Genomic DNA, 246,142 nt, shown 5'->3' on the forward strand with positions numbered 1-246,142 from the left:
TACCTCTACCAAGTCTGCTATTAAAACCATGACCTCCTCTGGCACCGAGGCCAGACTGACAGGTCTGTAGATCCGTCTATGCTCCTTCGGGCCCTTCTGGTAGATGGGCCAGTTCCCAGTCAGCTGAGACCTTCCCCGGTTAGCCAGGACGACAGGGAAATGGTGGAAGGGGGCTTGGTCAACGCAGTAGCGCTTGCCCGCCGCCTGGCATTTGAAGCAGGGGCGGCCGCGAACCAGGCCGCGTCGCCGAGGCGGATCCTGCCCCGCCCTACCCTGCTCCGCTCCGCCCCGGCGCGGCGGCGCCTGCTGGCGGCGGGCAGAGGAGGGCGCGGGCGGGCGCGGCGCCTGCGCGGAGCGGGCGGGCTGGCGGCGCGCGTGGTGCTGTGCGGCGGCGGCAAGATGGCGGCGCACGGGGGCTCTGCGGCCTCCGCGGCGCTGAAGGGGTTAATCCAGCAGTTCACCGCCATCACGGGTGAGGCACACGGAAGCCGGGGCCCACCGAGCTCGTCCGAGACTGCCGCTGCCGCGTGCTTAACGGGCGGGTGCCGCCCGGCCCTTGCCGCCGCCTCGGGAGGCGGCCGACCCCGGCGGGCCGGGGGCGGGCGGAGCGGGCTGAGGCGGGAGGCCCTGCGCGGGCGGAGGCGCTGCGGCGCCGGCGGGCGGCCCGGGCTGCGCTGTCCCCGGCCCCCGGGAGGCCCCTCAGCTGCCTCCACCGCCTCCTTTGAGGCGAGAGGTGCTGGCTGTTCCCGGGCCTGTCAGCGGGCGCGCTCCGGGGCCCAGCCCGCTGCAGCGGGTGCTGCTGGAGGCCCGGCCCGGGCCCCCGCGATGCCTCTGCCGTGTAGGTCGTGGGGTTCCCCCGCCTTTAGCGGCGGCCTGGAGACGCCTCTCGGTTGGCTCCGGTCAGCCGATGCGCTCGGCGGTGCGGGTGTGTGTGTCCTCTCTCTCGGTGGTCTGCCCCGGGAACCTGCAAATAGAGCTGACGGCCAGCGAGGAGACCCGAGCCGAACCCTCAGAACGCATTAAAAAACAGTACATTAAAAAAATGTTAAACTACTGTCTAGTTACCGAGAGTTCAGTTGCTAACAAAAAGAGCGAGTCGATTTGAGATGGAAGTTCGGGGCAGGTGATAATTCCTGTTTAGCTTCGGTACTTGGAGCACTTGACCCACTTTGTGTTCAATCTGCTCCGTTGTGGTTCCGCCTTGCTTATGGTATCACATAGCAAATGCCGAAGGAGTGTTTAATAAAGCAGCTTTGGTTTTTTTTTAGTTGGTGTAAGTGAAATTGCTTTTAGATCAGCTACTCAAAGCAGCTCAGTTCCAGGTTGTATTCCAGTACTCGGGCTCGGGTGCACTCAGTCCTGAGCAGGCACGGTGGGGGTGACCCCTGAAGATGCCCAGGTACACAGGGAAAGGACTGATCACAGCTATCCTTAAAAAGGCCTTTTAGAATAAACCTTGCATATAAGAAGAACCTACAACAAGTAGGGTTTCATTGTAGTATGTGCCTGTGTGTGTGTTCTGTTTTCAGTAGTGCCTGAAAAATGAATCAGAACAGGCTCTTCCTGACAGCTCTTTTTGTGCTCGTGCTTAGGTTTATGCTATACACAACAGCAGCCCTCTTACGCTCTCAAAAAGGAAAGGGAAAGAAAAAGGCAAATATAAACTGCTGGACTTTGCCCATCTACTGTTAAAGTAATGGATGATGAAAGAGGTTTGAGGTTTTGTGCTTCCATTTTAATTAAGGTTGTATCTAGAAGTGTGTTGTGATAGAGCTTATCCTGCCTGTGCTGCCGTGATGTGACAGGTGGTCAGAAGCACACACCCTCGGTGGTTAGTGTTAGCAGCTCATAAGTGTACCAAACCACTCCTGTCTCTGAGGAAAATAATGATTAAATGATGTATAGCAATTTGGTTCTGCTAGAGGTGACAGTGAAGAATGAGGAGAAATAGTCCTTGATGTATTTCTTTTGTCCACATACGCAGAACTGTCTTTGGTGCTCTCATTCAGAAAAGTATTGTTAAGAGAATGTAGCTCCTGTGCATCTTTACCAATTAAACGATGGGATCCCTTTGGAATTTGATTTGAGACTTAACGAGTATTTAGTATTTTCTGGTTGCCATTGCAAGCATCCAAAACATTGATATGATGGCCTTCCAGTGTCTGAAGGGGGCCTACAAGAAGGCTGGGGAGGGACGTCTCAGGATATCAGGTAGTGATAGGACTAGGGGGAATGGAATGAAGCTGGAGGGGGGGAGATTCATACTGAATGTGAGGAGGAAGCTCTTCACCATGAGAGTGGTGAAGCCCTGGAATGGGTTGTCCAGGGAGGTGGTTGAGGCCCCATCCCTGGAGGTGTTTAAGCCCAGGCTGGATGAGGCTCTGGCAGTGTGGGGTGTCCCTGCCCATGGCAGGGGGGTTGGAACTAGATGATCCTTGTGGTCCCTTCCAACCCTGACTGATTCTATGATACTGATACTACTGTGGCAGTTTCCTTAGGAGTGATGAAGAATCAGTACACGAGCTTTCCATGTTGGTGTCTCTTTAGACAGTGGAGGATTGAGCGTCATTTTTCTCTGAGTTGTTCTAAGTGAGTGACTGTCTGGTGAGGTTGTAGGGTGGTGTGTGTATTCCATACTGCACAAGTGTTGAGCTGAAAATGCCAAAGAGCAGTTATTGGAAGAACATGAACGTGGTGCTCTCACATTGTTCTTTTGAGGCATCACTAGTTACTGTTTTGCACTTTTCTTCATCTCAATTACGGTCTTAAAATTCAGCTGACTGCCATCTGTGATGGCAGGCTGGGGCTTTTGGAAAACCAGTTCTCTCAGTCAGTTCAGTTTGTCTGTCATTTAATGTAATGATGCAGGTTGTTTAAAACTGATTCATCTCAACAGTTTCCAAGTATATTTTCTGTTCAAACTAGAGCTCCTTGAGTCTTTTCTGGGAAATCTGAGAAACTTCCAAATGTCTTATGCCCAAACTGATGTTATCTGTGATGCTGTTGCTGGGGAAAGTGTTTTCATCCTTTTGGTGACTTGCAGTGAACCTGGTAAGAATTATTACACGCCCAAAAGCTATTCCCACACTGGTTCAGCTGCATTTTACCACTCTTCCTCTCTACCAGTCTTCCCATATGAAAATAAACTCTTTGCTAACCCACCACTTACAGAGAGGTGTTGTACAAAGCAGACATTAAAAAGGTTGGGTTCCATTGATTGGGGTGCTTCTGATGGTGGTAGAAGCTGTCTGTTGGGTTAAGAACTGTTTCATCCTGAGCAGCAAGAGTAAGACTGGATTTAGCTGTGCTTGGATGTTAGGAAGAAATTCTTCATGGACAGAGTGATTGGCCCTTGGAATGGGCTGCCCAGGGAGGTGGTGGAGTCACCATCACTGGAGGTGTTTAGGAAGAGACTGGATGGGGTGCTTGGTGCCATGGTTGAGTTGATTAGGTAGTGTTGGATGATGGGCTGGACTTGATCTCGAAGGTCTCTTCCAACCTGGTCTGGTCTAGTCTAGTCTAGTCTATTCTAATAAATGTCTAATAAATGTCACCATACAGATAACTGTGTAGACAAGTACTGCTTTCTTCCTCTTGCAATTTTTGTCTCTCTTCATATGTGGATTCAGCTTCAGCTGGTTTATTTTTGCCTTGTAGCACAGGGTTTATTTTCTTCCATCTCTCTAAATATCTATTATAAGTGGGTAACAAACTTTAGCAGCTGACTTAGCATTCTCTCTGTTAAGATCCTAAGTCAGGATTTCAAATTTTTGTGTGTGTATGCCTACTAGTGTTTGGAAATTGTACCAGGAAAAGGTCTGACCTCTTGGAAAGAAAGAAAATAATATGCTAGCCTTCCTCAGATGGCTTCCACTAAATTTTCTCTTGATGGGAGGAACAAGTCTGACTGTCCTATATGCAGGCATTCCCTCCCCAAACATACATGTATGTTCATCTTGTTTCACTCTTGTGCTTCAGAGATGAACGACAACTGATGAACAGTTATTTCTATTAATGGTTTGAGAGAGGAAACTTGCTGGTCAGCTGTTCCTAGCACTTCCAGAGGATACTTTAATTTTCCTTTGGCCTTACAGGTGCCAGTGAAAGCGTGGGAAAGCACATGCTTGAAGCATGCAACAATAATCTGGAGATGGCTGTCACCATGTTTCTGGATGGTGGAGGCATAGCAGAGGAGCCTAGCACCAGTTCTGCAGGGGTGTCTGCTGTTCGACCACATGCTGAGTATGTACCTGTGAACATGTCTGTCTACATGAATAGTCTATCTTTAGAACTGAGTAGTGTAAGGCAGGAGAAATCAGGTGGTTGTTATGTCTACCCTGCTATCAACTCACTGTAATATGTGCTGCTTTAATGGCCTTGATAAATATTGATTGTATTATTCTGGGTAGATAAGATCTTACTACGCAATTGGTATGTAGACAAACCAAAGTTAGGCTCTCTTACATGTGCTTCAGAAGCTTTCTGTAGCTTATACAGACAATTTTTTGTGAAGAGAGCTCAAGGCATTGAAGTGGGGATCTGGCAGTAAGAGATTCTTGCTTTTAAATTGCTCCAGCAATCTTGCTTTACTTTTGTTTGAGAGAGAGTGCTGTTATTTCAGTTCTTAGAAATAACAAATAAATAACCTTAGGCCTACTCATAAGGTTTTTATTGTGTTGTTTTGACCAGATTTGGCACTGATGGTGTATGCTAGTATGCAGAGTATTAAGCAACTACAAGATCTGCATCAGTGTCTCACACATCAGATACCAGTGAAGAGAAGAGCTGTTCCACTTGAGCATGGCAGAGGGTTCCTGTGCTGCTGTTGATGTGCCTGCCTAGGATAAATGGATTGTTTTGAGTGGAAGCTAATTGGCATAAGTCACATTCATTAAATGTGCTCAATTAAACCAAGCCGTGCTTTTGTCTTGACGAAAATCTTCCACTTCAAGAAGAGTGGAAGGAAAAAAAACCAAACCCAAGTAACTTGTAAAGAAAATGTGTGCCATTCATGCTTCTGAAGCACATGTATGCATTGAAGCAATGCTTTTAGTACTAACCTTTATAGTTGATGTCGAGTGCCTTCCTGCTTGAACCTTTGACAGGTAAATGAAGATAAAACTGTATCTGTAGGCGTTATAGTTCTTATTTCTAGACAACTTCTGGCACATCAGTGACTTAAGATTGAAGTTTTTATTGGAATACTTTCTGTTTTTATACTTGACACCCTCCAGGTGCTGGTCAGCTTAGTGTTACTTCTAGGAAGAGAGAACAATAAATATGCAAATGCACAATGGAGAATAACTAGCTTCACAACAGCAATCAAAGATGTGGAGGTTAATAGCAAGGTTAGTGCATCTTGCTGACATTATGAGTTACTTTTTGAACCCTCGATGGCCAAGAGCCATAAACTGCACAGTTTACGACTTTGAGGAGTCTAAGGGAAGAGGTCACTTCAGCAGTCATTCACAAGCAGGATATAGCCTTGGATTTCCTTAGGTGAGCCCATGCCCTCCTCCCTGTAGATCCATGGGCCAGGTGACCACACTGAGTAAGTGATGCTGTTTCAGAGCCCTTGTGATTTCCTCTCCTCTCCTAGTCATAGTTTCAGATTATCTCGTGGTCTCTGCAAGCCTAAGTAGTTGATACATGAGATAATGCAGCTGAGTAAGCAAACAGTTGCCTCACAAATGGGAGGAAATGGCCCTTTTGTCCATCTTCTTTACCTTCCTCTAGAAAATAGAGGGCTATTGAGTTTCAAGTGGAAGCAAAAAGTCTTCCAACAGATGATAGCTAGTAATAAGGAAGATAATTTTTTTATATATATATAGGTAATCAGGGGAGGAGGGTGGCAAGTAGATTAATCAGGAGCCTTTTGCTACATTTTAAGACACTTTTCCAAGTTCTGAGGAAGGTACTAGAAAGGAAAAAAAGTGTTTAAATAGTAGATTGGCAAAGCCTGGGATCAAGTCACTCAGGGATTTGTGTAATCTTATATCAAGACTTATAAAGGTGATCCATGCCAGATCTTAATGCAGAATGTATCCAGTGCTGCATCAGTGCCATGAGTGGGAACAGATGGTCTCCTGAGGTCCCATTTGACCCAAATCTCTTGATCTCTGTGCAATAGTACAGCAGCATCCTTAGCTGGTTCAAATTGCAGGAGTGTTTGGAGCACAGTGGGGTTTGGTTTATGTAGTAGTTGGAATGTTGTCATCTCTCTGATTTAATCTTTTTTTCTTCTTCCCCTTTGATAGGGATGAAGTACGAGCTCCAATTCCTCAAAAACAGGAAATTTTAGTAGAGCCTGAGCCCTTGTTTGGAGGTAGGCTTGTGTTCTTATCTTGTGCTTTTGTGTCGTGTGGTGGGGGGGGTTTTTTCCATTTCATTTTGTTTTGGTTTGTTTTCTTTACCTTGGGATGAACTAAGTAAGAAAAGAACTTACTGAATGTGAGAAACAAATGGTATGTATTTTCATTCTTGAAGTTTTTATTCCCTGCTGCAACTCTGCAGCTCTGTAATGTGATTACATACTTGGAATAACACCTTTGTTACTGAAAACCTCACACATCAGAAAAGCTACACTCCCAGTGGTACTAATTTGCTATCTCCTGTTTTTTGATACTTTGTGAGGCAACAACCAATTAGCTCTCAGTACACCTCTGTGTTCTGGGTGTTCAGAAGCAGGGGCTGCTGTGAGGCTGTTCAAGGTGGTGGAATTAAAGATTGAGCCTTGTCTGAGGAGTGAAAATGAAGGAGGATAATAGATCAGAAAGAAGGGCTACACTGCATGAATGCTCATTATTTTCTCCATTTCTCATTTAGGAATTTAGTTTACTCTTCAGTCTGCACCATGCAGCTAGTTTTCATGTTTGTTTTCGGCAGCTGTTTTATGACCTTTGCTTTTGGAGCTTTTCTTTGGGATACTTAACCTAAAACACTGTTCAGTACTTGGGGAAGACACTGATGTTCTGAATCTCAAAACCTCGGTCTCAAACCTCTGCTGTAGTGGTTCTTTTACATCAGCACTGGGGTGGAACTAGTGTAGCAGGACTGACTTACCTGGTGCTTTACCTCTCCTTTTGTGTAGTGTCCATGTCCCTGTGGAGATCCAAGGCTCCCTCTTTTTATGTGTGCTTCCTCTAGCCTTGTGAGGCTCTGTCCTCCTCATGCTGACCAAGCCATGTCTGTCTCTCTCTCTGGCTTTTGCCATACCCAGTGGATTGAGAGTCTTACTTTTTTTTTTTCAAGGAGGGACATGCAAGTGCTCATCTTCAAAGTGGTCTTGTACATACAGGAAATGCTGTTTTCTTTTGTTTAGTTCCTGTGCTAGAAAGGAGATGGAGGCCAAGCTTCAGGTTTGCCTTGAACCTGGTTTTCTCTTGATCCCCCCTCCCCAACATCAGAGAAGTCTTTAGCCAGGATGCACAAACTGAGAGGTGGTTCCAGAGGGAGGTGCCCTGCTGAGGGCTCTCTGAAGACAGTGCAGTTTTTCCTGTAGCCCAGCAGAGTTTGTGACAAAGATCTGTAGACTCCTACGGGTTCAAGAGTCTAAGAAGTGCAGGATTAAGATCTGATGAGCCTGATGCTTGGTCCTGTTCAGCCCACCTGTCAAACACTGATTTCAGGTGCACTGTCACTGACCACTCCACTGAGGTGATCTCTGGATCTGTGCCCCCTGACACCAGGAGGTCCACCAGTGCTAGTATGCTTACTAATGCCACTTCTGTTTGTGATATGGAACAGCCTGACAAGATAGCTGAAACTGGAGAGATGCTTCACTTGGTCTTTTCAGCTCTAACCTCAAAGCAGGGTATGTGCCTTGAGCATGTACTGGAGCAGGGTAGATTTAGGTTGGACATTAGGAGGAAGTTCTTTACCAGGGAAATGAAATACCTGCAACAGGTTGCCCAGAGAGGTGGTGGAGACCCTATCCCTGGAGACATTCAAAGTCAAATGATGTGGCCCTGAGCAACCTCATCTAGTTGAAGATGCCCCTGCTCAGTGCAGGGGGCTTGGACAAGACGACCTTTAAGAGTGCCTTACAACCCAATGCATTCTGTGATTCTTTGTGCCAGTGTCTGGTTTTAGTGGTGTCACACTGGAGTCATGTGACCTGGGTTTACTTCCAGTTGAAGAGGTGTGCCTGTTTGTGTTCTGCTAGATAGATGGATCCCATCTTGCAGTACAAAGGATATCAGAAAAACATTTCCCAGGACTGCTGTGAACATTTCAGCAGAGCTGCCAGGCTGTAGCTAAGCTTGGCAAGGGAAATGCTGTGTCTGCTGAAGTGGTCCTTCAGTTCCTCTTCTTAGCTGCAGTTGAAGTTGCTCTGAAGTTGGCTTTATTGGGTTGTGCTTGTGCCTGAGCACTTTGAGGTGGAAGAGGTGTTGCTTAATGGAGTTGGATATTACTCACCAACATGTTCCACTTCCAGGTTTACTTTCCTTTTCCCTGCCAGTCTGTCTGGGATACACTGGTTCTGATCTTTGTATGAGACAAGTGCCAGGAACAAGAACTGTGTGCCATTCATTATGCCCTTGGTGTGGCACAGGGGGAAAGATGAATGATGTTGCACACGCTGTGGACGATCTTGCACGCACTGGGAACGCCTCCAAACCCAACTTTTGGATGTACTTAGCAGCTTTGTGATCTGTGCCTAGGTTGTGCTTTCTTAGATTAAATTACATTTTTTTCCCTCCAGGATTCTGGGGTGTTTATGTTGCATTTATCTTTCTTTAATTTGTTTATTATTTATTATCTCTTGTGACAGTTGGGCTTTGAAAGTTCCAGCTGCAAATCATTCTGCTTCCAGTTAATAGTCATGCAGCTGAGTGGTTGGAATAAGCCTTGGCAGGCAATTCTGGTTTGCATTCCAATGCAGTGGTTGTGCTGTAGCGTAGGGCTTTGGTAGTACTTTCAGGTACTATTCCAGCTACCTACTTGGGTTGCTATCTGTGTCCAACTGCACATAGTCTGTTCTGAGGGTTTCCCTGCAGATCCAGTGGCAGAATGTGGCTCTTCCCAGTCTAGCCAAGAAGATGGGACAGTATCTGAATAAGAGATTAGAGAAGTGGAAAAAACATTGTGGAAAAAACAAATGTGTTTCCTACTGAAGAAAATACTCTCCACAAGGTTTCATCTCCTGAAGTTTTACAACTACTTGAAGGTCTTTGCTAAAAATCTTGATTGTAGTTGTGATGTGTTGATGCTGTGATAGCAGTGCCACTACATACTGATGGGACTTTGTGAGCCCATCATAAAGGCCTATGCTTAAACTTTTAGGTGTTGTTGACACTGTGCAGGTGACACTAAATTGGGTGGGAGTGTCAATCTGCTCAAGGACAGGAAGGCTCAGCAAAGAATTGGATCCAGAGAAGGGCAACAATGCTGGTGAAGGGTCTGGAGGACAGGTCCTGTGAGAAGCAGCTGAGTGAGCTTAGGTGATATAGTCTGGAGAAGAGCAGGATGAGCAACTCCCTACAACTCCCTGAGTAAGGTGGAGATTGGTCTCTTGTGCCTAGTATCAGGTGATAGAACAAGAGGAAATGGCCTGAAATTGTGCCAGGGGAGGTTTAGATTGGACCTGAGGAACAATTTCTTTCCTGCAGGAGTACTCAGGCATTGGAACAGGCTGCCCAGGGAGGTAGAGTCACCACCTCTGGAGATGCTCAAGAAATGTGAGCACCTGGCACTTTAGGACCTGGTTTAATGGCCATGGTGATGTTGGGTTGATGTCTGGACTCAATGACCTTAGAGGTGTTTTCCAGTCCAAACAACTCTATGATTCTGTGATACATCTTTTATTTCTGGGGTAAGCTTTCCTGGATGAAGGATGTGTTAAGAAATAGGTCTTAACCCACTACCTTTTCCCATCCTTCTGTCTTCTTTAACACTTCCGAATGACCTCACTCCTACATCATTCATGCTTTGGGTTCCTATTTTGTTTCCTCACATGTGGTGAAAAGTACTAATACATCATTTTGAAACTATACTTCTGAAATAATTCTTGCATTGATTTGGTTTTTTTTCTCCTTTCTAAGCCCCTAAAAGACGCAGACCTGCGCGCTCAATATTTGATGGCTTTCGAGATTTCCAGACAGAAACCAGTAAGTGTCTGCAGATCAGTAAGCTGGAGGTTTCATTTACTCCTCTTTTCATTTCCTTTAATGCAAGTAAGATTGAAAAATAGTTTCTCTTGTAGGCCAAGCCCTATGAGGAGAGGCTGAGGGAGCTGGGGTTGTTTACCCTGGAGGCGAGGAGGCTCAGGGGAGACCTTATTGCTCTCTACAACTACCTGAAGGGAGGTTGTAGCCAGGTGGGGGCTGGTCTCTTCTCCCAGGCAACCAGCACCAGAACAAGAGGACACAGTCTCAAACTGTGCCAGGGGAAGTTTAGGCTTGAGGTGAGGAGAAAGTTCTTCACAGAGAGAGTTGTTAGCCATTGGAATGTGCTGCCCAGGGAGGTGGTGGAGTCACCGTCCCTGGAGGTGTTCAACAAGGGACTGGAGGTGGCACTTGATGCCATAGTTTAGTAGTCATGAGGTGTTGGATGACAGGTTGGACTTGATGATCTTTGAGATCTTTTCCAACCTTGTTGATTCTATGATTCTGTGATTCTAAGTCTTCTTTAATTTGTTGGCTGTTTTTCAAATAGCTTACTGTAGAGCACATGGGCTTTTTTTCTAGTAACATTAGTAGGCTGTTCATCCATACAGTATCAGTACCATTTGCTGATGTGTCTCTTCCACATCTCTGCTACAGTTAAGGTTGTTAGTTCACACTGTTCTGGGGTGGCTGAAGGGAGAGTATGAGTAATGGACATTTGGAGCAGGTAGTGAGGATGATGAGCCAAACATTCTTGCTTCTGTTACATAAGTAAAACCTGCAGACAGTATATTCTTTCTGCTTTGGTAGGGCAGGTGTTTTCTTGATAACTCTCAAAAACCCCACTTTTTCTGCTCTAGAGGGAATTGGGAAGGGAGAAGAATTCAATAGACAGGTATAAATAAAGTTAATCCACTGAATTTTTGTTGGCTAGCCAGTGGTCATTCTGGCACTTGAGTAGCCCTAAGGCTTCTTCCTTGACTTCACATAAGGTTCTTGTGAATACCAGTTGCTTCACAGCTGAGTCAGAGCTGTTGTGCAGTTGTTACAGAAGAGTGAGTTGATTCTGCCCCTCTACACTGCTCTTCTGAGACCCCACCTGGAGTACTGTGCCCAGTTCTGGTGCCCCCCCAGCACAAGAAGTATACGGAACTGCTGGAGTGGGTCCAGAGGAGACCATGAAGATGATCAGAGGGCTAGAGCACCTCTCTTATGGGAACAGGCTGCAAGATTTAGGGCTGGATAAGAGAAGGCTCCCTGGGGACCTTCCAGTACCTGAAGGGAATTACAGGAGAGCTAGGGAGGGACTTCTTACAAGAACTTGTAGTGACAGCACAAGGGGCGATGACTTCGAGCTGGAAGAAGGGAGATTTAGACTGGAGATTAGGAAGAAATTCTTTATAGTAAGTGTGATGAGACACTGGAACAGGTTGCCTAGGGAAGTCTTGGATGCTCTCTCCCTGGCAGTGTTCAAGGCCAGGTTGGATGAGGCCTTGAGCAAGCTTGTCTCATGGCAAGTGTCCCTCTGCATGGCAGGAGGGTTGGAACTAGATGATCTTTAAGGTCCTTTCCAACGCAAACCATTCTGTGGTTTTCTGTGATGGTGTTCCAGAGGTCTAACCATGCACCACGTTCCCATGTAGATAGGTGCAGTTGGATGGATACCAAGCTGCAAAGTGACTTCTTTCCCTGGCAGCTTTGGTCAGGGTTTTGCAGTAATAAGGAACTTGTTGAGTACTGAAGTCCCTGGTAGCTCTGTAAATGAAAATACACCATGCAGAGAGTCACCATTCCCTTAATTTTTTTCTCATTATCTCCACTTGCAAGAGATGCACAGAATGTGAAATCATTGTGAGGCCTCACAATGAAACTTGATATGCAGAACTTCCTAGATCAATGTCACTGTCTGGCTGTCTCTGAAAATGCGGCCCTGACTGTGAAAGTCCAGGTTATGTCCTGGCTCTTAGGCCTGCTCCACTGGGATGCCTTTTTCTCTGTGGGATCCAGTGTCTGCTCAAAAATGGTTTGTATGCTACAGCCTCTTGACAGTTCTTGTCACTATTGGAAAGTTTTTGGTCTTGAGACAGTTACTGCCCATGTCAGCTGAGTTGGTTCCATTAGGTATGTTGTGTCACTGCATTTTTAGAGAAGCAGGTGCTGTGGTTTACCTTTATTGATGAGGTTATGTCTGTGTAAGAATTAAGTTGTGTGTTATTTGATGCTGCTCAAACATGTTTGGAGAACCTCTCCTACCAGGACAGGCTGGGAGAGTTGGGGCTATTCAGCCTGGAGAAGAGAAGGCTCCAGGGAAGTTTTATAGCAGCCTTTTGTTACCTGAAGGGTGCTACAGGAAAGCTGGGAAGGGACTTTTCACAAGGGCTTGTAGTCATAGGATGAGGGACAGTGATTTGAAACTGGAGCAGGGTAGGTTTAGGTTGGACATTAGGAGGAAGTTCTTTCTTATTCAGGCTGGATGTGAGGAGGAAGTTCTTCCCCATGAGGGTGGTGAAGCCCTGGAATGGGTTGTCCAGGGAGGTGGTTGAGGCCCCATCCCTGGAGGTGTTTAAGACCAGGCTGGATGAGGCTCTGGCCAGCCTGATCTGGTGTGGGGTGTCCCTGCCCATGGCAGGGGGGTTGGAACTAGATGATCCTTATGGTCCCTTCCAACCCTGACTGATACTATGATACAATGGGGATGACAAAATATCAGAACAGGTTGCCTGGAGATGTGGTAGAGACTCCATCCCTGGAGACATTCAAGGTCTTCATTGGGCTCTGAGCAACCTGCTCTAGTTAGAGGTGCCCCTGTTGACTACAGGGGAGTTGGACAAGACGACCTTTGAGGGTCCCTTCCAACTTGATGCATTCTATGGTTCTGTGAAAGTGTGGTACCTGGGGCTAAACAAGGCTGAAAACCTGTTCACCTGAAGGACACCGTGGTGTCTGGAGCTGATTGTGGCAAGAGCAGATACTTAGTATAACCATCCAAAGTTATTTCTCCATGTAAACTAAATCTGCTTGCTTTGTTTTTTCCCCTTTTCTGTGGGATTGCCTTACAGTCAAGAAACAAACTCCAGAACAGAAATATTCCAAGTAAAAGCATACTACAATCTAGCTCAGTTTCCCTTTTTGAAAAGTCACAGGGAACAAGTCATGGCTTTTTGTTTGGGTCATTTGTTTCCAACTACTGGCATATGACCCCCTCTGCTGATACAAATGTTTGTTAAGCTGTTTTCCAAAGCTAAACTAACTGCCCAGTGCTTGAGAAAGAGAGGACAAATGGGGTTCTTACCTTCCATAGCAGCTGATCATGTTCAGTGTGATCTAACCTTGTGATGCTAGCTGCAAAGTTTATGTGTGCGCCTACAGCCACTAATAAATCCATCTCGTGAGTATTTTGTCTAATTCAGCTTCCTTTCCTCTTGGGGCTGTGCAGTTCGGCAGGAACAGGAGCTACGAAACGGAGGAGCAGTAGATAAGAAACTCACTACCCTAGCAGACCTCTTCAGGCCTCCCATTGACCTGATGCACAAAGGCAGCTTTGAAACGGTAAGTTTAGAAGTGTTGGCGCAGTTCCTTGCATGATGGGTGTGTCCAGTGCCTCAGGCTGCTGGCCTGTATGGATCCCTTGTCAGATGATCAGAAAGTTACAAACATACATAGTGATAAGTACCTGATGCACTGCACCTGGAAGTGTTGATGGCTTACTGAAGGGCTTACCTGGCAGTGGTGGACCGTGTTGTTTATCTTTACAAGTCCTTGCGGCAAATCAAGCTTGGTGAGAGACTAGCACTCAAGGGTGGCTGGTCACAGGGGAGAAATTGCATCCCTGGAAGTGTTTTTGCAGAGCATAATGCAGAAAAAGCTGAAGGAGGATTGCCCATGAGAGGTGAGCAAGGACTTTGCAAGGGGCAATGCAGTTTGCAGCGCAGCTCTGCTAAGAAGCTCAGGTGGAATTATGGTAACACAGCCAAGTGGTTTCTGACCCCTGAGCTAGTGAAAGTAGCTGAGTGTGGCTTTGTCATGGAGGCACATCTTTATCTTCAGCAGAGGTCTTGCTCTTGCGTAAAATCGCAGTGGTTGTCTTTAGCATCTTGTAGCCATGAAAGCATTATCCAGGAGGTTGCCTGCCAAAGAAGGGGACTGTTGTTAGCTTTAAATAACTGCAGGAGTCATCTTTCCTGTCTGTGTGTGGATTTAGTCATAAGTCGTTGTTGTATGGATCAGTGACTTGAAGAATGATTAGAGAATATGACTTTTTTTTTAGTCTAGTTCTGGCTGTTTTTTAGCAGCTGCAGTTACTACTGAACTGATTATTGTTATTGTTATATAATGATTTAATGAGAATGCAAACTTCTGATCAAACGGTGCAGTACTGCTGCTAACAGTACTGGAGAGCCAACTCCATGAGATCAACAAAAATCTTACTTACACCCTTTCCACATTTGTCTCTGCTGCTGTGCACAAGTACCATAGCCCTGCTGGAGAAGTCTTGGAGAAATGGTGTGTGCCTTTATTGAGTCTCTAGCTCTCATCCTGTTGGCCTCCTCTCTCTTTCTACGCTTCCCAAATCACCTGGGACCAGTTGGCTTGTCACCAATCCCTGTATTCTGACAGTGCTCTCCATGTGTTTGACCTTGTAACAGAATTCCAGGTTTGAAAGGATGCTCACAGAGAGTAACTGTGTCTGCCTGAGTGGTTGGGTGCAGTGAAACAGTGAAGGCTTAAGTAATCAGTGCTGAAGCATCCTTGCCTTGTGATGCCTAGTTCAGGGTTTACTTCAAACAGAGTCGTGCCAGGTCCCCCAACTGATGATACCTGCTGGGCATATGGTTCAGAGCTGTTTGTGATCCCAGCAAACACATAGTTAAAGGCAGCAGTGAAGGGAATTCACATGAAAACAACCAGTGCTTCTCCAGATTGCACCCTCTGCCCCCTGCTGTGGAATTTGAGATGTGTGCTACTCTTTCCTCCTGGCTTGCTGAAAATACCTCAAGGCATCAGCAGTGCTGATTGTGGCCACAGTCAAACAGATTGTTTGCCACAGTCAGAAGTAGCTTCAGGGGATTAAATAACTGATTGATGGATTTGGTTGTCCTAAAGTCTCTGCATTTTTATTCGATCTTATTATAATAATAATAACAACAACAATAAAAACAAACACCAAGAGGCATCCAAGAAGGGTGATGGTGGGGAGGCTCTGTATGCACAGTTTGTCCTGTTCTTTACAGTGACTTGAATTTAAAGGCCTGCACTTGCTGGTACTGGTATTCACTTGTTTGTGTTCTTGTACAGTTCTTTGTCCCACGGGATATCCTGCGTTTCAAACTGATGCTTCTCAACTTCGTTGCAATAAAAATCTTCAGCTTCTTGACTTGTTGACCTTTGCCCCTTCCATTTTACCCTTTTATGACTGCAAACTCCTGGATGGCTTTAGCCCTGGACAGTGTTGGGCTTCCTGTGAATCTAGTGAGCAGAGTTTCAAAATCTGTCTCTGGCAGGCAGCTGTTAACCTTCTTCCTTCTCTGTGTATAAAAGCTATACAATAAATCAGAGATGCTTTTCACAGTCCAGAGTCTGAATCCTGTCTTTTTGATGCTTTTGTAGTTTAGTATTCATCACAGTGGAGTTCTCTTAATGGTGTGTGGTGTGTTCTAACCTCTGGAGGGGTGTGCAAGACATGCTGCTATTGGTGTGCCATCTACATTTATCACAGAATCACTAATCTTAGAGTCATTTAGGATTTATGACTTTGTTTAAACTTAGCAAGAAGGGTGGCACCTGGTCTTGCTAATATTTTTGTGTATCTTTGCTGCTTGTCTTTTGTTGCTTCTGTTTGAGTACTCCAAGGTTGATTTTTGACAGTGAGTAGATTATGTGTTCTTGGATTTTCCCCAAGGAACTTCATTTTTCTTCAATGACAGAGAAACTCTGTTAATGGTAAGGTGCAAGAAGTTGCCATTCCATTTTAACTCAGTAAGAAGGCCACCAGCATCCTGGCCTGGATCAGCAATAGTGTGACCAGCAGGAGCAGGGGAGGGATTGTTCCCTTCTGCTCAGCATTGGTGAGGCCCATTGAATAGTGGGTTCAGTTTTGAGCCCTTCGCTCCAAGGACATTGAGGTACTGGAGCACCTCCAGAGAAGGGCAACAGTGCTGGTGAAGGGTCTGGAGAACAGGTCTGGTGAGGACCAGCTGAGGGAACAGGAATTGTTTAGTCTAGAGAAGAGGAGCCTGAGGGGACACCTGCCTCTCTACAGCTCCCTGAAGGGAGGTTGGAGTAAGGTAGCTGCTGATCCCTTCTGCCTAGTAACAAGTGATAGGACAAGAGGAAATGGCATCATGCTGCATCAGGGGAGGTTTAGATTAGGCCTTAGAAGAGATGTCTTCCCTGAAAGGTTACTCAAACATTGAAACAGGCTACCCTGGGAGGTGATTTCACAGAGGCAGAGATGTGGTGCTGAGGGGCATGGTTTAACCTCAGGCTTGGTAGAGAACAGTTGGATTTGATGATCTTAAAGGTCTTTTCCAATCAAAACCATTCTGTGATTCTAATGCCAGCTTTTAAGAGTAGGTGAGAATTAACTTTCAACAAAGTGAATTTTTTAAGTGTAGAATGCCACTGATGTTTAACCTGCTGTCTGTGAAGAAGCAGTGTGCTTCACATAAGTTTATGATCACTATACTTGTAAAGTTAAGTGATTAACTAAATTACACCATAGAAACGTGGTGAAAAAGATGTGTTGGAGAAAATCTGCAAAGGCTTTCTTTTAATCATAGAATCATATAATCAATAAGGTTGGAAAAGACCTTTGAGATCATTGAGTCCAACCTATCACCCAACAGTATCTAATCAACTAAGCCATGGCACCAAGTGCCCCATCTGGTCTCTTCCTGAGCACCGCCAGGGATGGTGGCTCCATCACCTCCTGGGGCAGCCCATTCCAATGGCCAATCACTCTTTCTGTGAAGAACTTTCTCCTCACCTCAAGCCTAAACTTCCCCTGGTGCAGCTTGAGACTGTGTCCTCTTGTTCTGGTGCTGGGTGCCTGGGAGAAGAGACCAACCCCCACCTTTCAGGTAGTTGTAGAGAGCAATAAGGTCTTCTCTGAGCCTCCTCTTCTCCAGGCTAAACAACCCCAGCTTCCTCAGCCTCTCCTCATAGGGCTGTGCTCAAGGCCTCTCCCCAGCCTTGTTGCCCTTCTCTGGACACGTTCAAGAGTCTCAATATCCTCCTTAAACTGAGGCGCCCAGAACTGGACACAGTACTCAAGGTGTGGCCTAACCAGTGCTAAGTACAGGGCAGAATGACTTCCCTGCTCCTGCTGGCCACACTATTTCTGATGCAGGCCAGGATGCCATTGGCCCTCTTGGCCACCTGGGCACACTGCTGCCTCATGTTCAGCCAGCTGTCAACCAGTACCCCCCAGGTCCCTCTCTGCATGGCCGCTTTCCAGCCACTCTCTCCCCAGCCTGTAGCGCTGCATGAGGTTGTTGTGACCAAAGTGCAGCACCTGGCACTTGGGCTTGTTAAATTACATCATGTTGGACTCTGCCCATCTGCCCAGCCTGTCAAGGTCCCTATGCAGAGCCCTCCTACCGTCTAACAGATCAACACCTGCCCCAGACTTGGTGTCATCTGCAAACTTACTAATGGTGGAGTCAATCCCCTCCTGTAGATCATGAGTAAAGATACTGAATAGGATTGTTAAACATGAATGACCAGATGTAGTTTACCCAATGACGTGCAAATATTTAACTGATGGGCCAGCAAGATGCCTTTTTTTTCTCTTGTCTTTTTTTTTCCTACTAGAAAAACCTGCAGAGCCTAAAAGTCCCTAAAAGGTCTATAACTGAGTAGTGTTGTGCAGTCCTACAGCTAGGCTGTTGCCAGTTAAGGCTACACAAGGGATTTGTAGCTGTCATTTCCTGACTGCAATATTGAGTTTTCATGTGTATTAAGCTTCAGAGTTATCCCCATAGTGCAGAATCTGCTAGGAATAAGTCAGAGTATAAGAAGTATATTGCACACCAAGCATGCTGTGTGAAGAACAGCTTGGCTCTGTTCTGATCTCAAGAATTGCAGCCATTCATCGTGCATATGATGTGAGATGTGATTTAATTCGAGGGAAGGCGTGCACACCAAATTGACTTCGTTTTCCTTTCTTGTTTAGGGAGGAGATGGTGCTGCTGTGTGCAGTTCTGTGCTTAACACTCCTTAGGATTTCAGTACTCCTGTGAAGTGACTGCCAGTAATGTTGCAGTTTCAAGTCTGTCTATAGGATGAAGTTTTCACATGTTGCAGGTTAAACCTTTCCTAGCTGCTCCGTGCTTTAGGGCTGATTCTGGATTCTTGTCTCTGTAGGTGGTAAGCACAAATGGTTTGGAAGCTAATCTAGTCATTGTACTCAAATGGGGCAGCTGTCTTTTCATAAGCTGCCTCTTGACTGGCCATTTGCAGAAGTCTGGCCTGGAGATGCACCTTTGGTAGGGGAAGGGGTACTTGATGAAAGGTTGTCTGCCATGGCCTAGGCAAGAAGCTGAATGTAGCACAGATAGGGATATTTCTTGTTAGATGGTTTCATGCTCTGATCTTGTCACCTGTTCTCTTCCAAACTGAGTCATGCTTGATGAGCAGATGTGCAGAAAGAAGGTCACAAGATGCTGGTTCCACTTCCTCACTTCTCCCTGCTGATACAGAGGAGTAGTCCATTTCAAGGAAGCTGAGGAAGGAGGAGCCCCCACAACATTTTCAGGAAAGCCAAATGAGAGGAGAATATGTTTTTTCAATAGTGCAAGTGACAGAAGTTGTCCAGTGAAAGTGTAAACCATGACTATTCCCAAGGGAAGCAGTGGATTCACTTACATTGGACAGTTTTAAGACTTGGCTTGGCAGAGTGCTGGGCCATCTCATTTCAACTACACCATCACCTAGAAAGATTGGATGAGATGATCCTTGGGGTCCCTTCCAACCTGGCATTCTGTGATTCTTCCACATGTTGTCTAAGCAGGTAGCCTGTTTGTTGCACTGAGTTGTAGTAATGAAAAATGTGAAAGGGTAAAGCTCAGAAGAGACTGAATGTGTTTGGGTTTTGCATCTAGCCCCTTCTATCTGAGGTCTTCTGTCGCTGAAAGTTCCTGCTCTGCTGATTGCTGAAAGCTTGAATTAAGATGCTTGCAGTTGTTGCTCCTACTTCCATGTGTGCTGTTTGAGTGCCTGGTGCTGGCCTTTACACCTCTGAGGATGAGGAGAAATGGGGGACAGCTGGAAACTCAATCTAAAGCCATCAGACATAGGTTGCAGGATATGCAAGCCAGCACTTGAGCCTTCCTTTGTTCTTTTATCACCAAAATGACCCACCGGTATACTCTCCAAAATAACAGTGTTTGTTCCCACCATACTCTTCTCCTTTCACCCACCACCACCCCCTCCCTCAGAAAAGCCCCAGGGGCTGTGTAAGAGCACAGTTGTGTGTGTAGCAATTTAACTGTGTCCTTTTGAACGTTAAATGTGAAGCCTGTTGTTGGAGGAAGGTAAAAGTAGCTTCAGAAGCCATGCCTGCTTTAGAGGCTCCTTTTCACAGACGTTTGTGTGCAGAATTCCCTGCTTGCATCCTTTTGAGAGCCTTACCTAGATGGAGGAGAGGTCGAGCTAGGCTTTCACTAATGATGAAAATACAAATGCTCAGAATAAGTGAGGTGCACTTTCCAGCTTTCTAGTTACATAGTTTGGAGTTTGCTCTTTTAATCCACTAGAATACACAGGAGCAGGGCAGTGGAATTGACTCAAATAACATAAGGATTTTTGTTCCCTTTAAACTCTAGACCTTGCCTTAAACTGATTTCCTAGAATTAGTTCTCAAAATCCCCAGTTAGCTCAAAACAAGTCTTTCAAGTGAAAGCATGGTGACTGTCTTCAAGACCATTGTCAGTTGCTGAGGTGTCACCTGCCCCACTTGTCTCTCTTGGTGACCACACACTGGATCCTGACACTAATATTAGTGGTAAGTAGTTAGCGTGAGGTCTCTTGTGAGAACAGGAGGACTGCCCCATGCTTCTGCATCAATTTTGTTGCCTTGGAGTAAAATAAAAATTGGCTCTGCAGGTCACCTGACCATGCAGATTAATTTTGTAGAGCGAGATTCTCTGCTAAGTGTGTGGGGTTCATGTGTCTAGCACGTTGGATAGCCTGACTGTTCGAAAGTGCACTGGCTAAAATCTGTTTTAATAGTAAAACCTATGGTTTTGGGGAACAAAATACTGCCCAGAACAGCAAAATCTTGCATAACACCCTCATTCCTTGAATTTGCTGTTGAGTGCATTACCAGCAGGATGGTGAACACAGCTATAAATAAATGAAGTCTTCCTTTTTCAAAAGGAAAGGGAGTTCATATGCTAGTTCCAGTCTTTCCAGGTGGTAAGAGCATTCCTGCTGTTGATATAGCCCTCTTTTTTTCAACAGGTATGACAGTTCAGCGATCAGAATTACATTCTTGATCCAAACTCCTACCATTAACTTGCAACCAAGCAATCAGACAATGCCAGCTTTGTGACTCAAACCAGTAAGATTTCTTCCTGCGCCTTCTTGTCTTCCTCCCCACTTGCAGTCTGGATAAGGAGCATCAAACAAACCAAACAAACAAACAAACAAGGATGCCTGGTGCAACAGTTGCACAGTAATAGAGTAACTCAAAACCTGGAGAGAAAAAAAGAAAACATGCAGAGAGGGGGTCCTGTTGAGTTGATGCAAGTCCTCTGTCAATTATGCAACCTACTTAAATAGAAGATGGTCCACAGGTTTCTCTTTAGAATGGGCAGCTCTTTCCTCTGTTGTCAGATCGGTGTGGTTGACTGCACTCTTGTCTGAACAAAAACTTTATTCAACGTTCCCATGTCCCACTCCCCCCCCACCAAGTTGCTTTTCCCACTCTGTGCTTGGCTTGTTGAAATCCAGCAGCTCTGTTCATCGATGTGACTCTGTAATTCAACCAGTCTCATGTAAAGCAGGGTCTTTCAGCCCTGCCTTCTGTTCTGTAGATGCATTTTCACTAGCGCTCTTCATCTTTCTCACTGTGAAGGGGTTTTTTGGTGAAAAACCTGACAGTGTTAGAAACCATCACTGATCATATGCTGGCATTGGTCATGGCTGGCTCTTCTGTTTTACCTAAAGGAGCTTTTCTGTCTGCTTACAGGCCAAGGAGTGTGGTCAGATGCAGAACAAGTGGCTCATGATAAACATTCAGAACGTGCAAGATTTCGCCTGTCAGTGTCTGAACCGGGATGTCTGGAGCAATGAGGCTGTGAAGAACATAATAAGGGAACATTTCATTTTCTGGCAGGTGAGAGATTGAATGGAGCTGGGTGGGTTACTTGGTGTCCTAGTAGGTGGGGCAGTGGGAAAAACAGATTTCTTTGAGTGACATGGCACCGCTGCAGTTCTCCTGGTGAACCTGCAGAAAAGGTGCAGTAGTTACAGAGGTGTAGATAAGTTTTTGGATGTAAGTGTAGTTCATTGGTAGGTATTTGAATACATAAACTGCCTTTCTTTTCTGTATTTGAGACAAGAAGGCAAATTGTATCCTGGGCTGCATCAATAGGAGTGTGGCCAGCAGGTCAAGAGAGGTGATTCTGCCCCTTTACTCTGCTCTTCTGAGACCCCACCTCAAATGCTGCAGCCAGTTCTGGTGACCTCATCATAAGAAGGACTCTGAGCTGTTGGAGCAAATCTACAGGAGGGCCACAAAGATAATTCAAAGACTGGAATGCCTCTGCTATGAGGATTGGCTGAGGGAGCTGGGGTTGTTCATCCTAGAGAGAAGACGACTCTGCAGGGACATTATAGCTGCCTTCCAATACCTGAAGGGAGCCTACAGGAAGGCTGGAGAGAGACTGTTCATAAGGCTTTCTAGAAGTAGGACAAGGAGGAATGATTTTAAGCTGAGGGAGAGAGTAGCTTTAGACTGGATCTTAGGAAGAAGCTCTTCAGTATGAGAGTGGTGAGACTCTGGAACAGGCTGCCTGAGGAGGTTGTGGATTCCTCTTCCCTGGGAGTGTTCAAGCTCAGGTTGGATGAGGCCTTGAGCAGATGAGCCTGAGTCTAGTTGAGAGGCATCCCTGCCTATGCCCATGGAGGTTGAAGTCAATGATCTCTAAGGTCCCTTCCAACTGAAGCCATTCTATGATCCTATGATTACCACATAGCTTCTAGTATGTGGCGAGTGAGCGTATTGTCAGCTTGTCAGAGTCTCTGAGAACTCTACATACTGTTGGTGTGTGTAACATAAAGCTGAGAAACACCTTGTACCTTTTCAAAGTACTCTTGTGTTCCCTTTCCACCCAGTAACTGGCTTCCAACATGGTGCTTTGCAGGTATACCATGACAGTGAGGAAGGTCAGAGGTATATACAGTTCTATAAATTAGCAGACTTCCCTTATGTCTCCATCCTGGATCCCAGGACAGGTAAGTTAAGTGATGCTTGCTTGTAGTTTGCATATCCTGTGAGAAGGACTGGCCCAGTGGTAGGTTGTGCCATCTCACCACATGGTGTGGCTCAGTTGGTAGCACAGAAGACCTTCAATGGGGAAGGTCGTGAGTTCAAGCCTGCAGTGGGCACTAGTGTCCTCCCTACTCTAGTCATGAGGTCTGTGGTGACAGGTTGGACTCGATGATCTTTGAGGTCTCTTCCAACCTTAGCGATACTGAATACTGAATACTGAATCTGTCTCAGCATGTCTGTGTTCAGCTGAAGAATCTCAGTCACGTTGTTTTGTTTTCTGAGAGGCTGTGTTGTTCCTGAAGAAGCAAAGCAGGATGTTTTAGAGGAGCTAAGGGAGTAAAACTCCCAAGGCTTGCTGAAATGTTGTGTATTTGGTTATTGTGCTTGGCCCAGGTGAGCAAGTACTTTGCTTAATTAGAATAGTACCACCAGGTGGTAAAACTGAATTGTGTGTCCTTTCAAAAGCTGCTTGAAGTCATGTGATGAATAAACTACAATGTTTGTAAGCACTGCATAAGTCTAATTCCTGCTCCTTGCATATTAGATTTCATCCTGACTTTTAAATGCCATTTTGGCACATCAGGTGGGGCTTTCTTTTTGTTTGTACAGAGGCCTTGCCATGGAGGCTGCTTCCTAGCACTGGGAAGTGAGTTGCAAGGCCAGCAAGGAGAGTGGGGGGGTGGTTGTTTGGCTTGTGAAGCAGCAGTAGCACCTCTGGAGTGAAGGATCCTTTGTGTTTCAAGGACGTCCCAATTTGTAACTTGGACATACGAGAGAGCAGGGCAGAAGGAAACCCTTTAATGCTTCCCTAAATAGCCTCAGCTGTCTGGGGGAAACAGCTCACTCTGACAGTTACCTGGTGTTCTGTGCACACATTGCCATAGACAAAAGAAAGGAAGGGGGGAAACAAACATGGTCTGTATAGTCTGTCCATGATCAAAACCTTTTCAAGGGAGTGGAAGGATGAAGCTTTATCATGATCAAGTGGCAGTCTGTAGGAAGCTCTTGCAGAGCTGCAGTGCGCTGCTGTGTCTGAGCTGCATGTTTTTGCTGAAATTGCTTCATGACACCTTTTCCTTCCCTAGGCCAGAAACTAGTGGAGTGGCACCAGCTGGATGTGACTTCCTTCTTAGACCAAGTGACTGGGTTCCTGAGTGAGCATGGACAGCTGGATGGTCATTCTACCAGCCCTCCCCAGAAATGCTCTCGTTCAGTAAGTATGAGGTGCTCTAGGAGGACTGGAGAAACCTGCAGGAACGTGTTGGCTTGGCTTTGTGGATACTGATTTTCCCATCCAGTGGTATAAACAGACATAATGAGTTACTGCAAGAGCATGCGAAAATGGGATGTGCCAGGGAGTGCCTTCTCCCATAGTAACTATTTCTGCTGTGCAGCTTGTGCTTCAAGCATTTCTTTTGGTTTTAGCAGTCTCAGAATTCTGCTTGAAAGGAAAATATATTTGCCACCAGTATGCCCTTGTGGCCAAGAAGGCAAATGGTCTCCTGGGGTGCATTAAGAAGAGTGTGGCCAGCAGCTTGAGGGAGGTTCTCCTCTCCCTCTCCTCTGCATTGGTGAGGCCCCACCTGAAGTACTGTTTCCAGTTCTGGGCTCTCCAGTTCAAGAGACACAGGGAACTATTGGACAGAGTCCAGTGGAGACTGGAGCATCTCTGTGAGGAGGAAAGGCTGAGAGAGCTGGCACTGTTTAGCCTGGAGAAGAGCAGTCTGAGAAGGGATCTTCTCAGTGCTGATAACTAGCTGAAGGGTGAGGGGCAAGAGGATGGGGCTGGACTCTTTTCAGTGACGCTCAGTGACGGGACAAGGGGCAGCAGGCACAAACTGGAACCCAGGAAGTTTCACTTGAATGTAAAGAAAAGTTATTTGCTGTGAGGGTGCTGCAGAGTCTGCTTCTCTGGGGGTTTTCAAAACCTGCCTGGACATTGTAATCCTGAGCAACCTGCTTTGTGTGACCCTGCTTTAGCAAGGGGGGTTGGACTGGAGGTCCTTTCTACCCCCCCACCATCCTGTACTGCTCCACATGAACCTCAAAGGAGCAGTAGCCAGTGTGACTTGCTTTCTGTGCTGTTCGTCTTGACAGTTTCCAGTAGCTTCTCTTTGGAAGACCGATGTCCTCTTCCTGTTCAGCAGGTAGTTAAAAGCAGATCTTACCTATTTGTGTTACCTCTGTGTTCCACAGGAGAGCCTGATTGATGCCAGCGAGGACAGCCAGCTGGAAGCTGCTATCAGAGCCTCCTTACAGGAGACGCACTTTGATTCCTCGCAGGCCAAGCAGGAGAGCCGGTCGGACGAGGAGTCCGAGTCGGAGCTGTTCTCCGGGAGCGAGGAGTTCATCTCGGTTTGTGGGTCAGAGGAGGAGGAAGAATCAGAGAATCCTGCCAAGCTGAGGAAGTCTCCACACAAAGACTTGGGGCATAAGAAAGAGGAGAGCCGGAGGCCTCAGCCTGAGCCCCCTGCAAGGACTGACCCCGGGACAACATCAAATCACAGAGCACTGCCCTGCATTGACGCAGGGGCACTGGAGGAGTCAGCTGAGAAGCCTGAAAGTACGTTTCAAGGCCTGGATGTGAATGGTAAGTTGACCTGTGCTTTGTTTTGTTCAGTTTTAAACCTTTACACCCTGACAAACACGGCTTTGTCCCTTGTTTTGAGGAGCTAAATCTGTTTCTCTGTCTTACTCTCCCTTGACACGAGATGTTTGAGTGGTTCACCTTCCAGCAGCACGGCTTTGGCAACGTGCTGCCACAAGATGCAGAGTCCTGTTAGTCACTGAGCTTAAGTTTCCTAGTTTGGGACCTTGTCCACAAATACAATACAGATTGGTGTCATGACAGGACTTCTACTCATGGTAGAGAGAAATGAAATAACTTCAGCCCCACCTCACACTGATTTAAATTGGCTGCCCTGACTGGCTAGGCTGAGCTCTAGCAGTGCAGCTTTGGCTAACTCAAATCCTGGAGCCTCTGTTCCTTCCATGGTGCCTGAACTGGGATGCAGCAGAGCGAGATGGTCTCCCAGGCAGAGGTCCTTTTCTCTGAGAGTGCTGACAGCTTACAGTCACTACTACTAACTCTTGAAAGAGTCCTGAGTTTGATGTATGTGTTTTAAACATGTGGTAGAAGTATATCTTCATAGATTGGAACTTTGCCTCCAGTCTGTAACTCTGCTGTGCTGTGCCAGGTGAAAGCTACAGAAGAGCTCTGTTCAGCCTGCCTTCTTGTTAACCTGTAGTAACTTCCTTTATGCTAGGACCAAAGGCACAGCTGATGCTAAGGTATCCGGATGGAAAGAGGGAACAAATTTCACTGCCTGAACAAGCTAAACTTCTGGTGAGTGGAGTTAACAGAGAGCCTTGCTCGAGTACAGGATAGCTGAAGCTAGAGAATTTATTTTGCTGGGGTGATGCTATTGGAATTGGATCTACTCTGGGGAGTACTTGCACTGTCATTCTGTTGTTTCTTCTGTCTCATTCCTCTCTTCCCATCAACAGGCTCCACTGGCTATGTTTCTATTGCTGCTTAGGTTGTGTGTGCACTCCACTGACTCCCTTAGTCTAAAAACTATTGGTTTCCTTTCTAAAATACCTCAAAATGGAGATGATCAGAGGGCTGGAGCACCTCCCTTATGGGGACAGGCTGAGAGGGTTGGGACTGTTCAGCCTGGAGAAGGCTCCAGGGAGACCTTAGAGCAGTCTTCCAGTACCTGAAGGGGGTTAGAGGAGAGATGCAGAGGGACTTTTTACAAGGGCTTGTAGTGACAGGACAAGGGGGAATGGCTTTGAGCTGGAAGAGGAGAGATTTAGGCTGGAGATTAAGAAATTCTTTACAGTGAGGGTGGTGAGACACTGGAACAGGTTGTCCAGTTGTGGATGCTGCTCCCTAGGTGTTTTCAAGGCCGGGCTGGATAGGACCTTGAGCAGCCTGGTCTAGTGGGAGGTGTCAGGATGATCTTTAAGCCATCTTCTTGAAGGTAGGGGAAAAGAATAAAGCATTATAAGTATTGCATTCATTTTTTGTCAGTGCTGCCTCACAAAAATCCTTCTTTTTGGTGCCTTTTGGGTGTAGTGTCAGGGTGAGGGGGCTTCTATTTTGGGGCACTTAAAGGATGTTTTTCAGTATTTTTTCCACATCTTACTTTACTGTGGCTTGAAGGTGTGATGTGGAATTCAGCTTGCTGCAGTTATTGTGCTGCTATTAGGTATGTCTTCCTTCCGTTCAAAGAATCAGGCAAGGCATCACTTGGTAGTTAGCTGTTAGGGTTATTCATAAACCATGACTACTATGATTATTTGTCTGGGGCCACATTAGAGGAATTTAGGATTCCTTTTTACATTCTTTTGTGTTGTTCTGAATCCTGTGCCACTTCTTTTTCTTCCTTTCTCTCCAGGCTCTTGTGAAACATGTCCAGTCAAAAGGATACCCCAACGAACGCTTTGAACTTCTCACCAACTTCCCTCGAAGGAAACTCTCCCACCTGGACTATGAGATCACGTTACAGGAAGCAGGCCTGTGTCCTCAAGAGACTGTCTTTGTGCAGGAAAGGAATTAGCACTGTGGGCTGAGTTCTCCCAGCCTTCCTCCCCTTTCTTCTTTGCCTGGGACACCAACTCATTAAAAATGCAGTTGAGGGTCATAGGATTGCAGTACTGAAATCAGGCAGGCAGCTAGCCCTTCTCTCTCTCTTCTTCCCTTCTGCTCTAGTGACCAAATGAGAGTGTTCAGAGTTCTATTTTCTTCCTCAGCTTGGGCTCTGGAATTCCCTGGAGCACTGCTGTTGCATGGTGCTCCTACAGAGCACTGGGAAGAACATCTTTCCTTTGTTTTCTTGGCATAAAGTCACACAGTGATCTGTGCACCCAGTATGCTGGGGCTTGGAGTGGCCATAATACACATACCCTTCTCACTGCTCTTCTGAAATCTGGTTTCTTTAATTTATTTTTAAATACTGTGTGATAAGGCACTGAGTCATCTCTCTGTAAGGGGAGAACAGAATCTTCAGTACAGTCTTTCTGGTGTTTTGATTCTCTACATGAAAGGTCTCCATTAACTTTAACAACCTCCTTCTACTTTAAAATCTTCTGGATGGCATGCATGCTTTTGTCCTGGTGAAATGCTGCCAGTGGGCATAGTGAAAAACCCAACCAACCAACCAAGAAAACCACCAAAACTCAACTGTACTCTCTATGAGATTGACTGCTTGGCCCAGAGGGAAAGCTGCTGCTGGAGCAGAACTGACTCCCTGGTAGAAGGAGATGGGAGTTTCCATTTGTTGTCTTTCCAGCATCCCCCAGGTGTCCACCTCTTAACTGATCTCAGGATTTTGCAGATGATGGTGGAAGGTGAGAGGATACTGTAAGGATCTTGGACTCTCTGGAAAACACCTGTCATAAAACCCTGACAGTTAGTTGGCTCTTTTCCTTGGCATGGTGTTGTGTTTTGGTTCTCCCAGGAGTGAACAGACTTGCAGGGAGTTCAGAGCAGCTGAGCAGGACAGCAAGGTCTAGGCAGGTTTTCTTTCATGAATTCAAAACCTAGACAGCCTTGTCAAACTGGGGAACAAGTTAATGCTTTATAAAAGGCTTCACAGCCTGGTGGCTTGAACACTCTGGGCTGCTTTTTAACTCATATTTTCATGTTCATCTGCTGTTGCTTAGCTCTCAGTCTGGAAGGCTGCATGGAAAGCTACTCCTTGTTTTAGGCTTTCTTTTCAGCTCTGTAAGCTGGCACCTGAAGACCCACAGTCATACCCTGTGCATATGCTGGGCTGTGCAGTAGGCCCTGTTTTCCTGCTGTCTTCTCTAGACATTGAGCTGTTGGTTAGTTGGTGCAGAAGGTTTTATGGTGTCATAACAGTTAACACAGCCAGATTTGGTTAGTTACAAATAAGAATTCAGTTTAGCATGCTCTTCATCAGTGAAGGGAAAGGCAAGTGAAACCTACCAGAACTGCTAATCTTTTCTACAACTGTCAGATGATTACACTTGTTAAACAGACTTTAGTGGTCAGAAATCTATCACAGACGAAAACTTTTCAAGGTACTTTGTGCCTTTAATTTCATACTAGCCTGCATACATCTGAGTCTGTAAATGGAGGACATCATGGAAAGTGTCTTGCATTCCCCATGAGAATATTTGCTCTTAACTGTGCTTTGCTCATAATGGAAGTGTTTCATGCACTCATACAACTGTATAAATTGATTTTATGTTCTGCAGCAGCATGTGATATCACGAAAGCAAAACCTGATGGCAGCTTCCTGATCAGTGGTTGACACTGCATCAGGTGGCTGTTTCCCAGCATTGGGAAGTGAATTGCAAGGTCAGAGTGGGATGTTGTTTGGCTTGTGAAGCAGCAGTAGAACCTCTGGAGTGGAGGATCCTTTGTGTTTCAAGGATGTCCCAGTTCATAACCTGGACATAGGAGAGTGTGGGGCAGAAGGAAACCCTTTAAGTAGCCTCAACTGTCTGGTGGAAATAACTCACTCTGACAATTGCTGCCTTGAAACTCATTACTTCTTCTGTGGTTAGCTACAGGAAAATTAAGGCAGGCTGCCAGCAGGGTATGCAGTACCTAGCACATGTATAGATGGTCCTTTCACGTCCTTCAGGCAGACTGGGATGGGGGCACACTGACCTTTCCTACTCTCCTACTTGTTCCTGCCAGTGTTAAGGCCTTTGTGCTTGTACTGATCCCTCTTTTGAGTTGTTGCTGGTTGGCTGTGGTTGCTGGTGGAGAGCCAGCTCATTTCCATAGTTTGGGTTTGTATCTGCTCTGGGATCATTGCTTCACATCATCTTTTCTAGCAATGAAGATAAACATACAAAGTGGAGTTTGCCTTTTCAGTCTCAGGCCTCTGTTATTGGGAGGCAAGAGCATGAACCTCCATCAGTTCTGCTGCTGGAGAGATTGTGCACTGTGTGGTCCTAGACTGGGAACCTTCCTTTCTTACCTCTTCTTCCAGAGCTAAGCCTGTGAGCTGCAGGGCAGCAGGAGGCTGACAAGTCCTGTTTTTTTTTCTCCTCTGCTCCCCTGTAAGGAGAGGAGAAATTTTAGACTCTCATCCTGCCATCAAAACCAAAACTGAGAGCTGGAGGTTTGCTAGCTTGTCATCGCCTTTGTGGTGCCAGGAGCAGTTCAGTGCCTCTCTCTTGAGGAACCAAATGTTGCACTTGGCTGCAAGTTTATTTTCAAGCCATCAAGAAGCTGTGCCTCTCCAGCATGAACAGCCTGTGCCTGCTGGTGTAGTGGGACCAGGGGTGCTTCTGCTCTCCATTTCCTTTTTCTTTCTTGAGGTTTGATTTGGGAAAAATATCTTTCTGTCCTAAGAGGACAGAATGTGACAATAGAAAGAGTAAGAATGTGACAGGGAAGCTTTATGTTGATAATGGGATTTCTCTTCTGTCTCAGTTTCTAGTAGTTTGTTCTGTTTCAAGAAATTAGGAGCCTGTTATTTTGATTTGTTCTCTCCAGGACTACTTCCCCCCCCACCTTCTGAGTTTTCTTTTGCTTTGGTTTCTGAATAGGGAGCAGAGAAAAAAATATTAAGAAATAAGCCTCTCTATATGAGGCTCTTCCTTCATTCCTCTTTCTCTCCATGTTCTTTTCAATCCACATAAAACCAGTACTGCAGCGCAGGTGCTGTGGTGACTAAAAGGTCTTAAGAACAGCTCCATTCAGGATACAACCTCTTAGATACTCATTCATGCTGAAGCCCATTGGAGGTTTGCTGGCTGGGGAAGATGGCTGAGAAGAGTAACCAAGTTAACCTGCAGCAGCTTGCAGAAAGTGCAAGATGGTTGGGCTGATTTTAAAGAGCCTTTGTCACAGTTGTGTCCGGGTGTTAAATCTGAAGTTCAGATTGCTTTTGACAAGTTTGGCAAAATGCCTTAAATCTGATTGCAAAAGAAGATGTTGAAACATGAGGGACAAAGGGGAAAAGAACCCTTCAAAGACTGTGGTTTGCAGCTTCCTAAGGCTGTTGCCTGGCCATAGTTTTCATGTTGTGTTGCAAGGACTGCTACGAGTTTGGAGGTGCAGAGGTGCATGTAGGCGGTGGAAGGCTTTCTGAGCAGAGATCTAAACAGAACTAACATGTTTCAAGCTGCAGATTCTTGCTGCTTGTGGAGAGGTTTCCTTTGTATATACTTTTCACCTGACAGTGCTTTTTTTTTTGACATTTTATGTCTGATTGCTGCTAATAGTCACAGTCACAACCAGAGTTCAGAAGCAGAAGGCAGAATGAGTGCTGCCTTGCCCTGCCAAGTGCTGTTGACACTACCGTTGGCTTCTCACTTGGGGTCCTTCAGAAGTCCAGAGAAGGATTTCACATCTTTTGATGCTCGAGTCAGGCTTCACTGACCAGCTTCAACCACAAAGCATTCCTTGCTGCCATAAACAAAGGCAGATAAAAAGACTGTGCCAAACATTCCTGGGCACGCTTGCCTTACTTTCATGAGGCTTTGAATTTTGCCATTTCTGTGATCTTTGTGTTTCTGATGTTCCCAGTCTGATGAATCAGGTAAGTTGACAACATCAATATTCAAAGAAGGTGCATGGATGTGCATGAAGGCAACCAAAGGCCCCATTGTTCCTGAGCAGGTGTGAGCAGCAGGTATGCATCGGCGTACTAGGAGGGCTCACTAGATCTGCTGCCTTGCCCCCACAGAACACCTCACCTGTAAAGCACCTCTGCTTGCTGCTGCAGATGGCTTTTGTTTTCATGGGGTGCACTGCTTTCAGAGGTGCCTTTTTTCTTAAAGACTACCAGGTTCATATACTCATCTGCACCAGCTTGTACCAGCTTCCACTTTTACTGGTGCTGTTGTTTGTACCCTTGCAGAAACTGGCAGCTGATTCTGGTATGTGTTCTAATAAGTACTGCCCACTGCTGAAGGGCTTTGATTCCCACACCCACTATTGGGAAAGCCTCCCTGTAGTTGTGTGCTTTGCTGTTTGGTGCACCTTTGGAGCACTGCAGGCTTTTCCATTAAGTGTACTAGAGTTTTTGATGGTTAAGTGGAAAAGTTTCTTCAAAGGACTGGAAAGAAGAAACAGCATCCTCAGAAGTTCAAAGTGTTGTCATCGCAGTGCAGGAGGTCTTTGAGCGCAGCTGCTTTGTAGCAGAGGGCACCACAGCTTGTACTTCACAGCTTGTGTAGGCACCTATCCACAGCCAGAGCTGAACATGCCTCTGGGAGGAGCTGGGAGGCTGAATCTTGGGTTTTTTGAGGCTGCCTTTGCTGCAGGACTGAGCTTCTTGGAAGGGATTAAAGAGCAACAAGGGCTAAACTAAATGCAGTCCTTTCTTTGGAGGCCAGCATCACTTGAGCTGCATTTTGTCAGGTGCCAAACACTGCAAAGATGAGGAAAATGTGCTGTTTGTGGTTTATTTCCTAAACCACATGAGGGAAGAGGTAACATCATGACCTGTGTGGGAATGGGAGTGAGTGGGAGGACGCCTGCCTTTGCAAGACATTCATTTTTATCCCTTCTTATGTTTTAGGAAGTGCAACTACTTGTATATCTTTTAATCCCCCTTCAGTCAAGGTAGTGAAAAATAGGTAGTCCTGTGTTCCAAGAGGAAAAGGGGTGGCAGGGATGTGCTTTAGATGGGTGAAGTGCAAAAGTCTCAGTCCCACAAAGGCTTGATGTGCCTTGTCTAGGTGCTGCAGCAGATTTGAATACAGCCTCTGGTCTCCTCCACCCTTTCTATTTATTTATTTCTTAACAGAAATTGTGTTCTGGAAAGTGCACAGCTGCTGTTCTAAAGGCAAAACAAAACTCACATTCTGAGCCCTGTATTGGCCAGCTGCATTGTTGGAAATGCCTGCAGCCCGGTGTTTGGAGTTGATCTGAAGACGTTTGGTGACAGGCTGTTGCCATCTGTTGGCTGCCATTTGGCAAAGACAGTCTTGCTGAGGTCCTTTCTGTGTGAGCCCAAGATCCTCCTGCAGTTTGGTTATACTCCAGCAAGGTTAATGGATGCCCTTTCTGTGCTGTCTCCTCTTGTCTTTGAGATGCTCAGTGTCTGTTCACTCCCACCCACTGTAGCCATATGTATATACATCTATTCACACATGGCACTCCATAGCAATGCCTCAGCTAGGCCCCAGTTACGGCCTCTGTTGTTTTACCTTACCAGTGATTGGGATTTGGTCACTGTCTTTGATTGCTGTGAGTGTCTGCAGGACAGAGAAGAGTCATTTTGTACCTGCTTGTTAAATGGTGCTGAGACTTTAAGGTGTAGAAGGATAGGTAGGAAAAGTACATGGAGCAGGGGGCGTGAGGTGCTGCTTGATAGAACAGGTTTATATGAAGAATACCTGGGTAAAACTCAGCTTGGAGATGTGGTGCCTGATCAGAGACACCAGACTATGGGATAGATGGCTTTCAAAAATAAGGCTGGTTCCTCTAATTGGTGAACTTACAGTTTCAAAATCATGTCAGGTTGCCTGTCAGCTTTTGTGGTAGTCACTTGGTCGGCAGTGGCAACGCATCTGGGGGAGAGGAAGAGGAGTAATTGGGAAGATTTCAGCTCACCATGCTGGGAGGGACCAAACTCAAGGGAATCTCTGATCTATGTACACAACTGCTGCATTTTTTTATAAATATATGTAAATGTCCTATTGTAATATTTGATCCTTGAAATAAACCAAACTGTTTTCAGTAGCTGCCTTCATCTCTGGGGATTTCCGTTTGGTCAGTTTGGTTTAGTTACAATGAATCATAGGATGGCTTAGGTTGGAAGGGACCTTAGAGATCATCTACTCCCATCTAGTTGAGACACCTCTCAGCTAGACTTGGTTTCCCAGGTCTAGCCACCTATTCCAGGGCTGTCTTGGAAGTGATGTTCTGCACCTCTCCTTGCTGTGTTAACTGAACAGTTCCATTTCCCATGGTGAAGGCTTGCTTGTGCTCCTCTGAAGGCTGGAGAACAGCCTAATCTGTGTTAACTGAACAGTTCCATTTCCCATGGTGAAGGCTTGCTTGTGCTCCTCTGAAGGCTGGAGAACAGCCTAATCTGTGTTAACTGAACAGTTCCATTTCCCATGGTGAAGGCTTGCTTGTGCTCCTCTGAAGGCTGGAGAACAGCCTAATCTGTGTTAACTGAACAGTTCCATTTCCCATGGTGAAGGCTTGCTTGTGCTCCTCTGAAGGCTGGAGAACAGCCTAATCTGTGTTAACTGAACAGTTCCATTTCCCATGGTGAAGGCTTGCTTGTGCTCCTCTGAAGGCTGGAGAACAGCCTCATCTCTTCATGCAGCTGCGGAAATTCCCATTCATCTGAGTTGGAAATGTGTGTTCATCACAGTCTGCAGGTCAAGGAACTCCAGGACAGGCTGAAGATACCTCTTCATTTTAATTCATTTTTCCTTTCTGCACACTCCTCCTAACTTTTAACTGGGCTGGTTTATCTCATCTGGAGTCGTTTTTTTTCTCATCTGAAAAAGGAAAATAAGAGTGGACATGCTGGTTGTGAAAGTTCACAGGTTCAGAAAGAGCTGTTGCCAAACACAACCTGCAAACCATGGACCAGAGAGCTGGAGCCCTTGGAGTGTGATGGGATAAAGCAGCACTGGAACTTGTGGAGAGAGTCCAGTGAAGACACTGAGATGCTGAGGGGACCAGAATGTCCACTACCTTGCAAGGAGAGGCTGAGAGAGATGGGGCTGTGTAGCCTGGAGAAGAGCAGCCTGAGGGGTGATCTCATTCACGCTAATCAAGATCTAAGGGGACAAGTCAGGAAGATGAAGCCAGACTCTTCTCAGTGGTGCCCAGTGACAGGACAAGGGACAGTGGGCACAAACTGGAACACAGGAGGTTCCACATAAGCATAAATCAAAACTTCTTCCCTTTGAGGGTGACAGAGCCCTGGGCCAGACTGCCCATAGAGGTTGTGGAGTATCTTTCTCTGGAGGCATTTCAAACCCACCTGCATGTGGTCCTGTGTGACTGACTCTGGGTGATCCTGCTGTAGCAGGGAGAGCTGGGACCTGACAATCTGCAGAGGTCCCTTCCAACCCCTACCGTTCTGTGACTCTGCGTAACACGCAAGAACTGGCATGAAAGCATCTGGCATTGTTTCACCTGTGATCCAGTCTTGGAGAAGGGGACAGCAGGAGGACCTTGCTGAGCCAGAAGTGCTTCCCCTTGGGAGTACTTGCCTGTAACAGCGGTGCTGACACTTTGATAATGGAGCTCTCCCTGTGAGGAAAGGTGGCCTGCAGCCTCTCACAGAGCTTGGAAAGCTGTGCAGGGCTAAAATCAGCCTGTCACTGTCACAGGCTCAAGCTGGGGTGGGTGTGAGGGGAAGGTCAGTGATGCTGGGCAAGACTGACCCTGCTGCTTCCGGCCCAAGGGCAGGGTTTTTTCTGGCGGAGATGATTGACCAGATCATGTGCTTGGCAACATGGGAAGCTGGGACTGCTGTGACATCGAAGCGGGCACAAGACGAGGTTGCAACACGTTTTCTTCTAAACACTTCCTTTCTAAGTAATAACAAAGAAAAGAGGGTGGGGGGGAGGAAAAGAGAGGAAGGAAAAGTTGGATTATTCTCAGCAGCTCACTGCCCCACGTGTTCTGCCTTGGCTGCTGCCTGCTGTGCAGACACCGGTTTGAAGGATGAGAGGGGGATTTACGTGCTGCTGCAAACGCTGCTTTTCCGCCCAGAGGGACTGTCCTTACTCGGACAATCTGCTCCTCTCAGCTTGTTTTCCGTAGAAAAGCAGAACTGGCTGATGTAACTCAGCCTCCCCTATTCATCTTTTCCTATGTGCCATGCAAGAGCCCCAGCTCCTTTTTCTGCTGCTCCCAGCCTCGAGCAGGTTTTATTTTCTCAGCAGTTCCCATGCTGAGTGATAGGCCTTGTGCAGCCTGGTCTAGTGGGAGGTGTTCCTGCCTATGGTAGAGGGGGTTGGAACTGCATGATTTTTAAGGTCCCTTCCAACCCAAACCATTCTAGGATTTGAAAGCAAGAGAAGTCTCTTTGAAACGTGTTGGCAAGTGCTACTTGTGTGTCACCCTAGGTAGAGCAAGGTGGGTTCTAAACCAACAGACTGCTTTTCTTACTCCCTCTATCAGAGCAAGGGTGTATCAAGGCTGCACCTATGCTTGGTCTCCTGTGGCTTTGGCAGACAGGGAAGCCCACATCCCAAGCAGCTGATGTACTCATGATGAATGCATGAGGAATATGAGCCTTCTCCAAACTCTTCTGTGACAAGATTCTTCCTTTTGCCTGCACAGCCCATGAGTAATTTGCCTTTTTATTTGTGCTGTCTGACAACCCTGTGAGAAAGAAAACCAACAGCCTGCCCCAGTTTTGCCATCTTTTTTACTGGAGCTTCCACATCTCCTGTTCTCAAACATAGAGGTCATGTTCTCCTTCTCCTGGTCCTGTTTCTGTCTTGGAGCTGCTACCGTCAGACTTCGTGGGGACAGAAGAGGAGCTTCCCCATTGTGTGCTGCCAGCCACGGGCACCTAAGGTGCCCACAGTTAGCACACAATGGGGAATGTTGTGTGAAATGCTGGTGGATGATGACTTGCAATAAGGAAGCTACTCAGGAATAGCCTTCCTCTTTCAGTGTCATCACCAAGATGGGATGGGGGTATGCTTAATACCTGCAGGAAGAGCTGGGCCATCTGCAGGGAAGCCAAGGGAAGGAGATAGGGACCAGCTGAGACAGGAGAATATTCCTTTCCCAAGCCATTTATCAAAATATTACTTGTATTTATTTATTAAAATAACTCCTTTTACTCCTGTGGGTAAAGATGAGAAGCAGCAAAGCTCAGCTGTTCAGCATCCATGCAAAAAGCTCTTGCACAACGAGGGGGGATAGTGAAACGTGTGGAAGAAGCCTTTGGTGGAGGATGTGGATTCGTGGCGGCAGAAGGATTAGCAAGGAGAGAGAAAAGTATTCTCCCTACATAGCTGTTGCAGGTTCTTCCAGGAGAAGCAGTATTTGCTACTCAGTCAAGTGTTTGAGGCCATGAGCGTGGCAGAAGCCTTAGAATCTGAAGCTGTGCATCCTTTGGTGGGCTTGTGCCGGCGCAAGGGGCAGAGCTGGTGGATCAGCCGCAACGCTGACGGGCTGGCTCATGCAGAGAGGAGTCATCCTTCCTTCTGAGCCCCTGCCTGTGTGGGAAAGGGTCATGACTGATGTGGGTGGAGGAGGAAGATGTAGAGCACATTATAAATAGTCACCCATGGGTGATTCCTCCAGGACAGGGCTCATTCGACGGTGGACGCTGCTGGTTCCATGTGGCATCGCTCCCAGGTAAGCTGGGAAAGCAAGAGGACACCTTCCCTTGAATCCCCTTGTGCTCAGCCACGGAGACATGCTGGCAGGAAGGGGCTTTCTTTCCAGTGTCCCAACAGCCTGCTTCAGCCATGCTTCTGCTTTATCTCCCCTGACAGAGGGGTTTGTCTGCTTTGCCTGAGGTAGCAGAAAGCTGCCAATGCAGACTTGCTCCTTGCTCAAGGGGAGCACTGTGGGGACAGCAAGCTGTGGAGAGCTTCTTGTGGGGAGGACACCTTCCTCAAGGAGAGAGCAGCAGTGCAGGGGAAGAACAGTCCTTGGAGAGGTTAAGGGGAGACTTGCAGAAGACTGCCAAAGCTTCTGGGTGCTGAGAGAAGCCCACAGTGTGAGATCCAAAAGGAGATAGATCATTCTGGGCAGCCCTCCAAAAGTGGGGAATTGGGAGGCAGAACTGGATGCTTGTGGCTCTGGGGTGACGAGCGTTTACAATCCCTGCACGGCAAGTGGGACCACAGTGAGGGCAAGATGCCCTACATTCCTTCTGAATAAGGCAGGGAAGATAGAAAGCAGGGGGGACCTGAAGATACAGGATGGGTGGAGCTGGTGGTCTCCCTTGGGCTTCTTGCCTTGCATCCTCTCCATGCGGCAGGGTTTTGCAGCTGCTCCTCCAGGTTCAGCCCTCCCTGGCCCTCAGCAGTCCCTGAGAGCTGGCATGGCTGCTCTCTAGCAGGTCACAGCCGGTGCACAGCCTCCTTTGCCTGGTGTCTCCTGGTGGCAGGGGCCTGAGCCACTGCCCCTAGGCATGGAGGACCTGAGGCAGCTCTTCTCACAGAAACAATCAGAAGGCATCTGCCGGCTTCCACTTCTGCACAGCTGGAGCCAGCCTGAAGGAAGTGGCTAGTGCAAGAGGCAGCTCCCTGCAGGGAGCTTGTGCAAGATGGGTGACAAGCCACTGGGAAAGGGGAAGGTGCATAAAAGCGACTGAAACACAGAGCAGAAGAAACCTGGGAGCTGGGACAAGAGCAAGCCAGGTTGTTTTCAGTGGTACCAGGGCAACTGATGGACTTCCCCTCTGTCAGGAACAGAGGAGGGAGAGCGAATTTGTGACAAGACATCACTTGGAGATGGGTGGGCGCTTCCCAGGGGAACTTAACAAAAGCCAGCAGAGGTGGGTGGCTTGCCTGGGGACAGGGGATGACCTCTTAATTGATTTTCTTAATGAATTTGTTCCAGCATATTCAGACCTATGGGAGGACTTGTGACTAATGGGAATTAAGTTGCTGTTGGATTTGATTTGAGCCCAGTGTGGTGTCACAAGTCCTTGTCCAAGGATTTTACCCCTTTCAGCCCAGTAGTTGGTCTCCTTCCTGCAGTAACATTTTGGAGGAGCCAGCCCTATGGGTTGCACAGGTTTCAAGGCTTGGTGCTGGACCTGCCATTGTCATCTTCTGGAGAAAAAGAGGCTGAGGGCAGACCTCATTGCTCACTTCAACTCCCTGAAAGGAGGTTGCAGCCAGGTGGGAGTCAGTCTCTGCTCCCTAGTATCAGGTGATAGGAGGAGAAGGAATGGCCTTAAGTTGCACCAGGGGAGGTTTAAGTTGGATATCAGGAAAAGTTTCTTTCCTGACAGAGTGGTCAGGCATTGGGACAGGCTGCCTAGGGAGGTGCTGGAATCATCATCCCTCAAGGTGCTCAAAAACTGTGTGGCCATGGCACTTTGGGACACGGTTTAGTGGCCACGGTGGTGTTGGGTTGATGGTTGGACTCGATGATCTGAGAGGTCTTTTCCAAGCAAAACAACTCTGTGAGGCTATGATTCAATTACCTTGCCCATTTGCCAAAGAAATAGTGTCAGGTCTGGGCGTCTTCTGTGCCAGAGTAACTCAGTCTCAAGGGATGTTTTCTGTGGTTGTCAGCAGCAGATGACTTGGGCAAACTCAGTTTCCATTGGAAACTGGGGTAGGCTGGGACCCAAAAGCATGAACCAGCAACTCTCGTCCAAGCCTGGCTGCGGGACAGGCTTGATATGGGGGACTGTGGGGCACCGTGGGCCCGAAGGCAGCCTTCTCACCTCCTCCTCTTCCTCCCCATCCCCACGAAGGGTGGCCATGTGCGTGAGGAAGTGCAGCCGGATCGTGGGGCCCTGCCTGCTGGTGCTGGGAGCGCTCTCCGTGGCAGCCAACGTCCTCCTGCTCTTCCCCGGCGGGGCCCCGCAGTACCTGCTGGAAGGGCACATCAGCAAGCACGCCAAGGCCGTGCCGGGCGTCTGGGGCGGCGGCATCACCGTGAGTGCACCGCAGCTCGCTTCCTGCCTCCCGTGTCTGTGAACGAGCACAAAGGGGTGCGGCAGGAGGCTCCCCTTCGCCCACCGGCTGCTCTCTCCCTCCCACAGGTGCTGCTGGCAGCGACCCACATCACGGCGGTGGGCTGGCAGTGCGCCAGCTGCTCCGACTGCGGCACTCGGCGCAACGTAAGGCGGGGCTGGCACCCCTGTGCCCAAGCAGTTCCCAGCAGTGCCTGGTGGGACATGGCAGAGTGCCACCTGTCCCATGGCTCTGCGGTGGGACGTGCTGGGTGGCCTCTCTCCCGTGCTGGGTTATGGCAGAGCGCTGCCTCTCCCGTGGCGCACAGCTTGGATCCCCCTCTCCCATGGTGGGATGATGCATGGTGCCACCCCTGCAGGGCACAGGGCTTCCTGTGCATGCCCACACAGGCTCTGGCCCAGCATGCTCAATATGGCATCTCCTTGCCTGTCTCCCGTCTCTCCCCACTTCTGCCCAACTCAAAACAACCCAGCGATGGCTCCATCCTCATCCCCAGCTCCCCAGGGCTGGAGACACTTGGGGTGAAGGGGAGGAGGGATCCTGCCCTCTTGCCAACCTCTGTCCTCTTACCTAACTCTTAACCAACACTGCCACATTTTAGAGCCCACCTAACTTTTGGTCTCCCTCTACTCCTCTCCCTGGCTATTGCCCACAGGCTTTCATCTCAGCTGTGCTCTCCAAGCTGGCACTCCTGGGTGCTGCTGCCTGCTTCGTCCTTTCCGGGGTGGGTTTGACCAATGGACCTCTCTGCTTCTACAATGCCTCCACACATGGCGGTGGGAATGATACCCTCTGGGGTTACCCCTTCCTGGATGCTGTTGGCCAGGTGCCTGACCTCAGGTGAGGCAGCAGGGGTGAGTCACCTCATCAGTTTATTGCTAATGATGTATGTGTTCCTTATGGTGGTGATAGCTAAAGAGGTCCTCACTCTGCATGGCTTTCTCTGTGCTGTTTCCCATCCCTGTGAGCCTGCTGGCCTCATTTGTCCTTGCATCTCCATGGCAGAAAGTGAGGACATTCCTGACAGGGCAGCATCTTGCATCACCTCCTCTCCCCATCATGCAGGACAGAGAACTACCTGCACAATCGTCACACCTGGAACATCTGCCTAGAGCCAGAGGGCATTGTGATCTGGAACACTGTTCTCTTCTCCCTCCTGCTGCTCATCAGTGCTGCTGAGATGGTGCTGGCCTCTCTTCAGATCCTCAATGGCTGCCTTGGGTGCCTCTGTGGCTTTTGTGAGAAGAAGTAGGGAGCTGTGATGGTGCCAGGAGCCTGGCACCTGCAGGAGGTATCCCTCAGTGTCCCTTCCTGGGTGGCAAATGCTGCGGTGGAGGTACAGTGATGCCAGCCCAGTGTAAGAGCCTCAGGCAAGAGGGACAGAGTGCCCTGATGGGGACAGTCATCCCAGCCCCCAGGAGACGTTGGAGCAACCTGTGTGGGGTTGGTGTGCCAAGAGCTGTCCCCAGGCAGAGCCCTCTGCTTGGGCAATACCTCTTCCGACTTCATGGAGTGGAGGTTGTTGGTCCTGCCTGGGGTTGGGAACCAGATCAGCGAGCAATGGATGTGAAGACCTGGCTCATGGCATCCCAGAATGAGCCCAGTGGCTTCCTTAGCCACTTCCTGATCAGCCTCCACCCACGTGAGTGCCAAATGTGACAGGATGGTGTCTGCAGAGACAAGAGCTGGAGCAGGAACGTGCTCGTTTCACAGTCTGTATCCAGGGCAGCTGGCACTGGCCTTTGTCTCCTGCATGGGGCAGGAGAAGCAAAGGAGCCCAGAGGATCTGAGCTGGGCTCCAGCTGCTGCTGGGGGAGTTGGATGGAGTCATGTTGGGGTAGGCAGTGCTGGAACAGAGGTGTAGCCCTTGCAGAGTTCACCCTGCGCACCCCACCCCCCCACCCCCACCTAGGCTTGCAGCAAATGCTAGGAGCAGCCCCACCAGCCCAGAGCCCTACTGCACCACTGCTGCTGCAGGTGCAGAGGGTGTCACTGGCTTCAGAACACCCATGCCTTGTGCTCTCATCTCCCAAACCCTTAGTGTGTACAGACCCCACCTGCCTGTGCTGGGAGGACGTTTGCCCCAAAGCTGAGAAGGTTCAGGGGAAAGCAGCAATGTCCACAGTAGCCTTCAAAGCCAAAGCAATTAGCCAGGTGACTACTGGGGGACAGTTTGGTTGAACCTCAGCCTGCAACCGAGCACCACACAGCTGCTCACTCACCCCTCTGCCCAGCAGGATGGGGGAAGAGGAGGGGAGGGGAAAAGTGAGAGCACTCATGGGATGAGATGAGAACAGTTTAATAACTGAAATAAAGTCTTAATGGACTAATAAAAAAAGTAAGGAAAGGGAAAATAACAAAGAGATGGAAGTGGAACTCCAGAAAGACAAGGGACACAAATGCTAACACCTGCTCACCCCTCAACCCATCGACCCCCAGCCAGGCCCCAAGCAGCAACACCTCCTCCTTCCCCAGTCTCCCCCACAGGTCCTTGCTGAGGCTGATGTCTTCTGGTCTGGGATACCTCTTGGGTCAGCTGGGGTCAGCTGTCCCAGCTGTGTCTGCTCCCAAACCTTTGTGCATGCCCAGGCAGCTCACTGACAGGGGGTGTGAGGAGCAGAGAAGGCCTTGATGCTGTGCAGCCAATAACACAGCACAGCAATAACAAAAGCATCCTGGCACTACCAGCATCATTCCCGGCACAAATGCAAACCACAGCCCCAGGCTGGATGCGGTGAAGAAGACAAACACCACCCCAGCCAAAACCAGCACAATGGTTTTGGAGAGTCTGCTGGGAGGAGGAGGAACTGGCCTGAGCAGGATCATTAAAAAGGAGCAATTAAAAAAAAAGGAGCATAAGTACTGATGACCAAGGGAGCATGGTGGCAGTACCAGGTCTGGTACAGCCAGAGCATCATGTGCCCCCAGCTCAGTCCCTGCCACACATGGGTGGCTCAGAGTGCCCCCAGCTGCCTTCTCCTCAGCGTGGCTGCTGTTGCCCTCACGCTGTATTTGATGGCACAGCTCCTGTGCACAGAAAGTGGCCTGGGGCTGGCACGAGCCTCCATACTCAACCAACTCTATACCAAGAAACCAGCACTAAAAATGATCTCAAGCCCTGTTTGAGGCCAGCAGGGTATGCCACCTTCATGGCGTGGCTGTTCCAGCCACAGTCACGACCCCAGGCTGTGAGCATCCTGGCGCAGCAGAGGGGTTGGTGCCCGGGGCTCTGGTGCTGGGGAACAGGGGAGAGGTGACTTGGGGTTCGCTAGGAGATGAGGCAGCATCTTCGCCCCCACTTCCTGCGGCGCGGGGGGCCGGTGTCCTTGCGGGGAGCAGCGGCAGTCAGGGGGATGTTCTGGAGCACGTCGTGCAGCGTGAACATGCTGAAGGAGATCTGCTCATAGGGCGACCGCGTCCCATTCTCGTAGAGGCAGGCGAAAGCGATGGCTGGGGCACCTGCGATGGAGGCCTGGCTGCAGGGCAGCTCCATGTAGGCCAGGTCTGAGTAGGCACTTGGGCCCTCATAGATGACCCATGGCTCGGTCCAGCTCTCCGCATCCCTGGGGAAGGTGCTCAGGTGAATCCCCATATTGACCCGTGACATAGAGCTTGTGGGGTGGGAGTAGAGGACCCATGTTGGTGCTTGGAAGAAGGGGCCCATGGGGCTGGGGGGCACCACAGGGTCCCCTTGGACTGAGGTGAGGCCGTGGACATAGCTGTGATGCCTCGGGGTAGGACAGCCCTCCTTGGGCTCAGCTGGCTCCTGGTGGCTGCCAGTGGCCACAGTGGGCAGCTCCTTGCCTTCTGCCTGTGGGGCAGGTGGGGACCGAAACCCTGGGAGCCTCCCAGGGAGCAGCAGGTGAGCTGAGCCTTGGAGGGGCATTGTGGGGACCTGGGGCGTGCTGGGGACATAGACAATGGGTGCAGGAAATCCAATGACGCTGCCATGGCAGCCATGGGGGGGCTCGACCAGCCGCTGGACCAGCTGCCCCCCATGGAAGACAGCTCCATCGTCTGTGCTGAGCGCCTGGACCCTGAAGCCCAAGGGGCTGCGGGCGTTGCAGTAGAGGATGTTGGAGCCATCCTCCTCATCCACTGAGACCAGCTGGCACTCCCCTGTCTGCAGGTTGGGGATGAACTCCCCAAAGCGCCAGCCCCGGCCGTGGTCGTCGCTGTAGAAGGCAAAGGAGTGAGGGGTGGTCTTGCAGAGCTGTCCAAAGCACTCCTTGCAGTCGATGTGATAGCTGTAGGCGGGCACGAGCAGCCGGCCTGACCGCAGCTGTATCCCGTGGCCGGGGCCCAGCGCAAATGTCGCCCAGTCTGGGGAGTGGAGATGAGATGGGGGTGAAGAGTAGCCTCCCTGGAGCCCCTGACATGCCCCATGTGGAAAAGTACCCAAGGCTTCCCCCCCAGCCTAATCCAGTCAGGTGCCCGGTGCTGCCTGGTTGTCCTCATGCATGGTCCTACCCATAGCTATGGCTTCTCCATCTTCTCTCCCCCCACACAAGCCAAAGAAATACTCCCTCCGTCCCCTCTCCCTTCTGCTTGAGGGCCTCAGCCACCCCCTCTTTCTGCTGCCTGTGGGCTTCCAGCCCTGAGGCTGGCTCCAGCCACACCACAAGTGGCAGCAGGAGGCCGAAATGCGCAGTCACCCTCTTTCTGGCTGTCATCCCCCCTCCTTGCCCCTCTCTGGTGGGCTACCTTTGATGGCCCTGCCAATGACCTGCTGCGTCAGGTCCGTAGCTGCGCTCCAGCTCAGGCCCTGGTCGACGCTGGTGACACAGCAGAGGCGGGTGACGTTTTGGCCAGTGACAATCTGGTAGGCTTCTGGAGTCCTGCCCAGCACCGTGATGAAGAAGAGGAAGAGGGTGCCCGTGAACTCATCATAGAGCGGGCAGGGGTTCATCGACCGGTGGTGCTGCAGCGTCGCCGTCTCCAGCACGCGCATGTCTTCCCACTGCCCGGGGAGAGGGGGGAGAGGACAGAGAGGAGTGAGGACCACCCCACATCACCCAACCCAATCTCCCCATCCCACCCAGGTGCCTCCAGGAGCTTGGTTGTGCCATGCAACAGCAGTGGGGGATAATCACCCTGCTCCCCAGCCCAGCATGCCCCCCCCAAACCTAGGTGCACCCCCTGTCCCACCTCTGGGATAATGACCCAGATGTTCCCCCCAAGCCCAGGTGCATCCCCTGTCTCATCTCCACATACTGCCGGGGGATAATCACCCAGTTGTCCCCGTGCCCCCAGCCCAGCATGTGTCTCCAAGCCCAGGTGCATCTCCTGTCCCACCTCCACGTAGCTCCCGTAGATGGTGCCGCGGCGCAGCACCAGCAGGTTGGCGTGGGCGTCATCGGGGCTCAGGCGCTCCTCGGCGAAAGCCAGCAGCTTGCCCACGCAGGGCAGGTAGAGCAGGGCCGGCACACGGTAGGTGACGCCGTTGGATTCCTTCTCAAAGAGCACGGTGCGGGCAGGGAAGTGCCGGGAACTCATGACACTGGGAGCAGAAAGATGCAGCCCCGGCTGAGCGGGTTGATGAAGTGAGGGGAACCAGCCGCTGGGCACGGCTTGGGGAGCAGTCTGGGAGCTGGGTCGTCCTCGGAGGGGTTTGGGGCTTAACTTGGTGGGTTTGGGTCTGGGGAACACCCACAGGAGCGCCACAGGCTGGATGGCAGGGTCGGGGCTGAGAAACACTGAACGTGTGCAAGTCACCGGCGCTCGGAGGCGGGACAGGACTGGGTAACACGAAGAGGCTGACTTGGGCTATCCTGGAATAAAACGAAATAAAATTAACTTGATCTTCAAGATGTTCTTCAAAAGGAGTTTTGGGAAATCGAGAGCAGTCAGCAAAGAGCAGCGTGAGATCCGAGGTTCCCCAATCCCATCTTCAAGAGGGAACTCATCTCCACATGGCCAAAACTCCGGGGCCAGCCCAGGCTCCTCACCAAGGGGTCAGGGGTGGCTTGTCCGGCATTTCTGGTGCCTCCAGCACAGCAACTCGGCCAGCACCCTGCTTCGCACTGCCCTGCCCGGGAAACCTGGGGAGTACAGCACAAACCACAGGGGTCCCTGAGCAGCTTCCCTTAGGGACGGCAGGAGTGCTGCTGTTCCCAGGTTACGTGACCCAGAGTACTGCCCAAAGGAGGATACATGCATCCCAGTCCCAGGGCACAGCTGGAGCAGCTGAGGGCAACTTTCCCCCGCCTTGTATTGAGGAGCTTTTGCTTCTCAAACACCCCGCGGAGAAAGCAAAGGCACTCACCGGGTTCTGCTCAGCCGGGGGTGTCCCCTCCGTCCCCCACCATACAGGGTAGTGCCGGCTCCTGCAGCTGCCAGCTTTCTGCAGCGCCCGTCACTCGCCGCTCCACTGCCACCCTCCCCTTGTAGGGTCCCCACGAAGATGGGTCACAGGGCCCCCGCAGGGGCCGCGGCCGGGAAAAAACCCTGAGTCAGCAGTAGCAGACGATCCTACAGTGCCAGGGTGGCACAAAGGCACTGCTGGCAGCCCAGGCAGAGGATGCAAAGGGACCTGGGGGGAGGGATTTGCATCTCCTGCCTCAGTTTCCCTCCTCCAGCAGGCTGGGAGAGGCCAGTCCTCCCTATATAGGTGCTGCAATCCATGGTCCACCCCAGACATGAGTTCATGAGCCCATGGGCTGTGGTCTAGAGGTTCCCAGAATGCTCAGGACCCACTTGCACACAGCTCAGCTTCTAAGGAGGTCTTGTTATGCTTCTATTCATCCCATCGGCACCAGCCTTGATAAAAGGGCTTGAGTACAGGGCTGGTCACAGAGCAGACACTCGAAGGTGAAAGCTCAAGCTCAGGCAGCAGAACTGACCAGTAAGGCCCTCAGGGATTGTCCAGAATGCAGTTGCTGTCTCCACAACCCTGCTGGTTACAAATGATCCCTAAGCCTGGTTAATTTTAGCTGGGGCTGGTGGAGCAGAGAACCCTGAAGGTGCTGTTAATCTCCTGCTGCACATCACATGGGTTGCACTGCAGCAGGTTAACCCTTGCCTCAGCTGGTGTCCTTGGCTGAGGGTTTCAAAGCAGCCAAGCACAATTCCAGCTCTGCTTCTCTCTCTGCTTCCCTCTGACAGCCTCTGTTCTGCTTCCCAGGCTGAGCTTCTGACCAGAGAGCTACATCCACGAGGGCAAGCTGCAAGCCAAGAGGCCCTGGATCCATCATGCCAGTCATGCCATCTTCATCCCTGCTGCCACCTTGACCAGCACAAGCAGGAGATGTTTGCTATAGTGGAATACCATCACCAGTGGTGCACTAGGTGCACCCAAAACTGGCAGTGGACAATTATTAACAGCAGTGATACCAAAGCCATTGCAGCTTGGTGCTGCTCTCCTTCTGATGAACTTTCCTAGCACCAGGAGGGAGCTGGTTAACTAGCAAAGACCTCCGAGGCAGGTTTAATCACCTTCAATAACAAGGTCATGCTCCAAGCTGGCTGCAGCCACGCTTCCTTCCACTCTCTCCTAACCTGTGTTGGAAGTTTTGGTCAACAGAGCAAGGAGGGGGCTGCCCAAGGAAGCCTCTGCTCATCAAGGGCTTCAGGGATGCTGAGTTCAAGGGACTAGGGACCTTTGCCCTAAAAGATAGGTGTGAAACCACAGAACAGCCTCTCCCAGGAGAGCACAAGCTATCCCAAGTGGTGCAGAGGCCACCTGCAGCTCATGACACACATGAGAGGGACATGTCCCTCCCCATGGCAGGGGGCTTAGAACTTTAAGGTCCCTTCCAACCCAAACCATTCTATGAATCTCATGTGGGGAGAGGCTGCCACCAGTGAGCCCAGCTTTGGACACGATGCTCAGGACACCCATCTGAGAAGCAGCCACCATTGTACGGTGGTTAGGCTTTGCTGAGCGGGGATGCTGCTGGAGAGAGATCCAGCATCTCTCCTAGGCCTCCCAGTGTTGTGTCCCTCATTGCACTCTCCTTGTGCCTTCCCTCTCCCCTGTTTTCCCCTAACTGCTGCAGATCAGGACTTGCTCTGTGCGCTGTGACCAGCCTGGGCGCAGCAAGGGCTGTGAAATTAAGCTGAACGCAAGCAGAATGATTAAGCCTGTGATTAATGATTAAGAGGCAGGAAGGTCTAAGCCAGCTGAAAGTCTGCCCAGTGCTTAGCAGCAGCGAGATGTCCCTCTGCCAGGGAGCAGGGAGGTGGGATCATGTAGTATCCAGCCAATGCAGAGCCTTTGGCCCAAGGTCCCCAAAAAGGGACCCACCACCAGCTCAGTGGCCCCAAACAAAGGCTCCCCCACCTTCCCCTCATGTGCAAGAGCCCTGTGGGTTGGTGCCATGCCAGATATGGGGTGATGAAAAGGGGTGGGAAACCACAGTGGGTTGTCATGTGTCCTAGTTGGGAGGTGGGAGCTGCATCTTCTCCTGGAAACTGCTCCACTGCCAGGGAAAGCCCTGTTTCCTCTCCTTGTGTGGGTGTTGAACGGAATAAAGATAGGATGTGTACTGGAGCTCTGGCATAATCATTTTCTGGCAGGTTCTCAGAGTCCTGTTCTCTAAGTCTTGCCTGAGGTTGTACCCAAGGATATTTGCAGTCCCTGACTGGAAAGGCAGGAGAGCTTTGTTCTTGATGTGATCTTTCCCTACTGCCTCCTGGTCTGAGAGACATGTCCTCATCAGCTCCTTCTGTCTCGTTCGCAGGTGATTCACCTCCTCCTCCAGATCCTTGAGTCCTATGGTCTTCTCAATTGTCCTCCAGAAGGTGTGGTTGAAGTGCAGGTAGAGCTCCCAGTCCAGTGAGCACCACGTTTTTATCTGCTCCTCACTTTCTGGAGTCAAGGTCTGGACGGTGTCCTGGCTTCTGGAGTTGAGCTTGAAGTAAAGCACATCATCGAGATCCCAGCACAAAGCACGCTTCAGGAGGATCATGGACTCGTCAAAGTACTCTGCTATCAGGATCAGGTGGAAATTCTGTTCAATCTCGTTCAGGATTGCCTGGATGTACCTTTTACTGTCCCCAGCATTGTTGTCATAGCCAAAGTCAAACCACATGATGTTTCTGGCATAGATATTTCTCTTGGTATCCCCCCAGTGGTAATACTTCATAGGCGACGCCAGGTACTCGTTCACGTCCTTGGAGAACCTGAAGGCAGGGACACTGTCCTTGTAGTAGGCATAGGAAGACTCCAGCAAGGCAATGGGGTTCCTCAGGATGGAGAAGTAGAAGGTGTTTGCTGGCATCACCTTTTGTACCTGTTTGTGGGGAGGAAGAAGAAAGGCTTTCAGTCTGGAGGCACTGCTTGCTCAAGCCAGGTTTCTCTGCAGGTATCGTGGCTCTTCCTTACCTCAGAGGGGTTAAACCTCAAGTGGTTGCACATGATATTGTAGTTTTGTCCTATGGCTTGAAATTCCTCCACAAACTGGGTCAGGAAGCTCTTTGGGTAGCCCAGGTGGAGGAGCTGCCCAGCTGGGAGGGCAACAGTGAGGTTGTACTTCTCTGCAAACCTGAACATGACGTTCAGGATGGTGCTGCTGGCTGTCTTGTGGGTCTTGAGGAACATGACATTTGTCTTGGCATGGCAAGGCATGGAAGGTAGCAGCAGCTCCTCGTGTCTCTTGGAAATTCTGCAGGAAATCAATAGATGGGGAAAACAGCCTCACCAGTGCCATATCCCATCCTGAGACCTGGCAAAGCCAAACCCCAGCAGGTTCTCCTGATGCCACACCTGCAGCTAGTGCAAGGCACCAATCCAAACAAGCCCCATCCCTCAGGCATAGATGTTGGACAGTTTTATGCTTCTCCAGGTCCTCACCTGCCCAAAGGTGAGGCTCATTCCCCATGTTCCACGTGGCTGGTTTTGCCCTGAAGAGCTGCGCTTCGGCTAGTTTGAGCCCTTGCCTGCCCAAATGTGGCTCTAGAACCTAACTCTGGGCTACTGCCCCTCCAGCAGCAGCCCAAACCTCATGTCCCAGTCAAAGCCTTGCTGCCCTGGGCAGGTGAGGTCAGGCAACCTTGCTCCTGCCACACTTACATGTAATTTTTGTTCTTCATGCGGAAGAATCCCGAGAGGAAGACGAGTCCTAGGGAAAGGCTGAAAATGAGGAGACATTTAACGTGCCTGGAAAGAAAGAAGAGTTTCAGTAGAGTTTTATCTGGTTAGTCCTTCCCTGAATGCTAACCACCAAACCTCATATACAGCCCTTGGGAATTTTTATCTGCCAGCCACCTTGGACTCCTTCAGCTGTGTCAGCAGCTCAGCAATTAGAGGCAGGACAGTGAGAAACTGAGCTTCCACAATCACTGACCTAATTCTGGCCTTTGGCAAGACACAGCCTACTTCAGGCAGAGCCCAAGCTGTTCTCCCAGCCTCCTGCCTTTTCTTTTGGCTTTCTGAGGCTTCAGAGATTATTGACTATTCAAAGCTCCCATTTGATTCACTAGAGAAGCAGCCCTTTGTGTGGAGGGGGATAAGGGCTTCTGTGGCAAGAAATCTGAGCAGCTCCTGCAATCCCAACACTCCAGAAGATTGGGATCTCCAGGAAACACCAAACTGATTTCTCTTTCTGAACAGAGCTGAAATTTTTGCAATACAGAAAACCAGTTAACAGTCCAACAGCAGCTGGCACACACTCTGCATAGCCTGCTTTCAGCAGAGGGCTGTGTCCCCCTGCCACAGATCCTCCTCCAGCCTGCCTTCTGCACAGCCTCACCCAGGGCTCCCTTGCAGTGGACCTTCTCACCTGGGACAGACTTTAAACTGTCTGCCCTTTGGCCCAGTACCTCACCTACTCATGCACCCACAAGAATGACTGATTTCTCTGGACGTGGGCTACAGAGGTGCCAGTCCCTGTGCAGAAACGATGGGCTTCTTGTCCCAGGGGGGCCAAACACCACTACCTGTGGCATGGTGCTTCTTGCCCTGCCTAGGGATGGATGGATGGGAAGGTATTTACCTGCCAGCTCCCAGAACAAGCAGGGAGTGGGAACAGGAGGGTACTGCAGCCACATTCACCCCACTGCACCCAGCCAAGGCAAGGGATGGAGGTGCTCAGGGCCAGGTGCCATGGGCAGGGATTGAGGTGACCCCCAGGGAGCAGTGCAGAAGGAAAGAGACCAGGGAAGATGACAGAAGGGGGTGCAGGTCCACAGGGAACTGGTTGGTAGGCTCATGCAACAAAGTCCTGTGCTTGATCACTGCAGGGGATCCTGTCCCCATTGTCCCCAGGGGCTCAGCCACTCACAGAGGCTGTCACTGGCTTCAGCATGTCCTGCAAACCTGCACATGGGGTTTCACCACCTGTTCTGCACCCACTGCCCTGGCACATCCCTGTGAGAGCCAGCACTGCTCTTAAAGCCTGTTCCCTTAGTGTCACACACATGCATCTTTGTCACAAGACTGGAAGCCTTTGACCAAGCCACTTCTAAAACTGTACACTTTGTGCCAACAGACACCATGTCCAACACTGGTTAAAACACCCCCCAGCCTTCAATCCCTTCATGGATTCATAGAATGGTTTGGGTTGGAAAGGACCTTAAAGATAATCTAGTTCCAACCCCCTTGCCATGGGCAGGGACACCATCCACTAGACCAGGTTGCTCAAGGTTATGCCCAACCTGGCCCTGAACACCTCCAGGGAGGGGGCATCCACAACCTCCCTGGGCAGCAACCTGTTCCAGTCTTTCACCACCCTCACTGGAAAGAGTTTCTTCTTAATCTGCAGTCTAAATCTGCTCTCCTCAAGCTTCAATACATTCCCTTTCCTCCTGTCACTACAGGCACCTGTTAAAAGTCCCCCTCCATCTTTCCTGGAGCCTCCTTCAGGTTCTGCTCTAAGGTCTCCAGGGAACATTCTCTTCTCCAGGCTGAGCAGCCTCAACTCTCTCAGCCTGTCCCCATAGGGGAGGTTCTGCAGCCTTCTAATCATCTTTGTGGTATCCTCTGGACTCATTCCAGCAGTTCCATGTCCTTCTTATGCTGGGGACACCATAACTGGATGCAGGATTCCAGGTGGGGTTCTCACAAGAGCAGAGCAGGGGGCAGAATCACCTCAAAAAAGGCAAGAAGCCCCACTTGTCTGAGTTTATATGCACAGGCTGCAGGTGAACCAGGTGAGCACACGGCACTCCAGGAGACAGACCTGGCCTTTTACACCCAGAGCTCCAGCCACAAGCAAAAGGAGCAGGCACACCGAGGCGAGCGTGGAGGGCATGACACACGGGACCACGGCTGCAGCAATTCCTTCCTTCCACACAAGAAGTGTTTCACAGTATCACAGTATAACTAAGGTTGGAAGAGACCCCAAGGATCATCAAGTCCAACCTGTCCCAACAGACCTCACAACCAGACCATGGCACCAAGTGCCACGTCCAATCTCCCCTTGAACACCTCCAGGGACAGTGACTCTACCACCTCCCTGGGCAGCACATTCCAATGACGAACGGCTCGGTCAGTGAAGAACTTTCTCCTCACCTCGAGTCTAAACCTCCCCTGGCACAGCTTGAGACTGTGTCCTCTTGTTCTGGTGCTGGTTGCCTGGGAGAAGAGACCAACCCCTTCCTGTCTACAACCACCTTTCAGGTAGTTGTAGAGGGCAATGAGGTCACCCCTGAGCCTCCTCTTCTCAAGGCTAAACAACCCCAGCTCCCTCAGCCTCTCCTTGTGCTCAAGGCCTCTCCCCAGCCTTGTTGCCCTTCTCTGGACACATTCAAGTGTCTCAATGTCTTTCTTATTTCAGTTGGACTGTGTGAATTCAGCCCCACACAGGCAAGACTGACAGGGTATGACCATAGAGCCACCAGCTACTTCTTCCCCACCCCACTCCAATGACAGCTTGTTTGCAAAGTTCAAGAGAGAAAGCCACAATTCAAACATCACCTTACCGTCACCCAAGCACAAGGAAATAGAGTGGGAGCCCTTTGAGGAAGTCCCTGGGAGCAGATTGCTAAGACACGAAGTTCTTCTAAGACAAAAGCCCCAGCAGGGCAGCCGGTGGGCTTCAACCACATCTTTCCAACCTGCCCTGTGCCACATCCCATCTGGGAAGGAAAGAGGGGAAACTGCCTCTCAGTTGCCCTTGGGAGGTGCTGTTGCAGATGTTTTAAGGCTCGGGACAGCCCTCTTGTTCCTTGGCTTCATCTGGAAAGCGCAGCACTCTGCTGCCCTGACCAGGGTCTTTCAAATCGAAGGACTTGGAGCACAGGAAGGAAACATTCGCAGCGAAACGGATCTGCCCCGGAGCAAACTGTAATGACCTCTGGAGGCTATTAACACTTCACCTGAACCAGACCTTCCTGCAAACTGTGTTTTGGTTCTGCTCCCACACACAGCCTTCACCTCCCTCTCCCCTTACCTCGAAGTGCACGCAGGGCTTTTCATGCTGCCTCTCTGCCGCCAGCTGGGAAGTGTCACCTTTGCAAGTCGACTCCGACACTCCTCTCATCTGCATGGCTCTATTTCTAGCATCCCGTTGCTGCTATAAATGGCTGGGACAGGTGAGGACAATGGGAGTGGCTAGGTGTTCCCCGGGGGGGGATGGGGGGTAGGTGGAAGTTAATTAATAAGCCATGGAAAGTGCTGCTATGGCATAGCACCAGCAAATGCACCGAGCTGCCTCTGGCGGTGGGGCTTCCAGCAGCTTCACAGGCAAGGGTTTAGCAGGGACCCCAAAGTGGGTATCCTCTTTTCTTCTGTCTGCAGGTGGGAGGTGTGGGGACCTCACAGTAAGGTGGCAGAGGGCATTATTGGCTCCTTCCCTGCCCACTACCATGTGCCTCAGTCCTGTAAGTGCCTGCTGTGCCCTTCCCTCCACGTCTTGCTCGGTGGTTTAGCAGCAGAATTCTCTGCCAGGCACATTTGACAACAGGCAACAGGGAGAGCAGCAGAAGAGGAATGGTGTTCACCTATTGCAAATCCCCCTTAAAGCACTACAGCAGCAGAAGAGGAATGGTGTTCACCTATTGCAAATCCCCCTTAAAGCACTGAAGACTTCAAACTCTTCCTCAGTCAAAAACACAGTTCCTGTGGCTGGAGGCGAAGAGCTTAGAGGCTTTGCTCTACCTAGGCCTTGGGAGAGAGAACTCCTGCCCCTACATGGCTGTGATTTTATGTTTTGTCAAACAAGTGATTGTCTGATGTCACTGACAACCTGCATTACACAGGAATCCAAGGTTCCACCAAGGTTCCACCAAGGTTCCACCAAAGTTCCACCAAGGTTCCACCAAAGTTCCTGTATGTCAGCACTTCACAAGCTCAGGTTGAGTTTCCTCCTCACTGTGAGGGTCGCAGAGCACTGGAGCAGGCTGCCCAGAGAGGCTGTGGAGTCTCCTTCTCTGGACACTTTCAAGACCCATCTGGATGCATTCCTGTGCAACCTGTGCTAGTTTCTGTGGTACTGCTCTGGCAGGGGATTTGGACTCATCGATCTCTGGAGGTCCCTTCCAACCTCTAACATCCTGTGATGGTTGTAAATCACCCCAGGAGAGCAGGATTTGTCCTGCAGGTCTGGAGGTGGGGTAATGTCCTTGCTCCCCACACTGGGGATCAAGTCAATGCTCTCCTCATTTGGGCAACAAAATGTTTTCCCTCATCTCCCAGGCTGGAGCAGGGGATCAATCTGTTGCTGTTGAACTTCTATGGCCGTGTCACTTCCCATGCCCCTCTTGACATGGTCCTTTTCCCTCTTCATCCACAGTGCCACCCTTCTAAACCTGGTATGCTGCTGGCCTGATCTGCCACCCCCGAGAGCTGAGCCCTCAGCATTCTGGTACCCTTCACTTACCTTGCCAGGTCTTGAGAGTGCTCAAACACAGGGCATGGCTTCTGAAATCAGAGTCTCCCCAGCCCCATCCCAGCTCCAGTGCTTATCAAGACTCAGAGATTAGCAAGGTATGAAGTTTCTTTCCTTGAAGGTCTGGGTAGAACATGAGACAACATGCTGTTGTAGAGAGAACGTCTAAGGTTACTGTTGGCACAGTGCCAGCTGCTGCTGGCAGAGGGCTCACACTCAGGAGACTTTTCTTCTGCTCCACTGCACATGTCAGCTGGGCAAGTTCTTGCTCAGAAACTGGCAGAGCCCACGAATCACAACAGCCTTTTCCTACTCTTACACTTGATTCCTGGCTCTCTCCTGGGGTGCTGCACACACAGTGTCAGGTGTGCTGCAGAACAATATGGTGCCCCGCAGAAGCACCTGGCTTCAGGTGGGGCTGGGCTGCTCTGAGAGCAGAGCCAGTGAAGGGAGGGAGTTAGCTGGGGCAGGATCACAGAATCAGCCAGGTTGGAAGAGACCTCCAGGATCAAGTCCAACCAATTACCTACCCTAACTACTCAACTAGACCATGGCACTAAGTGCCTCATCCAGACTTTTCTTAAACACCTCCAGGGATGGTGACTCCCCACACCCCTCCCTGGGCAGCACATTCCAATGGCAAATCACTCTCTCTGGGAAGAACTTCCTCCTAACATCCAGTCTAAACCTCCCCTGGCACAGCTTGAAACTGTGTCCTCTTGTTCTGGTGCTGGTTGCCTGGGAGAAGAGACCAACCCCCACCTGGCTACAACCTCCTTCAGGTAGTTGTAGAGAGCAAGAAGGTCTCCCCTGAGCCTCCTCTTCTCCAGGCTAAGCAACTCCAGCTCCCTCAGCCTCTCCTCACAGAGCTTCTGCTTGAGACTTCTCCCCAGCCTCGTTGTCTGGACATGTTCAAGCAACTCATTCTTGAACTGAGTGACCCAGAACTGGACACCGCACTCAAGGTGCAGCCTAACCAGTGCTGAGCACAGGGCAGAATGACTTCCCTACTCCTGCTGGCCACACTATTCCTGATACAGGCCAGGATGCTATTGGCCTTCTTGGCCACCTGGGCACACTGCTGGCTCATTATGCTGCATTAACAGCTCCACCCAGCCTCTGCTTCAGGCTCCTGCTTGCTGGGGGCAGCGTTGTGGTTCAGCCCCTGTGAGCTCCTCAGACTCATGGAGCCACTCCCTCATTCCCCTGCAGCAGGCTGGGGAGGAGAACATGGAAGGGTGAAAGTGCAAGGGTCTCAACTGGTAGGTGGAGATCAAGGCAGTTTAACGGTAAAGCAAAAGTTGCTAGGCAAAGGAAGTCAAATTAATTAATTTACTGCTTCCCACTGCATGCAGGTGTTCATCTGTCCCCACAAAAGCAGGGCTCCACCACGCCTCAAAGTGATGTGGGAAGACAAACAGCATAGCTCTTTACAACTCCCTTCTCCAGGTTTTATTGCTGGGCACAGTGTCATATGGTATGGGACTCACTCTTAGGTGAGTTGGGGTCAGTTGTCCCAGCTGTGTCCTCTCCCAGCTTACTCGCTGGTGGGGTAGCATGAGAAGCAGAAGAGATCTTGCTGATGTGCTCAGCAACTGCTCAGCAACAGCTACAGCATCCCTGTGCCATCAGCACTGCTCACAGATCCTAAACACAGCACCATACCAGCTACTAGGATGAAAACTATTCTAGCCAAAACCACTAGGGAGTCAAGAGCTTCCTCACTGTGCCAGAAGACCAGTGCTGAGCAAGCCCTTCCACATCATTCCAGTATTTGTCCTAGGAAGAAACCCCAGAATTTTGCACAAGAGATTCCTACCACAATAACTGTTTATAAAAACAGCCCTCTCCCCCCACACACATGCACCCACCCTGCCCCTCCCTCCTAAATGCAATGATGATGGGTGAGGAGTGGCTTGAGAGCAGTCTCAAGAAGCACTTGGGGGTGTCAGTTGATGACAAACTCACCATGAGCCAGCAGTGGTCACTGGCAGCCCAGAAGGCAGCCATGTGCTGGGCTGCATTAAAAGCAGTGTGTGCACAGGACAGGGAGGAGATTCTGTCCCTCTGCTCGGCTCTTGTGAGACCCCACCTGCAGCACTGCATCCAGTTCTGGAGCCCCCAGCACAAGAAGGACATGGAACTGTTGGAGCAGGTCCAGAGGAGGCCATGAACATGATCAGAGGGCTGGAGAACCTCTCCCATGGGGACAGGCTGGGAGAGTTGGGGCTGTTTAGCCTGGAGAAGAGAAGGCTCCAGCACCTGAAGAGGGCTATGAGAAAGCTGGGCAGGGACATTTTACAAGGGCTTTTAGTGTGTATCTAACAACAGTATGAGAGGGCATATATTGAAGCTTGAGGAGGGCAGATTTAGACTGGAGATTAGGATGACATTCTTTCCAGTGAGGGTGATGAGACACTGCAACAAGTTGCCCAGGGAGGTCATGGAAGCTCCTTCCCTGCAGGTCTTCAAGGCCAGGCTGGAGGAGGCCTTGAGCAACCTGGACTAGTGGCAGGCATCCCTGCCTATGGGAGGGGGTTGGAACCAGATCATATTCAAGGGCTCTTCCAACCCAAACCATTCTATGAATCTATGAACCAGTGCCTGTAAGCATCACTGAGGCTGTGGAAGTGAAGGACAATACTGGCATTTAATGTCTATGAAACATACTACAGAATAACAACTCTATGGTAACTCCTGCATTCTGTTCCCTCTGGGTAATCCTGCATTGTTTAGCTGAAATGGTTAACTAACACTGAGCTCAAGGACCTCCACGTGTAAAGAAGATGGTTAAATGTGGCTGTGCCAGTTTCCCTGGACACAGCACTAGGCTGGCTGTCAGCCCTGACTCCCTCCCTAGTGCTCTCTCCATATGCAGCTGAGAAAAAAGCAGCATGGAAAATTCTGCTTCCCCCAAAGCAGCACTCGGGCATGAAGCCAGTTATGGTCAGTGATTTGGAAGGGAAAAATAAAGGACCAAAAATAGAGCAGGAAAAGGGCAGAGAACACAACCAGTCTGATCCAGAAAGAACAAGCTGCATCAGCTTGCCTTGACAGAAAGCAAATCCTGTCAACTTCTTATCTAATGTCAGGAACTTTCCAGACTTCTGCATCATTACCACAGGCTGGCTGCATTTCACCCCCTGCCTCCTCTCTGCTAAGGACACCAGCTCTGCTTAACCCCACAAGATCATCAGCTCCTCTCCAACTGGTACTCATCACTGATGGCAGAGAGAAAGAGGGAGTGGCATGGAAGATACCCGAGGGCACAGGAGGTCCTGTAACATACAGAGGGATTGCTGTTAGAAGCATCTGTGCAGCTGAGTTGAAGGAGCTGTGACTTTGAACTGTATTGTGAAGGGTCTTGCAACACAGTGCTGAGTGTAAGCCATCACCCCTCATGCAGTTCCACAGCTCACAAGCTTGTGGAGGCAGTGTTCTCTTCAAAACAAGAAGACAAACAGCTCAGGATGATTTTCTCCCAAGAAAAAGGCCCTGGATGGACTTACCTCTGTCACTGCACCGTGGAGGAGCAGAAATCACTTGAGACCAGCAAGGGAGAAGACAGCTACTGGGTAAGACAAGCACCTCTCCTAGCCTCCGCGGAATGCAGTGAGGCCTCCCAAACCAGCACTCCTGAGTAAAAACTCTGAGCACAACCTCTGAACCAGCTCCCCACACATCTCACAGAACACCCATCTGGTCCATGCCTTGGCCAGAAGGCTGTGGGAAATGATGCTGAGTGCTTTGCTGACATCCAGGCAAACACCTGCTGCTCTCCCTGTGCAAGCAGGAAATGATCTTCAGCTGTGGGAGGTGGTCAGGTTAGTGACACGACTTACCTTGGCAAATCCCTGGGCTTCTCCCAGTCACCTGCTTCCTTTGGATACAAATGGATTGAAGCTTGAGTGGGGCAGATTTACACTGGAGATTAGGAAGAAAGAATTCACTGTGGGAATGGTGAGACATTGGAACAGGAGGCTTCATGCCTGGAAGTGTTTAAAGGCAGGCTGGATAGGGCCTTGAGCAACCTGACCTAGAAAGAGTTGTCCCTACCCATGGGGGTTGGAACTGGAGGACCTTTAAGGTCCTTTCCAGCCCAAACCATTCTGTGTTTCTATGATTCAGTGAATAGCATACCTGAAGCCTGACCCCCTGCCAGGCAGGGGTCCTGAGACTCCTTCCCTCAGCCTGATGGCATTTCTCTTCCAATGGACACTACCCAGCACCCTCTCTTCTCCAGCCAGTCACTCCAGAACTGCAAACCTGTACCTGTGTGCTGTATGTTGGACAAGACTGATGCCCACTGTGGACAGCCTGCTGGTGGCATCACTAAAGAGGCCATAACTTGATGCTGCTGTAGGCTTTTGGAAAAGCATTAGATCAAAAGAAGGGAGGAAGAGCTTGAAGGTGGTGGTATATTACGCACAGGTTCTTCTCCAGTGCCTCTGACACTTTATTTGCATTCCCCAAGTCACAGAATCACAGAAACATTCAGGTAGGAAAAGACCCTCAGGATCACCAAGTCCAACCAGTAAGCCTACTCTACAAGGGTCACCCCCAAACCATAGCCCCAAGCACCACAGCTAAACGACCTTTAAACACATCCAGCGTTGGTGACTCAACCACCTCCCTGGGCAGCTCATTCCAATGCCTCAACACTCTTTCTGTGAATTTTTTTTCCCTACTGTCTAGTCTAAACCTACCCAGTCATAGCTTGAGGCCATTCCCTCTTGTTCTATCACTAATTACCTGGGAGAAGAGACCAGCACCAACCTCTCCACGATGTCCTTTCAGGTAGCTGTAGAGAGCAATGAGGTCTCCCCTCAGCCTCCTCTTTTTCAAACCAAGCAGCCCCAGCTCCTTCAGCTGCTCCTCATAAGATTTATTCTCCAGGCCCTTCACCATCTTTGTTGCCCTCCTCTGCACTCACTCCAGCACCTCCACATCTCTCTTGTACTGAGGTGCCCAAAAATGAACACGAGGTGTGGCCTCACCAGAGCTGAGTACAAGGGGACAATCACCTCCCTGCTCCTGCTGGACACAGGACTTCTACTACAAGCCAGGATGCCACTGGCTTTCCTGGCCACCTGGGCACACTGTTTGCTCTTATTCAGCTGCTTATGTGAGCAAATGCCTTCTCTGGCTGATGCCACTTCACTAATGAACCAGAGCAAGTCAAGGGGAAAAGAGAGCTGGAATAGCTCCAGATGCATGCTTGGTGTCAACGTTCAGACCAAACAGGGCACCCACATGGTCCAAACCAGCAATGTGCTGTTCTGCAGAACGAGCAGGCACCCCTAACAGAGGAACCACATTCCTTGTTTTATTGCACTAAAGAAAATAAACCAGAGAGCATCCCAGGTGCTTGCTTGATCAGTCTGTCTCTGGCTATTATGAAGCTAATGGACCTGGAGCTGTCATCCTCACGTGCTGGTACCTGCTGCTGGTACTTGCTCGCTGCTCGGCAGCGGCTGCTGCTCTCAGGGCCTGGAGGGCAGCATCTTGTAGGGGTTGAGGATGCCTTTGGGGTCTAGCATGGCTTTGAAACGCTGCATTAGGAGGATTGCCTGGCTGGGTTTGCTGTAGTGAATGAAGTGCTTCTTCTTGAAGCCCAGCCCGTGCTCTGCACTGATGCTGCCGCTGTGCCTCGCCGTCCACTCGTACACAAAGGGCTCGATGGCGTCCAGCAGGGAATGGCTATAGGACTCTGCTGTGATGTTCAGGTGCAAGTTTCCATCTCCTGGAAGAAAAGATTGCAGAGGTGAGCCTGTAAGCAAAACACAGTGCCCCTGCAATGCAAACTCATTCCTGCCTCCTCCCTGGACTCTTACAGCAGTGCCTTTCTTTGTCTCCCAACTGCAAAAAAGGACAAGCTCACTGTCCTACAAACATCAGCCCCTCCAGGCACAGATCATGCCAGCAGAATCCTTGGGGCTTTCTGTGCTTTCAGTACAATGCTTGAGGAAGTGTTCAGCGTTGAGCTACCTTCACATTCCAACTCTTGCAGTTTTAACATGCAAACCACCTCTCTGCCTTAATTATTGACCCATTACCAAGGTGCCATAGCAGAGACTTCCCCAGTGGCACTTGAGAATGATCATCAGGTTTTAGTATGGTCCTTCACCCCTTTCTCTCCATATTGTATTTGTGCAATGTTTTAAATGTACTTTGTGACACTGTGTCAACAGAAACAAAACAGGCAGAACATCTTCTCCTCCTGCCAGCTGTCTGTGATGGTATTTGCTTAAGCAGATGGTATTTGCTTAAGCATGCAACTTACTCCTAACTCTGGACCCTCTTCCTGGGGTTGACTCCTCTGGCTGTGATTAACACAGCTTAATCCTGCAGACTAAAGGCAGCCCTTGTTGTACAGACTTGCCCTTCCATGTCTTTCAAATGGTCTCAAATCAAGTGTGCTGAGGACTGTCCTGTTCCTTTTGCTTTGATTTTTCAAACAGAGCAGCTCTGCTAAGGCAAGAGTTCACCTGCCTGGAACATCAAATCAGTTTCAAAGCATTCTGACAAATGCACTGGCCTTGCTGTGCTACCTTTATCACTCTCTTTTGGAGGGTTAATGGCTCAGACAAAACTGATTTCTCAGAATAAAATCACAGAATAGTTTGGGTTGGAAGGGACCTCCAACCCCCCTGCAGTCAGCAGGGACATCCTCCACTACATCAGGTTGCCCAGACCCTTGTTGAGCCTCACCTTGAATGTCTCCAGGGATGGGGCCTCAACTGCCTCCCTGGGCAACCTCCTCCAGTGTTCCATCACCCTCATGGTGAAGAACTTGTTCCTAACATCCAATCTAAATCTGCTCTTCTGTAGTTTGAAACCATTGCCCCTCATCCTATCACTCCAGGCCTTTGGAAACAGTCCCTCTCCAGTCTTCCTGGAGGCCCCCTTCAGGTACTGGAAGGCCACTATTAGGTGTCCCCAGAGTGTTCTCTTCAGGCTGGTGAAGGCTCTGCCCCTTCAGCCTTCCAGGCTGAACAACTCCAGCTCCCTCAGCTTGTCTTCACAGCAGAGATGCTCCAAACCCCTGGACACAGCACTCCAGGTGAGGTCTCAGCAGAGCAGAGAGAACGGAGCGGCAGCATCACCTCTCTCCATCTGCTGGCCATGCTTCTTTTGATGCATCCCAGGATGCCATTGGCCTTCTGGGCTGCCAGTGCTCATTGCTGGCTCATGTTCAACTTTTATCCACCAGCACCCCCAAGTCCTTTTCTGCAGGGCTCCTCTCAATCTTATCATCCCCCAGCCTGTGTTGGTATCAAGGATTGCCCCACCTAGGTGCAGCACAGCTCATTTCCAACACAACTAACCACTCTGGGCAAAAAAAAATGGTTATCTACCCAGCTGCCAAGTACATCAATCAAACTGAAGCTCCAGTTAAACAACCTACATACTTAACTAGGAAGTACAGAGCAAAAAGGTACAAATGACCAGCTCAGTGGCTGGCTGGCTAGCAACCTGCCATTAATACATGGAATACACTCTGAAAGCAGTGAAATTCAAACCCCAAGATCTTTACCCCACCTCCTATCAGCACTCTACTCTTTAGTCTATGCCTCTCCCCAATCTAAAAACCAACACTTAAAACTCCTAGGAAGCTGGACAGCAAAACCTGAAACACTAAGGAGCAATCACCTCCTTTCCCAGCATCCACACTTACCCAAATGGCCATAGCCCACCACGTTCTTGGCACCCTGTCCCAGCCGAGCCCTCATGTCAGTCACAAGCTCATACAGCTGTGCCACAGGGAGGGAGAGGTCGTACTTGTAGACGTAGCCATCATGAGTGAGGGCCTCTGTGATCCTCTCCCGCAGGCTCCACAGCGTCTGATCAATCAAAGAAGACCAAATAAAGCAAGTGCTTAGTGGCATGGAGGGAAGGAGAGCCTTGATTCCTTGCATGTAACATCACCACCTCCCTGGCTGCGCTCCGCCCCCTGAAGCTAGCACCGCTGCCTTCTCGGCAGCACGGTGCAGCGCAGTGACACACCAACTCCCCAAGCCAGGCAGAACACAGCCATGCCAACTCTCTCCAAAGCTGGTTTGGGTCTCCCAAGAAGCAGGGATGTGGCTCCTCCACTGAACTGCAGGGGCTGGTTTGGGAGCTGGGGCTGGCCAGAACATGGGCTGGTATAAACACTCATGTTCACGGGGCAGGCACGAAAATCGCTGTCCCTTGCACTAAGACTCTCTGTGGCCACCTTGTCCCCTGGGACCACGCTTTCTGGCACTAACACCCTGTGACACTGACCTACAGGATTGCTTGCTCCTGGCCTTGCTGACAACTCAGCTTCTGGATTCAAGTGGTTGTAGGCATTTTGGGTTCCTACCCTAGCAACCACTGACAGATGCAATTGATTATCCTGATGGTTTTAGAGGGGAAAACAGCCACTGAAAATCCAAACACTCAGCCCTTCTGGGAAGAGTCAGCAGTGTTAAGCATTCTCCCTGAGCATTCCTACTCAGTATGCCCAATAAGCTACCAGATCTCTCAGGGACATTGCTACTAACAGCAGTCTTAACACTGCCCTGTTAAAAATGCAAATCCAAGCAGAGGCTCATGGCAAAGAGATGTGCACACAATTACATGCCTTTATTTTCTTGTCATCTGTTGCCACAGTTCCATCAGTGACCAAACCAGAAGTCATGGTCTTTTCTAGGAAGTTGTTCAATTTTTCTTCATCATGGGTGGAATTGGAGCCTGAGGTTTCAATTAAAACATAAAAAGGACTGCCTGAAAGTGAGGGAGAACAGAATCAGAGAATCATTAAGGTTGCAAACCTTAATGCAAACCTCAATGGCAACCTAACTACCACGACCACTAAACTGTATCCTGAAGCTCCACATCCACACACTTGTTGAACACCTCCAGGGATGGTGACTCCACCACCTCCCTGGGCAGCCTGTTCCAATGCCTGAGCACTCTTGCAGGAAAGAAATTTTCCCTAATAGCCAATCTAAACCTCCCCTGGCACAAGAATAAACAGATGCTCTGGGGTGATGAAAACACAGGAATTTACCACAGGTCCTGGAGCTTTTCCCCAAGCTTGGCACATTTTGAGAGGAGCTGGGGTAAGCTCAACCCTTTACCTAGCCACTGCCTTCCAGAAAACATCCAGTTCTGTGGGAACAAAGACCAGTAAAAAGTCTTATCTTTAAAGTCTTCCACCAAACATGTTTGGAATTCAGTGCTGGGTACAAAACTGTGAGGGGTGAACACACACAGACATTGACATTATCTATATAGGTATATATAACACAATGTCTCTGTCTGCAGCCTGAATGACACTGGTACCTGTCACTGGGTTGGACAGCTTGAGATACCTCTCAACCAATTCCATGCACTTCTCATCCATGAACTCATAGGCAGACAAAATCTCTCCCAGCATGGCTCTGCAGGTTGTAAATGTTTCCAGGACATTAGCAAAACTCTGGCACCCTTTGGAGAGAACAGAGAGAGGAATCAGGAACAAAATACAGCCAGCCACCCCCCACCCCCCCAACCCTTCTAAGATGAGAAGTCTGTCAGTATTCATCATTCTCATTTCCAGGATATGTAAACTGCTACCCTCCATGGCTTTAGAGCAGGAGCTCCTGTAATGGTTTGAGCTGCTAAAGGTTTCAGAGAAGAACAACAGGAGGATACAGCAATTCACTTTTGCTGTGGCAAGGACCTCTTGAACACTCAAAGACAGCTCACACCAAAATGTCTGCCCCATCTTCGGTTCTCAGCAAAGGCAAAAGGCAATCTAAGAGACATTTAAAGGCCACTGTGAGAGTTCAGACAAATTCTAGAGTCCACTGCACAGATTAGATGTGTCTGTCAGCACTTGGAGTCCACTCATCTCACAGAATGGTAGGGGTTGAAAGGGAGCTCCAGAGATAATTGAGTCCCACCCTGCTGCCAGAGCAGGATAAGCTAGGGCAGGTCATACAGGAGACTCCACAACCTCTCTGGGCAGCCTGCTCCAGGGCTCTGTCACCCTCACAGCAAAGAAGTTTCTCCTCATGTTGAGGTGGAACTTCCTGTGTTCCAGCTTGTACCCACTGCTCCTTGTCCTATCACTGGGCACCACTGAAAAGCGCCTGGAACCTTCATCTTGACACCCACTCCCCAGATATTTATGGATATTAATAAGATCCCCTCTCAGCCATCTTTTCCCTAGACTAAACAGCCCCAGGTCTCTGAGTCTTTCCTCACAGGAGAGATGTTCCAGACCCTTCATCATCCTCACAGCTCTCTCACAGCTGGACTCTCTCCAGCAGATCCCTGTCTCTCTTGAATTGGGGAGCCCCAAACTGGACACACTATTCCAGGTACTCCCTCCTCAGCCTTTGGATTCAGGTGTGACATTGTTAGTATCAGCTCCTACCTAGGAATGCCAGATTCACAGCTTTAGGCTTCTGAGGACACAGTATGGAGACAGCAGTGATAACTCCCAAGGTCCCCTCGGAGCCGATGAAAAGCTGCTTCAGATCATAGCCTGTGTTGTCTTTGCGCAGCGAGGCCAAGCAGTCCAGAGCTGAGCCATCAGGCAGCACCTGTGCCAGCACAGACACCCAGTCAAAGCACACAGAGGAACCTGCTGCCATAAGCCTGTCCACTACCAAGCTGAGGGAAAGCTGCCACCAGCCTTGGGCAGTGGGCACCAGCAGCAATCTCTTCCCACAGCCTTGCCACTCTTCCTCCACTCCCAGCTCTTCCAACCCTCTACATCCTACCTGAGTCTTCCCTGAGCCTCCTCTTTTTACAATGCTGTTTGCATATGTTCCAGCAGAACAAGCATAAAACAGAAGATCAAGTTTGCTCTGCTTTTTCATACCACTGGTGGTGAGGAGCAGCCATTCTTTGCAGCCCTAGCTCCCATTACTCAACAGAGACAAGGCACACTGTCTGAAACAGTCGACATTGCTAGCCAGGATGAAGTAAGCCCTCTAACACTTGAGCCTTCAAGCAAGGCTGAATGTCTCTAAATGTTATTATAGGCTGTTCTGACAGGGACTAACCTGACAGACAAAAGCTCTGCCTGGGCTGACACAATAAAATCAAACCAGGCTTCTGTTACCTACCCAATTTATTTCCTATGAGCTCCAAGCCCCAGAATCTTTCAGAACCCCTAATTCCCAGTCTTTAGACACAGAGGCACAGTCCTGTAGGGACAGAAGCAAGCTGAGAAACAGAAAAGACTCTAGAGGAAAACTAGCAGCCAAACAAACCCAAACTGATAGCTCCATGAAAAGTTGAGCAGCCACTAGGAAGAGAGGGCTGCAGGATGGATGGAGCAGAATGGTTCCAGAGATGCACTGCTCCAGAGAGGGATCAACCCTATGCAGCTAACCTGGGATCAATAATCTCTCTTCACTTCTCTGCATTAGCAAACCATGTCATGTAATTTCTGTCACTGAGGATGGAAGTGGAAGCTGGAAACTATGGTGGCAATAACATAACACTTGCTGAACCTTCTCAAAGGTCACACAAGGAAAAGCTAAGAGGGGAAGCCTGGAGAGGAACTTTTCTGCATAAGGGATAGCTAAGGGCTAGAACAGCAGGACGCTGTAAGCAGCAGAGGTTTAAACACAGAAGGGAAGTGTCAGGTACTGTCCTTACCACTTCCAGTCCCAGCACTGTCCCCCGGAGGGAGCCATATCTCAAGAGCCGTAAGCCTCCAGCGTTCGTGGCCACATTGCCACCGATATGGCAGCTGCCTTTTGCCCCTAGGTCAAGAGGCACGATAAACCCCTGCTGCTCCAGGTACTCGTTGAGCTTCTCTAGGATGCAGCCAGCTTGGCAGACGAGGATGCCTGCAACACAAACATCCTAACTCAGTTCTGCATGGCTGGGGCCAGTTTTATTTAACACCTTCCTCAATGACCTCGACAAGGGGAGGGAGGCACCCTCAGCAAGTTTGCAGATGACACTAAGCTAGGAGGGAGTGTTGGTCTGCTGGAGGGCAGAAAGGCAGAGAGATCTGGACAGGCTGGATTGATGGGCAAGGTATGAGATTCAATGAAACCAAGTGCTAGGGGTCCTGCACTTGGGTCACAACACCCCCATGGATGCTCCAGACTTGGGGCAGAGTGGCTGGAAACTGCCCAGCAGAGAAAGACCCAGGGGTGTGGAACAACAGCAGCTGAAGATGAGCCAGTATGTGCCCAGGTGGTGAAGAAGGCCAGCAGCAACCTGGCCTGGATCAGCAATAGTGTGGCCAGCAGGACTAGGGCAGTGATTGCTCCCCTGTACTCAGCACGGGTGAGGCCACACCTTGAGTACTGGGTTCAGTTTTGGGGCCCTGACTCCAAGAAGGACACTGAGGTGCTGGCGTGTGTCCAGAAGACAATGAAACTGGTGAAGGGTGTGGGGGTGTAGTGAGGAGTGACTGAGGGAACTGGGGTTGTTTAGTCTGGAGAAAAGGAGGCTGAAGGGAGACCTTCTGGCTCTCTACTACTCACTGAAAGGAGTCTTTTCTCCCAAGTAACAAGTGTGTCCAGAGAAGGACAATGAAACTGGTGAGGCATCTGGAGAACAGGTCCTGTGAGGAATGGCCAAGGGAGCAGGGGTTGTTCAGCCTGGAGGAGATTGAGGGGAGTCTTTCTCACCCTCTGCAACTCCCTGAAAGGAGGCTGTAGCCAGGTGGGGGCCAATCTTTTCTCCTGAGTAACAAGTGATAGAGCCAGAGGAAATGGCCTCAAGCTGCACCTGAGGAGGTTTAGGGTGGATATCAGGAAAAATCTCTTCATCAAAAGGGTCACTGGGCACTGGAACAGGCTGCCCAGGGAGGTGGTGGAGTCATCATTCCTGGAGGTGTTTAGAAGACATTTTGTTTGAATGGGATGCTTAGGGCTATGGTCTAACAGTTCTGTACAGGGAGATGTTAGGTTATGGTTGGACTCAATGATCTTAAAGTCTTTTCCAACCAGAAGACTGAGTTACTGTCTCCCAGGAAGAGAGCTGGTTTAGGGCTGGGGGTCACCCCTGTGCCTCACATCTCCATGATATTTACCAGACACCTTGTCAAAGCTGATGATCCGGTTCATGAGGGCAGTGGAGAGAATGATTTCATCAAAGACAGGGACACTGCCCCCAACAAGGCCTGTGTTACCACCCTGTGGGTTCACTGCCAGGTTCCTCTCATAGCAGTACCTGGAAGGAGAAAGGTTTCTCAAGCCTTATGCATTTGAAGGCCATAGCCCAGGTCATCAGAAGAGTTTCACCTCCATGTGGATGTCTACTGTTACAAGAGTGCTCAGTGCCCCTTAAAATGAAGCAGCCTTTAACCTAATGATTAAATTGTCAGCAAGGGGCAGTTCTGCTGCAAAAGGGAGAAAGCAAAACTTAGGCATAAGCTGTTTATGTAGCAGTCTCTGTTAACAACCTGGCTTCCTCAGTGGGCCCTGACAGATGAGCTCTGGCAGTGGTTTGAGACAGCCCCCCTCCACCCCTCAGGAGACATAGGCAATGGAGGCAATGTGGGCAATGTGCATTTCAGTTTCTGCTGCTTCACCTTCCAGTCTTTGATAGCCCTGCCAAGCACCACCCATCACATCCACTCCAAACTTACTCAAGCTCCTGCACAGCTAAACATCTGGGAGTTCCCTTCTCCACCTGCTGGATCCTCCTTGACCCAACCCAAGTCTCCTCCCCACAAAGCCCAGCAGAAAAGGTGCACCTTACCTGAGAACCTGAGACACCTCTGCTGTTGTCTGTGGCTTCAACATAAGCTTGCTACAGCCTGCAATGAAAGCAAAGGACTCTCAAGACAAGCTGTGGGGTATACAGAGATCAGAAAGGAAAAAGTGGTAAAGCAAGATGTCCAAAAGAGCCCAGTAGTGGGTTCTCCCTTAAAGCACTGTACAGACTTTGCCTGTACCTTGCCTTAGCAGCAGGGTTGGACTAGGTGATCTCAAGGTCCCTTGCAACCCCCAGCATACTGTGATTCTGCAGACATGGTTACCAGAAGGGGTGACGGGAAAGGCTTTTATATTCCCATGAAATCTTTGACAAAGAGCAACAGAAAGCCCACACCACTAAGTTTTCTGAGGCTCAGCAAAAACTGTTAACTGAATCAGCCTGTTTCAGGAAAAAATACTAATTAGCAAGTTAGCAGGGCTTAGATTAAACAAACAAACAGACCCCACAAAGATTACCAGATCCAGACACACTGGAACATGTCCAGAGAACAGCAACGAAACCGCAAAGGATCTGGAGAACAGGTGTGGTGACAAGTGGCTGAGGGAACTAGGAGTTGTTTAGGCTCCAGAAAAGGCTGAGGGGAGACCTCATTGCTCTCTACAATACCCTAAGAGGAGGTTGGAGAGAGGTGGGAGTGGTCTCCTCTCACTAGTATCAGGTGATAGAATGAGAGCAAATGGCCTGAAATTGTACCAGGGGAGGTTCAGGTTGGAGATCAGGAACAATTTCTTTGCCGACAGAGCGGTCAGACACCGGAACAGGCTGCCCAGGGAGATGGTGGTCATCGCCACTGGCTGGAGGTGTTAAGGGAAATTGTGGAGGTGGCACTTTAGGGCATGGTTTAATGGCCACGGTGGTGCTGGGTTGATGGTTGGACTCGACTGATCTTAGAAGTCTTTTCCAACCGAAACAATTCTATGATTCTGTTATTATTAGGTAACTCTCAAGGGAAGAATTTCTATGTGGAAAACTTGTCTTGGTCTGCAAAGATGTGGTCTCTGGAAGTAAAGACGGGATTTTCTTTGGCTGTCTTTTCATTCTTGTACATGAGGAGAGGCAGAGGCTTTACCAAAACCCCAAACAAGCAAGCTGTCATACCACGTACCTCGGACTGATTTCAGCCAGTCCACATTAAACTGCTTCAGCTCCTCGGGGTCTGTGATGACTCTGCCTGGCAGGAGGCGCTCAAAAAAGGCCATGTCGCTGCGGGTGAGGTGGGCGAAGGGCAGGCGCTGCAGGCCGTAGCGCTCGCTGGTCAGCGCGACCTGCTGGCAGCCGGGGCGGGCGGCGTGCAGAGCCCGGCGGCTCCCCGGGCCGCAGCCCGCACCCGGGCCCGCAGCCGTGCTCCGCTGCCCCACGGCTCTAACCGGGAAGCTCGTCAGCCACCCCAGCCGAGGCCGGCGGCTCCACAGCAGGCGGCGGCAGCCCGCACAGGACGCCCCCATCGGCACCCTGAAAGGCAAAAGCTTCGCTCGCTCCCTCCCTCCCCGCCGCTCCCCGGGCGCTGGGGAGTCCTGCCCCGGAGGAAGCACCGAGCTTGGCTCCCAGTGTGGGAGGAGCTGGAAATGGGCTGCTCTACGTGTGAAAACGGGGTGGGTAGGTGGGGAAAACTCAACGTGCGATAAGCAGGCGATACCCGGGGAGGGGAACTTTCCGTGTGACCGCCAGGCCGTACCCGGGGGGAATGCCCGTGGCGTACCCTCCGGCAGCAGCTCTCCCTCCCGCCCGCTGGGACCCAGCCACTGGTCAAGCCCCCGCGGGCACACGGCAGCCTCACGCACCCCTCCCAGCTCCCGAGCTTTGCACCTTCAGGCCTGGCGCAGCCCTGGCAGCGCTTCAGCCGGGGCCGCTTCCGGCCGGCACCGCCCCACAGGCGGCCGCGTCCCGCAGCCCTGCGCGCAGGCGTCAGCGGGCGGCGGCGCCGGCAGCGCCCCCAGCAGCGCAGCCCCGGGCTGCCACGGCGGCGGCTCTTCCTGCTGATAGCCGAGTGCGACCGGGGAAATGTGGCTCGTAGCGACGCTGTGGACGGTGGTGCTGATCGATAGCAAATGATCGATGGCCAAGTGCTAGATCCTGCACTTGGGTCACAACAACCCCATGGACTCTCCAGGCTTGGAGCAGAGTGGCTGGGAATTGCCCAGCCAGAAAGGGACCTGGTTGATATCCAGCTGAACATGAGCCAGTGTGTGCCCGGGTGGCCAAGGTGGCCAACGGCATCCTAGCTTGGATCAGCAATAGTGTGGCCAGCAGGACCAGGGCAGTGATTGTCCCCCTGCACTCACCTCTGGTGAGGACACACTTTGAATACTGGGTTCAGTTTTGGGGCCCTGACTCCAAGGACATTGAAGTGCTGGAGCATGTCCAGAAAGAGCAATGAAACTGGTGAAGGCTGTGGGAGTCTAGTGAGGAGTGACTGAAGGAACTGGGGTTGTTTAGTCTGGAGAAAAGGAGGCTGAAGGGAGACCTTTTGGATCTCTACTATTCTCTGAGAGGAGTCTTTTCTCCCATGTAACAAGTGATAGGATGAGAGAAATGACCTCAAGTTGCACCAGGGAAGGTTTAGGTTGGAGATCAGGAAAATTTTGCTGCGAGAGTGGTCAGGCATTGAAACAAGCTGCTCAGGGAGGAGGTGGAGTCACCAGCCCTGGAGGTGTTTGAAAACACATGTGGACATGACACTTCAGGACATCGTAGAGTGGACAGGGTGGTCTTAGGTTGAACTCGGTGATCTTGAAGGTCTTTTCCAAGGGAAAACAGTTCTCTGAAATACACTGCGTTGGTCTTCTAAGAGAAGACCACTGATGGGCATCTTTATGGTGCATAGCCGGCCACTTTGCATAAACAATGCCTGCCTTGCTAGAAAGCACGTCCTTGAAAAGGAGCTGAAAGACTGACAACGCCTAGCCCCTGCTGGAAGCTGCCATCAAAGCCTGTAAGAAAACATCCAAGGCCATCAAGAGGAACTCTTAACTGGAGAAGAATTCTGAGGTTTGTGTATTTGGGGGAACGTGCTGTGCAAAATTAGAGGGGCCCTTTCTTGAGCTAGGCTCATGAGAATGCTGAAACGCCCCCCCCCCCCAGGAAAGACTCCTGTGCCGCCACAACACTGCTCTCGTAGGTCATCGTCCCAAAAAATACTTTATTTATAATAATATATCCATTATCTATCACATGATCCAAAAATACAGACATACATTTTTACTTTATATTCCTATTTTGTTTTTTTTTTAATAAAAAGATTTATATCCTCTTTCATTTACAAAGGGAACACAGATCCAATTCCTTTAAAAATCAGAACAACAAAGTCCATTTCGCCTCCAGTTTGCACGAGCTGCAATAAAGCTGAACCCCACGGGGTTATGTAGGAGTTCTGACCATCTCAGTGGAACATTCCTTTCCATGTGTCACAGTCCCTTCTCAGAGAAGTTTCATTTAACATTGTACATTCAAAATTCCAGGAGAAAAAGATTTAAACCCTTTCCTAAGCAATAATGAAGGGCTACTGGCAGTCCTGTCTATAAGGAGTTAAAAAAAAGATCTCCAAAGCCAGGTGTACTTGGCCAAGAGGTGTTTCTGAGCCCCTGAGAGCTCCCATGCTGATATGTTCTGAGCAGGAGAGTTTATTGCTGGTGTCAGGTGTCAGATGTTCTGACACATTAGATGGGTCACACAGTGAGTGAGTGTGTTGCACCTCGCACTGTTTGTGACTCCTGCAAAGGATCTTTCCTTTGGAGGGCTGGTGCTACCTTACAGAACTTGTCATTTTGCTTGGCTGGTTTAAAAGTGGAAAATGTCTGCTCTTCTCTACCCCCAAACCCACTTGCTAACAAAAAAAACCCCACAATGCATTTTTCTCTCCTACCTGACCATCCTTCCCAAGGTGAGGGTGGTCATCTTCACACCTACTTGTCTGTAGCTATGCATTTCCATAAGGGCAAGACCCTTCCAGAGAGGTGCAGTGGAACTTGGAGATTCTTTCAGGTGAAATACTTAATCTACATTAACACCACTACTAATAAAAATAAAGCCTTAGGAAAAGAAGAAACAAACCCACTCCACCCCAGAAGAGATACACAATACCACTGGATGGAAAGGGGGAAAATAAAACCTGAAGTGACACCAACACTAGTGTTGAGGGTGCAGCAGTGCTCCTACATTCACCCAGTGCAGCAGATCAGTGAGGTGCAGAGGACTTGCTCACTGGTTACTGATTACAGGCTGGCTCATGAGGTATCACAATTCGATTTGCTCTCACAAAAGAGAGACAGAAGGAAAAAAAGAGGGCTGACTGGCTCAGCTTTGTGTAGCTGTACTTTTCCTCCTCCTTCCCCTCAGCAAGCTCCTTTGAATTTGTCTGCCAGCTTTCCAGTTGCTCCTACAATGGCAGCCACGACAAACGCACATCAGCTTGCAAAGGTAGCTGCGGAAACTTCATCTACGGCCCGGGAAGTGATGCAGCCTAGCCAAGGCATGCAGGGCATCACACTACACGTGACAGGACCCTGGAGACAGAGGTGAGTCGCTTTGGTTTGTTTCCATAGCAGGTGCAGTAAATCACAAATGTTCACTGAAAAGCTGTCTCAGTCTCAAGAGGTTTCTTCTATGCCAATGTCGACATACTTGCAGTATCTACAGCACCTCACACAGCAAAGGAGGGAAGGAAAAGGGGCAAGAGCTGTGTTCTGCTTGCTTTCATTGCAAAGTGGAAGTAAGAGTGCAATATAACGTGGAAAACAAGAATTCCTTTTGGAAACAGGTGACAACATCTGACTAGAAGCTTGGTGTGGTTGGTTTGGGGGGGTTTTGGGTGTGTGCATGGGTGGTTTTCCTTCTTTTGTGTGTGTTTGTGTGGGTTTCTTTTTTGTTTAAATTATTCTTTCTTCACTCTTTTTTGCAGTGCAATTTTAGAGCAGAACAGAAGCTTACCTGGAAGCTTCTTAATGCCCTGGCAGCAGTCTATACCAAGAGCTCCTGCACAACGGTATGCACAGCAGTATACAGCCCCACACAGAGCTGCCAGCCACAACCACCAGGGATGAGAGCCAGCAAAGCTCCTGAGCTCTGCTGCCTTCTGCTGCAGGGCGATTTGGTTTGGGGTTGGTTGGTTGGTTTCCCTCTTCTCCACCTTTCCCCATCATCTTCAATGGTAGGCTGGAAAGTCCCAAGATACAGGGGATCTTATGTGAAGACAAAAGTCTCTCTCTGCTCTTCCCTCAACTTCTGCGTGCATGAAGAAAAAAAAAGAAAAAGCCAGATTTTTGTTTTCCTCCTCCTAATTTCCTTCTAATTCCTTCTGCTGCAGCAGCTGACACTGTGATGGCTGCAAGGATTCACATTCACAATCTGAAAGGCAGCTTTAAAGAAGTCAAGAATATGCAAATGTGCTAAAAAAGGGGAAAAAAAAGAAGAGAAAGAAGCAATTTAGAAACATTCCTGCTAAACGGCCTTCTTCAATATCAGTGCTTCACAGCAAATGCCATTCAAGACCCCTCCCCAAGCTACCACAGGGCTGCCTTTCAGTTTTACCTTATCATAGGAACCTAAAGATTGTCCTTCTGGAGCCTTTCCCTAAAGCTCGTTTGCCCTGATTTACCCAGGTGCAACACAGGTAAACACAAGGGACAAAAATCAGGTCTTCCATCTTAAGAATAAATCCACCCTGTATTGCTAGCAGAATACTGTAGGCTTCATCTTCTCAATAAGGTACTTAAAGGATCTTCAGAGAACGGCCAGGTAAGGTAACCTCCTCTCTCAATATCACTAAGAAACACTGCAGAACAATTCCTTTGCTATATAAAGGGTTTCTCCCAAGATGAGAAACCTTTTCTAGAGGGATGGAAGAAGTGAAATGGTTTGGTTAAGGTTCACATCAATGGGGGTAAGATCAAGTAACATAAAGGCAGTGCAAAGGTAGACAGAGTACATCTCCCCAAAAGAGGTGGTTTGATCTTACCGCTCTCCCATCCTGCCCTATCAAAACTAACCACAGTACTTGGCTTCCAGGAAATGGACACTGGAAGCAGTTCATTGGCTTTCCTGTTCCTTCTGTACTACAAAACTGCCTAACAAAAGGACTTCACACCTAAACAATGAAGCCCACTTCTTTCAGGCAGGCTACACTGGGGAACTTCTCCTCAACCAAGCCAAGCTCTAGCCTTAAACTACTTGGGTGACTGCAGTGCACCACGCTGAAGATGTTTCAATCTCCTGCAGTGCCTTTCACAGAGCAAAGCTCCTGGCTGCCCTGCAGCTTCATGCTAACGCCAATTTCAGTGCTGTGCAAGTGTAACATAAATAAAACCCCTGTGGCAAAGGGGTTTAGGGTTCCCTTCCAAAGTAATTTTTCTTTGCAAAGAACAGGAATTGCAACTGGCCAGGGGACAATTAAATATCAGAAAAGGAGGAAAGTAACTTAAAAAAACCAAAACAACCCTGACAATATTGTAGCATGAAATGAATATATTAAATTCTTCTTGCCTCAGAGGATATTCTCCTCAACTCCTTACTTCTTCTTCTTTCTTTCTTGAACACAACGAGGACAAAACCTACAGGGGAAAAGCAGCAGTACATTAGCTCCTGAACTTCATGAGACATGTCTTAAGAACTCTCTTTTGTTATTTGGTAACAACTGGGAGACTGGTTTAAAAGCAGCCAATGTAACTAACTGCAACCTTCACGAGGTGTAGGAAGCCTAAGTAAACAGGAAAGAAACTGTACTGACTTGGGTGGTCAGAAGTGACAGACAGAACTAGAAGGCTTCCAAGGCTCATCAGCAGTGATTCACCCAAGTTTGTTCACCTAGAAGTTAGTCCAAGGAACTTCTCCAAGTTTGTCACACAAGCTTTCTCTACAGACAAGAGAGGGAAAGGTTCCTTTCCCCATGAATATTCCTTTCTCTCCCTCCAATGACTGCAGCTTACTTTGACTTAAGCCTGTTTCTGACAGGCACCTTGTTAGTTAGATGACAGCAGTCCATTAAGCAGAAACTAAGTACAGGACAAGCCTATGATTTTTTTCCCCCCAAGGTGAGCACTGTATAAATAAAACCTAGAGCAGACTTCAAACTTTGCTTCCAGAAGTGAAAAAACATAAATACATCTTCTCAGTTTTAACCACAGCTCCATGACAGTGCAGCAAACCCAAGATGTCACACATACACATCTACCCAGGTGTCAGACCAAAACCTCCTCCATTTAGCATGCAGGTCCTTGTTTTGCTGCCACCAGCATCCAAGACTGCCAAGGAAGCAGGCTTTAAGAAGTAGGCTCCCCGCTATACCTTTACACAAACACAATCCCAAACCATAGAGGATGGAAACCCTCTGATGACAAGAGCAAAGCTCCTCTGTCAGGAAGGGTCACAACAAGGTTTTAATTTTTACTATGATTCTTGTTGAGGCAAACTGTAGCCTGATAAAGATCTAAAAGCTCATACTTACCATTTCCCTTTTGGTTTGGTGGTGAGGTCCACACAAGCAAAGTGGAACCATTCAATTGGGCACTGCAAAACAGAAAGGAAAACCCCAGAGAGGGGAGGCTTAGTGTTTCACAGGTGGTCCTCTCATGTTCTATGATCTGAGAAAGCCCTTCAGGTTTCACAGAGTTACAATGTTGTAATCTGAAAATACAACGAGGCTGGGGAGAGGCCTCGAGCACAAGCCCTATGAGGAGAGGCTGAGGGAGCTGGGGTTGTTTAGCCTGGAGAATAGAAGGCTCCAGGGAGACCTTCTTGCTCTCTACAACTACCTGAAGGGTGGTTGTAGCCAGGAAGGGGTTGGTCTTTTCTCCCAGGCAACCAGCACCAGAACAAGAGGACACAGTCTCAAGCTGCACCAGGGGAAGTTTAGGCTGGAGGTGAGGAGAAAGGTCTTCATAGAGAGAATTGTTAGCCATTGGAATGGGCTGCCCAGGGAGGTGGTGGCGTCACCATCCCTGGAGGTGTTCAAGAGGGGACTGGATGTGGCACTCGGTGCCATGGTTTAGTAGTCATGAGGTCCTGGGTGACAGGTTGGACTTGATGATCTTTGAGGTCTTTTCCAACCTTATTGATTTTATGATTCTATGATCATTTGAAGTGCTTACATCTGGGTTGTCACAGCCAATCATTTCTCCATAGGACACTTGGTGACACAGGCAGTAGGTAGGTTCGTTGGGATCCACTGGCATGTCCAGGACATCCGAGGGGTGCACCGAGAGGATGGTGTCGGCAAACTCGGAGCTGTGGGCAAGGGCAGATCTTTCAGTTCAGATCCTTTTCAGCTGCAGGCAACGAGATCTAAATCCCACTCAGGGAAAATTAGCTTTTAACAAGATCTTCCCCAAAACACACTGACCCTATTTTAGAGTTTAGATTACACTACCACATATTATCCAACAATTAAAATCTTAAGGTGGCTTTGATCAGACACAAAACATGAGCCTGGCTACAAAGTATTAAGAGAGTGATTTGGAGATGCCATGACCACAGTAACAAAATTAACAGACAGATCACTTCTGATCACAAACAGAATCTGATTTGTTTCCCTCAATCTGTTTTAATACACATTTTTCTCCTCACTGATCTGTCAGGACTGTGTTGACACATCAGTTAACTGTCAAATGAAGCTGGTTTGATTTTTCTGCCTCTGCAATTAACAGAACCCTCTTGACATACAAACCATATCAGGGAGAGGGGACATGCTTCACAGAACCAAATTAGATCATGAAGTCTATCCAGGACATGATTTGTTTGAAAACTATCCCTCAAATTCTACTGCTGTTGTAGAAATCTTGGAAACTGACACGGTTCAGTTTCTGTCCTGATGGGCAAGTGTTCAGTTTTACAATCAAGACCACCAGCAACTGTTAAAAGCAGCCACATGACAGTAATCAAAGCTGTTTCTCCCAACTTGCCAACAACAACAGGGATGCTGATCTTCTCCTTCCAGTCAGAAGGCATTCCAAGTATGCTGAGTTTCCACATGCCAACCAAGGAGCTAATTAACAAAGTTGACTTGTCCTAGGCAGGCCACTAATGAAATGGAGTAAGACCAGAACGCTCTAACACAGCTCATCATCCAGGTATGAGTCATAAATAGGGTAATATGAGCTTGTGGAAAACTCACTAAGTGTCAAGCCAAAGTCACCAAGCTGTGGCTGGGTGTACCTTACCCTCCTTTAAGCTTCTTTTTCTTTGGTGTATCTTCTTCAGATGTTCGTCTGCCTCGACCGCGAGAGCCTTTTTTGTCTTTCTGACTTCGTCCCTCTGCAAAGGAAAAACCCCACAGTTTCAGCCTGTGGCACACCAGAAACATCCCATGGGATACCAGAAACATTCCTAGATGCTCTTCACAGAATGGCTTAGCTTGGAAGGGACCTCAGGTGTCATCTACTCCAACTACCCCTTCTAAGAAGTCCCTGTCCAACCTTCATGCAGGTTCCCTTCAGGTACTGGAAGGCAGCTTTGAGTTCTCTTGGCAACCTATTAGAGTCACACCAACCTCATACTGAAGAACTTCATCCTAAGGTGCAGTCTAAACCTACTCTCCCTCAGCTTAAAACCATTTCCCCATGTCCTGTCACTAGACACACTTAAGAAAAGTCCCTCTCCAGCCTTCCTGTAGGCTCCCTTCAGGTACTGGAAGGCAGCTCTAAGGTCCCCCTGCAGGAGTCTTCTCTTCTCCAGGCTGAACATCCCCAGGTCCCTCTGCCTAGCCTCACAGCAGAAGTGCCCCACACTTGGATCATCTTTGTGGCCCTACTCTGGACTCACTCCAACAGTTTCACGTCCTTCCTATGATGGGGACACCACAACTGGATGCAGTATTCAAGGTGGAGTCTCACCAGAGCAGAGAAAGGGGCAGAATCACCTCTTGACCTGTTGGCCACACTCCTATTGATGCAGTCCAGCACACAATTTGCCTTCCGGGCTATGTGAGTGCACTGCCAGCTCATGGTGAGCTTCAGGGCTGCTCTCCACCCACTCTGCACCCAGCCTGGATCTGTGCCTGGGACTGGCCTGACCCAGATGCAGCACCTTGCACTTTGCCTTGTTGAACCTCAAGCAATTGTCCCTGGCCCCACTTCTCAAGCCCCTTGAGGTCCTTCTGGATGCTATCCCTGCCCTCAAGTGAGTCCAGCACACCACACAATTTGGTGCCATCAGCAAACTTGCTGAGGGTGCATTTAATGCCACTGCCCCTGTGGCTGACAAAGCTGTTAAAGCAGCATTGGACCCAGAACCCTTTTATTTGGATGTATTTTGAGATCCTTATTATGCAAATGCTGATCCTGTAATCCATTTTTATGCCACAAATATGCCAAACTGGCCAGCAGCACAACCAAGCACCAAACCCCTGACCTCACTGCTTTGGCAGTTGCATCCCTGCAGCAGAGAGTGTCAGCACATGATAGAAATGGCATCACAATTGATTAGATGTGCTGTCATATAGCTTTTAAAAATTGCAGTGTATTTCTAAACAACTCAGCCAGTTAATTGGTTACCCAATAACTAATGTAACCTGGCTCCACCACATCCTTGACCTTATCTCATAGGTCAATGGCACAAAGCTATGCTGCTGTTAACCACGCACAGATGCCCCTGCAATCACAGGGGATTTCCAGTATACATCACAGAAACTGGTACCTTCCCTAAACTCCTAAGATTTCCTGCTGTTGCCAGCTTCATCAGTATTCAGACTTTGGTTAAAGGAGGAAATCAGACAAATCTCATCTCTCCTCCTCAGAAGAGAGCTTAGATCAGGCCTGAAACTAAGAACTCAAGAACTGTTAAGAACTTCAGTTTTGTCACAGTTAGCTCCCCCCTGGCTAGCAGCCTCCTTAACAGCTAGGAACTGTGTGTCACCTCAGGAAGATCCCAGCACTAGATCTTATTTCATCTGCTTGCTGCCCACCAGAACACTGTCAATATTTAAGAGCATCAAAAGCAAGTTAAAAAGTACACTATGGTGTACTTTCCTCCAGAAGTAACACCCTACTTTGTATTACAGAATGGTGGTGGTGGGGGGGGACTGGAAGGTACCTCTAGATAACATCAAGACCAACCCCCCTGCTAGAGCAGGATCATCCAGAGTCAATCACACAGAACATGTCCAGGTGGGTTTGGAATGCCTCCAGAGGAGGCTCCACAACCTCTCTGGACAGCCTGCTCCAGAGCTCTGCCACCCTTAAAGGGAAGAGCTTTACCTTGTGTTTACGTGGTACCTCCTGGGTTCCAGTTTGTCCACTGCCCCTTGTGCTGTCACTGGACACCATTGAGAAGAGTTTGGCTCCATCTACCTGACACCTCCCCTTATCAGTATGATAAGCATTAATAAGATCCCTCCTCAGCCTTTTCTTCTCCAGGCTAAACAACTCCAACTCTCTCATGCTTTTCTCATAAGAGAGATGTCCCAGTCCCCTAATCATCTCAGTGGCTCTCCCCAGCAGCTCCTTGTCTTTCAACTGGGGAGCCCAGAACTGGACACAGTACTCCAGATGTGGCCTCACCAGGGCTGAGTAGAGGGAAAGGAGAACCTCCCTCGACCTGCTGGCCACACTCTTCATGTTTGGCCTTTGTGGTTAGATACAGAGTGTGGCAAAGGCTGTCAGCTGGGTAATATCTACGCACTTTTCACACTTCTGGATCCTGGGCTTTCAAAGTCACTGCCTTCCAGTTTGTCCTTCAAATCTGCTTCGAACCGCGCCAAGTCTGCATCCAGCCGGCGGATGTGCTTATCCACCTGCACAGAAGAGGACAGCACAAACTGAATTAAAAACAACCCCAAAGGAATTAAAAAAATCCCCAAAGGCAGAAAGGAAGGTCTCTTACTGGCATCAGCAGAGGTGTGCTACTTTGAGGAAAGGAATTAAAGGGGTAGCAAACCGGAAAAGGGGAAACGGTACACACAAAGGGAGAGAAAGGTGGAGAGAAAACAAGCAAAAGCAAGAGGACCACATTTCTCTCCAGGGAAAGGAAGGGAAAGCAAGGTGGCACAAGGAAGAGCCAAAGCAACTCAAACTAATGATTTCTGGAACAAAACAAGATGATGAGAGACACCAGAAAGAATCTCAGAATTACAGAACAGTGGGGGCTGGAAGAGACTCCTGGAGATCGTTGAGTCCAACCCCCCTGCCAAGGCAGGTTCACCTAGAGAGGGTCACACAGTAACAGGTCTAGCTGGGTTTTCAATGTCTCCAGAGATGGAGACTCCACCACCTCTCTGGACAGCCTGTTCCATCCTTAAATTAAAGAAGCTCCTTCTCACATTTAGCTGGAACTTCTTATGATCAAGTTTGTGCCTATTACCTCTTGTCCTGTCACTGGGCACCACTTTGGAAGGGTCTTCCAGATTTACCACCAGCCCCATTCCAGAGTATGACCACTTTTACAACAGTCTCACTGAGGCAGTGATCCTCACCATCTCATATGTCTGCATGGCCAGCTGGACTTTGTCATCACTGTACTCTTTACATTTGCTGTAGGCATTCTGGATTTTCTTCAGGTGTTCCACTCTGTCCTGAGGCACCATGTTCTTCACCGATTCAATGTATTCTGCTGCAAGACTGTCAATTTCTGCTTTCTTATCTGAGAAACAAAGCATACACACATATGAAAGCTATCTGCCAAAGCATTTTGGTTTTCTGCCTCTTTATGCAGAGAAAAAAAGAAATCTCCTGGCAGCTTTTGGACTTCCCCTGATTCCTTAATGTATTTAGCTTTTGTCTAAAAGAGATTTTGTAGGTATTTACTCTTTAACATATGCAGTGTGATTCTGATTTCACAGTTAATTAACAGTGTTTGCACAGTTAATTAACAGTGTTTTCACAGTTAATTAACAGTGTTTTCACAGTTAAGATCAGAAACAGACACCAGGGTCTCCCAAACAGAGAACATTTTATCTACAGTCATTTACTGGTCTAACAGTTCAAATTGAAAGTCATTACTGTGCAGCCAGATACCAACACAAACCTCAAAACAGCAAAAAAATAGATGACCTTGCAAGACACATGACAATCTGCAGCTCAGCAGATGGGAAAACATGTGCAAGTAAGGCCACAGAGCTACCAGTCATCATGCAACTGCTGAAAAACACCTCCAGCCCTGTTAGGTGTAGCCCTCACAGAAAAGAAACAAATACTGCGCTGCATTCAAGCTGAGAGAAGAAAGAACAAAAAAGAAATAGGGGAAAATGAGTTGCAGGGCAGACAAACCCTCTATAACCAATCTCCACGGGGCTCTTCCTCAAGGTCTAAGCTGTCTGTCAGACTTTGCTTACCAAAATACCTGAACACACCTTCTGTTCTCTGATCCAACTCCCGCATCAGCTGGAAGTTCCTTTGCAGCTCACAAGGCAGGTTTTCGATACCTACAACATAAGGTAAAAAAATAGCACAGCCTGTTCTCCTCAGGGCAGCCATCCCTCCTTTGATATGTAACACCAAACCAGCTCAGCAGAGCTACAAGGTCCACCACCTCAAGTGGAGTGATGCAAGAAACACCACCGGCCCCTGCTCTTGACTAGGATCAGAGTCACAGAATGGTGGGGGCTGGAAGGGACCTCTGAAGATCACCTAGTCCAACCCTGCTGCTAGTGCAGGTTTGCCTAGATCAGATTGCAGAGGAACACATCCAGGCAGATTCAATATGTCTCTAGAGAAGGAGACTCCACAACCCCTCTGAGCAGCCTGCTCCAGGGCTCCAGCACCCTCACAATAAAGGTTTTTCCTTAAGTTCAAGTGAAACCTCATCTAGCCTAGTTTGTACCCGTTGCTCCTTGTCCTGCCAATGGACACCACTGAAAAGAGCCCATCCCCTTCCTCATGTTCCCCACCCCTTGTTGATCAGCATTGAGATCTCTCAGTCTCATATTCTCCAGACTAAAAAGCCTCAGGTCTCTCAGCCTCTCCTCTTAATACAGATGTTCCAGTCCTTTAATCATCTTCCATAGCTTTCCTTGGACACTCTCTAGTATACACCTGTGCTCTTTAAACCAGAGAGCCCAGAACTAAACACAACACTCCTTGTGGCCTCACCAGAAGAGCAGAGGGGGAGAACATCCCTCGACCTGCTGATCAAAGAGCTCCTAGAACGCAGCCTAAGGCAGAGGAGGCGCGCACGGACAGGCGGCTGGCACTAACTCCGCAGCCGCGTTACTCCCGCCGTTTATCAGCGAGCCGATCGCGCACAGCGAAAGGCACTGAGCGCGGCCTCGCGAGGCCTCTGGCGCTCCCAAGGCCATGCGCGGTAGGAGCCCCGCACGAGAGAGCGGGGCAGCAGACCGGGCGGGCGCCGCGCAGCCCGCCATCGCCCCACGGTCCCGCGCCCCGGCGCGCTGCGATGATTCACAGGCGCCGGCTGATGACGTAGCCCAACCTCGCCCCAATGCCCAGCCCGTGGCGCAGTTCTAATTGCCGTGCCGCTTCCGCCCCCGTCCCGGCCGCCGCCGCACTCCCCTCGCCATCTCCTGCTTTCCCTCCCCCTCCGCCGCTCTCCGCGGCAGCCGCGCCCCGCTCTTACTGTCCAGGTAGTGCTCCAGGTACATGGCGGTCGCCATCTTGGGGCTCGCGCCCTGCCGCCGCCGCCTGCCGCCGCCTGCCCGGCGCGCTTGATGAGGGCCGCGGCCCCGGCCTCGGCCTCATCCCATAATCATAGTGCAGAGAGCCCCCATTGGCCACCAGTAGTGCTCCTGCTGCATATTCATGAGAGGGGGGGCGGGCGGAGGGCGGTGCCTCACCGCCTCCCTGAAGGACGGCGGCGCCTCCGTGCCCTCCCGCCGCCTAGAGCTGCCCAGGAAGACTCGCCAAGATTGGCCGGGCGCCGGCGGAAGGGGCGGGGCCTGCGAAGCGCGCGCTGGCGATGGCGGGCCGGCGCGGGGCGCTGATCGTGTTGGAGGGCGTGGACCGCGCCGGCAAGAGCACACAGTGCCGGCGGCTGGTGGAGGCGCTGAGGGCCGGCGGCCACCGCGCCGACCTCCTCCGCTTCCCGGGTACGGGGCCTGGCGGCGCTCGGAGGGAAAGGGATGGCGGAGGGGTTGGGTTACAGAGTGAGTCCCGAAGGCTGGGCCTCGGCGCCCGGTGTGCCTCTCCCGGGGAGGACGGAGGGGCAGCGTCCGAGGGCTTCATGGGGCACATTGGGCTCTTGACTTCCTCCCACCGTGACAGAACGAGCCCCATAGCCGGGCAGACTGACCTCACAGCCTTGGCAGGCGGATAGACCCCCCACCCTCAGACAGACTGACCTCCCACCAGTGTCAGGTGAATAGACCACCATCCCCGGACAGACTGACCTCCTCCCAGTATGTCGGGAAGATAAACCCAGTCCCTGGGTAAACCGACCGCCCCCTGCTATCAGATGTACCCCCCCAGACTAACGTTCCCCATCCTGCACAGATGGAGCCCATCTGGCACAAGCAGCTTGGGGCAGAACTTGCTCTTCCTCTTTCCTACAGAGAGAACAACGGAGATTGGACAGCTGATCAGTTCCTACCTGACGAAGGAGAAGGACCTGGAGGACCACACCATTCACCTGCTCTTCTCAGCTAACCGCTGGGAACATGTGTAAAGATGATATGTTTTCTAAGCTGTAAACACAAAAATGCATGCTGTTGAGTCCTCCTGGGGTTCTGGTTTGCAGAGAGTGCAGTAGGTATGAGCAGGGTCCTGTTCAGCTAGTGAAGCATGGCTGGAAGCAGTGTCCCAGGGACTCTTAGAGCTTTGGGTTTAATTTTAGATCAAACCCTGCAGTTCATGGTTTTTTCAAATCGTTAACATATGCCCAGCAGATCTAGGGAGGTTCTGCCCTGGTGAGACCACACCTGGAATACTGTGTCCAGTTTTGGGCTCCCCAGTTCAAGGGAGACACAGAACTACAGGAGAGAGCTCAATGGAGAAGTACAAGGGTGAAGATCACAAGGTGTAAGAAGAAATGTCATTGTGGTGAACTTTGAGGCAGTGTATCACAAAGCTGCACCACTTAAGGGAAGAGTACTGAGTTGCTCATGTCTGAGTATAGTTCATCTGTGATCTTGCCTGTAAGCCTAGACCACCAGGTGCCTAGCACTGAGGCACCCTGAGCTTGAGGAGTGTCTAGTAAGGACATGTGCTTCATGTCTGCTAGAGTACAGAACACAAGCAGCTATTTATCCATGATCAGCATCACAGGTAACCCTTATGTGGGCCTCATGAGCCATCTTTTAGATGAACTCTTGCCAGTTGTATCACTCTCCTGGAGTGTAACCTTTTATTTTCTTCCTACCTGGTTTTCAGGCCCCTGATGAAAGAAAAGCTACATCAAGGGATCACACTTGTGGTTGACAGATATGCCTTTTCTGGAGTGGCCTTCACAAGTGCTAAAGAGGTGAGACCTACAGCAGCCCCTGCCCTTCTCTATATTTGGGGAAGGAAGCCTGATACAGATGTTGGTGTGCATGGCCCAGGCTCCCCCTCTGAGGAAAGGGAGGGATGAAAAGTGTCAGCTCAGATACAGAATCAGAATTGTTTGGGCTCCTTGGGGTCTTGAGCAACCTGGTTTAGTGGAAGGTGTCCCTGCCCATGGCAGGGTTGTTAGAACTTTAAGGGGCTGGAGTCTTTTAGGTCTCTTCCAAGTCAAGCCATTCTATGACTCGTGTTCCTCTCTTTCACCCCAAACTTTCTTGTCTTGGGGACAGAACTTCTGCCTGGACTGGTGCAAGCAGCCTGATGTTGGACTCCCAAAGCCAGATCTGATTCTGTTTCTTCAGTTAAGACCAGAGGAGGCAGCAGGACGAGGCAGCTTCGGAACCGAACGTTACGAGAACAGCTCCTTCCAAGAGAAAGTTCTGCAATCCTTCTACCACCTGATGAAGGATGAAACATTGAACTGGAAGGTAAGGAAATAACCCTAATGGGCCTGTCACAAACCAGAGTGGGAGTCTCTCATGAGAGCTCCCAGACTGTGCCCGTTACATCCTGCTTCTTGTTAGGGGGTCATGTTGAGGACCATCCAGGGGCACTGGTCTGTGGCAGAGAGGGCACTGAGCTTCCAGAACACCTTATGGGGCCATATTGGTGTGGGGGGAAGACACATGTCCACACATTTCTTGAACATCTCCAGGGATGGCAACTCCACCACCTCCCTGGGCAGTTTGTTTGAGCACAAGCCCTGTGAGGAGAGGCTGAGGGAGCTGGGGTTGCTTAGCCTGGATGAGGCTCAGGGGAGACCTTATTGCTACCTGAAGGGAAGTTGTAACCAGGTGGGGGTTGGTCTCTTCTTCCAGGCAACCAGCACCAGAACAAGAGGACACAGTCTCAAGCTGCAACAGGGGAGGTTTAGGCTGGCTGTTAGGAAGAAGTTCTTCACAGAAAGAGAGATTGGCCATTGGCATGGGCTGCCCAGGGAGGTGGTGGAGCCACCATCACTGGAGGTGTTTAGGAGGAGACTGGATGGGGTGCTTGGTGCCATGGTTTAGTTGATTAGATGGTGTTGGGTGATAGGTTGGACTTGATGATCTCAAAGGTCTCTTCCAACCTGGTCTGGTCTATTCTATTCTATTCCCTGACAACTCTTGCAGCAAAGAAATTTCCCCCAATGTCCAACCTAAACCTCCCCTGGGACAATTTCAGGCCATTTCTTGTTCTACCACCTGATACTAGGGAGAAAAGACAGACCCTCCCCACCTCACTGCATTCTCCTGTCAGGAGGGACACATAAGGGACTTTTAGAGGTTCCTGCTATCATGGGTGGAATTTATTTTGAAGAACCACTGAAAGATCAATACACTGACACTTCTGGGGGGCTACAGCAGAGGACGAAGAACACTTACCTGCATTTATATCACACGCTCCCAAAATGTCAGTAAGCAACATGCAGCAGCAGCAGTTTCTTCTGTTTCCCTTCATCCAGCCCCACATTCACTCCTTCAGTGTCTGTTCCAAAATAAAATGGGTTTCAACCATTCCCCTGCAGCAGCAGTGCACAGGTGGTGTAATTAGCTCAGTTCACTGCTTGTGAGCAGTAACCAAATTGAGTGATGGGGGGAGCAGATGCAACAGCAAGGAGAGGTTTCCTCCTTTGATGGTATTAATGGAGGAACATGTTTCTCTTTGTTTGTGTGTGTCTTGAAAACAGACAATGGATGCTTCAAAGACCATAGAAGACCTGCACAAAGAAATCAAGTCCATTGCAGAGGAAACCATACAGGAGGTTCAGAATAAGCCTTTGGCAGAACTCTGGAAATGAAGCTTTTGACAGACTATTCTCTAGAGCCCAGGGCTGCCCCTGGTCAAAGACAGCAGCAGGCAGGCAATATCCTTCCCAGTTGATGGGCCTCAACTTAACTGCCATGTTCCTGATTCTTGTGTCTCTAGTAAAAGCATTCCCTGTGTTCATAGAGGACTTGCTGATCCATTATTCCTGTCTGTGTTTTGTGCAGGCATTTTTTTTGTTTTCAGTATAATCAGTGAAGGAGACTGAGGGGAGACCTTCTCAGTGGAGAAGGGTCTGAAGGACAGGGCTGGTGAGGAGCAGTTGAGGGACCTGGGGTTGTTCAGTCTGGAGGAGGCTGAGGGGAGACCTCTCTACAACTCTAGAAGGAGATTGGGGTGAGGTGGAGGTTGGTCTCTTTTTGATAGGACAAGAGGAAATGGCCTCAAGTTGCACCAGGGGAGGTTTAGGTTGGATATTAGAAGAAATTTGCAACCTCTTTGCTCTAACACTGAATGGGCTGCCCAGGGAGGTGGTTGAACCCTGGCCCTGGAGGGGTTCCAAGGAGGCAGAGAGAGACATGGTTAAGTTAGAGACGTGGCAGAGTTAGAGAATGGTTGGACTTGGTGATCTTAAAAGGTCTTTTCCAACCCAAAACAACTCTACGATTCAGAAAGCTGTATGGGAGCTGAACATGCTGCAGCTCAGGCACCAAATCCAGAGAAGGAATGCTATGGAATCTCAGTTCTCAGCAATGACCAGCACACAAACCAGTGTCAAATCAAGGAACTGCCACTGAGATAAGGGGATGACCAGGAAAGTTAAATGTCTCTCTGCTGGACAGTTAACTCACCTTCAGACAGGGTAGACTGGACTGATCTCCAAAGTGGTCAATACAGAGACTAAATCCTGCTCCAGCTTTTAGAGAGAGGCAGACTGAACTGATCCACTAGCAGGGAGGGGAAAGTAAGTGTTTAAATCAAAATTACCAGTGCACCAGCCAAAACAAAAAGCTGTTGCCTTCACTCTACATCTGCACAGCACTGGGTAGCAGAAACACTCCTTGTGAAGGAGGTGAGCATCTGTAACACTGGCTCAGCCCCTTCCAGCAACAATGGAAGAAGACAATTTGTATTAGCTTTAGGCTTCTGACTAAAAAGCCAGAAATAGCTGTGAACAACCCAATACAGCTGAGTCTAGCTCTGTTAGTGGGGTTAACTCTTGGGTGAAATCTTGTCTGGCTGAGCTGTCCTTAGTCATAAAAGCATGAACATAAAGTAAATAGTAACTCTTGTGTACCTATCACGAGGGAGAAGCCTGAGTTACTAGGTCTCAACAAGGACCTGCCAATGGCAACAGAGGATACTGCCTTCTGATTGAAGCAGTGTCCTGCTTTTACAATGCAAAGCAGGAAAAATGGTGATTGAACAGACTGCACCTACTCCTGTTGCTGCAGAGCTGGGGTTTAAGAGGCTACCTGGAAACTGATGCCATGACAAGCCATAAAACAGCTACACAGTAGGCATGCAATCCGCAGAAAACAACTTTCTTTCCACTTAATACTACAAAAAGAACTTCTCAGCCTCTGCTTGGAGGCTACCTCAATAGCACACGTGGCAGAAACTCACCAAAAACTCCATTCTATTGGCAACACCAAAAAGCAAGACTGCATACAGTTCAACTCCTGCTCTCATCTGCCACCTTCACTCCCTACCAGGCTAAAATCTGCAACCACTTGGGCTCCAGCACCAGGTGTGCTGCAGGGTGGGTGACTGAAAACCACCCAGCACCACCTGCGGTTCACAAGCCAAGCAGGAACAGTGAGACAGGCCAAGATTTTAGATCTGTTTATTCAGATACAAATTGAAAGCAGATGAATGGAGCACAGCCCCACTTCCTCTGCTGCCTCTTCCCCTAACTACAAGAGAGAAGAGGAGAAGCAGGCAGAAAGCAGCAAATAATAATTTAGTGATAGAAGCATTGTGGTTCCCGGTTCAAACCTCTGCTTTTGGATAGCATAGGAATAGTTAGAGCATCAGTAGGTCAGTCAGGGAGGAAACTGGTCATTTCTAGGCAGCTATCACCACCCTGGGGCACAAAAAGCATCAACTGACAGGTTCCAATCCTAAATGTAACAAACCCAAAGCCTTGTAAACAGGTTTGCAATCTGCAGCCTGCATTAAGGAAGCTACTTCAGCAACTTGCACTGCAGTTGGCATTAAGACAGCTCTCCTCCTTGGGGTTCTCCTTTCTCTGAACTCTGCAGAGAAGGGCTCCAGGCAGAGCTACCTTCTGAAAGTAACATGTCCAGTAGACGTGGACATGCTCAAGGCATTGTGTCTTTACTGCCCTCTTTGGGACCCTAACTCCAGATAGTTTTCTCTAGGTTAGCTCCTACAGTACCTCTTTGTGCATACTCTGCAGGGAGGGGAAGCTGGCAGAAGACAAGAGGAAAGGTACAGACACAGCTATGAAGCCTACTTGGCCTTCAGGCACCTCTTCTGATTTGGAAAGGGAACATCTTAACAGTAGTAGTTGGAGGAACTGCTGAACAGCCCCCTGAGGACACCTTGAGGAACCTCCTAGCTCCCATTTTTGGTACCAACAGGATTAATTCCCTAGACACCATGCCAGCACGCTGGGGTGTGGGCACAGGCAAGCACACAACTGGCAGATCTGCCTGCCCTGCCTCTGCCAGCTGTGGCTTTTCCCCCAGTGCTATGGAATCAAGTTCTTTGCCAAAGCAGCTTTCCTGAAGCTCCTTGCTGCAGAGGTTAATCCCTTGTAGAAGCACAATGCTGTATCGACTCACCCAGCAAGATGATGTACACTTTCTGTTCTGCCATTCTTTCTGCTGTTATTTAACCTGAGACTGAGATGTTCCTCCTCAGCAGTGGGGGCTGCTCCAGACTTTCCTGGACAGCCTTTGACTTACTGAACTGCCAGTCACTTTCAAGGTCCCTCAACTTCCTTTCTATAGGGTGTGAGCAGGAGAGGGGGACTACACCTGGAAGGAAGCTCTGTGTACTGCAAAGCACGAACAGGAGCTGTACTGCAGAAAGCCCGGCCACCTGCACTCCAGGGGCTTCACAGCTGTCTGGCTGGGACATGTCTGCTCTTCATTTGCATTGGGAGCTGCAGTCCAAGTTGGCCAGTGAGAAGAGGTGCTGCTAAAGGAATTAACTGGACATTTCACCTGCTAAATGAGAGGTGTCTCTATTTAAGCTTCAGACGGGAGTCCCCCATGTAAGGATTTAGCACTCTAATGATTTCTATGCCTCCCCTAGAAGGCCAGCTGACCTGCTGTTGTAACAGATAGGCTTTGAACTCCTAAGCACCACTTCACCCACTTCCAGCAACTGTTTTCTGCTGAGAAATTCCAGCTCCAGCCACCACTTGGTCCTTCATCCCACCAGAGACGAGGCACGCTCCGCTCCGAGGCCGCACAGAATGCCGGGACGGGCGAGAGGCAGGGATGGCAGCAAGCGCCTATGAAAACCGGTAGCCACAGGCTCTCCAAGGAACTTCCCTCCCCCCACTTCTCCCCACACATAACACAAATTTGCAGAGTCAGTGTCCTGTTTGTTTTCAAAGGGATAGGATTTCGAAGTCTTCATCTTCCGAGTCGAAGAACCTTTCCAATCTGTCGGCGTCGGAGGAGTCTGCAAGAGAAGGAGAAAGCAAAGCTTCTGTGGGGCGCCCCGGCCGCTCGGCAGCGGCGAGACCTGCAGCTGGCAGGAGCAGAAGCGCAGTGTCCAGGGCCCACACGCTCCCAGAGACCCAGGGACATACCTGAAGGAAGGCTCTGAGGAAGGATGGGGCCACGTCAGCAGCACGGAAGACGCGCTGGACTGAACGCCGAGGCGCGCAGAAGGCACACCACGCGTCCCAGATGCCAAACGCAGCCCTGGCACAGCGCCGCCCTGCTGGGACTCTGTGCAACCTTCCTCTGCCACAGCCCTGGGTCAGCCTCGAGGCTCAAAGCAGAGCTTTGCCCAGGTCTAGGCTAACATCCATGAGGATGTCTGGCCCAGTTAAGTGAGATGGGAAGGTTTCCCCCACCGTGTTCTGCTATAGGTGCCTTTGCTCCAACGCCGTGCCCCAAAGTGACCGCCACAGTCCGTTTGGTGAGGGCAGCTCCCTCCTGTCTACCCTTTTGTGGTATTCAATCTCTCCTCTCTATCCTTCCAACTCTGTGGTGAGGAGGGAGCACAAAGCTAAAGGGGAAGCAACTTCACCATAAGGGAAATTCAGGTGAAAATGTATGGGCAAACTGAGGAGGTGAAGGAGACAACTACGTTAGGCCAGGCCTCAAGAAAGCACTCACTGGATTTGGCAGAGCAGACAGCTAAAAGCTAAACTACACAAGTTCATGGCTGGGGACAGAGAAGTGCAAAGCTACAGAACCCCCCTCAAACATTTTGTGACAAGCTTTAATCCCACAGTGGAGTGTGCAAATGCCTAGAGTCACTGGTTTTCATCAAACCTCAGTGCTCACGAGTGCTGGCACCACAAATTCCAGAGGGTGCTTCTCAAAGGGGGAGCCTCCTTCACTAAAGTAACCCAGCAGAGAACCCAGTCAGCTGGGGAAAATAAGGACAAGGGGCTGGGCAGCCATGGAACCACCATTAATCCTTCAAGTGAGGGGCAGAATGGCCAGAGGGGCTCTACAAGATAGTACAAAAACATTAAGAACAGCAGCAAACATGGACAGTTTAACACAGGCAAGGACCAACAGACAGCTTAAGGGACTCAAGCTTCTCACAGAAAAGGACAGTGAGGCAAGGAACACTTCAACAGTTCATGCTCAGGGGAGAGATAGCAAGGAAGCACAGGGTACAGCAAAGTGACAGGACACAGCCCAATGCCTGCTGACAGGGTAAGTTTGTCCTCTCAGCAGAAGCTGCTAAAGGCTCTATCTCCTGCAGCATTTGTGCACATTATTAACAGAGCCTGAGAGCCAAGACACTGCCCAGCACTCGTTTCTCTTTGCAGTGGTAGTGGTGCATGCCCAGGGAAGCAGTGCTTGGCACGAAGTTTGACCAGCCCTGTCTTAGACCATTTTCATTACCCAGTTTTCAGCCTTTTCAATGGTCTCTTTTGATCCTCCAAGCACCCCTTTCCAAACCATAGGTTATCACAGCAGTGTTAATCTATGAACTTGGTTTTTTCACCCCCTCATCATCCAGAGGCTCATTCTAAAATCATCTTGGGATGGTGTGGGATCCACTAACTGAAAACCAAAGACCTAGATCGACTGACCCAAGAGCTCCAGATCAAACCTCACTTGGAACAGGAGCATACTAGAAGTCACTGTGCAACTTCCAGAAAACCAAAGGGACCATCTCACCCTTAGTTCTGCCTCACCTGGTGTGAGATTCAGGATGTCAGGGTTGGAGAAGTGCGACGGCTGACGTTCCACCAGCTCGAACATCGGCAGCGCTCCTCTTACCAGGGACAGCTGTGGGACAGGAGTAGAGCCATGGGAATCAATAACTCCATGGTCACAGTGCTCTGGGCCTTTTAAGGGGTAATAGTGATCTGTTGGGACTGCACTGCAGCTGCAAAAGCATTTCCAAGACCTCTGACTCAAGGTCATCTGCAGAATTTCCGAGCTATGCTCTTTCTGGTTGTGTAGCAAACCGATTTGCTCTGCTTTAAAACGGGATCATAGAACCAATAAGGTTGGAAAAGGCCTCAAAGATCATCAAGTCCAACCTGTCACCCAAGACCTCATGACTAAACCATGGCACCAAGTGCCACGTCCAATCCCCTCTTGAACACCTCCAGGGACAGTGACTCCACCACCTCCCTGGGCAGCACATTCCAATGGCTAATAACTCTCTCTGTGAAGAGCTTTCTCCTCACCTCCAGCCTAAACTTCCCCTGGTGCAGCTTGAGACTGTGTCCTCTTGTTCTGGTGCTAGTTGCCTGGGAGAAGAGACCAGCCCCCTCCTGGTGCAGGGAACATCCCCAGGTCTCTTATCCAGAGACCATAAGGGAAGAACAACTGATATCATCTGCCTGGACTTGTGTAAAGCATGTAACACTGTCCCACGTGCCATCCTGGTCACCACGTTGGACAAGTATGGACTTAAGGGGTGGAGCACTGGCAGGAGAAGGAATTGGCTGGGTGGCCACACCCAGAGAGCTGTGGTCAATGGTTCAGTGTCCAAATGGAGACCAGTGACAAATGGTGTCCCTCAGGGGTGGGTACTGGGACCAGTGCTGCTTAACATCTTTGTCAGCAACATGGACAGTGGCACTCAGGCACCCTCGGCAAGTTTGCAGATGGCACCAAGTTGTGTGGCCCAGTTGAGACACTGGAGGGGAGGGATCCATCCAGAGGGACTTGGGCAGGCTGGAGAGGTGGGCCCAAGACAACCTCATGAGGTTCAACAAGGCCAAGTGCAAGGTCCTGCACCTAGGTCAGGGCAATCCCAAGCACATATCCAGGCTGGGCAAGGAGTAGCTTGACGGCGGTCTGGAAGAGGAGGACTTGAGGGTGTCAGGCTGCAATGGGCAGCCCAGAAGGCAGCTCTGTGCTGGGCTGCATCAAAAGCAGTGTGAGCAGCAGGACAGGGAGAAAATTCTGCCTCTCTGCTCTCCTGAGAGCCCACCTGGAGTACTGTGTTCAGTTCTGGGGCCCCGAACACACAAAGGACATGGAACTGTTGGAGAGGGTCCATAGGATACTACAAAGATGACCAGCGGGCTGGAGCACCTCCCCTATGGGGACAGGCTGAGCTGGGGCTATTCAAGTCTGGAGAAGAGAAGGAAGGCTTCAGGGAGACCTTAGAGCAGTACCTGAAGGGGCCTACAGCTGAGCTGGGGAAGGACTTTTCACATGGGCTCAGACAGAGAGAGGAGCAATGTCTCTGATCTGGGAGAGGGGAGATGAGGAAGAAATTCTTTACAGTGAGGGTGGGGAGACCCTGGGAACAGGTTGCCCAGGGTGGCTGTGGATGCCCTCTTCCTGGAGGCTTTCAAGGCCAGGCTGGAGCAGGCCTTGAGCAGCCTGGTCTAGTGGAAGGTGTCCCTATTCATGGCAGGGGTGGGTGGAACTAGATCCTCTTTAAGATCCCTTCCAACCCAAACCATTCTGTGATTCTATGAATCTTCACTGTAGTGTGGAAACAAGACAACACCCTCTCTTTCTTTCCCAGTGATATAAACACAAACCTTTTTGATTTGCTGGCACCAATCATTGAAGTCCTCCTCTGTGTTGCAGAAAAAGCCCTGAAAAAAAGAGAAGTGGTCTTGCTATATTGTAGGCTAATCATTGCACTCCTAAGGCCTCACATCAACACCAAGCAGGACCAAGACTGCAGGCAGTGACAACACCCAACTGCCTTGCTTTTAAACTGTGGCTTAGGCTGCCCCATTAAACTGAACACTGTCCACATGCTTGATGTGACCAGTCTATTCAGGGGCTGGAATCATCAATGTCATGGTCAGGCTCTACTGTAGAAAGAAAACTGGGCAGAAATGACCCCCGTGGAAACCAAGGGCAGACATCTCAGGTTCAACAGAAACCAAGCCACAATGGATCACAGCAGGGATTCAGAGGTGCCCAAACAGCAGGAACCAAAGCTCAAACTAAACCTGTGTGAAGGATATTAACCCATGAGGAATGGCATTTCTTTGCCACCCAAGGGAGACCTCCCTGTACCAAACCACTTCCTGCATGAGAAGCTTCCCTACCAATGTTACTGAAACCCACAGCAGCACTTGCCCAGAGCACAGCATGCCCACAGAGTACCCAAACCAACACCCACTGCCTTTTCCTGGGGAAGGGGGCAGCTGTGAGCCAGGGGAGAACCTTCAGGTGGTGGGAAAGAAGGAGGAGGGACGCACCACTGCGATGGAGGGGTCGAGCTCAGCAATGCTCATCCTGCAGGGAGGGTGCTGGCAGTGGAAGCTTTCATCAGGGAGACAGCCACTGTCATTGGGTTCCACTGCAGGCTGTGTGGTGTGAGGGTCCAGGTAGATGAGTTCCTCACCTGCACAGACAGGCAAGGAGACATCAGCAGGGAGAACCAGGCCAGAGGTAAACGGTGAGACAGAAAGAGGAGGAAGTGACAGCAGAGCCACTTCTTGTAACCCCCCAGAGGAACCCACATTCCAGGCACAATTTGCCTTCAGCCACTTTCTCAAATGATTCTCATGCAGGCAAAGAGCCAGCTGTCAGCAGAACCACAGTGGCCACTCCACAATGACACCCTGCCATCAAGGCACAGGCACTACTTGCATAGTGTTCCTACAGGTGCCTTCCAGGGTCCCATGTAAGCTCAAGCAGGCCCCAGCGATCCAAAGCACAGCCAACTTCAGGTCTCAGGCAGAGACAGAAAATCAGAAGGAAGGATGAGAGTGAAGGACAACAATTTGTAGGGTTTCAGGAAAGGGACAACTAAAGAATAGTTAAATCCAGCCAAGGCCCTAAAGGGACATCAGTTCTGACTGCAGGAAGAGATCTAAGCACACCTCTTTACAGACTGGAAGTTCAGGGCCCATACTACAGTCACTGCTGAAAGTTACATCACTCAGGCCCTTGCAGACACCTTCAGGCCACACTTCCAGGAGGAAAGAAGAATCCAGCAGCATGCATCACAGACCAAGGAGGAGAGCTGTACTGCTCCAGGAGCATCTTTCAGCTCAGGGGAGATGCTTGGCAAGTCTCTGCAGTATCCTGGACACTCACCTACGTAGCCAATGAAGTAGTGAGCACTGTTTGGTTTCCCTCCGATCACTCCCAGGGACTGAGGCATCATGAAGCAGTGCTGGAAAAGCAACACAGGAAACACACAGCTGACAGACAGTGAGACAGCAGGAGGCAACACAGACAAACATCCAAAAATGCAGTGGGAAAGAAAAGTGGCAACACTGAAAATTGGCAACTCTAGCAGCCATTTCCTGAGAGGAGCTCCACCAAGAGGGCTGGAGGCTGCCACCCAGGGCCTTCGAGGAATGGGAAAGCAGCTCCAAACCACTTTTAACTGCTGTCAGGAACACACAGGTGGGCAGCACTACTCCAAGACTTGGTCAGGGCAAGTCCCAGCTCTGCTGCAATGAGTGATAAGATCCTCTGGAGCCATCATCAGGTTGCAACAGCGCTCTGGGAGGGAGCAATCACTCAGGAAACAGGTTTAAGTTCCTTATCCAGCTGTACTACCCAGGCAACACCTACTAGGATAAGGGCAAGTAACCTCACATGAGTTTGGAGCTCTCTCACATGTGCAGCTCAGAGCTTGGACAACATTAGTGCAGCAAGACAATGTGTGCACTGTCTTGTGCATATACTCTGCACACCCAAAGTTCTGCAGCCTCCTGACACTCCAGCCTGCAGCTGTCTGCCAGCTTCTGTAGCCTAGCTCTGCAGTACAAGCTCCAGGGCCACAGGGAGTTTGCAATGCCAATGCACAGGTTGCCACCAAGCACAGCACAGCTGTGCTGAACAAACAGCTCAGCAGGTGAGTTCCATCTCAACACATGAGGCACTCAGATTAAGCTGTGAATTAAGATCCTCAAGAAACCCCAAACCCAACCAACCCAAAAAGCACCAACCTGCCCAAACTCCCCCACGTTCTCCTGACTACAGCCTGCAAGATCCCACATCCCAGCCTCAAGACAAGGACTGTCTCCAAACACATTTGTCTTCTGCAAACAGGACAATTACTTCCAAGTCTTTTTGCCCCCAAGCCAAATTCTGGAAATGACTTAATTCATAACACAGTCCTTAAACAGTGGAACACCAGGAAGTCAGCTCCAGGTTCCCTACCTTTAGTGTTTCAATATAGGCTTCATTGATCTCTGTGAGCCCGAGGCGCAGAGGTATCAGCAGCACCAGTGGTTTCCACAGTGAGAGCCTCTCTCTAACCCCTGCTTCCTCTGGGTACCCATTGTAGAGCAGGTCTGCCTCCACAGAAGGGCATGCTGCAGCTCCAGCACATGGGAAGCTGGACTGGCACAACCGCCCTAGGGAAAGAGAACATGAGCAGAAAGCATCAGAAACAGCCTGTTCCTAGACCTTACAGAATCATAGAGTGCTTTGCATTGGAAGGGACCTCCAAAGGACATCCAGTGCAACCCCCCTGCAGTCAGCAGGGACATCCTCTACTACATCAGGTTGCCCAGACCCTTGTTGAGCCTCACCTTGAATGTCTCCAGGGATGGGGCTTCAACTACCTCCCTGGGCAACCCCCTCCAGTGTTCCATCATCCTCATGGTGAAGAACTTGTTCCTAACATCCAATCTAAATCTGCTCTTCTGTAGTTTGAAACCATTGTCCCTCATCCTATCACTCCAGGCCTCTGGAAACAGTCCCTCTCCAGTCTTCCTGGAAGGCCACTATTAGGTGTCCCCAGAGTGTTCTCTTCAGGCTGGTGAAGGCTCTGCCCCTTCAGCCTTCCAGGCTGAACAACCCTAGTTCCCTCAGTCTGTCTTTGTAACAGAGATGCCCCAACCCCCTGATCATTTTCCTGGCCCTCCTCTGGACCCACTGCATCAGGTCTATGTCCTTTCTGTGCTGAGGGCTCCAGAGCTGTACACAGTATTCCAGGTGAGGTCTCACCAGAGCAGAGAGGCAGAATCACTTCTCTCAATCTGCTGGCCACAGTTCTGTTGAAGCAGCCCAGAATGCCTTTGGCCTTCAGGGCTTCAAGCAACCATTGATGGCTCATGTCCAGCTTCCTGTCCATCAGCCCCCCTAATTCCTTTCCCTCAGGGCTGCTTTCTATCACCTCGTCCCCCAGTCTGTATTGATAGTGAGCACTGTTCCAGCTGAGGTGCAGAACCCTGCACTTGCTCTTGTTGAACCTCATGAGGTTCAGCTGGGCCCAGGTCTCCAGCTTGACTAATTCTGTTCAAGCTCTGATCAGTAACTGCTTTTAGCAAAAGTCTGCAGCATTGAAGGAAAGCTTAAAGAGGTCCAGTGCTGGGATCACAGAACCACAGGATCGTTTTGGTTGGAAAAGACCTCTAAGACACCAAGTCCAACCACTGACCTACCACCACCATGGCCATTAAACCATGTCCCAAAGGGCCATGCCCATGCATTTCCCAAACACCTCCAGGGATGGTGACTCTTCCACCTCCCTGGGCCTGAGCACTCTGGCAGCAAGGAAATTTTTCCTAACATCAAACCTAATCCTCCACTGGCACAATTTCCTCTTGTTCTATCACCTGATACCAGGCAGAAGACACCAACACTGGCCTCACTCCTACTTCCTTTGAGGGAGTTGTAGAAAGCAATGAGGTCTCCCCTCAGCCTCCTCTTCTCCAGACTAAACCACCCCAGATCCCTCAGTCACTCCTCACCAGACTCGTTCTGCAAACCCTTCACCAGCTTTGTTGTCCTCCTCTGTGGACACTCTCTAGCACCTCGGTGTCCTCCTTGGTAGTGAAGGGACCCAACACTAATCCCAGTACTCAAGATGCAGCATCATCTGTGCCAAGTACAGGGGGGCAATCACTGCCCTGGTCCTGCTGTTCACACTGTTTCTGACTGAGGACAGGATGCTGGTGGCCTTCCTGGCCACCTGGGCACACACTGGCTCATGTTCAGCTGGCTATCAATCAGCACCCCCCAGGCCTTGCTCTGCTGGGCAGTTTTCAGCTACTCTATCCCAGGCCTGAGCATTTATGAGGTTGTTGTGACTCAAGTGCAGGACCTGGCACTTGGCTTTGTTAAACCTCATACAACTAGCCTCAGCCCATCAATGTAGCCTGGCCAGATCTCTCTGCAGGGCCCTCCTGCCCTCAAGCAGATCAACATTCCCACCCAGTTCAGTGTCATTACAAAAACTCATGTGATGTACTCCCCTGCAGGGCTTCTGGTAGGGCTCAGCACTTCCTCCAAGTTTACATCAAGCTTATGCCAAGGCATGCTGCACTCAGAGCCACCAGCTGGCAGGCCAGTAACATGCAAATCCTTCCATCAAGCCAGCAGCTATGCAACAACCTGAGCCAACAAGGTTGAACCAGTTGATCAGGAAGTCAAACAAGACCCCCAAATTCAGAAAGCATGTAGGCAGAAAGAGAAAAGCCTGGAGTGCTCAGCTCCAGAGGAGTTCCTGGAGGATATGAAGTCAGTTCAACTGAACAAGGAAAGGATTATAGCTCAATACAGGAAATGTTAAGCTGTAATTAGTGCTGTAACAAGATACAAACACAGCATCTGTCCAAAGCAGTTGTCTTTTTACTAATGTTCATTAAAACCATCACAGTTTTTATCAGGGGTCATTCAGAAGCTACTTCAGAGACCTAAAGCAGGACAATCTGTAAACTCTGAGATATGGAGCAGTAGAGCTCCTCAGGGCATATGCATGACATAAGTACTACACATCCTCATTCTACAGGCTTGACAAACACAGCCAGGCTGTAATGCAACCAGACCATAGCAATTATGGTCCAGAAACCTCTCCAAGCTTACCCATCTCACTGGCCAATTTCATTACATGCTGGGTGTGTGAAGGAAAAACATGAACCCCACAGAAACCCACAGCACCTTAATCACAAAGCCAAGGCAATTAAACAAAATGCTGGAGGCTCCTTTCATCTATTTGTGGCCTAAGCTGAATGCCAGGATGCTTCAGCAGGCAGGACACAGTGTAAACATCTTCATCACCAGCCATTTCAGCAGGGTGTTTGCTCCCTGCTGAGAGATTCTAACCCAGCTGATCAAGGAGCATGTTGCACCCAAGGTGAGAAGAAATAGGACTTCTGATCTAAAGCCCCAGAATGAGAGACAACCTGCACTGAGGAGTTTCCAGTTGCTCCCTGTACTGTCCCTCAAGGAGGGAGGAGTCATCTGCATGCATCTCTCATGCACAGATGTAGTCTAGTTACCAGAGGCCTTGAGAAAATGGGAAATCTTTATCTGCAGTGACCTATCCTATTCAACCACTAAAGACCATGGGGGGTTTGTTGCAGTAGCCTGCCTGTTCTGTTGACCTGCAAAAGAGCTGTTGCTGAACTAGGAGTGACAAGTTTCCTCATCAGGCAAAGCAGCTGGCAGTCTTACCCTGTGACATGAACATATTTAACCCAGGTTTAAAGCAGCAGGGAGCTCAGCACAGATGACATTCACCCTGCTGCTTTGGCAGGCTTTGCAGCAGGGTGGTGCCCCAGCACAGCAGAACCTGCCTGAAGCTCCCCAGCTGGAGCCAAACCGTTTACTACAAAGATATTCCAACAGATTTGACACAACATCTCTCCTGCTGCTGCAGCTGCTGCTGTCAGGTACTGGCTTCACTGTCTTGGTTTCTCACCACCCTTCTGATGCACAGGATCCCCTGAAGCCTGATTTAGAGCCCCTTCCTGACATAACAGACTGACTCAGAAGAGATAAAGATGGATGTTTCTTCACTGCTGTAGCAAAAGGCATTTCCTGTGAACCTCAGGCTGGATAGCATCAGGAATGGAACAGAGGTAGGGAACAGCATTATCTTCTGATTGTTTCACTACCAACAGATTCATAGAATCACAGAATGGTTTGGGTTGGAAGGGACCTTGAAGATCATCTAGTTCCAAACCCCCTGCCATAGGCAGGGACACCTTCCCCTAGACCAGGATGCTCAAGGCCTCATCCAACCTGGCCTTGAACACCTCCAGGGAAGTTCCTCCTCATGCTTAAATGGAGCTTCCTATGTTCAAGTTTGTGACTGTTACCCCTTGCCCTGTGACTGGGCACCACTGACAAAAGCCTGGTCCCATCCTCCTGACATCCAGCCTTGATCAGCATCAATGAGACACCCCTCTCACCCCCCGGCTCAGTCTGCTCTTTTCCAGAGCACACACCTTCACAGGACTCATGCACCTAAGGTTACACAGGCACTGCTCAAGCCAGTTTCAATTATGCCTGCCATGCTCTTTACCTGTAACCCTGCACCAGCTCCAGTGCTCACTGGACTGTTGTAGGTGCTGTTCCAGAACACCAGCCTGGCAGCACACCCTGCAGGGCTCTGTGCTGTGTCAGCACACTGCCTCACCCTGCCTCAGCAGCTAGCCTAAAGGAAGCAAGGAGAAGGCTTGTGGGGTCAAGATCAGGCAGGACTGCAGCAATCAGCACTGCAGGTGCTTAGCTGTAGTTCCTGTGCACTGCATCCTAGTGATGAACAAGCTGCACAACTGCTCAGCCTCTACAGCCATCCTGCTGTCAGGGTGCACCAAACAAAACCCCACAAAACCAACCAAAACAAACCACACATACACACACAAACCCAATAAAACCCCAAACAAACAAAACCAAACAAGTGAGCACTCCTTAAAATAAGTTCTGGGAGCCCCAACCAGAGATGGATTTCCTCCTTCTCACTGCCCTTGTTCAGCTTCCTCTTCAGTGATCTGCTCTAGTTTTCCTGCTCTGCCTCACAGCAGCAACATCCCTACTCCACTGTATGAGAGAGAAGCAGCCACTTTTTTAAGCTGAGGGAGAGTAGGTTTAGGTTGAAGAAAGTTCTTCACAGAGTTGTTAGCCATTGGAATGGGCTGCTCAAGGAGGTGGTGGAGTCCCCATCCCTGGAGGTGTTCCAAGAGGCGATTGGATGTGGCACTTGGTGCCACGGTTTAGTAGTCATGAGGTCTTGGGTGACAGGTTGGACTTGATGATCTTTGAAGTCTCTTCCAACCTTATTGATTCTATGATTAGGAAGAAGTTGTTCAGTACCAGAGGGGGGATACTCTGGAATAGGTTGCCCAGGGAGGTTGTGGATGCCTCCTCCCTGGGGGTGTTGAAGGCCAGACTGGATGAGGCCTTGGGCGGCCAAGTCTAGTCAAGAGGTGTCCCTGCCCGTGGTGGGGAGGTTGGAGTAGATGATCTCTAAGGTCCCTTCCCACCTAAGTCATTCTATGATTTACTGCTTGCTACCTGTGGGCACACACAAGTTTGACACTGCCTTCCATGCATCTCCCACTTACTGTCTGAAGGCCAGCAGACCTTCTCTTCAAGATCCAGAGTGCCAAGTCGGCGCCCTTATCCAAAATGAAGTAAAAGACCAACACGGGGCTTCTTTGCCCAAGACCAGCAATTCTCATCTGGTTACAGTATCTTTTGCCCCACAGTTTTAAGAGGGAACATTCACTTTGATGCTTGTTACAGTGCTGTACTACTACATGCCCTCCATCTCTTTTGCTGGCTTCTTGCTGCTGGAGGACGTACCACGCTTTACCTCCGCGGGATACTTACGGATTTCTTCCATCACTACTGTGTTGTCCATGGCTATGTGCACAGCCAGTGAACTCCATGTATCAAAAGTAGCAAGTTTTCTACAGGGGACAAAAAGAGAAAAACCACCATAAATGCAAAGATTATGGACAAGACTGGATGAGGAGAGATTGGCTTCCATCAGCTATGCTGTGAAGTATGCTTTCATGCGGGTAGCAGCTGTAGGTTTCATTGCCACTGTGCCCAGGAGAATACACAAGATTGCAGAAGGGACCACACCAGGGAATACAGCACTCAGCAGCTCCTAAGTAGGAAGCTCTGGTACAATCTATGGCCAAGAAGGCCAATGGCATCCTGGCCTGCATCAAGAATAGTGTGGCCAGCAGGAGCAGGGAAGGGCACCATTGTGCCCCTGGACTCTGCACTGGTTAGGCCACACCTTGAGTCCTGTGTCCAGTTCTGGGCCCCTCAGTTTAGGAAGGACATTGAGACACTTGAGAAGAGCAACAAGGCTGGGGAGAGGCCTTGAGCACAAGTCCTAAGAGGAGAGGCTGAGGGAGCTGGGGTTGTTTAGCCTGGAGGAAGAGGAGGCTCAGGGGAGACCTCATTGCTGTCTACAACTACCTGAAAGGTGGTTGTAGCCAGGAAGGGTTCTGTCTCTTCTCTCTAGCAACCAGCACCAGAACAAGAGGACACAGTCTCAAGCTGCACCAGGGGAAGTTTAGGCTCAAGGTGAGGAGAAAGTTCTTCATGGAGAGAGTAATTCATCATTGGAATGGGCTGCCCAGGGAGGTGGTGGAGTCACCATCCCTGGAGGTGTTCAAGAGGGGATTGGATGTGGCACTTGGTGCCATGGTCTAGTCATGAGGTCCGTTGGGACAGGTTGGACTCGATGATCTTTGAGGTCTCTTCCAACCTTGGTGATACTGTGATAATCTCTAACTCAAATCCCATAGCTGCTGGGTGCCAGTAAGTGAGACAGCATAAAAAACCCCTTTCACTTTCTACACCAACCTCCCAACCACCTATGCCAGACCCTGGGCTAATTCAGCATATGGTCTGACCTGGGAAAGTTGCTTTTAGGCAATCCCAGTCTATTCCAGGGAGCTAACTGCTCATCTTGTCAAAGAGAGGGAAAAATGGTGACAGGAAGGAAAATATTCCTCAGAATACAGACTGTCCCAGCTATGAAAGGCAGCCCATGCTCCAGCACCACTCCAGCCTGCTGCCTGTCACCATGGAAGTCAGGCAGCAAATATTAATGCTTTCCTACTCCCTTGGTGACTTGATGGCTGGCTGGCAGCTTTTTGATAAGGATGACACTGCTGTCAGCTCAGAGGCTGGCAGAGATCCAAATGATGGCAAACAATCACCTCCTTTGCCCCTTGCTTCTGGTCTACCTGCAGAGTACTGCACTCAGTTCTAGTGAGGAGCACATTATTTGTGGGATGTGGAGAGAGATTTTTGGGGGCTGTCCTCAGCTTGAAATCTCTTTTCTCTCACACCCTGTGTCAGCATCTGAATGACAGAAGGGGTCCTTTCAATTTTCTGCCCAAGCAGGTTGAAGTCAAGGCAGGTGGCTTGCTAGCAGCATCAAAGTATACAGCTGCACTTCAATCAGTGGGCAGAAACCTGCAAGCTGCAAGGGTCTGTAGAAGCAAATGACCTTACTGCATGGATCAAAAGATGTAAAGGAAAAAAAATGAAGCACTTACTTGAGCACTTGTGCCACTGTGTTTGGTCCATACCACTGACCTATGGATTTTCCCTCTCCAACTCCCATCTGGGCTGCATCACAAGAGAAAAAAACCAGCAAAATTGTCACCTACACCACCTGCCTTCCTTATCAGACTTTGTGTTTCCCAGGGAAGAAATCTCACCCAGAAGCATTTTTGAGTCAGCAAAATCTACCCCTTCATGGGGTAGCAGTGTAGATGGGAGACAGAGGTAGATCCTGAAGGGCTGTACAGCAAATCCCTTCCCCAAAAAGCAGCAACACAGAAGTGCCAAAGGCAGTGTTACCTCAGAAGAAATTCTGCTTACAAGTGTTTGATTACCAGACCACTCCTGTAATGCAACATTTTGTTCACTGAAGCTAGAGGTGCCTTAACACCCTAGAGGGAAATCTGCTGCTGCCCTCTCTTGGGTTGGTTTTTTTGGTTTGTTCTGATTTTTAAGCAGGGAAATTTATATGCTGTGAGCTCCTTCCTTAGCCCATTTGCCACTTCTGAGGATTTTTTCATCACTCAGCAATCTTCTCATATTAGAAAGCCCAGGTAAGGACAGCAACCACATGCACTACTCTCACCTTAGCTGGCTAGAAGGTGGAAAATGGTACAGGATATAACCTAAAGCAAACCTGATGGCCTCTGTGGAGTCAAGAGGGAAAACCCCCCATAATTCATAACAGAGTGGTAGTTGGACATCATAGCAGAAAACACACAGCATGACCTGCCCCTCACATTGGTTTTGCCTGCTGGTGGTTTTCTTTTTGGGGGGAGCTAAGCTAACAAAACAAGCACAGAGTGATGTTTCCACACTCATGGGAAACCCAGGCTGAACACATCCCCATTTTTCAGCACCCAGACTCTTACCTATCTGGTGAATGGAGTAGTAGCTGTCTTTTTTGTCAATGAAGGCATTAAGAACATTGAAGTAATTATCCATCTGCCTCTTCCCCTTCGTCCACCTCCAGTCTAAGACATGAAACAAACCATGGCAGTTCTTAGCAACCAGAAGCTGCAAGCTACAAATCTCTTCCCTGTGCATCAATCAGCTGACCCACTTTTCATGTTGCTATGCTGTTAGTAGGCATCTCAGGCATTCTTAACACTGAAGGATTACTTCCCAAAGAAAAGTAAAGCATTCTGACAGCTGGGATAAACCCACCAAAAAAAACAACCAACCAAACAATTGGAGAACACAAACTGTACCTCTAAACTTAGGGGTGGGAAATAGGATTATGATTTCTCATTGACATGTGAGAGCCACCTATATTCTGGGAAGAAAACAGGTGGCCTCACCACAAAAACCATCTCCCACAGATTCAAAGGTCATTGACAATTGCTGCAAACCCACTCTGGTACAGCTCCTTACAGATCAAGCATGACTGTAAGCACATGAACAGAAAAGTTCTCAGGGAGAGGATACTACACTGAGGGTTTTGTGATGAAACTGAACAATAAACAAGAATCAATCATCATGTTGTTTAGAACTTCAGCTTCCAGGACAATCTAGCACGTGCTTGGCTTCAGTGGATGTAGCCAGCATGTTACAGGGCTTGTAATCTGCTGTCCTTACAAGCACTGCCCTTGTGGGAGCACACCATGGAAGTCAGGATGAGCTGTGTGCTGGTTTACCTCTTCCCAAATGCCTGCAGACCAAGGCCTGAGCAAAGATCATCTGACCACACCGCAGCATGCAGCCCCAGCCGGTATCCGAGGTGGGACCGGTTCCTCCTGTGAAAGAGGGCAGGAAATAAATAGGTAATGAAGAGTCAGTGCCAAGAGGGAGATGAAAGCACTGCAAGTCTGCATGGGGAGCAGGTTCACCCAAGAAAACAGGCAGGGACTAAGGACTACTTTGGCTGAGAAACAAAACTGTAAGTTAGCAGGGAGTAACTCAATGGCAGCTCTTAAACCAAACCAAACCCAGCCCAACCCAAGCAAACCAAAACACTAACTGCAAGGGAAACCCAAAGCAAACCAACAAGAAAACTTCAAAGAGAAATCCAAACAAGGTAACTGAAAACCAAGCTGGATTTCTCAGGAGCACAACAGCACTGAGCCTGGTTGCAGCCTCCCAGCCCAGTTCAGAGGCATGTTTCTGAACAGACACCTCACACAGAGGTGCTTCTTACAGGTGACTTCTTGTAACCCTCATCCTGGGGAGGCAGCTCATGTAGAGCAAAACCCCAACCCACAACAACAAACAAAGCAACACTCTCCCCCCCAACAACAAAAAACCCCAACCCACAACATAAACCCCACAAACCTCAGTCCCAAGGACTTCATAGAATGTCTTGAGTCAGAAGGGACCTTAAAGCCCATCTAATTCTAACCCCCCTGCCACGGGCAGGGACAGCTTCCACTAGACCAGGTTGCTCAAGGTCCTCACCCAGCCTGGTCTGAAAGACTTCCAGGGATGAGGTGTCCATAACCTTCCTGGCCAACCTGTTCCAGTGCCTCCCCACCCTCATAATGAAGAATTTCTTCCCAGTGTCCAACCTAAATCTACCCTGCTTCAGTTTAAAACCACTGCCCCTTGTCCTGTCACCAAAGACCCTTATTAAAAGTCCACTTCCAGCATGTTCATTTTGCCATGTTGGTTTTAGATCAAAATGATGAAGTTCTTTAATGGTTGAGTAGAGTCACTGAATGGTTTGTGTTTGAAGGTATTTTAAAGAGCACCTAGTTCCACACCCCCTGCAGTGACACCTTCCACTACACCAGGCTGCTCAAAGCCCACATCACAAGCAGCTATTACTGGGTAAGATTCTGAAGTGAACAACATAGGCCAAAGAAAATCCCCACCAGACAAAAAAAAAATCCCACTCCAGCAGCCCATAATAGAATAGAATTAACCAGGTTGGAAAAGACCTTTGAGATCACAGAGTCCAACCTATCACCCAACACCATCTAATCAACTAAACCATGGCACCAAGCATCCCATCCAGTCCTTTCCTAAACACCTCCAGTGATGTGACTCCACCACCTCCCTGGGCAGCCCATTCCAATGGCCAATCTCTCTTTCTGGGAAGAACTTCCTCCTAACATCCAGCCTAAACCTCCCCTGGCACAGCTTGAGACTGTGTCCTCTTGTTCTGGTGCTGGTTGCCTGGGAGAAGAGACCAACTCCCACCTGGCTACAACCTCCCTTCAGGTAGTTGTAGACAGCAATCAGGTCTCCCCTGAGCCTCCTCTTCTCCAGGCTAAGCAACCCCAGCTCCCTCAGCCTCTCCTCATAGGGCTGTGCTCCAAACCCCTCCCCAGCTTTGTTGCCCTTCTCTGGACACATTGCAGCAACTCAACATCTTTCCTAAACTAAGGAGCCCAGAACTGGACACAGGACTCAAGCTGTGGCCTAACCAGTGTAGAGTCCAGGGGCAGAATGACCTCCCTGCTCCTGCTGGCCACACTATTCTTAATGCAGGCCAGGATGCCATTGGCCTTCTTGGCCACCTGGGCACCCTGCTGGCTCATGTTCAGCCTACTATCAACCAGCACCCCCAGGTCCCTTTCCATTTGGCTGCTCTCCAGCCACTCTGCCCCCAGCCTGTAGCACTGCATGAGGTTGCTGTGGCCAGTGTGTAGAACCTGGCACTTAGATGTGTTAATCCCACATCCTACAGAATACTGGAGAATAAGCTGGGCATTTGCTCACACTGGGAAGTCTGAGACCAAGGCCTCAAGGCTGCAAGCACTTCCCTGACAGAACTTCGAAAGGACACTGCTGCTGCACTGAAGCTCTGCCTATTGTTACAGGCTTCACAGCTGAAAGGTTTAGTGTGATCACAGCAGGTAAGCTGTCTGATAACCACCCAGTCAGCTGTGTCTTAGCACAGCTGGTAGGACAAGGTTCTTTGTAACGCTGCTTTCTTCTTTCAGTCATAGAACAGTTTGGGTTTGAAGGGACCTCCAAAGGTCTAGTCCAACCCTGCTGCAGTCAGCAGGGACATTTTCCACTAGGTCAGATTGTTTAAAGCCTTGCCAAGCCTGATCTTGACTATCCTCAGGGATGGGGCCCCGACTACCTCCCCCTGGGCAGCCTCCTCCAGTGTTCCACCTCCCTCATGGTAAAGAACTCATTCCCAACATCCTCTAATTTCACACCATTGCCCCTTGTCCTGTCACTCCAGGCTTCTGTCAACAGTCCCTCTGCAGCCTTCTGAGAGGCCCCCTTCAGGTACTGGAAGGCTGATATTAGGTGTCCCTGGAGCCTTCTATTCTCTCCAGGCTGAACACCACCAGCTCCCTCAGCCTGTCCTCACAGGAGCAGTGCTCCAGCCCCCTAGTCTGCATCAGAAACACAGGGGAGAACAATCAGCCAAGATAATTATTAAATCAACCTCTGGATGTTGAATGGCTATCTTCTATCATAAAAGAGGTAACTGGGGTGATCCTGAAAAAGGCTCAAGTCTACTGTCTGGCATGCAAATCCTGTCTGGACTGTAAATGGGACAACTCAGAACATGGGATTTCTTTGCATCCCCACCCTTTAATAACTCCCACAGAAACCCCAATGGTATTTGTGAGCCATAGCTAAACTCATGCTAACCCTTCAGTTTCAAATGCACCTCTAACTATGGCTCACCAACATGAATTTAAAGGGATTAAACTTCATCAAGGATGGTTCATGGTTTGTTAGGCAAAGGATTTCCCAGCAGTGGAAGAACAGAACAAACCAGAAGGACCAGCTACCAAGAAGGCTATTTGCCACATCTGAGCTATTTTCTCTGTTGATTCATAGAATGGTTTGGGTTGGAAGAGACCTCAAAGATCTCATTCCAACACCCTGCCATGGGCAGGGACACCTCCACTAGATCATGTTTCTCAAGGCATTGTCCAGCCTGGCCTTGAACACTTCCAGGGAGGAGGCATCCAAAACCTCCCTGGGCAGCCTGTTACAGTGAGGGTGGTAAGACACTGCAAAGAATTTCTTCCTAAATCCAGTCTAAATCTACCCTCCTCATGCTTCAATTCAGGATCCTGTTGACAGTGAGGACAGCACAGGGGCTTGGAATCTCACTGACCTGCTCTCAGATCTCTTCTGATACACCAGCAGAAAAAAAAACCAACAAACCACAGAAGAGACCATGAAGAATATCTTAAGGAACCAAAATGTCCTACTTCAAGTTCACTGGGATGTGTTCCCCATATTACTACAGTTTCTGTGTGTCAGAGAGACTTCAGACATTCAAACTCCCCTCCACCCCCCCCAGTCAACAAAAAACCTCCCCACAGTATAGAACAGATGGCACAAATGGCTCTATCATATCTCCAGCTTTCATCACTCTAATCCACTTCAAGCCAAAAAGCATTATTACATGGTATTTCACATTAGACCTGTGTAGGACCCAAGTACAAGAATCAGCTCATGTTGCCTAAAGAAAGAACATTTCTAGGTGGGCTTTAAATACTGTGTCCAGTTTTGGGCTCCCCAATTCAAGAGAGAGCTGGATCTACTGAGAGAGTCTGATGGAGAGCTATGAGGATGATGAAGGGACTTGAACGTGTCTCCTGTGAAGAAAGATTGAGAGACCTGGGGCTGTTTAGTTTGGAGAAGGCTGAGGGGATCTTATGAATGTCTGTAAATATCTGAGGGGTGGGTGTCAAGATGAAGGTGCCAGGCTCTTTTTGGTGGTGCCCAGTGATAGGACAAGGAACAACAGGTATAAGCTAGAACACAGGAGGTTCCACCTCAACATGAGGAGAAACTACTGTAAGGGTGCTGGAGCCCTGGAGCAGGCTGCCCAGAGAGGCTGTGGAGTCTCCTCCTCCGTGAGACTTTCAAAACCCACCTGGATGCATTCCTGTGTGACCTGCCCTAGGTGACCCTGCTTTGGCATGGGGGTTGGACCAGGTGATCTCTGGAGGTCCCTTCCAACCCCTAACATTCTCTGATAGGCTTCCCAAATTCCCTCTTGTCTCCCTTTTAAAATCACTCTTACCCCTCAGGCGCAGGGGCACAAGGGATTCTCGTCATCAGGTAAAAAGCCTATCCTATTAACCACATGAGATGCATTTCTGAGTCTTGTGAACAGGAGCACACTAATACTGTGTTAGTGGGTCTGTTTCATCAGGCAGAGACAACCAGCCTACTCTAGTTTTCAGGGTGCACAGAGACCTGTGCACAGTACGTACCGATAGCAGGGAAGTTCTTCCTGTAGGTGAACCAAAGCCGAGAGGTCACATCCAACAGGATCTCTTCTTTCTCTGAAAAGTGTTCAGCAATGAAAGGCAGGCACAGGAGGGCAGCACTCAACACAGCTAAACCCACCTCCCACTCACCTTCCCTAACAACAGCCCTCTGCTCCTCACCAAGAGGACGCATGCCCAAAGGGGCAACATCTGGATGGGGAATAAGACAATGAGATGGTGCAGAAGAAACCTCCTTCTTCCCCCCCAGCTAGCTGCAAAGACACTATGCCATAGGCAAATTATGAAGCCTTCTTACTTTTCCCCTGAGCCATCCCCTTGCCACAACCATCCTGGTCTTACAGAATCATTTCAGTTGGACAAGACCTCTAGATCAAGTCCAACTACTAACCTAACACCCCCATGGCCATAAACCCACGTCCCCCGTGAGCCAAGTCCACATGTCTTGAGTATCTCCAGGGACAGTGACTCCACCACCTCTCTGGGCAGCCTGTTCCAATCCTGACCACTCTTGCAGCAAAGAAATGTTTCCTAATATCAAACCTAAACCTCCCCTGGCATTACTTCAGGCCATTTGCCCTCATTCTACCACCTGATACTAGGGAGAAGAGACCAACACCAGCCTCACTCCTACCTGCTTTCAGATAGTTGTAGATAGCAATGAGGTCTCCCCTCAGCCTCCTTTTCTCCAAACTAAACAGCCCCAGGTCCCTCAGTCACTCCTCACCAGACCTGTTCTCCAAACCCTTCATCAGCTTTGTTGCCCTTCTCTGGACACGCTCCACAGGATCATAGAATTGTTTTCTTTGGAAAAGACCTTTAAGATCATCAAGCCCAACTATTCTCTATCAGGTCTGGTGCAAAACCACATCCCTCAGCACCACATCTCTGCCTCTCTGAAACACCTCCACGAGCCAAGTCCCAATAACTACTGTATCGCAGCTTCCAGCACAACGTCCCAGAGGCCGAAGGGATGGCCAGACACACAGAAGCATGGCAGTTATCAGACCATTTTGCCAGCAGACAGACAGACACTGCTGCAGTGTGCTTACAGGGCTTGCAGTCACCTTGCTGCTTAGCAAAGTGCACCACTAACCAAGTCCCCTGAGTGGCAAAGGAGGTGGCAGAGTGCAGACAAAATACCTGTGAGAACGCTGTATTTCCGGCCGAGGATCCAGACAGGCTCTTTGGTCTCAGGGAAGTCTTCATATTCAAACCTGAGAGTGTCATAGGTAAGGGTAGCTAGGAGGAGAAAGGAGAAATTATGCACCTTTTCTTTCTCCAAATCACACAGAACTGCAGAATGTGAGCTGCTGTGGCCCAGCAGCTGAGCAGAACACAGCCAGAGCAGCTGGCTCTAGTTGGCACAAATCACTCTGCCTGCCCCTGCGGCCACCAGCTCCAGACGGCACGGAGCTGATGCAGCCCTGGCTCACTCCTGGCTGCTCCACAAACAGAAAAGCAGAGGGATTCCAGGTTAGAAAACAGCCAGATCTGATTCCAGATCAGAAAACAGCCAAGAAAATGCCTGGGACTTCCGCTAGGAGATGCACTCTGAGGTAATCAAGTCCAAACACTGACCTAACACCACCATGGCCACTAAAACCACGTCCCAAAATGCCACATCCACAAGCTTCTTGAACACCTCCAGGGATGCACCCCTCACAAGAAAGATGAAAATAGGCTCCTAAACCAAATGTTGAATTAGACTCTGACCCTAACCCTGGGCCAGAAGACTTAAAGCAGGTTCCTTGGCAGGCACATGTAGGACAGCATGAGTCGCTGTCCTGTGATGAGACTTCGCAACTGCAAGCTAAACAAAGCAGCTCTGCTTGCACAGAAAAGTTCCAGCAACCCAGAACAGTCTTTACCTCCAGCAAGCTTCAGCAGGAAAACTAAGAGCTCCTTTCCTTGCCTCCGCTCTTGTGAGAGCCCCACCTCAGATACTGCATCAAGTTCTGGTGTCCCCATCATAAAGAGGACACAGAGCTGTTGGAGGAAGTCCAGAGAAGGGCCTTATGGTGATCCAAAGGCTGGAACTCCTCTGCTATGAGGATAGGCTGAGGGGGATGTGGTTTTTCAGCCTGGAGAAGAGAAGACTCCAGGGAGGGACCTTGTAGCTGCCTCCAGTACCTGAAGAGATCCTACAGAAAGGATGGAGAAGGACTTTTCATAAGGGTGCATAGTGACAGGACAAGGGGGAATGATCTCAAGTTGAGGTAGTAGGTTTAGACTGGATCTGAGGAAGTTGTTCTTCACTACAAGGGTGAGGAGATTCTGGAACAGATTGCCCAGGGCAGTTGTGATGTCCCCTCCCTGGGAGTGTTCAAGAGCAGGCTGGATGAGGGTTTGAGCAGCTGCGCCTAGTTGAGAAGCATCCCTGCCCATGGTGGGGAGGTTGGACTAGATGACCTCTAATATCCCTTTCAAAGCCAAACTTTCTTTGCCAAACTTTCAGAACCCCCAGCTGTCTGTACTTACTGTGTCCATCTTCCTGACTGCTGCAGGTGTTTTCAAGTGTGCATCACTTTCTACTTTCTCCCTTAATTTTCAGGAGTTTCCTTTTGCAATGGTTCAGGAGAAGCTCATTCTGACAAGTCAAAGCCAGGCCAGCACTTGGGATTACTTCAAAGTCAGTGCAGCCACCAGATCTGATCTTAACATAAATCCTAAAGCTCTCAGGTTTTAAAGCTCTAAGGACTATTTGGCTTATTGGTTTTCATGAATTCAGCTCTCCAGCATTCTCCTGAAGGTCAGTTCTCAAGTTTGCCATGGGCCCAGAGCTCTGGCAAACAAGTCTCAAAGAGCTAAAATAAACCGACTGAAACAAGGATGCTATGTAGAACCTATCAACCTATTTGCCTCTTTGTCCTTCCTAGCAATGCTCTCTCACCTTCTCAAATGTCACACCCTCTGTGGCTCCACATTTCAGAGGGCACCAGGTCCTTAGGAAGCACAGGATTTGCAACTGGCAGCTTCACAGCAAAGATCACAGAATCGGTTTGGTCAGAAGTGATTTAAAAGGTCACAGAGTCCAACCACTCTCAGACTTTAACAGGCCTGGTGCTAAACCACATCCCTCAGCACCACATCTCTGCCTCTTGGAAACACCTCCAGGGATGGGGATTCAGCTACCTCCCTGGGCAGCCTGTTCCAGTGTTTGAAAACCCTTTCAGTCAAGAAGTTTCTTCTAATGTCAAACCTAAACCTCCCCTGGTGCAACGTGAGGCTACTTCCTCTCATCCCATTTCTTGTTAGTAGGGACAAGAGACCAACACCCAACTTACTCCAACCTCCTTTCAGGGAGTTCCAGAAAGTGGGATGGTCTCCCCTCTTTTTCTCCAGACTAAACAACCCCAGTTCCCTCAGCTGCTCCTCACCAGACCTGTTCTTCAGACCCTTCACTACTTTCATTGCCCTTCTCTGGACACACTCCAGCACCTCCATGCCCTGCTTGGAGCGAGTGGCCCAAAACTGAACCCAGCACTCAAGGTGTGTCCTCACCAGTGCCAAGTACAGGGCCATGATCAATGCCCTGGTCCTGCTGGCCATACCATTCCTGATCTAGGCCAGGATGCTGGTGGCCTCCTTGTGCACCTGGGCACACTGCTGGCTCACATTCATCCAGCTGTCAATCAACACCTCCAGGTCTTTCTCTGTTGGGCAGTTTCCAGTCACTCTGCCCCAAGCCTGAAGCGTTCATGGGGTTGTCGTGACCCAAGTGCAGGTCCTGTCACTTGACCAGGATCTGCTGTCTTTAGCCTTCAGTCAAAGCTAGGAGAGGAAGGGGTCAGCAGGCAGGAGGGTTCCCAGGCTGCCTGCTGGGGCAGCTGGACATGCAGACTGCTAGTGCCATGACACTGCACCTTCCACAGGAGAGTCCCAGACTTGAAACCCTGCAGCTGACTGCCCAGCATCTGGGCTCTGTGCAACGGTCCCACAGGCCCAGCTGCACATCCCAAAGATGCAGTCAGACATTCATCTGCACGCTGGGTTTTTGCCCCTAAAGAAAATACTTGCCACTATCTGCAAAGGCACAAGCAACAAATACAGGAGTTCAAAGTTTCACCTTCACAGGGAGGAAAATTCAAGAGATTGCTCCCAGTCAGCATCAACAATTTTATAATGGGAGCAATGAACTTCAGAGAAGGCTTGAAGTCACTGTTTCCTTTACAAACATCTACCTTCGTACACTCAGGCACTTTTCCACAACTACATTGCCCAGATGAGCTAAATATGAGCCAGGGGAACCCAAACAGTCCAAGCAGGCGTACAAGGAGCATCACAACTCGCACAGGAGCCTCTCTCTCCCTCTCAGAGGTAAAGGGTATGAAAATAAAGGCAGAAATTCACCAAGCAGAAATTCTGTTTGAAGATGCTCCTTTCAGATCTGCAAGAGTCAGGTGAGATGAGCAAATTCCTCAGGCACCACTCCGAAAGATCACCTTCAAGAAGCCTTCAATCTGTTTTAAATACCAACCTCTGAGCACCCAAGACAGCAGAGCAGCAGCCTCTGCAGAAAAATCTAAGCACACTTCAGATACAACAGCTCAAACTCTTCCCATGTACAGTGAACTTAATAAAGTCAAGAGCTTCAGCCCTGCAGGAAGGCAGCCTGGCTTTCCAGGGGCCTCAGGCATGCTGTGAATGATGTGAGCTTGGCTGGATCTCTGCCCCATGGACACACCTTCTACAGTGTCTGCTGAAGCGTCCAAGAGCACTTTCTCATGCCATCCCCTCTCCAGAAAGTGCTGACTGAAAAGGCAAAGCTTTGTACGTGCCACTATGGAAAACATCTGCACTAAACAATCTGGGCATGAAAACTAAACCCCCACTGAATGACAGCACTAAGCCTGAGCATTAGAGTTCTCCTCCACCTCTGTGCAAACAGTTAGACTTACTCAGATAGAAGATGAAAGGCCACCTAACAAAAGCCTGCCTTGTATGAAGTACAGGGAGCCAACTCAACACACTGAGCCTGTGCCTGCAGTATCAGCACCTCCCAGGATCAGTTTACCAAATGATGTGCAAGGCCCTTGAAAAGCTAGAGAGCATCATCTTGACTGAGAGCAAGAATGACTGGCTCCACATGGAATTAGAGGAGACACTGAAGTCATGCCTCCCTTCCTATATTCTTAAGCTGTACCATGAAAAAGCTGAGCTAAAAAATGTTATCCCAACCTGTAATAAGCTCCCACATAAACAAATACAGAAGTGCAGCCAGGCACTGGGGAGCAGATCCTGACTGGTGAGGTCAGCTTGCAAATGTGCTGAAGGAGAGAAAGCAGAACCTTTCAGCTGGAAAAGACCTTTTAAGATCAAGTCCAACCATTATCTGTCTGTTCCAAGGCTGGTGCGAAACCATGTCCCTCAGCATCAGATCTCTGCCTCCTTTAAACACCTCCACGGATGGGGATCCAACCACCCCACTGGGAAGCCTGTTCCAGGGGTTGAGAACCCTCTCAGTGAAGAAGTGTTCTCTAATGGCCAGCCTAAATCTCCACGGGGGCCACTTGGGGTCATTTCCTCTCAGACTATCACTTGTTCCTAGGGAGAAGAGACCCACCCTACCTTACTCCAACCTTCTTTCAGGGAGATCTCCCCTCTGCTTTCTTTTCTCCAGACTAAACAATCCCAGTTCCCTCAGCTACTCCTCAGCAGACCTGTTCTCCAGACCCTTCTCTGGACACACTCCAGCACCTCAACGTGCTTCCTGGAGCGAGTGGCCCAAAACCGAACCCAGTACTCAAGGTGTGGCCTCACCAGAGCTGAGTGCAGGGGGACTATCCCTGCCCTGGTCCTGCTGGCCACACTACTGCTGATCCAGGCCAGGATGCTACTGGCCTTCTTGGCCACCTGGGCACACTGCTCATGATTCGAGTCCTTCACAACCACTAACTCATCTCCTTTACCAAAATGAAAGCTGTTTGATTCTCTCTCAGCTTTGGAAAACAAATCACAAGGCACACAGAAACGTGACAAGTGATTTTCACAACAGAACAACTGACACTCAGCTCCAGCAGCAGTCACCTTGGTTACAGTTTGCCTGCACAGCTTAGATACTTTGTCACAAAACTTTTTGTACAAAGCACTGAAGCACAGATTTGGAGCATCAGACTGAAGGAAAACCGGGCTTTGCAACACCTCCCTTTCCAAAGGGCTTCTCGCAGCCTCTAGAGCAGTCCCTCTCCCCCACACAGTAACCCTCCACAGGCAGCACCTGCAACAGCTTAGGATATTTTCACCGAGTCCTTCAGCCTCGAATTTACACTGCCACAAAAGGGTCAAACAGATAGGGTGGGTGATCATCTCCCTCAGCTGACAAAGGTACATCGCTCAAGGCACAACAAAGAGGAGGAGCTCTACTGAACGCAGAGTGTTTCAAGGAGAGAAAACGAAATTGTTGGTAAAGCTCATTGTGGAAAAACACCCAGACAACAGGAAAACCAGGAACAGCCCAAGGCCTTACTTCTGGCCTTTACAGAAGAACGATTAGGTCCTTTCTTTCCCTTAAGCTCTTCCAAACAAGGCAAACCCCAATTATTTAAGGAACAATACAGAGTTAAGAGACAGATGGGGAGGAAAGTCAGTCAGCTAGTGAGTTGCCTTTCTATGGAGGCTCAGTTCACAAAGTCTGCCTGTCAGGTCCCCGATTATCTCAGGAGCAGGGCCGCCTGTGACGGGGCTTGAGGTCTCATTGCTCCAAAGCCCAGAGACAGAGCTCCTCTTTGCACTGATCTGGCCCTACCATCTGTGCCAGGGAGGTTTCCCTGTGACGCTCAGACAAAGGGAGCGCATGCAGATGTCCCGGCTAAGGTTGGACCAGTTGACTTGCTGGAACTTGTTTTGCTCCCAGGCGCAAGGATGCACCAGGGACGAAGTCAGGACACTATCAACCGGCCCACACTAGCGCCAGCAACGCACCAAGGACAAAAGCAAGTCAAGAAGCAGCCGGAAGGGACGAGAGCTACAGATTCACTCCACATCCAGAGGCTGGCCGAGCGCGGAGGAGGAGCCCGGGCGCAGGGTCGTTGTCGCAGAACAAGGCACCTCCGCGGGGGGCGGGAGCTGCTACTAGCGAGGCGACCCAAGTGCCAGCGCACTTCTTGCTTCTCCCCCTGTCCAACCCAAACGTCTCTGGCACCGAGCAGGCACAGAGAGCCGCCGGGGCAGCAGAGGGCCTCGGAAGGGGAACGGCACACGGACACTGCCCCGCCACGGCTCTCGCATTCCGGTTCGCGCCCCAGGCAGCCCCGTCCAGGCCAACCCACGGGGAAGAGCCCAGCGGTTTTTAGGCACGACGGAAAAACCCGGGCTGGGCAGGAGGGACCCAGCCCCTTGCTGAGGGCTCCCTCGCGGCTCTGGCCGGCATCGGCGGTGACAGGGCCGGCACTGGGCCGCCGCCTTTCACCGCGCCCCGCAGGCGAGGCGGACGGGGCACTTAGGGCCCCGCAGGGCTGGGAAAGCCGGTTTCAGGTCCGTGCCCTGGAGCGACGACCGGGCCGTAGAGCGATGATTTCTCCCACCGCCAACCAGGCCGGGGTAGCACCTCGGAGCGCCAGGGGAGGCCGCACCGCTCCGAGCCCGGGCCTGGGCTACCCCAGAAAGCCACAAGCTTCAAACGGCCGCCGGGACAAGCCCCAAGCTCCTGCGGGAGAAAAGCCACTACCCTCCCTCCGCCGTGACTCGGGAAGAGACCGCAGCTGCCACCCACCTGCGTCCATGGCGGCTGCCCCACAGAGGGCTGCAGCCGCCGCCGTCCGCACCGACACATACACCCCGGCGCAGCCCTGCGCGGCTGATGCCACGGGCGCGACGCCCACCCAATAGCAGCGGGGCTCTCGGTCGGCCTCTGCAGCGGTTGGCTGCCACGGCTTTCGTCATGGCTCGGTGCGACGCACGGTTTCCTGAGAGCACTGGGGGCAGACATTTTACTGTACGGAGAGGCGGCGCGGAGAGGGGAGAGGCACCGAACCGGCAGCGGAGCCGGAGCGGAGGAAGGGAGGGAGGCGGGCGGGCGTGGCGGCGGCGCGTAAGGTCTGGCCTCGTTCCGCACGACGCCGACGGGAGCAGTCCATGACACGTACACCTGGGGAAGTTCCGACATACGGGCGTGACTATCGTGTTGTACGGAGCCGATCTAGCTCCGCCCCTCTGTCCCTGGGAGGGTAACGCCGCCACGCTCGCTCCTCTTGGAGGCGCCTTTGACGGCTCGGCCGCCGCGGACCGAGGGGCTCGTCGGGAGGTGGATGTTCTGCAGCGCCGAGGAGGCAAGCGAGCGGCGCCGGGAGCGAACCTCCCTCATCCCTTCTTCCCGCGGCTAGAGCACCGGCCTTTGCACGGCAGCCTCTCGGCCAAAATGGCGGCGGCCAGTGGCGGCCGCCATCTTGGTTGACGGCAGTGCCGTACAGAAACCCCTTCCCCAACGGCGGAGGGGCGGCGGGGTGACCTGGCTCCGCCATCTTGCTGTACGGCTGGCGGCGGCCCGGGCCGGCGGGCGGGGGCCGGGGCGGGCCCGGCCGGCGGCGGCCGGAGATGGTGATCTGCTGCGCCGCCGCCAACTGCTCCAATCGGCAGGGGAAGGCGCACCGGGGCGCCGTCTCCTTCCACAGGTAAGGGCAGCCGCCCGGCCCGCTTCAACCCGCCTCCCCCGGCCTTCTGCAGGTGCCGCGGCCGGCTCTCCCTCACCCCTCGGCTCCCACTCCGGTCTGGCCGCTGGGCAGGGGGCGGCTGCGTGTCCCCGCGGCGCTTCCCTCGCCTTGCCTGCCCCGGCACCTCCGGGCCTCGAACGACAGCGGCCGCCCTTTGTTTTCCCTTAGCACCGGGAACCGGCTTTGGGCTTCCCAACGCCTCCAAAAATCGGCTCGAAGCGGGGAGTTGTGCCCGCCGCCGCCAGGCCTGGGGCCCGGGCTCACGCCTTGGCCCGTGTCCCACCTTGCCCCGCGCCTCGGCCTGTCCCCTCGCCTCTGCCCGCGCCGCGGGCCTTGCGGGGGATGCTGCCACAGGGGAGCCCCTGAGGCCGGCCTGTCTCTCCAGTGACTGGCGTGAGCCCGGGTGGAAAAGGCACTTCATTCAGCTAATCGGGGACTTGTTTTCAGTCCGGTCGTTTTTAGACCTTATTAAACATCCTCTGCATAGACATCAGCAGGGTTCTGGAGGCAGTGGGTGGACAACTTGTTAGCTGAGCTGAGGTGTTTCTGTGTTTGTCCCATCCTTGTTCCTTGCGGGTGGGCTGCTGTGTTTGTTCCTGAGTAGCTGAGCAGATGAATAATGGGTTGCTTGCTGATGAAAACGAGAGTTTGCTAAACCTGAGAGTATCAATTCCTCTGATTCCATTGTTTTTTCTCATGAATTTTGTCTTTTCTTTCTTTCTTTTTCTTTTTAGATTCCCTTTGAAGGATTCGAAACGTCTGATACAGTGGCTGAAAGCTGTTCAGAGAGACAACTGGACTCCCACCAAGTATTCCTTTCTTTGCAGCGAGCATTTCACCAAAGACAGTTTTTCTAAGCGGCTGGAAGACCAGCACAGGTTGCTGAAGCCCACTGCTGTCCCTACTATCTTCCAGCTTGCAGACAGAAAACACGACAACCTGGATTATGTCAGAAGCAGAAGGAAAATAGCAAGCCAGGTGCCACTGCAGGATGGAGAAGACCCAAGGGAAGGAGGCTGTGAGGTAGTTCAGAGGACCTCATCTTCCAGCCAGGACTTCATGGTGATGCAAGGGACGAAAGAGATGGAGGAGGCAACTTTGCAGGCGGAAATCCGGTCGATGTCCGAGGAGGAAGAGAACCTCCACAGCCAGCTGGATGGCCCTCGGAGAAGGACGTTAGGTGATAGTTTGGTTGCAAAGCCTGGACCTCAGAAAAAGCCTGAGAGATCGTCTCTGGAGGACTGTCCTGAGGCCACCTGGACGGGAAGCTGGGTAGCTGACAGAAGCGGTGTGTCAGTCGACGACTTCACACCTCCCGCCTCTGGTGCTTGCAAGTTCATCGGCTCCCTTCATTCTTACAGCTTCTCCTCTAAGCATGCCAGAGAGAGGCCATCTCTCCCAAAAGAGCAGCTGGAAAGGAAAAGGCCAAAGAGAGATATGGAACCCAGCTGCAGCAGCCATCTTATGGGACACGATAAGGCCGTAGCAGAAGGCTCCCCTACTTCATCCCTCACTGCGACCCCTCAGAAGCCTTCCCAGGGTCTGTCGGCATCCCCGGCAGACCTGACCCCTCAGCCCGCCGCGGAGGCGGTGGTGGGGCGGAAGGGTGACACGGACGCCAACCCCATGTCGATCAACGAGGTCATCATGTCGGCCTCGGGGGCTTGCAAGCTCATCGACTCCCTCCACTCCTACTGCTTCTCCTCCAGGCAGAGCAAAAGCCAGGTGTGCTGCTTGCGCGAGCAGGTGGAAAAGAAGAACGGGGAGCTGAAACTCTTGAGGCAGAGGATCAGTCGCTCTGACAGCCAAGTCAGGAAGCTGAAGGAGAAGCTAGATGAGCTGAAGAGGATCAGTTTCCCTTACTTGAACAGCCTGCTATCCCAGGACTGTGGTCAGTATTGCCAGTGGCTTTGTGTCGAGGCAGAGTTCACTGTTCTCTTAGCAATAAGGTGCCCTTTAAGTTGGAGGCCTTAAAGTAAAAGCTGTGAAACAGGTATGGTTTTGAAAGAAGAAGCAGTTAGACCAACAGAGAGAGGCAAAAGAAGGAGGCTTTTAGGCACACAAGCTATTTCTTTTATCCTGAAACTTTCTGAGGCTATTCCTGCTGTGGCATGGGAGGTTAAGTCTTGGGTGTTGCAGACAGCTCTCTTGGTTAATTCATTTTTTTTTTCCCTTCCTGAGTTGTTTTGACTTGTTTGTGACTCAACAGCACCTGTTAGGATTTGCCTTCCTTTGGAGTGTGCCTGTGAGTTCTTTTGGTGTGTTAATGAGCTGTCATGGGCAGCAGCAGGGATGTGGGAAAGCTGCTACAGTCTTCTCCAGTGATCTAAGAAGTACTTCTGGTCCTCGATGTCTCAAGCTGCACTCAGTACTCAGGATCCCTGAAAGCCAAGTGAGGTGCTAGATACGAGTAGTATGACAATGTCCTGGTACGTGATGAGGTCACTTTATGTGATCAAATGTCTGTGTTTGGTTTGATCTTTTCCTCCCTTGGAAGACAGAAGTAGTCAGGTAATGGGTGATAAAGTGGGAAGAGACATTGGGACACTTGAAAACGTAGGAGAATTCGGCAAGGGAGGAGGTTGTGCAAAAGGGCTGTTGGAGTGAAGTCAAATTTGGCTTCTCCCCTAACTTACTCCTGCAAGAAAAAGAGTGCTTCAGTGATATCCACCTGGTAAAACCTTCACACAGTCACTCTGGCTGCAAGACACAATTCAGGGGAAGTGTTTAGGAGTCTCCAATGGCATCCTGGGCTGTACTAGAATGGGTGTAGTTAGTAGGTGAGAGAGGTTCTCCTCCCCCTCTGCTCTGCCCCAGTGAGGCTGCAACTGGAATGTTGTGTCCAGTTCTGGGCCCCTCAGTTCAAGAAGGACCTCTTGAACTGCTTGAAAGAGTCCAGCACAGAGACACAAAGATGCTGAAGGGAGTGGAACATCTCTCTGCTGAGAAAAGGCTGAGGGAGCTGGGGCTCTTCAGCTTGGAGGAGACTGAGTGGTGACCTCACTCATGTGAGTAATGATGTGCAGGGCAGTGTCTGGAGGATGGAGCCAGGCTCTGCTCAGTGATGTCCAGTGACAGGACAAGGGGCAGTGGGTGCAAGCTGGAGCAGAGGAGGTTCCACATGAACACAAGGAAAAACTTTTTCACTGTGAGGGTGACAGAGCCCTGGTGCAGGCTGCCCAGAGAGGTTGTGGACTCTCCTTCTCAAACCCACCTGGATGTGTTCCTGTGTGACCTAGGTGATCCTGCTCTGGCAGGGGGGTTGGGCTGGCTGATTCTTTGTGGTCCCTTCCAGCCCCTAACGTTCTGTGATTCTGTGTGGCTGCTGGGGCGATGTTGGAGCGCCTGGTGAAGGATGCACGGCTTGGGGCTTTCTTGAAGGAGTCCTTACCCATGGAGCATTAGGTATCCCCTGATGGTAGTTCTCCCATCCCTCCTTTAGGAGAAGAACCCTCATGGCTTTTTCTAAAGCCATGGTCAGAACTGTGACACTGACATAGGCAAACACATTCTGCAGGCTGTTACAGCACGGCCTGCTTTCTCATTCAAGTGCAAGGCAATAAACCTTGATACAAGTCTGGCAGGGCGGTACCCAGTGCTGCTTTTTCCATGTGTTTTTAATTTTCCAAAGTATGGACAGACTCATTTGGGCAGAGGAGGGGGAGAGGAAAGGGTTTTGGTTTGGTTTGTTTTGGTTTCCCCCCCTGCCTCCTGGGTTTTATTTTTGTGGGGCTTCTGTTCGCCTGGGGTTTTGGGTTGGTTTTTATTGCTTTGTTGTCAGACTAAAGAAACACAGTTTTAGGGCTCAGTGATTGTCACTTCTGTGTGAGAGGCTGCCCAGCTTTGTTGGGGTACCTTCAGTGAGATACTAATTGCAAAAAGAATGCCTTGAAGGGTGTTGTTCTTCATTCCAGTTCTGGAGCCCCTATTACAAGAGGGATCTGGAGGTGCTGTAGTGTGTCCAGAGAAGGGCCACGAGGATGAGCAGAGGGCTGGAGCACCTCTCCTGTGAGGACAGACTGAGGGAGTTGGGGCTGTTCAGTCTGGAGAAGAGAAGGCTCAGAGGTGACCTTATTGTGGCCTTCCAGTGTCTGAAGGGGGCCTACAAGAAGGCTGGGGAGGGACTTCTCAGGATCTCAGGTAGTGATAGGACTAGGGGGAATGGAATGAAGCTGGAGGGGGGGAGATTCAGGCTGGATGTGAGGACGAAGTTCTTCCCCATGAGAGTGGTGAAGCCCTGGAATGGGTTGTCCAGGGAGGTGGTTGAGGCCCCATCCCTGGAGGTGTTTAAGACCAGGCTGGATGAGGCTCTGGCCAGCCTGATCTAGTGTGGGGTGTCCCTGCCCATGGCAGGGGGGTTGGAACTAGATGATCCTTGTGGTCCCTTCCAACCCTGACTGATTCTATGATTCTAGTAAGGACTGTGATTTTTGTTTTCTTTCCTGAGGTGGATGTTCTTGAGACATCTTTGAGGATGTGGTAATTATATGTTAAGAGTATCTTCTCTAAGACCATAAGAATTACATGTTCTATTTCTTAAGGGGAAAATGTCATTGTCTAAATGAGTTCATAGAATCATTAATGTTGGGGAAAAAACCTTTCAGATCCAGCCCAACCATAACCCAGCTACCATGACCACTAAACTACATCCTGAAGCTCCACATCTACAGCTTCTTAAACACCTCCAGGAATGGTGATGACTCCTCTGTGGGCAGCCCTCTTCCAATGCCTGACCACTCTTTCAGGAAAGAAATTTTTCCTACTATCCAACCTAAACTTCTCCTGACCCACTTATTCCCAGCCCTGCTGCCTCCTGTCAACAAAACTGGAGATTAATAGGTGAGAGTGAACCTTTCTGCCCATTGCAGCTTGGAGCACATCTTATGGAACCTTTTAGCTGGTGCCTTTTTTTAAAGGGTAAGGGGTCAGGTTAATAATAGTCACAGCCTTTATTAGCGGTTATATTTCAGTTGTCCCACACCATCTCTGCTCTGCTCTGCTCTGGTGAGACCTCACCTGGGGTGCTGTGTCCAGCTCTGCGGTCCCAACACAACAGAGCAGGTCCAGAGGAGGCCACAGAGGTGATCAGCACCTCTCCTCAAAGATAGGCTAAAGGAATTGGGGCTGTTCAGCCTGGAGAAGAGAAGGCTCTGGGGAGACCCTAGAGCTGCATTTCAGTACCTGAAGGGGACCTACACGAAGGCTGGGGAAGGACTGCTCAGAAGGGCTGAATGTGGTTTGAAACTGGAGCAGGGTAGATTGAGGTTGGACATCAGCAGGAAGTTCTTCACAGTGAGTGGTGAAATACTGGAACAGGTTGGCCAGGGATGTGGTTGAGGCCCCATTCCTGGAGACATGCACTGTCAGACTTGATGTGGCCCTGGGCAGCCTGATCTAGCTGGAGGTGTCCCTGCTGATTGCAGGGGAGTTGGGCAAGATGACCTTTGAGGGTTGCTTCCAGCCCAGTGCAGTCTGTGAGATAAGGAGCAGGAATGAGTGTGCATTGGTTAAGAGCTAGTTGACTCTGAGGCAGAAGACATCATGAGGGAGGCTAGTCCTAGTCAAGACCACAACACCTATGTCCCAAGCACTTCCTGCCCTTTAGCAGATGAGCTGCTTGATGTTCCTCATGGGAGCAACCAGCATGCAGGTACCCACCTGGCACACAGCAGGTTTGGGACTTGGTTTGAGTGGTGGCTCTTCCACCACCCCCTTGGAGAGAGAGAGGTGGTTGGAATGGGGGACAGCTCTGGTGTTGTGCTTTGTTGATTACTTCTTCTTTTCCTTCAGTGGAATGGTGTTGGGTTTTCTACCTTTTTCCCTAAGAGCCTTTACAGCTTGTGCATTAAGCATCCAGTTCTGCAGTGAGCTGGCAGTGACTCACAGAAAAAAAACCCAACAAACCAAAACAACCCAACTGGCAAGCAACTAGGAAGCAATGGAAATGCTAACTAAGGAAAACTTGAGAGAAAGTGAAATACCCTGAGGTAAACTCAGGTAGGATGTTCAGATTTCTCATTATGGTGGATGATCTTCAGAATGTTTTCATAGATTCACAGAATGGTTTGGGTTGGAAGAGACCTTAAAGATCATCTAGTTCCAACCCCCATGCCCTGGGCAGGGACACCTCCTACTAGACCAAGTTGCTTAAAGACCTCATCCAGCCTGGCCTTCAACCCTTCCGTGGAGGGGGCATCCATGACCTCCCTGGGCAACCTGTTGCAGTGTCTCCCCACCCTCACTGGAAAGAATTTCTTCCTAATCTCCAGTCTAAATCTCCCCTCCTCAAGCTTTCAGTGTATTTTGTGGTGCAGAACTCTTGATAGTAACTAGAGGCACTGACTGGAGCATTTTATCACAGAGGTTAGAAGCAGAGGCAAGAACACATTGGTGCTTCATCATGAAGTTCATGACTTGGGCTGTAAGGTGAAAATGTGTGAACATAGCCACATTCCCTGCTTTTAGAGCAGAGCTGGAGCTGGAGCATGCTAGTGCTAGAAATGCTTTACTGGTTTGTTCAGGGAAGCATCAGTAAAGTGCCTAAAAGGCTGCAGCAGTTGGGGAAGGGCAGCAGAGTACAAAGTCATCTTCTGTACTTAAACATGGGGAAAGCATGAGCAAGGCTGCTCCTTATTTACCAGAACCTTGATGGTGCTGATGTAAATCCAGTGAGGGATTCAGTAGAGGAAAGGACTGCAGGAGGCTGCCCAGGTGATGCTGCAGACCCCTCAGTTTGAAGACTGCTGAAGTGCTGTGGGAGTTATTTTGAGGGGGGTGCAGGTCTGGTGGGGGCTTTGGGGTTTTTTCTTGGTTTGTTTTTCTCTCCTTCAGTTTCCCACAGCAAGTGTTCCCCAGCTCAGGGGAAATAGGTTAGCTGCCTTGTTAGCAGCCAGATGGTTGCTCATGCTGCAGTTTTGCTGGTAAAGCTGCCTAGGGATTCGTGCCAGCACAGTTTTCTGTGCCAGGGATCCCACTTGAGAGCCACACTGGCTGAAGTTAGTGTGGACACAGCCAAGGGGGTTCTCCTGCCACTTGGTCTGGTTTGTGTTATGGCAGGGAGAGCATACTGTCTGCTCCTGCAAAGCCTGGACAGTCTGACTTTGCTACAGTGCAGATAGGTTTGAGAAGACTGAAGGACAGGATGTCATCTAGAGGGCCCTGGACAGGCTGGAGAAGTGGGCTGAGGAGAATCTCATGGCAGTTTTGGCATGAGTGGCTTCCTGAAGGAAAGATATCTCAGTGATTGGGTTGCTTAGGTGCCTGCATTTTCTGTCTCCCAGGCTGTTGTGAACATCATGGCTAATCTGAGTCAGATTTTTAGGGGATCAGAGGTCTTGAAGGGGCTGGGTCCCTGACAGCTTCAGGACAGTATATCATCTGCTGGGGGAAAGTGACTGCAGTGATGTCCTGATTAAGAAAGAGACTGTAGCGTGAGCATCTTGTTATTAGGTAAGAGAGAAGCTCTGTATGTGGGTGCTAGAGAACCAGCATTAAGAGTGCTTCACCTGAGTCTGAAGGTTTAAGCATGTAGAAGGGTGGCCAGTGTCTCATGCACTGCAAGTGCTCAGGTGTGGTTTGTATTCTTGAGAGCTGACACATTTTCTTAAGGTGATTGTTTGCAAATGTGATGGGCCAAGAGTGTAGGCCTTCAGAAAGGGAAGTGGATGCTCCTTCATCAGGGAAATTCCTCTTGGTGATGACATCTATAAAGTTCTTGTCTGAAACAAAGTCATTTTCCTTCCTTTTCCTTCCTCCTCCTTGTTGCCACAGTAGTTTTGTATTTACCCACCCTGACCTTCACAGAAGAAGCAGATTTCTTTTCAAATCACCACTTAATTTCTCATGGACTCAATCGGTCTCTGTCCTGCCTGCCTGCCTCCCCACTCTTGCTTTTTTTGCTGTTTCACCTCAGCCCTCTGGCACAGAAAGCTGCCAGGGAGAAAAAAGAGCTTTAGTCCACTAGACAGAGCCCAATACTGAGTGTAGTAAGAGCAATGCATAGGGTGTGACCAGGTTGTGTTTACTCTTCTGCACTTCACTGAGTCTCTGGTCCTTATTCCCTCCAGCCCCTCTGTTGCTCTCAGCTTTTCCAAGCACTGTAAGAACTAACACTCATGTTGGCTTTGATGTCTCTGAGTACTTGTGCACTGCACTGGTTAGGCCACACCTTGAGTCCTGTGTCCAGTGCTGGGCCCCTCCGTTTAGCAAAGATGTTGACTTGCTGGAAGGTGTCCAGAGAAGGGCAGCGAAGCTTGGGAGGGGTTTGGAGCACAAGCCCTATGAGGAGAGGCTGAGGGAGCTGGGGTTGCTTAGCCTGGAGAAGAGGAGGCTGAGGGGAGACCTGATTGCTCTCTACAACTACCTGAAGGGAGGCTGTAGCCAGGTGGGGGTTGGTCTCTTCTCCTAGGCAACCAGCACCAGAACAAGAGGACACAGTCTCAGGCTGTGCCAGGGGAGGTTTAGGCTGGATGTTAGGAGGAAGTTCTTCACCGAGAGAGTGATTGGCCATTGGAATGGGCTGCCCAGGGAGGTGGTGGAGTCACTTATCACTGGAGGTGTTTAGGCCTTGATGGGGTGCTTGGTTGCATGGTTTAGTTGATTAGGTGGTGTTGGATGATAGGTTGGATGCAATGATCTTGAAGGTCTCTTCCAACCTGGTTTCTTCTGTTCTGTTCTTTGGGAAAGCAATAAGGATTGTTGGCCCTGTGGTTTAGCCAGATGCTGTAGACTTTGGGGTATGCAGGTACATCTTCACTTCTCAGGTGGCTGGAAGACCAGCTCTTCAGAAGTGAGACAAGCTTGCCCCACTGAGCGCTGCCAGCCAGGCTGGATTCTGCACAACAGGTTAATGGAGTAGGTTCCCAAGGGAGGTGGTGGAGTCAGCATCCCTGGAAGTGTTCAAGATGGCACCTGGGGATGTGGTTTCATAGTCCTGGTGGTGTTGGGTTGATGGTTGGACTTGATGATCTTGGAGGTCTTCTCCAACCAAAACAGTTCTATGATTCTAAGTCACCAGGCTTGAGCTGTTGGTGCTGAGGAGAGTTGCTTGATTTCTCCTGGTTTGTGACAGAGTCTGAGGAGTGCACATGGCTAAAGCCATTTCTTCAGTCTGTCATTTTGATTATTTCTTTTTTTCTGAAGTGCTGCAAGGGTGGTAAGCAGAAGAAAGCAAGATGTCCTATTAGAAGCATTCTGATGAGGGAAAACGTCCCACTCCCAGGCTTAGTTGCCACCTCCTGACCCAGGAGAGGGCAGCAGCAGCACAGGCTGCAGTCGTTTCTAACCTTTCCATGCAGCTTTGCTCTTCCTTTCCGTGGTGGGAGTTCTAAGGAGCAAAAAGCCTGGAAATAAACTGTCTGCAGCAGCAAGTGAAAGGCAAATGCCAGGTGGACAGGGCAGTGATATTCTCCTTACTCCCAAAGCTGCATGCTCTCAAGGTGACAGTAGGAAGGGAAGCTGGTTCCTAAGAAGCAGCATAGAAGCATGGAGCTTCTCCTAGCAATGATGTTTGGACTTTAACAGGGTGATGACTGGCAATTAAGGTCTTTACTGCACCAGAAAATAATGTTCTGTTGCTTGGTTGCTCACAGTATATATGGGAGATATGAAACTGGGGGGGAGAGGAGGGGTGGCTGACACCCCCTCAGGCTGTGCTGCCATCCAATGAGATCTGGACAGGCTGGAGACCTGGGCAAAGAACCACCTCATGAAGTTCAACAAGGACAAGTGTAGAGTCCTGCATCTGGGGAGGAATAACACCAGGCACCAGTACAGACTAGGCATTGTCCTGCTGGAAAGCAGCTCCACAAGAGAAAGACCTTGGAGTCCTAGTGGACAGCAAGTTATCCATGGGACAGCAATGTGCCCCTGTGGCAAAGAGGGCCAATGGTGTCTGGGGCTGCATCCAGCAAAGTGTGTCCAGCAGGTCTAGGGAGGATCTCTTCCCCCTCTGCTCTGCCCTGGTGAGACCACACCTGGAATATGGTGTCCAGTTTTGGGTTCCCCAATTTAAGAGAGACAGGGATCTGCTGGAGAGAGTCCAACAGAGAGCTACAGGGACATCTCTCCTATGAAGCACGACTGAGAGAGCTGGTGCTGTTTAGTCTGGAGAAGAGAAGGCTGAGAGGGGATCTTGTGGATGTCTATAAATATCTGGCTTGTGGGTGTCAGGATGGAGGTGCCAGGCTCTTTTTGGTGGTGCCCAGTACCACCCAGGACATGGATCAGCGGGTACAAGCTAGAACACAGGAGGTTCCACCTCAGCATGAGGAGAAACTTCTTCACTGTGAGAGTGCTGGAGCCCTGCAGCAGGCTGCCCAGAGAGGTTGTGGAGTCTCCTTGCCTAGAGAATTTCAATCTGGATGCGTTCCTGTGTGACCTGCTCTAGGTGATCCTAGGGGGGTTGGACCCCATGATCTCTGGAGGTCCCTTCCAACCCCTAACATTCTGTGATTCTGTGACATGGGTGCCACATTGCTTTGCCTGACCACACCTTGGGGGTGGCTCTGCTTTGCTGTTTACCTGCTTTTAAGTTGACTGTCTCCATATGCTTTTTTTTTTTCCCCCCAGGTTAACACCCTTTGAAATGATAACAAAATGCAAAATGATTATCAAAGCTCTGTTAAAGTTATTCTTTGAAGAAGCTGTAACTTTGTGAAACAGGCCCTGTTTGCTTCCTAGTAAGTGCAGGGTCAAAGGGATGTAGCTGTCTCTTCCCTTTAACTTGCAGCATTCTGGTCTTTTGAGAACGTTTCGCTTGGCTTTAGTCCAGAGCCCAAGCAGAACAACCTCTGACCCACCCCTGTCTTTCTGTACAAGTGCAGGGTGCTGTTAGCCTCTTGGAAAAAACCTGCAGCCAACCTTTGATCTTGGGTATGTATCTTGTTTCCTTGTCTCTGAAACAAACAGCAATGGGTTGTACTTGGTGCCTGAGAAAAGTCAGGCCAGAGCATTAGAGAGAGGATTATCTCTTAGCGGCAATTCTTTACACCAAGACTGCTTCTTTTTAGGTCGTCATCATCTTTGTGTAGGGGGGAACTTTCTCTTCAGATCAAGCTACAGAGAGGAGTCAGAAATGGACTGCCTGAGAGAGTGCTCTTTGTAAGGCTAAGAGCAGCTTTAAAACCAGCCCTACCTTCCGTGGCTCTTTGTTCTCCATCTCCTCTCACACCTTGGAGCTGACGTTGCTCTAAAGTGTGGCTGCAGCGCTGAACTGTTTTGTGTCCACCTAGCTGTAAGCAGCTCACAGCAAGCTGCAGGGCAGAGATTACTGAATTTCCTTTCCTCCACAGAGACTCCCCAGCTGAATCCTGTGATGGAGCCCCTGTCCTGGATGCTGGGCACCTGGCTGTCGGACCCGCCGGGGGATGGCACCTTCCCTACGATGAAGCCCTTCCAGTACCTGGAGGAAGTGCACATCTCGCACGTGGGGCAGCCCATGCTCAACTTCTCGTAAGTCCAAGCCTGGGGATTTATCTCTCTTGGCAGCAGCTTTTGGATTGAAACAGGCACAGTGGCAGTGAGATTTGTGGCTGTGTCTGAAATGTGAGATGTGTTGGTTGTGTGTGTGAATACTGTGTCCAGCTGTGGGCTCCCTAACTGAAGAGAGGCAGGGATCTGCTGGAGAGAGTCCAGCGGAGGCTACGAGGATGACTGGGGGACTTGAATATCTCTCCTGTGAAGAAAGACTGAGAGAGCTGGGGCTGCTTAGTCTTGAGAAGGTTGAGGGGGGACTCTTATGAATGTCAATAAATATCTGAGGGGTAGGTGTCAAGATGAAGGTGCCAGGCTCTTTTCAGCAGTACCTAGTAATAGGACAAGGAACACAGGAGGTTCCACCTCAGCATAAGGAGAAACTTGTTTGCTGTGAGCATGATGGAGCCCTGGATCAGGCTGCCCAGACAAGTTGTGGAGTCTCCTACTCTAGAGAATTTCAAGACCTGTCTGGATGCATTCCTGTGTGACCTGCCCTAGGTGATCCTGCTTTGGCAGTGGGGTTGGGCTTGCTCTCCAGAGGTCCCTTCCAACCCCTGCCATGATAGTCAGCTGTGTCTCAGCTGCTGCTTAATGCAGTTACCTGTGCAGACTCAGGAATTCTGTAGCACTAATGTAATGTGTGAACATGAGTGGCATTCACCCACATTATGGGTGAGCAAATATGCAACTCTGAGGCCTTGTGAAGAATAAATAAGAATCTGAGCTGAACTTTTCTTTAATAATGGTGGCAAGAGCGTTGTCTGCTCTATTGTTACCTGCTAAGAGTAATGTACAAGAAAAACCCTAACAACTGGCCAGGTCTGAAGGCTAAATAAAGGCAGTGTCATTCTAGATATTTATTTGAGGAAAGGAAGTATTTGAGACCTAGGACATCATAGAATCATTAAGGCTGGAAAAGCTCTTCAAGATCATTGTGTCAAACCATAGCCCAGCTACCATGGCCACTGAACTGTATCCTGAAGTGCCACATCTACAGCTTCTTGAGCATCTCCAGGGACAGTGACTCCACCACCTCCTTGGGCAGCCTGTCCCAATGCCTGACCACTCTTGCAGGAAAGAAATGTTTCCCAGTATCCAACCTAAACCTCCCCTGGCACAACTTAAGCCCGTTTCCTCTCATTCTATTGCTACTTGCTTGGGAGAGGAGACCAACGCTGGCCTCACTCCAACCTCTTTTCAGGTAGTTGCAGAGAGCAGTGAGATCTCCCTTTAGCCTTCACTTCTCCAAACTAAACAACCCCAGGTTCCTCAGCCACTCCTCAGCAGACCTGTTCTCCAGAGCCTTCACCAGCCTCACTGCCCTTCTCTGGACTTCCTCCAGGACCTCAATGTCTTTCCTATACTGTGGTGCCCAGAACTGAACCAGTACTCGAGCTCTGGCCTCCCCAGGGGAATGATCACTTCCCTATTCCTGCTGTGTTTGATTAACGTCTGACTTCCTGAGGGAGTTTCTGAGTTACCTCTTAGACCCTGGAACTGTGGAAAGTCTGAAGCTTGCTCTTCAATAACTAGCTCCAGCTGTAAGAGATGGCTGTGTCTGTGAATTAACCAGTTGTCCACATCCGCACCTCACAGCTGTGCAGCATTGTCAGCCTTTTCCCTTTCAAATGGCACTCTGCAGGCAGTCATGTGGTTAAATGAAGTCCCATCTCTTCTGACATGAAACCTGGTCATCAGCTGGCTGTGAAGTGCAACAAGCAGCAGCTTTGGTGTTCTGATTTCCCCCCCAGGTTCAACGCCTTCCACCTGGACACCAGGAAGCCCATGCACCGAGAATGTGGATTCATCCGCCTCAAGCCGGACACTAACAAGGTGGCCTTCATCAGTGCCCAGAACACAGGTACACACCTGACAGCCACACTGTGGGGCAGAAGAGCTCCTTACCCTGCTGTGCCATTTCATCACTTTCCCAGAAAATTCCTGCACCTCTCACGGTGCCATGGAATTTATTTTGGCTCTGGCTTCAGTGCCGAAGAGCTGCGATGCTGCTGGGAAAACAGGCTGGCAAATGAGCTTGTGGGAAAAGGGCTGACTTTATGGGACTGGCTCTGTGGCTTTGCCCAGACAGTGTGGCTTTCTAGCTTCCTGTGACAGGAAAGGGCTGCAGATCAAAATACCCCCTCACACAGGAGATTTGAGGGGTGTTCAAGTGCCTTGTTGGTGTTTGCATGCATAGCTTTGCCAGCAATCGAACCCCTGTACTCTTAAGCCTTAGCAATGGCAGGACATAAGTGGCCAGGGGCATTCATGATGCCTTCATAGCATCCTAGTCTTGTGGGGAGGCAGGAGGAATGTATAGAGAGAAGATGCTTTCTTCCCACTGCTCCCATGAGTTGGCCACAGTTGACCCTCTTGTAGAACTAGAGGTGCGTGTCTTGGTTCATGAGCTGCTCTGTCTGGAGTCTTGGAATCTTTCTCTTCTTGCTAGGGTCATACTTAGTTAGATGTTCCTTCTAGACATCTCACTTAAACTGTTCTTACCAGCACCCACACTTGCCATATATGATTCTGCAATGCAGGGTAGAGCTTGTGGCCCTGGCAAAGTGGGGCTCTGGTGGGTTTAAACACCCATTTGCAGCATCTCCACCCAGGAGCATTTGGTGTGGCCCAGGTTCCCTATCAGAGACCCTGCCTGGGCTGTGGCACTACCAAGAGCCTCTGTAGCACTGTAGGAAGGGAGCTTCTCTCCTGCTGTTCCCTAATACTGGAGAGTGCAGACTTGGCTCCTAAACTAAGAGAATCCCCCACTGTCTGGCTGTAGTGCCTTGGTACTTGCACACCTTCCAGGGACTGACTGAGAGAGAGAACCAATATTGAATTATGGTAAGGGAAAGAGTGTTAAATCCCAGTTGATGCTTAGATTTGCATCTGAAACTCCAGAGCAGATGCTGAAGGTAAAGCTGGCAGTTGCAGTGCAATACTCATCCCACACAGCATGATTTCAGTCTGTCTGGCTAGACTTTTCTACACAGTGTTTCATGGCTTAGGATGCATGGATTTGCAGCTGCCACTGTGTGCTGGGTCCAATGAGAGAGCTCTTCAGGGAAAGTGGTGGTCTATTACACAGTCTAATAATTGTAACAGTATTAAATGACCTTTGTAGCCTAATAATGTCTGCATGACCTTGTTTCTCACTAGGTCTGGTGGAGGTGGAGGAAGGGGAGGTGAATGGACAAGAGCTGTCTATAGCTTCTCACTCCATAGCCAGGATTTCCTTTGCCAAGAAGCCCCACGTAGAGCAGGTGAGTGCCCAGGCAGTGAGCAATTTGTGCAGCACTGCTAGCCCCAGAACACATCTAGCTGAGAGGATAGGTTGATTAGCATGCTTTAATTACACAGTGCCATCAGGAGTTCTTGGAAATACTGCCTGGCATGCTGGCCTCTCCTTTCTGTAACAGCCTTCAGAAGATGCTCTGTACACTACAAGACCCAGAGGGGTTGTTAAGATAACTGATGCTCTGACTCAGACCAGCCAACCCAGAATCCTGTCTGCAGCAGTGGCCAGTAGCAGGCCCTTAGGGAAGAGAATGGGGAAGTTTTCTCTAAGCACCTTTGTACAGCAGCAGTGTTGCTTCTTAATGCTGATCTTCTGGGTTAATTGCACTGTGAGGGTGCACACATATAGTACAGCCAGTACTGGGCCTCAGGGCCTTACCAGGATCTTTGAAGAGCATCTGCCTTCCACTGGACCTCCATCATGTCTCTGCAAGTCTTGCTTGTGTTTCAGAGCGTTCACAACCTGCTGTGGGCTCCCTGCCCACCTCTGGCTGCTTGGCAGGGCTGGTGCTTGCTGGCAGCTCCAGTCTTGGTTGACTGCTTCTTGGGTTTTGACTTTTTTTGTCTTCTGGTGTAGCTGTGTTGCTGACAGTTGGGTGGGGAACAGTCAGCTGTGGGTAAGATGGCAGTGCTGGAGTTAGTGTGGCATACTGAGGTCACTGCTGGAATCCTTGCTGTCACGTGTGGAGTTGTCTTGGCTGAGAAGCGGCTGAGAGAGACAGACAGCGAGGCTGAACACAAAGAGTAGGTACTGCCATGTCCTTGAATCTGCTTGGTTTCCTCTGGTAACATGTGAACCAGAGGACTGCATTGTCTGAAGTGAGGTGTGGCTCTCAGGAGAGCAGACACTGCTTGATTGCAGCAAGTGTAGTGTTGTCTTCTGGACTTGAAGGCTTAATTTTGGGAGTTAGAAAACCAGCCCAGAGGATGAGTTGGTGCAGCTGCAGGCAGTGTCACAAGCATGCTCCTGAAATGTGTTGACATACCAAAAATCACACAGAATCACCAAGGTTGGAAGAGACCTCAAAGATCGAGTCCAACCTGTCACCACAGACCTCATGACTAGACCATGGCACCAAGTGCCACATCCAGTCCCCTCTTGAACACCTCCAGGGATGGTGACTCCGCCACCTCCCTGGGCAGCACATTCCAATGCCTAACAGCTCTCTCAGTGAAGAACTTTCTCCTCACCTCCAGCCTAAACTTCCCCTGGTGCAGCTTGAGACTGTGTCCTCTTGTTCTGGTGCTGGTTCCTTGAGAGAAGAGACCAACTCCCTCCTGGCCACAACCACCCTTCAGGTAGTTGTGGAGGGCAATGAGGTCTCCCCTGAGCCTTCTCTTCTCCAGGCTAAACAACCCCAGCTCCCTCAGCCTCTCCTTACAGGGCTGTGCTCAAGGCCTCTCCCCAGCCTTGTTGCCCTTCTCTGGACACCTTCAAGTGTCTCAATGTCCTTCTTAAACTGAGGGGCCCAGAACTGGACACAGGACTCAAGGTGTGGCCTAACCAGTGCAGAGTCCAGGGGCACAATGACCTCCCTGCTCCTGCTGGCCACACTATTCCTAATACAGGCCAGGATGCCATTGGCCCTCTTGGCCACCTGGGCACACTGCTGGCTCATGTTTAGGCAGCTGTCAATCAGCACCCCCAGGTCCCTCTCTGTTTGGCAGCTCTCCAGCCACTCTGACCCCAGCCTGTAGCTCTGCATGGGGTTGCTGTGGCCAAAGTGCAGCACCTGGCACTTGGACTTGTTGAATGCCATCCTGTTGGACTCTGCCCATCTGTCCAGTCAGTCGAGGTCCCTCTGCAGAGCCCTTCTGCCCTCTAACTGATCAACATCTGCTCACAGCTTGGTGTCATCTGCAAACTTGCTGATGACTGCCTCAATCCCCTCATCCAGATCATAAATGAAGATGTTAAAGAGGATGGAGCCCAGCACTGATCCCTGGGGGACACCACTGGTGCCTGGCTGCCAGCTGGATGTGGCACCATTCACCACCACTCTCTGGGCTCAGCCCTCCAGCCAGTTCCTAACCCAGCACAGAGTGCTGCTGTCCAAGCCACAGGCTGACAGCTTGGCCAGCAGTTTGCTGTGGGGCATGGTGTCAAAGGCCTTGCTGAAGTCCAGCATGAAGTCACAGCATGGTTTGGGTTGGAAGGGACCTCCAAAGCTCATCCTGTCCACCCTGCCCAGAGTAAGCAGGGACATCCTCCACAAAATGGTATTTCCTTACACAAACAATGTCCTAACTCTGGAAAGGCAGCCCTAAAACACACATCTGAGTGTAGAGGAATCAGGTTGTTGAGTCTCTCCTCTCCCAGGGGCAGCTGTATTGCATTCCTTCTCTAGGAGGAGAAAGCAAGCCATTAAATACTAGGGGTGTCACTGAGGCAGCAGTGCTCTTAAATCCAAACATTGAAATCAACTTCCCAGAGCCACTGCCTGAAATGTGAGCAGATAGCTGGACAGGAGGAAAGGGGCAAAGCAACAGCAAGCCAGCCCATGGCTGCCTGCATGAGGGCTCCAAGGCTGACTTTGCCTGGAGGCTGGAAGAGGGAACCTCCCATGCTCACCTGGCACCTGAGGGCAGGTGAGACCCAGGTACTGGTCACAGTTAGTATCTGGGAGGCCCTTGCAGTGGAGGAGGCTGTGGAATGAAAGGGCTGTAGCAGGTAAGCAGGTCCCAATGCAGTTTGTTCTTCATGAGGAGCAGTAAATTGCCCATGGAAATGAGGAGACCACAAGTGCTGCTTGAAGGGCATGTGGTTGCTGTTTTAGTTGCTCATTTTGAGAGAGCTTTGCCAGGCTGTTGTGTTCCCACTGGAAAGGGATTCACGATGGCCATGGCTCAGCCAAGCCATAACTCAGGCAGGAGGACCTGCCTTATCTTTGAGAGGTGATGGAGATCAGTGGAGTTTCCCAGTGACTGGAGACCCATGACATGTGGGTCACTCATCTGCAGAAAGCACCTGAAGGTCAACCTGCTGGCCAGTCCCACTGGAGATTTCAGCAGAGAGGAAGGAGGAGGTGATTTGGCACAGTCAGTGTGGTATTGACCATGGGTAAATGGTGCCTGGCTGACCTGGCTGTTTTCTGTGACAAAATTACTGGGTTGTGGCTGAGGAGAGAGCAGTGGATGTCACTTACCCTGAGTTCACCAACTCCCTGTGGCCCTTTCCCAGTGCTTCATGTTTCCTCTCCTGGGGGGGGAAGTAGCAGTTTTCCCATGTGTCTTGGGTGTACATGGAGCTTTCCCTCCCATGGTTCCTTCAACCAGTCTCTGACTGAAGCTCACTTTCAAGAGAAAATCCCTACTTATTTGTGTGTGTGTGTCCAGTTTATTTCATTTCCTCCTTTTGGCATTCAGACTTTTCTTGCCTGACCTGCAGGGGGGTTAAAAAAAGGGCTGTTCAGGAACCCTGAGCTAAGGTCAAGTGAGATAATTTCTTGCTAAAGGCAAATATCTTTTGTATTGCTTTTAATTGCCTTTTCCTGCCCAGGGTGTTTGAGGAACACTTTGATGCCTTACAAAGCAAACCCCACCTCCTCAGCAAATGTTAATCAAACATTGTTTGTGTATTATCCTCTTCCTACTCTTGTCCCCATGAGTATCAGAGCACTGGGTGTCCTGTGCAGAGCTTCCCACTCAGCTGGCAACCACCTCCTGGCAGGAGGATGTGTGGGATATTGGCATTAAGGGCATACTATGGGCATAGGGACAAATGTGTTAATGGAGGGGACACTGACTCAGGGCACACAGGCTGCCCAGAGCTCATGGACATGCCCCGGAGTCACCTTCCCTGGAAACTAAGGCAAAAGCCTCTGCATTTTAGGAATTCCTACATGGGGCTGGTTTGGGTGCTTGCAGGTTGTCCTGCTGGCCCTAGGCCTTCCTTTCTGGTCACCCCTGGGAAGCAGCAAGTGACCAGCAGGCAGTGTAAGCAGCTCTTCTAGATGATGTGGAGCAAGTCTGTGCTGTAATCACTTGAAGGGCCAAAGTGCTGGGGGGGTGTGCTCTGTGCCAAGCTGCCTCCTCAAAGTCACACTCACTTGGGGAGCTGCTCTGTCCTGCTGTCAGTCATGCATTTATGTGGCCCTTCTCCTGCCAGGCTTGGCAGCTGGAGAGATGTTAGTGTGGGACAGGAGCTGAGGTTCAAAAAGGATGGTCCCACCCCTCCTTTATTTCAGCGACGCCTAGGAGCAAGCCTACAACTTGTGCTGAACACTGGATCCTTAGCTGCTTTCCTCCAGTTTGAAAGCTGCTGAAGCCTGGATTCAAGGATCTGTTTGTGTGGGTCCTGAGTGGTTCAGCTTTACAGGCCAGCTCCACATTGCCTCTCCTGAGGTTTGGTGCAGCACAAACAGGCTCACAGCCTGTTCTGGTAGAGGGATGGGGGTGATATTGCCTGCTGAGCCCTCCTGATGGATGACAGCCACCTTCTCTCCTGCTCTGGGGCTGAACCCCTGCCTGGCTGCAGGTGCAAGCTGAGGCTCAGCAGGCTCCCACCTCCCAGTGTCACATGAGCCATGCTCCCTTGGAATTACACAGTAGTTTCAGTTGGAAAAGGCCTCCAAGACCATCGAGTCCAGCCAGCGACCTAAGACCACCATGGCCACTAAACCATGTCCTGAAGTGCCATGTCCACATGTTTCTTGAACACCCCCAGGGATGGTGATTCTACCACCCCCCTGGGTAACCTATTCAGAGCGAGCTCTGGCGTGGTGTGGTAGCTTACAGAGAGCCCACCTGGCTTTGAAGGCTGCCTTGGGAACAGCTTCCAGTGCAGAGCATCTCTGTAAGCTGCCAGCTGGGAGCCACTCTTCTGGTGGAAGGTGATGTTCAGTGGTAGTGCCAGGACACTGCATTACTCCATGAATAATGGTCTTGGAGTTGGTATTTTGGCAAGAGCTGCCTTCTTGAGGAGAGAACACTCCTCCTTGACTCTCCTAGCTGTGGTGCTCTGGCAGCAAGCACAAGGAGGGTAAGGGTAGAAAGCACCGGCAGGGAATGTAGCCCTGGTGCTGGTTGCTTGATTTCATTAATTCTTTTCTTACTGCCTTTTTTGTTTGGTTGTTTTTTCCCCTTAGATTACCAGAAAGTTCAGGCTCAATTCTGATGGGAAACTCGAACAAACTGTCTCAATGGCAACCACTACGCAGCCCATGACGCAGCACCTCCACATTACCTACAAGAAGGTGACACCCTGACGCTGGCAGGGTGAGGAGCAGGGCATCCTGCACCGAGAGCAGCAGCAGCTCGGGAGCACAGCATGGCAGAGCCTGCAGCTGGCTGCCTGCACTTGCCCCCCCAGGGCTGCAGGGCTGCCCATCCTATTGAGAATGTTCCTCAGATGTTTCTGTAATGGTATATTAAAAGAAATAAAAGCTTTTATTTTTATGGCTGTGATTGGGGTGTGATTGCAGGCTGGTCTGCACCTCCCTCTGCTCTGGCAGCGCTTTATGTAAGTGCACTTGCTCATTAGGAGGCACTGGTTTGCAGATGTAACCTGCTGGACCCTTCTCTTCAACCTGAATCACACCATGGAAGCAGTTAGGATCAGGATTGAATTTGCACTGCAGGGACAGTCCCTGAGGACTTCAGCTCCTGCCTAATGAAACTCAGCTTAAATATTCAGAGGGAGCACCTACCTTTTGCTGTGGAATGAAGAGAACTGTCTCAGGACCTGAACCTGATGATGCCATCCAGCTGACTTGAAAAGACTTGGGGAACTCCTGGAGGTCAGGACCAGACCATGCCTAGCTTCAGCTTCGCCCTTCACCAGCTTTTCTGCACTTCCCTGGACATGTTCCAGCACCTCAGTGCCCTTCCTGGAGTGAGGGGCCCAAAACTGACCCCAGTACTCAAGGTGTGGCCTCACCAATGCTGGGTACAGGGGAGCAATCACTCCTCTGGTCCTGCTGGTCACACTGTTGCTGATCCAGACCAGTATGCTGGTTGCCTTCTTGGCCACCTGAGTACATGGCTGGCTCCTGTTCAGCCAGCTGCTTTTCTGCTGGGCACTTGACAGCCACTCTGCCCCAATCCTGGAACATTCATGGGGTTGTTGTGACCCAAGTTCAAGACCTGGCAGCAGCCGCAGCCACACTAGGGCAGCACCATGACGGCTACTGTGAGGACCAAGCCCTGACAGGAGAGGAGATTGCCACCACAGAGCTGAGGTCACTGTTGGAAGAGACCTAGAGCAAGTATCTGATCCCAGTGGAGGCTCCATGGAGCTGGCAGAAGGTATTCTGGCTCACAGACATCATTCTGGCTGAATTTGACCATTTTGGCCATGGGATGTGTGTGTGGTCACAGTCACTAGAGACAGGCCAGGGTCCTGGTTCCCTTCCTGTGCTGCTCTTGCTGTTGCAGATGGATATAAACTCCCCAGGGTTTCCTTTCAGCCTGGCTGGGTTTTAGCTGGGCTTTTAGAAAGAGCAGGAGGAATGGCCCCAGCACACTGCCTCCATGTAGGTCCCAGCAGGCCACAGTGGTTTTGGCTTATGGAAAAGTGAAATAAAAGCCATGGTCTCCAGAGAGACAGCCAGTTGAGAGCGGATGAGCATCCCCATGGGTGTGTAATTAATGTGCAGCCTTGCCTCCAGCGCCTTTGGCAGTGCAGAGTTAATTAGGAGTGAATGGTGCAGCACTGCACATGGGGTTGATTTGCTGATGATTAGTGGCATGTGTTCTCCCAGCAAAACCTCTCAGCTGTTTGCTCTTCCTTAAGGAAAGCAGCAGAACTCTTTGTAGGGCTGGCCCATGCTTCAGCTGGGTGGGGAGCTGAAGGATGTGGCCACAGCATCCCATCTGCCTTTGGACCCTGCTTGTAGTGCATTGTCTCAGCACCCAGTCCAATGTGAAGGGAGGCACCAGGCTGGTCTGAAAGACAGATCCTATCACTAAGAGTGCAACAGGCAATGCACACAGAGCCCTCACCTACCAACAAGGGTGGGCAGGTTTGGATGCTGGGCAATCACCTGCAAAGCTGGCACACTTCCCACGACTTCCCCACAGATTGCAATTCATGTCACCAAACCACCTGACTGGGTCACAGCTTCACAGAATGCCAGGTTGGAAGGGACCCCAAGGATGAGCTGATCCAACCTTTCTAGGTGATAGCCTAGCTGAAATGAGCTGATCCAGCACCCTGTCAGGCTGAGTCGTAAAACTCTCCAGTGGAGGAGACTCCTTAAAGATCTTCTCCAGTCAAAATGATTCTGTAAGTCTACAGTTGTGTTTGGCAGCATCCTTGCTGCTTGATATTGATCCAGGCATCCCTGGAAGTCGGCCTTGCTTGAGTGTGTGTGACACCAGGTGATGCTGGGAGGGTCTCAAAGACCTGTCAGATGGGCTGGGATGCTGGCATTACTGCAGTTGTCCCATGGTGTCCTTTATCCTTTAGGGAGAGCTCTAAGCTTCCCAGAAGCAAAATCTATCTTTCCAAGGCCAAGCTGTCCTTTAAGTTTGTTTCACTTCAGCATGAACAATGCCCAGTCTCCACTGAAATTCCCTTACATCACCGTCTGTAACTATTCCATAAGATAACACACGATCAGACCGATTGATAATTAGGGCACAGATTCGCCACACCTGCTCAGCCTGCAACGCACCCAAGCCGCCGTCAGAGCCACCAGTCTGCCGCTGCTCTCCAGCAAGCAGCATCCGTGTGCCGCTGCCCCGCCGTCCCCCAGCGTGGTGGCTGCTGGCATCTGCCCCACGCCGGGCCCAGCTGCCGGCGTCCCACGGCGTGGGGCAGCGAGAGGCTGCGGGTGGCAGCGAGAGGCTGCGGGTGGCAGCGAGAGGCTGCGGGTGGCAGCGAGAGGCTGCGGGTGGCAGCGAGAGGCTGCGTGCGGCCGCTGCGGGTGGCAGGAGCGTGACTCAGCCGCTGGAGCCGGTGGGGGCTGCCTCGGCGCTGCGGCTTCCGCAGCCGGGTTTGCTGGGAGGCTGCCAGCCACCTGCCATCTCCTCCTCTGCAGGCAGCCTGCGGGCAGCTCTGCCCTCTCCTCGCCTCCCTGTCTGTGTCTGCGGTGACAAAATGACCCGCCGGAGGTAGAGGGACGCGAGGTAGGGTCCCCACGCAGCGCTGGAGCGGAGGCGATGGGGATGCGGCCGCCGCACGCTGCGGGAAAGGTACGGGCGGCCGCGCTGGTGGCCGGGCCGGTGGCGGGGCCGAGGGTGGGCATGGGTCACGGCTGTGCCTAGGGCTCTGTCCTCTGTCCTGACGGCCACTGTGACCACGCTGAGCCCGCGGTGGGGTCCGGTGCTGCCTGCAGTGGGGCAGGCTGCCCGGGGCCCCCGTGTGCAGACCCCTCCCGGGGTGCTGTCCAAGCTGGAATGGGGGAGGGCGGTGTGTGCTGCAAGAGAGGCTCTGTCGTTGGCCCCACAGACCTTCGGGACAGGTGCTCTGGGTGGGTTAGCAGCAGCTCTTCACCCTTGGGAGTCCATGGAGGACCCAGTGTGAGTTCCCACGGGCTTACTAGCTAGTTCTGGCCATACCCCAAACCCCCACCAGCCTGCCCACCCTGAGAGGCTGGGAGCAAGAATTCAGGGTGTGTTTGACCTTCTTTGGGAAGCTTTTTCTCAAGCAATTAGATCTGCCCTGGCTTGTGCTGGTGCAGAAAGCCAGTCAGCTAAAATCTCGTTCCCAAGGTCAGTGAGGCTGCAGCCTTCCTGGGGGGGAGGCTGACAAAAGGGCTTTTCCTCACTGCTCCCTGCCTGCAGCAGCACTGGGCCTCAGGAAAGGTGAAGGAAACACTGTGGCAGCCATGGTTTTGCTCCCCAGCTCTTTGTCCCCTCTGAGGGCTCCCCACCCTTGGGTGTGATGCAGAGTTTAGCTTGCAGAAAAGGATCCCAGGTCTCTTTAAAGACAGGCCTGCTGACCCCACAGCTTCACCAGCACCATACCTGAGTGCTGCGCTTCTTCCATGACCTAATCGCAGCTCCCCTGAGAGGGCATCCTTCCCCTTTGGGCTCCAGAGACTCCCAGCAGCTTTTCCACCCTTGTTTCAGTAGCTTTGCAGCCTCAGCAGCCTAGGAGTTCAGCAATGTGGTCTGTGAGCGTTTGTGAGGGCCCAGGGGTTTTGCAGCCCCCACCCTGCAGCATGCTCATGTGGATTGCTGGGCTCTGGGCTTGCAGGGGGGCTTTGCAGGGGACACAAGACCCGTCCCGCGAGGTGCCCTGTCTCTTCAGCCAGCGTGTTGCTGTGGGTTTTCCATGCAGGGCCATGCTGGGGTTGCTTGCATGGAATGCCTGGTTTCTGCTCTCCCCGCTCCCAGAAATATCCCAGCTGCCTGCAGTGGAGAGATGGCAAGGAGAGCTGTGGGCTACTGGGCAGCCAGGCAGCGGAGAAGGCAGGCCAGCAGCTAAGCAGGCGGGCCGAGCATGGTGGGGTCAGTTTCCAGAGGCTGGCAGGCTGCCTGGGGCAGCATTGGCACATACAAACATAGAATCATAGAATGTCAGGGATTGGAAGCGACCTCTGGAGATCATTGAGTCCAGACCTCCTGCCCAAAGCAGGGTCACCTAGGGCACAGGACATCCAGGCAGGTTTTGAAAGTCTCCAGAGAAGGAGAGTCTCTGGGCACCCTGCTCCAGGGCTCCAGCACCCTCATAGTGAAGAATTTTCTTCCCACATTCAGGAAGAACTTCCCGAATTCCTGTTTGTGTCCGTTGCCCTTCATTCTATCACAGGACAGCACTGTAAAGAGACAAGCCCCTTCTTCTTGACACCCACCCTTCAGATATTTGTAAACATTTGTAAGATCACCTCTCAGGCAGCTCTGCTCCAGGCTAAACAGCTCCAGGTCTCTCAACCTTTCCTCATCAGACAGATGTTCCATCCACTTCATCTTCCTTGTAGCTCTCTGTTGGACTCTCTCCAGTTAGTTCCCTGTCCTTCTTGAACTGGGGAGCCCAGAACTGGACACAATACTCCAATGTGGTCTCACTAGAGCGGAATAGAGGGGGAGAAGAACCTCCCTTGATGTTCTGGACACACTCCTCTCGCATGCCGAGGCTGATTCATCACCCATGCGGCCCCTGCGTCACAACTGTGGCACGGGTCTGGCAGTTCTCCCACGGACACCTGCCCACCCAGGGAGTGATGGACAGGATGCTTCAGTGCTTTAAGCCCATTGGTATGCTTCTTATTTTCTGCTGCACACAGGATGGAGGTGTTCAGGGCCTCCCAGCCTAGAAACGGGAGAGAGGAGGCCAAACAGGGCAAGACAGAGCAGCCATGGCTGTGCGCGGCCGACGCACCAAGGTGCTCCCCTCCGAACTGAACAAGGTGTGTCCTGAGAGAGGTGACGACCCTCCCACACACTCCAGGACAATGAGTGACTTCGAGGTGGTCCCCAACCTCCATCAGAGCAGCAGCAGTGTCTCAAAGAGCCGTCGGAAGGCGCATTTCCCCAGCGGCAGCAATGAAAAGGCAAGTTCGGGAGGTGCTGGAGGAGGGGGTGGTTGGCCATACACCACGGAAGAGCTTCAGTGAGTTAACCAGTGACTCGTTAACAGGGCAATTAATAACAGATCAGGTTTAGGGACAGACAGAAAGTCCCCAGACCTCTGAGGTGCATGTCCAGCATTCCTATCTTCTCTCCTTGGGGTTCATCTAGTTTTGTCCTTGCAGAGAGCAAGGGAACTTAGGAACAGGAATAGGAACAGGAATTAACCAGGTTGGAAAAGACCTTCGAGATCATCGAGTCCAACCACGTCCAAGTCTAAACAATTAAACCATGGCACTGAGTGCCTCATCCAGTCTCCTCTTAAACACCTCCAGGGATGGTGACTCCACCACCTCCCTGGGCAGCACATTCCAATGGCCAATCTCTCTTGCTGGGAAGAACTTCTCCCTCACATCCAGCCTAAACCTCCCCTGGTGCAGCTTGAGACTGTGTCCTCTTGTTCTGTTGGTGGTTGCCTGGGAGAAGAGACCAACCCCCACCTGGCTACAACCTCCCTTCAGGGAGTTGTAGACAGCAATAAGGTCTCCCCTGATCTTCCTCTTCTCCAGGCTAAGCAACCCCAGCTCCCTCAGCCTCTCCTCACCAGGCAGTGCTGCAGTCCCTTCATCATCATAAACATTTCACAGTATCACAGTATAACTAAGGTGTCTCCTGATCTCTCTACTTCCATTTCTCCCCTCCTGAACATGAACTCCTACTTTCTTCCTTCAAATCGAAAGCAGCCCCAGATATGCTCCAAGCACCAGGGTGTCTGGCCCCTGGGGTAACTTCTGCCCTTTGCAGACACCTTGAGCCCTTGCTACTTTTCCTGCCTCTCCAGGAAAATCTCATCTCATGGATTCCTGAAAACATCCGGAAGAAAGAGTGTACCTACTTTGTGGAAAGCTCCCAGACATCAGATGCTGGGTAAGTAACTCATTCCCCTCCTCTGCCAGCAAAGCAGAAAGGGTGTTTGGTGACCTAATTGTGGCCTTCCAGTATCTGAAGGGGACTTACAAGAAGGCTGGGGAGGGACTTCTCAGGATGTCAGGTAGTGATAGGACTCGGGGGAATGGAATGAAGCTGGAGGGGGGGAGATTCAGGCTGGACGTGAGGACGAAGTTCTTCACCATGAGAGTGGTGAAGCCCTGGAATGGGTTGTCCAGGGAGGTGGTTGAGGCCCCATCCCTGGAGGTGTTTAAGCCCAGGCTGGATGAGGCTCTGGCCAGCCTGATCTAGTGTGGGGTGTCCCTGCCCATGGCAGGGGGGTTGGAACTAGATGATCCTTGTGGTCCCTTCCAACACTGACTGATACAATGACCAAGCTGCAGCACCAGAAAACCCTACCCTTCTGTCAAGGGAGCTGGTGTCAATGGGAGGAACAAATCTCTTTTTGACTGGTTCTTCACTCTGCTGCATGTCACCACGTGGCTGACATCCCATGTCCCAGTGAGGAACCATTCTGATGCTTTTGCATGCAGTCCTTTCCTTCCATACAGCTGGAACATTTCTGTCCTAAACCTCTACAGGAGGAAACACCTTTCGTTTTTTTCTCTCCTTTTGGCTAAATTTCTCCCCAATGTCTTTGTTTCTGCACAAGATGTTGAGCTGGAGGATGAGCTGAGGGTGAGATGCCCCTGTGTGTGGTGTTCTTAATGAGGGCACAAAGACCTCCTGCCTCAGCTGAGGCTGTGGGAGCAGCTGGGCTCTGCCTTCTGGGTTCAGATGGTTTTCAGCAAGGCTGGTGGTGTGTGTTCCAGGAGGGTTGTGTGCCAGTGCGGCTATCTCAGGGAACAGCACCTGGAAGATGCTGCCAAACCTCCCATCTTCCTGGGGAAGGAATGGGATGCCAGCAGGCACATCCAGGAAATGCCAACAGATGCCTTCGGTGATATCCGCTTCACAGGCCTAGGACAGAGGCTGGGGAAGGTGATGTGGTTTTCACCTCTGTGGTGCAGGGGGAGCCAGCGTTTGGGTCTTGCCATGGCAGATGAAGTGCAGGTGTTTCCCTCAGGAGTGAGAGGGGCTTGGGAAAGTATGGGAATGCCCCAAGGGCAACACAGACCAAGCAGAAGAAGGGGGTGGGACGGGATCCCTCTTCTCTCCCAGCCCTGTACGTGGTCCCCCTCTGAAACCATTAGAGCGACCTTCATGCTGGGAAGCCCCACGCTTCGCGGAGTGGCTGTATTCTGTCCTTGTCCTTCAGTTGCTCTTGGGAATGCTGGGTCCCAGGGAAGTGAGTGGGAACAGGGTCTTACACCAAGAGCTGGGACAGTAGCCACAGGACTCTGCTGGAAAATGGCATGGAGAGCCCACAGTTCCTTTCTGGGACAGGAGACATGGTGGTGGAGGTGCCCTGTTAGCCTACCCCTCTTGTTCCCACCCCAAACACGCTTGTGCTCCCTTCCTGCAGTATGTGCGTGTCTCCTCGGACACTCCTCCACGGGTGATCTTCCACCTCATGACGCAGCACTGGGGCCTTGATCCACCCAACCTGCTCATCTCGGTCACAGGGGGAGCCAAAAACTTCATCATGAAGCCAAGGCTGAAGAATATCTTCCGACAAGGGCTAGTCAAAGTGGCCCAGACCACTGGTAAGAGATGCTGAGGTTCTGCCCGTGGTTGAAGTGGGAGAGGGGCTTGCCATCTGGCCGTGACTCAGTGAGGTGGGCTGCTCTGGAGATGCCAAGATGGCCCAGGAGGCCTGTCTGGACTACCACCACCAGGGATGGACCGTTCTTGCTCATTTGGCTCATAGAGGGGTGGACTGAGATGCAACACTGTACTGAAGAAGGCATCTCCTCTGCTGCCAGGGCATTGTGTAGTGGGCAGGGAAGATGACATCTCGGGGCGGAGCATCTCTGTGGCCCAGGTGTTCCTGCAGTCATAGATGCTAGGAGATTGTCATGAGCAAGGATTCCCTTTCCTAAGCCTCTCTCTGCCACCCAGGGGCCTGGATCATCACGGGGGGGTCCCACGCCGGTGTGATGAAACAGGTGGGAGAGGCAGTGCGAGACTTCCTGCTGAGCTGCGGCCACAAGGACAGCGAGATCGTCACCATTGGCATAGCCACCTGGGGGACCGTGTACAACAGGGAGAGCCTCATCTGCCCCATGGTGAGCCAGCCAGAGGTGGAAATGCATTTGCTTTGCCTGTGCCTGGGCTGCCAGGGAAGTCCAGCCAAGGACCATGGTGGCAGCAGGTGCTTCAAGACATGCCTGTGGCTGGCAGCCCTGGTGAAACACGGCCACACCAGAAGGAGTGGGGGTCCTAGGCTGATGTTTGCTGAGAAGTCCCTCTGCCTTACCCAGTGTCTTGCATAGGTGCTGTGCTTTTCCTGGCAGGACCTTTGTGGGTGTGAGGGCAAGTGGGGCAAAGACAGAGGAGCAGGAGACAAAGATGCCATTAACACTTCAGGAGGAGCAGGGGTGGCCAGTCTGTTCCTGTCCCACATACTGGTTGCTCTGGACATCTGCTGCTCCTCTGCCAGGCTTTGGCCAGTGTCCCCTCCTACACCTTCCAGGGTGGCTTTCCAGCTGAGTACGTACTGGATGAGGAGAACCAAGGCAGCCTGTCATGCCTGGACAGCAACCACTCCCACTTCATCCTGGTGGACGATGGGACCCATGGGAGGTATGGGGTGGAAATCCCCCTGAGAACCAGGCTGGAGAAGTTCATTTCAGAGCAGACCAAGGTGAAAGGAGGTAACAGCAGCATGTAGCCTGGCCTGAGGCAGGGGATGGGCCATCCATTGGTAAGGGGTGCCCATCCAGACCTTTGTTGAGAAAGGAGGCTGTGGCTTCCCTGGAAGGATCCAGGCAAGGGGCTTGAGAGAGTTGTCATGATAAATGGGACCCTGGTTCCTCAGGGACACGAATCGAAGGGCCTTTCTCTGCCAGTTTCTTGACTTATGGGGTCACCAAAGGGTCTTGTGATGCTGAGCTGGTCAGGGAGGGATGTGTGATGCTGAGTGGATCAGAAAGAGATGTTTCTCCCAAAGAGCCAGTCCTCCTGAGAGGTTTTCAGATGGCCTCTTCTTGCTGTGCAAATGATCTTCTCTTCTAACACATGCACACGTGCTCCAGCAGCACAATTGTCAGGAGGTCATCTCACCTCTCTCCTGGAGCGTGACATAGCTCCCACCTTGCCTTTTACACCTCGCTACTCAGAGGGGACCACAAGTCTGCATGGGAGAGAGGCTGCCCCACAGGGAGGTGACCCTGGGCTCTGCTTCCCCACAGGTGTTGCCATCAAGATCCCCATCGTGTGCGTGGTCCTGGAAGGAGGCCCTGGGACACTCGATGTAAGAAGCTGCTCTTGCCCACTCCCAGCAGAGCTGAGAGAGGCCAGAGATGGGTGGGTGCAGCCCCTTGCCCAGGGTGCTGCTCTCCACTGGGGTGTGAACCTGGTGGCACACTGACTGAACTGCTGGGAGTGCTGCAGAGCACTGGTGTGGGGCTCAGGCTCAGAGAGGATCTGCTGACTTCTGGGTGGAGTGAAGACCAACCTCCCCGCTCTTTTGCAGACCATCTATAATGCCATCACCAATGGGACCCCCTGTGTCATTGTGGAAGGGTCTGGGCGTGTGGCTGATGTCATTGCACAGGTGGCTAGCCTGCCTGTGCCCAAGATAACCATTGCCTTGATCCAGAAGAAGCTGAGTGTGTACTTCCATGACACCTACGAGCACTTCACTGAGGGCAAACTGGTGGAGTGGACCAAGAAGGTGAGCCTCCTGCAGGCAGACACCTCCTCTCTTTGAACTTGTGGAGATCAAATGGGTCCCCAGGGGTCCTTGCCCATCAGCAGCAAGGCTTGCAGCATGAAGTTTAAGCTTACTTTCTGTTGAGCATCTATCTGCCCCCAGTCATGCTCAGCATTGTCCTGCTGGGCACCCCAAGGACTTGAGCTCCGCTCCTCCGCTGCCTGCTCCCTTTGGGCAGAGAGGTACCAGCTGGGACCAACCCCAGCTGGACCGGGAGTCACCTCATAGGAGGTCTGCAGGCAAAATGGGGAGAGCAGGGAATTGCCCCACACAGGACAGGGAACTGCAGGAAGTGTGAGGGAGAAGATGCTGCTGCTGACTGCCTGCCCATGGCTCTCCTTGTAGATCCAGGACATAGTGAGGCACCGGCAGCTCCTGACCATTTTCAGAGAGGGCAAATATGGCCAGCAGGACGTGGATGTGGCCATCCTTCAGGCCCTGCTCAAAGGTGAGGAGTGGGGAGCTGCTTAGGGGAACACACAGAGATGAGTGAGATGGGGATCACAAGTCAGCTGCTTGATTTATAGGGTCATCAAAAGGGTCCCCAGATCTTTTGATGCTGAGCTGATCAGGGAGAGACATCTCTCCCAAAGGGCCAGTCCTTCAAGGGGGCTTCCAGGTGGTATCTTCTCTCTCCACAAATTATCTTCTCTTCTAACACGTGTACTTTTCATGCAGCATCCCAAAACCAGGACCACTTTGGTCATGAGAACTGGGACCACCAGCTGAAGTTAGCTGTGGCCTGGAACAGAGTGGACATAGCTCGGAGTGAGATCTTCACAGATGACTATGAGTGGAAGGTAAGGCAGTACATGTGCTGCTCATCTGGTCAGGCTTAGGGCTTACCAGGTCCCACTTGAGAACTGTGAATTTTGAGGGTACTTCTCATCTCAGGTCTGCCTAGGGAGAGTTTCTGAGGGCGTTTCTCTTGGACCTTGAACTCCCACCACATTGCTAGGGGCTCATCATCTGTCCTGTTATTCAAAAGTGCACTCAAACACCCAAAGCACAAGTGAGCACATTCTGCACGTCATCACTTGTAAAGGTCCTGTTTGATCTAGCAGTGTTTACAGAGGTGCTTGGTTTTGTGATCATAAGAGAAGCCACCAACACAGAGCCAAAAATACCCCTTGCCAGCTCTGCCCCATGGTCACTGCTCATGCCACGTTGTCAAATGGCAGCTTGGCTCTAAACTCAGCTCACCCTGCTCAGCCTCACTGCAGAGCAGGGCTGGAAGCCAGCTCTGCCACCCAATGCCTGAATCACCTGTTGTGAAGTGGAAGCTGAGCAGGGTTCTGTCACTTCTGCTGAGGCTGTGGGACTTGGAAAGGATGTTCCTATTTGGTTTGACAGTTTGGATTCCCCCAGCTCACAAACCTTTCATGGGACTGGGAAGGGCTGGTAGGAACCAGGATCCCAAAGAGGAAATATTTGATGGGGTGTAAAAGCAAAGCCTGAACGAGATCTAGACCTTGAGGAGGATCTTTGCTGGGAGGGGAGGATAAGGCAGGCTCCTTGACCAATGTGGCTGAGGCTGAAAGCAGGTTGTGGAATAAGGTCAGAAGGTACCCTCCTGGTAGGACAGAAACGTCCTCCCTTACCCACAGGCTTTGTTTTCACTTCTGAGCACGTGTAAAGGTTGCCTTGGAAAAGAATACCCCACAAAGGCTGAACTGGATGACCATTGGGAGCAGCCAGGCTCCCCATGGCTGAGATCCAGCTGACAGCACCATGATCCTTCAGCTGAAGATTCATGCACAGAGGACAAGCTTGCATGGCCTTGTTCATCTGTAACATGCATCCTTGTGAGCTACCCTCTACCCAACCCAAACTCTCCACCCAGAAGCTAAAGGAGCAGAGGGCTTCACTGCCATAGGAGAGGGTATAGCAACCCAGAAGTGTGTCCCTGGGGGATGTTCCACAAGTCCCAGAAGCTCACAGCTCTTTCGCCACACTCAAACTCCTTGTGTGCTCAGGAATAAAATCTTCCCCCCCCCATCTGAGTGAGGAGCATGGTGGGGCTCTGCTCTGGGGTCATGGAGCCCCTCACCTCTGCCTCTGGCCTGCCAGCCCACAGATCTCCACCCTGTGATGGCAGCTGCCCTGATCTCCAACAAGCCAGAGTTTGTGAAGCTGTTCCTGGAGCAGGGAGTGCGTCTCAAGGAGTTTGTCACCTGGGACACCCTGGTTTACCTCTACGACAACCTGGCACCATCCTGCCTGTTCTACAGCAAGCTTCAGAAGGTGCTGCTGGAGGAGAGAGAGCACACAGGCGGCTCCAAGATGCCAAGGATCCAACTGCACCATGTCTCCCAGGTGCTGCGGGAGCTCCTGGGCAGCTCCACACAGCATCTCTACCCCAAGCCCAAGCACACAGAACGGCCTCGGCTCTCCATCCCTGTCCCACACATCAAGCTGAATGTACGCATCTCCAGGTGATGTGGTGGCAGGGTTGCCTTAGGGAGGGGGGTGCTGGCTCAAGAAAGCCTCCTGGAGGTTGCAGCCAGGTCTCTGTCCTCTTGCCTGCTCAGGAATCCCACCTAAAATCTCTTGAAGCCTTGTCCAAGCCATCAGCCTCAGGTTCAAGGTGTGACTCCCACCCTTCTCCATCTGCAGCATGATGTGGCTGCATGGCTGGTGGGCAGGATCTGGTGGAGAGGGTGCAGTGGGCAGGCTGGGCACATGCCCACATGACCTTGGCCATATTGACAATAACTGTTCCAGAGAGAGTCCAGTCTTGGCCACCCAGCAATGGCCCTTCCACGGGTGGTAGAGGCAGGAGCCCTAGGTTTGGGAAGTGGCTTTGTGCTGAGAGGCTGCCTGCTCTCTGCAGCCTCTTGGCAGGGGAACGGCTCTGACCATCACACGACCTTGCAGGTTCAAGGGTCAAGCCTCCGGTCCCTCTACAAGCGCTCTGCCGGCCGAGTTGCCTTCACCATGGACCCGGTCCGCGACCTGCTGATCTGGGCTGTGGTCCAGAACCGCGAGGAGCTGGCCGAAATCATCTGGGCCCAGGTATCACAGCCCAGAGCTCTTGGTCCCAGCGGAGAGCCTCGGATGGAGCCAAAGCTCCTAGTCCCAAGAGGAAAGATTGCAGCTGCTGGGATCTGGGACAGTAGGCAGGATGGCCTATGGCAGTGCCCTGGCCTGACCCTAGACACATGGGAGCCAGCTAGAGAGCCTGCAGACACACAGTGCCAATCCCCAGCCTCACCAGGCATCCAGACCCCTCCCTTCCCAGCAGGACACACACTGCAGGCAGAGGTGACATGCTGGGCTACAAGTGTGCCCTTCCCTGCAAGGGCTGGAGGCAGGGCTCAGCACACCACAGGGACAGGAGACGGGGGCACAGCAGCTGGGGTATCTTTTATGGGTGGTGTTGTGGCAGCTGGGTGGTGTTTATGGCTCTCACCCATAAAGAGTGTCTCCAGACAAGAGGCAGTGTGGCTGGTGACACAGTGAGCATGCTGTACAGGGCTGTGGAGTCACGGTGTCCCACTACCCAAGGCTTCCCCTGAGGAAAACAGAGATGGTCCCAGATCCCCCATGGAAGTGGGTGCCCTCACTATACCCAGAGGGGGGAGCGCAGTGCAGTGCAAGCTGTCCATCCTGTCTGGGACAACCTCCTTCCCTCCTGTGGGAGCCATGGATGGCTTGGCAGGACTGCTGGCACTTGCAGGACAGGGTGCAGAGCCCCATAATCTCTCTGCTCCAGAGCCAGGACTCCATGGCAGCTGCGCTGGCCTGCAGCAAAATCCTGAAGGAGCTGGCCAAGGAGGAGGAGGACACTGACACCACTGATGCCATGCTGGCCCTGGCCGAGCAGTACGAGCAGAAGGCAATCGGTGAGCAGGAGGGGACCAGCCCCAGCACTGCTCTCGTGCCCTACAGGGCTGTCTGGCTTTGTCCAGGAGGGGATGGGTGGGGTGAGAGGTGGGAGGTGTGGTGCCCAAGGGAGAGCCCCTCACCACAGTCAGGGTCATTGTGGTGCTGTGAGGGCCGTGCCTGGGGCTTGATGGGGGCACAGAAGGTGCCATCCTGTGTTACAGTGTCCAAATCCTGCTGCAAAGGATGACTCTGTGGGCACCTTGCTGAGTACCAGGCTGGCAGAGCTCAGCCTTGTCTGCCTGGTACCTGCCCGGCCAGGTGTGTTCACAGACTGTTACCGCAAGGATGAAGAGAGAGCCCAGAAGCTTCTCACCCGTGTCTCTGAGGCCTGGGGGAAGACCACCTGTCTGCAGTTGGCTTTGGAGGCCAAGAACATGAATTTTGTGTCCCATGGGGGTGTCCAGGTGGGCTCTCAGTGGTGGTGCTTGGAGGAAAGGTGCCGCCTGCCCCACATCTGGGGTTCCTTCTTGGCAGCAGTGGAGCTCTGCCCTACAGCCCCACTCTGACAGGGAGGGCTCCTGCAATAGCAGTGCTGCTCTCCCTCCTTCCTGGCAGGCCTTTCTGACCAAAGTGTGGTGGGGGAAGATGTGTGTGGACAACGGGCTCCTGCGGGTGATTGCATGCGTGCTGCTCTTCCCGCTTCTCTTCACCAGCCTCATCACCTTCAGGTACTTCCTGCGGCTGGGGCGGGCACTGAGGCAGGGATTTCCTCACCCTGCCTCTGGCTGGGAGAACCTGCCACGGCATTTCCCTGGGCAGCTGAGCTCTGCTTCCACCCCTGCTGCCCACAGGGAGAAGAGGCTGCAGCACATGGGCTGCCTGACACGCCTTCGAGCCTTCTTCACGGCGCCTGTGGTCATCTTCCTCATGAACATCCTCTCCTACTTCACCTTCCTCCTGCTCTTTGCCTATGTCCTGATGGTTGACTTCCAGTCGTTGCCATCTTGGCGAGAGTACCTCATCTACTTCTGGCTCTTCTCCCTGGTGTGTGAGGAGATCCGCCAGGTACGGGGCAGGCAGGACGGAGGTTGGGAGGAGGTGGGACAAGGTATTGCTCTGGGTGCTCCTGGAAGGCCCTGCACAGCTCATGTTCCCATGCTGCTTCTCATGTCACCATCACGTTGGAGAAGTCCCAGCACAAGGGACTGCTGGATTCCCTCGTCTCTGAGACCAGAGGACCTCCTTGGCTGGGTCTGCCTGGCCTCAGGTACCTGCAGCAAGACATGCTGCTTTAAGCTGAAAAAGTGAGGAAACGGAGGCATCACCTCCTCCCTTGGGCATTTATTCCCAGAAGCATTTCCAGGCTTTGCTTGACGTTTGACTTTTTTCAGCTTTTGCTTCAACATCTCAGTGCCTTTCTTCACCAGACTAAAGAGCCCCATGTCTCACCTGCCTCTCCCCATGCTCCTTCCATGCCCCTAGAGAAAACCCTGTAGGCTCAGGTTAACTTCAAGTAAGCGGAAGGGCCCAGTGTTGACCAGCAGCTCTGTGCAGTGCCTCACCTCTGCAAGGCTCAGGGTATCTTGCAAGGCTTTCACTGCAATACCAAGCCCTCTTCTCTTCCCAACAGCTGTTGTACGATCCTGATGGGCTTGGGGTTGTGAAAATGGCTTCCCTGTACTTCAAGGACTTCTGGAATAAGCTGGATGTCTGTGCCATCCTTGTCTTTATCGCAGGGCTGACGTGCAGGTGAGCTGCAGAACCGGGCTCAAGCCACAGCTGTAGGGTACAAAACTAGTGTGAGAATGGTGCAAGTTCCTCAATGATAGAATCATTAAGGTTGGAAAAGACTTTGAAGATCATCAAGTCAAACTGACCCCATTACCATGACCACTAAACTACATCCTGAAGCACCCCATCTACAGCTTCTTGAATGCCTCCAGGGATGGTGACTCCATCACCTCCCTGGGCAGCCTCTTCCAATGCCTGACCATTGGGAGAAGAAACCAACACCAGCCACACTCCAGTCTCCTTTCAGGGAGCTGTAGAGAGCAATGAGGACTCCTCTCAGCCTCCTCTTCTCCAGAGTAAATAACAGTTCCCTCAGCCTCTCCTCATATGATGCCCTCCAAACCCCTCCCCAGCCTTGTTGCTTTTCTGTGGGCACCCTCCAGCACCTCAATGCCTTTCTTATTCTGTGGCACCCAGAACGGAACCCAGTACTCAAGCTGTGGCCTCACCAGGGCCGACTACAGGGGCACAAACACTTCTCTACTCCTGCTGGACACACTGGTTTTGATACTGGCCAGGATGTTGTTTGCCTTCTTGGGCACCTGGGCACAGTGCTGGTTCATGTCCAGCCAGTTGTCCACCCAGCACACCCCGATCCTTTTCCACCAGGCTTTCCAGCCGCTCTGCCCCAAGCCTGGAGCGTTCGTGCGGCAGTTGTGATCCAAGTACACAACCCAACACCTGGCCTTGTTGAATCTGGCCTCATTGGCCTCGGCTCGTCAGTCCAGCCTGTCCAGGTCCTTCTGAATAGCCTTCCTGCCCTCCAGCAGTTCAACACTCCAGTTCATTTCAGCTCAGCTGCTATTTCTTCTTCCAAAGGCTGATGAAGACTTTTGTGGTCGCTCTGAGCAGTTTGCCTCTGCTTCCAGCTGCTGTTAGATGTCCTTCACAGAACAGCTGTCGCCCAGCACTCACTGATACTGCAGAAGAGTAATGCTGCCAGGTGGGAAAAAACCCTCCTGCTGGTGGCACTGAGGCGTTTGCTCTCTTCCCTTCTGTGCCCAGGCTGATTCCATCGACGCTGTACCCCGGGCGCATCATCCTGTCACTGGCGTTTACCATCTTCTGCCTGCGCCTGATGCACATCTTCACGGTCAGCAGGACGCTGGGGCCCAAGATCATCATTGTGAAGCGCATGGTGAGAGCTCCCTTCCGCCTCGCCCGAGGGGGCAGCCGGATGCCTGCATGGAGTGGATGAGCTGTCTCTGTTACCCTGTCCTGCAGTGGGAGCAATTTTGCTTCCCCTCTGTCTTTGCAGTTAAAGGATGTCTTCTTCTTCCTCTTCCTGCTAGCAGTGTGGGTGGTGTCCTTTGGGGTTGCCAAGCAGGCCATCCTAATCCACAATGAGGAACGTGTGGAGTGGCTTTTCCGTGGTGTGGTCTACCACTCCTACCTGACCATCTTTGGGCAGATTCCCTCCTACATTGATGGTAAGGGGCACCAGCACATGGCATGAGCAGGGTGGCTACAGTAAGACCGAGGGATCGTGCTGCAGTCTGCCTAGCTCCTACTGTGTTGGTCCATGGAAGTCCTGCTCAGGGCTTCTCTCTGAGCACAGCATAATGCTAGGAGGAAGGAAGGGTGAGGTGCAGGGATGGAGCCCTGCTCCAGCCACCACTGCAAACCCAGGGACTGTGCCGGCCCAAGCAGTCAAGAGCACACACTAGCAAAGGCACAGCAGCATGTGCTGAAACAGCTCGGGGCCACAGCTGCAGCTGTGGTGGCAGTGAGCAGAGCACCTGGGAGGATGCAGAGCAAGGTCAGCCCCCTGCCCCGTGGTAAGCTCCCTTGCTGCTGGCCACTTTCAGACAGCACAATGTGCTCTCTGAGCCCCCATGAGGTGTGGCTGCAGTGGAGTCACGCTGTGCTCTCTCACAGGGGTGAATTTCAACATCGACCAGTGCAGCCCCAATGGGACTGACCCCTACAAGCCCAAGTGCCCAGAGACAAACGAGGACAACAAGAAACCCATCTTCCCAGAGTGGCTGACAGTCATCTTACTGTGCCTGTACCTGCTTTTCACCAACATTCTTCTCCTCAACCTTCTCATTGCCATGTTCAAGTAAGTTTGACCCGGCCTCATGGCCCTGACCGTGAATTGAGCTGGCTTTGCCTTCAGGCTTGGCCATGGCCAGGGACTACACGCTGAGGAGGTGTAAGGAGGATCCTGAGGCACATAGGGTGCTCTGGGAGGGTTATAGATATGGTGGAAGTAGTGGGTGCAGGCTAGGGCTGAGCAGGGAGGCGGGTAGGAGCTGGGGCATGATGTACCCCCTCATCCTCACGCCACGGCTGACACCTGGGCTCTGCCCCAGCTACACCTTCCAGCAGGTGCAGGAGCACACGGACCAGATCTGGAAGTTCCAGCGTCACGACCTGATCGAGGAGTACCACGGCCGCCCGCCCGCCCCTCCCCCCCTCATCCTCATCAACCACCTGCAGCTTCTGCTCCGCCGAGGCTTGCTCCGCAGGCCCCCCACACACCACAAGCAGCTCAGTGAGGACCAGCATCTCCCCTCTCCTCACCTTTGCCCCCTCCCCGGGGCACGGCAGCGTGCGCTGAGGCACGAGGCTTGGCGTCTGGGCGGTGGTACCGGGGCTTGGGATGCCCAGGGGTCTGACAGCGCTTCTTTCCCCTTCCTCTGGCAGAAGAGAAGCTGGAGAAGAACGAAGAAGCTGCCCTCCTCTCTTGGGAGATGTACCTGAAGGAGAACTACCTGCAGCACCAGCAGTGTCAGGAGAAGCGGAACACAGAGAAGAAGATCCAAGACATCGCACAGAGGTAGCGGCACTCCTGAGACAGGGACATCCTTCTGTCCTCCAGCCTCCTGGCCAAGGAAGAGTTGGGATCAGCGCAGGGCTGTCTGCTGAGGGGGTTCCTCTCTGCATTGTCCCTCCAGAGTTGATGTACTGGCAGAGCTGCTGGACTTGGACCGGGTGAAGAGGACAGGGCTGGTGGAGCAGAGACTGGCCTCTCTGGAAGACCAGGTAAGGCAAAACCTGAGCAGCTACCTTAAGAAAGAGAATTTTCCAGGTGCTGACTCAACTGACCCAGAGCACAAGAGAAAGCTCCTCAGAATGACTGCCCCTCCAAAGAGTTGCCAAAGCAGCAGCATTTGAGAGGAAAAGGTTTATGGGAAATGTTCTAGTTGACTTCAAAGTGCACAGGATGAAGATGGGAGATGGGGGGTGAATTCTTGCCTCCACTGGTCACTCAAGCAGTTAGGTCTGACACAGCTCTTCTCCTTGGCTAAAGAGGACTCTCCAGACCTTCTTGGGCACAAAGTGTTCCTCAACACCTCCACACAGAGCTGTTCCACATCCTGCACGAGCAATAGGATGCCCAGAGAGCCCAATGGGGGCCTGGTATCTCCTCTCAGAGACAGCTGCAGAACAGCTGCTGTTTCCACTTCCATTTCCATCTGCTTCAGAGAAAGTGTTTCCCTGGAGGGGGTTTTCCAAGGCAAGCATCAGGGCACAGCAAGAATTGCTGCCCTGGGAGATGAGCCAAGGGCAGCAGTGCCTCTGCCAGGGCCATAGAATCACAGAATGGTGGAGGCTGGAAGGGACCTTTGCAGATCATCTAGTTCAGTCTCCCTGCTAACAGAGGTACATGCAGAGCAGGTTGGTTGCCCAGGATCACAATGTCCAGGCAGGTTTTGAAAGTCTCTAGAGAAGGAGACTCCACAACCCCTCTGGGAAGCCTGCTCCAGGGCTCCAGCATCACTACAGCAAAGAAGTTCAAGTGATACCTCCTGGGTTCCAGTGTGTGCCTGATGCCCCTCATCCTGTCACTGGACACCACTGAAAAGAGCTCAGACCTGTCCTCTTGCCCCCCACCCTTTAGTTATTGATCAGCATTGAGAAGATTCTCTCTCAGGCTGTTCTTCTACAAGCTAATCTGCCACAGGTCTTTCAGCCTTTCCTTGTCATAGAGATGCTCCAGTCCCCATATCCTGCAATACTCCAGCAAGGAGCTTGGGGTGCAGCTGGTGGCTAGGAGAACTGACCCATTCCTGTCCCATGCAGGTCCACCAGAATGCCCAGGCCCTGAGGTGGATAATGCTGGCACTGCAGGGCAATGGCTTCAGCTCAGGAGAAGACATGCCACTTGTGGGTAAGCAGAGCCTGTCTCCATCCCAGCAGCACCAGGGATGCTCAGGGCCCTGTTGTGCTGGTTCCCATGGACTGTGGAGCAGGGCTGAGTTTGCCCTTTGCTCCCCTCTGTTAAGCAGCAAGGCAGAGGTAGAAGTTCCATTTGCCTAGGGAGGTGTGGGGGCTCTGTGAGGCCATCCAGCCCATCCTGTGGCCTCTGCCACCCTCTGCTCCAGAGCCATCCCTGAAGCCCACAGCTGAGGCTTTCCACTGCAGCATCCCTCGGGGAGTTTCTCCAGGCCTTGCTGGAAGGGAGGCTCCTGGGAACATCAGCATCCCCATGGAAAGACCCAGCCAGCCCCCTCAGCAGAGCCATGGTGCACAGCATCGGACTCAGCACCCTGCTCTGTGGGGTCTTGCTGTCTGTGCCTACCTCACAGGCTCCAGCAAAGCCTTGGAGATGAAGGAGCTTGATCTGGAGGAGAAACTCGAGGAGACCCAGCCCTCATACCACGTGCTTGCCCGAAACCTCCTGTACCCAGGGTCTCACACCCTCCGCTTCCCTGTGCCGGATGAGAAGGTGCCCTGGGAGGTGAGAGCTGTGACCCTGGCTAGCAGGGCAGGGAGATGGAGCCATGAGGCAGATCTGGGCAGTGGTAGGAAGAGGAACAAACCCACTGTTGCACCTGTGTCACATTTGGGAGCTCCTGTTTTTCCCAGCCCTGGCACAAGTGGCTTCCTAGAACAGCTTCTCCGAGGTCCCCAGGGAGAAGGAGAGGTGAACTGGCATCGTTCCTGCTGGCACTTGCAGTGCTGGGGATGCCTGAGGATGCTTGGTCAGGAGCCAGAGGGTGCAACCACCTGCCTCTGCATTTCCTGAATCAGAGCTGGTGCAGGGTCAGACAGGATCTGCCACTGACTTCCATGGGGCACAAGCCACGATGCTGGGCTCAGCCCCTGAGCAGGGCCCAGAACCCCACACGCCTTGGGAAGCAATGCCATAAGCTGGACAGAGGAAGGAGCTGGGGCAGGAGGTGTCCTCCAGGGCTCCAGTCCCTGCTTGCCACCAGGGCAAGGATGCTAGGAGGGGCTGGCACGGCCATGTGTTCTGCAGGTGGACTTCCCACTCTACGCCCCCCCCACCTACTCGGCCGACCACAAGGACATGGCTGTGCAGGACCCCTTCAGTCCGTGAGTGTCCCCCCCCGGCCTCCCACTCCTCTGTCCCTTCCCCGGGGTGGCGCAGCCAGCCCCCCCTGCCGGGCTGCCTCCTGCCCCCCAGCTCCTTGGAGTCTCTCCTGAAGATCAACTACAACAGCATGGACGGGCTGATAGACCGCCAGAGCTTCCACGGCCTCTACGCGGTGCAGGACGGGCTGCCGCTGTGAGTGCCCCCACCGCGGGCTGCGTGGGGTGCCCAGCTCTAGCCAAAGCACTGGGGGGACCTGGCTGCATCCATCCTCATCCTGCTTCCCTGCAGCTAATGGTGGGGTGGGGATAATGGAACACATCTTCCTCAGGGCTGTCCCCCAGCCCCCCAAAAAGGGGCAGTGCAGTGGTGGGGAATTGGGGAAGCAGTACAGGGCTTTGCTGGGTGTGATGGGGTGCACAGAGGAACCCCAGTGCCATCCCAGTTTGCTCTCTCTCCCCTTGCTAGGAACCCCATGGGCAGGACAGGGCTGCGAGGCCGTGGGAGGCTGCACTGCTTTGGTCCCAACCATGCCCTGCACCCCATTGTGACCCGGTAAGTGCATGGAGACGGAGAGGTCTCCTGCTCGAGGATGGGGCTGGGAGGGTGGAAAGGGAAAAGGGGCATGAAAACACCTCAGAAAGACTGGGAGCAATCACACCCCAGCATTGCCTGTTCAGCGTGGGACTATGTGCCAGTTTGCTGGGCAGGTGGGAGCCGAGTCTGGCTGCAGCATAACAGAGTCCTTTCCCACAGCTGGAGGAGGAACTTGGATGGGTCCATCATAAGGAAGAGCCTGAAGAAGATGTTGGAAGTCTTAGTGGCCCAGTACCCACTGTCAGATGTCTGGGCTCTGCCTGGGGTAAGAGCTGGTGGAACCCAGCTGGCACAGAAGGATCTGGGGACCAGAGGTGGATGTCCTACAGAAAAGGGAGACAGTCAGGTGTCACAGCCTAGTCCAAGGAGGTACCTCTGCCCCTCTCACATGCTGGCTGTGCTGCCAGGAGTGCTGGGTGAGCTGTTACTGTTACACACCCACATCTGCCCTCGCCCCTTGTCTCCTGCTTCTCCCTCCTCCTCTTCCTTGGCTTCAGTTCTCACATGTCCTTCCTGTGAAGCACAGCTTCCTTTGACAGAAAGGTCCAGGGGCTGAACTGGGCAAACTCAGACATGTGCTTGGGCACAGCTCAGGACTTCTGGCAGGAGAGTGAGGGAGGCACTACTGCTGCTTGCCCTCCCACCAGAGCCTGGGGCATCCTCTGCAGGGGTGCCAACTGTCCAGTGGCCAAGCTGGTGATCGTGAGGGAGGCTGGGCTGATGGTATGCCCCACAGCTGACCTCTGCTTTGGCACAGGGGTCACTGGAGCCGGGTGAGACGCTGCCACTGAAGCTCAAGTGGATCCTGCGCCGGGAGTTCTGGCCCCAGTTCCAGAACTTGCTGAAACAAGGCACCGAGGTGGGAGGCATGCAGGTGTCCCAGCAGCATGGGCCATGTGGGTGGTACAGCAGTATGGGGGCATGCAGCCATCACCCTGGGGCAGGCATGGGGGGTGGGGGCATCAGCACGGTATAGGGGCAGGTGGCTGTCATGGTGGCTCAGGGGCACATGGGTGTCCCCAGGGTACAGAGGCAGGGTGCATGGTGAGGAATGGCTGGGGGGGCATGACATGGAGACAAGCCTCACACCACATAGGTCTGGGGGGCAGCTCAGGGACCCCGGGGATGGGCCATACAGCTTGGTGTCTGTACAGGCTGTCGTTGCTCCCCACAGCTCCAGCGGGAATGGGTCAGTGGTCTCCAGCAGGGCAGAGGAGCTGTAGAATGGTTCCTCACCCCCACTAGGGCCTCCCAGTGGCCTCAGAGAGGTGGTGAGGGCTGTGTTGATGTGGCACTGCTTGCCCCTGTGCAGGTACACAAGGGGTACCTCGACGACCCCCGCAACACGGACAACGCCTGGGTGGAGACGGTGGCCGTGAGCGTGCACTTCGAGAGCCAGAACGACGTGGAGATGAAGCGGCTGAACTCGGTACGGGCGCACCTCCACCACTCACTCACCTCCCCCTCCCTGGCCAGGGGGCAGAGCAGCCACATCTCCAGACCCGCATTGGCTTCTCCAGCTGTGTGCAGCAGAGGGAGCAGCTTGGGTCAAACACGGGGTTGCACTGCGATGGGAGCTCCGGGAAGGGCCGGGGGGAGGCTGGGGGCTAGCGGTGCTGTTGGGCACACCTGGCATGGCTCCTTGCCAGCTGCACATATGTGATGTCTGTGGTCTCCTTCCAGTTCCTTCAGGGCTGCGACCCAGAGCTGTGCATCCGCTGGCAGGTGCTGGACAAGAGGATCCCCCTGCACACCAACCACAAGGAGCTCCTGCACAAGGTCTCAACCCTTCTTGGCGCCTACTACTAAGTCCTCAAGCACAGGCCAGGGCTCCTGCTGCCCTGGACCGAGTTCTGCTTGGGACCTGCATCTCTACTCCAGCTCACCTGTGAGACTAGGGGCAGCTATTGGAGAGTAGGTACTTTGGTTGTCTCCACGGATGTACATCGCAGATCTCTAGGTGGAAAACTGTCCCCATCCTAACCAGCTAGGGACAGGGGCTGCTTGGGCAGTTGCCTGCACAGCATCCCGGTCCCCTGAGACACCAAACTCAGTCCCAGCTTGTCTCTTGGTGCTGCCACATCAGCCTCGGCACCAGCCCAGAGCTTGGGCCAAGCAGAGCCACAGGGCTGCTCCTGCAAGGTGTTCTTTCTTTCAGCTCCTACCTGCTCTTTGCTTTGGTGTGGGCACTGGGGACTTGCCAGACCCAGCTCTCCCTCCACCCAGAATAGCCATCAGGCATCTCTGCTCTCTGTTCCTGCTCTGAACCCTGGCAGCCCCACAGCCACAGCTCCTGGAGGACTGCTCTGGAGAAGGCTTGGAGTCTTTTGCACCTAAAGGCTCTGCAGGTTGCTCCTGTTGCAACTGTCCCTATATCTGTGGTTGCCTCAGACCCAACAACAACTGGTCCTGAGCTGTGACCCAGCACTTCGAAGGTGTGAACAGCTCTTAACTTATATACCTACGGTTTCATAGCTCTGCAAATGTCTTCCCCTCATGTCCTGTGCTGCTACCTGCTCCTGTGTGTGTGTGCTGAGCACAGCTAGTAGCTGAACTCTGTCTGAGCCAAGGCACCAGCTAAATGTCACCTGCCTGCTCCCATTCCATCTGCAAAATGGACACCCAGGGGCAGCTTGCTGGGATGCAGGGGTGGTTCTTTGGGTGGGTAGGAAGAGGAGAGAGGACATCAGTGAGTCCATCTCAGATGTGTCTGCTCTTAAGGGGTCCTTCACTCACCTTTTCTGTGCCTGATGGGAGAAGAACAAGGCACAGTGAGTGCAGACATTTCTTGATAGCCTAAGTACAGCCCCACAGCGGCACATTATGCCTGGGACCATGCAGGGAGAGAGGTCTCCATGCCTCCACCCTCTCCCAGTGGATCAGACCTTGGCAAGCCAGGGCTGTTCCTCTCAGCCAGGGGACCACAGCACAGCTGCACGTTCACCAGTGAGGCACTGGGGCCTGGCAAGGAGCAGGGTGGGTCAGACTGGCAATTTAGTCAAGCTAATTGAATAAACCATGTATGAAATAACTCCTGAGGCTGGCAGTCTGCCATGGCTGTTTAAGCAAAGGCTACTCCTGAAGACCATGCTTGGCTCATGCTTCCACGATGATCCCACCCCAAAACTTGTTCCACAAACTCACATTGCTTGCAGACCAACTGCCCCGCTGCTGGCAGCAGAGATGACTTTACATGTTTGAAGTCAATCACAGAATCATAAAATCATTTATGTTGGAAAAGACCTTTGAGGTCATTGAGCCCAACCATTCTCTAACTCTACCAAGGCTGGTGCTAAACCATTGTCCCTCAGCACCACATCTCTGCCTCTTTGAAACACCCTTGGGGCTGGTGGCTCCACTACTTCCCTAGGGACTCTGTTTCAGTGTCTGAGAACTCTTTCAGTGGTGAATTTTCTTTTAATATCCAAGTTAACCCCCCCAAGGCAACCTGAGGCCATTTCCTCTTGTCCTATCATTCATTACTAGGGAGAAGAGACCAACACCCACCTCACTCCAGCTTCCTTTCAGGGAGTTGCAGAAGGCAATGAGGTCTTCCCTCAGCCTCCTTCAGACAAAATGATCTCAGTTTCCTCAGCTGCTCCTCACCAGACCTGTTCTCCAGACCCTTCACCAGCTTTGTTGTCCTTCTCTGGACACACTCCAGTCCATCAATGTCCTTCATGGAGTAAGGGCCCCCAAAACTGAACCCAGCACTCAGCGTGTCCCCTCACCAGTGCTGAGTCCAGGGGGACAATCCCTGCTCTTATCCTGCTGGCCACACCATTCCTGATCCAGGTCAGGATGCTGGCGGACACACGCTGGCTCATGTTCAGCCTGCTGTCGATCAACGCCTTGTTGAGGCTCATGCCTGCTAGGGCAGCGGCACAGGACCTTCTCCCGTTACCCTCAGCCTCTCGCTGCCAGCTGATGTGGCTCCCTTGGCCGTGCTCTGCAGAGGGGCAGCGCAGCTTGGTTACGGCAGAGGCAGACTTCTCCAGCGCCCTCCGTGCCCAGCCAGCCCCGGTCCCTCCCCTCGCCGCCCCGCCCCGTCCCGGGGCGGCCGCGGAGCAGCCGCAGCAACAGGTACGGCCGCAGCCGCTGCCGGGGCCACGGCGCAGCCCCATGGCCGCCGAGCCACCGCGTCTCGGCAGCAGCGGAGCCGGCCCCGGCCGAGCCGGTAAGGCATCCCCGGGAGCCCGGGGCGGCAGCAGGAGGTGGGGCAGCGAAGGTCGGTTCTGCTGCGGGGGCCCGGCGGGGGGGGAGCAGCTTCGCGTTACGAGCGGGGGAAGGGGCGGGGCAGCGCCCCCGTGCCCGGCGGGGATGGAGGGGCGGCGGGACGAGGCGGGCGGCCCGGCAGAGCCCCGCGGATGGCGGCAGGCTCGGGCAGGTGCCGAGTACCGGCGCCTCTGCTTCCCGGGGCCGGCGGAGCCTGGGAGCATCAGCAGGGCCGGAGGGTTCCCGGACTGCTCGGCTTCACCGCGGGCAGCTCGCGGCAGTCCCGCAGCCCGGGACGGCTCAGGTGCCAGCATCCCTCAGGAGCCAGCATCCCGTGGGCACCAGCATGCTGTGGGTGCCAGCATCCTTCAGGTGCCAGCACTCTTTGGGTGTCGGCAACCCTCAGGTGCCAGCATGCTGTAGGTGGTACCCTGAAGATGCTCATACCTGAGAGACCCTAGTGCTTAAAGGATGCCGGTGCCAGGGAGATGCTGTTAGCAGGAGGGTGCTGGTACCAGAGGGATAATGACTTGGTCCCAAGCTGGCCTCATAATGAGACCACTATGGTCAATGTCATTCCTGGGTGAAAGGCTCCCACCCTCCAACGTTTCCCTGCATAGGGATCTCTTCTCCACAGCCCCACCAAGGCAGCAGGAGAGCCATGAATAGTACCATGGAGCAGAGGGGAAAAGGCCCACCTGTTTCACCTCCTGGCCATCCACAGCAGGGCTGGGATGGCCCTTGGCCTTCCCAGATCACTCCCTTTGCTGTGATGGTCAGTGGCTCCTCTCTCAAGCTCCAGCTCCCAGAGCCAGGCTGCTAAACCATAGCCTACTTTAAAAAACCTCCACACCCCTGCTTTGGCAAAATCCTTGGAAACGTGACTCGTAGCAGCTGCTGGGGGCAGATGAGGGAATCAGAAGATCTCTGCATCTTGTTATTGAAACCCTGGATGGTGAGTAAGCCAGTCTGATGATCCCAGGGAGCCTGACTCATCTGTTTTTTGAACACTCGGGGTTGGTGAGATGATGGGAATGTGCGGCTGCTGTTCTCCAGCAACGTCATCCCATCCCACATGGAAATCAGCTGGGACAGAGGCTCCTGGGCTGGGCCTGCCTTCACAACCCCATCTTGCAACACACTTTGCTGCTCTGGGTGGTCTGTGATGACCTGGGGGCACAGGTGAAACGTTTTTAGTCTCTGCAGGTATAATTAATCAAAAACCACCTGGAAAAGGTGGTGATCGTTGAGTCCTTGTCTCCCAAGCTCCTGAGCCTAGCCTCTCACTGCTTTGCTAGGGCATGTTACTTAAGAAACCTTCCAGGAAATAATGCCATGCCCTGTCCCCTCCACCCACTGCCTTCTACCAGCAATGGGAGAGGCTTTGCAGGAGCACAGAGGAGCCTCCCTGCTGCCCAGGAGCTGCTGCAGCCGCCAGGGAATCCCCAGCAGCCGCGCCAAGTTGGCTGGGTGCAAGACCACCCTCACCACCACCACGCCGGCAGCCAGCGTTGCTCAGGCTTTCTTCTGCCTCCTGCTGTGCGTCCCCTGGGGCAGCTCCTGCCCCCCCAGCTGCCAGTGCACGGAGCGGGCAGGGGCCAAGGCTGTGCTCTGCAGCTCCCGGCACTTGGAGGAGATTCCCAAGGACATCCCCAGAGACGCGGTGTTCCTGAAGCTGGATGCTAACAGCATCACCAAGATCCCCAGCGATGCCTTCAAGCACCTCTCCCACCTGGAAGAACTCGACCTCTCCAGGAACGCCATCGAGAAGATCGACCGGGCAGCATTCAAAGGGGTAGCCGCCGGGCTGCGTACCCTCGACCTCTCCAGCAACCGCATCCGCAGCATCCCCAAGGAGGCCTTGGTGGCGCTCAACGCCAAGCTGCGGCTGGCCAACAACCCCTGGCACTGCGAGTGCGCCCTGCAGGAGGTGCTGTGGGAGGCGCGGCTGGACCCCGACTCGGTGCAGGACATCACCTGCCACACGGCCCCGCGCCAGGAGTACGTGGGCAAGTCACTGCTGCAGGTGCTGGACGCCGGCGTCAACTTCTGCAGCGTGCACCAGAGGACCACGGACGTGGCCATGTTCATCACCATGTTCGGCTGGTTCGCCATGGTCATCGCTTACGTCGTCTGCTACGTCCGCCACAACCGGGAGGACGCCTGCAAGCACCTGGATTACCTGAAGCCGCTGCCGAGCGCCCAGGGCCACGCAGAGACCACCAGCACCGCTCTGTAGTGCTTCCCAGCTTCTGTGCAGGCAGCCAGTGGCAGCCTGGTGGGTTTCAAAGCTCCTCTCCGGGATATTCCAGCACTTGCTCCGGTTCTGCAAACGAGCACCACTGACTTTGCTCCTCCCTGGTGATGCTGGACTGAGTGTGAGCAGACATCATGGGAGAGGCATGCTGGGGACACCCCATGTAGACCTTTCTATGGAGCCCAGGTTCCCAGGAAGGAATGTCCCCGTGCAGACCCCTTCTGCCCTGCCAGAGCTGGGCTCACAGTGACAGCAGCCCCAGCCACCTGCATGCCGTCCACATGGTTTGGAGACAAAAGACCTTGGGGGAACACAGGGTGTTCTGTGGGGGCAAAGAGGTCCCTGAAGCCTGGGGTGCAGAGGTACAGGCTGCTCTGTGCAGCAGGGTCGGCATGGCCTGGCTCAGTTAAGGACCAGCTTTGCAGCCAGCAGGACATATGCCCCAGCCCCAGTGTGGGGCAGCCTCTGCTTGCCACCAACAACCCCGAGGGTCATCTCCCAAATCTTTGATGTCTCAATAAAGCCCTGCATGCAGGAAAAGCCCTCAGGGTTTGTGCTGAGCTGGGAGCCGACACCTGGGCAGGATGGTGGTGCCCAAGGGGCTTGTGCTTGTCCTAATTTGATCTCTCCTAAAGCAGACGAGCCTAAATTCAATGTACCGGCTCCACTGCCATCAGACTGCAGCCCTTTGAGCAGGGGCCAGTTGGCCAAACACTGCCTCTGCATCTTGTCTGGTACATTTGGCCTTATCTTGCCCTTCCTTGGGGCTTTATTAAAGATGCAGCATGTGAAAGCAAATCAAGTCCTACCTCATTTCACAAGCAAGAAATGGTCCTTCCTGGCAGAGCCAACTGCAGCCACGGGCTAGGGGAGAAGAGAGGTCTGCAGGGGCTGCCATGGCAGCTGTCTGGGGCCTGGACTATGGGGCAGCTCAGGGTGTGACCCTCCCCAGACTTGGGGGGTCAGCATCTCCTGTGGGCTCCTCAGTGTCCCCGTGGTTGGTGTCCCAGCCCCAGCAGGAAATCTGGGGCTGGGGAAGGCTGACTGATTTTCTGGGACAGCTGGGGGAAGTGCAGGGGGAGATGGAGGGGCACCCTTACCTCAGCACCCTGCTGGCCACCTGTGGCCACAGACATGGCCCCAGCTCAGCCAGGGGGGCTTGTGGAGTAGAGGGAAGCATCTGCTGTGAGCAGAGTGGCTCAGGTACCTGCAGCTTGCACGTGGGACAAAGGCTGGGTGCACACAGTTTATTGAAGCTCTGGTTAAGCAAAAGAGTTCCCCAGTGAAGGAGAGAAAAAAAAATATAGAGGCCACAGTTCCACCTGGGGCAGTGTTGGGTCTTTTCCATGGCCATGGGAGCTGGGCTGGTCCCAGTGCACAGCAGGCTTGCCTGGGAGTCACTAACCGCATGCACAGGGGTTCAAGGAGCAGCACTGGTCCTTGCACAGGTCTGTGGGTTTGCACAACAGACACAGGTCACTCAGCAGGGACATCCAAAGCCAGCCATGGTGGAGCAGGAGGGTGGGCAGGCACCCACAGCTGCAGGGTGGGCTGGGGAGGCCAGTGAAGATGGGCACAAAATGTGGTGTGTCATGTTGAACCACATGGGTCCCCTGCAGCATCACAGGCACTGGGCAGCCACAGCTGAGCCCAAAGCCACCTGTGCCCCCCCCAGTTTCTCACGTGCTGTTTCCTGGACCCCTGCCCACACCCACCCCAGCAGCACACACTCTGCTCTGCTCAGTCTCTTTCTTCCCTGGCTTTATGCAAGCTCTGGCCACAACCACTGGCAGCTCTGGCCAGTCTGGCTGGAGACTGCCAAGCACCAGGGTGCTGGAGAGCCCAGGGAAGTGCCTGGGCACCAGGTGCCCTCAGCAGGATGTGGCTCTGGAGCATGGAAAGAGAGCTTGCCTAGGAGAAATGGCACCAAAGCAGCATCACAGCCCCTTTGCCAGCCCCCAGACAAGGCTGCAGGGAGCCCTGGAGCTCCTCTCCTCCTCCTTGTTCTCCCCTTCTGCAGAGCACACACCCAGCCAACTGCAGGGCTGATGCTGCAGCCCTTCCTGGGCTCTGTGGTCCGTCTTCACCTCGATGCCCAGCTCACCTCTATCCTGGCAATCAGCTGAACATGTCTCAGCCACTTCAGGTGGTCTTCAGCTTGAGCACCTTGGAAAGTGGCTCCTTGGCACTAGAGTAGAGGAGGTAGGACCCCTCGGTGGTGTGAAACGCCTCCCAGTCTCTGCAGCCAACTGTGGGCAGCTGGTGAACTGCTACGAAGCCTTCATAGCCTTGCCACCTGCACAGAGACAGCAGTTAGCTCTTGGGGCACAAACTGGGCACCTGAAAGAGCACAGGAAAGCCAGGCCATGGGGCTGGCATCTCCCACTTGCCCGCTGCAGTTCGGGATGGGATGTCCCCTGTTGAGGCTTTTCATACTTGCCCAGAAACCTCTTTAGAAACAGGGAGCAGCCTTATCTGTCCTCCCTGGGCAGATGCATTAGCATCTGAGGAGCTTGCCCCCATGCTGGGCTCCCAGCAGGGTCTGCAGCTGGGACCGAGCACTCAGCCCCCCAGCCCTGCCCTCCTCCCGCAGCAGTACCTGTAGATGATACTGTTAACGGAGAAGGTGAAGCCATCAAAGGAGTTTGCTACCACCAGAAAAGAGTCATCTCCCACCGAGAAGAACTCCCAGTCCAGGGCACTGGGGATGAAGCAAGCAGAGGGGCAGGTGAGGTGGCCCCTCTGTGGCCAGCCAAGGAAGGGGCTGCATGCCCGCAGGGCTGAGCCCATCCCACTCTCTGCCACCCTGATCACACACAGAAAACTCTGTTCTTCCCAGCTTGATCCTGAAAGGATATCTACCCTTGTTCCCAGATCCAGAGCCGTCTCCTAGCTCCCACTGGGACTGGGTGCCAAAACCCTGTCATCCATTGCCCTCCCTACCAGTCTCAGTCTCTGGCAGCATGCAAAGCCTGCGTGCACCCTCCAGGAGACCTCCGGGTTCCTCAGGGGGAAGGATGTGGACTGAGGTGCACCATGACTCTCTGCAAAAGTACCTGAAAGTGAGGAGGTCCTGGAATTTGACAAACATCTGGGCAGTGATGTTCAGCTCATAGATGGAAGAGTTGATAGCATAGAAGTTAGAGGGTGCTGGCATCCCACTGTCATAGCTGTGGCTGTTTGCAACAGCCAGGAAGACTCTGTCCCCGATACGAAAGACCTCCCAGTCAGCAGCACCAATCGTCTGTGGGGAAGGAAGCCACATGGGAAGCTGGATGTAGACAAAGCCTCTGCAAGCAAAGGATGCTGCAAGGTGTGTGAGAACTGCTGGAGGTGCAGTGGGGAAGTTGCCCACTCCTAAAACCCTCCCAGAAACAAGCAAACCAAACCTCCCTCTGTCAATCCCCGGCGGGGAGAACAGTGGGAAACCATCACTGCCTTTCCAGAGGACTGGAGAGCAACTGCATCTCTAATTACTCCCTGGCTTGTCTAAACCCAGAGCAGGGACCAGTGGCCAAGCCTTACCAGGATAGACTGGAAGAGCTGGAAAGAGCCACTGAGCCAGATGTAGATGTGTGAGTAGATCTTGGTGGACGTGCCGTTGAATGTGTTAGCCACAGCTAGGAAGGAGTACGGCCCGATGGTGAAAAACTCCCAGTCATAGGCTCCAGAGGTAGGGATGGTCTGGTTGGTTTCAAACAAGCCTGTCCTGGGGTTCCACCTGTATATCACACTGTCTATGTTGTGGTTATTCCCTGGGGGAGAGAGACAGACAGATATCCACCGTGAGGAGAAGGGACACCTGGCTTCTTTGAGAAGCAAGACCCAGAAATAGGTTCAGGTGCACAAATATTTGCCAGTAAGTTAAGAAGCTGTTTGCTACTCACTGGTTGCTCCTCAAGAAGTATCCAGAGACTCTAGAGCCTCCAATCCCTACCTAGCACCTCTATCTCTATCTAGACCTTCCATCTGTAGCTAAAGCCTCCATCCCCATGGAGCATTACCACCTTCACAGAATCGCCAAGGTTGGAAGAGACCTCAAAGATCATCAAGTCTAACTGTCACCACAGACCCCATGACTAAACCTTGGCACCAAGTGCCATGTCAAATCCCCTCCTGAAGACCTCCAGGGATGGTGACTCCACCATCTTGCTCCTGAGTGTGTGGTGGCAGCTTAGCAACAGCCCCCAGCAGAGGTGGGATGGGAGGCTGCTGTGTGCCTACAGCAGCGGCACACCAGAGGCACCTTGCCAGCATCCCAGGGTGGCCAAGCTCTGCTGGCTGTCCCAAGGGGCCACCATGTGCCCAGGGACTTGACCAGTCTCAGTCAAGTCCCTAAGGTATTGACATCACAGACTGCTGTCGCCCTGTGCACACAAGCTTGCACATCTGGGAGGAAGCCACACCTGGAACAGCACCACAATGGCAGTTCCAGTGCTCCTTTGCTGAGTTCCTGTGCTCAGCTCCTGAGCACTGGAGCTGGCCAGGAACCTCCATGTGCTGATCCCTGCTGATGGCACAAACTCCTGGCAGAGGGAGGGGATGCCACAGCTCACAGCTTGCCTCAGGCTGAGCCCTCAGGCTCACCACCAAAGCACGTGCTCCATCCGGCTCCTGCGTTCTGCTCAAGCATCTCAACCTCATGTCTGTGTGGGACTCACAGACCTTTCTGTACCTTCAGTCTGGCACAATCCCTCCAGTCAGAGATGTTCTAATAAAGAGCAGGAGGGGAGCACCACCAGCCCCTCTCCACCCTACCCCCACTGAGCACTGCCTCGCTGGTGTTTGTGTGGCTGAGCAGCAGCAGGACAACGTGGTAACGGGTTTGTGGGCAATCCTTATTGCAACAGAAGGCAGTTGGGCACAAAGGGCTGTAGGGAGAATAGGATGTGAGAGAAAAGGCCACATGGGTAAGTGGCATCTCCTCAGGTCACTGACACTCCACCACCCACCAAAGGGAACAGTCCCAGTTTGGATTGACCATGATGGTCTTAACCCCTGCGTGATGTGCATGGCCTCCAAAGGGACCTTTCTGCTGGCACTGCCACAGGAGGAGGTCTTGTCCAAACTGGTTGTGGTAGAGTCCAGAAGGTGACATGGGGAGTTTCCAGCCCAACTCACAGGCAGCTGGTGCCAAAGGAGCCAGCCCTGATGGCAAGGAAGGAAGCCCACTGGCCCAGCAACTGAACCTGGCTGCGAGCATCCTGCAGAGCCAGGGCTGTGGTATTGACCCATTCATCCCTGATGCCACAGGGTGCTCATCCCAGCACAGACCAGCTCATGGTAAGGGAGGGGGAAAAGGCTGGATCATGTCTGCAGGGTGCCCAGGGCAGAAGGGGTGTCAGCAGGCTCTCAGCTCCCTTCAGTCTCTTGTGTGCTCCTAAGGCCAAGGGTTTGGCTTCTCAACAGGCTCAGGGCCTGCAAACTCAGGCAGCTGCCATCACCACAACACCTTCGTACGCAGCCTTGGGGAAACAAATGAGGAGCGGCAGAGAGGGTCATCAAAGACCCCATCCCTGCTGTCACCCTTGTCCCCTGTAGGCAGAAACCCTGAGTGGGACTGTGTCAGCCACCTCCTTGAGTGCTGTTTCCTCCTGAAATGAGAGGGTCTGGGAGGGTTCATGCTCTGGCTTTGCCCTGCACTCCTGCAGAGGCTGCGCAGGGAGCTGCAGTGTTTCCACGGCAACGGGAGGATGCTCTGGGGCAGGGCACCGCTGTCCCCTGTGTCACCCTGAGCTGGAGCTGCAGGGAACAGAAGGGCTGGGTGTAAGGGCTGAGTACCTTCTCTGTGGTTGACCACGGCGAGGAAAGCCTCTCCCTCAATGACAAATGCCTCCCAGTCCCTGGCGCTGTGCGTGGTGATCCTCTGGTGCGTGATGAACTTCTCCTTCCTGCGGCTCCACTTGTATATCACAGAGAGCTCCTGGCCCCTCTCGTCCTGCTCGAAGTTAGCCACTGCTAGGAAGATCTGAAAAATAACAAGCCAGCACATCTTGGGTTTCTCCTCTCCTAAGGCTGCAGACAAACACAGGCAGCGTGAAGATGGGATGGGGGATGTGGGGGCAGGGACCGAGGTGGCCAGTGTGGGGCAGGGCATCCCTGGCTGGCTCTGAGCAGGCTCTGAGCACTCCCCAGCAGTACAATGCATCTGAAGGGGGAAGAGGGACCTGGTGGCTTGTGGGGGTCTTTGTGTATGGCAGTAGCAGTGTCTCCTCTAGTCACATCTGCGGCAGGGACCAGTGGCCACAGCTTCACACAGAGCAGAGGGAGACTCGTGATGTAGCCACTCATCCCCTGCAGGCCCAGGGATGGGCAGCAGGGCTGTGCTGGTGGAAATGGCTGAGAAGGGAGTGGGGTCTGAGCTGCCAAAGCTCCCCTGCTGGGAAAGGCTGTTCAGAAGGAGAATCATGATGCAGTACTGGCAAAAACGATGATAATGATTCCCTGAGACAAGCTGTGCTCCAGACCAGGAGCCCCACCACGAGCACTGGGGACAACCAGGCATCAGAGATGGCCTTGCACAAGGCAGGAGGTGCATCCAAGCTGCTGGTGGCATGCAGTGTGGCACACTGTCCCCGCAGCACTCCACTGTGCTTCAGATGGAGTGGCAGAGGTTCTGTTCCACTTGGGGCCACAAAGAATTCCAGAGACACAGTCCACAAGTCTTCATCCCCATAGTCAGTGAGGAGGGTCTCCTTCCTCCTGATCACTGCAGGACCCTGCCAGCACCAGCTCCAGGCTTTGTCTTGCCAAGCTCTTGCTGGAGGGGAAACCATTTCAACTCCCCTGGGAGCTCTGCACAGAGGTGGCTGTCAGCAGCTGTTTGTTTGGCTTGCCCAGGGCTCCTCACAAAGTGGTAAGCAGCTCCACAGAGAGAGAAGTAAGACAGATACTCTGCAGAAGTCCCATGGCAGATTGCCCAGGGAAGTGGAGATGGGTCCAAAATCCTGGAAGGATCTGAGAACAAGAGGGCTTAAAAATGCAGGCAACTGGACTCAGTGGGTCTCAGGAGGGAGCTACAGGCTTTGATGGCTCTCTAAAATCACAGTTAGATCTCTGAGACCAGAATGGACCTTATGCATGCCCACCACAGTCAGAGCTCAGGGAAGGCTTTTCTCTCCATGCTGCCATGACAGAGCTGCATGTCCCCAAGAGCAATGCCACTGCCACTGTCTGACATAATCCTTGCCTTGCTTCACAGTGCAAGGTGGCAACTGCAGCAAAACCTGCTCTCTGGGGTGGCCAGCCCTTGCACCAGGCTGGAGGCTGTGACATGAGCACACCCAGCCCAGGCTGGACCACAGCTCTGCACTCTTCACACTGGCACTCACTATCTGAGACAGGAACAGGCAGAGTCTGCTAGAAATGAACACCAGCACATGGGGGGATCCAGCTGCAGCAGTTAGCTTCGGAGGCTGACCTCACAAACATCCTGGAGATCCCCAGCAAGAGACACAAACAATCTGGACATCCAGTTATCTGTGCTGCCAGCATCAGCTGCTGAAAATGGGCTGGATGGGTGTAACTACAGCAAAACCAGCAAAACACAGCCCACAGACCAGGCAGCAGTCCCCAGGACAGACCCTTACCAAGCTGTGAGGGTATATTAGTGTGACCTCACCAAAGACAAAGATTCACCTTCTAAACTGTGCCTGAGACTCAGGGCTTCAGAGGAGAAGCCAGTGGTGGGCAATTGCAGTTTAAGACACTGAAATATGAAGACACTGAAATACCCTTCTAGGCAGACCTACCTTCTTCCCTATGGTGAAATACTTCCAGGACTGAGCTTGGTAGGTGGGGATGTTCTGGTAGGGCACAAACTTCCCATCAATCCACTTATAGATGGCAGATCCAGGCAGAGTGTAGCGGTTGGCTGTGGCTGCAAACAGTCCCACCTTCGGGATGGTGAAGACCTCAACACCCATTGTCTCAGAGTTGGTCACCAGGTTCTGGTACTCCTCCACATAGTCCAGCCTCTGTTTGACTAGGAGACCATCAAAAATAAAAGAGGGTTGAGGTCAAAGCCAGATGGCCTTGACTGGAGAGGCATAGCAGAGCTGGCACAGCAGCGCTTGCTGCTGTGTGGAGCTCTACAGGGTGGGCAAATGTAGGTGCTGGTGCCACTGGTGGTGAAGAGCTGAAACCTTAGAGGGTTGGTGAAAGGCCTGGCTCCATTTCCTTGGGTAGCACACCAGCCACATCCACCCCTGCCTGCTCCCTGGTGGAGGGCTGCACTGCAAAATGCTCTGCCAGACATTCTCCTCTGGGGGAGCAAGAACGACACCGTGGATGTTGACTGCTCATTACAAAGTGGCTTGAGATATTTATCCCAAAGACAACAAGGAGAGGAAAAGACCTACAGCAAAAGGTCCTGGGCTGCTGGGGCAAGCTGGCTTAACCTGTACCTACTTGCAGCAGCCCTGTACCAAAAGCTTTCTCTGGCTGGAGTCAGCATGAGCTCTGGAAGAAGCTGAAGAAGGCTTAGACAGAACAAATGCCAGCGATTAGAACAGAAGGCTGAGTGATCCCAATAGTAAATGGAGGGGGGTGGGCACTGTAAGGGACAAATGGCAGGAAAAGGGCTACAAAGAGTGTTCCTGGCACCAAGGGGTGCAGGTCACCAAGATCCTAACATGAGGTCTCCTTGGGAAAATAAGGAGACAGAGCCAATCCTCATGGCTTCCAGTGGTGGTGGGGGATGGGGGATTCCAGCCATCACTAGCTTCTGCGGGTAGCAAACGACTTATCCCCTCCCACCACATGGGAACCAGCTTGAGAAAAACCTCAGGAGAGGGCTGGATGGACAGCCTGGTTGTGGGCATGCCCCTTCCTCAAAGTCTTCTCCAGAGATCCTGAACAGAATGTCTGGAGTGAGCAGGAGAGTGCCAGTGGGAGAAATCGATTTCCTGAGAGAGTAGCAGCCACCCCTCCAGGCTCTGGCTGCTTTGCCACCTTGTTACTACAATGCTGCCAAACTATCTCCTGCACAAAGGCCATCAGAACTGGGATGGCACAGATGCTTGCCTCTGCCATCCTCCCACTTCTCCCTCTAGTATTTCCAGCAGCTAATAAGTCTTCCTGCTTCTTCTTGTTCAATCTACACGTGCTACAGAACCAAGAGCACATGTGACTTTGGGACCTCAGGGCAAGGAGCAGCCCAGAACCCCAGGCACAGCTCTCAGTGGGGTGAGATGGACCTCCTCAGATGGATAAGGAGCTCATTTCTGACCACAGAAGTCCCAGAAGGGGACAATACAGGCAAGGGGTACGAAAAACATGGGCACTGTGTGAGTGATGGGGAGCTGGCTCACAGAGGTGCTGGAATTCAGAGCTGCCCTGGCAATATAGGTGTGGGCACCAAGAGCAAAATGAAGGCCAGCCAAGCAGGGGAGAGGCAGAGGGACAGACAGCCCAGCTCCCTTGTTCTCTGTGTGTGTGAATTAGTTTCCACCCTAAAGTGCTGTCAAGGGCTGATCTCTGCTCCAAGAGCCTCCCCCCTCCTGGAGAGCACGTTGCACAGCAGTACCTTCCAGCATGGAAATCCAGGTGCTGCCATTGCAGAGGAACAGCCCTCGCTGGGAGGCGTTGAACCAGAACTGCATCTTCTCTTGCTTGGTGCAGGCTGGTCTGGACCCCAGGGTCACCTTTGTGTCAGTCTCTGGGAGCAAAGCAGGTGCCTCTTAGAACACACAAAAGAGGAGTAATGAGACTAATCCCCATGCACAGAGAGGAAGGTTGGATGTCCTTGTCCCATCCTGATGATAGGCACCAGGGGACTGGGAAAATGGCAGCACCAAACTGGGAAGCCACCAGCTGAGAAAAGCCTGGAGGCTGGCACCTGTGGGGATACTGGCATGAGCCCAGCGCTGCTGAGGCTCCCAGGAAGGGACACTCCTACTCTCCAGGGGCATTTTGGAGAGGAATCCCACCCCACACACATGCAGAGAAGCAGAGGGTGCTGGGGACACCCTCTTCCCCTCTGCTTCTGTGCCCAGCCCCACAGTGAGAGCCTTCCTCAGCAAAGGCAGAAGGTGGCCGGCAGAGCTTGTGCCATGGGCAGGTACTGACCGTAGGGGTATTTTAGCACCTCGTTGCTTGCTGGCTTTTCAGCAAGACCCTGGAGGACAGTGGGGACAGAGAGCATCTCCACTTTAAAGTCCATGGTGGTGCACATCTGAGAGGTGGCGTCAGCTCCTGGCAGCAAAACAAGCTGTCTTAGCAAGCCCTGGGAAAGAGGGAGAAGCAGAATGGAGAGCAAGTCCAGCAAGACCAAGAAATGGAAACTGCAGGTGATTTACGGCCTGGATTTCCCTCCCAGCACTTGCTCTTGTTTCCCTCCCTCTGCAGTCTTGGAAGCCTCCACAGGATTTATGAACATTAATAAGATGATCATTACGTACCCAGCCTGCTGAAATCTCCACCCCAGGCAAGGCAACAGCTGGTGCAAGAGCACCAGCAAGGGGCTGGTTAGCTGCAGATGGCTTTCACAGGCTCCACTTTTCACTGCTGGTCAGGATTAGGCACTGCCCTAACTTAAGATCAATGAGATTGTGCTATCAGTTGTCTTTCTGCCACCACTCTGCTACCAATGTCCTCTAACAAGCAGGTCTGCTCCATGAAGTGCTAGCTGCCAGTACTGTTCCCTGCACGTCCACAGCCAAATGGAGACCAAGTCCAGCTGTATGGACCCCTGCCCACCTCTGCTGCCTGCACTGTGGCCCAAGCCCTGCCAGCAAAGGGGGCTGAGAGGGGCCTGCAGTTTGCTCCAGAGCTAGCCATGAGCACCCTGGGCAGCCCCAGACCTACCGTGAATACTCCTTTCCTTCTCCTCCTGCTGCCCAGGTAGAAGCTGGCTCTTTTCACTGACAAAGACGATGGAAACGGTGTCTCCACCACACTGCAGATGGGCAGAGAAGGGGCAGGGGACAATTTCACGGTGTCTGCTGGTGGCTGAAGGAGATGCTGGTGGAGGAACATCACCCTGCCAGCCCTCCTGAGCCCACCGCCCCTGACCTACATGTCCTTGGGGATGCTGCAGTCCACTGTCAGCGAGAAGGACTGGCCGGAGACGGCCAGGACGAGCGTGTGCCACTGGTTGTCAGAGAGGGAGACGTTGGGGAAGGTGACGCGGGTTTGCCAGCCACCAGTGTGCTCCTGGCTCCAGAAGAGGAAGTGCAGCTTGTTGGGGGCATAGCGCAGCCCCACCAGCACGCTGGAACTCTCCTCTGCCATCAGCGTGAAGAGGTACTCGTTCCTCTGCGGGAGGGCACCGACTCAGATTCACCTGCTGCAAGCTGCAGGGCTGGGCAGCGCCGGCTCCGTGCCCAGCCGGCTGCTCTTACCTTGGTGGGGGCGCTGAGGACCCTCAGCGTGACGATGATGGAGAACTCCTCGGGGAAGCAGTCGCAGTGGACGAAGAGGCGGGAGGCGGGGAAGCCCAGGGCACGGGGCCGGGAGGTGTTGAGCTGGAAACCGCGCATCCCCTGCACTTGGAACACCCTCACGCTGCGGGCCAGCCCGCCAGCAGGGACCGCCTCCGACAGGATGTCCAGCGGGCGCAGGTCTGTGCCAAAACACAGTGGAACATGTCACAATGGTGGCAGCCATCCCACTCTGCCCCACTGTGGGAAGAAGTCCTCTGTGCTGGTGCTCTGTTATGTAGCTTGCACAAGGTAGCCAGCCCAGCTTCAGCACTGGCTGGAGCACTCCGCAGCTACAGCACCCTGCCGTGCCCTGGTAGCCTGCTGTCCTTGCCTGGGGTCTGCACCAAGCCCCTGCTCTGGGGACACAAGGGAGGTTTGCCCTCCAGGCACCAAGGCTGAGCTCTCCATCCCCGCAGAAGGAACACCAAGCGCGCAGGCTCACCTGCAGGCACGGCACCGCTGCAGCAGCTCTGAATGCTGACCCTGGAGCCAGGACCTGCTAGCAGGGCAGCCTCAGACTGCCACCACCTTCCTCAGAATCCACCAGCAGCAGCAGTCGCAAACAAAGCCAGAAGAGCAGGCAGGGGCCCATCCAGTGCCAGCAGGCTTGCTTGCAGGACAGCCACCCAGGGCGGAGGGGCAGCGCACTCCCCGCTTCAGCCCTGATCCGGCTCCCCCACCCCAGCCCTAGCTGCACACACGCGGGTTCTCCGCTGGCCGGCACTGACACTGCTCTGTAAAGAATTATTCTATCCTCAGAGCTGAAACAATGTGCCTAGCTCCAGGGCATCGCCCAGGTGAAGAGCAGCACTGCGCCTGGCACTGCAAAGCCATCCCTAGGTAGCAGTGCCGGGGGCGCCGTCAGGCTGATGCCTCGGCAAGTGCCCATAGCTGTGGGTAGGCCTATGCCCGCCATGGGCCCTTCTCCAGCCTTGGCACCCACCCAGCTTTTGTTGCTGAATGCTTCTCTGCCGGGGTTGTGTGAGCGTCAGAGGCTCAGTGGTGAAGCCCGAGAGGATGAAGTAGCACTTGGCCGAACTGAAAAGCGTCTGCCTCTGCCTCCGCCCCGAGGGAAGCCAGGCTTTTAGCTCCTATTTGCACTAATAAATCTCGGCTGCTGGGGCACAGCGGGAGGCCAGAAGGGAGGGAGCTGGCATGTGGCTGAATCCAAACCGGCTAGAGAAGGGAAGCATTTCCCCTCCAGCATCCCCGGTTGCTTCAAAGCCAGACGGGCAGAGCAAGGAGGAATCTGCTCATGTGGCTCCATCCAGCCTGAAGCAGGGAGACCAGGGAGGTCCTTCCCACTCTGCCACCTTTATGTCAATCCTGCCTGCCCCCCCGCTGGTTTTAGCTACTCCTAAAGCAGAGCTTTGGTGAGGGAAGTTGAACTGAAATTACTTACCATTGCACCATCTGGGGAATGATCAGTTCCTGTTTTTTCTCAGCAAAAAGCACAAGCTGAATTTAGCCTCGGACGTGCAGAGGGGTTTAGGGGACCCCAGCTGCCCCAGGGGACAGCTCAGGTGGGGCAGGTGACTGTGAGCTGGGAAGGGACCAACTCTTGATACCAAACCTAAACCCCAAAACGCATGTCTCAGTCTGCCTCCTGCACCAGTGGCTGCTGACAGTCAGAGCAGAGCCGGTGGTTAACGGCCAGGAGAGCAGCTGAACTCTTTCAGCCCAGTTTGGGCAGTGCAGGTGGCTGGCAGCTGCCTGCTTGGAGGGGTGGCCAGGAGCCAGGGCTAGACAGGAGCAACAAGGACACAGGAAAGGTTAAATGTGGTGATGCTGGAGCCTAGACACCCCCAGGACTCCTCCAGCTGAGGCTGTTTGGGGACAGTGGTGACATCCCCGAAGAGAACCAAGCACCTGGGGAAGGAGGTGGTGGGCAGAAGCTCTCTGATCTCTCCCACCTTTTCCTTCTCACCAGCAGCTAGGCTGTAATTAAATACAAATGGGAGTGCCATCAAAGGGACAAGCCCCAAGCACCCTGGGCTGAAGCAGCCCCAAGGAATGGGCTGAAGATTCACTGCCTGCACAGAGCCTGCACAAGCGTGGGCACTGGAGTGCGAAGATGGAGCCAGGGGACCGGGACCCTCTTTGGCTTGGGCTGCACTTGGTGCTTCCCTGTGGAAAACGCCATCAGAGCTGCCAGATCCTTGGCTGAGGGCAGGCAAGCAGAAACTTTCTGGGAGGTTTTGCTGCCAGAGGGCACAGGTTGGTTCTGATAGAGTGCAGGGAGCCCCAGAGAGTCCAGTGTGGGAGGGACTTTCCAGGGACACTTCATAGCTCTCTATTTCTCCTTCCAGCCCTTCCTCTCCCCAGGGCCAGCAGATCTTGGGAGAGCAGTTGTGTCGCAGGGACAGGCACACAGCTCTCTCACAGAACCGAGGGCTGAGTGCTCCCCAGTGTGTGCTTGCTCTAGGGAACTATAGACATAGGGATGATCCCCGCTGCTTACTACCCATGGGTGCAAGAGAGAGCAGCACCCGAGGCATCACACCCTGCTGTCAGCCCGAGGCTGAGCTCCACTGGCACTCAGGCACCAAAATCCCAGCGATGGACTGCCAGCGAGAGGCTGCCCCAGGTGGGGTACCCCTCAGCAGCCACCTGCCCCCAAAATGGAGCACACTTTCTAGGGTCTGCCCTGGTAGCACAGGGAACATCCCTTCCCTGGGAGCACACAGCTCCCGGCACGCCTCCCAGCACAGCCTCGTCTGCCTCGGCGCCTCCCTCCCAGTGAAGCCCACCCGCCAGCCTTCACTCCTACCTGTGCAGTGCTGCCATGTCCTGCCCCCTTGGATGAAGCCCTTGCCAGTGGCCCAGTGGAGGAGGATGACCCTGAGCAGCAGTGATGCCGACATTAGGGGGCTGGCCTCAGGGGGTCCATCCACTGGGACGACTCCTGACATCCGCTCCCAGGGAGGCACCGCTGGGCTCAGCCCCACGGGGACTCTCACATAGTCTGCCGTGGGACCACCTCCTAGGGACATGCCACGCCAGGTTGCTTCATCCTTGCTTCTGGGGTGCTAAGCTCTGCCGGCCCCGCGCGTGGGCATCACCCCTGGGGACACGGCAGGGGTGGGAGGAGGGTGCCGCCAGGGGCTCCCCTGGGGCAGCCAGGGAGGCTTGTGGCGTTTGCAGCCTGCGCGCAGACATTTAAATGAGAAGTTCGTGGTGGGAGAGGAGGAGTCCTGGCTCCTTGGAGAGCTTTTATCTTTTGCCCAACCCTCTGGAAGGCGGCTCTGGGGAGGGATTTTTTAATTTAGTTTTTTATTTTCCTTTTCTTCTTTTCCTTTTCTTTGCTTCCGTTCATTTCTGGTGATTCATTTTTCCAGGGTTATGGGGGGAGTAGGTGGGAGAGTCACTCCTGCCTGGAGAGACCGAGGTGGGAACCTTCCTGCCCTTAAAGACCCTGGCCTTTTGACAGCACAATCCCAGCCTGTCCTGGAGGCAGCTCCTCTGTCCCCTCCCCGCTGCCAAAAAGAAGCCAGATTCCACAAGGTGCACATTTCTCCCCCAAAACAGGCTCGGGGAGGTGATGAACCACCGGTGCCCCAGGCAAGGCTCCAGCCCAAAGGCTGGCCACCAGAGCCAGCCCCGCAGCACGGCAGCAGCACGGCAGCAGCACGCTGAGCACAACCTTTGAGGTTCCACTGCTCAAGCAGGAGAAACAGCAGTGAGAAAAGCCTGCATGCAGCAGGCTCCACTGAGTTTCTCCAGCCACAAAATGAGTAACTTCCAGTCCCCAAACAATTGAAATGGGTTCTCACCCCCCAGCCCGCCCCCAAAGCCTTCCTGCAAGGCAAGGGCTGGAATAGAAAGCAGCTGGCCGGGACGGAATGTAACAAACCGTGTTACAAACCAAGGGGGTTGTCTGGAAAGAACCATCGATGTGCCTCAGTGCTGCCCTGTCTGCACCCCCTCACCAGCCCCACCCTGGGACCGGGAGAGTGTAGACCATGGGGTGTGGAGCACTCCGCACCTCAATCTCAAACTCATCTGCCATAGAAGGAGAGGCTGAGAGATCTGAAGCTGTTTAGCCTGGAGAAGGGCAGACTGAGCGGGATCTTCGGAATGCTGAGCAGTATCTAAAGGGTGAGTGTCAGGACTCAAGACTCTTGCAGCGGTGTCCAGCGACAGGACAAAGGGCAATGGACACATACTGGACACAGGAGGTTCCATGTAAACATAAGGATAAAACTTCTTCGCTCTGAGGGTGGCAGAGCCCCAACCAGGCTGCCCAGAGAGATTGTGGAGCCTCCTCTGGAGGCATTCCAAGCCTACCTGGATGTGTTCCTCTGTGATTTACTCTGGGTAATCCTGCTCTAGCAGAGGGGTTGGACTTGATCTTCAGAAGTCCCTTCCAATCCCCACTGTACTGGGATTCTGTGAACTCCTGAGAGGAGCTGCTGCCAGAGCCCAGAGCCACTCAAACACCACCAGTGCCTCAGCCTGAAGGTCGGCTGTGCATAAGTCTGGAGATGCTCTGCACTCAGTGGGGCTGCATGGAGCTCTCCCTCCCCACAAAGCCTCTCCTTGGACACCCCCCAAAATTAGGGCTCTGTGGGGATCACACTTAAGCAGAGCTTAAGTGGAGCTTAATCTCTCTCCAGAACAAGCCGTGGTAGCACGGTACCACTGGGTCCTTCTTCCTCCTCACCCCTGTGCTGGTCATGGTGCCCATTGACCCAGGGTCACTGCCCAAACCCAGAGGTCCGCAACAGCTGCCACCGGTGATGACCACAAGGGATGTGAGAGGTGCAAGTCATAGCATCCTAACAGGCAGGAGCCTTGTGCCGCTCCCCTGGCCTCGGGGATGGCTGCCAGCACTGGGCTGGGAGCAGCCATTGTCCTGTCGGACCCCACGCAGTGCCCGGTGGCAGGATCAGGGCCTGGGCATCCTGGCCCCTGGGCTTGTCGGAAGGGTGGCTGGCACAGGGGGGCTGCTGGCAGGGCGCTGCCTCCTGGCAGGAGGCACAGCTGAGGTTCAGAGCCTCCACGTGTCCCAGGGCGGCACACATGGGTCGCATTAAGCATGGCACTGGGAGCTCTGGCAGCGCCGCTGCGGGTGGGGGGCTCGCATAAGCCGCTGGATTTTGGGAAGGCTCCTGCTAAGGCCGGCCCTGTCTCAGCAAATGCCTGGACAGACCACGAGATGCCTTCCCAGGGGGAAGGAAAAGTCCTGATGGGGGTGCCAGGGCAGCTGCTTCTTCAAAAGGGGATGCAGTCTCCTCTGAGTGCTTCCTCAGCCAGAAAGCCTGTGGGTGAGGACAGCTCCAGGACAGCAGGCACAGCCACAGGTGTCATTGTCCAGGTACCTGCTTGAGGCCCAGGTCCTGGAGACATTCAGGATCAGACTTGATGTGGCCCTGGGCAGCCTAATCTAGTGGGAGGTGTCCCTGATGACCGCAGGGGAGCTGGACAAAATGACCTTCCAGGGTCACTTCCAACTCAATGCACTCTGTGACTCCGTGTCCACTCCAGAAGCAGGGGGACCATGACACTTCCAGAAAGGAGGTGGATAAACTGAAGTCCCCATGAATGAGCATGGAGGACATGGCCAGTGGTAATCAGCCCAGCACTGTGGGCTCAGGCTGCTTTTCAGCCACATATTGTTAATGAACAGTATCCTCATGAGGACAAGGACATTGATGGCCCTCAAGGATTTTCTCCATCCTCAGGCTGGGGACTTCGGTGTGGCCAAAGGTGGTGGAGTGGCTTGGGCAGAACTCAGCACTTTTCTCCCTCCCCAGGATGACCTGCCTGGGAAACTGAGCTGTGGTGTGAAGTGATGATGGGGCCATCACTGCTTGCTGTCACCCTGAGTCCAGGACCTGCTCCGTGTCCCCATGACAGTAGGAAGCAGCGTGCAGAGCTGCTCCTCGGCGCACACACACATTCCTGTGTGCACAAGAGGATGAAATAAAGAGACAAACAGCAAGATGCTTGCCTAATTCACATGAGTTGTAAATAAAACCATGTGGCAGCTGTGAACAAAATGATCCTTGGATTCCCATCAAAAAGGTTTGGACATGGCTGGGCTAGGAAAGGTTGAGAAACCCATCTGCAGACAATACACTTCAAGCAGAGCCCCCCTGCAGAGGACGCTGCGAGGAGGGTACCTAATCAACGCCAGGGACAGGCTGGACCCTGCAAGCAGGGTCATGGTCCAGCCCTTCCAAGACTCTAACTCATTCCTTATTTGCAGGCACAAAGTCATGTTTCAGGGCTTGTTATTCCCCATTCATTTCAGTCTTTATTCCTGACACATGTAGCAGCTTCCTCCCTTGAATTGCAGCACACTGACCCCAGCCCGGGCTCCAGCTCATGCCAGTCCCCCTGCCCATGCTGCCAGGACCAGGGCATCCAGCCAAGCCCAGACGGCCACCACGCAGGTGTGGCTACAGGCGTACCCACAGAGGTGGAGCTGGAGGTGACCAATGAGCACATGGAGCCAGTCTTACCTGTCAGAGCAGCAGGGGAAGGCTCAGCCCTTCAGGCGTGGTTAGAGAGAGAAGAGGAGAAACCTGTCCTCAGAGTAACACCTCGGATCACAGTTCACGTTGCACAATGGGAAAAAGACCTTCACCAGGATGGTAGGTTTCTGAGGTTCCTCCTTCACCACCTCTGCCCTTTCTTCTAGGCTGAGAGGCTTCCCTGTGTTCCAGGAAACACAGGGAAGGCTTTCAGCCTAGAACCTGGAGCTACTTCAGCTCCCTGAGCCTGACCTGTCGACATAAACTGGAGTTACCTCAAGACATCTCTGCACTGGGAAACCTGTCAGCATCATGTGAGAAGTGTAAATTCCTGTAACCCCACTGTCTTTCAAAAGCTTAATTCCCAGAAGTTTTGGAGAGGTTCTACCAAGGACAGTTTTGCTGAAGCACTCAGAGGATTGCAAACAGCACCACTTTCAGGAAAGCCACTGGGGAAAAAAAGGCAAGCACAAAGCCACCCTCAACACTGCAAGCACTACTGCCAGCTTCCTAGGCACAGAGCTGCCTTCAGGAGCAGTCCCTGCCGAGTGGTGGCAACCCACCAGCAGCACTCACATCCCAGAGGCCTCCTTGCCCACACACCCACGGTGCTGCCAGCCCCGTGGCCCTGGATAATGAAAGAGCCAGGAGCAGCCATCCTGGCAGGGCTGCCTCAGCTTTGGCCACGGGCAGCAAGCGGGGCTGGCGACCTGCAGGCCAGGTCCTTACCCAGGCAGCTGGGAGCGAGTGGAGCATCCTGTCTTGCATTTGGAGGACACATGGCAGAGGAGCTGGCAGGCTTTGCAAGAGCTCCAAGCAGCAGTCACTTAACTTTCACCAGCATGAACAAAAAGCCTGGCTTTGAGATGGGAGCTGCCCGGCAGGGGCTAGGAAGCATCCGGCAGCTCCACCTCCCCTTGCTTCACCCCTGCATAGGACAAACAGGCCTCTCCCACTGCCAGTCCCTTAGGGATTCCCCAAGTGTGCCTGAACATCTTGCAAGGGGGATTGAGCCCCCTCCCTGCAGCCACAGGGCCCCCCAGCCTTTCTCTGCAACCACCACTTCCCAGTGAGCTGGCTCCACATGGATGGAGGGCACCAAGCCCAAGCAACCTTGAGCACTTTCTGTAGACCTTGTGCCTATAGGGAGGTAAGATGTCGGCAGAGGGACTAATATGTCACTTGGCAGCGGTGCAGGAGACTCAGGAGCTTTGCCTGGACTCTCTACTCCATCTGCAAAGCCCCCAGACACCCCTGCCCACCCCAGCCTGCTCCCAGCTCCATGCTTCTGCACTGAGGTCACTTTCCTGAAGACCAGAGCAAGCAGAGAGGGGAGAAAGAGAAGAATTCTGCCTGTGTTCAAGCATTCTTCTGTTAGAAGCAGCAGTTCCCCAAGCTGAATATGCATCCCTGAGGGCTCCGTGTGGGGAACTGTGAGCTTGGCTGAGCATATCCCATGCCAAGTGCCACATCTCTGTCAGCAGGAACACCTGAGCCCCAGGGCTGACTGTGGGACTCTGGCACAGCCACTCCTCATGCAGAGAGGAATCTCCCTTGGCAGCTCTACAGGAAACTCTCAGCCTTTGCCTCAGAGCCCTTTGATCCAGGCAGTGACCACAAGCTCCAGCTCGCAGCAGGCGGATGTTGGTGAAATGTAGGAAAAGCCACAGCAGGGAAACCCAGGGACTTGCCCTCACATGCCAGGGCCCAGCAAGGCCAGGAAAAAAAGGCTGCAACTGCAATGCCAGTTCTCAGACCAGAAACAATCCCATGGCTCCCCAGTTAGGGCCGGTAGGAATCCTGTCTACAAATCCTGGGTGCACATAACCTTGTGATTGTATCATGAACTGAGATGTGCCCCAGCAAAGGATAAGGATTGCTCACCAGACTGCAGCTGCAGATGCCACTGCTATTGATACTCACTGGAATATGCCTAAGACAAGATCATCTCCACCCATCAGGTACCCCGGAAAGGGAGGATGGTGAAAGGACAATGAATTCACCACCTGGCCACATACCTTACAAACTGGATAAAAGATCTGAGCAACTACTGGCTCGAGAGAAGGAAAAGACCTGGGCAATGCCACTCTGAAGAGAATACCAGGAGAGAAAAGGACAGACACAGGAGAAAAGATGTCACCATGTAGCCTGGAGGCAGCAGACCAGGAAGAACCCTCTCTCTGTGTCCTAAGTTCTGCCTGCTGCAACTCATGGAGCTGAAGAGGCTGCTCAGGGAGGACTTGGACTTGGACCATGGGATCTCTCCCTCCCCTCCTCCAGCAGAGGACAGCACAGCCAACAAGGCAGCAACCTTCCTCCACAGACCCAAACCGTCTTGAGGAGTGGTAGTGTAATTCCTTTCCTCTTGTCTCTCCCTCCTCTCTCTCTCTCCCTCTATTTTCTCTCTCTCTCCTTCTGATCCATCCAATTTATTCTGTTAATAAATAGCCTCATGTTGATATTTTGGCCTCCTTTGTGCCTCTAATTTCATAACACAGGAACATTCAAAAGAACTAAGTCTCTTTTCCTCTCTGGACTGAGACAGGGCCCAGCCAGCATCTTCGCTTCCCGCTGAAGCCCACCTCAGACCACCCAGAGCAGCAGGAAAAGGTGCGGGCATTGAAAGCCCCTCTGGCAAGCAGAGCTCTCCCAGCTGGCTGCACTCAGGGCTGGGGCCAGGTCCTCCTGGAGCACGGGCAGGCTGAGTGCCTGGTTGTGAAGAGCAGCGGCTGTGGCACTGCTTTGCTCTGCAGACATGGGAAATCCTCCTGCCCCATGGCAGAGAGAATCACAGGCTTATTGCCTGCCCATATGACAGCCTAGAGCTATTATTATGATGTTAGCCACGACTCAGGCTTTGAAGAAGCTGGTGGGGCCGGGAGGGTGGCAGGCAGGAGCGCGGGCGGCACATGAGGCAGGCTCCCTGGGTGCCAAGGCGGCAGCACAGGCAGCCGTGCTCGCCCTGCCTACCCGCCAGCAGCCATGTGCGGCTCCATCTCCTATGAGGTCCGGGGAGGGAAGAGAACAAAGACAGAGAACAATTGCTATTGTTTTACCAGACTTTCTTCAGGCCAGTTCCTCCAACGCCGTGCTGCTGCCCAGCCGCTCTGCCCGCAGCCCTGCTGTGCTCAGAGCTGTGCAGACGCGGGCAGGGACGTGGCCCCCAGCCCTGGGGACCTGCCACCCAGCCACTAGAGCCTGGCTCCCACTAGCAGAGAAGAGATGGAGCCAGCAGAGCTACCCCAAGCACCGCACCGCTGGTCCCATACAGCTCTCTGCCAGCACCCAGCACCATTGGGTGTCCCTGAGATAGTCAGGTGTGGACATCCATCTTCCCACCACCCACGTCCCATGCAGGGAAGGGGCGAGTCCAGCCCACCACTTGAAGTGGTGGGCAAGGCAAAGGCTGCAGCAAGCTGTCCCAAGGAACCTGGTTTGTCCTCCCCTTCACCAGTCCTGTGCAGGGCTCACAGTCAGGAGCGCAGCCTTGGCTGGCTGTGGGGCCTTACACTGGGCAGCACAAGGTCACAACACAGGACCGTGTCCAGGCAGAACCAGCACCCCCTTGACTGTCCCCTGAGCAGGCTTCTAATGACAGCCTGTACTCTGCCAGTCCAGCGCTGCAGCACCCACCCATGGCTGTCTTTGAAGTTCAGGCATTCAGAAACCACCTTGAAGCTTATCCCCATTGCACTTTGCAGAGGGATGAGAACCAGGTAGGGGGTGGAAAGGACCTCTAGTCCACCCCCCCTGCCAAAGCAGGGTCGCCTAGTGCAGGTCATGCAGGAATGCATTTAGGTAGGTTTTGGAAGTCTCCCAAGGGGGAGACTCCACAATCTCTCTGTGCAGCCTGCTCCAGGGCTCCAGCACCCTTACAGCAAACTAGTTTTTTTCTCCTGTTTAGTTGGAACTTCCTTCCTGTGTCCCAGTTTGTATCCCATGCTCCTTGTCCTTTCATAGGCCACCCCTGAAAAGAGACTGGTCCCTTCTCTCAGATTCCCTTATCAGACAGATGTTCCAGTCCCTTCACTGTCGTCATAGCCCTATGAGGGATCCTGGTGTAGCAGCACACCAGGAGAGGAACCTGCACAAACCTGTTTCAGACAGACTCAGCAGAGAAACCCCAGCTCCCCTAACACTGCTATGCCAGCTCCAATTTTGGTTCAATTTGCCAAAGTGCTCTGGAGCAAAACTCCTGACCCAGCTGTGGGTGGGGAGCCTCCTTGCCCAGGGCCCAGCATCCAAGCGTGTGGGTGCCCCCCACCCCCTTGGCATGTTGCATCCTGCATCTCTGCTGCTTTGAACCCACCTCCTGCATCGCCTTGCAGCCCCCAGAGAGGGTCAGCGCAGCGGGCGTGCTCGCCTCACCGCACAGCCCCTTCAGCCCTGCTCTGGGGCACCACCGTGGCAGCCCCCTGGCCTGGGTGACCCGGTGGCTCTCCGAACCGCCACAGCAGCGCAGAGCCACAGCCTCTCCTTGTGCCACACGTGCCTGTCCCCTGCCTGCATCTCCCAGTTAAATGCAGCAAAGTGTGCTCAGAGAGCCCTGCCCTGGCAAGGTGGGGCCGGCTGGTGCCCCGTGCATGAAGTGTCCTCGGCTCGGGGCTCGGCTCATTTCCCCCCACCCCCCGCAGCAGCTGTACGATGGGACAGCCCCACTTGCAAACAGCTCCCTGAGAACTCCCGTACCGGCTGCTCACACCAGCAGCTGCCCTCTAATAACCCCCCCTCTATCATTACTGTTAATTATACATCAACATACACTCTAATTTCAACTGCTGCTAAGTCCCATCTTGGGGGGAGGGGGGCAGCGTTCCCAAGCCGTCTGCCTGCTTCGCCTTTGGCACTGACACCACCTGCAGCAGCAGAGGAGCTGGTGGCCGAGGCAGGACTGCAGCCACTTTGTCATGGTTAGGCTGGGACAGAAGCAGAAGCCTGCCATGGGCTGCAGGCTGTTAGCAGTTTTGAGCCGGGCAAGGCAGCTGACCCGAGTTAGCTCACATGTGTATCACAGACCACAAACATCGCACTCCCTACAAAGGGGGAAGTTTGCCATGGAGAGGGAACCTCCTGCTTGGGTTCCTCCTGACTCTGCTCCTCCTCCTCCTTCTCCTGAGGACTTCTTTCCCATGTATTATGGCCGCCGTACACGCGCTGGGCCGAGGGTAACTTTGTGTACTGCATATTGGCATTGGTTTGGTTGTTCCAGGAAATCCACTTTTATCTCAACACTCAAGCCTTTTCTCCATTTCCTGATTCCCTTCCTCTGCTGGGGATGAAGCAACTGCTAGAATTCACTCCCGGAGAGGGGCTAAATGTAGACCCTTGGCTGGAAAGCACAAGTGGCTGTGTCAATCCTTCCACTTGTCTGAAGCCTCCTGTGTGTTTTACCCATGACAGAAGAAGCCTTTCCCCTCCTTTGGACCACATCAGAACTGGACTCTCTCAGCCAGCTGGTTACCCACATAAAGACCCACTGCAACACATCTAGGAAAGGAGAAAATAGAATCACTTTATTTTCAGAATACAGACTAAATGCCAACATAAAATAACGGCTGAGCACACATGAATAAAACACTCTGCACTTAAAAACAGCCCACTCTTGCTATGTCTGCTGAATTCACCCTTTGCCATGTGGTGCTCACAGCTCTCCAGTATTGTTTCCAAGAACAGCTGCAGTGCTCCCAGGAGCAAGGCTACGTCTACTACGACTCAAAACCCATTCCCAGTCTGCACACAAGTGCTACGTTTTCCTGTGTGCCTTGAAATACTAGTTAGGTACAACACTATTTCATCATCTCTGCTCTCAAACTACGTCAGGTCTCCCTGAACACCGAAGCAAGAAGAAGTACTTCTACAAGGAGGTAAAACCAGCAAGTTGTAGCAACGGGAACTCTCCAGAGATGCAGAAGGATCGGCGCTCCGCAGCGCGCGGAAGTGCGGCACAGACGCCAGGACAGAAATACTGAGGAGCTGTACGAGTGCACACGCACACAATCACCTCTGGAAAGCTCTCCATAGTGTGACTCCTTCCTTGCCACGTGCCCTTCACAGGAATTTTAAAAAGCCCTTCTCAAATGGAGCCAATTTAGAGCTACCAACACAATCTGGTTCCACGTGCTGGCAGTGGGCATCTTATTGCTTTGTAGCGAACTGGAGAACATTTGGATCTGACACAGGAGATTCACCTGCAAAGAACAAAGGTCACCAGTGGCCATTGAGCAGTTTTACCACCTGGTTGTTGCAGCTGGCAATACCCACAAACCTCCACACCAGCAACAATACTCTGTGGCTCTAAATATCCTTCCCAGAACAGTCAAGGTCTTCTCTGACTCCTATCTAAATGCCCAAGAGCAGGCAGCATAAGAAAGCTGCACGTCACAAAATCCATCACGTTCATCTTCACTTGTTCATCTAAACATGGGCGACTCTGGGCTGCAGTGCCTAATGCTCTCAACACTCAGAAGTCAAGACAAGAGGAGGGGACATTCTTGCAGAGATTTTACATGCCCACTACAGCAGAGAGATTCTCACTGGCTCTCCAGGCTGCCAGTGACCTACTCTGCACACAGTGAGAGCCTGACAGGGGTGTTTAAGAATCCAATCTTTACCTCTTGCACCTCTGAATGTAAAATTTACAAGTGAGTGCCTTTAAGGTGTAATAAAGCAGCTCTTGGGCTTTCTTCCAAGCAAACACCGATCCAAAGGCTCAGTACAAACTCAGTGTTACATGGGAACACCAATCCATCCTAGGACCCCAACCAGACACTGACAACTGCTTAGCTCTTCTCTTGAAGTTCCCTGCTGCACAATCACTTTCTTTGCTTACACATCCTGACCGTAGCTTTGTTTTACAGCCTCTCTTGCTAACTTGACTCTCCAAATCAGTTCTGAACTGTAAAATGCTGTCCTTAACTTAGAGAGTATCATAAAACTGTGAGGTTATTTCCTGTCTGCTGCTGCTCCAGGTGCAATGCTACCATAAAACCACACAGCTTGTTCTTCAGCAGGTGATCCAAACCAGCTCTGTTCTCCAACAGCAAACGGGCAGAGGCGGGCTGCAGATTGCCAAGTCTTCAAGCTTTCCATACCATGAAGTGAGGTAGCAACAAGCAGCCTTTGAATCAGCATTGTCTCCATACTTTTCCCTGGTATTAAATCCCTTTTCCACACAATTTAGCAAGTGAACTAGAGGGTTCTCTGGAGCAGTGGCAGAAGAAAGGAGATGGTAAATAAATAACGAATGATAAGAACTAGGCCAATAGTATTGCAAAGGTTTCCTTTTTTTGGTACCAGCAAATGAGCACTGCTCGTTTTTCAGGTGGAGAGAAATACAAAACACTTCAGTCTCTTTGTGAGCTTAAAGTCCAAGTGACTTCTGCACAATTTGCTTGGCAATTTTGTTGAATTGTTCTCTGTCCTCCCGCCACATCTTGGAGGCATCGACGTTGGCTCCGCTTTCGTCGTTTGGCTCTGAAAGGAGAAAGACTGAGATACAGGTGGGCAGGAAGGCAGGCAATGGAATGAGACCCTCTGGCTTCCCCAGCAGTGCCCCTGTACTGCCACTTCCCCGTGTCTTTGACACACCTCTCCCTCTTGGAACTACGGAAACACAGAATCATAGAATGGCAGAGGGTGGAAAAGACCTCTGGAGATCATTGAGTCCAACCTGCCTGCCAAAGCAGGAGCACCTAGGGCAGGTCACACAGGGACACACTTAGGTGGGGTTTGAAAGTTTCCAGAGAGGGAGATTCCACAACTTCTTTGGGCAGCCTGCTCCAGGGCTCCACAATCCTCACAGCACAGCAGTTTCTCCTCACGTTGAAGTGGAACCTCCTGTCTGCCTTCTGTTCCTTGTCCTATCACTGGGTACCACTGAAAAGAGCCTGGCACCTTCATCTTGACACCCACCCCTCAGATACTTACAGACACTCATAAGATCCCCTCTCAGCCTTCTCCTCTCTGGACTAAACAGTCCCAGGTTTCTCAGTCTTTCTTCATAGGAGAGAAGTTCCAGTCCCTTAATCATCCTCATCGCCTCCATCAGACTCTCTCCAGCAGATCCCTGTCTCTCTTGAATTGGGAGAGCCCAGACCTGGACACAGTATTTCAGGTGTGGTCTCACCAGGGCAGAGTAGGGGGGTGGGGGGCAGGAAGAACCTCCCCAGACCTGTTGGACACTTTTCTTGATGCACCCCAGGATACCATTGGCCCTCTTGACCACAAAGACACACTGCTGTAGCACAGATAACTTACACCAGCAGAGAAAATACAGTGGCAGCTGCTGGATTCCTGAACAGTTCTGATCTGAGTGAACACGAGTGAACATCACAGCAAGGCGGAGTTTAAGTAAGAAACAAGTACTAGAGGAAGAAGACTTTCTTTTGTTTATGCTCCAAGCAGTTGAGCCCCACCATGCACATGGAACAACACAATGCCAGTGCTGTCAAGGGGTTTTTCAGCTGCACACTGCTCCCTGCAAAATGTTTTGTCTGAATCTGTGGCTTCACAGACACAAAGCCCTCCCGAGCAGGCCACCCAACAGGCTCCCTCACCCTTTGGGGTGGCTTGTTCTATTAAAAACCAACAGAACACAACCATAGGACCCATAGAATGCTTTCATTCCTGCAACATCTTTCATCTAAGGATTTCAGAGGGCTTGACAAAGCACGTTGAGCCTCTCACTTCATTCGGACAGAGGTAAGCTGAGCCATGGGACTGATCAGCTTTGTGGTCAGCTCAGAGCAGGGCAGCTGCCATGGCATTACACCAAGGCACTAAACCAGAATGGGCTCTGCCCACTTTCCTTCCCACACTAGTCCATGCCCACACCAGCCCAGCTCAGGGCAGACAACCTGGGCTCATGTCATTCCTGACACGATGCTGATGGTCTGCCCTCAAACACCAGGACATGTGCAGGTCACCCAGTTTGGCAAGCTTGGGTTTACACTAGCTGCACAGCCAGCAGCCTGAAAGCAGCTCACCAGTGATGGCTTAGACTAAATCCTCCAAAAGCAGGGAAAACTGGACACACAGGGTGAGGACAAGAGAGTCCAGGTGACTCCCATGCTAACTAGTACAGGTAAGGCTGCACCACAAACTGAGTTCTTGGAGGTCACAGGAAGCCCAGCAAGGTACTGTTGCCTGCACAGCTTCCCAAGAGCAGGTTACTACTCTGACTAGGAAATGGTCCTGCAAAATAAGCTGTTGTATGTTCTTTGATCAACTTTACTGCTTCTCAACCCTCTCAATTGTGTAAGCTCTTTTATCATTCACAACTGATTCCAAGGGATATGGCTCTGCCTTTTCTAGGCAGTTCACAGTGGCTCTGTCCACTCTGTGGTAAAGGATCCATCCTCCAGGGAGCTGACCTTGCTGGGTTTGGGCAAAGTCATTCAAAATGCTGCACAAAAAGTTTTTCACCCCACCCCCTACTAAAGAAGCCTTCCTCTGACTCTGATGGCAGAATGGGGAACATTCCCAGGCTGGCAAATAACAAATGGAAACGAGGAGTGCTGGCTTGTAGAGTCCAGTTTACCAGACTGGTTAGATCTGCTTGGGAACCCTTCAGCTCCTAAAGTCAAATCCAACACAGGCTGTAATCAATAGCTTTAAGACATGAAACAGGCTGCCCAGAAAGGTTGTGGAGTCTCCCTCTCTGGAGTCTTTCAAAACCCACCTGGATGTGTCCCTGTATGACCTGCCCTAGCTGATCCTGCACTGGCAGCAGAGCTGGCCTGGCTGATCTCTAGAGTTGTCTTCCAAACACTAACATTCTGTGAATCTGTGAAAGAGCTGAAATGACATCATAGCAAATACAAAGATGAAGCACAGGTTTTGTGCAGGAGCAGAGGCTCAGCCAACCACCATCACCTGCTGGGGTGCTGCTGAGCTGGAAGGCAAGCACTGCAGCTGCTCACAGAGCTGGACAATCACTGATTCAGGCTTGCTTTCTGCAACTATTTTCAGAGAACCAGCTAATTAATAAACAAACACTAGGGCTTTAAGAACTGTGGCTGCTGCTAAGCAGATTTAATTGTCCTTTTGCCACTGAAACCCCAGCAGCAAGGAGCAGCTCTAGCTAACTCAGTGACTGCTAACAGAACAGCAATCCTTACCTGCCAGCATGCTAACAACAGACAAGAGGATCTTTTCCACGCTCTGCACGGGACTCCACCGCTCGGCGCTGCTCTCGTATCCCATGGGATCATCCCCAGGAGCATGAAGAATAGAGATGCAAACTCTCCCATCTGGGTAAACTGCAGAGGAAGTACAGGCAACAACTGTTATCCAGTGGAAAGGCCTTTCCAGATCTTTACAGATTGCACTGGGTTGGAAAGGACCCTCAAAGGTCATCCTGTCCAACCTCCCTGCAGCCAGCAGGGACTGCAGTCAGCAGGGACACCTCCAGCTAGATCAGGCTGCCCCTGGCCTTTGTATGACTGAAGCTAAACCCAGTTTTAAGTTTCCTCTTCCAAAGGCAAGAGGGCACAAAATCTGGAAGACAAATCTAGAAAAAAAAGTTTCCTTTAAGCAAATCTAACAAAGTGAGGTCAGATCCCTCCCTGCCAGGAGCACGCTGGGAGCACTCCTGTTGTTTAATAACCAGTGACAGGCTCCATGGGGGAAAAAACACCTAACCAACAGGGATGCAGCCTGCTGGAACTAGGCAAGTATTTATGCAGAGATGCATCTCCAAGTAGGTAACCAGTCCTCCTTAAATCTAAGGGTAACAGTCACAGAGCACTGAATGCATGCTGCAGTCCTTCACCAGTCAGCTTACCAAGAATGAAGCAGGCTACTGCAGCAAGGAGGGGCAAGTGGTATCTCAGAAACAATGCATTTGACATTGTTTTGAACACTATCTTGAATCTTGAATCCAACCACAGTTACAAGTATTCCTGAAATCATCTTAAAGGCAGTGAAACTGCTGGAATCTTTATGGGGGTGTTTATGAGCAAAAGGCATGTGAGGGATGATGTGATAAAGTGACCCTAAACCAGAGTAAACATGGCTGGACAGCTGAACACTCCGACTGCATAACCAGGGCTGGGAAGAGAACCACCCTTGATTCATAGACTCAGAGAATGGTTTAGGCTGGAAGGGACCTCAAAGATCAAGCTCCAACGCCCCTGCCAAGGACAGGAATGTCTTCCACTAGACCAGCTTGCTCAAGGACTCATCCAACCTGGCCTTGAATACCTCCAGGGAGAGAACATCCAGGACACCTCCCTGGGCAACCACCACCCTCACTGTAAAGAATTTCTTCCTAATCTCCAGCCTAAATCTCCCCTCTTCCAGCTCAAAGCCATTGCCCCTCATCCTATCACTATAAGCCCTTGTAAAATAGCCTTCCCCAGCTCTCCTCCAGCCCCCTTCTGGTACTGAAAGGCTGCTCAAAGGTCTCCCTGGAGCCTTCTCTTTTCCAGGCTGAACAGCCTCAACTCTCCCAGCCTGTCCCCAGAAGGGGGGGTGCTCCAGCCCGCTGAACATCTTCACCTCTGTACCCACTGCACCGTTTCCATGTTGAAAAGGATTCCAGCTCCCCTGCTGCAGAAGTTTGTCTTTAAGGTGAACAAGCAACCCCAAAATGTCCTGCTGAATTAGACTCACTGTTTGGGTGGAACATCTCACATGTGAACCTCATCTTCGGAGGACTTAGCGGGTAGTCAAGTGGGAAGCTCAGAACGGCAGGGAAAACCCCGTACTCGAAGCAGGTGTCTTCAGGACCCCTAGAAACAGATAAAAAGCTGCTCACCAGGGGTTTAAATAGCTCACAGATTCACAGAATGGTTTGGATTGGAAGGGACCTTAAAGATCACCTACCTCAACCCCTGCCACCACGGGCAGGGACACCTCCCACTAGCCCAGGTTGCTCAAGGACTCATCCAACCTGGCCTTGAACACCTCCAGAGAGGAGGAATCCACAACCTCCCTGGGCAACCTGTTCCAGTGTTTCACTACCCTCACTGTCAAGAATTTCTTCCTAATGTCCCCTTTTTCAGCTCAAAGCCATTGCCCCTCGTCCTGCCACTACAAGCCCTTGTCCAAAGTCCCTCCCCAACTCAGCTACAGCCCCCTTCAGGAACTGGAAGGCTGTTGTAAGGTGTCCCTGGAGCCTTCTCTTCTCCAGACTGAACAGCCCCAACTCTCCCAGCCTGTACCCATGGGGGAGGTTCTCCAGCCCTCTGATCATCTTCATGGTCTTCCTCTGGACCCACACTAGCTGCTCCAGGTCCTTCTTGTGTTGGGGGCACCAGAATTAGGTAAGAGTACTCCAGGTGGGGTCTCAGGAGCACAGAGCAGAGGGGCAGAATCCCCTCCCTCATCCTGCTGCTCACACAGCTTTTTGATGCAGGCCAGCACACGGTTGGCTGCCTGGGCTGCAAGGGCAGGCTGCTGGCTCGTGGTGAATTCTTGTCTAATGAGACACTTGAGGTTTGGGATGTATCACCTTTGCCAGAAAACAAAGAGTTAACACCATCTTAGCCCACACCTCATAAACCTAACTCCAAATACAGGGTTTGGGAGGGAAGGGGGAAATCAAAGCTTGCACACTGAATTACTAGGAAGGTCACAACACTGCTTAATTAGCAGGGTGTGTCTGGATATAATTGGAGTATCTGGCTCCAAGGCATGTCCCAGGGTTTGAGCGGCTGCACGTCAAGAGAAAGCAGAGGCAGGTGTGGGACTCCTGAACCTTTGAAGATGCTGCTGTGCTGCACAAGAGAGGGATGTCAAATGCTGCAGGTCAAAAACACTTCAGAAAAACCTACAGAGATCCCAGCTGCCAGCATGGAGCATAACCACACAGAAACACCGACGGCTGGCTGAGGCAAAAACGACAGCAGTGCTCTCCAGAGATAAACACACAGCTCAGGGACCGTAATTGCTGGGTGCAGGACAGCAGTGTTTCTTTTAAGGTTGTGTTGGTTCTTTTTTTAACTCCCTGGAGTGCATGCAGTGTTCTTGTAGAAACATTTCCTTACTGTGTTCACCATCATCTTGTTCAAAGTGCAATCAAGCCGAGAACAGACAGACAACTACTTTACACTCCCTACATAAAACAGTTCTTGGTAGTTAAGCAAAAAGAAAGGTTATTAGACATGATTTAGTCAAAGTTGATGAACCAGCTGGAAGTTATCACATAAAGGTGAACTCCCTTGATGGGCAGGATCATGAAACAAACTTCATCACTGAAAATAACATCTTAGCCAAGGAATCACGGAATGGTAGTGGTTGGAAGGGACCTCTAGGGATCATTGAGTCCAACCCCGCTGCCAGGGCAGGATCACCTAGGGCAGGTCACACAGGAACACATCCAGGTGTGTTTCAGCAGTGTGCCCAGGTGGCCAAGAAGGCAAATGGCATCCTGGCCTGTATCAGGAACAGTGTGCTGTACTCAGCACTGGTGAGGCCACACCTTGAGTCCTGTGTCCAGTTCTGGGCTCCTTAGTTTAGGAAGGATGTTGAGTTGCTGGAACATGTCCAGAGAAGGGCAACAAAGCTGGGGAGGGGTTTGGAGCACAGCCCTATGAGGAGAGGCTGAGGGAGCTGGGGTTGCTTAGCCTGGAGAAGAGGAGGCTCAGGGGTGACCTTATTGCTCTCTACAACTACCTGAAGGGAGGTTGTAGCCAGGTGAGGGTTGGTCTCTTCTCCCAGGCAATCAGCACCAGAACAAGAGGACACAGTCTCAAGCTGCACCAGGGGAGGTTTAGGCTGGAGGTTAGGAAGAAGTTCCTCATAGAGGGAGTGATTGCCCATTGGAATGGGCTGCCCAGGGAGGTGGTGGAGTCACCATCACTGGAGGTGTTTAGGAGGAGACTGGATGGGGTGCTTGGTGCCATGTTTTAGTTGATTAGATGGCACTGGGTGTTAGGTTGGACTCGATGAGCTCGAAGGTCTCTTCCAACCTGGTTTATTCTATTCTATTCTACTCTACTCCACTCTATTCAGATGGGTCTTGAATGTCTCCAGAGGAGACTCCACACATTCCCTGGACAGCCTGCTTCAGGGCTCTGTCACCCTCACAGCCAAGAAGTTTTAAGGCAAATTGATGTACTTAGTACAAAGCTTTCCAAACAAAGGTTACACTGCCTGGGAAAGAAGATTTAGGAATCTATTCAAGCCTCCTCCTCCTTTTCCCAATCCACATTCTCTATGCCAGAAAGAACATAAAATTCAAGGCCTCCTAACAGTTAAGGCTTCAACTGAACCTACAGAAGCAAAAGGAGATCAGCAAAGCCCAAAGCCCTAGAAGGCTCACTCTCTAAACCTCTGGGATTCCAAGAGGCTTGGCTTGTAGATAAACCCAACCAGGACATGATTCCACCCCAAATGCTGACACTGGCAGGTTAAGATCAGAGAAATGCAACAACACACTGCAGAGAATGAAAGCTAAAGACCACCTCAACCATTTTGTTCCCTTTCTGGCCTTTTCCCTAAAGTGAGTCAGGATTCAATTGACATCTGAGAGTTAATTGACTGCAGTTTTTTGTTGTTGTTGGGGTTTTTTTTTTCCATGGACATGTTAATTCCAGCTGCATTTTAAAAGCTTATTGTTGAACTTCTAAAGAGTATGTACATACATGCATTGAAAAGCTGGTGGGTGTCTTATGTTCTGTTTGGAGAGCAAACACATAGCCTTAAGGGCTCTTCTGACAAATATGTTAACCCAACATGCTCCATTTTAGGCCCTGCATTATGTGACAACATACTTTTTGTTTTAGCCATTCAGTGCTGCCAGCACCAGCTTGAAAGAAATGGTTCAAGTTAACCCAAGGCAGCATTTGCAACTACAAACCACTCAGGAGGCTGCAGTGTTTGAACTTGATGATATCACCCTCGGGTCAGAAAAGGATCTGGGCAGAGCCAGGGAGGGAAAGAGGGCAGCACCTCTTGAGATCCTTGCAGAGCAGGTGGTGTGATTCCAAAGTCCACCACATTCAAAGCTGCCATGGCTTCTGCTACAATCTTGAGTTGCTATGCTAGCTAGGAGTCCAGACTGCCCTGTACCTGATTAGGGTTCACAGAATCACAGAACCTCAGGGGCTGGAGCTCATCGAGTCCACCCTCACCTACCAAAGCAGGGTCACCTAGGGCAGGTCACACAGGAATATGTCCGTGGGGGTTTTGAAAGCCTCCAGAGGAGGAGACTCCACAATCTCTCTGGGCAGCCTGTTCCAGGGCTCCAGCACCAAGAAATAACCAGATGTGACAGACATCCAGATGAGCAAAGAGCACAGAGCCGACAGGCCAGGTCCCACCCCCCAGGGCACACCAAGCACCGGCCAGCACTGATGGTGTGCAGGAGAAAGGCACTCATCCTGCACAGGTTTGAAGCCTGTAACTCCAGGAAGCACCATCTGCTCCATCTAAGAACCACAGAACTGCTTTGATTGGAAAAGACCTTCAAGATCATTGTGTTCAACAGTTTTCTAACTCTGCCAAGGCTGGTGCTAAACCATGTCCCTCAGCACCATATGTCTGACTCTCTGAAGCACCTCCAGGGATGGTGACTCCACCACCTCCCTGGGCAGCCCCTTCCACTGCCTGACCACTCCTGCAGCAAAGAAGTTTTTCCTAATCTTCAACCTACACCTCCCCTGGTGCAACTTGCGTTCCTTCTCTAGTTCTATCACCTGATACTAGGGAGAAGAGATCAACATCCACATCACTCCAACCTGCTTTTGGGTAGCTGTAGAGAGCAGGGAGGTCTCCCCTCAGTCTCCTCCAGCTGAACAGTTCCAGCTCCCTCAGCTGCTCCTCACCAGAGCTGTTCTCCAGACCCTTCACCAGCGTTGTTGCCCTTCTCTGGACAAGCCTCAACCCCTCAATGTCCTTCTTGGAGCGAGGGCTGAGTACAGAGGAACAATCACTGCCCTGGTCCTGCTGGTCACACTGTTTCTGACTGAGGGCAGGATGCTGGTAGCCTCCTTGGCCATCTGGGCACACACTGGCTCATTTTCAGCCCACTGCCAATCAACACTCCCAGGTCTTTCTCTACTGGCCAGTGTCCAGCCACTTTGCCCCAAGCCTGGAGCCATTATGGGGTTGCTGTGACCCAAATGCAGGACCCAGAACTTGGTCTTGACCCTCATCCCACTGGCCTTGATCTATCAATCCAGCCTGGGTAGGTCTCCCTGCAGAGCCTTCCTGCCCTCCAGCAGATCACCACTCCCCTTCAGCTTAGTGTCATCTGCAAATTTACTGTGAAGACTCTTCAGAGCTGGCAGTGTCTGCATCCTTTCCTGCACGTGATGCTGCCCCAAAGCCTCCCCTAAAGCAGAGGAGTGGCCATCAGCTCTGCTCCAGCCATTTTATGGCATTGTGTGACTTGTTAGGCAACCAGCCTGCTTAGCTGTGTGAGAGATGCTATGAACTGTGCTGACATCAAACACAGCCTGAGAATGAGAAGCTCTGACCTCTGTGAGCTGCCTATGACTGCGGCCAGGGAAAGAACCAGATGGCAGCTATCTGCTAAAACAGGAGGGAACAGGGCAGCAGTGACAAGGACAATTCATGTGACATTCACAGCTTCAAGAACATTTGTAAATGGCTCACTGGTAAAAAGATGCTGGAAAAAGACCAAACCCCACTGTCATCAGATGCTCTAAAGGGGAATTCCATGCAAAACAAAGGCAATATGCCTAATTATAGCTCTAATTACCCTTCTAGACAGGGGGGGGAGGTGATATCTTGACTCCAATTTATCCTCTTTAGTTTTCATGCACTCTTTAGTTCTTAACAGCTGTGTGGGTTTATGTCCTCTGGTTGCAAACTTTCCTAGCAACACACACTTGCATGTGCCAACCACAGGGAGCCAAACTTGGTCTTGAAACATGAAATTCATGAACCTGCACAACACAAAGCAGCCTGCTGTGCTCAGCAACATGATGGCAAGCCATCTTCACATGCTGGGGTTATTCACCCTGTTGCAAAGATTCAGCTCTCATAAATACTCTCATCCAGCCACTGCTTGATGCCTCATCAAAAGGGTGCATTTTACATCAGGCTCCAAACCTCCACTCTTCAGCAGGACTGCGTTGGATTTTCAGGGCTGGATCTGTGGCGCTCGCTCTGGGAGCATTAAGAAGTGGTTCTCTCTTTCAGGCATGTCAATGCAGCCTTAATGTGGACATGTTTAACATGTATCCAGCACTGCTGCTGCAGGCAAGAACACCAGAAATACAAATAATCACTACCATTACTTTAAAAGGTGTTATTTCATCTCTGAGCCAAGTTCTTATGTTAACCTGGGCAACATTGCTCTGAACTGACAAATGGGTGAGGCCTCTGCTCTCCTGGGTCTCCTTTGTGGAGGTGTTTGGCATTACATGGACTCCAGCTTTATGGAAATTGAGTGAGTGAAAAATGCATGCCCTTCTCCTCAACACAGAACTGCTAGGGTGAGCCCAGAGGAGGCCATGAACATGATCAGAGGGCTGGAGCACCTTCCCTATGGGAACAGGCTGAAAGAGTTGGGGCTGTTGGGTCTCTTTTCCCAGACAACCAGCACCAGAATGAGAGGACACAGTCTCAAGCTGCATCAGGGGAGGTTTAGGCTGGAGGTGAAGAGAAAGTTCTTCACAGAGAGAGTTGTTAGGCATTAGAATGTGCTGCCCAGGGAGGTGGTGGAGTCACCGTCCCTGGAGGGGTTCAAGAGGGGACTGGATGTGGCACTTGGTGCCATGGTCTATTCATGAGGTCTGTGGTGACAGGTTGGACTCGATCTTTGAGGTCTCTTCCAACCTTGGTGATACTGTGTTCAGCCTGCAGAAGAGAAGTGTCCAGGAAGACCTTATGGGGAAGGACTTTCCAGTACCTGATGGGGCTACAGGAACTCTGGGGAGGGGCTTTGTATAAGGGCTTGTAGTGACAGGATGAGGGACAATGGATTGAAGCTTGAGGAAGGTAGATGTAGACTGGAGATCAGGAAGAACTTCTTTACAGTGAGGGCAGTGAGACAGTGAAACAGGCTGCCCAGGGAGGTCATGGCTGCCCCCTCCCTGGAGGTGTGCAAGGCCAGGTTGGACAGGGCCTTAAGCAAGCTGGTCTAGTGGAAGGCATCCCTGCCCATGGCATGGAGGTTGAAACCAGATGATCTTTAAGGTCCCTTCCAACCCAAACCATTCTATGCATCCACACTACTTGCTCACCTTTTCACTGCATCTGCCTGAAACTTTGAGGCCACCTTTAATTTCCTCATCTGCACTTCTTTCATTCCCATAATCTCACACAGCACATTTCAGATTACAAAACAGTCCAGAAGATTATCACAGACAAACACAAACAAGTCATTTAGCTTGCCTTCCAAATGTATGCAAATGCTTCTGCTTAGTGGAGTTGTGTAAAGAGATGAAAGCAACCAAACCTGTTTAGGGTAAACATGTTTCCATTGTGCCACAGCTTCAGAATTTAGCAGATCTTAAAATATAACTTTATTATGACACACACACACACACACAATACAGAAACCAAAATTAGAGCTCCTCCACCTCTCATTTTGTGCTGACAAAGACCTGAAGCTCAACACTCAGCACTTTAAAGGTCTTTCAAGTCTGCAAGCAGCTCTCCTGGTGTTTAAAAGTTTAGTATGGAGAAGTATTGCCTAGGTAATGAATCCAAGCCCAAAGTACTTCTGTGTCTGTCCCCTCCATGAAAGCCCCACTCAACCACAAAATCTACTACAAGCAGCTACCAACAGGCAGGAATTTCCTTCCACATTCCAAGAAGTGCATTAAATCCTCTGGGATTTCTACATTCCAAGCAGCACACAGCTGTCTGAACAGCAGTTTGGTACTCTATGGAGTGCCTGTTTCAGGAAAGTGGCAACTCTCCCACCTGCAGAAAGTGCAAGACACTGCAGCCAAAACCCTTAGTTCAAGCAATGAATTAGCCTTTGTTTTACTGATTCACTGAGTGCATTGGCTTGGAAGGGACCCTCAAAAGTCATCCTGTCCAGCCCTGCTGCAGTCAGTAGGGACACCTCTAACCAGACCAGGCTGCCCAGTGCCACATCCCTGGGCAACCTGTTCCAGTGTTCTACCACTCTCACTGTGAAGAACTCCCTCCTGATGTCCAATCTAAACCTACTCTGCTCCAGTTTCAAACCACTGCCCCTTGTCTTAACACCACAAGCCCTTCTGAACAGTCCCTCCCCAGCCTTCCTGTAGGTCCCCCTCTGATATCGCAATACAGCTCTAAGGTCTGCCTGGAGCCTTCTCTTCTCCAGGCTGAACAGCCCCAATTCTTTCAGCCTATCTTTGTAGGAGAGGTGCTCCTCCTCCTGATCATCTTTGTGGCCTCCTCTGGACCTGCTCCAGCAGGTCCATCTCTCTCCTGTACTGGGGGCCCCAGAGCTGGACACGGTACTCCAGATGAGGTCTCACCAGAGCAGAGCAGAGAGGCAGAATCACCTCTCTCCATCTGCTGGCCACACTTCTTTTGATGCAGCCCAGGATGCCACTGGCCTTCTGGGCTGCTAGTGCCCATTGCTGGCCCAAATACAGCTTCTCATCCACCAGCACCCCCAAGTCCTTTTCTTTTCCTCAGGGCTGCTGTCAGTCCCATCAGCCTGTGTTGATATTGAGGATTGCCCCAACCTAGGTGAAGGATTTTATTTCAGGGGACAGAACTAACAAGAAGCATAGCCTGCCCACCACAGGATAAATTGCTGCACAGAACCAGAGGCATTTACCAACTCCTCAGATCAATCAGTAGACAAGCAGGGCTGATCCAAATCTCCATCTGCCAAGGCCTAAAATAACTCAGAGGCTCACACTTGCCATAAAGGCTCACCCACACAGCCAGCCTGTGTGGAATGGGTGATGTGCTACAGCTTGGTACACTTTTGTATTGTTGTCTGTGGGATCCCAAGACATCTTGTTTTTCATCCTCAGACAACACACTCCAACCCAGCCAAGATAGGAAAACTCTTCCACCCACGCTGGCTGAGAATCTCCTCAGTCAGCACTTGGTGGCTGCAGTGAAAACCTGTCCAGAGCAGGCATGCTGTGAGCAGGGCCACAGCCATCTGCTGTCCTCTAGGACCTCTTAGCCCTCTCTGAAGGAAAGGAAATCACCAGCTCTTACTAAAGGAACTCTTAAATACAGAGTCTGGATCTACCCTAACAACACAGCAGCACCTTCAAGACTGACTGAGAGGGTTGGAACCAAATACAGTTCCCAGTCTGGGTCAGAATCAAAGTTTCCAGTCAAAGGTAGGCCAAGGCTGATGTTATGCAGAACTGACACTATTTTTCTCTCTTTGTGCTCCTAGCAGCTAATCAGAGCATGCAAGTGCTAATGGCAGACACAAACCAGTATGGACTCACATGATCAGAGCTTCCCACTCAAAGAAGTTCTCTTCATTCATGGGACCTATTAAGAAAAAAAGCAAGACACAGCTTAGCACTACTTGAACACCAAGCCACAGCTTCACAGGGAAGAAAACCTGCTCAGCTCCTCACCTGCTACAATCCCTTCTGGTGGGTTCAGGGTCAGCTCTGCAAAAACAAACAACACGGGAGGTTAACACAAACTGCACACCCAAGTCTGGCCACAGCTTAGCACAGAGACCCCACGAGCAAACCCTTGGAGGAAAACACAAGCACACCATGGAAGGAATCATAGAAGTCATAAAATGGTAGGGGGTCAAGGGACCTCTGCAGATCAAGTCCCACTCCACTGACCAGGATCACCCAGGGCAGGTCACACAGGAACACATCTGGGTCTTGGAAGTCCCCTGAGGAGACTCCACAACCTCTCTGGGCAGCCTGCTCCAGGGCTCCAGCACCTTCACAGGAAGTTTCTCCTCATGTTGAGGCAAAACCTCCTGTGTTCCAGCTTGTACCCATTGCTGCCTGTCCTATCACTGGACACCACCAAAAAGAGCCTGGCACCATCATCTTGACACCCACCCCTCTGATATTTACAGACATTGTTAAGATCCCCTCTCAGCCTTCTCCTCTCCAGACTAAACAGCCCCAGGTCTCAGTCTTCACAGGAGAGATACTCAAGTCCCTCAATCATCCTTGTAGCTCTCCATGGGACCCTCTCCAGCAGATCCTTGTCTCTCTTGAATTGGGGAGCCCAGAACTAGACACAGTATTCCAGGTGTGGTCTCACCAGGGCAGAGCAGAGGGGAAGGAAAAACTCCCTAGACCTGCTGGACACACTTTTCTTGATGCACCCCTGGATACCTTGGCCCTCTTGGCCACTTACTGTCCACCAACTTTTTGGACCTGGTGGTTGACAAGGTCCTTCTCCATGGAACTGCTTTCCAGCAGGATGACCTCCCTAATCCTCTGGCCATGCTTTACTGGGCAAGATTCCACATGCAGAAAGCCCAGCCTCCCTCAGCTGACAATTTAACTTCTTCAGGCTCCCCAGAACTAGTCTTTCCCAGGGGCAACAATTTCAAACTGAGAAGGAAGGAGGGGAAAAAAAAGCCTCCTTCCACACCACAAAGCATGGGAAACAGTCTCCTCTTGGGGCACTGCAGTATCTGCAGGTACAAACTCAGCAGCCTGAACAGAAGGTGGGGTTTGTTCCCATAACCTCACTGCACCAGTCCACCCCTGACAGCATCTCAATACAAAAGCCAAATGACACACAATATCACACAGAATCACCAAGGTTGGAAGAGACCCCAAGGATCACTGAGTCCAACCTGTCACCACAGACCTCATGACTAGACCATGGCACCAAGTGCCACGTCCAATCTCCTCTTGAACACCTCCAGGGACGGTGACTCCACCACCTCCCTGGGCAGCACATTCCAATGACGAACAACTCGCTCAGTGAAGAACTTTCTCCTCACCTCGAGTCTAAACCTCCCCTGGCACAGCTTGAGACTGTGTCCCCTTGTTCTGGTGCTGGTTGCTTGAGAGAAGAGACCAACTCCCTCCTGGCCACAACCACCCTTCAGGTAGTTGTAGAGAGCAAGAAGGTCTCCCCTGAGCCTTCTCTTCTCCAGGCTAAACAACCCCAGCTCCCTCAGCCTCTCCTCACAGGGCTGTGCTCAAGGCCTCTCCCCAGCCTTGTTGCCCTTCTCTGGACACATTCAAGTGTCTCAATGTCCTTCTTAAACTGAGGGGCCCAGAACTGGACACAGGACTCAAGGTGTGGCCTAACCAGTGCAGAGTCCAGGGGCACAATGACCTCCCTGCTCCTGCTGGCCACACTATTCCTAATACAGGCCAGGATGCCATTGGCCCTCTTGGCCACCTGGGCACACTGCTGGCTCATGTTTAGGCAGCTGTCAATCAGCACCCCCAGGTCCCTCTCTGTTTGGCAGCTCTCCAGCCACTCTGACCCCAGCCTGTAGCTCTGCATGGGGTTGCTGTGGCCAAAGTGCAGCACCTGGCACTTGGACTTGTTAAATGCCATCCTGTTGGACTCTGCCCATCTGTCCAGTTGGTCGAGGTCCCTCTGCAGAGCCCTTCTGCCCTCTAACTGATCAACATCTGCTCCCAGCTTGGTGTCATCAGCAAACTTGCTGATGACTGACTCAACCCCCTCATCCAGATCATAAATGAAGATGTTAAAGAGGATGGAGCCCAGCACTGATCCCTGGGGGACACCACTAGTGACTGGCTGCCAGCTGGATGTGGCACCATTCACCACCACTCTCTGGGCTCAGCCCTCCAGCCAGTTCCTAACCCAGCACAGAGTGCTGCTGTCCAAGCCGCGGGCTGACAGCTTGGCCAGCAGTTTGCTGTGGGGGATGGTGTCAAATGACACAAATAATTGGAGAAGCAGGAACAAGAGAGGTTTGACAAGAGGCTCTGTTCCTTGAATCCAATCCAACTTCCCATCCCCATGCATGGTGTGGAAAATGCAAGTTAAAAAACCCCCAACAAATCAGCAGCAATCCATCAGCCCCTCACCTTGTGTGCCAAACTGATGACATTCCCAGTTCATACAACAATCCCCAGCATCAGGGCCTCATTTCAAGCCTGCCTAAGCCCAGCACTCTGTGCACCTACTGCAATGACCATCAACTTCCAAAGGCCTGAGAGGTGGAAGCAGCTGCTGAGGCAAAGTTCAGCCATGCACAGGCAACATGGACCTGCAGTCTCCTGCAGCTCTGCATCACCCACAGCTCTGAGTGAGACACGGGGCAGCTGGTGGGACCAGTGGCAGGAGATGACACTCTGAGGGTGTCACACCAGAGGAACTGACAGAAATGAGGCCAACTTGAAGCCTAGATGACTGCCTGTGGAATACTGCTGGTCTGTTAACACCCAAAAAGTTGTTGCAGGCAATGCCACACACATTGTCACACATGGAAACAAGCAGGAACATGGACCCAGGCAACACAGAATGGTTTGGGTTGGAAGGGACCTTAAACATCACCTAGTTCCAAAGCCCCTGCCATGGACAGGGCCTCACCCAGCTCAAAGCCATTGCCCCTCATCCTGTCACTACATGCTCTTGTAAAAAGTCCCTCCCAGCTCTCCTGTACTGCCTTCAGGTACTGGAAGGCAGCTGTAAGGTGTCCCCAAAGCCTTCTCTTCTCCTGGCTGAACAGCCCCAACTCTCCCAGCCTGTCCCTATATGAGGTTGTTGTATGAAGTGGGAATTACACTAGTTTGGCATGTGGGAAGTCACAAACCCATCAATGAGGTGCATGAATAAAGCTGTGTTAAGCTACAGGTAAAAAGTGGGGGCAGTGATGTACAAAACAGCACCTGGATTTCTATCTTCAAACAGCTAAGTTGACCACACTTGGAGCACTGCCTGCAATTTTGGTCCCCACTGTATGGAAACGATGTGGGCAGGCTAGAAAGTGTACAGAGAAGGGCCAGGAGAATGACTGGCAGCCATGCCATGTGAGGAAAGGCTGAGAGCTGGGGTTGCTCAGCCTTGAGAAGGCTCAGGGAAGACCTCATTACCATGTACCAGTACACGAAGGGTGGCTGCCAGAGGGATGGAGACAAGGAGTCCCATGAAAACAGCAAGGGGTGATAGAGACAAGTTACTGCTGGGGAGATTCCCTTTGGACTCCAGAAGAAAATGTTTCCCTATGAGAACAGCCAGACATTACAATCATCTCCCAAGGGAAGCAGTGGAGTCCCCTCTGTTAGAATCATAGTATCAGTCAGGGTTGGAAGGGACCACAAGGATCATCTAGTTCCAACGCCCCTGCCATGGGCAGGGACACCCCACACTAGATCAGGCTGGCCAGAGCCTCATCCAGCCTGGGCTTAAACACCTCAACCTCCTCCCTGGGGCCTCAACCACCTCCCTGGACAACCCATTCCAGGGCTTCACCACTCTCATGGTGAAGAACTTCCTCCTCACATCCAACCTGAATCTCCCCCCCTCCAGCTTCATTCCATTCCCTCTAGTCCTATCACTACCTGATATCCTGAGAAGTCCCTCCCCAGCCTTCTTGTAGGCCCCCTTCAGATACTGGAAGGCCACATAAGGTCACCTTTAGGGAGTTTTAAAACTCAGCTTGACAGGGTGCTGGATCAGCTCATTTCAGCTAGGCTATCACCTAGAAAGGTTGGACCAGCTGATCCTTGGGGTCCCTTCCAGCCTGGCACTCTGTGACTCAAAAGCATACTACGGTAGGCTGACAGCAACACTCTTCTGTTGCCATCAGCCTTGGCACAGACCTCTCTGACTGAGCTTCAAAGGCAGCAGACTGAAACTCAGTGCTATGGTCTACCACAAAATCCTGATGTTCTGGAGCAGGTTTTTCCAGCTTGATAGAGAGTATCTAACAGCTCTTCTGGTGGATGTTTGTAGGCAGAGAGAAATGTCTGCAATAACTTTGCTCCATCTTGTGGCTCCCTCTAAGAAAAGCCCTCTGGTATTTCTCACTGGCTCATCTGTCTTATGAGGAAAAGCTGAGAGACAGGGGGTTGCTTAGTCTGGAGAAGACTGACAGTGGATCTTATGAATGTCTGTAAATATCTGAAGTATGGGTGTCAAGGAGAAGGTGCCAGTCTCTCGTCAGTGGTGTCCTGTGATAGGACACAGACAGCAGAAAGCCTGGCTACTGCACCTCTGGAACTCAGGTTTCCAGAGGTAAAAGGACTGTACAGGTAGTTATTGCCAATGACATTATTTTTCCCCACAACATTATGTTGCTAAAGGAAGAGCACAAGCAGAATGCTATCTGAGCTCATGGTGTTACCCTGGGAAACAATGAAGACAAGATTCATGTCATGCCTGCCTGCAGCATTACATCAAATTCTCTGTGATGATCTTCAGTAGCACATTTCCCTACAGAATTCACACACACAAGACATGCCAGCAAGACCTCAGAGCTTCTCAACCACAAAGGATCAAAACCACCTTTTTGGGACTTTAGAGAGTCACAGAATCATTTTGGTTGGGAAAGCTCTCTAAGATCATCGAGTCCAACCATCAACCCACCACCACCACGGCCATTAAATCATGTCCCTAAGTGCCATGGCCACAGGTTTCTTGAACATCTCCAGGGATGGGTACTCCACCACCTCCCTGGGCAGCCTGTTCCAGTGCCTGATCATCCTTGTAGGAAAGAATTTTTTCCTCATCTCCAACCTGAACCTCTCCTGGCATGATTTCAGGCCATTCCTCTCACTCTATCACCTGATACTAGGGAGAACAGACCAACACCCCACTCCAAACTCCTTTCAGGGAGTTGTAGAGAGCAATGTAGGAGAACAGACAAAAGCAGAGTCTTTGTGCAGCTGCCTTTCAGGTGAGTGCTTCTAGGGTCACAGCAGAAGGATGCAGGTTTTCAGGCCACGTGGTCTGCATTCCCTACAGTCACAGCAGTAGGGCCAGCAGCTACTGGCCCCAGACCAGCCCTGATCCTTGCAAACACCTGCACAACGGTCCAGCCTAGAGACATGTGCTCTGCAGAGCAGCCCAAGAATAAACAGGTATTGGCAGGAAACATGTCTATAAACAGCCTGTTTTACACAGGCTGGAGTCTTCAACTAAATGATGGCAAAGCAAGAAACAGCTCCTCAGTCCTGGGCAACTGTGGGAGCTCTTTCAAGAACCACCACTTGGAGCCCAAGGCTGCTCTGCCCCTAGCACTTCTTCTCTCCACTCTGAATCCTCGCCTTAAATAAAAGCCAGAACATCAGAGGCCAAAAGTAACTAGGTAAACAAAATCAAATGAACAAACTGGTTGCCCATAAAAAGGCACCTTTGGATGCCCCATAGGCTCACCAGAGAGTAGATCACCCAATGAGGATGTCCCAGAGGGACTCAGCCTCCAGCAGCAGATCCCAGCTCCCTGTGGTGGGGCTGACAAAGATGATCCCTTGCCACCCCCTGCAAGTCATACATCATGCAGATTTTTAGACAAACAAATCTACTTAGTTGATCAATACATTTGAGTTTAAGTGCTGTTCCTAAAGGCAAAGCTTCTATTAAGGTCTTGAGGAACATCTTTAATTATCTTTGAGGTAACAAAGCTCTGCAACTAGGCTTCCAAGGTTCCATTCTGTTCCACCTGGGAAATCTGACTGCGACAACATAAAGAGAATTGGCCCCTTGCCCTGGATTCCCAGGCCTCCTTCATGACTAAGCTCCTGTGCCACATCATCCCAGGCGTGCCACCAGAGCACAAACTGCAACTCAGGTGTCACAGAACCACAGGATCACAGCGTAGCCCAGGTTGGAAGTACCCTCAAAAGATCATCTGGTCCAACCTGTCCAGGGGAAAGGAGCCTAGATGGGACCATCTAGCACCTTATCCAACTGCATCTTGAAAACTTCCAGTGACAGGGACCCTACCACGTCCCTGGGGAGATACTGACACTGAAGAGTTGTTCTCACTGTAAAGCATTTCTTTCTTATGCTATCATTTGATACTAGTGTCTGAACAACTCCTCGGATGACATTTCCAACACATGCCAGCTACATGTTCCATCGTACTCCAGAAAAGACGTTCGGATACCACAGCGTGTCCCAGCTGAACCAGTCGGGGCTCACAGCCAGGGTGGCCAGGGCTGGTTTCGCAGCCAGGCTCACAGCAGGGAGAAGCAGCTGTCAAAGGGAAACGCTGCCCTCAAAGGCTCCGCTGCCCCCTAAGCCTCTATCCCGTTTGTCTCTGCAGGGATGCAGGGAGAGCTCCGCAGTCAGAGGGGAGCAGACAACAGGGACTAGAAGCCCGCGGCCGGCGGCGCAACAGCGGCCGGGGGAAGGGAGGCCCGCGGTACGGCCTGCCCCGCCGCCGCCTCGTCCGCGGCCGCCGGCTCTTCCGGGAAAGATCCCGTCAGGCGGGGCAGCACCGCGGGCTGAGGGGAAGACGAAGAAGCGCCCGGCCCCGCCGCTCCCCCGACTCACGCTTGTATTCGGCCATCAGCCGCTTGAGCGCCGTCCCCGCCATAACGCGGCCCCGCCGCTGCCTCCGCCGCTTCCGGGGGGAGGGCCAAGGAGAAGGGATCAAACGGCTGGAGCGGCCGCGGCGCCAGCGAGAGCGCACGGCTAGAGCGGCCAGACGGCTAAGGCGGCCGGCTGGCACCACGCCCCTCGGTGGTACGGGCCCGGTCCTCCCAGCGCCGGGCGGGGCGGCACGGTCGCGCATGCGCACAGCGGGGGCTGCCCCGCGCAGAGCCCAGCGCTGCCCGGGCGGGCGGCTGGGTTGGGCTCAAAGAGGAGAGACACAGGGCCCTGGAGGTTGGAAACGGCCGCCGAGATTATCGACTCAACACCACCACGGGCACTGAACCGTGTCTCTAAGTGCCGTGTCCACACGGTCCTTGAGCAACGCCAGGGAGAGTGACTCCAGCATCTCCCTGTGGGCCTATTCCAATGCCTGAGCTCTCTTGCAGGAAACGAATTGTCCCTAATATCCAAACTAAACCGCCCCTGGTGCAGCTTGAGTTCATTTACTCTTGTTCTATCACCCGAGAAGAGACCAGCCCACACCTCACTCCAAACACCAGAGCGTAAGGAGGTTTTCCCTCTGCCTCCTCCAGGTTAAACTCCCTCAGCTGCTCCTCACCAGAGCTGTTCTCCACACCCTTCACCAGCTTTGTTGCCCCCCTCTCCAGCTCCAGCCCAATGTCTTTCTTGGAGTGAGGGCCCCAAAACCGGACCCAGGACACAAGGTCCTGAGCACATGGGCACAGTCACTACCACAATCACTACCCTGGTCCTGCTGGCCACACTACTGCTGATCCAGGCCAGGATGCTGGTTCTTTTCTACTGGGCAGTTTCCAGCCCCACTGCCCCAAGCCTGGAGCATTCTCAGGGTTGTTTTGACTCACATGCAGGGCTAGGGCTTGGCCTTGTTGAATCTCATCTTGTTGGCCTCTATCCTGTCCAGGTTCCTCTGTAGAGCCTTCCATCCCTCCAGATCAGCACTCCTGTCCAGTTTGGTGTGACCTGCAAAATGACCCTGAGGAAAAAAAGGCTGTGCAAGCACAGGAGAAACTACAGCTGCTGAAACGAGGGAGGGAGGGAGTGCATAGTTGTATTGTGTATTGTTATCCATGGGACAGCAATGTGTCATTGTGGACAAGAAGGCAAAATGACACCCTGGGGTGTATCAAGAAGTGTTTCCAGCAAGTCTAGGGAGGTTTTCCCCTCCATCTACTCTGCCATGGTGAGACCACACCTGGAATACTGTGTCTAGTTCTGGGCTCCCCAATTCAAGATAGGCAGGGAACTATGGGAAAGTCTGCTGCTGAGCTATGAGAATGATAAAGAGACATGAACATCTTGCCTATGAAGAAAGACTGGGAGGCTGTTTAGTCTGGAGAAGGTTGAGAGAGGATCTTATGAATGTCTACAAATATCTGAGGGGTGGGTGTCAAGATGAAAGTGCCAGGCTCTTCTCAGTGGTGCCCAATGATAGGACAAGGAACAACAGGTACAAGCTGGAACACAGGAAGTTCCCCTTTAACACAAGGAGAAACTTCTTTGCTGTGAGGGTGCTGGAGCCCTTCTCCTTCTCAGGAGACTTTCAAAACTCACCTGGATGTGTCCTTGTGTGACCTGCCCTATGTGATCCTGCTTTGGCAATGGGGCTTGACATCATGAACTCGAGGTCCCTTCCAATCCCTAACATTCTGTGATTCTGCATGGCAAGATCCCCCAGGGAGGGCAAGTAAGTGCTGCAGGACCACCCTGAGGGGTTTACACCAGGGCCTGCCCCTTTGCTACTTGAAGAGTCTCAGTGAGAGCACTGCTGTGCACACCTGCCCTCCAGGCAGGACAGGGAGAAGCCAAGACAAGGGCAGCACAGCTGTAGGAAGTTCAAAGTAGCAGACAGAGAGTACCAAACTATATTTACTGTATACAATAGTAAAGGACAACAAAGAAATGTACAAATCAGTGAACAAACAATGAGATCCACGGGAAAAATAAGAAGAGAAGAGGATTTCCAGCTCTAACATGGCCAAAAGGGTCAGGTAAATATAAAAGGCAGGTAATGATCCCAGGGAGCAGCAGCGGGCAACCTATCAAGGGGCAACAGGGTGGCCTTTGTAAAAATCCATCTGGAACAACCACCTCACTCTGCCTGCAGCTCAAACCCATCACACCAACACACTTACAATTCAGAAGGTTTTGGAAGGCAGTAGAGCAGATCATTGCTTTTTTGAACACATGTACACTCACACATCATCTTCCCTCGCTCACCAGATTTTTGACCTCATTTATCCTGTTTATCAAAAACAAGCATTAAAAAGAGGCTGTACAGTTTTAGAACCAGCTAAGAAACAGAAGGGAGGAGAAAGGCGAAGGATTCTGCCTGGCATTCAAGCCAGTGGCTGAAGTTGCAGTGGTGGGCTTCTCTTTGCAAGCCTGCACAACAAAACATACTGCTGCTCTACCACAAGCATTAGCTTTTGGACCAGCTGCTCTGCAAACTCCAATAATTAAGGGCAAATCTCATTTCAGCATTTAAAAAAGTGTATTTCAGATGACTTTATCATAATATGACAAAGCACACAGAAATCTGCAGTATTTTAGCCTCAAAATCTACCCCACTGTACCGCCAGGTACCAGCCTTGTGTCACAGGCTTCATGCTTCTGAAGGAACCATGTTTGCAACAGTTACTGAAAGCATCAAATCAGCATCTCTTTTTCTTCTCTTAGGCATCTCTTAAGAGGAGACTTTTACACTCACAATTGGCATGAAAATATACTGAATTATTTACATGACTGGAATTAAAAAGAGGGGCAAGACCCACAAAAGCCAGGAATGAACACTCCATATCCTAACACATGGATGAATAGTTAGGCCACAGGTTTAAAGGAAGAAAAAAGGAAGAGAAAACCAAACCAAACAACCAAGAACAGGTAACAGCAGAGAGACAATGCATAATACTTAATCTGAACTCAAAATCAAATTGGCCCAATTTAAGATTAATCCCTGCAGATACTCTTTTGACTTGCACACGCAGTACGTCAAAGACAACAAACAATTTTGGTCAATGTCCTCTAAAGTTGAGAAGAATCCTGGGTGATTGGCATGTTCATTTGTCTTCTATTGATCAGCAAATCCAAGGACAGATGAGAGAGTGAGGTGTGATGAGGATCCTTACAACTCCTCAAAAGGACGGCATGTCTTAATACACTCCCCCCGTCTGCTGTTGGAACACGTCGATAGTATCTTCATCCTCCATCTCCAGCTGTTAGAGTAACAAGGAAAATACAAGGCTTGAAAGACACAGCCTCGTGGTTACAAAAGCACTTAGCTCTCTCTCACTGCCGATAATAGAGCACTGAAGGTGTAAATCTCATTGATTACTGAATGGAGCACTTTCCACCAGCACCCATCACATCTCCCTTCAGAGCATCACCAACACCAAGGCTGGTTTCAGAGCCATGCCTGTCAGACCAAACTCAGCAACTGGGCCTCTTCATCAATCTGTCACCCAGCCAAGCACCTCCTCTGTTCCTTCCCTCAGGTCAGCCCAAGAAATTTTCCTCCCTCCTACAAACAGTGAAAACATTCAAGTGGAAAAAAACCATCCCACCCCCAACAAAGGTGTTTGGAACATACTAAACTTGGAGCACTGCTCCGTCATTTTCATCTCAAGCTTCTTTGATCTGCAAGCAGACATCAAAATATTTGTACAGCAGTTTGCAGGAAAAGTGTTTTTCATACCTGTGCAGGTGTGTCTGTTTCACTAATGGGCTGTCCATCAAATCTGAATCTAATCTGCCTCATCGACAAGCCCTGCAAGTTTAAAGGTAATTCACATGAGAACCCACATTTTTGTTGCTGAACCCACACAGAACATCTGCAGATTGACTGTCAGAACAAATAATATTGACAAAATTAAGACTTGAAAGATTTAGCAAGGCAGGAAACTAAGAGCAGCCATCTGGCCATACAAATGGAGGAAGGGTAACTGTTGGGAGAAACATCCTGCTGCACTGCTGTCGCAGCGAGGACTTGACACAGACCCACACCTGGTTCCGATTCTGCTCTGCAGGGTACAACTGCCAAAAGTTACATTACAAAAGGAACTGAAGCAATCAGTACACCCTTCCACAAAGCCTCAGAAGACAGGGAGGAGCAGCAATTATTTCTCATGCAGCCACACAGAAGTAACAGTTCATTAAGTTGACCCAAAGGAAAATGTTTTCTAGAAGGCTGAAAACACTACCTTGCTGTGTAACTAGCTACTAGCAACAACTGCTCATAGTTAAGGTTTCACTCATGCCAGGCACCTGCTCCCAGTTCTAGTTGGTTTATTTTCTGATGAATAAAGAAGACTGTAGTTAGATAATGGTTGGACTCAATGACCTTAGAAGTTTTTTTCCAACCAAAATGATCCTGGGATTCTGTGACTGAGGAAAAAAAAAAAGAACTTACAGAACTTGGTGCAGATTTCTACTTGCAACTTCATCAGAAAGGGTCTAGACTAGGGTCTAATGTAAGTCAATAAGGCCCTTAAGACTTGAGTTGAATTCAGACTGAATCCTGGTTTGACAGTGCTTAATCACACAATGTAGTCTTTATGCCCTGGCTCAGGGATCAAGGTCTTGCTTCGCCCTCTCAGGCCCTCTGAAATCCCTGTGTGAGTCACACTTTCAGTCATACAGAGCCACATGAACCAAAAAGCTCCCTACACCTCTCTGAAGAGGTCTACAGACAAGGGGAAATGTTGGAGCCTGGAATACTGTGTCCAGTTCTGGACTCCCCACTTCAAGAGAGACAAGAATCTGCTGGACAGAGTTCAACAGAGGCTACCAGGATGATGGAGGGACTTGAACACCTCTCTTGTGGAGAAGGATTGAGATACCTGGGGCTGGTTTATTCTGGAGAAGAGAAGACTAAGAGGGAATCTTAGCAAGTCCATAAATATCTGAGGGGTGGGTGTCAAGATGAGGGTGCCAGGCTTTATTCAGTGGTGCCCAGTAACAGCACAAAGAACAACAGGAATAAGCTGGAATACAGGAGGTTCCACCTTAACATGAGAAGAAAATTCTTTGTTGTGAGGGTGACAGAGCCCTGGAGCAGGCTGCCCAGAGAGGTTGTGGAGTCTCCTTCAGTGGAGACTTTCAAACCCTCCTGGATGTGTTCCTGCCCTAGATGACCCTGCTTTGGCAGGGAGGTTAGACTTGATCTCTAGAGGTCCCTTCCAACCCTTAACATTCTGCAATTCTTGGATCTGATGCCATTCACCTCCCCACCCCTGCTCTGTGCCACCTGACACAGGTGATGAGGGCTGCAGGCTGAGGACCTGGGGATAAAACCATCTTCTGTTTAGCTCAGGGCAGCACTGAGGAATGGACTTTGACAGAGGAGCCAGCCAGCACCAACAGAATATGGGCAGCCTGAACTGGGCAGCAGGCAACAGAAGACACAAAGAGGACCAAAGAAAACCCAAAAGTCACAGCAGAGAAGGATGTGGTTTGTCCAGTTACCCAAATAGAAAACATCATCTCTACAAAGTTAATAAAGTTTTTAGAAATGACAGAACTGAGGGTTATGAGGCTACAAATTCAGAGTGAATAGGTCTTAGAGCCAGGATCAGAATGTTGGTAACAGCACCATGGCACAGTTTTAGAGCTCTAGGAGAGCTCGATCAGGAAGAGGCAGTTTTCATGAACTGAAAAGAGAAAACTCTTAACGTTTAAAAGTAGCCACCATCCCGAATGTTCACTCTCCTACACGTCTGTACGTATGCAGGCAGGTGGCACTGGTCGTTGTAGTGTTCCAGCGGTTTCCACCATACCAAGGGCGAGAGCAGCGAGCCGGGAGCCCCCGCAGCCCCCTGCCTACCTGCCGCTCGCAGTAGGCCTTCATCAGCTTGCTCAGCGGAGTGTGCCTCTTGATTTTGAACTGAACCACAGAGCCGTCCTGCCCCGCCACTTTCAGGTTGATGTGATCGTTCTCCGTTTTCACGCCTTCCTGGATGAAAAACCGAGGAGAAAAATGTGAGTTCCGAGCGCGGCCGGGTGAACTGCGTTCCGTGCAAGCCCCACCGCGTCTCTGGACTAAATCCTGGCCTGGAGGCAGGTGGGAGACCGTACCCGAGCCAGACAGCATCACCTACGGCCTATGGAGGCTGGGCGGGGGGGGCTACCCCGGGGAGGCGGCGGCCCGGGTCTCCGAGGAGCCTTTCCCTCCCGCCGCACCCTGGCCCGGCCCACCCCGCCATCTTGGCCGCCGCACGCCGCCGACCGGGGCGGGGCCCCACCGGCAGCCCTGCCCCAGCAGCCGGCGGAGGAGGCCTCTTTCCTTCCCTCCCGGGCCCCGTCGCGCCGCAGCAGCCCCGGCGCCGCCGCGCCTCACCTTGGGCTTTTCCTCCGACATGGCGCCGGGGTCGGGGAAGAGACAGCGCGCGCGCTGAGGGAGCGGCCCGCGCGCTGGGCTCCCGCCGCCGCCGCCTCCTGCCGCCCGCGAGAGCGAGCGCGCGCTTCAGCCCCGCCCCCTTCCCCGCCGCTCCGAGCGCCCATTGGTAGCGCCGCTCCGGTCACGTGAGGGGCGGGACTGTAGTGGCCCGGGGGAAGGAGACCGCGCGCGCGCACCTCCTGAGGCGGCTCCGGAAGTTCCGTCAGGGCTAGCAGGAAGTGCCCCTGGCGGGGGGGGTAGGGCCTTGGGGCGGCAGGGCCTTGGGGCGGGGCCAAGGCGCAGCCGGAGCCTGGCGGAGCCGCACAGGGGCGCCGTGTGCCCGGGCGCTTCAGCACCACGCGTGGAGCGCCGCTGGCGGCGTTTGAAGTGCTGCTGGCAAGGAGGAACCGAGGCAGGGACCCGGAGCCTTCCAGCCCGCCCGGGGTTTGCTGTTACAGAACTCCGGGCCAGCCGTGGGCTGCAGGCCTTGGGCAGCCACGACAGCTGGCTGGTGTCGGCTCCAGGTGTGTCCTAGACCAGGAGCACCACACTCAGGATAACGGGGGAGGTTTGCTGAGGACAGAGGAGCCTCTTACAAAGGCTCCTTCTCACCCTGCTGCTCTGCCTGTCCCAAAGCTGCCTTCCTGTTTGGCGTGACTGCTGCACTTTTTCTGGGCTGGGCATAACTTTATATACTTCGTATTGACACTGGAACCAGATTGGCTGTTTCATTAAACCCTTGTCTTGATACCCCCCCATCACTACCGGCTTTGCCTGGAATTTCTGTGCAAGTCTGTCCCAAAAATCACAGCACTCCCGATGTGCAGCTGCCCTGTGGCTCAAAGCCAAGCTGCCCTTTGCTCTCTGTTAACTCCTTCTTTCCAAGTTCCTACATGCTCCTTCTGCATGCCTGTCCCCTCAGCCGTGCACCTCGTGGGCAACAAAGCTCAGAGCCCCACCCCTCCCTTGTCATCTGCTGCCCCAGCCCCAAGCAGAGCAACCTTCCCAGCAGCAAGACACACAATAGACTAATTAATCCTCACAAAGAGTCTTTTCAAATGCCAGGCTCAGCTCTCTGCTAGTGCAGATGTTTCTTACCACACCTGGGCAAGAATCTCAGCCACCCAAGGACCCTGCATCACCTCCCTGCCACAGACCAGCCAAGCCAAAAGGATCACTAGCTTTGCAGTTCATCGGCCCCACAATACCTGCACACAGCAACCTTCATAGAAGTAGTTAGAATAATTAGCAGAAGCTCCATCACAGGCTATGAAATGCAGTCCCCAGGCTGATGATGCTGAGCCCAGGAGAGGACAGAGTGCTTTTGCCCAGTACTGGTGCTGCCCTGGCAGTATGGCATGTCCTCTGCTTGTCCCCAGGGCACAGTTATGCTCCATCCACACAGGTACTCATTCCTCAGGTGGAGCTGGTCCTGCTATCCTGGTTCAGCAGAGAACAGAGCCTGTAACAAGTGAGGTCTCAACAAGGGAAACCTGCTTGAAGGGCTCCTCATCCCTGCTGGGTTTGAAGGCACTGGCCATTAGTGCTGGGAGCTGGGCCAGTGGAAGTGCTCAGGTAGTCTAAAGGGATTATAATGGCCCCAGTTCCCAGGGCATGAAGAGACCTGGAGTCCATCACAGCCCAGGAGGGGTCAAGGCAGCTCTAACAGCTTTGCAGTTCAGGACCAGCTGCCCCTATACATAGCTTGTTCTTAAAGCCCCTACCTGGGGCTTTGGTTGGAAGGGGAACCACAGCCCCTCCAAGCCAGCATACCCAGAAAAGCAGAGGGTACAACCAGGATCTTTTCTCCTTACAGGGCTCCATGCTTTGTTTTCCATGCACACAGGGCAGCTTGCATAAGGAGCTCCAAACCAAGCACAGGGCATTGGGGATCTTAAATCATCTCCCAGCTATGCATATCTGGGTAAGATGCTGTCAACCACATACCACAGCTCTTTTGACTTGGCAGCACCAGGATGCAGCCCCTGCCCAAACAGACTGGGACAGAAGATGGAAGAGCACTCATGAAAGCTCGGCTTCCAGCCTTACTCTTTCAGCCCTCCTCCCAGGACTGCAGCCTGGTTCGCACTAACAGCAGCTTGGGCTACAGACCAGGTGCTGACTCAGCACTGGCAGAGTCCTTCACTTTCTTCCTACCACCTGAAGCTAAGCATCTCCTGATAGCAACGAGACAGCCTAGATTAAAACCAGCTGCCAAGCTCTAGATCTCTTACAATGCTGGCAAAAGCCAGCCAGGTTCCAGCAGCCAGCATACAGCTCAGGCAGCAGCAGCAGCAAGGTTTCACAGCTGGCTTAGCTGCATAAGTTCAGCTCCAGCAGCTTATGTCTGAAGGCCATCAGCCTGGCAATGCAAGTGGACTATTTAATGCAACCCCACAGAAATGCCACCATCTGCAGCCTGGAGCCAGTCACCCCCTCTGGCAGCAGGCAAGAGTCAGCTTTTCTCAGAGCAGCCTCTCAAGGTGGATGCATTGCTGGCATGCAAGGCTCCTACATGCTGCAAAGCCACTTTTGGTTAAGTACATGACCACCACATGAGAGCAGTTAGCTTCCATCTTCCTTTCCCCACCCCAGGTCCCTTCAGCAGGTAGCACAGCAGAAGGTTTAGTCTGTGCCCACAGATGCCAGAAGCCTCCAGGCTGCACCACTTAGACAAGGGCTCTGAGGAGTGCCAGGGCACACAGGATAAGCTTTTTAAGAAAGGAGCTGGGTTTTCCTGTGAGAGCAGCATTACTCCCAGCACCCAGCTCTCCCTAACAGCTGAACATCTCCATCAACAGACTCCTCCTTTCAAGGCATCAAGAGTCTAAGGCAGCCTGGTCTCTGCCTCCCCTCAGCTACCCCATCAGGGCTAGCTCCACATAAGTGACAACTCCATTGCTGCCAACCCAGAACTGGTGTGGAAGCAGAATTAAACCCTTTCAGACTAAGATAGTAATCAAATCAGTTTAATATCCAGTCAACATATTGCAAATGCATCTGAATCCTACAGCATTGCTATCAGCCATGGCCATCCAGCCCAGGAGACCACCTTTCTAGAACAGCACAGAGAGGTAGGAAAGTTGGGGCATTTCCCCAGATTAGTTGCAAAGGAGAACATGCACATGGGATCTTCCTCCTGGAGGCCTGAGACAACCAGAAACCTGTGCTTTTGGAAAGGAATGCTGATGTGCTGGGGCAGCTACAGGCACCTGGAGTAACAGTCAAGGCCTCCTGCTGACCAACCAAGTCAAGCACCTCTTGCTGGCTTGTGCTTATACTGAAAAAAGTAAACTAAAAAAAGCAGAGATGGTGTTTGTGTGCAGGAGAGCCTGGCTGTGTGTGTGTCAAGCGTGTTTGGTGAGGCAGGAGCAAGACAGATGCAGGAGGCTGCTTATGCCCGTGGCCAGAGACAGGGGCTGTTATTTGCATTGCTTTGGACTCTTACCACTCCAGGGGTGAGTGAGAAGAAATGTGTCATCCTCTGGTGTTGCCACCACCTTTTCCTCTACCAGCAGAGCAAGGGCAAAGCTCTGGAGCAAACTGAGCATTCAGAGTGGGGACAACGGTGTCATCAAGCACCTGGCTCATCTTCTGTGGCAGCTGAAGCAGCAAGTGGCACCATGGTGGTCTCCTTGTGACAGAGGTGTGGGAGTCCTGCAGCTCTGTGGGAAGGCACTGTTTACCAGGCTGGGCAGGTCTGGAGATGCTAGTTCTCAAACTTTGCATAAGGGTTCTCTTCCTTGAACAGGCCTAGAAGAGAAGAGATTTGTTCAGCAGCTGTCATGGCAGCCACAGCCAGCAAGAAATCCAGTTCTTTGTAACAACTGTCACTCATGCTTCAGCCAGCTTCCTGTAGGCCTCCCAAAAGACCTGCTTTGTCTTGAGCCACACATGCAGTCAGCACAAGAGGAAAAATCCATTAAGAAGCTCAACCTGATGGCAAACTTCTCTCCCAAGCAGTCTGTATAACGTCCAAGTAAAGCAGCACAGCTAATCTTTCAGAGCACCCTTTCTGCATGCTGTTGGACTGGACTTGGTCTGGACTCTCTACTTCCTAAATTAAAACTCTGAGGCTTGCTCCCCTGCTCCTCTATCCAGAGACTGGGACACAGCAAGGCAGGGTATGAGGCTGACTTCTGGGCCAGTCACCCCCTGTGTCACTGTTGGCTGCTTTCCCAGCCCAACACTTTTGAGGAAGAACAGCCAGAAAGAACAAGATTATAAACCCTGCTGTCAGGCTGCAGCAAGATAGCCCTTGCATGGCAAGACAGTCCTGGAACACAGCTGTTCCACAAGCAGGTGCTTTCTCCACCAAGAGCTCCTTCAGGCACAGCTTTGCCTGCTTTTCCTCCTCCAGAGGAGCCCCTGGAGCTCCTGCCTAACCTGGACCTGGAAACAGCTACAGGCAGAGGAAGGGTTTCCAGATTTCCCTACAGCCCTCTACAAAGCCAGAGACCACCACATTCAGTGCACATGAGCCTGACTGCTCCTTGCTCCATGGCTGCTCTGGGAGAGCTCCCAGTAGCTCCAGTGGACAAGCAGGAGAGACCTCTCCACTGCCTTCAAGTGCCAGGCTGCTGTCCCCCTCAAGCAGACCTCCACCTGCCCCAGGGCTGAAGGACAGTTCAGACCCAGGAGCGAGGCTGTGCACTCCCAGCACCTGGGGAGTGAAGTAGGTCCCAGGGCACCCCAGAGGGCAGGAGAGCAATTCACTGAGACAGAGGAAGCAGAGAGTGTTTTCCCTGCTGGTTAGGTCTCCTCTGTAGCTGGAACCACGGCCAGGACCAGCTCCTAAAGCTGCTCCACCTAAAGCTCAGCGTGACCGCTCACGCCAGCACCCTACCGTATTTCCTTCGGATTTCATCGTGCCGCGATTTCATCTCTGCTCTCCTGCAAGAGGCAAACAGAAGTGAGAGTCAGTGAGTGGCAACACAAAAACAAGCCTGGAGCTCCAGGCTGCCAGGTTTGCTCAGCCCCTCAGCCACCCACCTCCTGGAGGCAATGGGGACCACGAAGGGTCAGATACACAGCACTGTTGCGATGCTGCAGCCACGAGTCACCTCAGAAAGGTGTTGCTTGTGAGGTTTACTCTTGAGCTAGAGCTGAAGCAACCACTGACTGCCTGTGTCAAGCCCCACACGCCTCAGTGTCACATCTGATGGTACAGACAGGAGCCCAGTCGTCCTGCAGGCTGAGGCAGTGGCCAGCTGACAGGGAAGCAGGGGTGACCTCACCTCTCCTCCTGCCGCACTCGTCTCCTCTCCCGCTCCCGGGCCGCTCTCTCATCATCCTTGTCTGGCCTGGCAGACAGAAGAGCTGTTAGCAGAGCCCAGCAATCAGCTCAGCACCAGCATGTGGCTGCAGCTGAGCTGCTCCCACACCACAAGGAACCTCTCTGATACTTGCTTTGTGCTCTTTTTCTTGCAACAGCAGCAGCAGCAGCAGACCCCCAAGGTGATAAGGATCGATCCTCCCACCACAGACATCGCAATGATCAGGGCTTCAAAGTTCACTGAAGGATTGGACAAAACACATTTAGGACACAAATCCATAGCTGTTTGGAGGCAATATTTACAGGCATTTGGCTGCTGTCAACAGCAGCTTCAGCTATTGGCCTGGAACCATGCATAGCAGCCTGGGGAGGCAAGATAGACGTGGTTATCTCTGGGTATGCCAAGTGTTGGCACCAGCACATGCACACCAACCGAGTGCCTCACTCACTGCCTATGAAGAAAGCCAAGAACAAATGCACTCAGGTCAAACTCCTCCAGCAAAGCTGCCTTGATCACTAACCCTGGTGAACAGTAACCCAACAAAGGGGAAAAAACCAAACAACAACCCAGAGGCTTCAGTGCCGAGCAGCAACCTCCAACAGAGAAGCCACCACTTGGCACTGGAGTTACTAGTCACAAAAGCCAGCCTCAGAAGTCATCTAAGATGAGATGACAGTGGACTGGAGGCACTCACAGGTGTCTGGAGTCCTTGGGCAAGATGAGATCTGTTGGAATTTGTTGGCTTGGGGCCAGCAGTGCTGCTAAAGCAGCTAAAGGCAGAGGGCTGCTCCATGAACCCTTCATGAGCACTTCTAATCTCCATGCAGCTCAGGCTGTGAGCCCAAGGGAAAGCCTGAGCACTGCCATGTGCTGCATATCAGAAGACTTCCTGTCCCTTCACTGCAGTAGCAGGCTTACTGAGCTGCTCCAAGTTAAGCTGCCTCCACCACTGTCCTTGTAGGAGAGGTGCTCTGGCCCACCAGTGGTCTGATGATAAAAAGTCACACGCTCCAAGAAAAGGAGACTCATTGAAGAGCTGACCTCCCATAAGGCTAATCTCTGGAGCAAGTTTTACAGGCAAAGGAATGTGTCCTTATACAATGAAACCTTTTGTGAAGCTACTCTCAGAGAAACTAGAATTTCAAGGTTTTACTCAAGCCTCAGAAAAGCATATTGTAGTGCTTACAAAGAGGAGATTCTTCCTCCACAAGGTATGGGAGCAGTTTTAACTCGCCAGGGGGCAGAGAACAGAGCCCAGCCTCAAGCACAACAGATGAGAGGAAACCAAAATTCAAGTTCACTATCAAGAGGACAGAAAAGAAAAACCAAGGCCCAGCTTGCTTCATAGATTCTCCAGACCCCAAAAGCCAAGTCCAGAAGCTGTCAGTCATAAAAAGCTCCCACAGGTGACCTGGCTGCAGCACAGCCTATGCAGGGTTAGTTTCTCAGGAGGGCAAGAGTTGAGCAGGACCACAGCACACTCAGCACTAGAAGCCCACACAAGCCTCCAGAGAAGTCACATCACTTCTGTTTCCAAGAGTCCTTGTGAATTTTAAGAGCCTGCCTGGGACAGCAGCCACACTGCTAAAGGTGAAGGGCAAGCAGCTGTGCGAGGAACAATGCAGAGGGTGCAGAGAAAAGGGCTGCCAAAAAGTCAGCCTCTGGTGTGCAGACTTTTAGCACCAGGAAAGGTTGCATGGGCAGCTGCCCACAGAGCACCTTTGACTCTTGTTGCTAGGCACTAGCCATGTTTGGAAGCCTCCATTGTACCAAAGCATAAGAAATGTGTTTAGATTAGCTGAAGCCCTGCAAATCCTCCTTGCCAGAAGGCAGCCTGCTCACGTGCTGCTTCCTCACCCACACTTCAGGAAGTTTGGAGAACCCTGACTGACTTCAGCCTGTAACTGCTAAACCAACATCAAGAAAGGGCACAGGAAGCCTCCCAGTACCACCAGCAGGAGCAGCAGCCAGTGCTGTTTATCAAGCATCAAGGGCAGTCTTAGAATCATAGAATGTAGGGGTTGGAAGGGCCATCTAGAGATGGTGTCCAACCACCCTGCCAAAGCAGGATCACCTAGGGCAGCTCACACAGAACACATCCACATGGGTCTTGAAAGTCTCCAGAGGAGACTCCACAAGCTCTCTGGGCAGCCTGCTCCAGGGCTCCAGCCCCCTCACAATAAAGAGGTTTCTCCTCATGTTGAGGTAGAACTTCCTGTATTCAAGCTTTTCCTGTCCCATCACCGGGCACTGCTGAAAAGAGCCTGGCACCTTCATCTTGACATTCACCCCTTCAATATTTATAGAAGTTAGTAAGATCCCCCCTCTCAGCCTTCTCTTCTCCAGACTTAACAGCCCCAGTCACTGCTCAAGCATTGTCCACTTACCCCAGCAGACTCCCCAGCGGGCAGAGCGGAGCTCACACAGGTCAGCCGGAGGAAGGACTCTTCGGACTGGGTACTCCACACACCTCCCACTGCTGGCACACCACAGGCACTGGGACACAGGAACCAGGCAGCACAGTGTTACTGGTGCACAGCTGTGCTCTGCAGTGCTAGCCACAGGGCCAGCAGGGCCTGTTCCCACAGGCCAGGTACCAGGAGGCAGCACCGGGATGCTCAGGAGCCACAGCTGTGTTTAGTGGTTGGACACGATGATCACAAAGGTCTTTTCCAACCCAAAAGGTTCTGTGATTTTGTCAGACTTGCCTGCACCAGGAGAGGCAGGTAAAGGGAGTGCAGATTCCTAGGGCAAGTGAAGATGCTGAGAAACCTTCTGGCCTGCATGATGGCATGAATCACCAAATCCTTCACGTTTGTTCCATACTGGGTTTGGGACAAGAAGGGTGGCTTTGATGCAGGCCACTCACACAGCTGAGGAGCAGGATTGACTGTGTGCCCTCACTAGACTTTCCCAGCCACACCACCTGCAGCAGCTTTGCACCCTCCAATCACTAGCACCAGTGTTGGGCTGGGTTTGGTTAAACTGGTTCTGGCTCTGCCAGTTGCAAGAGTTGACGCAAGCTGAAGTTTGCTGATATCAGAGATAAGGCAGCGGAAGTGGACAGGACGCGAGCAGCACACACACACTGCTGAAGGGGCAGCCTGACCAGCCAGTCCAGCACTCCCAGCTCCTTCACCACACACACTGTCTCACATCTGTGGAGAAGCTCAGTAGATCCAACACTCAACTCTAGGAGCACAGAATTGCTTTGGTTGGAAAAGACCTCCAAGATCATGGAGTCCAACCATCAGCCTAATACCAGCATGGCCACTAAACCATGTCCCTAAGTGCTATGCCCACACATTTCTTGAACACCTCCAGGGACAGTGACTCCAGCAACCTCCCTGGGCATCCTGTTCCAATGCCTGGGCACCCTAGGAAATATTTCTCTTCTGCAAGTCTCCAATCTAAACCTCCCCTGGCACAATTTCAGGCCATTTCCTCACCTTCTATCACCTGATACTAGGGAGAAGACACCAACCCCCACCTCACTCCAACCTCCTTTCAGAGAGTTGTAGAGAGCAATGAGGTCTCCCCTCAGCCTCCTCTTCTGCACACTGAACAATCCCAGTTCCCTCAACTGCTCCTCACCAGATCCTTCATCAGCTTCACTGCCCTTCTCTGGACCTGCTCCAGCACCTCAATGTCTTCCTTGGAGTGAAGGCCCCAAAACAGACCCCAGTACTCAAAGTGCAGCCTCACCAGTGCTGAGTACAGGGGGGCAATCCCTGCCCTGGCCCTGCTGGCCACACTACTGCTGATCCAGCCCAGGGTGTTGCTGGCTTTCTTGGCCACAACAAAAGCTAAGCAGTTTCTAGCAACCTCTCCCCAGAGCACCAAGGGGTGTTTATCCTCCCACTGTCACACACATCTGCAACAATCTCAGGCCAAGGACAGGGGAACAGCCTCACTTCCAGGAAGGAAACTGCACCCTAACAGCTCTGCAAAGCCCATGCTATGTTTTCAGGCACCACAGCGGGGTTGGGATTTTTGCTGCTGCTACTTACTGTGACATTTTTCAGACACTCCTCACAGCTCTTGTTTGTATACTGGTGACAAGCTACAGAAAGGGGGGGAAAAAAAAAAGACACCTCAGTACTTTGAAGAGCTTCTCAGTGGTTCACAACTCCAGGCTCCTGTTGCTGTACACAGCTTTGCCTACTCTGGGAGGTGGTCACTCATCCTAGAGCAGTGGCAATGGCATGTAATGTTGCTGCAAGAGCTGCCAGCCTCAAAACAGTGCCATTGTAGGGGGCCCCAAATGGAAGTCGTCTGCCTCGCCTGTGCTGACTCAAAGCCCTGAACTGTGAGTTCCAGTCCCTGGGTCTTATTTCCCTAAAAGCCTGAGCACCTTCTGTAGATGGTAGGCAGTCAGACAGCTGTGGGGGCCACTGTACACTGCCTGGAGGGAGCCTGCAAGGACCAAGACAAGCACTGGGCAGGCAGTGCAGCCTCGTATCATCAGATGACAGAGCAGGTCAAACAAACAAGCCTCAGACAAGGAAATTACTACCAGGAAAAACAGCGGCAGAGGAGGACAAGGGGGAACAAGCAGTTTCAAATCCCACAGGGGCCCACACCCCCCTGCAGCACAAAGGCCATGCCCTGCCCCAGTCAATTCATCCAAACCCTCTTTCAGTAGGAAACCCTCCGGGGGATGGGAGCAGCACTGCAGCTGAAAGCTGTGCCCATGTTCAGAACCTGTTTCCACTCCCACTTGGCAGAAGAAGACCCCTGCACTACAGACACACATGGCTCTTGGCACCGGTGTCTCTGTGGACAATGGCATCTCCAGAGGATGCAGGTCAGCTGGCCAGGAGGAATGGATTATGTCTGAACTCAGAAGGTGGCCCAGTCCAGCTGCCTTCCTGGGCTTGCCTGCAGCTCCTGGCAGTGCTAGCACTTCAGAAAAGTGTTCCTCGAGGACACTTGCCTGCCATCTCACTGGTATGCTGTCCTAGATCCCTACTGAGAGTAGTGTGCCAGCCCGTGAGGATCAGCTATTTAAATCTCACCCTTGCCTAAGAGTCCAAGCACCAGCCTGTCTGACTGAACCAAACCACAAGGCATTTTGCCTGACTACTTAGTAACTGGTGAAAGAAGGATTACTGCTCCATAGCACCTTAATCAGGAAGGAATCATCCCAGAGGTGCTCGTTTTCCACACTCCCAAGCAGCAGAGCTGCATTTTGTCTCCCCAGCTGGCAGGAGCCCTCAGCTGTGACCCACTGGCAGCAGTCACATGCTCTGCAGAGATCTCCAAACAACAGGGCAATTGATGAACATGGCTCAGATAAGGGTGTTTGCACACTGGCTGGGGAGCCAAGATTGCAGCTTTCAAACGCTCTAGGAAGCTGCTTCTCCCCCATTTCTCCATCTGAGGCCAGAAAAGAGCCACAGCACCTCTGCTGCCCCTGAGACTGGGCAGCAGGTTGCCAGCAGGCAAATGGGAAGCCAGTGGTTTTAAGTGGGCTTCCTACTGATATTCTGCTTTCTCTCAGGATCTGTCCCCTCCTGGCAGCCTCAATTGAGGTTCATCCTTTGAATGATAAAGTCAAGGCCACCCTCTTCCAGCTGTATCCAGAGCAGACCATTTCCAGGGCCCTGCAGCCCTTCAGGAGTAGGGTTTTGTCCCCATGCCAATCCCAGGAGACCAGCCTGCTCACACAGGACAGCACAGGAAGCACCATGGTCCTTGGGGGCAAAGGTGGGAGAGCAATCCTCGCTGCTCTAGAAGCTTCCTGGGTAGTATTTTTGCACTTGCTTACAGAAGTGAACCAAATGGTTTTGGGTAGACTGAGACAGTAAAACATGTGTTGGTCTTTTCCCTCCTCCCAGCGGGAGCCACCATGCAGCCATCAGAGAGATGGTCATCACATGGAGAATAATCATCACTTGGAAGAGTAGGCTTGGGACACCCTTGAAGGGGACTGTGCCTACCCTGGGCTTGAGCTTCTCTCCTACGTGGCACAGCACCCATGGGGCTATACCTCTGCCCACCAAGGAGAAGCAGTTTGCCATCTGGTGCTCTCATCCTGGGCTAATGGCATCCACCTTCACCCAGCCGGTCTCCCCTGCTTTGGAGGACATCCTTCAGGATGTCCTCCAAAGGGCCATCAGGAGACCTGGCTGCCCAGAGAGTCAGTCCTCTGTGCCCAGGACAGGTATCAAACCCTGCCAGGCCATCAGGATCGTGAAGTGAGGTTGGGACAGCAGCTGGAACAGCACCAAGGCGCCCCACCTTCCAGACCTCCGAGAGATGTGCTGGTGCCCCATGCCACACAGGATCACGGGCTACAGCGCTTGCAGCACGGGGAGGGCCTCTCGTCACAGCTCCCACTGCCTGTCCCCCTCCCCGGGAGCCAACTCATGCCCAGCACACGCTCGGCACGCAGCCCGCGGGGCAGGAGCCTGCTCCGGGCCGCTTCGCACACCTGACGCCCCGCCAAGGGAGGTCTGAAGGCGCCGCAAAGCCCCGGGTTTCGCTGCCGGGCCCCGTCCCCGTGCCCACAGTGCCTGCGGGGAAGCACCCAGCTAGGCCGGGACCGCCGGACCCGGAGCCCGCAGGCCCGAGGGGGCGCAGGGCGCTGTCGTGGCGCCGCGACCCCGCCAGCACCGAGCCCCGCGCCGGGGCCGCGCTTACCTCCCGCCACGTCCTGCGCGGCGGCGGGGAGCAGCGCCAGGGCCAAGGCGGCGCAGAGCCGGAGCACCGCGGCCATCGCCGAGTCGGGCGGGCCGGAGCCAGAGCCGGGAGGGGCTGCAGCCTCTGCCTATGTAGGGCCGAGCGCGGGGGCGGGCCGGGGGCGGCCCCGGGAACGGACCGCGCGGAGCCGACGGCCAGCGAGCCTCGGCCGGAGGGGAAGGAAGGAGCGTGGGGCCTGAGGCGGGCCGGCGGCTGGAGGACGTGCGTGGCCAGTTGTGCTCCCCAGCGAGCGGTCGGGGAGGTCCCACGCTGCTGAGCCGGGAGACAGCCGCCCGGCGCCCCCCGCGCAGCCCCGGGCGCGGCCGCAGGAGGGGGACAGACTCCCGCGGGAGCAGCGGCAGGGGCGCAGGTGAAACCCTCCGCGGTTTGATAGTGCCAGCCCACAACGGAGCCCCTGCGCCCTGCGAGGACCGACCCCAAGAGTCTTCAGGAGCCCTCCCCTCACGGTGACATCGGTCTTGACAGCGTGGAAGTGCATAAGCTTGCAGGACGAGAGGAAATGGCCTCGAGTCGCACCGGGGCAGGTTAGGGTTGGACATCAGAAGAAACTTCCTCTCTGAAAGGATTCTCAGCGGCTGGAACAGGCTGCCCGGGGAAGTAGTTGAATCCCCATCCCTGGAGGTGTTTCGAAGAGGCAGAGATGTGGTCCTGAGAACATGACTTAGCACCAGACTTGGTAGGATTAGGGAATGGTTGGACTTGATCTTAAAAGTCTTTTCCACCGAAATGATTCTGTGATTCTGTGATAAACAGAGGTTGATATCTGCATTAGTTCTCATGATACACTGTGATATAATTGAGGTAGTGGAATTTCACTGGAGACTTGGTTATTGTTCATACTGAAGTAAAACAAACTATAGGACAGCTTGGCCTTGGTAAGAATGGACTTTTGGGAAGCTTAGAGCTGTCCCTGATGGATAAAGGATACCTTGGGACAACCACAATAACACCAGCAACCCACTCCCTCTGACACGTCTTTGAGACCCTCCCAGCATCATCTGGTGTCACAGATCAGTGATTGAAGCAAGGCTGACATCCAGGGATGCCTGGATCAATCAATCAAGCAGCAAGAATCACAGAGTCATAGAATCATTTTGGTTGGAAAAGACCATTGAGTCCAGCCATTATCTTAACTCTCCCAAGGCTGGTGCTAAATCATGTTGTTCAGCACCAGATCTCTGCCTCTTTTAAACCCTTCCAGGGATGGTGGTTAGTAATTGGTAGTGTAGGTGACAGTAACTAGTCAAGTTGTCTTGTACCTGAATACTTGAAGGGTTTAAGAGTGCTGTGTAAGAACCAGTTTGTCTGGGACATCTTGTGCATGAATAAAAACTTGCCCTTCTAATTCCATGTGTTGCATCCCAGCCTCCCTCCTCGGTCAGCACAGACAGGCTGTGAATCTTCATGACTCACAGGGTGCTGGGGTCTCCCTCCCAGCCAAAGCCAGAAGCTTGCTGGCCTCAAGCCCACATGTTCAGCTTTTGAGGTGCATTGATGTAAAGGCTTTTTTTCCATGAATACAGCTGAGTGCTGTCCTGTGCTGGAGCCAAAGAGATCTGTACCATTTGATTCATGATCAGCAATGCAGACAGCCCAGAAATGGCTTTCCAGATACCACTGCCAGGAAGATTGTGATGCTGCCAGCATGAGGCTGCTCTACAATCTGGTTTTACCCCAGATATCTTGGGAGTGGGGCAAGAGTTTCACTATATGCACATGGGCTTCATGGCAGCAGCAGGGCAAAACTGCTGTCCTTATGAATACCACTATCCCAGCTTGCACTCCTATGCCCAGGCCCCATGGGCACTGCGGGGTGCTGTATCCCTGCCAGCTTCAGTGATGGCTGAAGCCACTGTCCCTTGAAACTATGGTAGCAGCAGACTCCAGATTAAAGGCATGCCCAGACCAGGCTGGTTCAGAGCAAGACCAAGCTTTTTCAGGCAGACATAGGGCTGCAAATTCCCAGAATTTGGTTGACACTGTCAACCCACTGTCAACTGGATGGTTGACACTGTCAACCCATCCCTATTGATAATTTACAGAATGGTTTGGGTTGAAAGGGACCTTAAGGATCATCTAGTTCCAACACCCCCACCACAGGCACGGACACATTGCACTAGATCAGCTTGCTCAAAACCATGTCAAACCTGGCCTTGAACACCCTCAGGGAGGGAGCATCCACAACCTCCCTGGGCAACCTGTTCCAGTGTCTCACCACCCTCACTGTCAAGAATTTCTTCCTAATCTCCAGTCTAAATCTCCCCTCTTCCAGCCCAAAGCCATTGCCCCTCATCCTATCACTGCAAGCCCTTGTAAGAAGTTGCAATGGGTTGGGGCAAACCCCCTCCCCAACACGCGCAGAAATAACGACTCAGACAAACTGGTTGCAAAAGTAGTGGAGAGTTTAGAGAACAGTGAGTGTGCACAAAAAGAAAACATAGTGACAAGAAAGAAACCAAAATAAACCCAGAAAGACCCCAACCCCACCTGAGGGTGCACCCAAAACCCCCCAGGGCTCCTCCTTCCCGCCCCCCCCTACTATTAGGCTGGTCTCAGCTGGCCAGATCTGAGACTGCCCATCCCCCAGTGGCCTTGGGCCCAATCAGGCCCATGGCCGGGAGATCTCTCCCCCAGTTACTGAGTCTCGGAGAGGGAAGGAAAGAGGAAGTGCCAGACCCCACCACAAAATTTATAGTGTTGCAAGGGATTATGGTAGAAAAACCTCATTTCCTGCGTCCACCCACTGGGATGGACTTCTGGACACAGGAAACACCCCTGTAGCAGAGGGCACCCAGCCCAAACTACGACAGAAGTCCTTCCCCAGCTTTCTCATAGGCCCCCTTCAGGTCCTGGAAGGCTGCTGTCAGGTCTCCCTGGAGCCTTCTGTTCTGCACCCCCAAAATGCACCTTACCCCTCTCGAGGTGCAGGCAGCAGTGGTGGTACCTTAAGGTGGTAGCACAGACAGTGGGATGGAGAGACACAAGCTACCCCTAATGGTGCCGTGACCTGGGGTGGTCCTGTGGAGGAACTGAGCACCACGTGGTGGTTTCTTCATGGGAAGGCTGGCCAAGTTGCTCACAGCTGGTGGATTTTGGCTGTGGGACAGGAATAGGGCAGAAGGAAGGAGCTCGTGGGTGGGAGGCAGGAGACAGCACTGGAGATGTGCTGCAGAGCTGAGCATGAGTGCCAAGGGCAGAGCAGAGCTTTGGCTTGGTGAATTACTGGCAACTCTGCATGGAGGCAGCTTGAGAAGAAGGAAGAAAATGTGGTTTGGATTGCCATAGATTAAGAAGATGACTAATATTTTTCAGCAAAATGGAGAACTAAACCTGAAGAAAGCAATCCCATAGCTTGAGCCAGCTTCATTGTAGAGCTTGTCATCTGCCTGCTCTGAAAGCTTTGCTCTCTCTCTCCTGTGTTCCTGGTGTCCTCAAGGGCCACTGGTGAGACAGTTCCTGCAGGCTGGGACAGCATTAGGCTGTCCAAACCATGGGATGAGAGGCCTGAACTGTGGGACACAAATGGTGCAGAGCAGGGAACAGGGTGTCTCTTGATTTTGCCACCTCAGGCAAGTGCTCTGATGCTAGCAGCTGCTTCTTGCAGGTGGTTCAGATCTTGGCAGCTCCATGTAGGAAATATGGGGCTCTTTGCATGTCCTGAGGACTCAGGGCCTGCCAAAAAAAGATTTGAGATCTGGGAGTGTGTTCCTTCAAATGCATCTGGTGCTCAAGATTGAGCAGGCAGTGGCATTGCTCTGGTGCTAACGTGCCCCTGCACGTCTCCCCAGAGCTGTTTCCTGGGCTGTAGGCAGCTCTTTCACACCTGCTGAGCAGCACCCTGGCACCAGAACCACTGCCAGCCAGCTTGGGCAGCACGAGGAAGTGTCTGCCTAACCCTTTCTGGTTTGAAGTGCCTCGTGTGTTTGTCCTGGGTTTATTTGTGAAGAAAGGTTTGGGCTGTAGAGAATCCCAGTGGCACGGGCAGGGACCCCGAGTGAGCAGCTGCGAGTGGGCACCTGGGCAGCTGTGAGTGGGCAAGTTGCCAACAGGTAAGCTGGGGGACACCAAAACGCAACTAATCCTGCCAGCCTTTCCACTTCCTCTCCTTATTTGTCTCTGAAGGGTATTTTCAAACCCTTCAAGATGTCCTCAAGTAGTTTCCAGGGCGACAGTGCTAAAGTCATCACTGCCATGGAAACCCTCTCTTTGGCATAATATAAATATTTCCCTTGAAGGAGGCTGGATGAGTGGGTGATGTGCTATTTTCTAGCACTCCCTGGCTGCAACAGGGCAATCTGCAGGAGATATGGGGGGGGCAAGGATAAAATTAGCTTGCCATGTTGGCCAGCAAGGGGAAGAGGTGATTGACAGCATTTTCGGGTGCAAAACCTGGGATTTGTTTGTGTCAGCCTCAAATGAAAAAGATTTACACTGCAGGGAGAAAAAAAAAGGAAAAGAGGGGAGTTTTGGCAAGGGCTTGCAGTGATAGGACAAGGGGGAAGAGATTTGAGCTGGAAGAGGGGAGATTCAGACTGGAGATTAGGAAGAAATTCTTTCCTGTGAGGGTGGTGAGACACTGGAACAGGTTGCCCAGGGAGGCTGTGGATACCCCCTCCCTGGAGGTGTTCAAGGCCAGGTTGCATGGTGCCTTGATCAACCTGGTCTAGTGGGAGGTGTCCCTGCCCATGGGAGGGGGGTTGGAAGCAGATGGTCTTTCAGGTCCCTTCCAACCCAAACCATTCTACGATTCTGTGATAATAGTTGGGGTGTTTTTGTCTTCCAAGTTTTCCCTCTAGTCCCAACCCCATGTTCCCTCTGGTCAGCACAGACTGGCAGGGGTGCTGGAGCATCCTTGCTGCAAAGACTGCTGAGCCAGAGTCAGCCTTTCCTGGGAACATGTGCATAGCTGAGGTTCTGAATTTCAATTTTAAGTGCCTCCTTTCTGTCTCATCCTTTTGCCAGCACCTTCTCTGGAGCCTACCTGCATCCTTGGGCAGCAGTGGTGGAGCAGGAGCCCCCTAAACATCCTCTGTGCTGCAGCATCCCCCAGTCTGAGGCTGCCTGGAAGGGTGGTGGCTGTGCCATGGGTCCCAGCCCCCAACTGCTGATGCCACCCACCCACCCTCCTCTGGCACCAGGGCATAGCACCAGGGCACAGCTCCAAAGAGTCATCAGACAGCAAACACCTGTCCCCACACATGCCATTGTCCCCACTGTCACCACACTACACCAGCACTTGTCAGCCACCATCAAGAAAGGATCTCCAAGCTGCCCTGGGAGGTGGTTGCATGACAGAGTAGGTGTTTGCCTAAGCAGAGATGGCTGCAAAGGGTGGAGGTGCTGTCAGCATGACGGACTGGGGACAAGCATCCACAGAGGCCATCTCTGCCCTGACTGGCACTGAGGCATAAACACCACCTGTCCCCAAGCAGATGGTTCCTCTCACATCCCTGCTCTGGGAAGACACCAAAGGACTTTCCCAGCAGAACCCCCCCCCAAAAGCAGGGACATTCCTGGAGAACACACTTCTCACTTTCCTGGAAGAAAGGGATGTTCTCTTCTCACGGGGCTGCCCAGGCTATTTTTAAATCACTGTGGCAACCCCAGGATGGGGAGATACAACGTGCCTCCAGCTCAGGGTGAAGTCCCCCATCCATGCTCTCCTTTGCTGGGGCTGGCAGGGGCTGAGGATGACCATGGGCAGTCCTGGTGGGTGCAGCCCCTGCGAGCCATCTGGGCTGGAGGACAGCTCACTGTCAACCCTTCCAACACCACCCCAGAAATTCGCCTAAGAGGGCTGAGAGCTGCCTCAATTCCTGTTTGCCCTCCCCATCCCAGGAGGTGCTGTGAGGGTATTGGGAGGCCAGGAGGGTCAGCCTGTGGTACCTGCTTTCCTTTTTCTTCCTTTGGAAAGAGAAAAAAAAAAAGCCAAACCCAGAGCAAACAATTAAAATGTTCCAGCTGCTGGCTGGGAGCAGTGATCTCAGATAAAACCCCAAGGATCTGCCAGCTAAATATAGCCTGAGCCCCATAAATTAAACAAAAGCTTTTTGCTGGGCTCCCAGAAAGCTGGTCCCAGCAGCAGTTTTATCTATGTAAGGTATAACTCTGGCAGGATTTGTTATTATTAGTCCTACCTCCCCTGTGTCACCGACCTCCCCCAGTGCTGTTGTTTGGGAATGTGGATTTTGCAGAGCCAGACTTCTCCCTCCTGGTAGCTCCTCTGCTGCCAAAGCTTTCCTGCCTTTTCATAAGACTTTACAAAGCCAGGGGGGTTTGGCCTTTTGGCCAACTTCTGAACATTGCAGTGTCCTGCACCTGGGGAGCAATAACCCTCTGCACCATGGAACTGTAGAACTGTTAAGGTTGGGAAGGACCTTTAAGATCATTGAGTCCAGCCGTAACCCAACTACCATGACCACTAAACTATGTCCTGAAGCACCACATTTATGCACTTCTTGAACACATTCTTGAACACCAGTACAGATTAGGAGCTGACCTAAGAGAAGGGCAACGAGGCTGGGGAGAGGCCTTGAGCACAAGCCCTATGAGGTAAGGCTGAGGGAGCTGGGGCTGCTTAGCCTGGAGAAGAGGAGGCTCAGGGGAGACCTTGTTGCTGCCTACAACTACCTGAAGGGAGGTTGTAGCCAGGAGGGGGTTGGTCTCTTCTTCCAGGCAACCAGCACCAGAACAAGAGGACACAGTCTCAAGTTGCACCAGGGGAGGTTTAGGCTGGAAGTAAGGAGAAAGTTCTTCACAGAGAGAGTTTTTAGCCATTGGAATGTGCTGCCCAGGGAGGTGGTGGAGTCACCATCCCTGGAGGTGTTCAAGAGGGGATAGGATGTGGCACTTGGTGCCATGGTTTAGTAATCATGAGGTCTTGGATGACAGGTTGGACTTGATGATCTTTGAGGTCTTTTCCAACCTTATTGATTCTATGGAAAGCAGCTCCATGGAGAAGGACCTGAGAGTGCTGGTGCATAGCAAGTTATCCATGGGACAGCAATGTGCCCTCGTGGCCAAGAAGGCCTATGGTCTGCTGGGGTGCATTAAGAAGAGCGTGGCCTGCCGATGAAGGGATGTCCTCCTCCCCCTCTCCTCTGCTCTGGTGAAACCACATCTGGAGTATTGTGTTTAGTTCTGGTCTCCTCAGTTCAGGAGGGACAGACACATACTAGGAAGAGTACAATGGAGGCTGAGGATGATGAAGGAACTGGAACATCTGTCTGATACTTGAAAGACTCTTTAGTCTAGAGAAGAGAAGAATGAGAGGAGATCTTATGAATGTCTCTCTGAAGGGTTGGTGTCAAGAAGAACGTGCCAGTCTCTTTTCAGTGGTGACAGGGCAAAGGACACAAACTGGAACACAGGAAGTTCCACCTCAACATGAGAGAAAGCTTGAGGATGCTGGAGCCCTGGAGCAGGCTGCTCAGAGAGGTTGTGGAGTCTCCTTCTCTGGAGACTTTCAAGACCCATGTGGATGTGTTCCTGCGTGACCTGCCCTAGGCGACCTTGCTTTGGCAGGGGGGGTTGGACTTGATGATCACTGGAGGCCCCTTCCAACCCCCACCATTCTATGATTCTATGATTCAATGCCTGCCCATCTCAGATGTCCCAGAGTTTCTAGAGCTCATTTCAGGCATCTGCTTAATTTTTAAACTTATCAACTGTCCTAGGAGCTATGAGCCCTTAAATACTGCCTGCAACGCAAAGGCGTTGGGAAGACCTTGCAGATACTGTGCAAACCAATGTGCAAGTAGGTGCTTGTCTTGCCTCCTTTTTCTCATCAAGGTTATTAACATTACAGAACTATTGTATCATAGAATTGTTTCAGTTGGAAAAGACCACCTAAGATCATCAAGCCCAACCATCAACCTAGTACCCCCATGCCCACTAAACCATCTCCCCAGGTGGCATGTCTACATGTTTTTTGAACACCTCCAGGGATGGTGACTCCACCACCTCCCTGGGAAACCTTTTCCAATGCCTGACCACTCTTGCAGAGAATATATTTTCCTAATACCCAACCTAAACCTCTCCTGGTGCAACTTGAGTCACCATCCCTGGAGGTGTTCAAAAAACATGGTAGACATGGCACTTGGTGCACGGTTTAATGGGCATGGTGGTATTAGGTTGGTGGCTGGGCTCAGTGATCTTAGAGGCCTTTTCCAACCAGAAGAATTCTATGATTGCCTTTGATTTTCTTTCTGCATTTGCTGGTAGGTCTCTGTTTGAATAATCCAGCCCATGTCTCTGAAAGGTGTGAGCAGGACTGGCAGCCCAGAAAATCCAAGCTGCCTTCCCCAAGTGAAAGCACCATCTTCCCACTGAGCTGTTCTCAGCTTCCCATCCCTCCCAGCAGTCCCACAGCGCGATGAGCTCTGCCAAAACCACTCAGCAAAGTTCCCTCTTGCTGAGCTGCATGTGAGCGAGTCCCTGCAGGCACCAGCCTTTTTCCAAGGCCACCAGCTTGTCTTTTGTCCTCCACGGCCTCACGGCTTCCCCCAGCTCTTCTGGTTCCCTGAAATGGTCTTTAGGCAGAGCCCTTTTCCAGGCAGGGTGCAAGGTTTTCCTTGCCAGAGCTGCATCCCTTGGTTCCTCCTGAGGGGATTGAGGCAGCACGAGGGCTCTTCACCTACATCCCCTCCATCTCTCAGGAGCATCCCAGGGCAGGTGGGAGAAAGAACAAGGTTCTCATTCCCACAATCTCCTTGAGTTCATACCTCTGTTTATAAACAAGCCTCTACCTGCCCCCTCAGGAGGGCACAACACCCCCAACAGGCTACCTTCCCCATCCCCCCCCCAAAAAAAAACAACCAACCCAACAAAACCCACAACAGAAAAAGAAAGCAGCAGCCAACACTGAGGCTGTCATGGCTATATTTAGTTGGAACTTTTCTGTCCAGGATTCAGACTCTATTTGGAAACCCTGTAGCTTGGCTTGCAGCCAGGCAGCTTGGTTTTATACAGTAATCCCTCAGCATATGGCAAATGTTTCTCATCTCCCAGTGGCTGCAGCACTGGCCCCGGCGGCCTGGCAGCGAAGGGTTTTGAGCTGAAACTGAGACGAGCTGACTGGCTGTGGTTGTGGATTCACTCCTTAGACCCAGAAGGTCTTCTCATGGAAACATCCTGATGTAGCTCAAAAAACACCCCCTCAACCCCCTTGAGCATTATTGCTGCCCTCAGCCCCAGCCCCCAGTGCCTGCTGGATGCTTTTGGGGTGCAGACCTCAGGGCATTTCTACCAGTCACTGGCCTGGGATGATGCCTGGGGGCAGGGTGAGGAAGAGGAGGATGTGGGGCACCCTGAACCATGCCCTCAGGCCAGGTGGGCTGTTTCAGCTGTCAAGGTGGGAAACAGCTTCTGGCTCATTTTGTCCCTCTCTCCACTGAAAATGTCATGAAAATTCCCATTTCATTCCCAAGATTTCTGAAGTGTGCACAACACTTTCCCAGAGCATGGTGTAGTTCCCAGTACAATGATGGTGTTTCGATGCCCACAATTTTGCCCTGACAGTCTGTGAGTGTCTGAATGATGCCCAGGGAAGCAGAATCCTCATTCACCCTCTCCTCTCCTCTCCCTCTCCCTCTCCCTCTCCCTCTCCCTCTCCCTCTCCCTCTCCCTCTCCCTCTCCCTCTCCCTCTCCCTCTCCCTCTCCCTCTCCCTCTCCCTCTCCCTCTCCCTCTCCCTCTCCCTCTCCCTCTCCCTCTCCCTCTCCCTCTCCCTCTCCCTCTCCCTCTCCCTCTCCCTCTCCCTCTCCCTCTCCCTCTCCCTCTCTAGTGTGAATGTCATGTTCCCAAGTGTTGCACACTTTTCCCTGCTCCATGGCAGCTGTGAGATGGAGGGAAGCAGGAGCCAGCTGAGAAAAGGTGATCAAACAGTTATTTATACAGCTCTTCTAAATATTTGAGACTCATGACATGCATGATGATGTATAACAAAAATATCTGCTTCAAAACCATCCAAGCTAAATCCCACATCCTTATTTTAATTCAAGAGTTCAAGAGATTTAAGGCAGTCCATACTTCTTATCTCTCACAGCAAGGAGCACTCCAGCCAGCCCCAAGGGACAACAGCCCTGGGGACAGACATACAACCCAGCACCAGAACTCTGGGGAAGCCCCAGCAGGGACACAGTCTGGAACAGCCATGGGAACAATGTGAAGAGCATCTGCAGGGATGTGTGGGACCAGCACCTCTGAGGCAGTTTGATATGGGGACCCTCTGTCCCTGCTGGAGGCCCCACAAAGCCTGCCACAGGGATTCACAGAGCCATAGAATGGTTTGGGTTGGAAGGGACCTTAAAGATCACCTAGCTACAACACCCTTGCCATGGGCAGGGACACCTCACTAGACCAGATTGCTCAAGGTTTCATCCAACCTGGCCTTGAACACCTCCAAGAAGGGGGCATCCACAACCTCCCTGGGCAACCTGTTCCAGTGTCTCACCACCCTCATTGTAAAGAATGCCTTCCTAATCTCCAGTCTAAAATCTCCCCTCTTCCAGTTGAAAGCCATTGCCCCTCATCCTGGCACTGTAAGCTCTTATAAAAAAATAAAGTAAATCAAAGCATCTTTTCCCAGACTGCTCAGCCTCATGGGTGTTCCAAGGAGCCTAATTCTGCTCACCTAAGAGATATCAAAGCACCTGAGGGAGCATTCTGGGCTCTACAGGGCTCAGGATCTGGGGACATCTGATCTCCCAGCCCAGTGTACCAGAGCAGAGTGGTGTCTTGAGGGTGCTGGTGTCTTGCGCCACCCCAGCCTTGCTGCTCCTTGCTTTCCTCCTGCCATAAGCATTGCTGCAGCACGCTGAGGCTGAGGGTTTGGCGTGCACAGCCGGGAGTGGGAAAGATGGCAGCAAACGGAGATCCACCAGCTCCTTCCCCTCCCGTGCAGCAGCAGCCTCTGCTCTGCTCCCTCACCAGCTCCACAGCTTCTGGGGCAGAGCTGTCCCATCAAGGCTTGACTCATGCCCGCGCCCCGCTTTGGAACACCCCGCTCCAATCCTTCAGGCCAAGGCTCCTGTCTGCCGGCCTCTCGCCCTGCCTCGGGGACGGCAGCACGCGGCCTCACCCACGAGCACCGCGGGCTTCGGTTGCCCGCTCTGCCCCGCACCGTTTGCCCCGGCTCCGCCGGGAGCGGGCTGGAAGCGGTTGGCAGAGCCCATTGCTGCAGCGCTCCCACCGTCTGCTGGAAGTGGGGCGAGCTTTACATCTCCGTTGAGACGCCCACCGGCCTGTTCTGCAGAGCTCTGTGATTCATCGATAGCCACTTAGTGCAGCTCCAGCCTCTCCCCATCCCCAGACGTGGCATTTCTCTAACTCACATGGGCTGCGCCTGCTGCTCTCACACACCTACAGGGACAGCTGTTCCCTCCCAGCCGCTTTCCCCACGGTGCCATCCTGCTGGAGAGGCTCTCAGCGCCCCTGTGGCACGTGTGCCCCTGCGGCACGTGCTGCCTCCGGGTGAGGCGCGGCTTTGGCACAGCGGCTTTGGCACAGCGGCTTTGGCACAGCGGGGTTGATTGGCTGAGTGGCTGGCTCATAGTCCCCCTTCGCAGGGGACAGGGGCTTGCATGCCGCTGTCATCACCCGGGCAGCCACACGTGGCCATGTGGTGCAGTGAGGAAGGATGAGAAGGATGGAGGTTGGGAAGGGTGGCAAAGCTGGTGAAGGGCCTGGAGAACAGGGCTGGTGAGGAGCAGCTGAGGCAACTGGGGGTGTTTAGTCCAGAGGAGACTATCCAGAGGAGACGAAGGGGAGACCTCATTGATCTCTGCAACTTAGAATCACAGAAACGTTCAGGTTGGAAAAGACCTTCAGGATCACCAAGCCAAACTGATAACCCTACTTGACAAAGTTCACACCTAAACCATAGCCCCAAGCACCACATCTGAACAACCTTTAAACACATCCAGGGTTGGTGACTCAACCACCTCCCTGGCCAGCTCATTCCAATGCCTGACCACTCTTTCTGTGATTTTTTCCCCCCCTAATGTCCAGTCTAAACCTACCCAGTCATATCTTGAGGCCATTCTGTCTTGTTCTATCACTAATTACCTGGGAGAGGAGACCAGCATCAACTGCCTGAAAGGAGGTTTGAGCCAGGTGGGGGTTGGTCTCTTCTTAGTATCAGGTGATTGCACAAGAGGCAATGGCCTGAAATTGTGCCAGGGAAAGTTTAGGTCGGGGATTAGGAAAGATTTCTTTGCTACAAGAGTGGCCAGGTATTGGAACAGGCTGCCCAGGGAGGTGGTGGAGTCACCACCCCTGGAGGTGTTCAACAAAATCATGAACATGGCACTTTGGGACGTGGCTTAATGGTCATGGTGGTGGTAGCTTGATGGTTGGACTTGATGATCTTAGAGGTCTTTTCCAACCAAAACAATTCTGATTCTACTGTCCAAACCTCTGTGCCTAGCAAGATCATGGAGCAGATACTTCTGAAGGCTTTGCTAACGCTTATGGAAAACGAGGAAGAGGTGATTGGTGGTACTCAGCAAGGCTTCACCAAGGGCATGGCAGGGAGGTTGGAACTAGATGATCTTCGAGGTCCTCTCCAACCCAAACCATTCTAGGATTCTATCATAAAGGCTCTTAATGGATGAAAGGCTGGTGGAGAGCCTGGGCAGGCCTGCAAGCCCTTCGGTTAGGGATATGCCGGTCTCTGGTGAGATGGGGTGTTTGTGGTATCCAGCTCTCCCTCCAGAAGTGACCTGCAGCCAGGTGGGAGCTTGCAGGCTGTATGTGGTCAGCATATCCCTGCAGGTGGAATGAATTATCTCAGAGCTCTGCTGTCCAGCAAGGAGGATTTTCTGTAACTCTGTTTTTCGCTCAGGCTCAGCCTGGGCAGTCAGAGCTCTCTGTGCCAAACACTGCCTCAATGAGTTTATGAATTCATAGAATCCATAAAATGGTTGGGGTTGGAGGGACCTTAAGGATCATCTACTTTCAACCTCCCTGCCATAAGCAGGGACGCATTCCACTAGTCCAGCTTGCTCAAGGCCCCCTGCAACCTGGCTTTGAACACCTCCAAGGAGGGGGCATCCACAACCTCCCTGGGCAACCTGTTCCAGTGTCTCACCACCCTCACTGTCAAGAATTTCTTCCTAATCTCCAGTCTAAATCTTCTACCTCAAAGCCATTGCCCCTCATCCTAGCACTTGTAAAAAGTCATTCCCCAGCTTTCTTTGAGGCCCCCTTCAGGTATTATTAGGTTGCTTATTGTAAAACCTTGGCAAAAGCTTTCACCATCAGATGTGCTGAAATCCTACCGGATCCACTCATTTCCCACCAGATGGGCCTTATTAAGAGATGTCTCACTGCTAACCACATCTGACAGCTCTTTGAATCCCTTCCCTGCTCTGCTCTCTGCGTTCTGAGCAAGCCAGCAGCCTGAGCAGAGAGCCAAGGGCGTGGGCACCCCAGATTTGCTTTGTGCTCTTTTCCTTCTACCTCCCTTTCTCTGCTGGAGGCACCCAGCTGCACCCAGGTGGGTGCAATGAACTAGATCAGGCTGCCCAGGGTCACATCAAGTCTGACCCTCAATGTCTCCAGGGATGGGACCTCAACTGCATCCCTGGGCAACCTGTTCCTGTATTTCACCACTCTCTTTGTGAAGAACTTCCTTCTGCTGTCCAACCTAATCCTACCCAGCTCCAGTTTCAAACCATTGCCCCTTATCCTATCAGCACAAACCCTTCCAAACAGCCCTTCCTCAGCCTTCCTGTAGGCACCTTCCAGATATTGAAATGCAGCTCTAAGGTATCCCAAGAACCTTCTCTTCCAGGCTGAACAGCCCAAATTCTTTCAGCCTGTCTTCAGAGGGGTGGTGCTCCAGCCCTCTGAGCACCCTGCATTTCAAATGTGCAGCCGTCCCTGGTGCTTTCTGATGCTAGCTTCTGATGCTGTGATGCTATGATGCCACTCTTCTCTGAGCCATTACATCGTCACTGTGGACATCATCTTCTGCAGACTGAAGGCCTCTCAAGGAGAAACAGAACAGGGCTGATGTTTAGCAGAGCACCCATGGGTGCTCTGTTTCAGCCTATAGACTGCTCTTGGTTGCCCAGCTCCTCCCACCTGAGTTTCCTCAGCCCACACTGAATGCAGGGGCTCGGAGGGAGCCAGTGCCTCACAGGCTCTGTGATACCTGGTCACCATCTGAGCACGGGGTCCTCCTCCACCCTCTAGGGGAATGCTGCTTCACTCACATTCCTGACTCACTAGCACCATCCTTCCCCGACAGCAGGCTAGCTCCACGCAGGAGAAGGGCTTGGCCAAGTGCTGAGCAGTCTTGGAGAGCTGCTGCTGGCACTGCTGCACGCATTCCCTCTGACTCCATCGCTGCAGCCCTCGCTTGCTGCCTGCAGGCTCTCCTCGGTGTGCTATGCCAGCCCCATGGCTTCCAAAATCACAAATATTTCACCCTCCACAATGTCACCCTGCCTAAAACTCATACTCCAGGGGAGAGCCAGGTGGTTTGGTCTCCAGGCACAGGAGGTGGGGAGTGGGTCAGCTGGCAGGAAGCAGCAGAGATGCTGTTATTGTAGATGAGATGCTGTTGTTGCAGATGAGATGCTGTCATTTCCCCTCTGATGCACAGTACACCCCAGGCAAGGGAAAGGTCTGCTAAGGTGACACCAAGTTCTTTGGAGAATACACAGTGATGAAAGTGGTCAAGCAGCTGAGTGGGCAGATGTCCTGCCCTGCCCTGCTGTGGGCTGGGCATTGCTGGGCACAGGAGTCCCACCACAACCCCCCAGGGCACCTCACATCACCATGACAGTGGCTGGGAAGGGGACAGCTGGGCTGCACTGGTGTGTCCTAGCTCAGCATCTGAGAGCCTCTCAGGGGGCATCCCATCCCTGCCATGCTTTCTCATTTCCAGCCTGACCTGCTGCTCTTCAGCTCACCGCCACTTAGTATAATGCTGGCCACCACCAGTGGGCAGGAGCAGGAGAGCTCTTCCTCCTCCATGCCCATCCCCAGGATGCTTCAAATAATGAAAGCTGTAAATAAAACAATTCTGGAAGTTTCTCAAGGTTTTTGCTGTTTTTTTTTTCTTCCCATTTGGAATTTACCACCTTTCCTCTGGGAACTGAAAAGAAACTGGTGGAGGGCGAAGGGTGAAGGGCCTTCTGAACAGCCCAACTTGTCTTTGGCGTAAGAGCTGGGGACAGAGGGAGCCTGGGCTTATTTTAATTGTATCTTGACTGCAGTGCTCATTACTCAGAGCCCTAATGGGCTCTGTGGATCCCATCTGTAATCACACGTTCAGTAACATGCGTTATAATTGCCAGGGATTCCTTCTCCCCTACGTAACAGAGCCCGGGCAGGGAGGTGGCACTACAACTGAATTAGCATCAAACCTTGGCATTGCCGTGGGTCAACACTTCAACATCAAATTAATCAGAGTGCAAGCAAGAAAAGAGCTGATCAAAATCCCCCAAAGGATGAAAAGACACCTCTAAGCTTTCTTTTGCTTGTTGAACTGAGTAAAGCATCCTCTTCCCTTTGGGTGACTGTCTCAAGGGAAAGAAGAGATCATAGCATCACAGAATCAATGGTTTAGGTTGGAAGGGATCTTAAAGATGATCTAGTTCTGAACCCCCTGCCATTGTCAGGGACACCTCCCACTAGACCAGGTTGCTCAAGGCCTGTCCAACCTGGCTTTGAACACCTCCAGGGAGGGGACATCCACAGATCACTCATTTTGGCTGGGTGTTGATAACGGTTACAGCATGGGAGGGAGGGAGCTCTCTTTCCTCCTCTGTGCTTCACCACAGCCCATCACTGGGGGCCAGTAGACACTCTGAGGGGATACTCCTCTTGCCTGGGCACAGATGACATCAGTGCTGCCATCTCCCCTAAAACTGGCATCAGTCTGGATGCTCCTGGGAGTCTGGGGAATCCTGGGATGCAGGAGTGTGGCCATCAGGTCAAGAGAGGTTTCTTCCCCTTCCACTCTGTGCTGGTGAGGCCTCACCCGCAGTACTGTGTCCAGTCCTGGGCTTCCCAGTTCAAAAAGGACAAAGACCTGCTGGAGAGAGTCCATTGCAGGGCTACTGAGATCGTGAGGGGACAGGAACATCTTTCTTATGAGAAGAGGCTGAGAGACCTGGGACTGTTTAGCTTGGAGACAAGGAGGCTGAGAGGGGATCTTATTAATGCTAACAAGTATCTAAGAGGTGGATGTCAGGAAGATGGGGACAGACTCTTCTCAGTGTCCCCAGTGACAGGACAAGAGCTAATGAGCATAAACTTGAACATAGGAAGTTCCATCTGAACATGAGGAGCAACCTGATCTAGTGTGAGGTGTCCTTGCCATGGCAGGGGGGTTGAAACTAGATGATCCTTGAGGTCCCTTCCAACCCTAACAGTTCTATGATTCTGTGATGCTTTACTTTGAGGGTGGCAGAGCATTGGAACAGGCTGCCCAGAGAGGTGATGGAGACTCTGTCTCCGGAGACCTTCAAAACCCTGCTTGAGTGTGTTCCTGTGTGACCTGCTTCAGGTGATCATGCTCTGGCAGGGGGGAGTGGACTTGATGATTGCCAGAGGTCCATTCCAACCCCTACCATTCTGTGATTCTGTGATTCCATCACCCTCAGCATCCCAGCCAGAAGTCTGAACCCATCTCTCTGGGGTGGCAGGAAGGAGGCAGGGAAAGTGAGGCTGGAACTGGAGGGATCCCAAGTGTAGAGCGGGAACAGGACACGGGAGCAGCAGGCGAAGCGTAGCTCTAGCTGTGGATCCTGCTGCTCTCTGCTTGTTCCTCTCCAGAAGGCTTGGTCTCATCCATCTCTCTCTCCTGCTCCTGCTTTTTGAAGTTGGGAGAGCAACGTAAGACGGCTGGCGTCTCTAATTAATGTAAATATAGCAAAACATAAATAATAGACATGCCTGAAATAGTGTCACCCCCGAGCAGGCATAGTCTCTGCGTCATGGAAAGAAAATAAAAATGCTTTTTTATCTGGTTTTGTTGTTTGTTTGGGGTAGGGTTTTTTG

At 51.9% G+C, this 246,142-nt stretch overlaps 15 protein-coding genes across 19 annotated transcripts; 6 read left to right on the top strand and 9 right to left on the bottom strand.

Annotated features, from left to right (window-relative positions):
• Positions 1–366: 366 nt before the first annotated feature.
• Positions 367–27,761, top strand: UBXN7 (UBX domain protein 7). Of its 3 annotated transcripts, none has more exons than XM_054166870.1 (11): positions 367–472; positions 4,095–4,242; positions 6,258–6,325; positions 10,044–10,109; positions 13,543–13,655; positions 21,298–21,444; positions 22,475–22,565; positions 23,688–23,815; positions 24,799–25,192; positions 25,869–25,948; positions 27,006–27,761. In XM_054166870.1, the coding sequence occupies exons 1-11, from the start codon at positions 400–402 to the stop codon at positions 27,165–27,167; spliced, it is 1,470 nt and encodes a 489-aa protein (XP_054022845.1). In that variant the 5' UTR covers positions 367–399; the 3' UTR covers positions 27,168–27,761. The 3 variants fall into 3 exon arrangements, with proteins under 3 accessions (XP_054022845.1, XP_054022846.1, XP_054022847.1); XM_054166871.1 differs by having other exon boundaries at positions 24,886–25,192; XM_054166872.1 differs by lacking the exon at positions 367–472 and adding an exon at positions 5,235–5,348 and having other exon boundaries at positions 4,168–4,242.
• Positions 27,762–38,979: 11,218 nt separating this feature from the next.
• On the top strand, positions 38,980–40,532 carry TM4SF19 (transmembrane 4 L six family member 19). Its single transcript, XM_054166880.1, has 4 exons — positions 38,980–39,156; positions 39,264–39,341; positions 39,851–40,035; positions 40,261–40,532. The coding sequence occupies exons 1-4, from the start codon at positions 38,980–38,982 to the stop codon at positions 40,445–40,447; spliced, it is 627 nt and encodes a 208-aa protein (XP_054022855.1). The 3' UTR covers positions 40,448–40,532.
• A 1,931-nt stretch (positions 40,533–42,463) lies between these two features.
• NEU4 (neuraminidase 4) lies at positions 42,464–44,946 on the bottom strand. Its single transcript, XM_009899470.2, has 3 exons — positions 44,491–44,946; positions 43,900–44,155; positions 42,464–43,518 (listed from the first exon to the last, which is right to left on the bottom strand). Exons 1-3 carry the CDS (start codon positions 44,689–44,691, stop codon positions 42,464–42,466), a joined length of 1,512 nt encoding a protein of 503 aa, XP_009897772.2. The 5' UTR covers positions 44,692–44,946.
• A 2,166-nt stretch (positions 44,947–47,112) lies between these two features.
• On the bottom strand, positions 47,113–52,622 carry GAL3ST2 (galactose-3-O-sulfotransferase 2). The gene is made up of 5 exons (XM_054166551.1): positions 52,527–52,622; positions 49,957–49,961; positions 49,208–49,294; positions 48,521–48,800; positions 47,113–48,428 (listed from the first exon to the last, which is right to left on the bottom strand). Exons 1-5 carry the CDS (start codon positions 52,620–52,622, stop codon positions 47,571–47,573), a joined length of 1,326 nt encoding a protein of 441 aa, XP_054022526.1. The 3' UTR covers positions 47,113–47,570.
• A 6,173-nt stretch (positions 52,623–58,795) lies between these two features.
• D2HGDH (D-2-hydroxyglutarate dehydrogenase) lies at positions 58,796–69,140 on the bottom strand. The gene is made up of 9 exons (XM_009899472.2): positions 68,776–69,140; positions 67,653–67,710; positions 66,982–67,121; positions 65,589–65,782; positions 64,354–64,522; positions 63,276–63,419; positions 62,572–62,714; positions 61,642–61,807; positions 58,796–59,706 (listed from the first exon to the last, which is right to left on the bottom strand). Exons 1-9 carry the CDS (start codon positions 69,113–69,115, stop codon positions 59,447–59,449), a joined length of 1,614 nt encoding a protein of 537 aa, XP_009897774.2. The 5' UTR covers positions 69,116–69,140; the 3' UTR covers positions 58,796–59,446.
• A 4,972-nt stretch (positions 69,141–74,112) lies between these two features.
• On the bottom strand, positions 74,113–82,322 carry ING5 (inhibitor of growth family member 5). The gene is made up of 8 exons (XM_054166375.1): positions 82,167–82,322; positions 80,944–81,015; positions 80,068–80,234; positions 79,278–79,389; positions 76,820–76,913; positions 75,752–75,887; positions 75,109–75,170; positions 74,113–74,215 (listed from the first exon to the last, which is right to left on the bottom strand). The coding sequence occupies exons 1-8, from the start codon at positions 82,201–82,203 to the stop codon at positions 74,173–74,175; spliced, it is 723 nt and encodes a 240-aa protein (XP_054022350.1). The 5' UTR covers positions 82,204–82,322; the 3' UTR covers positions 74,113–74,172.
• Positions 82,323–82,445: 123 nt separating this feature from the next.
• DTYMK (deoxythymidylate kinase) lies at positions 82,446–86,015 on the top strand. Its single transcript, XM_054166376.1, has 5 exons — positions 82,446–82,635; positions 83,098–83,206; positions 83,915–84,005; positions 84,316–84,513; positions 85,755–86,015. Exons 1-5 carry the CDS (start codon positions 82,506–82,508, stop codon positions 85,863–85,865), a joined length of 639 nt encoding a protein of 212 aa, XP_054022351.1. The 5' UTR covers positions 82,446–82,505; the 3' UTR covers positions 85,866–86,015.
• Positions 86,016–87,661: 1,646 nt separating this feature from the next.
• Positions 87,662–116,681, bottom strand: ATG4B (autophagy related 4B cysteine peptidase). Its single transcript, XM_054166632.1, has 13 exons — positions 116,584–116,681; positions 110,013–110,111; positions 108,855–108,926; positions 104,352–104,450; positions 103,587–103,688; positions 102,708–102,780; positions 101,014–101,093; positions 95,608–95,804; positions 94,531–94,609; positions 93,687–93,832; positions 93,012–93,068; positions 91,197–91,290; positions 87,662–89,491 (listed from the first exon to the last, which is right to left on the bottom strand). The coding sequence occupies exons 1-13, from the start codon at positions 116,591–116,593 to the stop codon at positions 89,418–89,420; spliced, it is 1,182 nt and encodes a 393-aa protein (XP_054022607.1). The 5' UTR covers positions 116,594–116,681; the 3' UTR covers positions 87,662–89,417.
• Positions 116,682–117,049: 368 nt separating this feature from the next.
• Positions 117,050–137,689, top strand: THAP4 (THAP domain containing 4). Its single transcript, XM_054166590.1, has 6 exons — positions 117,050–117,481; positions 118,255–119,411; positions 128,812–128,971; positions 130,747–130,856; positions 132,155–132,258; positions 137,380–137,689. The coding sequence occupies exons 1-6, from the start codon at positions 117,405–117,407 to the stop codon at positions 137,497–137,499; spliced, it is 1,728 nt and encodes a 575-aa protein (XP_054022565.1). The 5' UTR covers positions 117,050–117,404; the 3' UTR covers positions 137,500–137,689.
• Positions 137,690–140,181: 2,492 nt separating this feature from the next.
• TRPM2 (transient receptor potential cation channel subfamily M member 2) lies at positions 140,182–162,037 on the top strand. 2 transcript variants are annotated; one of them, XM_054166329.1, is made up of 32 exons: positions 140,182–140,428; positions 142,465–142,731; positions 143,589–143,674; positions 144,508–144,676; positions 145,161–145,341; positions 145,697–145,863; positions 146,271–146,451; positions 146,989–147,050; positions 147,273–147,473; positions 147,858–147,960; positions 148,191–148,312; positions 149,583–149,933; positions 150,390–150,527; positions 151,228–151,357; positions 151,659–151,804; positions 151,956–152,405; positions 152,971–153,089; positions 154,137–154,269; positions 154,390–154,561; positions 155,010–155,193; positions 155,447–155,628; positions 155,781–155,913; positions 156,032–156,119; positions 157,161–157,248; positions 157,667–157,818; positions 158,341–158,417; positions 158,509–158,610; positions 158,884–158,970; positions 159,172–159,277; positions 159,770–159,871; positions 160,325–160,441; positions 160,696–162,037. In XM_054166329.1, the coding sequence occupies exons 2-32, from the start codon at positions 142,537–142,539 to the stop codon at positions 160,819–160,821; spliced, it is 4,650 nt and encodes a 1,549-aa protein (XP_054022304.1). In that variant the 5' UTR covers positions 140,182–140,428; positions 142,465–142,536; the 3' UTR covers positions 160,822–162,037. The 2 variants fall into 2 exon arrangements, with proteins under 2 accessions (XP_054022304.1, XP_054022305.1); XM_054166330.1 differs by lacking the exons at positions 147,858–147,960; positions 148,191–148,312; positions 149,583–149,933; ... (18 more) ...; positions 160,325–160,441; positions 160,696–162,037 and having other exon boundaries at positions 146,271–146,380; positions 147,273–147,387.
• A 2,562-nt stretch (positions 162,038–164,599) lies between these two features.
• LRRC3 (leucine rich repeat containing 3) lies at positions 164,600–166,272 on the top strand. Its single transcript, XM_009899477.2, has one exon. It carries the CDS (start codon positions 164,600–164,602, stop codon positions 165,464–165,466), a length of 867 nt encoding a protein of 288 aa, XP_009897779.2. The 3' UTR covers positions 165,467–166,272.
• Positions 166,273–167,626: 1,354 nt separating this feature from the next.
• On the bottom strand, positions 167,627–179,771 carry TSPEAR (thrombospondin type laminin G domain and EAR repeats). Its single transcript, XM_009899448.2, has 12 exons — positions 179,678–179,771; positions 176,827–177,047; positions 176,502–176,740; positions 176,291–176,381; positions 175,553–175,709; positions 175,011–175,142; positions 173,236–173,468; positions 171,266–171,452; positions 169,010–169,239; positions 168,541–168,728; positions 168,084–168,185; positions 167,627–167,780 (listed from the first exon to the last, which is right to left on the bottom strand). The coding sequence occupies exons 1-12, from the start codon at positions 179,769–179,771 to the stop codon at positions 167,627–167,629; spliced, it is 2,028 nt and encodes a 675-aa protein (XP_009897750.2).
• A 10,192-nt stretch (positions 179,772–189,963) lies between these two features.
• UBE2G2 (ubiquitin conjugating enzyme E2 G2) lies at positions 189,964–210,855 on the bottom strand. 2 transcript variants are annotated; one of them, XM_054166862.1, is made up of 6 exons: positions 210,693–210,855; positions 203,858–203,893; positions 203,723–203,768; positions 195,000–195,118; positions 193,505–193,645; positions 189,964–190,859 (listed from the first exon to the last, which is right to left on the bottom strand). In XM_054166862.1, exons 1-6 carry the CDS (start codon positions 210,733–210,735, stop codon positions 190,747–190,749), a joined length of 498 nt encoding a protein of 165 aa, XP_054022837.1. In that variant the 5' UTR covers positions 210,736–210,855; the 3' UTR covers positions 189,964–190,746. The 2 variants fall into 2 exon arrangements, with proteins under 2 accessions (XP_054022837.1, XP_054022838.1); XM_054166863.1 differs by lacking the exons at positions 203,723–203,768; positions 203,858–203,893 and having other exon boundaries at positions 210,693–210,780.
• A 1,769-nt stretch (positions 210,856–212,624) lies between these two features.
• On the bottom strand, positions 212,625–217,241 carry LOC104299321 (small ubiquitin-related modifier 3). The gene is made up of 4 exons (XM_054166874.1): positions 217,108–217,241; positions 216,595–216,723; positions 214,468–214,539; positions 212,625–213,988 (listed from the first exon to the last, which is right to left on the bottom strand). The coding sequence occupies exons 1-4, from the start codon at positions 217,126–217,128 to the stop codon at positions 213,926–213,928; spliced, it is 285 nt and encodes a 94-aa protein (XP_054022849.1). The 5' UTR covers positions 217,129–217,241; the 3' UTR covers positions 212,625–213,925.
• Positions 217,242–220,110: 2,869 nt separating this feature from the next.
• Positions 220,111–229,192, bottom strand: PTTG1IP (PTTG1 interacting protein). The gene is made up of 7 exons (XM_054166941.1): positions 229,068–229,192; positions 226,433–226,485; positions 224,810–224,918; positions 222,556–222,661; positions 222,384–222,449; positions 221,993–222,039; positions 220,111–220,899 (listed from the first exon to the last, which is right to left on the bottom strand). Exons 1-7 carry the CDS (start codon positions 229,141–229,143, stop codon positions 220,856–220,858), a joined length of 501 nt encoding a protein of 166 aa, XP_054022916.1. The 5' UTR covers positions 229,144–229,192; the 3' UTR covers positions 220,111–220,855.
• Between the last annotated feature and the right edge of the window lie 16,950 nt (positions 229,193–246,142).

This window comes from Dryobates pubescens, chromosome 13, assembly GCF_014839835.1.
Source record: "Dryobates pubescens isolate bDryPub1 chromosome 13, bDryPub1.pri, whole genome shotgun sequence".
Taxonomy (NCBI): Eukaryota; Metazoa; Chordata; class Aves; order Piciformes; family Picidae; genus Dryobates; species Dryobates pubescens.

Excerpts from the sequence above, each read along its gene's own strand:
- UBXN7 (XM_054166870.1), top strand. The coding sequence starts at position 400 with ATGGCGGCGCACGGGGGCTCTGCGGCCTCCGCGGCGCTGAAGGGGTTA. Across the intron at positions 10,110-13,542 it reads AGATTTCCAGACAGAAACCA|TTCGGCAGGAACAGGAGCTA; the intron begins GTAAGTGTCTGC and ends GGGGCTGTGCAG. Across the intron at positions 22,566-23,687 it reads CATCCTGGATCCCAGGACAG|GCCAGAAACTAGTGGAGTGG; the intron begins GTAAGTTAAGTG and ends TTCCTTCCCTAG.
- TM4SF19 (XM_054166880.1), top strand. The coding sequence starts at position 38,980 with ATGTGCGTGAGGAAGTGCAGCCGGATCGTGGGGCCCTGCCTGCTGGTG. Across the intron at positions 39,342-39,850 it reads ACTGCGGCACTCGGCGCAAC|GCTTTCATCTCAGCTGTGCT; the intron begins GTAAGGCGGGGC and ends TATTGCCCACAG. Across the intron at positions 40,036-40,260 it reads GGCCAGGTGCCTGACCTCAG|GACAGAGAACTACCTGCACA; the intron begins GTGAGGCAGCAG and ends CCCATCATGCAG.
- NEU4 (XM_009899470.2), bottom strand. The coding sequence starts at position 44,691 with ATGAGTTCCCGGCACTTCCCTGCCCGCACCGTGCTCTTTGAGAAGGAA. Across the intron at positions 44,156-44,490 it reads TCTACGGGAGCTACGTGGAG|TGGGAAGACATGCGCGTGCT; the intron begins GTGGGACAGGAG and ends CTCCCCGGGCAG. Across the intron at positions 43,519-43,899 it reads CATTGGCAGGGCCATCAAAG|ACTGGGCGACATTTGCGCTG; the intron begins GTAGCCCACCAG and ends TCCACTCCCCAG.
- GAL3ST2 (XM_054166551.1), bottom strand. The coding sequence starts at position 52,622 with ATGCAGATGAGAGGAGTGTCGGAGTCGACTTGCAAAGGTGACACTTCC. Across the intron at positions 48,801-49,207 it reads ATGAAGAACAAAAATTACAT|AATTTCCAAGAGACACGAGG; the intron begins GTAAGTGTGGCA and ends GATTTCCTGCAG. Across the intron at positions 48,429-48,520 it reads TGAGGTTTAACCCCTCTGAG|GTACAAAAGGTGATGCCAGC; the intron begins GTAAGGAAGAGC and ends CCCCACAAACAG.
- D2HGDH (XM_009899472.2), bottom strand. The coding sequence starts at position 69,115 with ATGGGGGCGTCCTGTGCGGGCTGCCGCCGCCTGCTGTGGAGCCGCCGG. Across the intron at positions 63,420-64,353 it reads TGTGAATCTGGCATTCCTAG|GGTGCCAGAGTTTTGCTAAT; the intron begins GTAGGAGCTGAT and ends TTCTCTCCAAAG. Across the intron at positions 62,715-63,275 it reads GCTGTCCAACCCAGTGACAG|GCAGTCCTTTTTATGTTTTA; the intron begins GTACCAGTGTCA and ends CCTCACTTTCAG.
- ING5 (XM_054166375.1), bottom strand. The coding sequence starts at position 82,203 with ATGGCGACCGCCATGTACCTGGAGCACTACCTGGACA. Across the intron at positions 81,016-82,166 it reads CCTGGAGCACTACCTGGACA|GTATCGAAAACCTGCCTTGT; the intron begins GTAAGAGCGGGG and ends CTTATGTTGTAG. Across the intron at positions 75,888-76,819 it reads AAAAAGAAGCTTAAAGGAGG|CTCCGAGTTTGCCGACACCA; the intron begins GTAAGGTACACC and ends CCTTGCCCACAG.
- DTYMK (XM_054166376.1), top strand. The coding sequence starts at position 82,506 with ATGGCGGGCCGGCGCGGGGCGCTGATCGTGTTGGAGGGCGTGGACCGC. Across the intron at positions 82,636-83,097 it reads CGACCTCCTCCGCTTCCCGG|AGAGAACAACGGAGATTGGA; the intron begins GTACGGGGCCTG and ends TCTTTCCTACAG. Across the intron at positions 84,514-85,754 it reads ATGAAACATTGAACTGGAAG|ACAATGGATGCTTCAAAGAC; the intron begins GTAAGGAAATAA and ends TCTTGAAAACAG.
- ATG4B (XM_054166632.1), bottom strand. Across the intron at positions 104,451-108,854 it reads GAAGAACTTCCCTGCTATCG|GAGGAACCGGTCCCACCTCG; the intron begins GTACGTACTGTG and ends CCTCTTTCACAG. Across the intron at positions 91,291-93,011 it reads GGTGCCAGCAAATCAAAAAG|CTGTCCCTGGTAAGAGGAGC; the intron begins GTTTGTGTTTAT and ends CCTGTCCCACAG.
- THAP4 (XM_054166590.1), top strand. The coding sequence starts at position 117,405 with ATGGTGATCTGCTGCGCCGCCGCCAACTGCTCCAATCGGCAGGGGAAG. Across the intron at positions 117,482-118,254 it reads GGCGCCGTCTCCTTCCACAG|ATTCCCTTTGAAGGATTCGA; the intron begins GTAAGGGCAGCC and ends TTTTCTTTTTAG. Across the intron at positions 119,412-128,811 it reads CCTGCTATCCCAGGACTGTG|AGACTCCCCAGCTGAATCCT; the intron begins GTCAGTATTGCC and ends TTTCCTCCACAG.
- TRPM2 (XM_054166329.1), top strand. The coding sequence starts at position 142,537 with ATGGCTGTGCGCGGCCGACGCACCAAGGTGCTCCCCTCCGAACTGAAC. Across the intron at positions 147,474-147,857 it reads TGGTGGAGTGGACCAAGAAG|ATCCAGGACATAGTGAGGCA; the intron begins GTGAGCCTCCTG and ends CTCTCCTTGTAG. Across the intron at positions 149,934-150,389 it reads TCCCACACATCAAGCTGAAT|GTTCAAGGGTCAAGCCTCCG; the intron begins GTACGCATCTCC and ends ACGACCTTGCAG.
- LRRC3 (XM_009899477.2), top strand. The coding sequence starts at position 164,600 with ATGGGAGAGGCTTTGCAGGAGCACAGAGGAGCCTCCCTGCTGCCCAGG.
- TSPEAR (XM_009899448.2), bottom strand. The coding sequence starts at position 179,771 with ATGTCGGCATCACTGCTGCTCAGGGTCATCCTCCTCCACTGGGCCACT. Across the intron at positions 176,382-176,501 it reads TGCAGCATCCCCAAGGACAT|TGTGGTGGAGACACCGTTTC; the intron begins GTAGGTCAGGGG and ends GCCCATCTGCAG. Across the intron at positions 173,469-175,010 it reads CTGGATTTCCATGCTGGAAG|TCAAACAGAGGCTGGACTAT; the intron begins GTACTGCTGTGC and ends ATGGTCTCCTAG.
- UBE2G2 (XM_054166862.1), bottom strand. The coding sequence starts at position 210,735 with ATGGCGGGGACGGCGCTCAAGCGGCTGATGGCCGAATACAAGC. Across the intron at positions 203,894-210,692 it reads GCTGATGGCCGAATACAAGC|AGCTGACCCTGAACCCACCA; the intron begins GTGAGTCGGGGG and ends TTGTTTTTGCAG. Across the intron at positions 193,646-194,999 it reads TGAGATGTTCCACCCAAACA|TTTACCCAGATGGGAGAGTT; the intron begins GTGAGTCTAATT and ends CTTCCTCTGCAG.
- LOC104299321 (XM_054166874.1), bottom strand. The coding sequence starts at position 217,128 with ATGTCGGAGGAAAAGCCCAAG. Across the intron at positions 216,724-217,107 it reads TGTCGGAGGAAAAGCCCAAG|GAAGGCGTGAAAACGGAGAA; the intron begins GTGAGGCGCGGC and ends TTTTTCATCCAG. Across the intron at positions 213,989-214,467 it reads AAACAGACACACCTGCACAG|CTGGAGATGGAGGATGAAGA; the intron begins GTATGAAAAACA and ends TTACTCTAACAG.
- PTTG1IP (XM_054166941.1), bottom strand. The coding sequence starts at position 229,143 with ATGGCCGCGGTGCTCCGGCTCTGCGCCGCCTTGGCCCTGGCGCTGCTC. Across the intron at positions 226,486-229,067 it reads CGCGCAGGACGTGGCGGGAG|CTTGTCACCAGTATACAAAC; the intron begins GTAAGCGCGGCC and ends CCCTTTCTGTAG. Across the intron at positions 224,919-226,432 it reads AGTGTCTGAAAAATGTCACA|TGCCTGTGGTGTGCCAGCAG; the intron begins GTAAGTAGCAGC and ends CCTGTGTCCCAG.